Source organism: Culex quinquefasciatus, chromosome 1 (genome assembly GCF_015732765.1).
Source record: "Culex quinquefasciatus strain JHB chromosome 1, VPISU_Cqui_1.0_pri_paternal, whole genome shotgun sequence".
NCBI lineage: Eukaryota > Metazoa > Arthropoda > Insecta > Diptera > Culicidae > Culex > Culex quinquefasciatus.
The window spans coordinates 98102953-98374280 of record NC_051861.1 but is presented as its reverse complement, the minus strand read 5'-3'; the positions used below and the strand labels follow the sequence as shown (position 1 = coordinate 98374280).

The 271328-nt window shown below is 36.9% G+C and overlaps 2 protein-coding genes and 1 long non-coding RNA gene across 3 annotated transcripts; 1 reads left to right on the top strand and 2 right to left on the bottom strand.

Moving 5' to 3' along the window:
* Nucleotides 1–40787: 40787 nt before the first annotated feature.
* LOC119770746 lies at nt 40788–43364 on the bottom strand. The gene is made up of 3 exons (XM_038266185.1): nt 43247–43364; nt 41193–41278; nt 40788–41126 (listed from the first exon to the last, which is right to left on the bottom strand). The coding sequence occupies exons 1-3, from the start codon at nt 43362–43364 to the stop codon at nt 40941–40943; spliced, it is 390 nt and encodes a 129-aa protein (XP_038122113.1). The 3' UTR covers nt 40788–40940.
* Nucleotides 43365–55479: 12115 nt separating this feature from the next.
* LOC119765332 lies at nt 55480–56162 on the bottom strand. The gene is made up of 2 exons (XR_005276654.1): nt 55969–56162; nt 55480–55903 (listed from the first exon to the last, which is right to left on the bottom strand). It is a non-coding gene; the product is annotated as an uncharacterized LOC119765332 (long non-coding RNA).
* Nucleotides 56163–73137: 16975 nt separating this feature from the next.
* LOC6052342 lies at nt 73138–179759 on the top strand. The gene is made up of 7 exons (XM_038266757.1): nt 73138–73673; nt 136429–136643; nt 136707–136842; nt 136914–137506; nt 163836–163974; nt 176264–176640; nt 178863–179759. The coding sequence occupies exons 1-6, from the start codon at nt 73619–73621 to the stop codon at nt 176542–176544; spliced, it is 1419 nt and encodes a 472-aa protein (XP_038122685.1). The 5' UTR covers nt 73138–73618; the 3' UTR covers nt 176545–176640; nt 178863–179759.
* Nucleotides 179760–271328: the final 91569 nt, after the last annotated feature.

Below are 271328 nucleotides of genomic sequence, written 5' to 3'. Positions count from 1 at the left end.
TGGGTTCGAATCTCGTTCTCTCCCGCCTCGCCTCTGAGCTGATTTGTTTTTTCTCCTGCTGCGTTGTCGAGCAATCTTCCGGCCGGAAGGTGCTCGACTGAGTTTTCGAGCAATCTTCCGGCCTGACTTTTGAGGCTATTTTGGACCTGATTTGAGGTCGGTGAAATATTTGCATGCTGGATTCGATTAAAGGGAATTTTATTTCTAAGATGACATTCTGAACATTTTCTGAAACGAATGAAGAATAGTTGTGGGTTTTTTAGCCGGATGGGCGAACCAGCATGTGATAATGCATTGGTATCGTCAAAATAGCAGTTTAGCGCAGATATTAACGACTGCTTAATAATTCGTCGAGATATGTATCTCAGTGGATTGGGTTTTGAAAGAGCTTCCAAAATGTGCAACATGCCGACATTTCGGTTAATTTTGGCCTCGTTTTAGTCGATTTGAAGGTGGCTGAATGCAAACAGTTTTCTTAAAGTGGCTGTAACTTTGGCAAATTCCATTTTTGTCCTGTTTCAGCCTGGGAAGGAGGACATTCCAGACTACCTAGTTATGCAAAAATGAAGCAATTTTGAAAAATTTTCATCGTTTTTGTTTTTCAGTTTTAGGTTTGCAAATCGTTTTTCTTAAATATCTTTTGACAGGAAAGGGCTATGGGAAGATTTTCAATAGCGACTTATCGGAAGCTAAGGGATCGAATGCAACCGGAAGTGTCCCAACTGTTCAGCCAGTTCCGAGAAATCGCAGAAACAGCCAATTTTCAAGTGATTTTATATGGCATTCCTCGAGAGGAAGCCAAAACTCGGGTTCCCAAAATAAAATAGTCTGCCAAACCAATTGCGACCAGTTGGTCGCGTTCTTGTTGCACTCTTCAGCAAGTCGAGTTCGGTAGTGAGTAGGGCGCCCCCAGAGTTTTATTTTTGCCTGTGGGTTCGAATCTCGTTCTTCCCGCTCGCTCTGAGCTGATTTGTTTTTTTTCTCCTCAGGCGCTTGTCGATAAATCCGGCCGGAAGTGCTCGACTTGAGTTTTCGAGCAATCTTCCGGCCGCTCGACTTTTGAGGCTATTTTGGACCTGATTTGAGGAATATTGCATGCTGGACGCGATTCACAAAGGAATTTTATTTCCATGACATTCGAAGCACGATGAAAAATGCAATGAATGAAGTATAATAGTTGTGGGTTTTTAGCCGGATGGGCGAACCAGCATGTGATAATGCATTGGTATCGTCAAAATAGCAGTTTAGCGCAGATATTAACGACTGCTTAATAATTCGTCGAGATATGTATCTCAGTGGATTTGGTTTTGAAAGAGCTTTCCAAAAATGTGCAACATATTTCGGTTAATTTTGGCCTCGTTTTAGTCGATTTGAAGGTGGCTGAATGCAAACAGTTTTCTTAGCTGTAACTTTGGCAAATTCCAATGGATTTTGTCCTGTTTCAGCTCGAAGGAGGACATTCCAGACTACCTAGTTATGCAAAAATGAAGCAATTTTGAAAAATTTTCATCGTTTTTTGTTTTTCAGTTTTAGGTTTGCAAATCGTTTTTCTTAAATATCTTTACAGGAAAGGCTACAAAGATCATCGAAGCACTAATGGAAAGCCAAGAGACTGAAAATCGCAGTGACATTTTGGCCAATTTTGATTATATGGCATTCCTGAGAAGCCAAACTCGGCCCCCAAATAAAATAATAGTCTGCTGTAACCAATTGCGACCAGTTGGTCGCGTTCTTTGTTGCACTCTTCTCAGCAAGTCGAGTCGGCGTAGTGAGCTAGGCGCGCCCCTTATTTTTGCCTGTGGGTTCGAATCTGCTCTTCCGCTCGCTCTCTGAGCTGATTTGTTTTTTTTTTCCTGCGCGTTGTCGAGCAATCTTCCCGGGAAGGTGCTCGACTTGTTTTGCAATCTTCCGGCCGCTCGACTTTTGAGGCTATTTGGACCTGATTTGAGGTCGGGTGCATATTTGCAATGCTGGACGCGATTCACAATTTTTATTTCATTTTACATGAAAAATGCTTTTGAATGAAGTATAATAGTTGTGGGTTTTTAGCCGGATGGGCGAACCAGCATGTGATAATGCATTGGTATCGTCAAAAATAGCAGTTTAGCGCAGATATTAACGAAGACTGCTTAATAATCTGTCGAGATATGTATCTCAGTGGATTGGGTTTTGAAAGAGCTTTCCAAAATGTGCAACATGCCGACATTTCGGTTAATTTTGGCCTCGTTTTAGTCGATTTGAAGGTGGCTGAATGCAAACAGTTTTTAAAGTGGCTGTAACTTTGGCAAATTCCAATGGATTTTTGTCCTGTTTCAGCCCGGGAAGGAGGACATTCCAGACTACCTAGTTATGCAAAATGAAGCAATTTTGAAAAATTTTCATCGTTTTTTGTTTTTCAGTTTTAGGTTTGCAAATCGTTTTTCTTAAATATCTTTTGACAGGAAAGGGCTACGGGGAAGATTTTCAATAGCGACTTATCGGAAGCTAAGAGGGATCGAATGCAACCGGAAGTGTCCAAATCCGTTCAGCCAGTTCCGAGAAATCGCAGTATTTTTGGCCAATTTTCAAGTGATTTTATATGGCATTCCTCGGAGAGGAAGCCAAAACTCGGGTTCCCAAAATAAAATAGTCTGCCGTAAACCAATTGCGACCAGTTGGTCGCGTTCTTGTTGCACTCTTCTCAGCAAGTCGAGTCGGCGTAGTGAGCTAGGGCGCGCCCCAGAGTTTTATTTTTGCCTGTGGGTTCGAATCTCGTTCTCTCCCGCTCGCTCTCTGAGCTGATTTGTTTTTTTTCTCCCAGCGTTGTCGAGCAATCTTCCGGCCGGAAGGTGCTCGACTTGAGTTTTCGAGCAATCTTCCGGCCGCTCGACTTTTGAGGCTATTTTGGACCTGATTTGAGGTCGGGTGAAATATTTGCATGCTGGACGCGATTCACAAAGGGAATTTTATTTCCTAAGATGACATTCGAAGCACGATGAAAATGCTTTGAATGAAGTATAATAGTTGTGGGTTTTTTAGCCGGATGGGCGAACCAGCATGTGATAATGCATTGGTATCGTCAAAAATAGCAGTTTAGCGCAGATATTAACGACTGCTTAATAATTCGTCGAGATATGTATCTCAGTGGATTGGGTTTTGAAAGAGCTTTCCAAAAACATGCCGACATTTCGGTTAATTTTGGCCTCGTTTTAGTCGATTTGAAGGTGGCTGAATGCAAACAGTTTTCTTTAAAGTGGCTGTAACTTTGGCAAATTCCAATGGATTTTTGTCCTGTTTCAGCCCGGGAAGGAGGACATTCCAGACTACCTAGTTATGCAAAAATGAAGCAATTTTGAAAAATTTTCATCGTTTTTGTTTTTCAGTTTTAGGTTTGCAAATCGTTTTTCTTAAATATCTTTGACAGGAAAGGGCTACGGGGAAGATTTTCAATAGCGACTTATCGGAAGCTAAGAGGGATCGAATGCAACCGGAAGTGTCCAAATCCGTTCAGCCAGTTCCGAGAAATCGCAGTGACATTTTTGGCCAATTTTCGTGATTTTATATGGCATTCCTCGGAGAGGAAGCCAAAACCTGTTCCCAAAATAAAATAGTCTGCCGTAAACCAATTGCGACCAGTTGGTCGCGTTCTTGTTGCACTCTTCTCAGCAAGTCGAGTCGGCGTAGTGAGCTAGGGCGCGCCCCAGAGTTTTATTTTTGCCTGTGGGTTCGAATCTCGTTCTTCCCGCTCGCTCTCTGAGCTGATTTGTTTTTTTTCCTCCTGCGCGTTGTCGAGCAATCTTCCGGCCGGAAGGTGCTCGACTTGAGTTTTCGAGCAATCTTCCGGCCGCTCGACTTTTGAGGCTATTTTGGACCTGATTTGAGGTCGGGTGAAATATTTGCATGCTGGACGCGATTCACAAAGGAATTTTATTTTTTAAGATGACATTCGAAGCACGATGAAAATGCTGAATGAAGTATAATAGTTGTGGGTTTTTAGCCGGATGGGCGAACCAGCATGTGATAATGCATTGGTATCGTCAAAAATAGCAGTTTAGCGCAGATATTAACGACTAAGCTTAATAATTCGTCGAGATATGTATCTCAGTGGATTGGTTTTGAAAGAGCTTTCCAAAATGTGCAACATGCCGACATTTCGGTTAATTTTGGCCTCGTTTTAGTCGATTTGAAGGTGGCTGAATGCAAACAGTTTTAAAGTGGCTGTAACTTTGGCAAATTCCAATGGATTTTGTGTTTCAAAGGACATTCCAGACTACCTAGTTGAAGCCATGGTTTTCAGTTTTAGGTTTGCAAATCTTAAATATCTTTGACAGGAAAGGGCTACGAAGTCGAGAAGCTTTAAGGGTGCGTGCCCCAGAGTTTTATTTTGCCTGTGGGTCTGAAACTTCGTTCTCTTCCTGCCTTCTGCCTTCTGAGAGCAGATTTGTTTTTTTTTTCTTTCTCTCCGCTGCTTGAGCTGATTTTTTTCTCTTCCCGGCAATCTTCCGGCCGAAGGTGCTCGACTTGAGTTTTCGAGCAATCTTCGCTCGACTTTTGAGGCTATTTTGGACCTGATTTGAGGTCGGGTGAAATATTTGCATGCTGGACGCGATTCACAAAGGGAATTTTATTTCCTGACATTCGAAGCACGATGAAAATGCTTTTGAATGAAGTATAATAGTTGTGGGTTTTTTAGCCGGATGGGCGAACCAGCATGTGATAATGCATTGGTATCGTCAAAAATAGCAGTTTAGCGCAGATATTAACGACTTTAATAATTCGTCGAGATATGTATCTCAGTGGATTGGGTTTGAAAGAGCTTTCCAAAATGTGCAACATGCCGACATTTCGGTTAATTTTGGCCTCGTTTTAGTCGATTTGAAGGTGGCTGAATGCAAACAGTTTTCAAAGTGGCTGTAACTTTGGCAAATTCCAATGGATTTTTGTCCCGTTTCAGCCCGGGAAGGAGGACATTCCAGACTACCTAGTTATGCAAAAATGAAGCAATTTTGAAAAATTTTCATCGTTTTTTGTTTTTCAGTTTTAGGTTTGCAAATCGTTTTTCTTAAATATCTTTTGACAGGAAAGGGCTACGGGGAAGATTTTCAATAGCGACTTATCGGAAGCTAAGAGGGATCGAATGCAACCGGAAGTGTCCAAATCCGTTCAGCCAGTTCCGAGAAATCGCAGTGACATTTTTGGCCAATTTTCAAGTGATTTTATATGGCATTCCTCGAGAGGAAGCCAAAACTCGGGTTCCCCCAAAATAAAATAGTCTGCCGTAACCAATTGCGACCAGTTGGTCGCGTTCTTGTTGCACTCTTCTCAGCAAGTCGAGTCGGCGTAGTGAGCCAGGCGCGCCCAGAGTTTTATTTTTGCCTGTGGGTTCGAATCTCGTTCTTCCCGCCTCGCTCTGAGCTGATTTGTTTTTTTCTCCCTGCGCGTTGTCGAGCAATCTTCCGGCCGGAAGGTGCTACTTGAGTTTTCGAGCAATCTTCCGGCCGCTCGACTTTGAGGCTATTTTGGACCTGATTTGAGGTCGGGTGAAATATTTGCATGCTGGACGCGATTCACAAAGGGAATTTTATTTCTAGATGACATTCGAAGCACGATGAAAATGCTTTCGAATGAAGTATAATAGTTGGTTTTTTAGCCGGATGGGCGAACCAGCATGTGATAATGCATTGGTATCGTCAAAATAGCAGTTTAGCGCAGATATTTAAGCTTAATAATTCGTCGAGATATGTATCTCAGTGGATTGGGTTTTGAAAGAGCTTTCCAAAAATGTGCAACATGCCGACATTTCGGTTAATTTTGGCCTCGTTTTAGTCGATTTGAAGGTGGCTGAATGCAAACAGTTTTCTTAAAGTGGCTGTAACTTTGGCAAATTCCAATGGATTTTTGTCCTGTTTCAGCCGGGAAGGAGGACATTCCAGACTACCTAGTTATGCAAAATGAAGCAATTTTGAAAAATTTTCATCGTTTTTGTTTTTCAGTTTTAGGTTTGCAAATCGTTTTTCTTAAATATCTTTTGACAGGAAAGGGCTACGGGGAAGATTTTCAATAGCGACTTATCGGAAGCTAAGAGGGATCGAATGCAACCGGAAGTGTCCAAAGTTCAGCCAGTTCCGAGAAATCGCAGTGACATTTTTGGCCAATTTTCGCGATTTTATATGGCATTCCTCGGAGAGGAGCCAAAACTCGGGTTCCCCAAAATAAAATAGTCGTAAACCAATTGCGACCAGTTGGTCGCGTTCTTGCTGCACTCTTCTCAGCAAGTCGAGTCGGCGTAGTGAGCTAGGGCGCGCCCCAGAGTTTTATTTTTGCCTGTGGGTTCGAATCTCGTTCTTCCCGCTCGCTCTCTGAGCTGATTTTTTTTCTCCTCCTGCGCGTTGTCGAGCAATCTTCCGGCCGGAAGGTGCTCGACTTGAGTTTTCGAGCAATCTTCCGGCCTCGACTTTTGAGGCTATTTTGGACCTGATTTGAGGTCGGGTGAAATATTTGCATGCGACGCGATTCACAAAGGGAATTTTATTTTAAGATGACATTCGAAGCACGATGAAAATGCTTCGAATGAAGTATAATAGTTGTGGGTTTTAGCCGGATGGGCGAACCAGCATGTGATAATGCATTGGTATCGTCAAAAATAGCAGTTTAGCGCAGATATTAACGACTAAGCTTAATAATTCGTCGAGATATGTATCTCAGTGGATTTGGTTTTGAAAGAGCTTTCCAAAATGTGCAACATGCCGACATTTCGGTTAATTTTGGCCTCGTTTTAGTCGATTTGAAGGTGGCTGAATGCAAACAGTTTTAAAGTGGCTGTAACTTTGGCAAATTCCAATGGATTTTGTCCTGTTTCAGCCCGGGAAGGAGGACATTCCAGACTACCTAGTTATGCAAAAATGAAGCAATTTTGAAAAATTTTCATCGTTTTTTGTTTTTCAGTTTTAGGTTTGCAAATCGTTTTTCTTAAATATCTTTTGACAGGAAAGGGCTACGGGGAAGATTTTCAATAGCGACTTATCGGAAGCTAAGAGGGATCGAATGCAACCGGAAGTGTCCAAATCCGTTCAGCCAGTTCCGAGAAATCGCAGTGACATTTTTGGCCAATTTTCAAGTGATTTTATATGGCATTCCTCGGAGAGGAAGCCAAAACTCGGGTTCCCCAAAATAAAATAGTCTGCCGAACCAATTGCGACCAGTTGGTCGCGTTCTTGTTGCACTCTTCTCAGCAAGTCGAGTCGGCGTAGTGAGCTAGCGCCCAGAGTTTTATTTTTGCCTGTGGGTTCGAATCTCGTTCTTCTCCGCTCGCTCTCTGAGCTGATTTGTTTTTTTTTCTCCTGCGCGTTGTCGAGCAATCTTCCGGCCGGAAGGTGCTCGACTTGAGTTTTCGAGCAATCTTCCGGCCGCTCGACTTTTGAGGCTATTTTGGACCTGATTTGAGGTCGGGTGAAATATTTGCATGCTGGACGCGATTCACAAAGGGAATTTTTTTCTTGATATTCGAAGCACGATGAAAATGCTTTCGAATGAAGTATAATAGTTGTGGGTTTTAGCCGGATGGGCGAACCAGCATGTGATAATGCATTGGTATCGTCAAAATAGCAGTTTAGCGCAGATATTAACGACTAAGCTTAATAATTCGTCGAGATATGTATCTCAGTGGATTGGGTTTGAAAGAGCTTTCCAAAATGTGCAACATGCCGACATTTCGGTTAATTTTGGCCTCGTTTTAGTCGATTTGAAGGTGGCTGAATGCAAACAGTTTTCTTAAAGTGGCTGTAACTTTGGCAAATTCCAATGGATTTTTGTCCCGTTTCAGCCCGGGAAGGAGGACATTCCAGACTACCTAGTTATGCAAAAATGAAGCAATTTTGAAAAATTTTCATCGTTTTTTGTTTTTCAGTTTTAGGTTTGCAAATCGTTTTTCTTAAATATCTTTTGACAGGAAAGGGCTACGGGGAAGATTTTCAATAGCGACTTATCGGAAGCTAAGAGGGATCGAATGCAACCGGAAGTGTCCAAATCCGTTCAGCCAGTTCCGAGAAATCGCAGTGACATTTTTTGGCCAATTTTCAAGTGATTTTATATGGCATTCCTCGGAGAGGAAGCCAAAACTCGGGTTCCCCCAAAATAAAATAGTCTGCCGTAAACCAATTGCGACCAGTTGGTCGCGTTCTTGTTGCACTCTTCTCTCAGCAAGTCGAGTCGGCGTAGTGAGCTAGGGCGCGCCCCAGAGTTTTATTTTTGCCTGTGGGTTCGAATCTCGTTCTTCCCGCTCGCTCTCTGAGCTGATTTGTTTTTTTTTCTCCTGCGCGTTGTCGAGCAATCTTCCGGCCGGAAGGTGCTCGACTTGAGTTTTCGAGCAATCTTCCGGCCGCTCGACTTTTGAGGCTATTTTGGACCTGATTTGAGGTCGGGTGAAATATTTGCATGCTGGACGCGATTCACAAAGGGAATTTTATTTTAAGATGACATTCGAAGCACGATGAAAAATGCTTTGAATGAAGTATAATAGTTGTGGGTTTAGCCGGATGGGCGAACCAGCATGTGATAATGCATTGGTATCGTCAAAAATAGCAGTTTAGCGCAGATATTAACGACTAAGCTTAATAATTCGTCGAGATATGTATCTCAGTGGATTGGGTTTTGAAAGAGCTTTCCAAAATGTGCAACATGCCGACATTTCGGTTAATTTTGGCCTGTTTTAGTCGATTTGAAGGTGGCTGAATGCAAACAGTTTTCTTAAAGTGGCTGTAACTTTGGCTCAATGGATTTTTGTCCTGTTTCAGCCTGGGAAGGAGGACATTCCAGACTACCTAGTTATGCAAAAATGAAGCAATTTTGAAAAATTTTCATCGTTTTTTGTTTTTCAGTTTTAGGTTTGCAAATCGTTTTTCTTAAATATCTTTTGACAGGAAAGGGCTACATTTTCAATAGCGACTTATCGGAAGCTAAAGGGATCGATGCGAATGGAAGTGTCCAAATCCGTTCAGCCAGTTCCGAGAAATCGCAGTGACATTTTTGGCCAATTTTCAAGTGATTTTATATGGCATTCCTCGGAGAGGAAGCCAAAACTCGGGCCCCAAAATAAAATAGTCTGCCGTAAACCAATTGCGACCAGTTGGTCGCGTTCTTGTTGCACTCTTCTCAGCAAGTCGAGTCGGCGTAGTGAGCTAGGGCGCGCCCAGAGTTTTATTTTTGCCTGTGTTCGAATCTCGTTCTCTCCCGCTCGCCTCTGAGCTGATTTTTTTTTTCTCCTGCGCGTTGTCGAGCAATCTTCCGGCCGGAAGGTGCTCGACTTGAGTTTTCGAGCAATCTTCCGGCCGCTCGACTTTTGAGGCTATTTTGACCTGATTTGAGGTCGGGTGAAATATTTGCATGCTGGACGCGATTCACAAAGGGAATTTTATTTCTAAGATGACATTCGAAGCACGATGAAAAATGCTTTCGAATGAAGTATAATAGTTGTGGGTTTTAGCCGGATGGGCGAACCAGCATGTGATAATGCATTGGTATCGTCAAAAATAGCGCAGATATTAACGACTAAGCTTAATAATTCGTCGAGATATGTATCTCAGTGGATTGGGTTTTGAAAGAGCTTTCCAAAAATGTGCAACATGCCGACATTTCGGTTAATTTTGGCCTCGTTTTAGTCGATTTGAAGGTGGCTGAATGCAAACAGTTTTCTTAAAGTGGCTGTAACTTTGGCAAATTCCAATGGATTTTTGTCCCGTTTCAGCCCGGGAAGGAGGACATTCCAGACTACCTAGTTATGCAAAAATGAAGCAATTTTGAAAAATTTTCATCGTTTTTTGTTTTTCAGTTTTAGGTTTGCAAATCGTTTTTCTTAAATATCTTTTGACAGGAAAGGGCTACGGGGAAGATTTTCAATAGCGACTTATCGGAAGCTAAGAGGGATCGAATGCAACCGGAAGTGTCCAAATCCGTTCAGCCAGTTCCGAGAAATCGCAGTGACATTTTTGGCCAATTTTCAAGTGATTTTATATGGCATTCCTCGGAGAGGAAGCCAAAACTCGGGTTCCCCCAAAATAAAATAGTCTGCCGTAAACCAATTGCGACCAGTTGGTCGCGTTCTTGTTGCACTCTTCTCAGCAAGTCGAGTCGGCGTAGTGAGCTAGGGCGCGCCCCAGAGTTTTATTTTTGCCTGTGGGTTCGAATCTCGTTCTCTCCCGCTCGCTCTGAGCTGATTTGTTTTTTTTTCCCCGCGTTGTCGAGCAATCTTCCGGCCGGAAGGTGCTCGACTTGAGTTTTCGAGCAATCTTCCGGCCGCTCGACTTTTGAGGCTATTTTGGACCTGATTTGAGGTCGGGTGAAATATTTGCATGCTGGACGCGATTCACAAAGGGAATTTTATTTCTAAGATGACATTCGAAGCACGATGAAAATGCTTTCGAATGAAGTATAATAGTTGTGGGTTTTTAGCCGGATGGGCGAACCAGCATGTGATAATGCATTGGTATCGTCAAAAATAGCAGTTTAGCGCAGATATTAACGACTAAGCTTAATAATTCGTCGAGATATGTATCTCAGTGGATTGGGTTTTGAAAGAGCTTTCCAAAATGTGCAACATGCCGACATTTCGGTTAATTTTGGCCTCGTTTTAGTCGATTTGAAGGTGGCTGAATGCAAACAGTTTTCTTAAAGTGGCTGTAACTTTGGCAAATTCCAATGGATTTTTGTCCTGTTTCAGCCCGGGAAGGAGGACATTCCAGACTACCTAGTTATGCAAAAATGAAGCAATTTTGAAAAATTTTCATCGTTTTTTGTTTTTCAGTTTTAGGTTTGCAAATCGTTTTTCTTAAATATCTTTGACAGGAAAGGGCTACGGGGAAGATTTTCAATAGCGACTTATCGGAAGCTAAGAGGGATCGAATGCAACCGGAAGTGTCCAAATCCGTTCAGCCAGTTCCGAGAAATCGCAGTGACATTTTTTGGCCAATTTTCAAGTGATTTTATATGGCATTCCTCGGAGAGGAAGCCAAAACTCGGGTTCCCCCAAAATAAAATAGTCTGCCGTAACCAATTGCGACCAGTTGGTCGCGTTCTTGTTGCACTCTTCTCAGCAAGTCGAGTCGGCGTAGTGAGCTAGGGCGCGCCCCAGAGTTTTATTTTTGCCTGTGGGTTCGAATCTCGTTCTTCCCGCTCGCTCTCTGAGCTGATTTGTTTTTTTTTCTCCTGCGTTGTCGAGCAATCTTCCGGCCGGAAGGTGCTCGACTTGAGTTTTCGAGCAATCTTCCGGCCGCTCGACTTTTGAGGCTATTTTGGACCTGATTTGAGGTCGGGTGAAATATTTGCATGCTGGACGCGATTCACAAAGGGAATTTTATTTCTAAGATGACATTCGAAGCACGATGAAAATGCTTTCGAATGAAGTATAATAGTTGTGGGTTTTTAGCCGGATGGGCGAACCAGCATGTGATAATGCATTGGTATCGTCAAAAATAGCAGTTTAGCGCAGATATTAACGACTAAGCTTAATAATTCGTCGAGATATGTATCTCAGTGGATTGGGTTTTGAAAGAGCTTTCCAAAATGTGCAACATGCCGACATTTCGGTTAATTTTGGCCTCGTTTTAGTCGATTTGAAGGTGGCTGAATGCAAACAGTTTTCTTAAAGTGGCTGTAACTTTGGCAAATTCCAATGGATTTTTGTCCTGTTTCAGCCCGGGAAGGAGGACATTCCAGACTACCTAGTTATGCAAAAATGAAGCAATTTTGAAAAATTTTCATCGTTTTTTGTTTTTCAGTTTTAGGTTTGCAAATCGTTTTTCTTAAATATCTTTTGACAGGAAAGGGCTACGGGGAAGATTTTCAATAGCGACTTATCGGAAGCTAAGAGGGATCGAATGCAACCGGAAGTGTCCAAATCCGTTCAGCCAGTTCCGAGAAATCGCAGTGACATTTTTGGCCAATTTTCAAGTGATTTTATATGGCATTCCTCGGAGAGGAAGCCAAAACTCGTTCCCCAAAATAAAATAGTCTGCCGTAAACCAATTGCGACCAGTTGGTCGCGTTCTTGTTGCACTCTTCTCAGCAAGTCGAGTCGGCGTAGTGAGCTAGGGCGCGCCCCAGAGTTTTATTTTTGCCTGTGGGTTCGAATCTCGTTCTTCTCCCGCTCGCTCTCTGAGCTGATTTGTTTTTTTTTCTCCCTGCGTTGTCGAGCAATCTTCCGGCCGGAAGGTGCTCGACTTGAGTTTTCGAGCAATCTTCCGGCCGCTCGACTTTTGAGGCTATTTTGGACCTGATTTGAGGTCGGGTGAAATATTTGCATGCTGGACGCGATTCACAAAGGGAATTTTATTTCTAAGATGACATTCGAAGCACGATGAAAAATGCTTTCGAATGAAGTATAATAGTTGTGGGTTTTTTAGCCGGATGGGCGAACCAGCATGTGATAATGCATTGGTATCGTCAAAAATAGCAGTTTAGCGCAGATATTAACGACTAAGCTTAATAATTCGTCGAGATATGTATCTCAGTGGATTGGGTTTGAAAGAGCTTTCCAAAAATGCAACATGCCGACATTTCGGTTAATTTTGGCCTCGTTTTAGTCGATTTGAAGGTGGCTGAATGCAAACAGTTTTCTTAAAGTGGCTGTAACTTTGGCAAATTCCAATGGATTTTTGTCCTGTTTCAGCCCGGGAAGGAGGACATTCCAGACTACCTAGTTATGCAAAAATGAAGCAATTTTGAAAAATTTTCATCGTTTTTTGTTTTTCAGTTTTAGGTTTGCAAATCGTTTTTCTTAAATATCTTTTGACAGGAAAGGGCTACGGGGAAGATTTTCAATAGCGACTTATCGGAAGCTAAGAGGGATCGAATGCAACCGGAAGTGTCCAAATCCGTTCAGCCAGTTCCGAGAAATCGCAGTGACATTTTTTGGCCAATTTTCAAGTGATTTTATATGGCATTCCTCGGAGAGGAAGCCAAACTCGGGTTCCCCAAAATAAAATAGTCTGCCGTAACCAATTGCGACCAGTTGGTCGCGTTCTTGTTGCACTCTTCTCAGCAAGTCGAGTCGGCGTAGTGAGCTAGGGCGCGCCCCAGAGTTTTATTTTTGCCTGTGGGTTCGAATCTCGTTCTTCTCCGCTCGCTCTCTGAGCTGATTTGTTTTTTTCTCCTGCGCGTTGTCGAGCAATCTTCCGGCCGGAAGGTGCTCGACTTGAGTTTTCGAGCAATCTTCCGGCCGCTCGACTTTTGAGGCTATTTTGGACCTGATTTGAGGTCGGGTGAAATATTTGCATGCTGGACGCGATTCACAAAGGGAATTTTATTTCTAAGATGACATTCGAAGCACGATGAAAATGCTTTCGAATGAAGTATAATAGTTGTGGGTTTTTAGCCGGATGGGCGAACCAGCATGTGATAATGCATTGGTATCGTCAAAAATAGCAGTTTAGCGCAGATATTAACGACTAAGCTTAATAATTCGTCGAGATATGTATCTCAGTGGATTGGGTTTGAAAGAGCTTTCCAAAATGTGCAACATGCCGACATTTCGGTTAATTTTGGCCTCGTTTTAGTCGATTTGAAGGTGGCTGAATGCAAACAGTTTTCTTAAAGTGGCTGTAACTTTGGCAAATTCCAATGGATTTTTGTCCCGTTTCAGCCCGGGAAGGAGGACATTCCAGACTACCTAGTTATGCAAAAATGAAGCAATTTTGAAAAATTTTCATCGTTTTTTGTTTTTCAGTTTTAGGTTTGCAAATCGTTTTTCTTAAATATCTTTTGACAGGAAAGGGCTACGGGGAAGATTTTCAATAGCGACTTATCGGAAGCTAAGAGGGATCGAATGCAACCGGAAGTGTCCAAATCCGTTCAGCCAGTTCCGAGAAATCGCAGTGACATTTTTGGCCAATTTTCAAGTGATTTTATATGGCATTCCTCGGAGAGGAAGCCAAAACTCGGGTTCCCCAAAATAAAATAGTCTGCCGTAAACCAATTGCGACCAGTTGGTCGCGTTCTTGTTGCACTCTTCTCAGCAAGTCGAGTCGGCGTAGTGAGCTAGGGCGCGCCCCAGAGTTTTATTTTTGCCTGTGGGTTCGAATCTCGTTCTCTCCTCGCTCTCTGAGCTGATTTGTTTTTTTTTCTCTGCGCGTTGTCGAGCAATCTTCCGGCCGGAAGGTGCTCGACTTGAGTTTTCGAGCAATCTTCCGGCCGCTCGACTTTTGAGGCTATTTTGGACCTGATTTGAGGTCGGGTGAAATATTTGCATGCTGGACGCGATTCACAAAGGGAATTTTATTTCTAAGATGACATTCGAAGCACGATGAAAAATGCTTTCGAATGAAGTATAATAGTTGTGGGTTTTTAGCCGGATGGGCGAACCAGCATGTGATAATGCATTGGTATCGTCAAAAATAGCAGTTTAGCGCAGATATTAACGACTAAGCTTAATAATTCGTCGAGATATGTATCTCAGTGGATTGGGTTTTGAAAGAGCTTTCCAAAATGTGCAACATGCCGACATTTCGGTTAATTTTGGCCTCGTTTTAGTCGATTTGAAGGTGGCTGAATGCAAACAGTTTTCTTAAAGTGGCTGTAACTTTGGCAAATTCCAATGGATTTTTGTCCCGTTTCAGCCCGGGAAGGAGGACATTCCAGACTACCTAGTTATGCAAAAATGAAGCAATTTTGAAAAATTTTCATCGTTTTTTGTTTTTCAGTTTTAGGTTTGCAAATCGTTTTTCTTAAATATCTTTTGACAGGAAAGGGCTACGGGGAAGATTTTCAATAGCGACTTATCGGAAGCTAAGAGGGATCGAATGCAACCGGAAGTGTCCAAATCCGTTCAGCCAGTTCCGAGAAATCGCAGTGACATTTTTGGCCAATTTTCAAGTGATTTTATATGGCATTCCTCGGAGAGGAAGCCAAAACTCGGGTTCCCCAAAATAAAATAGTCTGCCGTAAACCAATTGCGACCAGTTGGTCGCGTTCTTGTTGCACTCTTCTCAGCAAGTCGAGTCGGCGTAGTGAGCTAGGGCGCGCCCCAGAGTTTTATTTTTGCCTGTGGGTTCGAATCTCGTTCTCTCCCGCTCGCTCTCTGAGCTGATTTGTTTTTTTTCTCCCTGCGCGTTGTCGAGCAATCTTCCGGCCGGAAGGTGCTCGACTTGAGTTTTCGAGCAATCTTCCGGCCGCTCGACTTTTGAGGCTATTTTGGACCTGATTTGAGGTCGGGTGAAATATTTGCATGCTGGACGCGATTCACAAAGGGAATTTTATTTCTAAGATGACATTCGAAGCACGATGAAAATGCTTTCGAATGAAGTATAATAGTTGTGGGTTTTTTAGCCGGATGGGCGAACCAGCATGTGATAATGCATTGGTATCGTCAAAAATAGCAGTTTAGCGCAGATATTAACGACTAAGCTTAATAATTCGTCGAGATATGTATCTCAGTGGATTGGGTTTTGAAAGAGCTTTCCAAAATGTGCAACATGCCGACATTTCGGTTAATTTTGGCCTCGTTTTAGTCGATTTGAAGGTGGCTGAATGCAAACAGTTTTCTTAAAGTGGCTGTAACTTTGGCAAATTCCAATGGATTTTTGTCCCGTTTCAGCCCGGGAAGGAGGACATTCCAGACTACCTAGTTATGCAAAAATGAAGCAATTTTGAAAAATTTTCATCGTTTTTTGTTTTTCAGTTTTAGGTTTGCAAATCGTTTTTCTTAAATATCTTTTGACAGGAAAGGGCTACGGGGAAGATTTTCAATAGCGACTTATCGGAAGCTAAGAGGGATCGAATGCAACCGGAAGTGTCCAAATCCGTTCAGCCAGTTCCGAGAAATCGCAGTGACATTTTTGGCCAATTTTCAAGTGATTTTATATGGCATTCCTCGGAGAGGAAGCCAAAACTCGGGTTCCCCCAAAATAAAATAGTCTGCCGTAAACCAATTGCGACCAGTTGGTCGCGTTCTTGTTGCACTCTTCTCAGCAAGTCGAGTCGGCGTAGTGAGCTAGGGCGCGCCCCAGAGTTTTATTTTTGCCTGTGGGTTCGAATCTCGTTCTCTCCCGCTCGCTCTCTGAGCTGATTTGTTTTTTTCTCCTGCGCGTTGTCGAGCAATCTTCCGGCCGGAAGGTGCTCGACTTGAGTTTTCGAGCAATCTTCCGGCCGCTCGACTTTTGAGGCTATTTTGGACCTGATTTGAGGTCGGGTGAAATATTTGCATGCTGGACGCGATTCACAAAGGGAATTTTATTTCTAAGATGACATTCGAAGCACGATGAAAATGCTTTCGAATGAAGTATAATAGTTGTGGGTTTTTTAGCCGGATGGGCGAACCAGCATGTGATAATGCATTGGTATCGTCAAAAATAGCAGTTTAGCGCAGATATTAACGACTAAGCTTAATAATTCGTCGAGATATGTATCTCAGTGGATTGGGTTTTGAAAGAGCTTTCCAAAATGTGCAACATGCCGACATTTCGGTTAATTTTGGCCTCGTTTTAGTCGATTTGAAGGTGGCTGAATGCAAACAGTTTTCTTAAAGTGGCTGTAACTTTGGCAAATTCCAATGGATTTTTGTCCCGTTTCAGCCCGGGAAGGAGGACATTCCAGACTACCTAGTTATGCAAAAATGAAGCAATTTTGAAAAATTTTCATCGTTTTTTGTTTTTCAGTTTTAGGTTTGCAAATCGTTTTTCTTAAATATCTTTTGACAGGAAAGGGCTACGGGGAAGATTTTCAATAGCGACTTATCGGAAGCTAAGAGGGATCGAATGCAACCGGAAGTGTCCAAATCCGTTCAGCCAGTTCCGAGAAATCGCAGTGACATTTTTGGCCAATTTTCAAGTGATTTTATATGGCATTCCTCGGAGAGGAAGCCAAAACTCGGGTTCCCCAAAATAAAATAGTCTGCCGTAAACCAATTGCGACCAGTTGGTCGCGTTCTTGTTGCACTCTTCTCAGCAAGTCGAGTCGGCGTAGTGAGCTAGGGCGCGCCCCAGAGTTTTATTTTTGCCTGTGGGTTCGAATCTCGTTCTTCCCGCTCGCTCTCTGAGCTGATTTGTTTTTTTTTCTCGCGTTGTCGAGCAATCTTCCGGCCGGAAGGTGCTCGACTTGAGTTTTCGAGCAATCTTCCGGCCGCTCGACTTTTGAGGCTATTTTGGACCTGATTTGAGGTCGGGTGAAATATTTGCATGCTGGACGCGATTCACAAAGGGAATTTTATTTCCTAAGATGACATTCGAAGCACGATGAAAATGCTTTCGAATGAAGTATAATAGTTGTGGGTTTTTAGCCGGATGGGCGAACCAGCATGTGATAATGCATTGGTATCGTCAAAAATAGCAGTTTAGCGCAGATATTAACGACTAAGCTTAATAATTCGTCGAGATATGTATCTCAGTGGATTGGGTTTTGAAAGAGCTTTCCAAAAATGTGCAACATGCCGACATTTCGGTTAATTTTGGCCTCGTTTTAGTCGATTTGAAGGTGGCTGAATGCAAACAGTTTTCTTAAAGTGGCTGTAACTTTGGCAAATTCCAATGGATTTTTGTCCTGTTTCAGCCCGGGAAGGAGGACATTCCAGACTACCTAGTTATGCAAAAATGAAGCAATTTTGAAAAATTTTCATCGTTTTTTGTTTTTCAGTTTTAGGTTTGCAAATCGTTTTTCTTAAATATCTTTTGACAGGAAAGGGCTACGGGGAAGATTTTCAATAGCGACTTATCGGAAGCTAAGAGGGATCGAATGCAACCGGAAGTGTCCAAATCCGTTCAGCCAGTTCCGAGAAATCGCAGTGACATTTTTGGCCAATTTTCAAGTGATTTTATATGGCATTCCTCGGAGAGGAAGCCAAAACTCGGGTTCCCAAAATAAAATAGTCTGCCGTAAACCAATTGCGACCAGTTGGTCGCGTTCTTGTTGCACTCTTCTCAGCAAGTCGAGTCGGCGTAGTGAGCTAGGGCGCGCCCCAGAGTTTTATTTTTGCCTGTGGGTTCGAATCTCGTTCTCTCCCGCTCGCTCTCTGAGCTGATTTGTTTTTTTCTCCTGCGCGTTGTCGAGCAATCTTCCGGCCGGAAGGTGCTCGACTTGAGTTTTCGAGCAATCTTCCGGCCGCTCGACTTTTGAGGCTATTTTGGACCTGATTTGAGGTCGGGTGAAATATTTGCATGCTGGACGCGATTCACAAAGGGAATTTTATTTCCTAAGATGACATTCGAAGCACGATGAAAAATGCTTTCGAATGAAGTATAATAGTTGTGGGTTTTTTAGCCGGATGGGCGAACCAGCATGTGATAATGCATTGGTATCGTCAAAAATAGCAGTTTAGCGCAGATATTAACGACTAAGCTTAATAATTCGTCGAGATATGTATCTCAGTGGATTGGGTTTTGAAAGAGCTTTCCAAAAATGTGCAACATGCCGACATTTCGGTTAATTTTGGCCTCGTTTTAGTCGATTTGAAGGTGGCTGAATGCAAACAGTTTTCTTAAAGTGGCTGTAACTTTGGCAAATTCCAATGGATTTTTGTCCCGTTTCAGCCCGGGAAGGAGGACATTCCAGACTACCTAGTTATGCAAAAATGAAGCAATTTTGAAAAATTTTCATCGTTTTTTGTTTTTCAGTTTTAGGTTTGCAAATCGTTTTTCTTAAATATCTTTTGACAGGAAAGGGCTACGGGGAAGATTTTCAATAGCGACTTATCGGAAGCTAAGAGGGATCGAATGCAACCGGAAGTGTCCAAATCCGTTCAGCCAGTTCCGAGAAATCGCAGTGACATTTTTTGGCCAATTTTCAAGTGATTTTATATGGCATTCCTCGGAGAGGAAGCCAAAATATTTTACAAATTATCGGAAACTACAGTCTGAATGGGTACAGGGTTTTAAAGCAATACATTTGGAAATCAGTGTACTAATTGTTTTGTTCTGTTTCAGTGCTTAATTGGAGCACAGAGTTTATGGGATTTGGATTACATGGGATACATTGGCTATAATCGTATTAAAAATCATGCAAATATATAAAATAAGGTGTTTTGGAATCGGGATGATGTCAGCTAATAATTATATGATTTTTTTTACAAAAAAAAAAACGTATTTTTTCTGTATTTTGAAAATGCTTTGTTTCGCAAGAAAATACTCAAACATTATTGTTGTTGCAATATGGATATCAAATGATCCGATTTTTGTTCATACATTTCGAATGTAATAACACCATTTTTGAGAATACACAATGTTTTCACTAAACTACGAATTTTCGAAAAAAAAACTCAAAATTTCAGTTTTTTACAAAATTATTAATGCAATATGGGTATCAAATGATCGCGTTTTTTCATTCATTCCGAATATAATGCCATTTTTTATTGAAAATACTCGAAATTTTCACAAAACTACGTAGTTACGAAAAAATACTCTAAATTTAAGTTTTTACAATATGGGTATCAAATGAACGAAATTTTTTCATTCATTTAGAATTTAAAGACATTTTTTTAAATACTGAAAAAATAACAAAACTACGTATTTTCGAATAAAAATATCAAAATTCCAGTTTTTCACGATATGGGTATCAAATGATCGGGATTTTTTCATACATTTCAAATGTTATAACAACATTTTTTTGAAAATATTCAAAATTTTCACAAAACTACGTATTTTTGAAGAAATACTCAAAATATCAGTTTTTCACAATGTGGGTATCAAATGATCAAGATTTTTTCATACATTTCGAATGTAATAACAACAATTTTTAAACATTTTTAAAATTTACAGTTATTGCTACCCATGTAGTGAAAAACTTCAATTTTGAGTTTTTTTTACGAAAATAAGTAGTAAATAACTTGAGCATTTCGAAATGTTTGAAAAAATTTCGTTCATTTGATACCCATATTGTAAAAACATTAATTTTGAGTATTTTTTCGAAACTACGTAGTTTTGTGAAAATTTCGAGTATTTTCAATAAAAAATGGCATTATATTCGGAATGAATGAAAAAAAGCGATCATTTCATACCCATATTGCATTTATAATTTTTTAGAGGTTTTTTTTTACAGAGAATAAAAGCATTTTCAAAATGCAGGAAAAATACGTATTCTTGTGAAAATTTTCATGTCATAAGTGCAATGGACAGCTACATCATCCTGATTCCAAAACACAAAAAGTTTTTTGATGTATGCATGATTTTTCATACGATTAAAGCCAATGTCTCCCAAATAGCCAAAAAAATCTGTGCTTCAGTTATGCACGCCTCGGTTTTGCATCTCCATATGGGATGCTAAACCGAGGCATGACTAAATAAACAGTCTTTTCAAAAATAACAACAAATATGTAAAGTGCTAGGTACCTACTTTGTGGATCTGTAAACCGAAATTAAAAAAAAATCCCTCATTTGGCTTGAATGAATAATGCTATAAATTTTTATCGATTTCTAAATTTTCATCAAAATTTGAATTTTGAGACAAAAATTTGATTTTTTCCAATTTCTGAAATTCCTGGGACTAAATCTTAAAAATCCCGGGTTTTAAAAATTCATTCCCCAGCGCTAAGAATCATTTCTAGCATCTAGCAGTTTGGATTTATTAAAAAATCTATAGAATTGTTAAAAAAATAGACGTACAGTACTGCATTTTTTTTGCTGATTTTTTTGTTTTCGTCACATCTTACATTTTTTGAAAACTAATGATTGCAAAACAACTGAACTAGTTTGAAATGCATTTTAAAACACTTTTTTCAGATTATGGCTTGTTATTTAAATTTTTATATTTTTGCCTTCCTCACCTTACTGAGGAAAGGCTATAAAATCACTCGAAAAACGAAATTCTCAATATGACTTCTTAGACCCACCTTCATGTATACATATCGACTCAGAATCAAATTCTGAGCAAATGTCTGTGTGTGTGGTGGGATGTTGATCAACAAAATTTGCACTGGATTATCTCGGCACTGGCTTTGGACCGTTTTGGTTTCATTCGATCCGTCTTGGAATCCCATAAGTCGCTATTGAAAATTATAAAGTTTAGTTAAGCACTTCAAAAGTTAAGCTAAAAAAACGATTTTAGCAAAAGTCCGGAAGATTGTAAAAAGGGTGGTTTTTGTAAGAAACCCCGTCATGTTATACAGTTTTAGAAAGGTATTCGAAAGACCTTTCCAACGAGAGATTGCAGATCTGACAACCCTATCAAAAGTTATGAGCACTTAAGTGTTATTTATGAACTTTTTAGAGGCCGGATCTCATATATTTCGATGAAAACGTTGTCCGGATCTATCACGCAACCTGTCGTTGGATAGGTAATCAAAAGACCTTTCTAACGATTTTATGAGATTGCAGATCTGACAACCCTATCAAAAGTTATAAGCACTTAAGTGTTATTTATGAACTTTTTAGAGGCTGGATCTCAGATATTTAGACAAAAACGTTGTCCGGATCTATCTAGGACTTGTTGTTGGACAGGTAATTAAAAGACCTTTTCAACGAGTTCAAAAGATCGAAGATCTGACAACCCTATCAAAAGTTATAAGCACATAAGAGATGGTATGAATAATGAATTATAGAACACTGAAAGGTCCGCCCTTTTGTATCTATTTTGGATAGCATTACGCTCTTAATGTGCGGAAGGCACCAACCACCTAAAGGTGGATTAAGTAACGTTTTTTTATTTATTTAACTCAAAACTAACACAAATACAGGTTCTGAAGAGTTAAAGTTGGTTCAAGAGCTGATACTAAAAGCAACCCCGGTCGCTCATAAAATTAGCTCCTCTCATCCCTCGACGGCCCTCATAAACAAATGAACAATCATCCTCCACAAGTCATATCCGAATGGAGCCCAGTTCCTTAGCCATTTCGACTACACAACCCATGGTCGTAAATTTTCCCGCCAGAGGAACATTCCGAACATTTCCTTACCACCCCTTCCCATTACCATTCCCCATCCCCAGTACTTCCTTCCTTATAGCTAATGAACCTTCATTCAAAAACTCATCAAACCAAAAGCAAACGGAACAAGCAAAACAGAAAACTGTACGAGAGAGTGAGTGAGAGAAAGAAGAAAAAACAAGTCACAATGTCAACAATTAATTCGCAACTAAATACCAGTCGGCGCTTTCTCGTCCCATGACTGAAACGTGCGTTCAGTCAGGTCTGAAACAGTCTCATAAAAACCCAGATTTAAGTCGCACGATTTACTTAGCGAAAAGAAAGAGAGAGAGAGAGGGAGACGAGTCCCCTTCCCGAACACATAAGTGACGGAGCGAGGAAGTGCCCTTAGACAACGAGGGACACGTACACACACTTACACACACGAGGCCTAACGGGGACTTTGTCGGAAAAGAAAAAAAAGGGAAAAATCGTACAAGGACAAGGAGTGTATTTGCTCTTAAACAAGAATGGATAGAGGTATGGTGGCACAAAAAGGCTGCCAGCCATTTTCTTTCGTTAGAATTACATTTGGAAAACGATTTGGGCTGGGGAAAAGTTTTGAATAGTTTCAAACATTGACGCAATGATTGTTTTAGCTATTCAACAAAATTAAATAAAAGGGCAGCACAGTGCTCATCTGTACTATCACCCCCCCTCTAGACGGGCTTCGATCTAAAAAATCGCCAAAATTCAAATTTTGAACCAATTGGAAAGAAGATCTCTTAAAATTTGAGAAAATTTCACAGCTGGATGTTTGACTTGTTTCTTGTGCCTTTGCTAATGTTTAAAAAATGTATTTTTTCAGGGGTCAACTTTGGCTGTGTATTTTACTAATTTCCTATATTTTCAGTAAAAAGGAGTATGAAATAATTATCGTAGTGTTCCAGTCTATGGCTCTACGCATTTTAGGACAACGCAACAATCAGAAAAATTAGAAAGGCAAAATGTAATGATTGGAGGTGGTAGAATGTACTACCAAAAACAAACATTAACTAAACAAGTTAAATCCTAATTAAAATACTACAAAAATTAAAAAGTATAAAAATTGAAATTACGAGCCATGGTTTTAACATTAAAAAAAAGTGTTTTAAAATGCATTATACACCTGTCCAGTTGTTTTGCCATCATTAGTTTCCAAAATATCGAAGTATTGACGAAAATTTTATTTTTTGCGAAAATAAAATTTTTGCGGTGCTGTACATTGGAATTTCATAAAAATTCAAAACATAAAAATTCAAAACAGTTTTAAACAAGCCCAACCATGCAAAATATGATAATCAACGCAGAAAAATGCATTTAAGATTGTTTTCGGTTGATTAGACTTCTATTTTCATGGACATTTTGATTTTTTTTGGATTTTTTTGCCCCCTGATTTTTCAGACCAATTTTGAAGAGGGGGGGGGGGGGGGCGACATAAACTTTGAAAAATATTTGCAACGGCCTATTGATCCTTGCAATGTAACTTGGATTCAGCCCGCACTTTTCTCTCGCACTTTTGACAACAAAATTTCCAAAAACTAGGCAACCAGCAGTTGTTTATTTACATTTCCAGTCGCAGTTTCCACCAAACTGGACATTCGCACTTTGAACTTGCGGTTGACAGGTGAGCAACATCGGCTCGCTTTGATCATTTTTTGAGAAAATTAAAATTTCTAATGCCAGTTTGACAAGTCGCAATAGTGCGATCGATAGCAATAATTTAGTGCGAGTTTATTAGAAGAACTCAATCGTTTAGACTAATTAGTTAGGGAATGAGAGCAACACAAAATTAGCAAGAAGCTTAAACAAAAACCACCTCACTCAGTTTGAAACATTGTAACATTTTAAAAGACATGAAGTCTTACGTTACTTAATTGAATAAATAAATAAATAAATAAATAAATAAATAAATAAGTCCAAGTTAGTGATAATTGCGCAATAACATGTATGAACAGTTTCATTGAAATCGGGAAGGGTCGGGTACAAAAGTATATGAAAAAATCCTGTTTTGGGCTGGAATAGCTTCTAAGCAAAATAGAGAGAGAGAGAGATATGTTTTTTTGAAAAAAAAATCATGGTTTTTTCAAAAACATGGGAAAAATCAAACTGGCAATCAAAAGGAGCTTATCAATTCGTTCGAAATATTAATTTCCACGCATAAATACAAACTTTTTGTGTAAAAACTTGTTTCTTTATGTGTGTTTGTGCAACGTCGAATGAGTGTTGGTCGACTACGGCCACGCAGAGGAGCTGCTCAGTGAGCTAGGGCACTCGCGACTGCGCCGGGTTTGTTTATGTCACGGTTTTGCGATTCGTGTCAGCGTCGCCGATTTTCGCGTCATGACCCCTGACATTTTCAGTACTGGTCTGTTCTATTTGAAATCAATCAAAATTGGGTACTAAAGCCCTATGCCAATTTTTATGTACAACGGTAAAAAACACGATTAAAAACCATTTCTGATCACTATTTTTCATTTTAATGCAATTTTTTTTTTTGACAAGACAACATTTTTTCGATGGATCACCTATGGTCCCCTTGGAACGAGCTGTCAAGTAGAAGCTTTTCTGTCAAGAAGGACCGCGAGGTCAATTTTTCAAAATTGATTTAAAAATCAATTTTTAACTCTTTGTGGTCGTACAAAGGGTCATTGTACTCAGAAAAATAAGCTTTATCGCTGTAAACAATAATATCAGCAATCTAAGCTTCATTTTAGGACCCAATTATCAACCTATTTTGCAGTTACAAAGCTAAAACAGTTGTTTCGCCCCAGATATCGGTATTTATTGCATCAAACTTTATATTAGTCATCCCGGCAAAAAAAAAAAGGTTTTATAGAGATATGTTATTTCGAAAAAAATCTTGGTTTTTTTCAAAATCATGGGAAAAATTCAAACTGGCAATCAAAAGAAACTTATCGATACGTTCGAAATATTTATCGTTTTTAGTTATAAATATTTAATGGTTAATTTTAAGTTAAAACAAGTAAATTTTTAGTTTTAAGTAACGGGTCATTCTCCATATTTTTTATCATTTATCGATATCAAGAATACAAATGAAATCCATTTCCAGTTTTCATACCAAATATCTTTTCTCAAAAATAGAATTTCGTTTATTTTTATGGCAATTTTGCAAAAATTAAAGGGTTTAAGGCGTAACGAATTAACATCACGGACGAACGGACATGACACGGGGTTTCAAAAAGTGAAGCAGGTTTTCTTTTACTTCTTCTTGGCGAAAACTTGCGCAAGCGAGATCGCTTATGTCAAAATCTTCGCGCAACGTGTTTTAAAACGTAAACAAAGCCAGCTGATGATACTAACTCATGGGCATTTTTTGAAATGGTCGTATGAATTTATATTAAAAATACCATTTATATAAAATGATAAATTACACAGAATCATAAAGACAAACTAAATGCCAAAAAACTGTTTCTAGCACCATACTAATGCTATATGTTTTAATTAATTATTGCGTAAGACATTTTGACAAATCATGCGTAATCGCGCGATGCTACTTCGACAACTCGAATGTAGATGGCGCAAGTGATAGTTTGCTTCTGAAATTTGAAGAAAATTTGTTCCTGGTGTCATGTCCGTTCGTCCGTGTTAACATTGAATGTGAAATTAAAAAAAATCTATTAGAAGTCAAACTTGTTCAGATTCTTTTAATATATTCTCTTCTTCCTTTGCTTTATATAAACTTTTGTAAATTTTATCAAATATGAATATTTTTGAAAACAAAAAAAAAGCAATGATATAAATTTTGCTGCGCTGCCATTAATGGGTTTGGCTAAACTAAAAAAAAAACAACATTATTTATGCCAGATTTATTAAAATTGCTACTGTTCCTGAACAAGACTTCTTCCAGCCCTTTAGGTGAACTTACTCCACTGTCTCTGTTGCTTTATTTGCACTCTGTGAGAATGTTTGTGTGCGCTCTCGGCGGCTGTTCTCTTCATTTTCATTCACTTTTATGGTGGAAAAACAAGGCGACTCGTCGCGAATTCGCGACATCCACACGGCGGCGACCGTCGACGATGGGACGGGGAAAATGGAACCATATCCATAATAAATGCAAGAAAGAAAAACACACCAACGGGGCTTTTTCCTCTTTATCCACCCCACACCTCTCTGCCCTCTTCTTTCAACGCTAGAGATGAGGGGGTACACGAGCAAACAGAATAAACGGAAGATTTATTACCCTTCTCGGAATTTCCCAAAGAGGTGCGCTGCTCGACCCCCCCCCCGCCCCTTCCGTCGCTGTGGGGCAACTTTCGAGATTTCGGTACAGCTTTCCCGGTCGCTCGGAAAAATTACACACAAAGTCTGAGCAGGCCGTGGCGCGTTTCACCGGAGAAAATTTATTTCCTCTTCGAATGAATAATTCTTCTCTAACGGGAGTTACCGCGGCTACATCGGCAAGGCAAGGTTCCGGCCGCGTTCCTCTCGCATGCCAAATGTCCGCCGATCCGAGATCTGTGAGCGTGTGTGTGTGTGTGAGTACTGCTAAGCCGAGCGTATGATTTGTATCCCTCTGTCAGGACGGGTTAGTTTGAGTTCGGAGCTCTCCGAGGCTGATGAGATGTTTTACGAGCTGGCAGCCGGCAGCGGCGGGAGAAAAACAAGGAGTGACAGGATGGCAGCCGGGGTTGCCAACAGAGATGGATTAACCCTTTCAGGCCTGAATTTTTCTGAGCTGTGTTAATCTACAATTTTGGTACCAGTAGTTCATTTTTTCCATGAGTAAACAGAAACAGGCAAAAAAAAGTTACATTTCATCATTGGACGTTCTGGGTCCTCCAAAGTGTCCTGGAATATAGATCTTGGAGTCTAACGCCGTAACAACACGATTCTACCAAGTTTCCGATTATGGTTCATATTCAGTGATGTCCCTGGGACCCTTTGGCAACACTATGAGCTATGTGGATCACTTTTGGGATGTTCTGGGTCCTCCAAAGTGTCCTGGAATACAGATCTTGGAGTCTACCGCCGTAACAACACGATTCTACCAAGTTTCCGATCATGGTTCATATTCAGTGATGTCCCTGGGACTCTTTGGCAACACTAGGAGCTATGTGGATCACTTTTGGGATGTTCTGGGTCCTCCAAAGTGTCCTAGAATACAGATCTTGGAGTCTACCGCCGTAACAACACGATTCTACCAAGTTTCCGATTATGGTTCATATTCAGTGATGTCCCTGGGACCCTTTGGCAACACTATGAGCTATGTGGATCACTTTTGGGATGGTCTGGGTCCTCCAAAGTGTCCTGGAATACAGATCTTGGAGTCTACCGCCGTAACAACACGATTGTACCAAGTTTCTGATCATGGTTCATATTCAGTGATGTCCTTGGGACCCTTTGGCAACACTATGAGCTATGTGGATCACTTTTGGGATGTTCTGGGTCCTCCAAAGTGTCCTGGAATACAGATCTTGGAGTCTACCGCCGTAACAACACGATTCTACCAAGTTTCCGATCATGGTTCATATTCAGTGATGTCCCTGGGACTCTTTGGCAACACTATGAGCTATGTGGATCACTTTTGGGATGTTCTGGGTCCTCCAAAGTGTCCTAGAATACAGATCTTGGAGTCTACCGCCGTAACAACACGATTATACCAAGTTTCCGATCATGGTTCATATTCAGTGATGTCCCTGGGACCCTTTGGCAACACTATGAGCTATGTGGGTCACTTTTGGGATGATCTGGGTCCTCCAAAGTGTCCTGCAATACAGATCTTGGAGTCTACCGCCGTAACAACACGATTCTACCAAGTTTCCGATCATGGATCATATTCAGTGATGTCCCTGGGACCCTTTGGCAACACTTTGCGCTATGTGGATCACTTTTGGGATGGTCTGGGTCCTCCAAAGTGTCCTGGAATACAGATCTTGGAGTCTACCGCCGTAACAACACGATTGTACCAAGTTTCTGATCATGGTTCATATTCAGTGATGTCCCTGGGACCCTTTGGCAACACTATGAGCTATGTGGATCACTTTTGGGATGTTCTGGGTCCTCGAAAGTGTCCTGGAATACAGATCTTGGAGTCTACCGCCGTAACAACACGATTCTACCAAGTTTCCGATCATGGTTCATATTCAGTGATATCCCTGAGACCCTTTGGCAACACTATGAGCTATGTGGATCACTTTTGGGATGTTCTGGGTCCTCCAAAGTGTCCTGGAATTCAGATCTTGGAGTATACCTCCGTAACAACACAATTGTACCAAGTTACCGATCATGGTTCATATTCAGTGATGTCCCTAGAACCCTTTGGAAACACTCTGAGCTATGTGGAACACTTTTGGGATGTTCTGGGTCCTCCAAAGTGTCCTAGAATACAGATCTTGGAGTCTACCGCCGTAACAACACGATTCTACCAAGTTTCCGATTATGGTTCATATTCAGTGATGTCCCTGGGCAACACCATGAGCTATGTGGATCACTTTTGGGATGATCTGGGTCCTCCAAAGTGTCCTAGAACACAGATCTTGGAGTCTACCGCCGTAACAACACGATTCTACCAAGTTTCCGATTATGGTTCATATTCAGTGATATCCCTGGGACCCTTTGGCAACACTATGAGCTATGTGGATCACTTTTGAGATGGTCTGGGTCCTCCAAAGTGTCCTGGAATTCAGATCTTGGAGTATACCTCCGTAACAACACGATTGTACCAAGTTTCCGATCATGGTTCATATTCAGTGATGTCCCTAGAACCCTTTGGAAACACTCTAAGCTATGTGGATCACTTTTGGGATGTTCTGGGTCCTCCAAAGTGTCCTGGAATACAGATCTTGGAGTCTACCGCCGTAACAACACGATTCTACCAAGTTTCCGATTATGGTTCATATTCAGTGATGTCCCTGGGACCCTTTGGCAACACTATGAGCTATGTGGATCACTTTTGGGATGTTCTGGGTCCTCCAAAGTGTCCTGGAATACAGATCTTGGAGTCTACCGCCGTAACAACACGATTCTACCAAGTTTTCAATTATGGTTCATATTCAGTGATGTCCCTGGGAGCCATTGGAAACACTATGAGCTATGTGGATCACTTTTGGGATGATCTGGGTCCTCCAAAGTGTCCTGGAATACAGTTCTTGGAGTCTAGTAATGCTAAAGGATGCCAGCTCCTGGCGGGTTTCGCTTTGTAAGCGAAAGGATGGCTTGAATCCAATCTGGCGAGGCAAAAGGGGTAGGTGGCGTTCGAGGGAGGATTTTGACTGCAGCGTTAGTTGAATTTGTTCAAGTCATAAACCTGCCAAACCCAACACATTCAATCTCTCGAACGATCTGTGGGCGGCTGAATCTGAGCGTTGAAAAACTCCGTAGCAATACACGGAGAAATGCCTCAACTGCAACATTCTACTCGCTAACATAGTCTCAGGCAAAATTCGAGCTGAAAATTGGGCTATATGATCGGTATCGAACTCTATATGGGTCAAAAATATACGAGGTTTCCCCTCAATCTCACTTATCTCCACGTCCGCGGATTGGTTTCTCGTGTTCGTCAAAGGATCCCAGGGACATCACTGAATATGAACCATGATCGGAAACTTAGTAGAATCATGTTGTTACGGTGGGAAAATCCAAGATCTGTATTCCAGGACACTTTGGAGGACCCAGAACATCCCAAAAGTGACCCACATAGCTCATAGTGTTTCCAACGGTTCCAGGGACATCACTGAATATGAACCATAATCGGAAACTTGGTAGAATCGTGTTGTTACGGCGGTAGACTCCAAGATCTGTATTCCTGGACACTTTGGATGACCCAGAACATCCCAAAAGTGATCCACATAGCTCAGAGTGTTTCCAAAAGGTTCTAGGGACATCACTGAATATGAACCATGATCGGAAACTTGGTACAATCGTGTTGTTACGGAGGTATACTCCAAGATCTGTATTCCAGGACACTTTGAAGGACCCAGAACATCCCAAAAGTGATCCACATAGCTCATAGTGTTTCCAACGGGTCCCAGGGACATCACTGAATATGAACCATAATCGGAAACTTGGTAGAATCTTGTTGTTACGGCGGTAGACTCCAAGATCTGTATTCCAGGACACTTTGGAGGACCCAGATCATCCCAAAAGTGATCCACATAGCTTCGAGTGTTGCCAAAGGATCCCAAAGACATCACTGAATACGAACCATAATCGGAAACTTGGTAGAATCGTGTTGTTATGGCGGTAGACTCCAAGATCTGTATTCCAGAACACTTTGGAGGACCCAGAACATCCCAAAAGTGATCCACATAGCTCATAGTGTTGCCAAAGGGTCCCAGGGACATCACTGAATATGAACCATGATCGGAAACTTGGTAGAATCGTGTTGTTACGGCGGTAGACTCCAAGATCTGTATTCCAGGACATTTTGGAGGACCCAGAACATCCCAAAAGTGATCCACATAGCTCATAGTGTTGCCAAAGGATCCCAAAGACATCACTGAATACGAACCATAATCGGAAACTTGGTAGAATCGTGTTGTTACGGCGGTAGACTCCAAGATCTGTATTCCAGGACACTTTGGAGGACCCAGAACATCCCAAAAGTGATCCACATAGCTCATAGTGTTGCCAAAGGGTCCCAGGGACATCACTGAATATGAACCTTAATCGGAAACTTGGTAGAATCGTGTTGTTACGGCGGTAGACTCCAAGATCTGTATTCTAGGACACTTTGGAGGAACCAGATCACCCCAAAAGTGACCCACATAGCTCAGAGGGTTGCCAAAGGGTCCCAGGGACATCACTGAATATGAACCATGATCAGAAACTTGGTAGAATCGTGTTGTTACGGCGGTAGACTCCAAGATCTGTATTCCAGGACACTTTGGAGGACCTAGATCATCCCAAAAGAGATCCAAAGGGATCGAAGTGGCCCCAAATGGTCGTGAGGATGTGACTGGTAATAACTAAACTTCATTTGCCTTGAAAATCGTTGTAAACCTGAATTATCTTCAACATTTTCTGAAGTTTCCAAATTTCAGGTTTTCAGGATGTTCTAGGTTGTCAAAAAGGCCATTAACAACCACTCAAACATTTTTTCCTAGGTAGAGAAACTCATAAATTACAACTTTGCTGAACAATGTTATATGTTTTGAGCACTGTGTGATTTTATACAACCGAATTTCGGTATGGGTCATATATGACCCATCAGGCCTGAAAGGGTTAATTAATCATTGTTCGGGTGGGATTCACGGGAAAGTCGTACTGTTTTTAATCCTGAAACGTATAACACGGACGAAACCGGAAATGGCTGCTCCGAGCCCTCTTTGATTTCCGAGAACCTTTACTCTAAGAGGTATATTTGGTCCCTGATCACTACGGTGCCCAGAAAAAAATGATCCCCTGCTCCACAAGCGGAAAACAGTTTTTGGGGTTATTTTAAGCATCTGTGCAAATTTGTGACCGAAATTTGTTGAGAATCACCCATTGATACCAGAGCCTAAAGTTGATGAAAAAAATGTTGTTCATACAAAAATGACTTTTTTAAATCACTAATAACTTTTCAGGATCAAGTTTTACAGCTTTGGTATGTTCTACAAAGTTGTAGAGCATTGAATTTTTACTAAGAATCTCACTTTTTGGAATATTTTGATGGAAAAAGCGCTTCGAGCAGACCAAACCGTAAGAAAATTGGGTTTTCCATACGTGTTTTTTCGATTTTTTCCCATACGAACTTCATCTTCGAGTATCGAAGGATAAATGTTGACCAATTTTGCTCATATTTGGCCCGAAGACCTAAAGTAGCTCAAGGAACAACATTCAGCTTGTGGAGCGAGGTTTTGAGAAAAAGATCCGTATTATTGGCACTCTACACATCACAAAGTTTTATTTCTGGAGTTTTTTTTTTAAGTTCTTAAAGTTTTTAAAGCTTTTTGGGTGTTTTTCAATACTCCTGACTTAAGGCGGTTTCAAAAACATCCAAAAAACAAAAATTGGAAATTTGGTTTGTTGGACTTTTTCAAAAAAAACTTTAAATTTTTCGATATCCCGTGACGGTGGGGCGGTACAATCCTTTTATTTTTTTTAGATCTTTACCAAGACAGCTTTTTCAGTGATTCGTAGCTCGAAACCGTGAAGACATTGAAATGTGGTGTCAAGGAAACTTTTGAGTAAATTGGGCGCCCGATTTGCTGGCGTACTCTAAAATTAACGAATCCTCTCATACTAGCAATGCACGAAACGTTGAAAGGATGATTCTTAAGCAAAATTTGCTCGAAAAAAATACTTTAAAAAATACACGACTAAGTTTAGGGGATAAAACTGCGATAAACTTGGCAAAATGGACTTAATTATAACCTTTTTAAAAAATCTTTTTCGTATAATTCTGATAACTCGTAAAGAATACATGCAACCCACTAATGTTACTGTTTATAGAACATTTTTTTATTTTGTCTGTCTTAATAGTAGTTTATGCAACTAGTTGCAAAAAGAGCATTTTTTCAGCACGAGTCGTACATTTATCTAACGAGGTTCACCGAGTTATATAAATACGACGAGTGATGAAAAATCAACTTTTGCAACGAGTTCCATACAACGTTTTTGCAATTCGAAAAACACCCTTTGGACAGAATTATAGGACAAATGTCCATGCATTGAGTCAATGAATCGTTCATATCAAAAAAATGTTTAAAAGTATAACTTTTCCTAACAAGTGCTGAAAAGTTCAACTTTTCAGCATCCATTTCAGTGCTGAAAAGTAGAACTTTTCAGCATTTGTTTTGAAAAGGGTTACTATTCGGTTCTATTATTTTTGGTGCAGAAAAGTAGGCTGTTTCGTCGTTCAAGAATGACAGGAAAAGTAAGTAGTTTCACGACGCAATTGCAAAAAAACTTTTTAGAACATTTTTAGATTCTTGAAAGTTAGTTAAGTTTTTTTAAGTTCGGGAAACTTGCTTGAGTTGGCGAAGAATTATCCATAAAAACTTCCATTTTTTTATCCTTTTTATTTGCATTTTCTTAAGACTGTTCAAATGTCTGCCCATAAGCGTGGAATTATCGTTATGCTAATAAAGCTATTTTATTTAAAATAAAGACCTCCCTTTTTGCATAAATGTCCCATATAAATTTTCATCACTATTTAGCTCTTTCAGAAAAAATCCAGTACTTTGTTCTAGTAATCTGGAGGAAGACCAGTTTTTTTTTGCGAAAACTTAGGACGTAGCCTCATGTGTGGAAAATTGCCTTGCGTTTTCTCAGCTTGCTGTTTTTGCATTCTCTAAACTGTTCAGAATATGTGTGATGGCTGTAATACAGTTTTTTGCCAATATAGCTTTTTTATCGATTCGATCTTTTTTTTTATTTCTTTTTCTATTTTCTCCATGAGTTCTGGATTGCTGAACACTTGTTTTTCAGAATCTATAGAATAAAATGTCGATTTCGCTAACGGAACTTACGGAGCTTTCAAGATAAATAACATTATTTGTTATGAAATACTTAAAAAATGCAATTCGATTTGACATGTTATTTTGTTTTTGAGCGATAAACAGTTTGTTGCATTTCCAAATACTTATTTTGAAATTCGACATATACAAATCTAACAAAAACCTATTTTGCAAATATTTTCGCGATTTTTTAGTTATCATTTTTTGATTTGGATGAAACTTTTTCCATGCATTCGAAAAATTAGATGGAAAAAAATATTTAAACGAAATCGAAAATTACTGAACTTTTTTGTTTTGATAAAATGGTCGTTTTGGAAAATTACTTATTTGTAAACCTTTCGAGAGTAAAAGCTTGATTTTAAAATTTTCTTATGTATTTTATCGAAAAGATCAAAAATAGTAAAATAAATGATTTTTTTAACATTGAAAATCGGATCAAAATTATTTTCATCGATTCAAATTCTTTGTGAAGAAATTTTCTCCGCTTTTCAAATATATTGTTTGGGGTACTTTTCTCTCAAGAATTATTTTTAAAATGCAGAAAAAATATCAAAAACAAGCTTTTCCCGGCAAAGTTTGTCCTGCCCTTTTTGCTTTCTTGACATTTTTAGCTTGTTTGCTTATTCAGCCTCCTGTGATTAAAATTTGATTTTACGCAACTTATAGCCCGCCAGCCTATCGAACTCCCCTATGGTTAAGTGAGATGGCTTAAGCGCCACTCCCGAAGGAGACCATCCACCTGTTTGTCGGTTTGCCCAGCCGTAGAGACCTCTCGAGGGGGGGTTCAGTAATCCCGTTTCGGGACAGGGAGTTCTGTGGGGTGTAAAACGCGTCGGAGGTACTCCGACTAGCGTACCAAGCCACTACCCAGGAAGGGTAGCTGAAAAAGAAACCGGAAACGGACTGGAGACCTCAGGGCGTGATTCATCACCTGCGGCCTTCAACAGTCTACCTGAACCAGATCTGCAAGAAAAATAGCCAATGGTCCAAGGGATTCGGAGCCCTGTCTCCAGTAGAAAAATAAAGTAAAATAGAATATTGAAAGAAAATCTACATTTATTTAAACGGTCGCGACCAAAACATGAGTCGACTCTTTCGGTCACCCTAGCATAAGTGTTTTATAGCTACTGTGTGTTTAGGTTAAGTGCAGCAGGAAAACATTTGTAGTGTTTTGTGTTCGTTTATTTTACAGTGAGTCATACATGTTTACGTACGTACGTTTGTGTTTGCCGGCGATCCTCCCCTCTTCCTTTCCCTGAGATCCTGTTACTTCATCCAAAAATCTCCCGTGTGTTTGTCTTCCTTCTTCTCTTCTTCTTCCGGTTTAGGTGTGTGCTATGTGCGTTTTATGTGTTCATTTTAGGCGAGTCGGAACAGTCTCGACAGACGCGGCGCCGCGCTACTAGTTGGTAAGGTTGGTAGCGGGCGAAAAGTGTGCCATGGACTTATCACTTAAGCATGCTTTTACTCACGGTTTGCGGTGCGGGCGCTTTCGACGATCACGTGGTCGTCTGGATACCTGTTCTGCTGCTGCGGGTCGGTTTCGAAGAAACTCGGTGGTGGTCGGTGTTTTGCTGCGGACGGCGTCTACGACGTCATCACTCGCTGCTGCTGCTGTTGCTGCTCTCGGTTAGCACCGGACGGGACTCGAGCACGTGGTTGGTCGCACCTGCGAGGGAACCGCGACGACCTACGCTTGAAGATCTGCTGCTGCTGCTCGGCTGGAACGCTGGTTAGCTGGTTGTTGTTTGCTGCCGGTTCGCGTGTCCGCCTTCGAGGCCGGACTTCTCTCCCAAGGGTTAACCTTCACTCACTCACGTGGTTTCTAACCTTCCAGGTTAGGTTGATGGCGGTTGGCGATCGCGATGGCGGATGCTGTGCGCGATGGCGGTTAATTCAAGGACGCTGCGGTGACGGTTGCTGCTGTCCTGTTACGGCGTGGCCGTACAGTTCCGCTGCCGAGCGCGGTTTGGCGAGCGCTGGCCTTCGGCGGCGTGGGCGTTGCGGCCGGATCGAAGCGGTAGCTGGTCCCCGGTAGATCGGGCCGTCTTTGACGAGCGTGGCGGTGGATGCAGAGCTGGTCATGGGGCAGATGTTAACTTGGCACTGCACAGGTGACCACGAGGTGGTCAGCGCACTTACCAGGATTTCTGGAACGCACATGCACACGGTCTTCACACACGCACACGACACGGCACTAGATCGATCTACTAATCTCGCTAAACTAGCTAATCAGGGAAAGGACAGAGAAACACATTACACTTGGGATAACCTAAAAGACAAACTCATGGAAAACTAGAAACCTACAATTTAATCACGAGACGCGCACAATCGAGGGCCACTGGTGCCTCTTCCGCGGAACTGTTAAAAGTGAACCGTTGGGCGCGTCATCAGAACGCCGAGACTTATGAGAGGCTTCAGTTCCGAATTCCGTTCCTCTCACGGTTACCAACCCTGGACAATAGCTTGTCATTCCTTGACCGCTTTACTACCTCCGCGATCTCATCACCCCGAACCGCGAAAACGCGAAACTCTTCGCGAGATTCGTGCGGCTGGCTCTCCCCGATCTCCTGTGCTGGCTCACCTCAAGAGCAGAGTTTAAACCACTCGGCCATCTGGTTGAACGGAAAGCTTTTGGGATAACTGGCGCAAAAGGTACTCGGCATTTGAGTGACCAAAGGAATGAGCAAAGGTCACTCAGCAAGAAAGCTCTACTCTGCGGCGTGTACGTTTAATACAGTTTAGGTATTTCTACTTCCCAATCATACCGACTGTACTTTTACTCCATATGTACTCGTTACATCATTCCCCACTAAAGTACGAAAATTTGTTTGGCGTTAACACGGCGGTGAAAACGACCAAACAAATTTTCGTAGGCCAAACAGAAGTGCTACTGATGATTGGGTTTCTCTTCGGGTCATATACGTTCATCACTGAACTGTCAACTCACTAACAAGTTAGGTCCTTGCTAACAGTCAGCTCCGTCTCACTTTCCAGATCAGACAACATCACAGTGTCAGCGACGATGTTGTAAGTCTGCTACTAACCATCAATGACCAAAGTCTCCGGTCTCCAGCGAATTACTACTCAAATCATCAATAACAACAGTAAAGCCTCGAGAAAATGCAAAAAAAAACGAGTAATTCAAAAAAAATATTCAATTTACAAATGTTCCTAACTCTAATCAACCGGCTCAATTACGGCAAAGGCTTTTGAAAAAAAATAATCATGAAAAAAAAAATTGACCTTAATAAAGAAATTCATGCTGAATGTTTAAATATGTACAACTAATTCTAATTAAAATATTGAGAAAAGAAAAAAATAAGGAAAAGAAGCAGTGAAGAAATTTGTAACCCAGAAAAATACTGATCAGTTCATTGATGACGACGACTCATTCATACTCAAAATTACAAAATAAAAACATTAAAACAAACTACTAAAAAAAAATAGCATCGACATAGAGTTTGCGCATAACCCTACGCGAGCTAACACAGTAAACGAAGCGTGTCTTCTACACCAGGACAAAGCCGATAGGCGAAAACAACGTTCACGAAAAGAACTAGTCAGTTCAGTTTGCAATCCCGGCCCAATACTAAGACGAGTCTGTGGGAACAAACTTCACTGACAGAAAGGTCTGTTTCTCCTCATATTCGCCGCCACGGAAATAAATTTCCGCGATTTAACACTCATTATGATTCGAAACGCAAAATATTCCTCCTTACAAGAACTTCAAACACCAGGATTAAATCCGATAACGAAATTCTTGAAGAATTAACCATAATTACAAACTAAAGAAAGAAAACCATTCGCTCACCTCGCATTCAAAAAAATTCACCCATGCAGAATCCATCTCCAAGATCTGGATCTGTCACTCAATCACCCTGCGCATTTTACCGGTGCTACGCACACAAACAAAACAAACGTCATCGGACTGTCAACGGAGGAAAAAAATGTGAAAGTGAAAGTGGAAAAATGCCAGGCGCAGGTACAGAATCGCGAGTGAAAGTTTTTAGAGGAAAATTTTGTGGAAAAAAAGGTGAAATGGCCAGAAAAGACGACTGGGATGGTCGGAAGAACCGTTCCCAACGGAAACGAGGAAAGTCGAGCTGACATATCGTTCCAGCTATCGGTTTTAAGTTGGTTTTTGTTTGTTTATTTTCAGCGCAGCGGCATGGCCTACTGCGGCGTGGAACTACAACCTGTCGTTAGCGATTGATAAGCGCTCGGGGAAAAAACTAAGAAAATCTGGCTAATCGATCGCGCTGAAACTACTTGGGAAATTATCAAAAATTGGAAACTGGGTGGGAAAATCTGTGCAAAAATTGGTGTGGTAAATCTACTTTGGGAAAAAAAACTATGGTGCAAAAGCTACTCTGTTTGGAAACCGATTGTAAACAAACCAGCGAAACGCCAGCTGTGTTTCGATTGTTTACTAACTATAACTTAAACTACTATTTACAAGGGGGGGAAAACTATAACTACTATTTACATTAGGAAAGGATCGTTAATCATCGGAAAATGAGGAAAAAACTGGAAAATACGACTCCTTCGTAGAAAAATTATCAACAATTCAGGTAAGTATAAGAAGAAAACTAATAATGAAAGTGATCATATTACAATGCCGTCCTCCCACGCAAACAGGTGACGACGATCTTGCTCGGCCAGCTGACGATGTTCGGCCACCCTCACCCCACTTCGCCGGAAGGATGACTCGCCCCGACTGACGGAAGTTTGGACTCCACCCACACTCGACGGAAGGAAGGATGATCCACCTCCAACTGGACTAGCGGATTGTGAGTTTTTATAGATCTAAGATTAACCTAGTTTAGTACTAACTTAGTTTAAGGGTTAGGCGTTAGGCCCTACTAACCACTAACTTCTTCGCGTCGCGTTCGGTTTTGCGTATCTTCTTCCTCTTCTTCGTTTTACGCGTGCTAGCTGTGACTCGGTCAGGCTAGTCTTGGTTTGTGGTGTCTACTCGGCCCAAAATTTGGTATTTTCGCGTGGTAGAACCGGTTCTACCCTTGGTCACTTCTTCGGTTGAAGTCTATTCATAGCTCGTTGGGTTTTAGAAAATGTGGATCGTCTGATTCGATTTCGAGATGATTTGTGGGCGTTGTCCAAAGATGCACTACTAGCTTTCGACAATCATCGATCGCTGTTGAAGTCATCGCAGGCTCGCTTTCTTCGTTCACACCTTCGGTGGCTACTAACACAGGTCATCACTTGCTCATTCATAGCTTCGTGCAATCTTAGTACAAGTGACTACTGGCTCTCGACAGTCATCGGGCGTTTTGGAAGTCATCGCAACTAAGCTGCTCCTTCTTTGCTTCATCTTCTCATACTTAAGGTTGGAACAACACATGACAAATCACCCCAAATCGAACCGCTTCTCCCAGGTCGCGATCGCGCGTGGTACAACTCGGTACCCTCAGTGCTGGTTTGTTTATTCTGGTTTTCCTAACACGAGTCCGTCGAGTGCCCTAATGAGGTAATTACCCCGAGGGTGTTTTGTTCCCTTAACGGAAATGGTTGCTCCTGGTGGGATTAGGAGGACATAGCTAAAAAAACAAGATCTAGTGCAGCTAATCGAGCGATTCCATTACGACGCCTTCTCTGGTCCAGGTTCTGCTACCAGTTGGACATTACCAAAACTACTTCCCAAGAGAACTTTCAAGCCCATCGTGTTGGCATCTGATCCTAACCCCGACAGTCGGTTCTTTCGGAGTAATTTCCACTGCAGACTTCGTTCTTTCCCTGTTCCAGCTTCGCCGACTTCTCCTTTGACGTCGTTCAGATGCGTTTTGTTTGTTTGGTGTGTCCTGTCATCGTCGTATGGATCAGAATCCCCGAAAGCTACTTCTTTTGGCATCAAAAGTTGTTGTTTACATTTTGTAAACTTCTGTACTCTTCTCTCATGTACTAATCCCTCGTTTAAGCAATTAGACTATTGTTGTTATCAACCAACAGATCAGTAGTTGTTCTTTTCGTTGAGTTTCTGCAAGAAGGCAGTATTAATTTGAAGAATTAGTGAAAGTTAGTCCAATTACCAACGGAAGGCAAGATTTTTTTTTATAGTTAGCTAAATTATTTTGCTATAATTCAGATAATGCAGAGTAGGCTTATTAAATAATACAAATCGTAGTACCAATATTACAAAAATTGAAGTAATGAAAAAAATTATGAAAATATAAATAATGTATGATGAAAAAACAAAAAAAAAGTGAATATAATAAATGTATGCAAATAAACAACAACCCAAAATTGTGTTTTCAATTTCTCCGAGAAACTCAACTCTTCCTTCAGAACAAAAGTATCTAATAACTACAAAAATGCAATGCAAATCAGAAAGAAATGCAAATCTAAACAAAATCAGGCAAATTGTTCCAAACCAATGTTACCAAAAATCAAAAAATCAGAAAATCATACCAAAAAAAAATAGAGTAGATGCCTTGTATTGTTGGGCGCCAGTTATAGCCCGCCAGCCTATCGAACTCCCCTATGGTTAAGTGAGATGGCTTAAGCGCCACTCCCGAAGGAGACCATCCACCTGTTTGTCGGTTTGCCCAGCCGTAGAGACCTCTCGAGGGGGGTTCAGTAATCCCGTTTCGGGACAGGGAGTTCTGTGGGGTGTAAAACGCGTCGGAGGTACTCCGACTAGCGTACCAAGCCACTACCCAGGAAGGGTAGCTGAAAAAGAAACCGGAAACGGACTGGAGACCTCAGGGCGTGATTCATCACCTGCGGCCTTCAACAGTCTACCTGAACCAGATCTGCAAGAAAAATAGCCAATGGTCCAAGGGATTCGGAGCCCTGTCTCCAGTAGAAAAATAAAGTAAAATAGAATATTGAAAGAAAATCTACATTTATTTAAACGGTCGCGACCAAAACATGAGTCGACTCTTTCGGTCACCCTAGCATAAGTGTTTTATAGCTACTGTGTGTTTAGGTTAAGTGCAGCAGGAAAACATTTGTAGTGTTTTGTGTTCGTTTATTTTACAGTGAGTCATACATGTTTACGTACGTACGTTTGTGTTTGCCGGCGATCCTCCTCTTCCTTTCCCTGAGATCCTGTTACTTCATCCAAAAATCTCCCGTGTGTTTGTCTTCCTTCTTCTCTCTTCTTCTTCCGGTTTAGGTGTGTGTGCTATGTGCGTTTTATGTGTTCATTTTAGGCGAGTCGGAACAGTCTCGACAGACGCGGCGCCGCGCTACTAGTTGGTAAGGTTGGTAGCGGGCGAAAAGTGTGCCATGGACTTATCACTTAAGCATGCTTTTACTCACGGTTTGCGGTGCGGGCGCTTTCGACGATCACGTGGTCGTCTGGATACCTGTTCTGCTGCTGCGGGTCGGTTTCGAAGAAACTCGGTGGTGGTCGGTGTTTTGCTGCGGACGGCGTCTACGACGTCATCACTCGCTGCTGCTGCTGTTGCTGCTCTCCGGTTAGCACCGGACGGGACTCGAGCACGTGGTTGGTCGCACCTGCGAGGAACCGCGACGACCTACGCTTGAAGATCTGCTGCTGCTGCTCGGCTGGAACGCTGGTTAGCTGGTTGTTGTTTGCTGCCGGTTCGCGTGTCCGCCTTCGAGGCCGGACTTCTCTCCCAAGGGTTAACCTTCACTCACTCACGTGGTTTCTAACCTTCCAGGTTAGGTTGATGGCGGTTGGCGATCGCGATGGCGGATGCTGTGCGCGATGGCGGTTAATTCAAGGACGCTGCGGTGACGGTTGCTGCTGTCCTGTTACGGCGTGGCCGTACAGTTCCGCTGCCGAGCGCGGTTTGGCGAGCGCTGGCCTTCGGCGGCGTGGGCGTTGCGGCCGGATCGAAGCGGTAGCTGGTCCCCGGTAGATCGGGCCGTCTTTGACGAGCGTGGCGGTGGATGCAGAGCTGGTCATGGGGCAGATGTTAACTTGGCACTCGCACAGGTGACCACGAGGTGGTCAGCGCACTTACCAGGATTTCTGGAACGCACATGCACACGGTCTTCACACACGCACACGACACGGCACTAGATCGATCTACTAATCTCGCTAAACTAGCTAATCAGGAAAGGACAGAGAAACACATTACACTTGGGATAACCTAAAAAGACAAACTCATGGAAAACTAGAAACCTACAATTTAATCACGAGACGCGCACAATCGAGGGCCACTGGTGCCTCTTCCGCGGAACTGTTAAAAGTGAACCGTTGGGCACGTCATCAGAACGCCGAGACTTATGAGAGGCTTCAGTTCCGAATTCCGTTCCCTCTCACGGTTACCAACCCTGGACAATAGCTTGTCATTCCCTTGGACCGCTTTACTACCTCCGCGATCTCATCACCCCGAACCGCGAAAACGCGAAACTCTTCGCGAGATTCGTGCGGCTGGCTCTCCCGATCTCCTGTGCTGGCTCACCTCAAGAGCAGAGTTTAAACCACTCGGCCATCTGGTTGAACGGAAAGCTTTTGGGATAACTGGCGCAAAGGTACTCGGCATTTGAGTGACCAAAGGAATGAGCAAAGGTCACTCAGCAAGAAAGCTCTACTCTGCGGCGTGTACGTTTAATACAGTTTAGGTATTTCTACTTCCCAATCATACCGACTGTACTTTTACTCCATATGTACTCGTTACAAACTTTGCCCATACAATCTGCAGATTTTCCGGAATCGGTTCAAGAGTGGCGACCGAAAATCACCTCGATCCGACGCTCCGTACTGAACTGATTCGCGTTCGAACAAAACCGTCGATTTTTTTTTTATATAGAAGATGTTTACCAAAAGGTAGCAAAACATGAAAACGGTACAATTTTATGAGTATTTTTTGATTGCAAATTCAATTTTGTGTTTATACATGATTTATAATAATTGTTTTGTCCAGGTTTTCAAAACCTTAAAAAAACATGTCTTCTAAACCAGATTTTGCAGCATTACGCACTATGGATCAGAAGATGTATTTTTTATCACCCTACAACATGTAAAAAAATATATTTTTTTGGGAATTAAACTTTTAGTGATGAAAAGTTCAATAAAAAAATTGGAAATTTGTTTTTAACGTGAACCTATTTTCGAAATTCGTTTAAAAAAAGTTCAAATCACAACCTACAACTTTCCCGAAGACACAAAATCGATCAGAAATCCCCTTCTCAAGATGCAGAATCTCATACATTTTCATACTCATTTTGTATGACCAAGCCTAAATATTGTAAGGAGACTTGTATGGAAAAAATAATAATGAAAAATGACTTCTTTGACATGTGCAATGCAAGGACAAAGTTTTATCCAAATAAAAATAAATAAATAAATAAAAAATCGTAATAAATTTTCGAAATTGTAGGGAACTGCTTCAATGCAAATTTATGTAAAAAGTAATTAATTAAATTTACAAATGATTGAATAATTGGGTTAATTTTTTCAATTGAATATAATTCGTTTTGTCCACAATAAAACAATATACTTGCAGACTCGATCAACAGCAAACACCATTATTATGCAAATTTACTGAAACTGCTAACTCACGAACTGTAATTTGATATTTCCCACATTTTTTTTGTATCCTCGTCCAGCCCACTCCGGCAGTGGCAGTAATCTTAAAACCACGTCAAAACGTTGAATTATTTAATAACCACTCTCCACTGGCTGGCTGCTGCTAACGAAATTAACAATTATTAGTTTTGACGTTAATTGACGAGTCGTGCCGTTTTTTGCGCAGTCAAATGCCAACCAGCAAACCCAGCCGGTGAATAATACATGAAGCCCCCCGCTCCCTGATCCTGGACTTCGTTTCAACTCAATTAAAGTCAATTTAGTTTAAAGCTAGTTTCGTGAGTTTCTTCATTTCGAGAGCCACAACAAAAGGCGCACTTCTTAGTACGGACTGCTCTGTCGCAAAGTTTTGTGACTCGTTCGGAAAAGACAGAAAGTCAAGAGCATAACCTAGAATTAGAGTAATTGAATAATTAAGGAACGCTGGCCCTGCAAGCCACCACCATTTTAATCTGAATAATTGATCACGAACCGAGCAGCAACAGTTTGCGTTAAACGACGTGACCGGGAGCTGCCACGAGGCCAGTAAAGCATCCCCAATAACATCATCGTTAGTGCTCGCCCGCGCCGCCGGATTGAGGTTCTGTGTGAAGTCGGACATTTTGGACAGGGGGTGGTTATTCTGTTAGAACTTCGGATCAGATTTTTATCATAAGAAGACTTTCTCTAACTCTGAATCTGACTGTGACTCTGACTGTGACTCTGACTCTGACTCTGACTCTGACTCTGACTCTGACTCTGACTCTGACTCTGACTCTGACTCTGACTCTGACTCTGACTCTGACTCTGACTCTAACTCTGACTCTGACTCTGACTCTGACTCTGACTCTGACTCTGACTTCGATTCTGACTCTGACTCTGACTCTGACTCTGACTCTGACTCTGACTCTGACTCTGACTCTGACTCTAACTCTGACTCTGACTCTGACTCTGACTCTGACTCTGACTCTGACTCTGACTCTGAGTCTGACTCTGACTCTGACTCTGACTCTGACTCTGACTCTGACTCTGACTCTGACTCTGACTCTGACTCTGACTCTGACTCTGACTCTGACTCTGACTCTGACTCTGACTCTGACTCTGACTCTGACTCTGACTCTGACTCTGACTCCAGATTGAGTTTAGTTTTTGTTACAATTTGGCCCCGAATAATTCCCCAGAGAATCCGATCCAGGGCCATGTGGTTGTTATTCCGGGCGGAAGCCCACCAGTTTTTTTTCCTAAAGTTGGAATAATTGATGGCCTGCCGTTAAAAATGACAAAATTGCAACCGTTCCGACCATCCATCAGTGGCGTCATCAGTTTTAACTGCGCGCCGTCCCATGTGGACCTTCGAGGGCCACGTGGGCCCTACTACCGCTGCCCATAGAGACACATACACATATAAATTTCAAATGTCAAGTGCACACAAACAAAAGAGCGGTAAACATCCGATACATCGGTCGCGAAGGATGGTCCGCGGGAACATTAAAACGGGGTTCTAAAAGTTCAAAACCCATCGCAGCAGCAGCATCCTGCCAGTTTGGTTTGGTTGGGTGGTTTTGCTGGGTCCGTTCGTGACAGCAAGATAAATGTGACACGTGTTTGAACAAATATTACACACTGTGTGCAGGCCACCACGCTGAATGGAAGTTGGGGGGAGGATGGTCCACCACCACAACGCGCTGGCTGGGTAGGGGATGGAAACGTTTAGTGGGTGGTTCTGGTGAAAAATGGACTTATCATTATTTAACGATCTGTGGTAAAAACGCCACTGAAATGAAAATTAATGTTTGAAAAGGTAACCATTACTGTCATGAAACATTCACTTGCAATTTTTGTTTTGCCAGCATACCGATTGGACTCGTTGTATGAATGATTTTAAAATGATCAAATCAAACCAGAACAATGTTTTTTTTATGCATCTTAGACCCCTAAACAACTCCTCAAAATTTGCGCATTGAATTTCAATTTTGTATCAGAATTAGTATGGAAAACCCCTCTTTTTTAAGTTTTGGCTTTTATAATTTTTATTTTCCACCATTTTTTCAAAACAACACAATATTGTTAAAATTGAGAAAATTCTTGAAAACTTTCCCAAAGTAAGTAATCTTGCTTCTGTCAAAATGTCAAAACTGGTCTAAAACGTGTTTTTTGCTCGGAAATAACGTTTAAGACCAGTTTTGAGGACGCTGTATATTTCCACAATTTTAACGCGATTGTGTTGGCTTGAAAATTTATTGCAAAATAAAAATAATAAAAATCAAAATGTCAAAAAGAAGGTTTTTCCATACAAAATTGAAATGCAATGCGCAAAGTGTGAATGCAACCAAACGCTCCCAAATTTTGGTAAGTTGTTTAGGGGTCTAAAGGCAACCGAAAAACATATTCTGAAAAATCGAGCCATCCTAATACCTTTTTCAACAAATCCAAAGTTGGTATTTAAAAAAACCTAAATAATATCTGTTATTTGCCTTAGTAACTTTGTAGGGGCCTTACCCATGATCGAAGAAATAATTTTGCGTTATTGTTCGATCATAAGTAGTCGTAAAAATTTGACTAGATTCTGTAACTTGAGACTGGCCATTTTTGCGATTTAGTCAGATATATGGAGGCTTGTAGGCTAGACCCATTTGAAATTTTTTAAGGTCTACACTCCTTGAATATCTGACTAAATCGCTAAAAATGCAAAGTGCCTTTAAAGTACCCTAAACGTATATGAAAACGAAAAACGAAACTATTGGCACTACGCCCCCCGGGGCATGGCCTTCCTCTAACGTGGGATTTCTGCTCCAGCGCCTCTGACGAGACAGGAGAAACCGGGACCGACGTTTTACTTCACCATCCGATAGAAGCTCAGTGGATAAGGCGGGAATCGAACCCGCGTCTCATAGCATCATCGGGATCGGCAGCCGAAGTGGCGGTCATTTGTCCATATAAGCCACTCAATAGGATGAACTGTTCCAATGAACAAGTGAACACGCGAGAGACTATACTCTCGCAAAATAGCACTTTCCTCACGTTTCTTTTCGTGAGGACTTTCCCCTCGTTCTTTAACTTTGGGTGCACTCAACGTAAAGATAGAGCTTTGGCGTCTTGGACAAAGTATGTGGAATATTTCTGCCCTGCAATTTTGCGCACTACAGTCCAGATTCGATTATCCAAAGCCTCGATTATCCGAAGTTTCAATTATCCGATGTTCGATTATCTGAAGGTTTCTATGGGACTTCGGATAATCGAATCACGAACCAAAAAAAAACGTATTTTTTATTTTTTTTGTTTATTACATAAAATTTGAGTTGTTGATTGCCTATATTTAAAAATAAAATGCATTTTTTCAATATTGCTTTACCGCCATTTTGGCCGCCATCTTTGATCTAAAAATTCTAAATAATTTTATTTGTTTTATATTTTTTCTATCTCATCACCGTTTTAGGCTGCAAATTATTGAAAAACACCTCTTTTTTCACATGTTCAAAAATGAAGGAGTTCGTACCGCCCCTCCGTCACGAGATATCAACAAACAGACCTCGGATTCATGATCAGGGACAAAAGTTACCCCTTAGGACAAAGTTTCGCGCAAATCGAAGAGGGGTCGGGGCAACTGCTGTGTGAATTGGCGGAGAATTACCCTTATTAGATGTGAAATTTTTCCGAGGCCTTTGGATAATCGAGTCTGGACTGTGGCTCTATCGCTTAACTGTCAAAAGTTAGAAATTTCATAGTCTGCTGAGATGAGTTAAAAAAAATTCACCAAAAGTAAGTCATGACAATGATAAACAAAGTTGTAGAAAATTGCATAGCACGAAATTGTTTATTTTTAGATCTAATCAATTAAGTTTGTCAAAAAAAGCCTTTAGAACCACTGCACAGTGTTCGGAATGGCAAAATTAACTCTTTTATTTGATATCTTAGCGAAATGTTGTCTTCGGAAGAGTTGTTGGACTTGATAAGGGCTATCTTTTAAAGTTATTGACATACAGGGTGACGACCTTCCAGTGTGTCAACCAAAAATTAACTTTGTTGGATGACGTTTTAGGGCTTTGGTGTCTTTGGCAAAGTTGCAGAGGAAAAAATTTCTTGAAAGTTAGTTGAAGGTGCAAATTTGTAGCTGTTAATCTACTTAAGATGTACGCATTTCTTCCAAAAATTGCCCAAAAAAGCCTTTTTAATGATAATTCAAAATGTTAGTTTGTTTTAGCGGCCTACTATGTTCTGAACAGTTGTGTATGACATAAAATTACGCATCTTAGCCGAAGACAGCAAAATGTTTTGAGCCTTTATTGAGGAGTTATAACAGTTTTTAAGTGATTTTGAGCCTATTTTCAAGTTGCTATGCCCGTGTCAACGTTTGTGTGCTCTTTTTTGTCAAACTTTAAAACAATTTTTTCTCGGATAGTCAAAAGGCGACGTTAATTTTACACACACGAAGTTGGCACGAACGAATCCCGAGTTCAACACTCAAGCAGCCGGACGCACGTCCCTTTTTGACGTTCCGAGAAAAGCGCGTTTTTATGTTGTAAACAATAAACAACACGTTTTGTTTGGCTGACAGTTCTGAGCATTGTCCCGAAGTTTGGTTGAATTTGGTTGCCGGAGTACCGAGTTATAATTACGAATGTTTACGTTAGTCGGGCATGAACGTGTGTCAAATGCGTTCTGACCTGAATTTACTTTGGCCAGTTGTCGCATTTATAGCAACTTTCAGCGTGCGTCAAGATTGCACGTCATGATTGAGACTTCTCTCATATGAAGAGTGACAACAATGCACGGAGTTTCTGGGGGTTTTATTGAATATCTCAGAACTTAAATTGAATTCAAAAAGTGAGGCATCTTGAGCTGCAAAAATTGCTTTATTAACTTAATTTGGGCCAAAATGCACATACGACAAGATAGCACAATTTAACTAACGGGGGTTTTAAGTGTATTTTGTGACAACTGTCTTAATCTGTAGAAATATTATCTTGAATCGCTCATTTTTGTCGCTGGTATAGAAGCTGGTCTAATTTAAAAGAACATGTAAAAATAATACTGATTTAGTAAACAAAAATTGGCGTTGTCAAAGGGATAGCCACATGATTGAAAAATTCACTAGATGATTTTTTTTGTTGATGTTTTTAAATAAGTGCAGCTTCTGGTTCGACGGAAAAATAGCTGGATTAGAAAAAAATTAGCAAATATCTCGAAATTGCAGTTTCATTTCTTAAAAATGTGTTACCAAACAATTTGTAGCAAAGCTTATTGCGCAATTCCCACTAACTTGGACTTCGCACTAAATTATTGCTATCGATCGCACTATTGCGACTTGTCAAACTGCCTTGGAATATTTTAAATTTCCTGAAAAATGATCAAAGCGAGCTGATGTTTTCCAGCTGTCAATCGCAGTTTTAAAGTGCGAATGTCCAGTTTGGTGGAAATTGCGACTGGAAAAGTAAATAAACAACTACTGGTTGCCAAGTTTTTCCAATTCTTGTTGCCACAAGTGCGAGAGAAAAGTGCGGGCCAAATCCAAGTTACAGTGCAAGGATCAATATAGTTTTTTAACTTTTTTCCAGGGCTGCGGAGTCGGGTCATGTTTCAAACGACTCCGACTCCGACTCCAGCTTTCTGAGATAAGCCGACTCCGACTCTGACTCCGACTCCGGCTCCGGCTTTCAGCTCGAACCGACTCCGACTCCGACTCCAACTCCGGTCTACAAACTCTAGCCGACTCCTACTCCGACTCCGACTCCGACTCCAGCTTACAACAAATGGTTAGCTCCGACTCCGACTCCGACTCCACATATTTTAAAAAATTCAAAAGTTAGTTGACTATTATTTTGAAAACATTGTTGAATAGGATTACTTAAATACTCTCTAATTGTTATGTTTTTCTCAAGGAAAATAAGTTCGAATCACAAAAGTAAAAAAAAACTTTCCAGGTAACAAGTTTTAAACGTAATTGAAACAGAAATCAAAAAATATCTCCAGTTTTTAAGGGATTTTAGAAGATCAATTCAGAAGTATGGACCAAAATTTTGCCGACGATGTATGGTTTTTAAAAAATTGTGATTTTTGTAAAAAAATAAATCACGTATTTAAAATCTTTCGACCTCATTTTTCGAATACAATCGAATTTGTAATCGAAAAGTACTTTACAAATTTTTTTATTAAGTGTACCGTTTTAAAAATATAGTAAAATACTTTTCGATGGCAAATTCGATTTTACATCAACAATTAGGTCAGAAAATGTTAAGTACAAGTTTTCAATTTTTACATAAATCACTATTTAAAAAAAATCATGACTCGTCGGCAAAGTTTTGGTTCATACTTCAGGATGGCTTGATGCAGGGTTTTGTCCCCTGAAAAAAAAAAAACAAAAAAAAACTCTAAAATTTTAAAAATTAGATTTTCTGAAATTTATTATTTGTAAATAAAACGTAATTTAAAAATCACCAAATGTTTTGTCCGTGTACCTGTTTTTAATAGTTTTCTACAATATCTACAACTTTGCCGAAGACACCAAAACAAATAAAAAAAATCTTGAAAAGTTAAGTTACAGATTTTCGAATATTTACGTACCATTTTTATATGAACTTCTGCCAAAATTGTATTGAGATAACTATGAGTGAATCATTGACACAAAATGGCTTCTTGTGGGAAGACCCCCATAAAGTTTGAGTCAAATAGCAAAAAAAAAAACAAAAAAAAAGTTTGAAATCGGCCGATTTCATACAGAATTGCTCATCTGATAAATCTATTTAAAAAAATGAAAAAAATGGCAACGCAATGCATGCGACTTTAAAAAACAATTAAAAAATAATAAGTTTTATGAATTAACCTGCATTATAACAAATAATAAACAATAAAAAAAAGATAATTTTTGTTGAATTTTAGATAACTCCGACTCCGACTCCGACTCCGGGTTATCAGGAATTTTCGGCTCCGACTCCAGCTCGCAAAATTTAGCCGACTCCGACTCCGGCTCCGACTCCAGCTGTTCGAGTTTTGACGACTCCGACTCCGACTCCAGGTCCCCAAAAAGACCCGACTCCACCGACTCCGGCTCCGACTCCGACTCCGACTCCACAGCCCTGCTTTTTTCAAACGATCTGGTGACTTTCAACGAACTATTTTCACCTCTCGTTCGCGAAGCCTTCTATCAGCAACACGGTTATCCAACACCCGTTTGTGACACGGTCATCTATCGTCGCCGAACGGCACAGTAAACTTTTGCCGGTGAAGCGCAACGCAACTGATCTCGCGACAAGCAAATAAAACACTCACTCTAATCACTTGGGCAAACATATTTTATTCATTTGTCACGCTAACACGCACTTTACATGCAGTTGGAGGCGCACCGTTCGTTCGCGCCCAGCTGCCTAACTGCAGGCGCACAAACTCCACACGCGATGGGCGCGACATCTATCGGTGGAAGAAGGAAAAAATACACCTCTGAACAACGGCTTGCACCAATATACATTGCATTGTGGACCGATGGGAGTACGCGATGCGTTACTGCACTATTTGAACAAGTTCGGTTGACAAGCGAAATGCAATTCTGCACGGTTGGTTTAAAACCGAAATTTTCTACGTCAAAATTCAAAGTAAATTTTGTAATCTGATGAGTCAAAACTGTCGATCCTTTATAAACTACAAATATTTTATTCTACTTTTTCCCCCTGATAACTCACCGTTCACAACCACCCTAGTCCCGAGTATCATCCACCAAACAAAACTCTTCGGAATGATTGGTCCAAAAGCTGGCAGCTTTTCTGCCAGCCCAGAGTGACAATCCTCCCGCTCTGAAGCTCTCTCCAAATGGAACAATTCCAAGTATCGTTCCGTGCGGCTATTCCGGCAAATGGCCCACGTGCGACACGGTGCCAATTCAGAACTTTTGCCATATGCCGGCCGTGGACGTCATAGCCATCGTGTCGCTGTTAATGGGCCATATTTTTTGCGCCACGCGATGCCATGTGTGTCCGTGTCTGGCTACTGTAGTGTCTGCCGGCCACAACTACCAACCGAGCGCGGAACATCACAAGTATTTGTGTGTGTGTTATGGACGGACAGGACACTATTGAGTGCAATCGAGTAAACCGAGGGGGAATGTGCCGATTTTTCGCAGCAAAATTCTGATTTTTTTTGGTAAAACGTTCTTTCGGATTTTGCATTATTTTTTATTCCGGCTGAAACTTTTTTTGTGCCTTCGGTATGTCCAAAGAAGCTTCATATATTTTTGGGGGCAAATGCCAACTTTTCTGAAATTTCCAGAATTTGCAAAAAATCTTTGACCGAGTTATAAATTCTTGAATCAATACCGATAAAAAACGATACATTGGTCGCCAATATTTCTAAACTTCATTTTTTTGAAAAGTTGAGATAATACTTAATATTTTGCTTTTTTGAAATTTGTTGATACGACCCTTAGTTGCTGAGATATTGCCATGCAAGTGTTCAAAAACAGGAAAATTGATGTTTACCAAGTCTCACGCAAACAATCCACCATTTTCTTATGTCGATATTTCAGCAACTAATGGTCCGATTTTCAATGTTATAATATGAAATATTCGTAAAATTTTCCGACCTTTTCGAAAACAATAGTTGGGTCATTCCAGGTCAACTGGGTACACTTTTGGGCTCAACCTTCACCGATTTGGATCAAACTTGGAGCGAACGTTCATCTATCGATAGTTAACAGAAATCCAAAGTTTGGTGCGGATTGGACCATTCCTTAATTTTTGCCACCGCCCTCTTTTTGTCGATTTTCTGAAAAACTTTTTTTTTGTTAATCATAACTTTGCAACTATTCGAGCAAAAGACTTTCTACATGTTGCATTTTATAAAAAAATTGTCCAAAGAATTCGCTGAAAATAAAATTTTGACCCTTAAATGCCCCCTACTCAGACATGCATCGGCACAAAGAGCTCTTCTTAACAGCACTCAACTTGTTCTAGATGGCAAACGAGTTCTTCTAAAAGAGGAGTCAGAGCGGATGCACGTCTGCCTCTGAGCAATTCTCTACGAAATCGGTCTTTTTTCTTCAATTTTAATTTTTGTATTTTTTAATCCGGCTGAAACTTTTTTGGTGCCTTCGGTATGCCCAAAGAAGCCATTTTGCATCATTAGTTTGTCCATATAATTTTCCATACAAATTTGGCAGCTGTCCATACAAAAATGATTTATGAAAATTTAAAAATCTGTATCTTTTGAAAGATTTTTTTGATCGATTTGGTGTCTTGGGCAAAGTTGTAGGTATTAATAAGGACTACACTGAAAAAAAAATGATACACGGTAAAAAACATTGTGATTTTTAATTTAACTTTTTGTCAGTAAAACTTGATTTGCAAAAAACGCTATTTTTATTTTATTAACTTTGCCAACTTTTCAGAAATTTCTAGGTTGTGCAAAAAATCTTTGACCGAGTTATGAATTTTTTAATCAATAATGATTTTTTTTTCAAAAAGATGACGTGCGGGCGCGTTTGAGAAATGTCGTGTGTGTCGTGGCAGCTTTATTCAAATCGCGATTTCAGTGCGAATTTGAAGGATTGAGCCTTCTTATTTGGTGTCATTCGGTCGGCCGTGAAGAGTTTGTCGCGAAAATTGTGGAGTTTGCCCGTTTTCCTGCATTATCTGTGCGTTTTGAGCATTTTTTTGTCGGTGGTGACGTTTCTGGCCACTTTTGTATTTGTTTTTTTTTTTTGCGAGCGCCGTCGTGAGTGAAAGCATTGCACACGGTAGTGTGACCTGACCTGAACATTGAAGTGATCAACTTGCATGCAAGTATTGTGCGGTGTAATATCGTGTTGGTCAGCCGATGACTCCCCCTCTCCACCGTACCACAGTGTTGATGTGTAATGTACGAGGGTGTTTGTCGTGAGCTGTCTGGCGGGCGCAAGAAGCGGTATTTTTGAAACGCGATCGGCTCGGTGAAGGAGTGATAGAGACGCGGGGTGCAGAGTGCAACTGGCGAGAGGGGAGCCTACCAAACTTCCACTTGCTGCTGAAAGGAGGCTTGAAGAAGGAAGCTGTTTCCTTATTGCTTCCAGTTTGTATCCTTTTCAAAGAAATTTCTAATATTTATTTCTTAAATGTTTTACTTTTTTTCGAACGTTTCTAAATTCCGTTAAATCTCCTCTTGTTTATAGTTTTTTTTCAATTGAAACTATCGAAATTTCTTACAATCTCTACACTCCTTCTACTAAAACGCTGTACTATACGCTCTGCCTTATTTCTTTTAATAATTATTTTTTTCAGCTAATTATGAAGGTAATTTACTATATAAAATTTATTTATTATATTCATTTATTATATAACATTTAACTATATATTTAGTGTAATAAACCCAACTTTCACAAAAATAATGCAAAAAAAACAAACGGAGCGTTTGGTACGGTATGTCCACGCATCCTTCCTCCCCTGTAGATTCTGAGAAATGTGATCGGTTCTCAGAATCCTCTCTGCGGTAAACACAACGTAGTAGGGCTGGCCGCTTTAATTTTTGTAATACTTTTTCGGGTGTTCTCGGATGTACTACAATTATTAATAATGACAAGGAAAGTGCTTGGGGTGTAATTTAATCACAAGACTTTCCAGCATGCTTTCATCGGACTGGCTGCGTTTGTGTGAGATTAGATTAGATTAGATTAGATTAGACAATAATGATTTTTTTTTCAAAAAGTCAAATATCGGTCGCAAAAAAATTTCAACTTCATTTTTCGATGTAAAATCAAATTTTATAATCAAAAAGTACTTAAGTGAAATTTTCATTAAGTGCACCGTTTTCAAGTTATAGCCATTTTTAGGTATCTTTTTGAAAGCAGTCGCAGTTTTCCATTTTTTTAAATAATAATAATTTTGGGAGTTTGGTCCTTTTGAAATGTTAGTCTTGATTTAAACAAAATCAAAATATTGTTTTCGAAAAGATCGGAAAATTTCACGAATGTTTCATATTTTAACATTGTAATTTGGACCATTAGTTGCTGAGATATCGACGTTAGAAAATGGTGGGTTGTTTGGATGAGACTTAGAAAACATCAATTTTCCTGCTTTTTAAGCCTTTGCATGGCAATATCTCAGCAACTAAAGGTCATATCAACAAAGTTCAAAAAAGCAAAATATAGAGAATTTTCTCAGCTATTCAATTTTTTTTTCTAAAGTGGGCAAACATGTGCACTAATTAAAAAAATGGAAAACTGCGGCTATTTTCAATAAAGTTATCTAAAAATGGTTATAACTTGAAAACGGTGCACTTTATGAAAATTTCACTAAAGTACTTTTTGATTGCAAATTTGATTTCACATCAAAAATTAAGTTGAAATTTTTTTGCGACCAATATTTCGAGTTTTTGAAAAAAAAATCAGTATTGATTCAAAAATTCATAACTCGGTCAAAGATTTTTTGCACGACCTGGAAATTTCTGAAAAGTTGACATTTTGTGTCCCCTAAAAGATATCTATAAAAAAATAGCGTTTTTTGCAAATCAAGTTTTAGTGACAAAAAATTAAATTAAAAATCACCAAATTTTTTTTTACCGTGTATCATTTTTTCAGTGTAGTCCCTACCCATACCTTCAACTTTGCCGAAGACACCAAATCGATCAAAAAAAATTCTTCAAAAGATACAGATTTTAAATTTTCATAAATCATTTTTATATGGACAGCTGCCAAATTTGTATGGAAAATTATATGGACAAACTAATGATGCAAAATGGCTTCATTGGGCATACCGAAGGCACCAAAAAAGTTTCAGCCAGATTAAAAAATAAAAAAATAAATCGAATGACCGAACTCTCAGAGAATTGCTCACTGGCTTTATCACCCAGAACTGGACATCGGCATACGAGAGGATAAAGAGTACGATTCGGTAGTAAAATGGTACTGCGTACGGACTGAGAGAATAAATCCCGAAATTACCGAGAGTACTTTACTCATGGGTTCATTTTCAAAAAAAGTTCATCTAACAAAAAAAAAAAAACGAACCGGTACCGAGACTCAAGCCCAAGACCTTCGACATATTGAACCGTGCCTTAGCCGTATGGGCCACCATGGCTCGGTGACTAAATTGCGGTTATTTGTCCATATAATCCACTCAATAGGATGAACTGTTCCAATGAACGAATGAACACGCGAGAGGACTATACTCTCGCAAAATTGCACTTTCCTCACGTTTCTTTTCGTGAGGACTATCCCCTCGTTCTTTGGGTGTACAAAGCTTTTTAAAGGCTTTTTCTTTTGCATATTCCAAGTTTAAAACAAATTATACTTTTTCATAATTTCACACAAAATCGCTTTATCATAAATGTCAACACGTGTTTAACGATGAACTTGATCTTAAAGTTTGTATTTTTTCCTTCAATTTCATTTAGGATCATCAGTCGTAGATATCTACCGCTTCCTCTCCGGAGGTCGTAACTCTCGGAAAAAGGAAAAAACTTTTCAAATAACTCAAACACATCAAATTGTGGTGTGTGCTCTGCTGAAATGTGAACACAGACACACCAAATCAAACACGTTTAAGCACATCCAGCAATCATACACACTTCGAAAAAATCGTGTAATATTCTGTCTTATCGATGCACATAACTGGAGCGTCTGATGAGACAGAAAATTACATCAGATTTTAAAATTACATGACATGAACAACGAACGATGGCAATGTAATTTTACGCGTGCTGGAAATTTTGGTTGGTGTAATATTCAAAATAAAGGATAATTTGGGATGGAAACCTTTCATAAAAATAAATCGAAATTGTTCGTTTAAAATCATTTTATTAGCTGCACTTTCGTAAAGCGTTGAGCACACAAGATTAAACACAAAACACTAGCTTCACCGTAAAGTCGATCGCTGCTCGTTTCATCCAATCTTCCGAATTATTTGGAACCGTTGATGGGGCCTTGTAGTTGTGCCCGATCGGTTCAAAAAACAATGATCAGCTTGCTCGGAGCGGCGGCGAAGTGCTTGCGGGAACACCTCCGTGCTCCTTCTCCAAACAGCGAACTCAAATTCTCGCGGCAAAATTTTCGGAAGCTGTTCCAGGAAACAAATCGACGTCAGCCGCTCAAGTGTTCTTGCCCGCCTGAGCAGATGTGGCCGGATGTTCAGCGGTAAATCAGCCCTAAGGGAAGTGGCCAAGAAGTCGGTCCCTCTGCAAAAACCCTCGGTAAAGTTCTGCCATCTGAAAAACGTAGCAAGAAAAAATGCTGTGAATTTACTAAACTCCAACGCAAAATCTGTGCTTACCTCAATTATTGTTTTCACTTTTTCCTGCTGGCTGCTGGGGAACCGGTTGGTGGTGGAAGATTCTGCCCACTTTTGTCGGAATCTGGTTATTTTGGTGCCAGAATCTGGGCATTTCAAGACCGGAGCTGCTCCGCAATTTTTCTCTCCGCTTCAAACATGGCTGACGTTTAAAGTGTCTGTACACTGTCAAGGAAAATGCACTGAGAATGCATAGAATTGGGTTAAATTCAGAGTAAAATTAAATCATCGCACATAAAATTACATTTAATCAAACGCTCCAAACATGTGCATCAAACAAAACGTACTGTTCAGTCAAAATAAATTGATCTTTCAGTCTCGTATGATGTAAATCTCTGTTTCAGCTTATTCATATCAATTTTTAAAGTCTGCATCATAATAGCCACAATTTTATGTTCGATTTACAATTACATTATGTTATTTTATGTTGATTTTGCTATTACGTTAGGTGTAATTTTCATATTTTTTTAGTGTGTAGCTATCAACCCTCCTCAAATGTTCACCGAGCTGAACGCTGGGAAATGTGGCGTAGATCGATTAAAAGTTTATGTAACTCTCTCTCTCTCGGCTCAAATGGCAACTGTGCGGTTTCTTGGCGAGAACAGGATGGAAAGTTTTATTGGCCTCGAAAAAAGAAAAACAACTGGAACTGCCCATGTCTGGCCTTGTGGCTCCGATAACGACCCACAAAAGGGGCAATCGATGCTGCACCAGAAGAGATACACCCTGCTGCCAGCAGCAGGATGTTATTTTTGGTCCGTTCGGATTCGGTGGTTGGAAAAGGTTTACATATGGACTGGGGAGGTTGTTACCGGTGAATACCACAAGCAAACTTGTTACCCCAAAAAGGCAATTCCGACTTCGATGGGGGTTGATCCCCCGATGCCGAAAGGGGCTTAATTTTTAATTTTTCAATCCTGTGGTGTAACCTTTCGAAAATCGATCTTCGGACAGGCTACTACAAAGTTTCAATTCAGCAGAAGTTTGTTCGGGGAAAGGAAAACAAGCTTGTTTTGTAGGCCAACTGAATCAATTTTCCTTTCCAAATAAATGTTATAATAATTCTTAGGAAATCTAAGCCAGGGTTTTCCCCATCAGAAAGACACAGAAGCTACGAAAATTTGCTGTCTATTTCCCACTGCAATTTGCGCACTTTACGCTCCTTTTGTAATGCTGACAAGCGATTTTCTACGCAATTTAATCACTCAATTGAACTCGAACTTTTAGTTGATTTTGTTTAAATTAATGTTGTTTCTGGAAGTGCATTTTGAATCTATCGTCGTCTTGCAATCAACCTTACCCTTTTTCATCCAGCTCAACTCCGTAAGAACTTTTTCTCGTTATCAATTTGCCTAGGTAAACAACCCCCACCCCCCCACCCCTCCTCCCTCCTTCCGGAAAAGCTGCTTAAGTAAGCCAAACCACCCAGTCCAGAGCAATCAGCCCGTGGATGGAAGAGATACCTACTCTTTGCAGGAGGATAGAAGCTTGGTAAACGCACTGCCCAGATTTGTGCTCGTAAATTGCGTTTCATCTCGATAAGAGCGACAGGAACTATAATAAAAGCACGATTAAAGGCAATCTGGCCCCAGGGTGCCCTGGAGCGTACAAGTAGAGCTGGGGTGGCAGGGCTTGCCAGCTAGAACAGGAATTTGTCTCAGCGGCGGAATGATGCTCGATAACTGGGTTGGGGCAGGCTTGGATTGGGACAGGGAGTTTATATAGATCGGTGGAAGAGCCATTACAGTAAGATAAACGGAACAAGTTTCAAGTCAGAAGGTTGGCGCACGGAATAAAAGAAGTTGAGTTTGGATTGAGTTCATAAGTGGTGGATTATGCAATTAAGTTGTTACTTTATCTGCAGAGCGAGTTAATATCTTGTTCATTGTCATTTTTTTTTCATGTTTTCAAGTCTTTCAGTTTTTGTAAAAGGGAAATTCTGTTGATATATCGTGACGGAGGGGCGGTACGACCCCTTCAATTTTTAAACATGCGAAAAAGAGGTGTTTTTCAATAATTTGCAGCCTGAAACGGTGATGAGATAGAAATTTGGCTTCAAAGGGATTTTTTTTTGTAAATTTAGACGCCCGATTTGATGGCGTACTCAGAATTCCAAAAAAAGGCATTTTTCATCGAAAAAAACACAAAAAAAGTTTTAAAAATTCTCCCATTTTCCGTTACTCGACTGTAAAAAAATTTGGAACATGTCATATTATGGGAAATTTAATGTACTTTTCGAGTCTACATTGTCCCAGAGGGTCATTTTTTCATTTAGAACAACATTTTTTATTTTAAAATTTCGTGTTTTTTCTAACTTTGCAGGGTTATTTTTTAGAGTGTAACAATGTTCTACAAAGTTGTAGAGCAGACTATTACAAACAATTTAATGTACAGACATAAGGGCTGAACATCACGAGTTATCGCGATTTTACGAAATTTTTTTTTTGAAAAAGTCGCTTTTTGCGTTTCTCTTTGTTTCGTCGTCCGTGTCTGTCGCGGGTGACGTTGAACGGCCATGATCGATGACGACCAACTTTTTCAAAACTTTTTTTTCGTAAAATCGCGATAACTCGTGATGTTTATAAGCAAACCCCTTATGTCTATTCATTAATTTTTTTGTAATTGTCTGCTCTACAACACTCTAAAAAATAACCCTGCAAAGTTAGAAAAAACACGAAATTTTAAAATGAAAAATTTTATTCTAAACGAAAAAATTACCCTTCTAAGTCAATGTAGATTCAAATGGGAGAATTTTTAAAACATTTTTTGTGTTTTTTTTGATGAAAAATACGTTTTTCGGAATTCTGAGTATGCCATCAAATCGGGCGTCTAAATTTACATAAAAGTCCCTTTGACACAAAATTTCTATCTCATCACGGTTTCAGGCTGCAAATTATTGAGAACACGTCTTTTTTCGCATGCTCTAAAATGAAAGGGGTCGTACCGCCCCTCCGTCACGAGATATCAAAAAACGGACCTCGGATTCGTGATCAGGGACAAAAAATACCCCTTAGGACAAAGTTTCACGCAAATCGAAGAAGGGTCGGGGCAACTGCTGTGTGAGTTGGCGGAGAATTACCCATACCCATTATTACTCAGTAGAAATCCATTAGAAGAGATCCATTAGTGTTTCCAACATTTTGATTATTTAACGTGAAAAATTCTTATATTTAATTAATTTAGCTTCGCTTTCGGGTAACAACTAGAGGTGGGCAAAAAAGAGCGAGCCGCTCAATGAGCCGGATCATTCAAAATAGCGAACGAATCATGGCTCACAAAATAAGAACCGCGGTTCTTTTTAAAACTCTGGTTTTTTTAAAGAATCGTTCCAAGATCGAATAGTTTTAAACTTATAATAATTAAAATTGATGGAATTTCCAACAAATTGTAGTGTTAACTTTGCTTTTGAGATTTTAAAATACAGTAACAAATATTTCAATACTAATCCCTTGGTGTACTTTTTCGAGTAAAAAACGGCAGGTTAAAGAGGGGCTATTTCCCGACATTTTCATAGCTGAATTGTCATATTTTATTGGGGTGTCTATAGCAACTTTCTCATCAATATATATTGAAAGACTCTCAAAAGCATTGAAAACAATATTTTAAAACAACTCAATAGTTTTCAAGCTCATCAGTTCAAGCTTTCAGTTTCCTATTTTTTTTAATTCCAAAGCACTTCCGGCCAGCAGCAGCAGCAGCAGCAGTCCACAAGCACCACGACGACAACCACTTCCAACGTTCCCACCAGAAACGAATTCGAGATTCTGAGTGGAGAAGAAAACAACACCGACAGTGACAGCAGCAGTGTTGGCGACGACGATGACGATGATGAACTTGCGCGCAAGCAAGAAAAGAAGAAAAAATGTAACTCTCCGAAGCAACGACGTCCACCTCCAATTTTTATTTTGGATACGCTGGCAGACGATGTTGACGAATTGCTTGAGGGGCTCCAATATTGTCTAAAAATAGGTAAAACGTCAGTGCAAGTTATCACACATAACAAACTGAAATTCGACATGGTGGTGAAGAAGTTGAAGTTGCGAAACTTCAAGTTCTTTACATTTGACCCTGTAGAGAAGGTCCCAGTGAAGATCGTCCTTCAGGGATATCCGGACCGCCCGATCTCTGACCTGGAAGAAAACCTGGCGGGCGTCAAAGTTAAGCCTCGAGAGGTTAAGGTACTCTCAAAAACGACAACGGTGACAGGTACCTCCTGTACTTCGATCGTGGGTCCGTCAAAATTCAGGACCTTCGGCGGATCAAAGCACTGGAGGGATTCTTTGTGACGTAGCGATTCTACATGAAGAATCCCGCCGACGCAGCCCAATGCCACCGCTGTCAAAAGTTCGGACACGGTTCAAGAAACTGCAATCTTCCGCCCCGGTGCGTAAAGTGCGGTGAGACCCACTTCACCGAAAGGTGCAGTCTTCCGCGGAAAGATCAGCTAGGGGAAAACGCTCAGCAACACAAAGCGCGCGTCAAGTGCGCGAATTGTGGTGGAAACCACACGGCGAATTTCCGTGGCTGTGCCGCGCGAAAAAAGTACCTCGAGGAGCAGGACAAGAAGAAGAAAGCGCCAGCGTCCCGCAAACCTCCGAAGACTTCGAGCTCGAACGCTGCAGCAGCTGGCGGCGGAGCGGTTCCATCGACCAAACCATTGATTAAATATATACAATTTATTCAGGTAAACCTCCATCATGCTAAGGGGGCTTCCGCTGTACTTAGCAGAAGATTTACCAAAAACAAAATCGACGTGGGCCTATTACAAGAGCCCTGGGTAAATAATAATAAAATTAAAGGAATTTCAGCTCAAACCGGTAAGCTTCTGTATGATGACAGCTCACCCAATCCCAGAGCAGCTATTCTTTTAAAAAATGACTGTAATTTCATTCCTGTTACTGAATTTATTACTAAAGACATTGTTGCAATTAGAATGGAAGTGCCGACAACACGAGGAAAACTGAGGTTTATGTTGCTTCAGCTTATTTTCCCGGAGATGTTGAAGAGGTTCCTTCTTCTGATGTAATAAATTTTGTTTCTTATTGTAGAAAAACTAATAAACAATTTGTACTTGGATGTGATGCTAATGCCCATCACACTGTGTGGGGCAGCACAGATATCAATAAAAGAGGCGAAAACTTATTAAATTTTATAACAACAAACAGAATTAATGTATGTAATACAGGAAATACTCCAACATTCGTCACTGCTGCTAGGCAAGAGGTCTTAGACCTGACCTTATGCAGTGAAGTTATTTCTGAAAAAATCTTAAACTGGAAAGTATCTGATGAAGAATCGCTTTCAGATCATCGACAAATTGAGTTTGAATATAATGCAGGAGATATTATTAAAACAAATTATAGAAATCCTAAGAAAACAAACTGGATTTTATACAAAAAATGTATTGATGTTTATGAATTTAATTCTGGCGGTGAAATACGAACTGTTGATCAATTAGAAAACGCCTCTTCTCATCTGATAAACGGTATTTTAAACTCTTATGCCGCTAGCTGTCCATTCCAACACAATTCTTCAAACAGAGAGGTGTCGTGGTGGAACGACAATCTAGCTGCGTTAAGAAAAAGATCAAGAAAGTTATTTAACAAAGCAAAAGCTTCTGGATTATGGGATTCATACAGGAAATCTTTAACTGAATATAATATTGAAGTCAGAAAATCTAAACGTAAAGACTGGAACCGCTCTTGTGAGAAAATTGAGAGCACACCAGTTGTTGCAAGATTACAGAAAGCTCTCTCTAAGGACCATACGAATGGTTTAGGGAATCTTAAAAAGCGGATGGCAGTTTTACTCAAGACAGTTCTGAAACATTAGAAGTTATGATGAAAGCTCATTTCCCAGATTCAATTGTGGTATCGAGTGAAAGTGATCAGGCTTCGGAGGGTGAAGGACCGACAAAAGATTGGTCTGAAAACGCCCACTTGAAATCCTGTGAAATATTCACTCAATCCAAAGTTGAATGGGCAATAAGCACATTTAAACCGTTTAAATCTGCTGGTAGAGATGGAATTTTTCCAGCCCTACTGCAACACGCTAAAGATAAAATTAGTATACGATTAACTGAACTTTTTAGAGCCAGCATCTCTCTAGGCTACATTCCCAAAGCTTGGAGAGAAGTACGGGTCGTATTTATACCTAAGGCTGGAAAAAAAAAGATAAGACAAATGCTAAATCTTTCAGACCCATAAGTCTTTCTTCATTACTATTAAAAACCATGGAAAAAATATTAGATGACTTTATTAAAGGAACATACTTAAAAAAATTATCCTCTTAGCAAATCGCAATTTGCTTATCAAAGTGGTAAATCAACTATTACGGCATTACACAGCTTAGTAACGAAAATAGAAAAATCATTATTAAACAAAGAATTAGCTTTATGCGCATTTCTTGATGTTGAAGGAGCATTCGACAATGCTTCCCATTGTTCAATGCGTTCAGCAATGGAGTCAAGGAGTTTTGATTTATGTGTCATAAATTGGATTGAGACTATGCTTAGAAACAGGGAGATTTCAGCTGATTTTGGTGGTGAGAGGCTAGTTATAAGACCACAGAAGGGGTGTCCACAAGGTGGAGTATTATCACCTCTATTGTGGTCGCTAGTAGTTGATAAACTACTGAAAAAGTTAGCTGAACTTGGATTTGAAGTAGTTGGATTTGCAGATGATATTTGTATAATAGTTCGCGGAAAGTTAAATAATTTTATAACAAATCGTATGCAATCAGCGTTAAATTTTACTTCAAAATGGTGCAGGAGTGAAGGTCTTGGGATTAACCCTGCCAAAACCGTGATTGTACCTTTTACAAAACGAACAAATACTTCTTTACAAAAACTTTCTCTCTGTGGGGTAACGATTGAGTTTCAAGCTGAAGTTAAGTACCTTGGTGTCACTTTAGATAAGAAACTTACATGGAACCCTCACTTAGAGAATGTTATAAATAAAGGAATTAACGCCTTCTGGGTGTGTAAAAATACTTTTGGAAAAAATGGGGACTTCGTCCCAAAATGATACATTGGATTTACACATGTATAGTTCGACCAAGGATTATTTACGCCGCCGTAGTCTGGTGGCAAAAGACTAAACAAACAGCTGTTCAGAAAAAATTAAGCAAACTTCAAAGATTGGCATGTATTTCAATCACCGGAGCTATGAATAGCACTCCTACGGAGGCGCTGAATGCTCTGTTGAATTTACTTCCTCTTAATCAGTTCATTGAATTACAAGCTGTTAAAAGTGCATTATTGATGAACCGGTCCGTAAAGATTCAGGAAAAGATATGACGGGTCATTTAGAGCTCCTCAAAACCTTTAATCTGAATCCTACGTTGAACTCAATAGTAGACTGGATGCCGACTAGGGCCAACTACGATGTTCCCTTTAATGTGGTCGCAACAAGTCGCTACATATGGGAACAAGGAGGCCCAACTCTTCGTTCAGGCTCTATTGTCTTTTACACGGATGGCTCAAAAATGCATAATATGACAGGAGCTGGAGTTTTTGGCCCTGGGATTAAGAAATTTATATCGATGGGTCTATATCCAACAGTCTTCCAAGCTGAAATTTTCGCAATTATTGAATGTATTCATATTTGTTTAAATCGTAACTATAGATATTCTAATATTTGTATCTTCTCAGACAGTCTGGCTGCTCTAAATGCACTCAAAGGGTATACCTGTCAGTCAAAACTAGTTTGGGAAGCAATTATGCTTTTGAAACAATTATCTTTAAAAAACACTGTTAATCTATATTGGGTTCCTGGACATTGCGGAATAGATGGTAATGAAGCGGCAGACTGTCTAGCCAGGGAAGGATCTGGAACAAACCTGATTGGACCGGAACCCTTCTTTGGAATACCAGACTGTTCCTTGAAAATGGAATTAAAACGTTGGGAAACATCTATGGTAATGTCTAATTGGAATGCGGCTATAGCTTGTAGACAATCAAAAGGTTTATTTATCCTTGTGAAGAATCATCTCGAGTTTTACTAAAACTGGATAAAAGAAATCTCAGGATCATAATTGGTTTATTAACTGGTCATTGCCCTTGTAGGTATCATTTAGTTAAAATGAACAAATTACAGGATTCAAGATGTCGTTTTGCAACATTGAAAATGAAACATCAGAGCACCTGCTGTGTGAATGCAGTGCTCTTATTCAAAGAAGAATTTTATTTTTAGGAAAAGGATTTTGCTACCCAAAGATATTTGGGAAGCGAGTCCTAGTAGGGTAATCGACTTTATCAAACGAGTCGATCCTAACTGGGACGAATGCAGCTTTTAAGTAACGCTCTTCACGCTAAATGGTGCTGGGTGAACTTATCTGCTATAAAAAAAGGGTCACACCACAATATTCCTATAATTGGTCGCAGTGGTATTATGGCTCGACAAAAAAAAAAAAAAAATCGACCAAACCAGCGTTCCCTCCCGGTTGGGGAGGTTCGTACGCTAAAGTAGCCGCTTCTGGGGCCGGCACTTCCCCGGGACAAGCTGATGTTACCGGTGATGATCTCTTCACGCTTCCCGAGTTTTTCGCCCTTGCTGGAGAGATGCTCACGCTTTTTCGTGCCTGCCGGAACAAGGCAGATCAATGGAGCACTTCCATTCGAGCAGTTTTTGCTTTTTTTTACAATGTATTTCTTATGGAGCGAACTGTCAAAAACTGCTCGACTGCGGGTACTCCATTCCAAGCTCTTAGTGAGCTGATGATGAAGTACATCTACAACGGATAAGCTGCCTTGTGCAGCGAAGTTTTTCGACGTCAACAGACAAAACAAACTGTGATTTAGTTTTAAGCTTTTCTATTTCTATCCTTTTCCTTAGCAAATCTCGAAGGTTTTATTTTTATTTTTCCTTCTCTTGCCAAATCCATTGTTAGAATATCCAATTACATCTAAATGAATTATAGTGTAAACAATAGTTGAAAGGAACTACAAAACTCTATTATTCTATAAGAAACACGAAATTGTAAATTGATTATTTACTAATAAACACTAATTGAATTGAATTGAATAATATTTTTCCGACTGAATAAAAAATTTGCGATTTGTTCAAACAATTATTTCTGATGTCGGAAAATTGATTAAAAACCAAAATTTTAATCCATACTTTTTTTTAATAAATTAAACTTTTTCACTACAATTGGGAACTCCTAGATCTATCTACGACCGTTTCCAATAAGGGACCATCCATAAACCACGTGGACACTTTAGGGGGTATAGCGATTGTCCACGATCCATACAAAAAAAAATTTTTTTTGTATGGACAATTGTCCACGAAGGGGGGGGGGGGCTAACAGATTCCCAAAAAAGTGTCCACGTGGTTTATGGATGGTCCTTAACCGTGAAAAGATGCCAGAAAAACGAGCTACCAGCTAAATCCACAATAAATAATTATCTAAACAAAATCCAGAAACTTTTCATTGTACTGATCGCTCATTAAAGTAATACTCGAGTACAAATTTGATCATTTAAAATTGCTTACCTTGTTAAGTTATTAGCAAAAATCTACTAAATAGCTTTATAGACTTGATCTATTAAATTAGCATGTAAAATAGAGTTTACAGAATATTTTCTCTAAATAAATATCAGCATTAGTTCAATTTTGGTAGGGATAAACGCAATTTCAAAATTATTAGCAATTTCTCCAAAATCATAGAATTAAGTTTGTATGCCATTCTATTATTCGAATGTTTAGGCTCAAATAGAAATGTTGACAAGAGTCCGCTGGTTTTCAAGGGCATTTTCTTGTTTTTAGTTATTTTTCCAAATAAGTTATATAACTCCAATGTGAAATAGCTTTAAAAACACATCATTCTTACAAAATATCATTTTCATCCATATTCTGAAAAAGAGTGAAATAGCCGTTCAAAAGGGGCGGCTCTTTTAAAAAAGCGAACGAAAATGAGCAGCTCCTAAAAAATAGTGGTTTGCCCACCTCTAGTAACAACTATTTTTTTCTATTTCTATTCTATTCTATTTTCTGTCTATTACACTCAAACCCCGATGGTTTGACACCAATTGTCACTTTTTAGATTGACACCCCTTTTACACGGAGTTCACATACACTACCAAACGTTTTTTTATTGTGTACGTGAGCGCAGTGTAAAAAGTGACAGTTCGTCACTTTTTAGTTTGGCTTTGACCAAAAACTAAAAAAGTGTCAAACGAAAGAGTGACCAACCACCGGGGGTTGAGTGTGTATCACCCATAATATACTGTTGTTCGAAAAAGATAACGTTTTCGATAACTGCGATAACTTTATGGTATATTTTTTATTGAAAAATTAGAGCTGGGTAATGATTTTTAATTCCTCGAAAATATTTATGTTGTTATTTTTAAATTATTTAGTTTCTCACTAGTGTAACAATTTTACAAGAAGTTTTAAAATAAGCTTTTTTTTTGTTTTGACTCCCCTGCAACTCCCGTTCCTTTCATCGTGTATAATCGATAAATCGATTCGCAATTTCACCCAGTAACCACGACATCCGTTCGCAGCCCAACCCAAAATAGCAATCTGGTCTCGTAAGTTTCAATCTTTTTTCGGTGCGCTGCACGCACAAAAAAACTCATTTCCTCGCAAATTGTCCTCTTTCGCTGATGCGTTTCCGTGGAGCACCTACACTGAAAATATTGTTTTATAAATGTGAAGATTGGCAAACTTTATTTGGAAATTGCACATGTTAAAGAGATAAACAGAATTAAACTGTGAAGAGACGATCCACATTTCCACAAACCATCCGGGAAAAACGCTTCTCCTCCTCCACCTAACCTAAATCAGAGATGATACGAGATTATCACACGGCATCGGTTTAGCAGATTTTTGATGGGGCAGTCAGAAAAGGAACGTCAGAAAAAAAAATCAGTGAAAGCATTTTTCGTGCCGAACTTTTTTTTTTCGTTGGTGACAGCAACTTGGCGTGGCGTGACAGAGCCGTGGCGATTAAGTTGTAATGATGGCGCTTTTCTCCGGTACTTAAGGGCATGTTACACCATGATTGAGAATGAAGAAAGATGGGCTTTTTGAAGCTGAGATAATGGATACTTTAATTCGATGCCGATGCTAACTTGTCTTACGTCGCTTTTTGAGGTTCCGAGAAAAACAGTGTTTTAATGTTTGACCTTGAATAAACAAACACGAGAGCACGCAATGTAAACAATAACAAACATGTTTTGTTTGACCATTCTGTGCACTGTCCTGAAGTTAGGTTGAATTTGGTCGCTGGAGTCCCGAGTTATAATTACAAATGTTTACGGTAGTCGAGCTCGTACCTGTTTTAATCGCGTTCTGACCTGAAATTCCTTTGGCAAATCAATTTTCAGGGAGTGACAAGATAGCACGACAGGATTGAAACTTCTTTCATAAGAAAAGTGACAAAAATGCACGGAACTTTTTTGGTTTTTATTAAAAATCTCATGATTTAAATTGTTTTTTTGGATCTGTAAAGGTCAAAAGGTGAGCCATTGTGAGCTGCAAAAAATGGCGTTCTTAACTCAATTTGGCCCAAAATCGACATACGACAAGTGAGCACGAGAGCGACGGATTGTGTATTGGAAGCGTCGCCAAATTGATCTATCGTAATTTAATAAAAAAAGTTAAAGCATTTGTTTAGGTGAAAAAAATTGCTGCAATTTGTTCTTTATAAAACAAAGAGAAAAAGATGTTTCAATCGTGGATTTTGCATGGGCACTATATTTTAGAGGCTAAAATGTTAGTTTTTCTTCAAAAACAAAAAAAAAAACTTTAGCTCGACTGTAACTCAGAAAAAGTGCACTTTATCAAAAAATCGCAAAAATTCTTTTTAATTGTAAATACGAATTTACATTAAGAGGCAGTATTTGTAGATTCTGCTCGGTTTGTTCTAGAGGTCGTATCGAGTTGCTCCGATTTGGACTTTCAGCGTTTGTTTGTCTATGCATGAGATGAACTCATGCCAAATATGAGCCCTCTACGACAAAGGGAAGTGGGGTAAAACGGGCATTGAAGTTTGAGGTCCAAAACACATGAAAATTCTTAAAATTGCTCGCATTTCCGTAAAATTTCATCAATTCCTACTCTCTTAGATGCATTCGAAAGGTCTTTGAAGCCCTTCAAAATGTGCTATAGACATCCAGGATTGGTTTGACTTTTTCTCATAGCTTTTGCAAATTACTGTTAAAAATTGATTTTTTTAGAACCTTAATAACTTTTGGCAACAGCCTCCAACACCCATACTCCCATAGGTCAAAAGTTAGGGAATTTCATGGACTATAAGCCTACGGTATTAACTTTTTGGCCAATCGCAGTTTTCTCATAGTTTTTCGATTTTTCTAGAACAAACATTTTACAACGTTAGTTTTGCTCTGTAGGCCTCCATAGCGGCACTTTTTGGTCTCAATTTTGACATATTCGGAATCCTCAGAAAATTTTACATTAGATTGAGGTGTTGGAATTTTGAATTTGTTTGGAAAAAATGCCATTTAGAATTAATTAAAATATTATTTAGAATTTTGTCGGATTAGGGGTAAACAAGTTTTCGCCTACTTGATACAGCATTTGACGTATTGATTATAGGGTAAATAAGATCTATTTCTTTTTTTCAAAAATGTTTTATTTAATTATTTTTTAAATCAAAATTTCAACTCCAATACTTCTAACTTACGTGAAATTGACCGAGGATTCCGAATATGACAAAATTGAGACCAAAAAGTGCCGTCTTCTTGGCCTACAGGGCAAAAACTAACGTTGTAAAATGTTTGTTCTAGAAAAATCGAAAAACTATGAGAAAAACTGCGATTGGCCAAAAAGTTAATACCGAAGGCTTATAGTCCATGAAATTCCCTAACTTTTGACCTATGAGAGTATGGGTGTTGGAGGCTGTTGCCAAAAGTTATTAAGGTTCTAAAAAAATCAATTTTTAACAGTAAATTGCAAAAGCTATGAGAAAAAGTCAAACCAATCCTGGATGTCTATAGCACATTTTGAAGGGCTTCAAAAGACCTTTCGAATGCATCTAAGAGAGTAGGAATTGATGAAGTTTTACGGAAATGCGAGCAATTTTAAGATTTTTCATGTGTTTTGGACCTCAAACTTCAATGCCCGTTTTACCCCACTTCCCTTTGTCGTAGAGGGCTCATATTTGGCATGAGTTCATCTCATGCATAGACAAACAAACGCTGAAAGTTTCATCCAAATCGGAGCACCTCGATACGACCTGTTTCACATCGGTGAAAAACTCGCTCTTAAAAAAGCAAGGGTCCTGATTGTTCCAAAAAGACTCAGTCACTCGCGAGTACAAATCCAGCACGACGAAAAAAAAAAATGCTCTGATGTATTCCTACCGTTTGTCACTTCCACACCAATCGCTACTGAACACTCTCTCTTTACTCTCCCGCTCACTCCAATCGGGTAGCACAGCGAATGGTCCAGAGAGACCGATTTTGTCAAGTCGGCAAAGTTTCGTTCGGTGATGAGCAGTGTTGCGTTCCTCACGCGCTCACGCGCTCATGAGCGCTCACTTTTCGCTCATTCGTGAGGAGGAGCGCTGCACGAGCTAGCTCACGTTTGCCCGCGCTCACGTTTGCTCCGATTTTTTTCAGTTCGCGTTTGCTCCACGCTCGCGCTCGCGCTCATATTTCGCTCACGGAGCGCTCATTTTGGACGTGTCGCTAATCATTTAACGTTTTTGAGAAAGTTTTTTTTTTAATTCTAGATGGAACCTACTGCACCTACTGCGTAAGGTGCAGTAGGGCTGTGGAAATATGAGTTTGTGAACAAATTTTATGATATATTAATTGGAATAGCTTATTTTCATCAATCATGTTTTTAAATAAAAGGTTGGATTCGCAAGGGTCAAATATTTTTTTAGACATACAGTCGAATGTATAAATATTTTAGAATTTAAAGGCCTTATTGTAGCAGAGAGGGGCGGAGGGGTATAGACGCCTAAATAAAAGGGCCTGTTAACCTTAGAGTAGGAGTAGGAATCTCGTAATCGAGAACGCCAAGGCAATGTAGAGCGAATAATTTGATTTTTTTTGAAACCTTAGAAAAACTTACAAAACAATGAATGGATTCAAGAGGATTTATGCTTTGGTAAGTTCGATTCAAGGTTAAATGCTTGGTTGATTAAAATATAACATTAAACTGTTTTTATGTACCTAATCAGTGTTTTGACTACATTTCCAGATTGCGGGTCAGAATGAGCTACCATTAAAAAAAGTTATTCCGTTTATTAAATCTTTCAGTGATTCAGTGATTAGAAACGGCTAATCATTTCTATAAGGTTAGTCTTTATTTGGCAAACATTTTAGAAAAAAAGGGTAACATTTTTGAAACAGTTCTATTTTTAAATATATGCCTCAAAATTCCTAAGGGTTGAAATAACCCTTTTGACCAGGGGTGCCCAAAGTATGGCCCGCGGGCCAAACGTGGCCCGCGAGGTGATATTTTGTGGCCCGCAGACCCATTTTGAATGATCATGTAAAATGGCCCGTTGACCACTTGTAAAGTGATTTTATACTTTTTCAAAATTAAGGTTTTTTTTAAGCTTTTTTATGCTAATCTTTTTTATTTTTTTGTAAATAAAAAATATCTTATGATTTATCAATATTTTGATCCTCACTTTAGAAGTATAATTATATTATTTAGGGAAACGAAACTATTGGCACTACGCCCCCCGGGGCATGGCCTTCCTCTAACGTGGGATTTCTGCTCCAGCGCCTCTGACGAGACAGGAGAAACCGGGACCGACGTTTTACTTCACCATCCGATAGAAGCTCAGTGGATAAGGCGGGAATCGAACCCGCGTCTCATAGCATCATCGGGATCGGCAGCCGAAGCCGCTACCCCTGCGCCACGAGACCCACCCATTTAGGGAATAATTTGTAATTAAAACAATTTCACACGTTTCAATGTGAGTGAAACTAGTAAATATCGTCAAAACTTTTTTCAAACATTTTTAGAAATATCAAAAAAACGTTCAAGTTTGTCTTAGGTAGAATTCTGTAATAGTTGCAAAAATAAAAATTTTCTTTATTAATTTGCAAGTCATAATGACCCTTTTATAAACTGACTATCAACTGACTCAGGCAGACAAAATGTGAAAATCTGAAAATCAAATCTAAAGCAAATATTTTACAAAGCTTTCGTCGATCAACCCATCCCTCCACCATTATTAAAAAATTGGCTTGAAAGCCAGGAGGAAAAATATATTTTCAAAAAACTTTAAAAAATGACATTTAAGTGCATTTAGCTGACATCAATTAAACATGCATTCCTTTGCATTTAAAATCATTTGAGCATGTTTGGGTTAATTAAAAATAATTTGAATTTTAGTAAATTTTCGATGTAATAGATAAATGTTGTTTCGCTTTTGTTTTTTTTTTGAAAATTATGATTGCAGGTTAACTATACGGAAGCTTAAATCATTTTCTAAAAGTTTTTTTTTTTCATTGAAATGTTGAAATTCTGGATCTCAACGATTTTTCATTAGCCACACTTAACTTATAGATGAATTGTTCAACATGTAATGTCACCACCATTTTCGAAATATAAAAACAAAACTTAATTTTTTTTTGAAAACATAAGTACAATCAGCTAAAAACGTTTTTTTTTCAAATACCAGAAACAACAAAATCAACAATACCGATAGAAACCAGTTATTTTGTGGAATTTTGAATACACTTTTTTTTAAATAACAGAAATGTAATCTTTTACATTAAAATAACGTAATTTATTTTTTTAACAACCTTTTTTGTAAATTTGGCCCGCAAGCTCATTTGAGCTTTAAATTTGGCCCGGCCTCCAAAAACTTTGAGCACCCCTGCTTTTGACTCAAATCAAATACATTGTCAATATTTTTCACCACGAAAAGGTTGGCTCTTCTACCAACAAGTGGATTTTATTCAACACTTTCGCAACCAAACCTCTGAAAATATTTAATTACAAGTTATATATGATTTTTTGAACATGGATGATTGTAACTGTTTTAAAGATTATTTAAAAATAAATAAAATATACATAAATTGTCAATATTTTTGTACATTACAACAATACAATATGGTCCAATATGGATTTGATTTGTGAACAAACAGTGCATCTCTTCACGTAAATGAATGTTTACATTATGAATTTAGTTTTTTGTTCCTTGTTCGAAAAATGTTTAGATTTCAAATAGAACGTAAATTTCGGATCACTGATCAAATCCGTTTCATTGCCTACTTTTGTTTGTTCGACCACTTTCTTGTTTGTTATTGCTGCCTGTGCTGAGATAGTTCTAGAAACTTTGTTTCAAACAGGCAGATGCTTCAACAGGAAAAAACAACTACCTACTTTGGCTCACCGGCTCACGTGAGCGCAAAACGCTCCAGTGAGCGTGAGCGAGCACGAGCTACCTGATAAAAACTCACGCTCCAGCTGGAGCGAGCAAGCTTTCCGTGAGCGCTCGCTCATTCGCAACCCTGGTGATGAGTGAGTGATTTCTGATTTTTCAACTGAAAATCAGGACCCTTGTTAAAAAAAACAAATCAATGAAAAAATTATACCACTGTGTCGATTTTTTCAAAAACTCTTTTTTAACGCGGTCAAATCATTTTTGTCCTGGACATACATTGTGTTACGTTTATTATTGCATTTATAACTAAAGAGGTACTTTCAGGCTTTTGCAAATTTTGTTTTTTTCGAGACCAGATCATGCAACTAAAGGAAATATATATCTTCTGGAGGCTTTTCAAAATCGACTCAACACACCAGGGGACCATTTTTTTTCAAATTATTTGTACAAGCCTAAATTGGCCAAAAATAATTCCTCGTGGTGACTTAAAATGTTTCGAAATACATACATAAAAAATTTTGTGAAGAAAATCAAATTATAAGCACTGTTTCATTCGTTTTATCTCTTTTCATTAAAGTCATTTCAAAAATCCATTATCTCATTATTCTTTTCACCTAGAAGATTTAAATTCGTTCAACATTCTTTCGAAAGGCATCGTTTCAATTTCCCACCAGCAGCAGCTGCTTCGGCTTTTGGTGGGAACCAAAACACATTTCAAATTGATATTCCGCTCACATTCAACAGTTTCCCGCCCCCGGCCGTTGATTCGAGCCTCATTCAATTGCTTCATTCTCATCCCTGTTCCCTTCTCTCTCTCTCTCTTTTTTTTGTATTTATTTACAGGAGCGGATTTGCCTGAGCTACTTTTGCACCCACCACAATCCCCCCTTACCCTCCCCCCTCGAGGGGGGTGTGTCGACGCCGGTCCGCGCAAATCCAGCAAAAGAACAAAAACCGGACGCCAGTTGCCAGTTGAGGCGGAAAAAAGGGCATCCTCGGCGCGCCGGGAACCTACCCCAAAAATAACCACGCCATTAGGTCGAACGAACAGGGTTTCGACCCACCTCATCAAGCCCTCCCCCCCCCTTCTCCTTCCAGACAGACGGAAATGAAAATTAAACCAGTGAACAGGATGTTTTCGGCGGTTGATACAACGGAACTTGACGTCCGAAGGGTTGCGCTAGAGGCCCTGGGAAGGGTTTGAGTGAAAAGTTGGGATTTGCAGCGGTTGCCGTTGGACAATTCATCCTCGGGGAGGTCGCTTGAAGGAGTCTCCCCGCGCTAGGCGGGGTCCCTCCCCGGCTCGAAAATGCTAATCAAGGCGAACATTTGGGTGTACGTGTTTCAACTTGTGGTGATGAAAGGTAAGTTCTGGGAAAGTGGTTTCCCCTTCGGAAGCATTTTATTATAAAAACATTGAAGCAATATGTTAGAATTTGTTTTGTCTGTGATCGGAAAACCAAAATCAAAACAGTTTTGAAGTTTTGAAAAAAAAATCCACCTTATTTAATTAGTTCATTGACGTCTCGTAAATATCGATATAATGGACCAAAGTATCAAATTGTACCACAGGAGCTTCAGAAACCCTCAAAAGCAAAGTTGCGTGCTCGTTATTTTTCCTCACCACAAAACCCAACTCCGGGTAGCACTTTTTTCCCACAAAACTACAAACCGAAAAACCTGTAGTTTTCCCAGCAGGCAACCCATCAGCGGGACGCCAATTTTACATATATTAACTAGCAAATTTAAAGTGTGTGCTCGCCTTTCGTCGTAAAGTGTATTGCCAACTACAAAACGCTGACGTCGGAGCCAGCAAGCCAGCCAGTGGGAGGCCTCTCGTAATTACAGCTGTACGACACATGGCCTGCGGAGGCCTAGTCCATGGCGGTTTTCAAATTTATGGGAAAGCCCGGGAAAGTTGTCGTTTTCACGCCACACACATTCACACACTCTTTCGTCGGTGGAGGAAATATGCCTCTGAGAGGTCTCTCTCTCTGTAATTGAGTTTATAGTTTTGGGACCGTAATTCATATTGTGTTGTCTGAAAGTTTGTCGGAAAATTTTACGAATGTTTCACATTTAAACATTGAAAATCGGACCATTAGTTGAGGAGATATCGACATTAGAAAATGGTGGGGTTTTGGGGTGAGACTTAGAAAACTTTAATTTTCATGTTTCTTTTTCTTTAAGCCGCTGTATCTCAGCAACCAGAGGTCCAATCTTTAATGTCTCTTAGACAATTTCATAGAAAATTTTCTTATCTTTTTCAAAAAAATATTATTAGAAACGATCACTCATGGTTGCTATTAAAAAAAAAACGAAATACTGCAAATATTTCGCTAAAATCAAACTTTCGGTGGCTATATCTTGAAAACGGAGCCCTTTATCAGAAATCTGTAAAGTATTTTTCGATTGCAAATTCAATTTTACATTAAAAAACTAACTTAATCCACCTAAGTGGTTGGTGCCTTCCTCACTCTTTACCAACTATTGATTATTCGATGGGTTTGGACACAAATTTAATTTAGTTTTTCTTAAAATCCGCCTAAAAAAAGTACACAGATATCACTCAAGTGGTAATTACTCGAGACAGGGTTGCCAGATCTTCAAAGTTTTGGACTCGTTGGAAAGGTCTTTCGATTACCTAACCAACGGTTCGGCCTCGAAAAAGTACATAAATATCACTTAAGTGGCCATAACTCGAGACAGGGTTGCCAGATCTTCACTCGTTGAAAAGGTCTCTCAATTACCTAACCAAAAATGGGTCGGGTGATGGATCCGGACATCGTTTGCATACATTTAATTGAGATTTGGCATCAAACAAGTACAAAAATATCGCTTAAGTGGTCATAACTCGCGACAGGGTTGCCAGATCTTCAATGTTGTGGACTCATTGGAAAGGTCTCTCGATTACCTAATCAACGATGGGTCGGATGATGGATCCGGACATCGTTTACATGCATATAAATGAGATCCGGATATATGTTAAAACACATTTTATACATAACTTTTGAAACTTGAAACTTCAAGCAATTCAATAGCGATGTATGGGACCCTATACCAAGTCGATTGCAACTGGTTTGGTCAAAATCGGTTCAGCCAGTGCTGAGAAAACTCAGTGAGAATTTGGTCACATACATACATACACACACACATACACTCACACACAGGCATTTGTTCAGTTTTCAATTCTGAGTCGATATGTATACATGAAGGTGGGTCTTCGATTATGGTGGGTCTTCGGATTATAGCCTTACCTCAGTGAGGAAGGCAAAAATACGTCAAATCTGTTTTTGCATGAAATTTCGATTTTTCCAAAAAAAGACTATTTTCACAAAAAATCATAACTCGGCGGCAGATTTTTTGACCATGTTTCTCTTTGGCTCAAATGTTTTTGTCCCCTTAAACATATAAAAAAATCTCTAAAATATAAACATACGTATTTTGGGAAATTGAGTTTTTGTGAAAAAATGTTGATAAAAAAATCCGCATTTTTTTTTCTCCGCGTGCCTATTTTTTTCTTAAAAGTCTTCAACAATACCTACAACTTTGCCGAAGATACCAAATTGATCAGAAAATTCACTCAGAAGTTACAGCTGTTTGAATATTTACGTACCATTTTTGTATAGACAGCAGCCAAAATTGTATGGAGACTTGTATGGGTGAACCAATGACACAAAATAGCTTGTTTGGTCATAGGCAAGGTCATCACAAAGTTTGAGCCAAATAAAAAATACAAGTAAAATCCATTTCCGGTTTTGGTAGAGAATTGCTCAATTAAGACTTAAAAGTGGCAAAACACTTAAAAAGTGGTGAATTTGAATATCTGATATGAAAGTGTTTCTCAACCGGTGAGGAATTCCCCCCTGGGGGGGAATTTGGCCGTTCTTGGGGGGGAAATTACGATGTAATAGAAATTCAATGCGTATTTGTAAAAATATAAATCTTTGGTTGTATTTAAATAACCTGTGAAATTCACAATATATTTTAAATATATGGGAATTTCTGTGAAAAATACAACAGCAATTTTTATTTTATTTTATCTTTGCAGGTGTTTCAAAAATATAGCTAACAAAACCTAAAATTCAAAAAAGTTTACTTCTTGAAATTGTTCTGAATAATACCATCATTTTCTTAATATTTGCATTCTCTTAAACATGAGCAATTTTTGGAGAATGGAATTTCATAAATAATTTTATAAATAATAACATTATTTTAAACATGAGCATATTTTGATATAAATTTCAAAAATTAGCTTTACTAATATTTTTTTTAAATAAATTCAAGCTAAATTTAAGTTCCTTTCAAAATGAGAATGTTTTGAAAATATTTTTATTTTATGTCAATTTTGCTTTGGTTTTATTAAGTTTAGTTTTTTTCAACTGGGAAGCTTTCTATAAAATATATTTGTGAAGTTTTGCGTTGATTCGTTTTTTTCGAACATTATTCAAATTAATTCCTGGGAGTTTTTGCATCGTTTTGGGCAAAATTCCATTACTTTAAAAAATAATCGAGCATCAAATATTAGTTTTTGTAAAAATTATATGAAGTCTATTTTGCCTTTTTCTTTAAATAAAATATCAGTCATGATTTCTGTCTGTGATTGATAAAAACTAAAACTGTTAGTGTTTATAATATTGCAACATACAGGAACATTTATAAAAAGGTTATAATAAAAAGATTTTTCGGGAGCTTTTGCATTCCATTAAATATGAACAGATAATGAAAATGCATTTTAAAAATGCTGCAAGTATGTGTAAATTGTTGCGAGTGAAGAAAAATGAAATGTTGTGATAAATTTAAAGTTTCTGCAAACATTAATACCAAAATTATGACATTTGTGCAATGATACCCATTAGCTGGGGGAATTCAGCCAAGGGGGGAATGGATCAATAAAGGTTGAGAACCACTGTGATATGATATGATATCGACGTCGTCGTGCTATCTTGTCGCACCCGCCATTTTGACGTTCCGAGAAAAACGCGTTTTAATGTTTGACCTTGAATATTCAAAAACGAGAGCACGCAATGTAAACAATAACAAACACGTTTTGTTTGGCTGACCATTCTGTGCATTGTCCCAAAGTTTGGTTGAAGTTGGTTGCTGGAGTCCCGAGTTATAATTACAAATGTTTACGGTAGTCTAGCTTGTACGTGCGACAAACGCATCCTGACTTTCCTGGCCTGAAATCCCTTTGGCCTTTTGTCGCACTTACATCAATTTTCATGGAGTGACAAGATAGCACGACAAGATTTAAACTACTTTCATATGTAAAGTGACAAAAATGCACCGAGTTTTTTCAGTTTTTGTTGAATATCTCAGGATTGAAATCGAATTTTGGGGATCTGTGAAGGTCAAAAGGTGAGGCATTGTGAGCTGCACAAAATGGCGTTCTTAACTCAATTTGGCCCAAAATGCACGTACGACAAGTTAGCACGATGGCGACGATATCTGACTGGAACACTTTTTTATTTGAGTTTGAAAACTGTGCTATTTTTTCACTAAAATGCCTCGCTCTTAAATAACAGGGAATATCCAATTGTCACCCTTTTGTCATGGCCAGTCTAATATTTCTAGTTTCCAAACATTTAATATTTGAAAAATCAAATTAGATTTATCATTTCAGAAATTGCTCAATTATGAAGAGAATAACCTCTATTCGAGATTTTCTTTTTCTGATGTTTCCTCTGAAAATCTTAATTTTTCAATAAAATATTAGCACTCGCAAAACAGTGATTATTAAAGCGGCAATGTTGGGAGTTGTTGAGTAATAATTCATAATTCAAGAAGAAGAAGAAGAAAATAATGTTTCAATATTAATTAGCAAAATTAGCACAGATTTTTAATTTTTTAAACTAACGATTGCGCTTGATAATTAAAAAATTCACATCAGAACTTAAAATTTCATGGCCTTCGTAAAAACATGAAATCATTCTAGCTCAAATCTTCACGGTTCAAGTGGCTCCCCTGCAGGTTGTTTTTTCGTGAACTGTCCAATTAGCAAGCACTGCTTCACCGGGCTCGTCTCTGATAAATTGGCCTGTCAATGCCAAATCCAATACGCTTCCGCGCCGTCACAAAAGCGGCAAATAGCGGCAGATTAACGAGCAGAAATGGAAAATTGTTGGTAGGAAGAGAGTCCTTTCAATATCCCGCTGAGACACAGGAGGGCATTCGACGAAAGTCGCACCGACCAACAGACACGACAATGGCTTTTTAGTGAGTCTTATTAGCATAAAGTTCGGCGAATTAGCCGTTGGATGGGGAGGGGGTCTCTGTCAGTGAGCAGATAATTCAATTGAATTTAGGCACGAAATTGGTTTAGTTCGTTTACGTATTTCTTTAGTGACGAGGAGGAGGGAGGTCACGTGGTACCCTCCCTTCATTGTCACCGCGGTGCCATGTGAAGGGGAAATGCTGCTGCCTGAAACTTTGACAGAATGAGCACCGGATTAATTGACACTTGGAGTTGGTCGAAGCCCGGTAAACAAGTCATCGGCTCCGGTTGTCAATTAATGTCGTTCAACGGTAAAATGAGGAAGCCATAAAAGTATGGCAGCTTTCGTGGAAATAAAATAGTTAAAACAAATAATGAGCTTTCCAATGTTTGGAAATTGTTTCAAAAACGGTTCTGATCTTATGCAAGACAATTTACTTAAAGACCAATACCAATTCAATTTGGATCATTGTGACTTCGGAGTGTCTCCCAAAAGATAAGCTCAAGCTCTGGATCCCTTCCGATTTTCATCCTGGTTCAGCAAACCCAAATTTATCCAGTCATTTGCACCAACAACCCCACTAATCCCCCACACCCGAAATCCACTGTTATTACGCAACCCTCAAACCACTATTACGACTGCTTGTGCGCCGTTCTGCAAATTAGTTTCCATAAAAAAAGGTGAGCTTAGATTACAGCTAACACGCCCCAATCAAAGGAAATGGATCTGCCGCGCCGGCACACTCACCCCTAAACCTCATCCCGCCGCGACCATTACGCTAGTAGAACTCCGGCACGGGTCATGTTCAAGGGTCGTCGGCAAAAGGGCGATAAAAAGGCAATAAAATTCGCAACATGGACGTGCGAGGTCCTCTGGCCAACGAGCCATAACCAAGCGGGAAGGTCGCTGTCCAGGGAGAAACAAATTTGCTCGGACCAAGAAGAAAGCGCTCCTTTCTCCAGGGTTCTACATTTCCGCTCGATTTATTGCTTTATTATATCAATTTCGGGTTGTGGAACAGTTTTTCGGGGAGGCAACACTGACTTGGTGATCTCCGGGTCTGTTTTACATGACACCGGCGCTGATTGGATTTCCGAAGAAAACTTTCGGATCTTCCCCAAACGGGAGAAGGTAAAACTTGTTCAAAACGGCCATTTGCTCAATCACAAAATGTGCACAATTTGTCAGAGTACCTCAACTCGACGCAAACTTTCAACGTCCCGCCACTTCATGCACGGTTGGATTCAACTCCAACAAGGCAAGGAACAACTTTTGCCCCGGAAAGGACTGTACCCCCTTCTGCCTCTCAACCCAGACACTCAGACGTCACTCACTCAAGACTACGTTTACCAGTGCGACAAGGAACTAAGCTTAAAAGAGAAGAGTGATGTGCCTTGCCAGGATGAGCTAATGTAATTTCGGCATATGTGCGCCCAAAGTTGGAAAGCTGTTTCAAGTTGATAACACGCAAAATGTAAGTGAAGGGAAATTTGCAATTCTAGTTGAAAAGGAACCGAACCGAGGGCCACAAGTGCAACCGTCATGCCAGTTGTTCAATGTTTGTTTGCAGCGAAGGAGTTCTCCACTAAACAATTTGATTTTAATTTATAAAAAAAATGCATATTTCGAGTATTTTTGTTTGTTTAAAATTGACAGGTAAAATTAAATAAAAATATTCTATTTTGCCTTCCTCACTGAGGTAAGAGGCAATCTTGCATTAAAACTGAACTTTTCAAAGAAAGCTCGTAGACCCACCCTCTTCATGTATACTTATCGACTCATAATCGAAAACTGAACAAATGTCTGTGTGTGTGTATGTATGTGTCCAAACTATTACTCGTTTTTTTTAGTACTGACCGAACTGATTTTGACCAAACTAGCCAAATTCGACTTGGTTTAGGGTCCAACACGTCGCTATTGAATTGTTCGTACAAAAACGTACAAAAATAAGGTTTCGCATGAATTTGGATATCAGATAAATTGCAGGAGATCGTACCAAATTATGCAATGTTATATATCGTTTGATAGATAGTCAAAATACCTTCCAAAAATATTGAAGATCTGGCAACCCTATTGTTTTGACTAACACAGATCTCCAAAATTCGATTTTAATCCTATTCAATATTCAATAAAAACCAAAAAAGAAAAACTCCGAGCATTGCTGTCGCTCTTCATAACGCGTTTGACACAAGTACGAGCTCGACTACCGTAAACATTTGAAATTATAACCCGGAACTCCAGAAACAAAATTAAACCAAACTTTATGACAATATAGGGGAGAGTGGGGAGACTTGATCCCCTTTTTTTGTATCGCACATAACTCTGACAATTTCTCACAAAACTATGATCTTTTTGCATGAATTGAAAGCTTAAACATTCAACTATGTTTGGCTGATAAGGGCTTTTCATCAGATAAACTATTAGAAAAATGCCAAGCGCTTTAAAAAAATATTTTAACCGGCATTTTCAAAATGTTGGGGGTAATTTGATCCCCCTTTCAACATTTTGAAGAAATCTTAAGCAAAATGTTTCTTATTAATCCAAACTTTTAATTTTCTATAAGATACAGCAATTTCACATTAAACCTGTACGTTTGTGTTCAAAAGTTTAGCATGTAAAATATTAAAAAAACTCAAAATTTTCTTTTTTAGACCAAAATTGAGCATGTTTACAAAAGCTGGTCATTTTTGTTTACAAAACTTTTGAAAAATGGTTCAAACTGCAGTTAGTTATGTACAACTATACTGAAGGAAACTATGTACGAAAACCCAGCCAAATTATTTAATCTTGATGCTGATTCCAGTGACTGTAAAAATGCAGGGATCAAGTCTCCCTAAACGCACTTTTTTAAACAATTGATTGTAAAAATAGTATGACGATAAATTTAACGTCAAATGTGTAAGGGTTTTGGAGTTGATATGTTTATCAAACAATTCATGTATGAAAAATATTTTTTTGAATAATTTTTGAGTGTTTTCTATACTTATAAAAACAAAAAAAAAAAGATCTCTTGGAAGTTTTTTGCAGCACTTCTTCGAAAAATGTGTGTAACTCAATTTAAACATTTTTTATTTCTTTTCTTTGTTTTCTACAATGAGTTTAAGTTAATTTCGCACAACTTTCTGGAACAAAGCTAATTGTTTTACCCACATGCTGACGAGATACAGGCTTGGGATCAAGTCTCCCCACTCTCCCCTATAGAATTATTAAGCACGTGTTTGTTATTGTTTTCATTGCGTGCTCTATTTTTCGTTTAGTCAAGGTCAAACAATAAAACGCATTTTTTTTAACGTCCAAAAGCGACAAACGACAAGATAGCACGACAGTGTCGACTTAATAGTAGTTTATGCAACAAGTTGCAAAAAGCAATTTTTTTCAGCACGAGCCGTACATTCATCTAACGGGAGTCGGATAAATACGACGAGTGCTGAAAAAACAAGTTTTGCAACATTTTTTGCGATTCCGAAAGACGGTATTCATTCCATTTTGTTATTTTTGGTATTAGGTAGGCCGTTTTAGCACTTGGTATTGGTATTGGCTCGACATAAAAAGTTAGTAGTTTTACGACGAAAGTGCAAAAATCATATTCTTGTATTATTTTTAAACCGGATCTCATTTATCTGTATGAAAAGTATGTCAGGATCCGACCTATATTTGAATAGGTTATCAGAAGACCTTCCAAACGAGTTCATAATATTGAAGATCGGGTAACCCTGTCTCGAGTTGTGACCATTTAAATGATAATTGAAACCGGAAACCGGGTTTTAAGTTGGTTCCGTACCAAAAACCATGTTTGAGGTGTAAATTTGTCATGATCTTTTGGGTGACCTATTTTAAGAAGTAAGGAAAGCATTAACCACATATATTAAGTTAGTTTTTTTTCATGTGATTGCAATATAAGTACGTCGTCGTCGTGCTATCTTGTCACACCCGCCATTACGACGTTCCGAGAAAAACGCGTTTTAATGTTTGACCTAAACAATAACAAACACGTTTTTTTTCTGGCTGACTATTATGTACATTGTCCCGAAGTTTGGTTGAAGCACGTGCGTCAAACGCGTTCTGACCTGAAGTCCCTTTGGCCAGTTGTCGCACTTACATCAATTTTCAGGGAGTGACAAGATAGCACGGCAAGATTGAAACTTCTTTCATATGTAAAGTGACAAAAATGCACGGAGTTTTTACGAATTTCGGTTGAATATCTCAGAATTGAAATCGAATTTGGGGGATCTGTAAAGGTCAAAAGGTGAGGCAAAGTGAGCTGCACAAAATGGCGTTCTTAACTCAATTTGGCATTTTGGCAATTTTAAAGCCCTTTCGAAATATTAAATCATAGATTTGATTTAGGCTAAAACGATTAGACTCGCTTTTTTATTGGATAATGGAGTGACCCTCACTATGAAAGGATGGTTCGAAAAGAGGAAACGTTCGCGGGTGAAGAAAGTTCGCAAAAAAAATTAAACTCATAACACAACTCGACATTTTTGAAGTTGATGTCAGTAAACGCCTCAGTTTTATCAAGGTATGATAGAGTTGGGCTCCCTAAACACGCTCCAATCGACAGTTTAGTTTATTTCCTGCCAATAAATAAAATGGTAAAATTGGGTACAAATGCTATGGAATTATCTTAAAGGGTTACATACATGTAGAAAATCTCAAAATTTCATATTACGGCAAAATTGTTAATTCCACTTAAAAGATGATTTTCAATCACTCCTGAAAGTTTCATGAAGATATTTATTGATTCAAGTGAGTAACAGACGATTTAAGTTTGAAATTTTGCCATGCGCAAAGCGAACTGTCAAACTTTGTGAGCGTTTTTCTCTAAACCCAGAGTATATTTACGGGTGCCACGATATCTCGAGGTGGGATGGACCGAATTAGCTGAAATTTGGGATGAAGACTTTCTAGACATATCCCGTGTGCATGACGAAGCCCGATTTTTAAATTTTGCTTTTTTAAAAAATACAAAAATCAAAGCTGTCGATTTCTAATATGAAAAACTTAAAAATATTTTTAACTTTTTTAAAAATAAACTTTTTGAAAATCGAGCTTCGTCATGCACACGGAACCGGTTTAGCGAGTCTTCACCAAAATTTTGAGCCGATTTGGTCGAAGCAGCGTTGAGATATCGTGGCACCCGTTTTTTGAAACTGCTTACTTCAAATAGCTATATCTCGGCAAAGATTCAACCAAATGTCTTCAAATTTGTTTTGTTAAAAGTTGAAAATGTATATTTTAATGCCCTGTAAACAGATTTACAAAATATGTAAGTGTGTGCTCATACCAACCTCTGGCATTTTTGCCGATTTATATGTATGTAACCCCTTTAGCAACCATGCGCACCCACGTTTGTCTATGGGGGTAACAAAAATAAGGGGGTGCGCATGGTTGCTTATATCAGGGAAAACGCATGGTCTTTTAACATGATTCCATAGAATTTATACCTAAATTTACAATGCTCATGCTATTCATAAATTTAATTTTAACAAAACATTTCAGCTGAATATTTAATCTTTAAAATGTTCATTTTTCTAAGGAATATTCTTTCTTAAGACTTTTTTCAAATTAGCACGAAAACTACTGATAAAATGCATCCAGAGATTTCACTTAGAAACTCGTAGCTGCCCCACTGCAAGTTGACTCAAACTCGAGAAGACATCCCCTTCTCCCCCTCCAGGCTAAGATGATGGAAGATTTTGCATTTGTTCGTTCCGCGAGTTAAGTTGTGTGTAGCTCCTGCAGTCCTCAGTCTCCAATTTTCCTTCAAAACTTGGAAGCACTGAGTGCTGGAGGAACAAGTTGGAACGTTGACATGATTTGCTCCGAGTTGTGTACGACGACGCTACCAACAGAAGATGGAGGAGGCGGAGGAGGAGCATTTCTCTTACTCTCAAGACTCAAGATACAGAGACGCACACACACAGTTTTCGATGATAGCTGTCAGTTTATCATGGAGATTTCGCTTAACCACAGCTATAATTTTGTCGACACATTACGGCGGTTCATGACGACGGAGAAGCTCGGGAAAAGATGCTGTGGCTTCTACTGACTGCTGCTGCTGCTCAGTGGTAACAGCATTATTAATGTGCTAAACAAATGTCACAAGAGAAATGGTTTTGGCGAGAAAATGTATATTAAATTAGAGGATTATATTTTAAGATTTGTGGGATTGTTTATCACATTTTTATTACAGGATTAATGTGTTTCATAACTTTTTTTTTGTTTAGGAATATCAACTCATTGCATACAAAATTTTAGCTTGCCACGATTCAAAGAAAGATGATTAATTGTTTTGCCTTCCTCACCTTACTGAGGAAAGGCTATAAAATCACTCGAAAAACGAAATTCTTAATTTGACCTCCTAGACCCACCTTCATGCATACTTATCGACTCAGAATCACATTCTGAGTAAATGTCCGTGTGTGTGGTGGGATGTTGATCGAAAAAAATTGCACTGGATTATCTCGGCACTGGCTGAACCGATTTGGACCGTATTGGTCTCATACGATCCGTCTAGGAGTCCCATAAGTCGCTATTGAAAATTATAAAGTTTAGTAAAGTACTTCAAAAGTTATGCTAAAAAACGATTCTACCAAAAGTTTGGAAGATTGTAAAAAGGGTGGTTTTTGTAAGAAACCCCGTCATGTTATACATTTTTAGAAAGATATTCGAAAGACTATTCCAACGAGTTCAAAAGTTTGAATATCTGACAACCCTATCAAAAGTTATGCGCACTTAAGTGTTATTTATGCACTTTTTAGAGGCCGTATCTCATATATTTCGATGAAAACGTTGTCCGGACCTATCATGCGACCTGTCGATGAAGAGGTGATCAAATTACCATTCCAACGAGTTAAAAAGATTGAAGATCTGACAACACTATCATAAGTTATAAGCACTTAAGTGTCCTGAACTATGAGGATCTGACTACCCAATCTGATGGAATGAATAATGAATCAAGTTGATAGAACACTGAAAGGTTCGCCCTTGTGTATCTATTTTGATAAGCATTACCCTCTAAATGTGAGGAAGGCGCCAACCACCTAAGGGTGGATTAAGTAACGTTTTTTTTAACTGAATACACTTACAGATCAACTGAAAATGTAGTTTTCTGATTTGAAATCTCGGGGCCGAAGAACTCACAGCTGAAAATATTTGTCAAGTTATTTTTCAAGATGAACTCTGAGTTATGACTTGTTAAAAAATTAACGGATTTCAGTTTATTAAAGTACCGTAAATTGGGGTCAATTGGGACAGCAGTTTTAACCACGTTTGAGCACAACATTGTGATTTTTCTGGTTGGTTTCGTTTAGAACAGACTCAGACCAACAAAATGTGTACATCCATTTCCAAATTTAAAAGCTTTAAGCTTTATGTTATCCCGATTCGCCCCAAATCACGATAAAATGCTTCTCCATCGAAATGAGTACCCAGTACATTTTGCTGGAGACGCATGATGCTTTATGTTCAATTAATGTACTGAAATACGATTTTCTGAGCCAAATCGGAGCACTTTTGATCTGGATGCTGCTAGTTTGACGTGGGATCGTTCCAAAGCTGTTTACTATTTTTTGCCTTCCTCTGGTGGAAACAAAATAATCCACCGTCTAACTAGGTCGACCATACTTGAGGCACACCAACCGTTGGTGACATTGAAATTCCCCAAATGTCGAACCCGTTTTTCATCGCCGCTCCAGACTTTGGCAAGCCCAAAGAATAGGCAAAACTTTTCGAGACCGTAACTAGAGTTAATTTAATGAAAATTCCTGGTGGAAAAACGGCAGTAATTACGCGGGAAAGCGCCACTTGCCGAGTTTGTCCCACCCACCGACTTGGCATTGTTTTACCAGATGTCTAATTTGTAATTTAAATTAGTCACAATTAAAGACATTTTCCGCCCGTCACTGCGCGCGCTGGGCTGTCGAATTCTTCCGGGGGGTTGCGGAAGGGAGGGGGTGTGAAACTTTTCCCTTTACTTTTCAGATGCTGAGCGAGCTTTTCACTCAACTAGGTTGGGAAAAAGGAGGTGGGGGACGGAGGGGGAAACTTCACTCGAGAGTAAATTACGACATTCTTGTGATTGTTCGACAAACGAGTGGGGAAAGGGTGTAGTGCGTGTGCTTCTAGACGTACACAGAGCGAGTCCTTTTAGCCACGACCATTGCTAAGTAGCTTTGAGAAGGAGGAAGCTTTTTGTTTCCTTTTGAAAACGAACTAGAACGCAGCAGTTATTAGCAAACAAATGGTTAGCTCACTGATAAATAAAAAATATCTATCAAGCATATGCAATAGTTTTGAGAAAATTTCAAACATAACAAAATTAAGTTGTGTCAAAATGTTGTATTAATTTGAACAAGAATTCAATCCAGAAAAAAAACAAACTTGGATTCCGTAAAAAAAGAATGGCATTCTTGTCCTTGAAAATATATAACAGAAATAGCTTAGAGATGCCAAGATTTTGAGGGTTCTCGAGCATGGCCAACTTGAAACTTCCAACAATCTCATAATTTTTCCAAACAAATGTGTTTCCTGGGCTTTCCAACAAACATTCCGGAGCATTCCTCGTGCCCGTAATCCTGCGGTCATAATTTCCGCCCAACTTTACCGAAATTCTTTACCCAATGGTCCATGTAAAACAACCCTTGCCGACCTCCCTCAAACTGCACACCGTCCAAATCCAATCCACCTGCCAGCGAACTCTGCAAAAACCGCACACATGCTGCCCATGAACACATCTTCGGAACAAGTTTGGAATTAGTTTACTGTACCCCGGCGGTGTCTGCCCTGCCCGCATCTCGGACCAGATCTCTGACCTTCCCAATGAAATGTAGAGTTCCCGGCGACTTCCCAAGCTGCCGCCGGTGTGGGGGGGTTGGAAAGTTCAAAATTTGTCTGTACCATGTGGTGACTCACTCTGCCTCGCTGCTGGAACTTTGGCCTCGAACTTGGAGTCCCCCTGGTGCGGGTAAGAAACGAGCAAAGTTTTGCCCCCCGGAACACGGATGGTCAGACTCTTGGCCAGCGTCGTTCCTGGCAATATCAGCAGCTGCAGCAGTCCTGTCCGACTTTCTCGACTTGTTCGCTTTATAAACATTTGCTGGAGGAAGCCCATTCAAAATTCCTTCCGGAGCGGAATTCGGAGCAAGTTTTATTAGTTGAAATCTTACAGTTGGGTCTAATTTTTGCCACCCGGAAGGCCATTCCGAGGAGTGCTGAAATTGCTGTTTTGAATATTTGCGACTGGAATTGTGGGGAACCTTCGTTTGTGCGCAAAAACAGGAAGTATTATATTGGATTGCTTTCCGGAAGGGTGAAAGAAACAGGCGAGAGCACGCCAGGAAATGCGATAAATCGAACGAAATTATTGGCTTTTGCGCAGGACCGCGGGAGATTTGCACTTACCTTGAAGGTGCTTTGTTTTGGAAAGCAATTCCACTGCAATTCGTAGAGTAGATTGTGGAATAATACACTGAAGTATTGTTTTGTAAGTTGAAATAGAAATGGATTGTAGCTCAAAAGATACATTTTTTTTAATTGTTAAAAAGTATTTAGAGCAGAAATTTCAAATTGAATTTGATATCTATGGAAAGGCTCCTGCATCTCCATCGACTCAGAATCAAAATTGAACAATTTTTCATTTAGGTAATGATCAAGTTATGATCAGCAATGACCAAAGAAGTCATTCTGTAACAACAATCTGTAAATCTGTATTTTGATAAAAGATTTTCTCATCGATGTGATGTCTTGAGCAACTTTGTAGCCAGTAGAGGACAATAAAAAAATGCAACCCTTAATAACTTACCCATTTTATTATTCACTTTTTCAAACAAAGAGTGAAATTCTTAAAAACCTCTTATTAGTTAGGATTATTTTTTGAGTTAACATCGAAGTGTGGACATTGAGGGTAACGTGTAGGCCTATTTAAAAATCAATTTACATATTTTAAATGAAAACTGCAATGTAAATGACAAAACCAGTACTTCTAATGAGCACGAAAAAATCTAAAAAGTTTGAATATTTCAACTAGTTTTGGCACAATTTGTAAATGTAAAAGTTTTCCAAGACCCGGCGGAACTTCGTTAAATACTACTTTTTGAGTGTTGAGAAATAAGGCTTTAAATAGACTCTATGGCAATAATGTTGCTTATTGTTGTTCAACGCTATTTTTTTTATTATGCCTGAGATATTTACGTATAATTTTCGGTAGAAAATGCCACTGGACATGACTTGGGTTAATTTGGGCATAACCTGGCAGACAAAAAAAAAATGAACATCTAATGATTGAATCCATTTTTAAAAGGTTTTGAAAAGTCAAAACACTTTGAAACACAAAACGGAACAATGAGAAACATAACATATTTTGTCGTTTTATTATATTTTTTATAATATTGAAATTGCTGAAAATCGGAATACATCACATTTATCGTTAAACTGAATTCGAAATTCCGTTGCCCTAAACAAATTTACCTGTAATATTCAGGGCAGATTTAGAATCAAATTTTAAATTTGAAGGGCTACTGAATTGAAAATGAATAACATCCTTTTTGGTGGATTGCATAATTTAAAATCCTGTCTTCAAATTTTAAATGAATTTGAAATTATAAAAATTATGCATGTAATGACAATCAAAATGAGATTATTCCATTCACAAATAAATTTAACTCATTTATACTTTTCATTTTTATTCATCTAGCATTAAACATTCCATATGTCCATATTACCCCGATTTTCTGGGGCAATTTGAACACCTTTGGATTTTTGCGATTAAAACAGTTTTTAATCAAATTTATCAAAATAAATTAAACATCTCTTCAAACAGTCTGTGGGCTCTGTGGCAGAGCAATTTCCTTAGGGTGTCCAAATTACCCCACACTTTTCTGCCTTCAAAATAAGCAATTTTTTTTTTAAAGAAATGCAAAAACCACTTTACCTTTTTTGATAAATGGATAACATAAAGAAATCTGTCAATTGACGTTTAATGTGAATATATGCGAATCAATATAAATTTGAAATTATGAATATTTTTTAGTTAAAGTGTTTACTTTAGAGAAAAATATTACAAATAATTGGAAAAGGTCACTTGAGCAACTCTCTACGAAATCGGCCGATTTAGACCATTTTTACTTTTTGTATTTTTTGATTTGACTAAAACTTTGTGGGGTCCTTCCCTATGACCAAATAAGCTATTTTGCGTCATTGGTTCACCCATACAAGTCTCCATACAATTTTGGATGCTGTCCATACAAAAATGGTATGTAAATATTCAAACAGCTGTAACTTTTTAATGAATTTTCTGATCAATTTGGTGCCTTCGACAAAGTTGTAGGTATTGTTGAGGACTTTTGTGAAAAAATAGGTACACGGAAAAAAATGCAGATTTTTTAATCAACTTTTTTTCACTAGAACTCAATTTCCCAAAATACGTATTTTTTGATTTTCGAGATTTTTTGATATGTTTTAGGGGACAAAAATCCGCAACTTTTGAGCTATAGAGAAACATGGTCAAAAAATCTGCCGCCGAGTTATGAAATTTTGAAAAAAATGTGATTTTTGGAAAAAAATCGAAGTTTTATTTTGCAATCGAAAAGTACTTTACAGTTTTTTTGATAAAGGGCTCCGTTTTCAAGATAAAGCCACCGAAAGTTTGATTTTAGCGAAATATTTGCTGTTTTCCGATTTTTAAAATTAGTGATCAGAAGTGACCATTTCTAAAAATATTTTTTTTTGAAAAGTTCAGAAAATTGACTATAAAATTGTCTAAGAGACATTGAAGATTGGACCTCGGGTTTCTGAGATAGAGCCGCTTTAAAAAAAAGAAACAATGTCAATGTTAATACACGAAACATTCGTGAAATTTTCCGATCTTTTCGAAAAAATACTTTGAAAATTTTTAAATCAAGACTAACATTTTAAAGGGCCAAACATTGAATATTACGCCCAATTAAAATGCTAGTCTTGATTTAAAAATTTTCAAAATATTTTTTCGAAAAGATCGGAAAATTTCACGAATTTTTCATGTATTGACATTGAAAATCGGACCATTAGCTGCTGAGATATCGTCATTAGAAAATGGTTGGTTATTTTGGTGAGACTTAAAAAACTTCAATTTTCGAAGGAGCGGCCGTGGCTGACTGGTCACGGTGTTCGCTTTGTAAGCGAATGGTCCTGGGTTCGATTCCCATCTGCTCCCAACGAGAAAGTATAGGAAATATAAATCTTGAAACTCTGAACATGAACGAAAAATCAAAGTCGCTCGAGTCGGGGTTCGATCCCCCGTCCTTTGGATTGGTTAGCAAAAATGCTAACCACTAGGCCATCACGGCTTGGTGAGCTATGAATGGAATTAGGAATACTGTTACTATCAACTATATACGCGCTGAGTCGTTGTCCATTTGACAAGGGTTCGGAAGTTCTAAATAACGTTTGAATCCGATTGATGCAAACGTTCTTCAGGGCGGGGCTTGTCGATAAAGCTGAAGTACCTCGCGCTCGGCTAGCCAGCGTAGAAATGGGTCACCGAAGCTCGGCAGAGCTAACACCTTCCAAATGCCTATGCGAGTTATTTGCATGTATAGAATGAAGATCTAAAAAAACACATGGAAACAACTCAATTTGTAAGAAGCGACCGCGTGGTCCCGTTTGGTTGGTTGCACACACACACACACACACTTAAAAAACTTCAATTTTCGTGTTTCTTTTTTTCAAAGCGGCTCTATCTCAGCAACCCGAGGTCCAATCTTTAATATTAGGCAATTTTGTAGCAAATTTTCTGAACTTTTCAAAAAAAAAATAAAAAAAATTAGAAATGGTCACTCATGGTCACTATTTTTAAAAATTGAAAAACTGCAAATATTTCGCTAAAATCAATCTTTTGGTGGCTATATTTTGAAAACGGAGCCATTTATCAAAAAATCTGTACAGTATTTTTCGATTGCAAATTCAATTTTGCATTAAAAAATAATGTCAAACTTGTTTTTGCATGAAACTTCGATTTTTTCCAAAAATCACTTTTTTTCATAAATTCATAACTTGGCGGCAGATTTTTTGACCATGTTTCTCTATGGCTCAAAAGTTGCGGATTTTTGTCTCCTAAAACATATAAAAAAATCTCGAAAATCAAAAAATACGTACTTTGGGAAATTGAGTTTTAGTGAAAAAAAAGTTGATAAAAAAATCTGCAATTTTTTTTTCCGTGTACCTATTTTTTTCTCAAAAGTCCTCAACAATACCTACAACTTTGCCGAAGACACCAAATTGATCAGAAAATTCACTCAAAACTTACAGCTGTTTGAATATTTACATACCATTTTTGTATGGACAGCATCCAAAATTGACGCAAAATAGCTTATTTGGTCATAAGGAAGGACCCCACAAAGTTTGAGCCAAATCAAAAAATACAAATAAAATCCATTTCCGGTTTTGGTAGAGAATTGCTCATTAGTTATATCGATTGCCCCAATGTTTATAATTTCTCTGCAAAACTCTTAAAGTGTTGATCATTACATAATATCGTAGAACAAGTCTAATTTAAAAAAATTAAATGCCTTAAATCGGGGTGATATAATTGATATAATTTAATTTATTTTTCAAATATTAGAATTTTCTCATGATTTGTATGTTTAAAGTGTGTACTGGGCTGGATCACACAATGTCCATGTACGTCTTCTCAAATAACTTCAAAAAAGCTTTAAAAAATAGTTACTTTGAAAATTGTTTATTTTAAAACCAGGGTATCTTTGATAGTTACTGCACACAATTGTTTATTTTAAAACCAGGGTATCTTTGATAGTTACTGCACACCAATTTCTCATTACTGAATTCAGTTAAATTTACTGAATCTGCACTACTGAAATTTTCAGTAAATGAAAACTTGCTGAAAAAAAAACAATTGAAACAATTGAGCTAGCTTATTAACTTAAAAAAATGAATGTAATTTTAAAGTACACGGATAGAAATCCGTTCCGCAAATCTGAAATCAAATTGTCTTGAAATCGAAAACATCGTCTGTTCTCGATTTCGTTTCGAATGTTATCAAAAACGACAACATTTTCATCACATTCGAAAACATTTGTGTTCGAAATCGCCCCCCCGCTTTTCACAAATTTTCTGAAGCGTAACAACTGTCAAACGCAACCAAAACCGCAACCCAATATTTTCTACCGCGCGAGTGCGACTGTTTGTTTATTTTTGTTTTTTTTTGAACGAATGCCAGAAGTGGAAGTGACATAAAATGGAAGGAACGTCGCCGTGTGGTTATCCTCCGGATCACGTTCGGTTCTGCTGCCGCGGAATGACGGGGACGAACCGTCCTAGTTTTTCGGGAATCCGCTAGCATTGCGGCGCGTGGTCCTGCGGCGAGGATGGTTGTTGGACAGTGGCCCTTAGTGCTTTTTCGGCGTTGGCCAGCGGAACGTGGTTTTGTTCGCCGGGTCCGCGTGTTGACCAGCAGCTCGTCCGACGTTGTTGCCCACACTTAGTTCGGCCAGGATTTCGAAAACGGCGCCGGCGCGGAATCACGAATGCCGATTCCTGGCAGCGGCGCAGAACTTATCCTCCTGCTCCACGACCGCCGAGGGAGAAGATATAGCGGTAGGAAATCATCAACGCGCCTCTTCCTCCTCCTCCTCCTCCTCCTCCTCCTCCTCCTCCTCCTCCTCCTCCTCCTCCTCCTCCTCCTCCTCCTCCTCCTCCTCCTCCCTCCTCCTCCTCCTCCTCCTCCTCCTCCTCCTCCTCCTCCTCCTCCTCCTCCTCCTCCCTCCTCCTCCTCCTCCTCCCTCCTCCTCCTCCCTCCTCCTCCTCCTCCTCCTCCTCCTCCTCCTCCTCCTCCTCCTCCCTCCTCCTCCTCCTCCTCCCTCCTCCTCCTCCCTCCTCCTCCTCCTCCTCCTCCTCCTCCTCCTCCTCCTCCTCCTCCTCCTCCCTCCTCCTCCTCTCCTCTCCTCCTCCTCCTCCTCCTCCTCCTCCTCCTCCTCCTCCTCCTCCTCCTCCTCCTCCTCCTCCTCCAATCCCAAAATTTTTAATCTATCGATCTAATCGATCTTTTCTACCTATTCCGCCACAGACTGCGACGCCGACCTATTCCACCGATCTTCAGCCACCTCGGATAAGGACAAAGACGACTAGGAAGCGACACGGCCAACATCATCCTTTCCAGTCGAACTTGATCTCCGTCGGCATCCTGGAGGCGATCTCTGGCCAGCTTCGGTCGCTCGTGCAGAAGGCGCTGAAAATCCACACACACTTTGTTACACTCTACCACCACAAAACTCTAATCTAAAATTATACCATTCTGCAATTCTCATTTCAAAAATTCTCTAATTTTAAAATTTCAACGCATTGACATTTTTGAAACCTAACAATCGAAAACTCTACAATTCTAAAGATTATTAATTTTGAAATTTTTTAAAATTCTGCAATACTAAAATTCTAAAATCCAAAAATTCAAAATTTCTACACCAAATCCCTTTACCAACACTATACACTCAAACCCCGATGGTTTGACAACAACTGTTCGTCTCTTTTAAGTTTGACCAATTATAAAATTCTTAAATTCTTAAACTCTTAAATTCTAAAATTCTTAAACTCTAAAATCTAAAATTCTAAAATCCTAAATCTAAAATTCTAAAATTCTTAAAATCTTAAATTCTGAAATTCTAAAATTCTAAAATTCTGAAATTCTGAAATTTTGAAATTTAAAATTCTACAATTTAAAATTTAAAATTTTAAAATTCTAAAATTCTAAAATTCGAAAAGTCTTAAACTCTAAAATTCTACAATTCTAAAATTCTAAAATTCTAAAATTCTAAAATTCTAAAATTCTAAAATTCTAAAATTCTAAAATTCTAAAATTTAAAATTTAAAATTCTAAAATTTAAAATTTAAAATTATAAATTCTAAAATTCTAAAATTCTAAAATTCTAAAATTCTAAAATTCTAAAATTCTAAAATTTAAAATTCTAAAATTCTAAAATTCTAAAATTCTAAAATTCTAAAATTTAAAATTCTAAAATTCTAAAATTCTAAAATTTAAAATTCTAAAATTCTAAAATTCTAAAATTCTAAAATTCTAAAATCTAAAATTAAAATTTAAAATTTAAAATTTAAAATTCTAAAATTCTAAAATTCTAAAATTTAAAATTCTAAAATTTAAAATTTAAAATTCTAAAATTCTAAAATTTAAAATTCTAAAATTCTAAAATTCTAAAATTCTAAAATTCTAAAATTCTAAAATTCTGAAATTCTAAAATTCTAAAATTCTAAAATTCTAAAATTAAAATTCTAAAATTCTAAAATTCTAAAATTTAAAATTTAAAATTCTAAATTTTAAAATTTAAAATTCTAAAATTCTAAAATTCTAAAATTCTAAAATTTAAAATTCTAAACTTCTAAAATTCTAAAATCCTAAAATTTAAAATTTAAAATTTTAAAATTTTAAAATTCTAAAATTCTAAAATTCTAAAATTCTAAAATTCTAAGATTCTAAAATCATAAAATTCTAAAATTTAAAATTTAAAATTCTAAAATTCTAAAATTCTAAAATTCTAAAATTCTAAAATTCTAAAATTTTAAAATTCTAAAATTCTAAAATTCTAAAATTTAAAATTTAAAATTCTAAAATTCTAAAATTCTAAAATTTAAAATTCTAAAATTCTAAAATTCTAAAATTCTAAAATTCTAAAATTTAAAATTTAAAATTAAAATTCTAAAATTCTAAAATTAAAATTCTAAAATTCTAAAATTTAAAATTCTAAAATTTAAAATTCTAAAATTTAAAATTCTAAAATTCTAAAATTTAAAATTCTAAAATTCTAAAATTCTAAAAAAATTCTAAAATTTAAAATTCTAAAATTCTAAAATTTAAAATTCTAAAATTCTAAAATTCTAAAATTCTAAAATTTAAAATTCTAAAATTATAAAATTTTAAAATCTAAAATTCTAAAATTCTAAAATTTAAAATTCTAAAATTCTAAAATTCTAAAATTCTAAAATTCTAAAATTCTAAAATTTAAAATTTAAAATTTTAAAATTCTAAAATTCTAAAATTCTAAAATTTAAAATTCTAAAATTCTAAAATTCTAAAATTCTAAAATTCTAAAATTCTAAAATTCTAAAATTCTAAAATTCTAAAATTCTAAAATTCTAAAATTCTAAAATTCTAAAATTCTAAAATTCTAAAATTCTAAAATTCTAAAATTCTAAAATTCTAAAATTCTAAAATTCTAAAATTTTAAAATTCTAAAATTCTAAAATTCTAAAATTCTAAAATTCTAAAATTCTAAAATCATAAAATTCTAAAATTCTAAAATTCTAAAATTCTAAAATTCTAAAATTCTAAAATTCTAAAATTCTAAAATTCTAAAATTCTAAAATTCAAAATTTTAAAATTCTAAAATTTAAAATTCTAAAATTCTAAAATTCTAAAATTTAAAATTCTAAAATTCTAAAATTTAAAATTTAAAATTCTAAAATTTAAAATTCTAAAATTTAAAATTTAAAATTTAAAATTCTAAAATTCTAAAATTCTAAAATTCTAAAATTTAAAATTTAAAATTCTAAAATTCTAAAATTTAAAATTCTAAAATTTAAAATTCTAAAATTATAAAATTATAAAATTTAAAAGTCTAAAATTCTAAAATTCTAAAATTATAAAATTATAAAATTTTAAAGTCTAAAATTCTAAAATTCTAAAATTCTAAAATTCTAAAATTCTAAAATTCTAAAATTCTAAAATTCTAAAATTCTAAAATTCTAAAATTCTAAAATTCTAAAATTTAAAATTTAAAATTCTAAAATTCTAAAATTCTAAAATTCTAAGATTCTAAAATTCTAAAATTCTAAAATTTAAAATTCTAAAATTTAAAATTCTAAAATTCTAAAATTCTAAAATTCTAAAATTCTAAAATTTAAAATTCTAATTCTTAAATTCTAAAATTCTAAAATTCTAAAATTCTAAAATTCTAAAATTCTAAAATTCTAAAATTTAAAATTTAAAATTCTAAAATTCTAAAATTTAAAATTCTAAAATTCAAAATTCTAAAATTCTAAAATTTAAAATTCTAAAATTCTAAAATTCTAAAATTCTAAAATTCTAAAATTCTAAAATTCTAAAATTCTAAAATTCTAAAATTCTAAAATTCTAAAATTCTAAATTCTAAATTCTAAAATTCTAAAATTCTAAATTCTAAAATTCTAAATTCTAAAATTCTAAAATTCTAAAATTCTAAAATTCTAAAATTCTAAAATTCTAAAATTCTAAAATTCTAAAATTCTAAAATTCTAAGTTTAAATTCTAAAATTCTAAAATTCTAAAAGATTCTAAAATTCTAAAATTTAAAATTTAAAATTCTAAAGATTCTAAGGATTCTAGGAGTTCTGGGATTCTGGAGTTCTAAGTTAAAGATTCTAAAAGGTCTAAAATTCTAAAATTCTAAAATTCTAGGTTCTAAGATTCTGGATTCTAAGATTCTAGGTTCTAAGGTTCTAAGATTAAAGGTTCACAAAGATTCTTGGAAGTTCTTGGAGTTCTTAAAGGTCTAAAGGTTAGGAGTTCTGGATTCTAAGGATTCTAAAGATTCTAAAGATTCTAAAGGCTCTAAAGTTCACAAGGTTCAAAATTCTAAGGTTCTAAAGTTCTGAGTTCTTGGAGTTCTTGGGATTCTTGAGTTCTTAAGTTCTTGGAGTTCTTGGGATTCAAAAGTTCTTGGAGTTCTAAAGGTTCTAAGTTCTTGGATTCTAAGGTTCAAAATTTTGGGATTTTAAAACAAATTCCCAAGGTTCTAGATTCTTAAATTCCTAAGATCCCAAGATGTATGTTCCCAGGTTTTCAGGTTCCCAGATTCTTAGGTTCAAATTTCCATGTTCCCAATTCCTAAGTTCCCAGTTCCGTGAGTCTCAAATTCCCAAAATCACTGGATTTCCAAATTCTTGGATTCCCCAGATTATCAGTTTCACTGTTCTCAGATCCCTGATTCCCAATTTCCAGTTTCTCAAGGTTCCCAGGTTTTTAAGTTCCCAGATTCTGGGTGCCAATTTCCAGTTCCTAGGATTCTCAGGTTCTAAAGTTCATGATTCCTGGATTCCCAAGGTTCCCAAGGTCCCAAGTTCACAGTTCCCAGGTTCTTGGAGTTACCATTCCTGGGTTCCTGGTTTCCCCAGGTTCCCCAGATTCTTAGATTTCCAGCTTCTCAGCTTCCCAGGTTCCCAAGGTTACAAGGTTCCCAGGTTCTAAAGGTTCCAAGATCCGAGAGTTCATGGTTTCTAGGATTCCTAAATTCTCAGGTTCTAGGATTCACAAGTTCTTAATTCCTGGTTCCTGGTTCCTGGTTCAGTTCCCCAAATTCCCAAGGTTTTCCAGGTTCCCCAGGTTCTGGTTCAAAGAATCCTGGAATTCTCAGGTTCCCAGGTTCTGAGTCTAAGGTTCTGGGTTCCAGGTTCCAAGTTTCTAGGTTTTCATGTTCCCAGATTCTCAGGTTCCCAGATTCTCAAGTTCCCAAATTCCCCAGGTTCCATGTTTCCAGGTTCCCCAGGTTCCCAGATTCCTGGATTCATAGGTTCCTTATTTCCCAGGTTCCCAGGTTCTCAGATTTCCCAGCTTCCCATCTTCCCAGGTCCCCAGGTTTCCAGATCACAAGTTCCCCAGGTTCATGATCTTAAATTCCCAGGTTCCAAAGATCCTGGGTTTATGGGTTCTCAGATTCCTGATTCCAAGGTTCCTTATTTCTAAATTCCCAAATTCCTCAATTCCTTATTCTCAAATTCCTAAATTCCCCAGATCCCCAGATTCACATTTCCCAAATTCATAAATCCCCAGTTCTTCAGTTCCCGGATTCCCAAATTCCTAAATTCTCAAATTCCTAAATTCTAAAATTCTAAAATTCTAGAATTCTAAAATTCTAAAATTCTAAAATTTTAAAATTCTAAAATTCTAAAATTCTTAAATTCTTAAATTCTTAAATTCTAAAATTCTAAAATTCTAAAATTCTAAAATTCTAAAATTCTAAAATTCTAAAATTATAAAATTTTAAAAGTCTAAAATTCTAAAATTCTAAAATTATAAAATTATAAAATTTTAATAGTCTAAAATTCTAAAATTCTAAAATTCTAAAATTCTATAATTCTTAAATTCTAAAATTTAAAATTCTAAGATTCTAAAATTATAAATTCTAAAATTCTAAAATTCTAAAATTCAAATTCTAAAATTCAAAATTCTAAAATTCACAAATTCTAAATTCAAATTCTAAATTCTAAAATTCTAAAGTTCTAAAATTCTGGGTTAAAAAGGAGTTCTAAAGTTCTAAGGTTCTAGATTCTAAAGGTTCTAAGGTTAAAGGTTCTAAAGGTTCTAAGGTTCTAGGTTCTAAGGTTCTAAGATTCTGAGTTAAAGGTTCTAAGGTTCTAAAGGTTCTAAGGTTCTAAGGTTCTAAGGTTCTAAAGTTTAAGGTTCTAAGGTTCTGAATTCTAAGATTCTAAATTCTAAAGTTCTAAGGTTAAAGGTTCTAAGGTTCTGGGTTCTAAGTTCAAAGGTTCTAAGATTCTAAGGTTCTAAGGATTGGAGTTCTAAGATTCTAAGTTCTGGAGTTAAAGGTTCAAAGTTCAAAGGTTCACAAGGTTCTAAGGTTCTAAAGTTAAAGATTCTGGAGTTCTAAAGTTCTAAAGTTCTAAGGTTCAAAGGTTCTAAGTTCTAAAGTTCTAAGATTCTAAAGGTTCTAAAATTCTGGAGTTCTAAAATTCTAAGGTTCTAAGATTCTAAGGTTAAGATTCTAAAATTCTAAAGTTCTAAAATTCTAAGATTCTGGATTCTAAGATTCTAAAATTCTAAGGTTCAAATTCTAAAATTCTAAGGTTCTTAATTCTTAAAGGTCTAAAATTCTAAAATTCTAAAATTCTAAAATTCTAAAATTCTAAAACTCTAAAGTTCAAATTCTAAGATTCTAAGAGTTCTTAAGGTTCTTAGGTTCTTAAGTTCTTAAATTCTTAGGATTCTTAAATTCTTGGATTCTTAAGTTCTTGGAGTTCTTGAGTTCTTGGGTTCTTGGAGTTCTTAAATTCTTGAATTCTTAAGGTTCTAAGGTTCTTAGGTGAGTTCTAAGGTTCTAAGGTTCTTGAGTTCTGGAGTTCTAGGTTTTGGGTTTAAAAACCAGTTCCCAGGTTCCAAATTCTTAGTTCCTAAAGATCCCAGGTGCATGTTCCCAGGTTTCCAGGTTCCCAGGTTCTTAAATTCCCAGGTTTTCCCCCCAGGTTCCTAAATTCCCAGTTCCGTGAGTCTCAGGTTCCCAAGATCACAAGTTTCCAGATTCTTGAGTTCCCAGATTATCAGTTTCACTGATTCTCAAATCCTAGTTCCCAGGTTTCCAGTTTCTCAGGTTCCCAGGTTTTTGAGTTCCCAGGTTCACAGGTGCCAGATTCCCAGGTTCCTAGGTTCTCAGGTTCCTAAAGTTCATGGTTCCTAAATTCCCCAGGTTCCCAAGGTCCCAGGTTCTGGAGTTCCCAGGTTCTTGGGTGCCAAATTCCTAGGTTCTAATTTCCCAGGTTCCCCAGGTTCTTAGGTTTCCAGCTTCTCAACTTCCCAAGGTTCCCCAGATTTACTAGTTCCCAAGGTTCTAAGATTCCAAATCCGGGATTTCTTAATTTCTAAATTCCTAAATTCTCAAGGTTCTAAATTCTGGAGTTCTTGGGATTCCTGGGTTCTCCAGTTCTCCAGGTTCTGAATTCATAATTCCTAAATTCCTGAAGTTCATAGTTCAGTTCCCAAGTTCCCAAGATCCCCAGTTCCCAAGTTCACAGATTTCCAGGTTCCCAAGGTTCCAAATTCAGAATCCTGAGTTCTCAAGGTTCCCCAGGTTCGAGGTCTAGGTTCCTAAGTTCCAAATTCCTAGGTTTCTAGGTTTTCATGTTCCCAGATTCTCAAATTCCCAAATTCTCAAATTCCCAAATTCCCATGTTCCAAGTTCCCAGGTTCCCAGGTTCCTAAGATTCATAAATTCCTTGTTTCCCAGGTTCCCAAATTCTCAGATTTCCAACTTCCCATCTTCCCCAGGTTCCCCAGGTTTCCCAAATCACAAATTCCCAGATTCCCATGATCTTGGGTTCCCCAGGTTCCCAAGATCCTGGGTTGTAGATCCTCAGGTTCCTAAAGTTCAGGTTCCTGATTCCTAGGTTCCCAGGTTCCTCAGTTCCCATTCTCAGGTTCCTGGAGTTCCCCAGATCCCCATTCACAGTTTCCCAGGTTCCCAAGATCCCCAGTTCTTCAGTTCCCGGATTCCCCAGGTTCTAATTCTCAGGTTCCTGGGTTCCTAGGTTCTATAGGTTCCCCAGGTTCCTGGGATTCCTAAGTTCCTGGGTTCCTGGTTCCTAAGATCAAATTCCTAAATTCATAAATTCTTAAATTCCTAAGTTTCTTGATTCCTGGGATTCCTTAATTCATTGTTACCTAAATTCTGAATTCCCAAGTTTCTAAATTCCCAAAATTCCTAAATTCCTTGAATTCCCAAACTTTTAAATTCCTCAATGCCTAAATTCTCAAATTCCTAAATTCCCATGTTTCTAAATTCCCAAAATCCAAATTTCCAAATTCCTAAATTCCCAAGCCCAATTTCCCAAATTCCCAAATTCTTAAATTTCTAAATTCTTAAATTCTGAAGTTCCCAAATTCCTAAGTTCTAAAATTCCCAATTCCCAAATTCTTAAATTCCCAAATTCCCAAATTCTCAAATTCACAAATTACCAAATTCCCATATTCACAAATTCCCAAATTCTTAAATGCCCAAATTCCCAAATTTCACAAATACACACACACACACACACACACACACACACACACACACACACACACACACACACACACACACACACACACACTCACACAAAGATTAGTTTGTTAATTAATGATGTATTTTTTGCCTCAATAAATAAAAAAAACGAATCAACTGTTTTACTGAACCAAAAAAAATATCCAACGGTCAATTCAAAAACCAAAACCAACGGTCAATTCAAAAACCGATTAAACCGCCACCCTTCGTTTGGGATGGCTGCGTGCTTTTTGTTTTGAGCCAAGCAATCGTCACGCTTCAGAATCGAGAACATTGTTGTCGATTTCAATGCAAATGTTACCGGACGACTGGTCGACAACATTCTGAAACGAATCTCAGAACGAATCGAGAACAATGTTGTCGATTTCCCGGACAGGATTTCTATCCGTGTAGTTAAATAAAATGTTCCAATTTTTCAAACAACAATATTTAAATTTACTCAGAAAATTGTTGTGCTGAAAATGCGTTTTTTAATATTTAAAATACTGATTAGGTGTCGGAGTCGGAGCCGGAGTCAACAAATTTTGGAAAGCTGGAGTCGGAGTCGAAGTCGGAGTCGGCTTAACTCAGAAAGCCGGAGTCGGAGTCGGAGTCGGAGTCGCTTGAAATATGTAATTTTTCCAGATTCAGATTCGGCGGGCAAAATTAATTACATGGAAAAACATATATTAAAACAATTTTAGAATATCGTTAGGGTGGTTCCATATGGATTTCCCTTGAAAATTTGACATCTCTAGTTTAAAAAAAACACCCCAGAGATGTTTTCAGCGTTTGTAGTGCTAGATCTTTTCTTTCAAATGCATCTAGTTGCATAAAATTTGCTCTGTGCCTTTTCGAGATATTTAAGTTTTAAATTTGCATCATTTTTACCTTTAAATGACTATAACTTTTGACCCTTAAGTCCAAATTGACATGTAAAAAAAATTGTTCGTTTTTTAGAACTCTAAAAGTGCTCCGAGTATCACTTTTCTCTAAAGCTTAACCCTGAAATGCCACGTTCAAAAAACTGATTTTTGAAGGTTTGCTCATGTGCTTTCTATAAATTTGGTGATAGAATGCGTAGATTACGAGATAAAATTTTGGTGTCTTCGACAAAGTTCCTTGGATTGGCAAGCCCAACAACTTTCTAGAAGGCAACAAAATTCCCAAAAATATTCCTGTTAGGTTAGATTTTCAAAATCACCCTAATATTCAACCAAACCAAAAGTTGCCTCTTTCCATTTGCAACAACTCTTCTGAAGACATCAGAGCTCCAAAACATCACCATTTTTCGGAAATCCAATAATTAACGGGAAAGCATATGTTAAAATTTTACGGGGTTGGCAAAAGGCTCCAAAAAAACTTTATTCTGATTTGATTTGATAATTTTTAAAATTTTCCATATAATGATGAGCCAGTTCATTTTTTAAGTGATTTTATATCGTTTTCTTAGTTAGGTGAGGAAGGCAAAAAAGCTTACAAAATAGAGTTATGATTTGTTTTATTTTATATTCAACTAGCTTACGAATCAATACATCAATCAGAGTGCTTTCTCCCATTATAACGTTTTACGAGATTAGTAACCTGCAGACAAAACACTGACGCCAGATCGAACCCGATTCAACCGTTCCCTTAACATACTGTTGCTCAACAAAGAACATGATACATTTCCATACCAGGCCTGAGGAGGAATGAGCCTTGTGCACATCAGGCTTCTCAGCTCAAAGGAAATGGAGTTATTTCGTCCATCAACAGCCCCATCACCCTCGGCCATCATCAGATATCATCACCAAACAAGATCCTTCAACTTCGAGCACAAGGCATTCAAAGGATGTGGCAATCCTGGTACACCTTTTAGCTGATTGGAAAAAAAACTTCTCTTTGATGAAAGGATTTGCCTCCTCCGCAAGATATCAGGAAACAGTCCGATTTGTCCAGATCCGGCAGTCTCCCTGCTTCATCATTGATTGGTTCGATGTCCTGTGAATGGAAGGAGGTGACAAGCTGGAATAACCCAGTGGGTGATTTGGACACGTTGAAGGAAATCTGATTTCACAGGAAGAATCAATTTGCTTCCAATAAAGGTGCTCCCGCTTCTGCGGGGGTTCCTGAACACATTTCTCATACAAATCGTGACCAACCGATCTAACTCACAATTAGCAGAACATGGAAAAATGTCGCCGGGGGTAATAAATCGTGGAAATTACTGTCACCATAAAGCTCACACCATTTCTTGGTAGATTCTTTTTTTGTTCACGTTTACAGGGAGCTTATCGCAATGCAAGGTTTAAGCACGGGAACCTTAACCAACGTTGACGGGAGTGACTTTGGACTTGAGTCAGCTCCAAAACTTTTCGGATTTCGGGGTTAACTCCTGTTGGTAGCATCGCTACTTGGAAGGCACGTCGCCGATAAGGAAATTAATCAAACATTTCAAAGAAATCCCTCCCGACGGTACTTTTGAAGCAATTCAGGCAAAATGCTTCTACAGCTATTTTTCCACCATTTGCCACTATCGGGTGACTTCAATCTGAAACTCACGGGTGGAAATTATTGGTCTCCACTCCAGGAAGCAAAGGCAAAGGGGGGTGTCGGGTCGGGATTAATGGGTGACATTTTTTCCCTCCACATTCGAACCTCCTGCTTCTCTGGTGCTGCTGAGGTGCTGGCACACAACCCAAACCATTGTGACCTCTTAATTACACAATTAAGTTGCTTTTTAACGCGATTGTTCCGCGGGGTAGATTTCGACCAGGCACGCGACGCCAGGCCATAAAAGCGCACCGGAATGTCATCCGATGGAAGGACTTCCTTGATGCATGTGGTGTGTTGTTGTGGTGTGCGTATTCAGGGCCGGAAATCGGAAGCATGTTGAACATGTGAGAAATGCGATTTTTGCATGTTGGTTGCTGCTAGAGTGTTATTTGGTGGTGTGTGATTTTTGACATTTGGATAATTTTAATAATGATTTTTTTTTCGGTAAAATTTGCAATTATTTTTTCTTCAGAAAGGAATAAATCTGGAAAGTCAAAACTGAAAACTATTGATTGAAATCAATTAACAAAAACATAACCTCAATATCCTTATATTTTGTTTAAAGCAAATTAAAAAAGGGTATTATGTTGTCTAATGTAGTCATTCAGCATCATCAGTTCGTCCATTTTTAAAAAATTATATGTTTGAAAGGACATCACAAAAAAAAACATTTTCGAAAAATAACAAATTAATTATCATAAAAATTCCATCTTTTGAGCAGCGGCCCAGATTTCAAAATTACGTGAAAAAAAGTCGAATAAAAATATTATGACTTCATTAATTTTTTTCAATATTTTTAACATTTTTTATTTTTTTGTTTTAAATTGGCAACATTGTCTAATGAATTTTGGCCAACTCAAGCCAAAGCTCAAAAGATGGAATTTTTGTCTTATAAAACATATCCAAGTATTTATTTTTTTTACAAAAATGTTGTTTTACACTTTTTTGTGAAAAGAATTTACATTTTTCACAAAAATGTTGTTTTACGCATTTTTTTTGTGAAAAGATTTTTTTCAAAGAAGTCCTAAGCAATACCTATAACTTTGCCCAAGGCACCAAATCGATCAGAAAATCCGTTCTAAAGAAACATATTTCTGAATCTTTGGATAGGGTCATTCTCCGCCAACTCACACAGTAGTTTCCCCGACCCCTCTTCGATTTGCGTAAAATTTTGCTCTAAGGGGTTATTTTAGTTCCTGATCACGAATCCGAGGTCCATTTTTCGATATTTCGTGACGGTGGGGCGGTACGAAAAAAATACTTTCAAAAACACACGATTGAGTTGTTGGGGTTAAAAATTCGAAAAACTGGTCAAAAATGATCAAAATCATAACTTTTTCAAAAAACTTTTATGTAAAATTCTGATAACTCCTGAAGAATACATGCAAACTCCTTATGTTTATATAAAAAAAAATTTGTTTTTGTCTGTTCTTTGTTTGTAGAACATTGTTACACTCTAAAATGTAACCCTGAAAAGTTAGAAAAAACACGTAATTTTAAAATGAAAAATTTTGTTCTAAATGAAAAATGACCCTTCTGGGTTATTTCAGATTCGAAAAGTACATTAAATTTCCCATAAAATGACATGTCTCACGATTTTTGACAGTTGAGTAACGGGAAATGGCAGCGATTTTAAAACTATTTTTTAACTTTTTTGTAATGAAAAATACGTTTTTTTCGGAATTTTGAGTACGCCATCCAATCGGGCGTCTAATTTTACACAAAAGTCCCTTTGACACCAAATTTCTATCTCTTCACGGTTGCGAGCTACAAATCACTAAAAACGTGTCTTTGTAAAAAAAACCAGAAAAATGAAAGGGGTCGTACCGCCCCACCGTCACGAAATATCGAAAAATGGACCTCGGATTCGTGTTCAGGAACTAAAATAACCCTTTAGAGCAAAGTTTCACGAAAATCCAAGAGGGGTCGGGGCAACTTTTTCCGATTTCGTGTGAGTTGGTGAAGAATCACCCAATAGGGGAAGTTGGGGCAAGACGACCATATGGGGCAAGAGAAACAATCGCTCGTACAGCCGTAATTTTTACAATTTTGATTATTTCCAGTATGAGGAATTGTTGCTAGCAATGCAATTAACTGATTCTACTACCACATAACCGCCAAAACGACGTAAACGCCACGGGGCATAAGATTTAATGAAGTTTTTTTTTTTCAAAACCTTTGTTTTCTTATAATATTTGGATAGTACAAAATAAGGCTTAGGGTTCTATTTAAGGCTCATTTTATCAAAATGCAATTTTTCCTGGATCAGTAGTGTCCCTACCAATGACTTGCACCTATTATAAAGTATGATATAACTTTTGGTTATTTTTGCTGAGAGCTTTTAAAAAATCTTGTTCAGGTGAGGCAAGTGTGAAGAGATTGAATTGCTGCAACAACCTATTTTATTGGGAAATAAATACATAAAAGTACTTAAAAAATGATAAACAATTGTTAAAAAAAATTGTCCATGCGAAATATAGTGATATTATGCAAATTTCCTTTTTGCCTTCCTCACCTCACTGAGGCAAGGCTATAAAATCACTCAAAAATTGAACTTTTTAAATAAGCCTCCCAGATATACCTTTACGTATACATATCGACTCAGAATCAAATTCTGAGCAAATGTCTGTGCGTGTGGATGGACGTAGAATTTTTTTTCTCACTCACTTTTCTCGGAACTGGCTCGACCGATTTTGTCCGGATCTATGTTTTTGGATTTGCCTTCAGGTTCTTTAAGTCTTTTTAAATTTCATCCGGCTTGGTGCAGTACTTTAAAAGATATGTTCGAAAAACTGTTTTGGTTGATACTAAAAGGGTCATTATTTACATAATTTGAAAGCTCCGGCGGATAGCTGTCGGAACTTTACGCTCAGTGCACGCACACAAACACTGCAGTGCTTTCAAATGGTTCATTAAATTTATCATACCTAGATGGCAGCACTCAGATGTATAGTGTCTTTACTAAGTAAGCGTTAGCCAAAGCTTTCGTAGTGTGTGGTTGCAAGGCTTTTAGGAGGAAGGCAGCAACCACCTTCCGGTGGATTAAGTAACGTTTTTTCATCTAAGTTATTTTTTTTGTAAAAGCGATCAAATTTTTAGTAAAATATTATTATTTAATCTAAAAATTAAAGAAACGTTTAAAATACATTCTAATCTGATGTATCTGAGTGATAACCGTTCAATTGTTAGCAAATTAACATGTTGTTTCATGCATTGTTCCTCTTGCCCCAACGGGTAGTTCGTCTTGCCCCACTTGTTGAGAATGACGTACGGAAAATAAAAAATGAGCAATTCTCGCTGAAACCGTCCCACTAGATGCACATGTTCTCAAATCGTTACGGCAATGTTCTCATTCGATTCAGCGCACCAAAAAACCATTAAAACAACCTTCGAACCATCGAAAATGTCAGCCGTTAGCCACCTGTAAATAAAAACTTGTATTGAACTATGGATTTTTTCGAAAAAATGCCCTAATTTGGAGAAATGATATCTCCCAAAATACATTACCAAACATCAAAAAGTTATATATCGTTGGAAAGGTAATCGCAAGGGCTTTTTATCGCACTTTGAAAAACATATCAAAAAATTTTTTTTCAAGGGTAATTTTAAGGGTTTTTGAGAAACTTACTATTATTTTTGAATTTTGACCGTGTTCGCAACCACTTATCATTACGCAACCATTTTCATTCGAAAGATTGGAAGATTTTACATAAAATCAACTTGAGAAAAGTAGTGTAATGAAATAGTTTTCGTATAGTTATTAACGGATGAAAGAAATTGGTAAAATTTCAGTTAAAAATAACCAAAGCTCAGACTTCAGAAATGAGCCCATTTTACAGTCAAAACAAAGCAGGATTGTATTTGAGCCGAATGTACAGTCATCTGAGGCAAATCTGGACATATAGGATGAATAGGGACAGCTATTTCAACTATGCTTTCACTCATCAGATCATATCTTTAAATTGTTTATGTAAAAACATACATAACCAAACAAGTTTCTAAATTTTATGCTTCTTACTTCCTTACTTAGACTGTAGTCTCGATTCACCACATTTGACTGAAGTAATATTTTATGTACAGAATTAGTTTTGGGAAGGTCTGCTTTATAACCTCAATCGTGCACAATAAAGTGCAAAGGTGAAATCAATATTTTTTGATAAAGTTAAAATTTTGTGAGCTGCTGATACCATGAAAACAAGCAAAAAACACGATTTTCGTCCAAATCGGAATACGCCTTTTCATAAAACACAAGTCAATTTATAACTAATTTATCTTAATTTGAGATTAAAAACTACCTCCAATTGAAAACTGAATAAAAAATGAACTAAAATTAAAACAAAAAAAAGTGAAAAATCCCTTTACCCCACACACGCGGCAATTAATTTTTTAGGGTAATTGCCTGGTTCTCGACATAAAAGCGATTGGGTAAATCCTAGTACTTTGTTTTGAAGGCAAGTGATAAGGGTACCATTTGGTATATATGTACAACGAATCAAAAATATTTTATGGCCATCGGTGACAGAATGATTTGTCACTAGGTGCGTACCTTTGCCCCGCTCTTCACTATTCTATGTAAAAAAATGGGATTCATATAACTTTAATTTTTAATTACTCTCAATATGCAAACCAAGTTTAAAATCTTCATGTGTGCAACATAAATACATTGAAAAAAGTTTTAATTGAAAAACATACACCTATTAATTCTACGTCTAATTATCTTTATAGTGAGTTTTGACTCGACATTGTACTGCTTGCGGTTTCAGAGATATCGCAGTTTGTCAATGAAGGTTTTTAACATGTTTTGCAAAAAAGTGAAACTTTGGGGTGGTGTCAAATAAAAGGGCGTCGTCCTATTTGGACGAAAATCGTGTTTTTTGCTTGTTTTCATGGTATCAATAGCCCCACAAAATTTTAACTTTATCAAAAAATATTGATTTCAACTTTGCACTTTATTGTGCACGATTGAGGTTATAAAGCAGACCTTCCCAAAACTAATTCTGTACATAAAATATTACTTCAGTCAAATGTGGCGAATCGAGACTACAGTCTAGGTAAGGAAGTAAGAAGCATAAAATTTAGAAACTTGTTTGGTTATGTATGTTTTTACATAAACAATTTAAAAATATGATCTGATTAGTGAAAGCATAGTTGAAATAGCTGTCCTTATTCATCCTATATGTCCAGATTTGCCTCAGATGACTGTACATTCGGCTCAAATACAATCCTGCTTTGTTTTGACTGTAAAATGGGCTCATTTCTGAAGTCTGAGCTTTGGTTATTTTTAACTGAAATTTTACCAATTTCTTTCATCCGTTAAAAACTATACGAAAACTATTTCATTACACTACTTTTCTCAAGTTGATTTTATGTAAAATCTTCCAATCTTTCGAATGAAAATGGTTGCGTAATGATAAGTGGTTGCGAACACGGTCAAAATTCAAAAATAATAGTAAGTTTCTCAAAAACCCTTAAAATTACCCTTGAAAAAAAAAATTTTGAAATGTTTTTCAAAGTGCGATAGAAAGCCCTTGCGATTACCTTTCCAACGATATATAACTTTTTGATGTTTGGTAATGTATTTGGGGAGATATCATTTCTCCAAATTAGGGCATTTTTTCGAAAAAATCCATAGTTCAATACAAGTTTTTATTTACAGGTGGCTAACGGCTGACATTTTCAATGGTTCGAAGGTTGTTTTAATGGTTTTTTGGTGCGCTGAATCGAATGAGAACATTGCCGTAACGATTTGAGAACATGTGCATCTAGTGGGACGGTTTCAGCGAGAATTGCTCAAATTTTAAAATCAATTTTTTACATTAAAAAACAGAATTTTTAAAAAACTTGTTCTATCATAGTCTTAGTCAAGACCTGAAATAAGATGATTATGAAAAATCCGACAGATTTTTTAACGTTTTTAGTGGGTTTTAACGAGCATTTCCATAGCTTGTTACATTTGCCCCACTTTCCCCTAGTCTTTTTGTATGGACAGCGGAGCAATTCGCTACGAAATCTGCCGATTCCGTGCGTTTTTATTATTTGGCTCAAACTTTTGGGGAAGACCAAAGAAGCTATTTTGTGTCGTAGGTTCACCCATACAAGGCTCCGTACAATTTTGGTAGGTGTCCATACAAAAATGATTCGTAAATATTCGAAAATCTGTTTCTTTTGAAGGTCTTTGGTAAAGTTGTAGGTGTTGATGAGGACTATTGAGGAAAAAATGGTTCAAGGAAGCTGTTTTTTTTACAAAAAATCAATTTTCCAAACTTAATTAATTTATAATTTTTGATTTTTTCTAATATATTATTATTTGACTTCAGATTTTAATGTAAATATTTGTAACATGGAAAATTGAACCTTTTTAAAATGTTTGTTCCAAAATTTTAGAAATGTATTTTTTTGAAATCAGAAAATGTTACTCATGTTTCATTTTTAAAGATTGAAAAGACCATTAGGTTCTGAGATATTGCTGCTAGAAAATAAAAAAAAATGGTTTGGGTGAGACCTAAAAAAAAAGTTAATTCAACTTTTTTTCAAAAATTTCTCATAATTCGTTTTTTTTTAATTTTTTATATATGTAAAAAATATTTTTTTTAAGGTTTTAATGGTTGTGATCAATTCCTTATTTTTTTAATTTTTTTTTATCGCCTACGGGTTCACCGGACAATTTTACATCATAATCAATGTAAACCTCAAACTAAAATGATCCATTGGCGCGATACAGCGATTTGACTGAAAAAAGTTTGATTTTGCGCAGCACTTGGAAGTACATGGTGTGCTTATCAAAAAAAAGGGATGAATCTCGCATAGTTCGGTTTTTATATGTGAGAAACTTATTTCGGATTTGAATTCATAGGGCATTTTTATACTTAAAACGTTAAAATTTTATATTTTATTTTATGTTTTAGGGTCATCTCATTCAAAACATTTTTTTGACTAAAAATTTGTTTCCATGAGTGACAATGCTTGAGCATTTTTGAAGGCATGTTTTTTCGAAATGTCAATAAAATTTCTTTAATTCTAAGAAACATTGAAGATTGGAGTCTGGTTGCTGAGATACAGCGGATAAAAGAAACAAGAAAATTGAAGTTTTGAAAGTCTCACCCAAACAGCTTCTCATTTTCTAAAGCCAATCTCAGCAACAAATGGTTCAAATTTCAATGTTAAAAAATGAAACATTTGTGATTTAATGATTCTTTCGAAAACAAAAATATTTAAAAAAAATTGAAATTTGTCCCTTTTGAAATGTTAGAATGTTAGTATTGATTCCAATGTTTTCAAAATAACCTGGGTTATGTTTTGATATTTGATAATTTTTTAAATGTATGTTCTAATCAATTTTCATACACGTTACCAATGCTAGTCCAAAAAGAAGAAGAAGAAGAGAACTCTACAAGAAACTTAACGCTTAACCGGTTTCTAGCAGCAAAACCTCTTCCTCGTTTTATGACCCTCTTCTCGAAGACCTTTATCACTGGCAATAACTGGCCCGGGCGCACGTTAACAGTCGAGCAATTAAGATTACACGCAACGCACAGCCATGTTCACGGGCTCAACTTGCCCCCACACGCCGTAAGATAAATCATTAATTAAGCCAGTGTGTGTGTGTGGGCGCTGTGAGCCACATGCAAGGCCCCCTAACCCCACGTGGCCTGGTGTCGTTTGACTTACAACAAATGGTCACGAATGCGCGTCCTTGTCTTCTGCCCTAGGTCTGCGTTCCGTGTCATTGGTGGCCATTCCCATTCGGAACCCGTTCTAGATCGCTCACCGGGGAGGTGCGGTGGGGGTGTTGTGTGTGGACTGTGTTATGATTTACCTCCCCCAACAAAAGCTACTAACTGCTGCGTCCCCTCCCTCTCCCCTCACAATGAATTGTGTGCGAGTGTGATTAATACCAAATCCCACTCCTCAGTTTTAGTGCACACACACACACACTTCCACACGTGAGCTGGGTGCGAAATCAGCCACGTGGAGTTCCATTTCGAGCGTGTACGTGTCAAATCCGGTCATTATGCTAAGGTTGATTCCCGTCCCACCTGGGAACAATAGTGACCTTCCCAGGGGCGTGTTATGAGGGGAGAAGGGGAAGGAGGACCCCGAAGAAAATGCTTGCTCTCGCACCTATGGGGAAATTTATCACTTGCAAAACCCTGAGGGATGACCACCCCCAGGTGACCAAGCACCCCGCGGCTACCAGGAACCAGTCGAAGGACGAGTAGAGCGTTCAAATTTAAATATTGTTAATCATTGTAATTAAATTTTAGCCCTTTTAAAAAGTATGTCTTGATTTATTTTTTTCACAAATTTTTGCTTGTTGGACAATTTGTTACTTAGATACTTCAGAATCCTGAGGTCCAATCTTTAATGTTTCTTAGACAAATTAATATAAATTTTCAGAACTAAAAAAAAATATTTTCAGAAAGGGTTACTATGTTCAAAAATTTAATACTGCAATCAATCTTTTTGTGGTCATATTTCAAAAACCGTGCACTTTATCAAAAATTCTTTCAAATGCATTTCGGTTGCAAATTTGATTTTCTATCAATAAATGTAAATTGCCTATGAAAAATTTGTATTTTTTTAAAGAAATTTTTAAAAGAAACATCATAATTCCGCTAGAAAATGTTTCCTAGTTTTTCGCCATGGCTCAAAGTTGCGGGTTAGGGGAAGTCTAAATAATCATTGTTTTGTTTTGAGAAATTCGTCGTTTGTCGATTTGAGAGTTTTTTTTTTAAATTTCTGCAAACTTCATTGGTTTCTGAGTTTGAGTTTTATGCTATCGCAGCTACTAACATTGAGTAACAAATAATTTCTCTAGTGGATCTGTTGTACTGTGGGATACAGTGAATTATTTACATGATTTGGACTATAACGGTAATGTTGGTTGCGCGAAGGAAGAGCTCTACATACAGTATGTAAAAAAAAGTATTTACACCCCTTGGGCACTATGGACATATTGTGATGAGACATCTAAACAATATAATGTTGACAGAAACCTAGTACTACGTTTTGTTCAGAAACTCATGCCAGACATTTTGCTACAAAAAGCTCATGAAAAGATGATTTCTATAAAAAGTTATTTAACAAATACTATTACGAAAATAAAAAAGGTACAAAAAAAGTTTGTACACCTTTCGCAAAATTAACATAAATAATGTTATTTGTTGACAAATCACCATAAATCCAGTCTTCCAACTCCAAATAGGCATCCTTGACTGATTAAAAAAATTAATTTGGATTGAATATAAAGTTTACTAACTACTTAGTATAAAAGTTTATATAACTCTGGAAATTCTATATAAAACTTATCTAAACTTAATTTTGCAAACTTTTAATTCAACTAAATGTCAATATATTACCATTGAATTGCTAAATAAACATGTTGGAGTGGGTATAATACCGTTTTGGGGGTATTTGTATCGCCCTTTCTGATGTCATATGGGTAATTCTCCGCCAACTCACACAGCAGTTGCCCCGACCCCTCTTCGATTTGCGTGAAACTTAGTCCTAAGGGGTAACTTTTGTCCCTGATTACGAATCCGAGGTCCGTTTTTTGATATCTCGTGACGGAGGGGCGGTACGACCCCTTCCATTTTTGAACATGTGAAAAAATAGGTGTTTTTCAATAATTTGCAGCCTGAAACGGTGATGAGATAGAAATTTGGTGTCAAAGGGACTTTTATGTAAAATTAGACGCCCGATTTGATGGCGTACTCAGAATTCCGAATAAACGTATTTTTCATAGAAAAAAACACTAAAAAAGTTTTAAAAATTCTCCCATTTTCCGTTACTCGACTGTAAAAAATTTTGGAACATGTCATTTTATGGGAAATTTAATGTACTTTTCGAATCAACATTGACCCAGAAGGGTCATTTTTTCATTTAGAACAAAATTTTTCATTTTAAAATTTCGTGTTTTTTCTAACTTTGCAGGGTTATTTTTTAGAGTGTAACAATGTTTTACAAAGTTGTAGAGCAGACAATTACAAAAATTTTGATATATAGACATAAGGGGTTTGCTTATAAACATCACGAGTTATCGCGATTTTACGAAAAAAAGTTTTGAAAAAGTTGGTCGTCATCGATCATGGCCATTCATGGTCACTCGCGACAGACACGGACGACGAAACAAAGAGAAACGCAAAAAGTAACTTTTTCAAAACTTTTTTTTCGTAAAATTGCGATAACTCGTGATGTTTATAAGCAAACCCCTTATGTCTATATTTCAAAATTTGTAATTGTCTGCTCTACAACTTTGTAGAACATAACCCTAAAAATAACCAAAATTTTAAAATGAAAATTTTGTTCTAAAAAATGACCCTTCTGGGTCAATGTTTATTCGAAAAGTACATTAAATTTCCCATAAATGAGATGTTCCAAAATTTTACAGTCGAGTAACGAAAATGGGAGAATTTAAAACTTTTTAGTGTTTTTTCGATGAAAATACGTTTATTCGGAATTCTGAGTACGCCATAAAGTCGACACCAAATTTCTATCTCATCACCGTTTCAGGCTGCAAATTGAAAAACACCTCTTTCGCATGTTCAAAAATGGAAGTCGTACCGCCCCTCCGTCACGAGATATCAAAAAACGGACCTCGGTTTCGTGATCAGGGACAAAAGTTACCCCTTAGGACAAAGTTTCACGCAAATCGAAGAGGGGTCGGGGCAACTTTTCCCGATTTCGTGTGAGTTGGTAGAGAATTACCCATATAGGTTGACTTGTGAATTGTGGACCGGTTCGGATGCCGGCGGATTTTCCGACGACGTAATTTCGGGTTGGTACGAAATTCCAACGAAAAATCTATTCTATCGATACAAATACCCCCAAAACGGTATTATAACCACTCCAAAATGTTTATTTAGCAATTCTATGGTAATATATTGACATTTAGTTGAATTAAAAGTTTGCAAAATTAAGTTTAGATAAGTTTTATATAGAATTTCCAGAGCTATATAAACTTTTATACTAAGTAGTTAGTAAACTTTATATTCAATCCAAATTATTTTTTTAATCAGTCAAGGATGCCTATTTGGAGTTGGGAGACTGGATGTATGGTGATTTGTCAACAAATAACATTATTTATGTTAATTTTTCGAAAGGTGTACAAACTTTTTTTGCACCTTTTTTATATTCGTAATAGTATTTGTTATATAAATTTTCATAGAAATCATCTTTTCATGAGCTTTTTGTAGCAAAATGTCTGGCATGAGTTTCTGAACAAAACGCAGTACTAGGTTCCTGTCAAACTTTAAATTTTTTACATGTTTCATCACAAAATGTGCATAGTGCCTAAGGGGTGTAAATACTTTTTTACATACTGTTAGCTGCTTTTCGAAGAATTCATTCAATATTTCTTACATTTTATTTATTGTTTGTATCTAGCGAAAACCTCTTAAAAGGAGACCCCCTTCCCTCCCCTCTCTCAGTTTTTCTCATCAAGTATTTTGAACGTCTTCGCGATCTTATACTTTAAAACAATCTTTTTGCAATCCCGTCGTGAAACTACTAACTTTTCCTCTCATTCTTGAACGACGGAACAGCCTACTTTGCTGTACTAAAAATAACAGAATCGAATAGAGGAAAAAATCGAGACGTCAGAAATGAACTCAAATCACTCAAAGTTCATTTTGTGAGTGACTTAAACATTTTGGCCTAGTTTGACAGCTACCTCGTTCCCAGGTTTTCTGTCGGAGAGAAAAGGAGGCGAATACTTTATGAAAATCATAACTGTCAAAATTCCTAGCCTCCAAATTTTGTCGCGAGTTGCTTTTCTCCTCTATAGTAGCCCTAATGCTGAAAAATTCTACTGCAGGATGGTATGTCTCTCCTAAAAAAATACAAAAATCATTTACTAAAACTAGTTTTTTTGAAAAGTGGTCTAAACGTCAAAATTTTTAAAACCGGTAGTGGGAATCGATTCCCCAGATAATTTTACATAAAAGTCTCCATATTGACCATTGTCCTATGTCCAATCCTTGGGAAGATACAGTGGTTTTAAAAATAAAAATGTTGAAAAAACGGGATTTTTTGTGGTTTTTGACAATTTCTATATGACAGACTTGGTTTTTCAGTCTCGTAAATATTTTTACCGGAAAGCTCGTCCAATTTCCCATAAGTTTGCCTTTGACAGCATTTCAATTGGATGTAAGGGCTTACAGATATAAGCTTAATTACATTGCTTATAACAGAAAATGTAATATTTTTTTCAGTGTGGTAGAAACCAGTATAGTAAATTTGATTACGTAAATATAAAAACGATATAAATCAAAAAGCTGTCAACGGCAAACTTATGGGAAATTGGACGAGCTTTCCGGTAAAAATAACAAAAATGGACTCGTGCTGAAAAAATCTGCTTTTTGCAACTTGTTGCATAAACTACTATTATCACACTGGTACTGTACAATAACTCTCCTCTCTTAATTAATTTTGATATTTTTTTTAAATTTCAGCAAAGCATGAAGGTATATTATTAAATGACAAATGTTCTATTGTAAAAAAATGAAATGTTAAATGATACACTTCACACACCCTACACAACACCAATGCAACTATAAATCGGAGCGTTTGGTACGGTATGTCCACGCATTCTTCCTCCCCTGTAGATTCTGTGAAATGTGGTCTGTTCTCAGAATCCTTTCTGCGGTAAACACAACGCAGTAGGGCTGGCCACTTTAATTTTTGCAATACATTTTTGGGTATTCTCGGATGTACTGCAATTATTAATGCAGACTAGAAAAGTGTTTGGGGTGTAATCTAATCTGGCTGCGTTTGTGTTAGATTAGATTAGATTAAAGTAGATTATATGGCCCAAAGTTACGGGTTTGTGTTCCCTATTATATATCAAAAAATGTCAAAAAATTAAAATATACTGAGTTTGAGATTTATTTTTCTGTTAAACAACATTAATTTAAAAATCGGCAATGCTTTTTTCCTAAAATACCAGCCGATGACATCAAATTGTCAGGCTTTACACTCGAATGATTCAGATTTTCCAATTTTGTATGGACAGCTGTTAAAATTGTATGGAGATTTGCATTGGTGAACTAAGGACACAAAATGGCTTCTTTCTCCTTTTTTGCCAAAAATCAAAAAGGACGTGTAAAAAAAATAATGAAAAAAAAAACACAAAGCTGCATTTTAAATTTATTTTTATTTTTTTTTTGTAAAATTATGTTGAATAAAAATGAGCAAGTTTCATAGAACTAATTAAAAAAAATACTTTTGTTGGGTTTGAAGAAAGTTTTTTAGGCAATTTGTTGTTCTGCAATGTTTTATAATTTTCTGGTATCATCAATGCAAAATGTTACAAAAACTGTTTTAAATGGAATTGTGTAAAAACTTTGACAACAATAAAATAAAAAAAAATGTTTTTTTCCTAAAATTTCAGCAAAATGAAGGTGCTGAATTGAAAAATTAAGCTGATGATTTTTTGTCAAATAGCCTAATTAGCACTTTGGTCAAGAATTACCGCTTTTATAAAGTGTTTTTGACTGTTCCAAAGTAACAAATAGCTCAAATAAAAGTGAGCAAGCAACTTTCCATTGTTGATGTATGCAAAAATGTTGATTTAAAAGCGGAAAACTGCGGAAGTGTGATTAAAATGGGTATGTTTCCCCTACTTGAGAAAATATTTTATAATTAATCTGGTGTTTAGCGAAAAGTTGAAGGTAATAATTTTCTAAAAATAATGGGTACAAAGGAAAAAAATCACCGAAATTTTCAATTCACTTTTCAACACAAGACATTGATTTTGACTCATTCGATTTTCCATAACTTCATGGTCGAGATAAAAACATCCGACCTGCATTGCTGCTCAATAGTTGGCACTTGGATCATTAAAATAAAAATGGCTTATTGATGTTTGTGACATTTCATGAGGGTTTTGCATTCATTGAAAATCTTATTTGAGGCTAACCCTTTTTCTACTTTTATTTGTTCATAGAAGCTTAATTATTCTATTTGAAATAAAATTAGTATTGGCCTAATTCATTGAAATATATCTCAACAGTTCCTAGTTTTTGATTAAGAGCTTGAGTTTTAACATTTATTTGAAATTTTCTTGAAATTAAAAATGTGTATTTCATTTGTATTTTCTGTAATTTCCCGACTTCTTCCAATTTGGACGCCCTAAGGCCAAGTCAGCGCCGATTCACGCACCTCTCCCCGGGAGTGGAGGAACAACCTGGTCGATGGAAACGGACAGAGAAAGGTAGCTGAACTGGGCACGGGAAAAGTTGAATTATGTTGCGATTACGAGCCAAACGAAAGCCATTTATTTGCCAAATGAAGCTTTTGCTCTCCCCTCCCTCCCGATGGACCACATCCGGCGCGAAAGCTTCTGCTGCTGGTTCTACATCAATTTTGCGGTGCGGTTTCAGCCCAGCGATGCAGGTCATTAATATCGGTGACGCTCCGGTGGTGGGCGTCGTAACGGGAGGTCCGTGAGGGTATTGCCGGGTCGATTTTGACGAACCAAGGACATGATTGAGCGAATTTGTATTATTTTTTGTTCAGAAAAGTCAAATGAGTCAGTTTTTAAACTTTCATTTAGCAGGAATAAACGGTCAGACGTGTACTCTGCAGATTGTAGTTTGTTGCATGAGAGAAAGGGCAATGATGTTCGTTTACTTTGCCAAGTAGTTCACCTCAAGTACATACAATTAAAACAAACCTTCCGAGAAAGCCCTAATTGACTGGAAAGTGCACTTAACAAATGGCCATTACGGTTCCCACAAACCGAAAGTATCTTACACTGCCAAGTTCGAGTACCTGCACTAAAATCAACAACCGGAGAAGATTAATTAGCTTCACCAAATCAATAATTGCAAGCCGCACTTTGCTGAACTTGTTCGAATCGAAATCAGCAGACCAACAACCGCACTGTACAGGCAAGTCACGATCGTTCCCTCTACCGATCCTCCGGGACGCCTGGTATCTGTTCCTGGTACACCAGGATGATAAATGTTCGCCTAATATTGGCTCCGGCAGCATCCTGTTGTCTGGTCGTGTTTGCTCTAACGCCTTCCCTGTTGGGGATAAAACCCTTTTACCCTCCTTCCCCTGCCACCCGTCATCGGTTCCGTCCTGCGGTTCTGGTTTTCTCGGTCGGGTGAAAACGCTCGGTACCGATAAAATGGTTCGATTTCCTGTTGTATTATGAATGCAATTATGTTCGGAATTAAATTAAAGCTTGGCCAAAGAGCGCCATTATCCCGGACCCGGTCAGGGTGGTGGTTAGACACGGCCAGGATGTTTGGCTCCGGTCCCTCCGGGACCTGTGCGACCGGATTCAGGGATCGACGCCGCCATTGACCGACCGATGATGGTGGCGGCATAGACAAATGGACGTATTAAAGCATGATTTTGCCATGACTCTGACTCTGATCCTGACTCTGACTCTGACTCTTACTTTGACTTAGACTGTCTTTGATTCGGACTCTGAATCTGACTCTGAATTTAACTCTGAATCTGACTCTGATTCTGATTCTGATTCTGATTCTGATTCTGATTCTGATTCTGATTCTGATTCTGATTCTGATTCTGATTCTGATTCTGATTCTGATTCTGATTCTGATTCTGATTCTGATTCTGATTCTGATTCTGATTCTGATTCTGATTCTGATTCTGATTCTGATTCTGATTCTGATTCTGATTCTGATTCTGATTCTGATTCTGATTCTGATTCTGATTCTGATTCTGATTCTGATTCTGATTCTGATTCTGATTCTGATTCTGATTCTGATTCTGATTCTGATTCTGATTCTGATTCTGATTCTGATTCTGATTCTGATTCTGATTCTGATTCTGATTCTGATTCTGATTCTGATTCTGATTCTGATTCTGATTCTGATTCTGATTCTGATTCTGATTCTGATTCTGATTCTGATTCTGATTCTGATTCTGATTCTGATTCTGATTCTGATTCTGATTCTGATTCTGATTCTGATTCTGATTCTGATTCTGATTCTGATTCTGATTCTGATTCTGATTCTGATTCTGATTCTGATTCTGATTCTGATTCTGATTCTGATTCTGACTCTGACGCTGAAGCTGATTCTGATTCTGATTCTGACTCTGACTCTGACTTTGACGCTGACTGTGACTCTGACTCAGACACTGATTCTGACTCTGACTCTAAATCTGATTCTAATTATGTCAGACTGTGACGTTAACTGTGGCTCTGATGCTGTTGCTGTTGCTGTGGCTCTGTTGCTGTTGCTGTTGCTGTTGCTGTTGCTGTTGCTGTTGCTGTTGCTGTTGCTGTTGCTGTTGCTGTTGCTGCTGCTGTTGCTGTTGCTGTTGCTGTTGCTGTTGCTGTTGCTGTTGCTGTTGCTGTTGCTGTTGCTGTTGCTGTTGCTGTTGCTGTTGCTGTTGCTGTTGCTGTTGCTGTTGCTGTTGCTGTTGCTGTTGCTGTTGCTGTTGCTGTTGCTGTTGCTGTTGCTGTTGCTGTTGCTGTTGCTGTTGCTGTTGCTGTTGCTGTTGCTGATTCTGATTCTGATGCTGATGCTGATGCTGTCTTCAACTATAACTTTGAATCCCTGATTCTGACTCTGACTCTGACTCAAACGCTGACGCTAACGCTGACCCCAACAAATGTATAAAACAAGTCACTCTAAGTCTAATTCTCTAAGGTGCTCTAATGCCGATCCCCTGCTCCTCTCGATTTAATGCAGTTTAATCCCGCAATTGCTGCTGTGAACTAGTGCGTTAGTGTGGGTATAACTTTGGGCGTTCACTGAACCAGCAGTGTGGTGGCACCTCCTAGGGGAAAGATATGGAAAATTAATTTTCAGCCATTATTCCGACACCAGAGCCAAACAACGAGGGGTAGGGGAAGGTGGACATGAACTCTCGTCTGGGGGGCTTAATCCCCGGATTGGACCGGACTGGTCTGAGCTGGCATCTTTCGGGGGTGTGTTTTGCGAATGATAATTGGTCGTGTTTATGTTGTTCACGTTCGCTAGGAGAGGACTTGGCTTGGCTTGGCATTAATGTAATTGATGAAGGATTATTATAAGGTCAGCGCAAAGTGCAAGCACAAGATGCTGTGGATGGTAATTGAAATTCATAAACGATAAATAATGGTGCCTTTAGCTTGGATTGTGAGATTCTTGCCTTTTTAAAAGCTCATTTCTCTGGAAATTAATTAAATAATTTTGATTATGAGGTTTGCTTTAATCTTTTAATAAGTATTTCTATTTAAAGAAACAAAGAGTTTTTTCACATTACTCATAAAAATTCAACAATCCAAACAGTTTGGCCCAGTATCAACAGTGCCATCAACAAGTTGCAGTGCCGCGAAGATGGATCTTTAAATATGTATTATATCGATTTAATGTCCTCTTGTTCCACAACAGCATGCCCCAGCCAGCCAGACCACGGCCGGAATTCGATTAGAGCGCTCCTTGTCCTCAGCATCCTTCAAGGATTAGTACAGAGTGGCGCTTTTCGCCAGCCTGGCTGGCACTCGAGATGAATTTATGCAAGCGGCTGCTGCTTTTGCCACCCTCTCTCATTCAGCCGGTTCTGTTTTTGGCAAAGCAGTGATAAAGCATAATTTAATGCGTGCCAATTTTCTAACCCAATGAACTATGAACTTGTTGAGTTGGGGGTTTATTAAGAAGTGTCCTCTAAAACTCCTTTTTAAAGTGGCGCAAATTAGTTATTTATAGTCGGATCTGTTAGTTCGCAAAGTTTTGCGCGTCCCAAAAATAACTAATGACTACAAATTATCTCACCCTCGGAAAACCGTTGACCTCTTTCTTCCCGAAAGAGTCAACAACTCCACTCTGACAGCTTCAAAGTTCAATTAATTTTCCCCCTTCCCGAAAACTCCCCTCCCAATCCGATGACTTTATCACCGCCGAAAGAAAGGGAAACTCATCCCATTTGGCCCTGTTCTTCGTCTGCCCTTGGCGCTTTCAAAGTTACGTAGTGGCGAAGGGAAAAACTTAATTAATTAGTTAGCAAATTTGATTTGATCTGCAGTTAGGCTTCGTGTCTCACTTTTGCCGGGTTTTCCTTTTCCTAAACGTGTTACGTGATTGCCGGGTCCATCGTCCGAGCCCAGAATGAGGCGTCAGACCGACGGAATGTATGTATTTTTACACCGGCACAAGAAACGATATACCGAACTTCGTAACACGGTTCCCTCGTGGATGACAACCAGCTGAATACTTTAGAATTTATGGTCAATTTGGTTTACTTGATTTCATCTTAACTATTTCTCAATTTTAACCTAACTTTCACGGTAAAGACGGTTAGTATTGGCAGCCATTTTTAATTTACCTTTCCTGTAAAAAGAAAACATGGCTCAAATAAAATAAACTTTAAAGACCACATTTTTTAGTCGGGTTGTGCAGACAGTCAGTCTGGCAGGGGGGCAGAGAAAAGTTATAGGAAGCTTTTTGCTGTTGTTTCTTCCCCTATATTTTTAGATTGTGCCGGAGTCGCGTGCCCAGGATCAGTTCGGTCAGATATCGTGCTATCATCTGGGTACGAATTTGGAGTGTTTTTTTTTCTTTCTTGGTGGAGCGCTGAAATTGAGTAGTTTAGCCAACTTCAGTGAGCTTTGGAACGAAAGAAATTTGATACATGGCATAATCGTATTGCCAAATTGGATAAAATTGGTCTTTCAACTAAAAATAATATGACAATGTAATGATGTCAATAGCAAATTTAATGCACTTCAAAAATATGACGTGAGAAATTATGATTTTTACTATCTTGTGCTGCTATTTAAAAAAATGACTTCTGGATTTTAGCATAAAAAGATGTAATGTTTTCGCAGTACGATTTTTCACTGTTATTTTTTAAAGGGCAGTGGTTTTTTCTTGGTGTTTATTGAAATCAACAATATAACGAAACGGTCAGTATTGTATGAAAACTTCCGAAATTTCTAAATTTGTAATAAGCCTGAAATTGACCTATTTGATTAAATCATAGTTTACAACCAATTCTACAATTTTTTTCAGCATTCATAACTTGCTTGACTCTTTCTCAATGTGATGCCTATGAAATCACCCAAATAAGAAAAAAATAGTTATAACTACACATAATAATTTTCACTTAGCCAAACAAAACTGAAATTGTAGGAAATTTGGTCTTAAATCAAAAAAATATTTAGAATTATTGTTCACGCTCCAGTAAAATTATAATTTTGACACGTGTTTCTCTTTGTGCTGAATAGTGATTCGCAAAACGGCCACAATTTTGAACTGTCAAAGTTGAACCAATTTACTGTTCGCCAAAAGCAGAGAGTATTGTTATCGATCGTTTAAAAGTTTGTCACCCGTAAAAATAAAAAACCTCTTCTAACCGATCAAAACTTGAAACACACACAATTTTCCAGCAAAAAATGTCAAAAGCTAGACAGCTCATTTATCAGTAAAAAAAAGTCATGCTTTTGCTTGAACATCCTCTTGCTTTATAGATGTAAACAAAGTGGGATCATTCGAAAATCACGTTACGCATTCTCTTTACTCATCACTAGCGTGGTTCACGTTTCTATGAAAAAGACAAAAGTTGTTATTTTGTCTTGCATCAACCGGAATTTCGTTCTTTTATGTCCCCAGAAGCACTCCTGAAAATTTGAGCCCATTTGGTAAGGTCTAGGAGCTCCAGTTTTAATTTGAAATTTATATGGGATTTTGATTTATTTTCCATGGGAAACTATCTTTTTTTACATTGTATTAGGATTTTTTTTTTATATAAATCGATGAAATGACTTGATTCTTATAGTAGGAGATAGGTTTTGACCTGGGGAACAACTTTGTAGAACATACCAACATGCTAGGAAGTGACCCTTTAAAGATACAGATACTTTTAGATGGTGGCTTTTGAAGGGGCTTTACTTCAAAAGCCACCATCTAAAAGTATCTGTATCTTTAAAGGGTCACTTCCTAGCATGTTGGTATGTTCCCCAGTTCAAACCTATCTCCTACTATAAGAATCAAGTCATTTCATCGATTTATTAAAAAAAAATACAATGGATAGTTTCCCATGGAAAATAAATCAAAATCCCATATAAATTTCAAATTAAAACTGGAGCTCCTATACCTTACCAAATGGGCTAAAATTTTCAGGAGTGCTTCTGGGGACATAAAAGAACGAAATTCCGGTTGATGCAAGACAAAATAACAACTTTTGTCTTTTTCATAGAAACGTGAACCACGCTACTCATCACCCAGGTGTTTATTTATCAATTTTCAACGATATTTGATGAACATTGAACCAACATTCATTTTGATTCCATTATTAAAATCACAAAAGTTCTACAACCAACAAAACTTAAAATCTGGAAAATTTCCTATTTTTTCAAATTACCTAAATTTTTACGTTGAATTGGGTGATTCTAGGGTTCCCTACCTGAAGAGAAAATTGGTACCGTCATCAGGGGTGACATTGGGTCTAGGGGGTGACCCAATCTCACCCCCAGACCCATCATTCTTATTCAACATATTGTTAATACGTTAAGGGTTGAAAAAATATATTTTTGCAATTCCGTCGCGAAACTACTCACTTTTCCTGTCATTCTTGAACGATGAAATAGCCTACTTTTCTGTACCAAAAATAACAGAATCGAATAGCAACACTTTTCAAAATAAATGCTGAAAAGTTCTACTTTTCAGCACTCAAATGAGTGCTGAAAAGTTGAACTTTTCAGCACTTGTTTTGAAAAGTAACACTTTTCAACATTTTTTTGATTTAAACGATTTTTTGACAAAATACATTAAAATGTGACTTAAAATTTCACTCAGTGTGTGTTTTTTTGGAATTACAAAAAACGTTGTATGGAACTCGTTGCAAAACTTGATTTTTTCACCACTCTTCGTATTTATCCAACTCGGTGAACGTCGTTGGATAAATGTACGACTCGTGCTGAAAAAATCCTCTTTTTGCAACTTGTTGCATAAACTACCATTTTAAAAATGAATTGAACAATACAATTTTTGACTAACAATTTTTAGAGTGGTATTATTTTGAATTTTGATACATGATTTAAATTAAACTTATTTAAATTTTCAAAGGTAAAGTTAAGGTAAAAACAAAATGAATTTAAATTACAAGCCATGTTATCAAGCTGTTTCAAAATGCATTTTACGTCAGTTTAGTTGTTTTGCAACGATTATTTTACAATATCTCAGTAATGTACAACAGAATTTCACATTTAATCTAAATTTAAAGCGTGCGAAAATTTTGATTATAAACGTAGTTAAATGAATTTCTTGTTGTTTTTAGTTTACATGACTACTATTTTTATTGAAAATATTTTTTGAAGTTTTTGTCCCTCGACTAAAAAAGTAAAATAAAAATGAAATTCAAAGCCACTCTTTCAATATTAGAATTGAAAATAGTTTTTTACGCAAATTGTTAAGTTGTTTTCCAATCATTTGTAACCAAAAATATCTAAGCCTTGAGAATTTTTTTTCGAGAAAAAAATGGTTTTGCGTTTGGAATTTCCTAATGGTTCAACTATGCACTATGCAGACATGCATGCATGCATGCAGACATGAATAATATTCCAGCGGTTAAATTATGAAATCAAAAACAATATTATGATCTTCAACATCCATTTTCATTATTAAAAAATGTCAATCAATAGTTCATTCTTTAAAAAAACACGTCAAAATATTATTTTTTCTTTTTGGGTAATTCTCCGCCAACTCACACAGCAGTTGCCCCGACCCATCTTCGATTTGCGTGAAACTTTGTCCTAAGGGGTAACTTTTGTCCCTGATCACGAATCCGAGGTCCGTTTTTTGATATCTCGTGACGGAGGGGCGGTACGACCCCTTCCATTTTTGAACATGCGAAAAAAGAGGTGTTTTTCAATAATTTGCAGCCTGAAACGGTGATGAGATAGAAATTTGGTGTCAAAGGGACTTTTATGTAAAATTAGACGCCCGATTTGATGGCGTACTCAGAATTCCGAATAAACGTATTTTTCATCGAAAAAAGACTAAAAAAGTTTTAAAAATTCTCCCATTTCACAGTGGTCCAGATCGCAAAATTAAGTGGAAAATGGATTTTCCGAAAAATGGTGACGTTTTGGAGCTTTGGTGTCTTCAGAAGAGTTGTTGCAAATGGAAAGGGGCAACTTTTGGTTTGGTTCAAAATTAGGGTGGTTCACGATTAGGGTGATTTTGAAAATCTAACTTTTCAGGAATATTTTTGGGAATTTTTTGTCTTCTAGAAAGTTGATGGGCTTGCCAATCCAAGCAACTTTGTCGAAGACACCAAAATTTTATCTCGTAATCTACGCCTTCTATGACCAAATTTATAAAAAGCATCTGAGCAAACCTTCAAAAATCAGTTTTTTGAACGTGGCAATTCAGGGTTAACTTTTAGAGAAAAGTGATATTCGGAGCACTTTTAGAGCTCTACAAAACAAACATTTTCATTTTTTGACATGTCAATTTGGACTTAAGGGTCAAAAGTTACAGCCATTTTAAGGTAAAAAAGATGCAAATTTAAAACTTAAATATCTCAAAATGGCGCAAGCCAAATTTTAAGCACTAGGTTGCATTTGAAAGAAGAGATCTAGCACTACAAACGCTGAAAAAATCTCAGGGGTGTTTTTCTTTAAACTTGAGATATCTTCATTTGAAAAAGTCTAATTTTCAAGGGAAAACCTTATGGGACCACCCTAACGAAATTCGAAAATTGTCCAAATATATGTTTTTCCATGTAATTTTGCCCGCTGAATCTGAATCTGCCCTCAGAATTGAGCCAAAATGTCAACAAATCGATTTTTGGTCATATTTTGGGTTTAAATGATAATTTTACATGGAAACCCAAAATATGACCAAAAATCGATTTGTTGATTGCTCAATTCTGAGGCAGCAGACAAGCCAATGGAAAAACATGGACATTTTCGAATTTCGTTAGGGTGGTCCCATAAGGAATTCCTTGAAAAAGACTTTCAAATGAAGAGAAAAACACCCCAGGCTGCGTCTCTTTCAAATGCAACCTATGCAAAATTTGGCTTGCGCCATTTTGAATATTTAAGTTTTAAATTTGCATCTTTACCTTAAAATGGCTGTAACTTTAAGTCCAAATTGACATGTCAAAAAATGAAAATGAGCTCTAAAAGTGCTCGAATAACTCTCTGTTAACCTGAATTGCCACGTTCAAAAACTGATTTTGAATTTGCTCAGCTTAATAAATGCGGCACGAGATAAAATTTTGGTGTTTCGAGTTGCTGGATTGGCAAGCCATCAACTGAAGACAAAAAAATTCCCTGAAAAGTTAGATTTTCAAAATCACCTAATCGTGAACCACGAACCAAACAAAAGTTGCCCCATTGCAACTCTTCTGAAGACACCAAAGCTCAAAACGTCACCATTTTCGGAAAATCCATTTTCGATCTAATTCGACCCTTCATTACTCGACTGTAAAAAATTTTGGAACATGTCATTTTATGGGAAATTTAATGTTCTTTTCGAATCTACATTGTCCCAGAAGGGTCATTTTTTCATTTAGAACAAAAATTTTCATTTTAAAATTTCGTGTTTTTTCTAACATTGCAGGGTTATTTTTCAGAGTGTAACAATGTTGTACAAAGTTGTAGAGCAGACAATTACAAAAAATTTGATATATAGAAATAAGGGGTTTGCTTATAAACATCACGAGTTATCGCGATTTTACGAAAAAAAGTTTTGAAAAAGTTGGTCGTCATCGATCATGGCCATTCATGGTCACCCGCGACAGACACGGACGACGAAACAAAGAGAAACGCAAAAAGTAACTTTTTCAAAACTTTTTTTCGTAAAATCGCGATAACTCGTGATAAGCAAACCCTTATCTATATATAATTGTCTGCTCTACAACTTTGTGTTGTTACACTCTAAAAATACCCTGCAATGTTAGAAAAAACACGAAATTTTAAAATGAAAATTTTGTTCTAAATGAAAACATGACCCTTCTGGGACAATGTAGATTCGAAAAGATCCCATAAAATGACATGTTCAAAATTTTACGAGTAACGAAAATGGAGAATTTTAAAACTTTTTAGTGTTTTTCGATGAAAATACGTTTATTCGAATTCTGAGTACGCCATCAAATCGGGCGTCTAATTCTATCTCTCACCGTTTCAGGCTGCAAATTATTGAAAAACACCTGCATTTCAAAATGGAAGGGGTCGTACCGCACGAGATATCAAAAAACTCGGATTCGTGATCAGGGACAAAAGTTAGCCCTTGGGACAAAGTTTCACGCAAATCGAAGAGGGGTCGGGGCAACTTTTCCCGATTTCGTGTGAGTTGGTAGAGAATTACCCTTTTTCAATCAATTGATACACTTTTTTCAGAATTTATTTTTCTTATGTCCTTTTCGGTACAGGGACCTGGTTAGGACCGAGTCGGTTTTTGTAATTACATTGTTCTTAAAGCTAAGAGTAATTACAAATGATACACTTGCAAGATTTTTGTTTTGGACAACAGATAAGAATAACATTCTACTTTATCGGTTATTTGGAGAAATTTGTAATTATTTTACTTATATTTGACAGTATACCGCTATGGCATACTTAAATATTCATACAAATTTGTAATTAACTTATAGTTTTTTTTCCAAAATGATAAATTTTGAAGACCTGTTAAAACAATATTCACATTCATCCAATAACTTTTTTTCCAATTTTTGTGAAAAAATGTGTATGCGCAAATTCAAAAAAAGAAGTATTCTATCAAATTTGACATTTCTTTAGAAGGTGGTAATAGCAAGCATTTTTCTTAAACAAAATTATTTCAATGTTTTCCAGTAACAGGTACAACATTTTACTATTTTGCCTTTTTCTTAACTGTGCAATATAACGTTTGATTTTGTGACCATGTGAATTGAATAACGAAATTTGAATATGCCGTTTCCGTTTATTTTGTTAATTGAAATAATATCCCCCACAACAAGACTCCAGGAAATGTCTCCGAATCGGGGAAATCTGCCTGTCGTTATGATGGGAAAAACGATCCCCCGCCGGTAATGCTTCCAAAACATCTTGGAGGCATGTTTTTCGTCTTACGGAAAGCTGAGATATTTCGCAGATATTTTAATGATGTGTTTTTCGCACTATACACCTGAACTGCCGCGCCACTGGTACTGTTGCGGGAAGAAACATGATGCTGTTTTTGGAGGCGTGCTCGAGCATGACTGTGGATACACCCACTACTACTAGGGCTAGGGCATGGTAAACTCAGGCTTAGACTAGAGTGGGTCACCGTAGGAATTTCTATACGTGGCAGTAAACGAGATCCAAAAATTTAGAGTGTTGTTGTTTGCGAAACTTCTTGTGGTTCACAGTAGTTGAAGGTTTCATTAAATTTCACGAGGGGATTGGTGTAACAGGAGCTGTGTGTGGGCAAAGGCAATGACACTAGAGTTGAGCTTGCCATAAACTAATATGATTTTTTTTTAAACCTAACCATGGAAAATGGGTGCCTTATGTGACTTACAAATAATACAAAATATACTAAAAAGTTAAATTATTCATTGAATAAATGTCTCACGAAAATCATAAAAATCTGAGAAAACCAGCATTAAATCGACCTAGCTCGAGATAAACTCCTCCCAAAAGAAGGGTAAATTTCCCTGCCAAAGCTGCAAGGAATCCCCCGTTAACGAATTCTTACATTTTTACATTCATCCTTTTTTTTCTAAGCGCATCCCCCTTTTTTATATGAGGGGCCATAAAAGCACACGACCCACGCGCTTCAAAGAATCCTGAAGCAGTACAAAAAAAACAACGACGCGTTTTTTCTTCACCCGGTGGAAAGCCTTCTCCGGCAAAGCTGCTCAAACTTTTCACCGGAATGTCCCATTCATGCGTGCTTTCGTACCTCGCTCAGAACTCCTTGAGGGGAGGGAGAATAAGAACTTTGTTGTTGATTGTTGCATGCGAATTTTTCGCCAGACTTTCGAAAAGGTACAAACAAACTTTGGGCTTAGGACTTTTTACACTCAGTCGCATTGAAAAATTTTACTTATTTTTGCAAGGATACCTGAAATAAAGTACGGTGAACCGGAGTAAAATTTATAAGATTACAATTTATTTTACATAATATGTAAAATAAATTGTAACTTATCAATTTTACTCCGGGGTAATTCTCTACCAACTCACACGAAATCGGGAAAAGTTGCCCCGACCCCTCTTCGATTTGCGTGAAACTTTGTCCTAAGGGGTAACTTTTGTCCCTGATCACGAATCCGAGGTCCGTTTTTTGATATCTCGTGACGGAGGGGCGGTACGACCCCTTCCATTTTGAACATGCGAAAAGAGGTGTTTTCAATAATTTGCAGCCTGAAACGGTGATGAGATAGAAATTTGGTGTCAAAGGGACTTTTATGTAAAATTAGACGCCCGATTTGATAGCGTACTCAGAATTCCGAAAAACGTATTTTCATCGAAAAAACACTAAAAAGTTTTAAAATTCTCCCATTTTCCGTTACTCGACTGTAAAAATTTTGAAACATGTCATTTTATGGGAAATTTAATGTACTTTTCGAATCTACATTGTCCCAGAAGGGTCATTTTTTCATTTAGAACAAAATTTTTCATTTTAAAATTTCGTGTTTTTTCTAACTTTGCAGGGTTATTTTTTAGAGTGTAACAATGTTCTATAAAGTTGTAGAGCAGACAATTACAAAAAATTTGATATATAGACATTAGGGGTTTGCTTATAAACATCACAAGTTATCGCGATTTTACGAAAAAAAGTTTTGAAAAAGTTACTTTTTGCGTTTCTCTTTGTTTCGTCGTCCGTGTCTGTCGCGGGTGACGTTGAACGGCCATGATCGATGACGACCAACTTTTTTAAAACTTTTTTTCGTAAAATCGTGATAACTTGTGATGTTTATAAGCAAAACCCTTATGTATATATATTAAAATTTTTGTAATTGTCTGCTCTACAACTTTGTAGAACATTGTTACACTCTAAAAAATAACCCTGCAAAGTTAGAAAAAACACGAAATTGTAAAATGAAAAATTTTGTTCTAAATGACCCTTCTGGGTCAATGTAGATTCGAAAAGTACATTAAATTTCCCATAAAATGACATGTTCCAAAATTTTACAGTCGAGTAACGAAAATGGGAGAATTTTTAAAACTTTGTGTTTTTTCGATGTTTTTTCTGAGTATCAAATCGGGCGTCTAATTACATAAAAGTCCCTTTGACACCAAATTTCTATCTCACCGTTTCAGGCTGCATTGAAAAACACCTCTTTCGCATGTTCAAAAATGGAAGGGGTCGTACCGCCCCTCCGTCACGAGATATCAAAAAACGGACCTCGGATTCGTGATCAGGGACAAAAGTTACCCCTTAGCACAAAGTTTCACGCAAATCGAAGAGGGGTCGGGGCAACTGCTGTGTGAGTTGGCGGAGAATTACCCTCCGGTTTACCGTTCTTTATTTCAGATGAAATTGTGAAAAATAAGTATTATATTATTTAACCAGTAAAACTATTCTCATAAGCAATTCGCTGCAAAATCTTATGCATTTTGATTTTCCTTATTTTTCTATTTATCTCAAACTTACAATTTTGGATGCTAAAAAAAATACTTGGCAAAGCTGTAGGCATTGATGAGGACTATTTAGAAAAAAACGTACAAGCAAAAAAAAAATGCCAATTTTTTATTAACTTTTTTTCTTTCCTCACTGAGGTAAGGCTTATAATCCTGCTCTAAAAATAAACTTTTCCGATAAAGCTCGTAGACCCACCTTTACGTATACCTATCGACTCAGAATCTAAAACTGAACAAATGTCTGTCCGTCTGTGCGTATGTGTGTATGTGTGTTACCAATAATGTTATCCAGTTCATTCAGCACTGGCTGAACCGATGTAGGCCAAATCGGTCGCATCTGATTTGATTTATAGGGTCTCTAGGGTCTAGTTGCGATAAGTAGTTCAAAAGTTATGTTTACGAATGTGTTTTCGCAGATATTAGGAAGTTAGATAAATGATAAAGTCATATCAATGAGTCTAAATTATCGAAGATCTGGCACCCTGCCTCCGGATACATCTTACGACCTATCGTTGGATAGATAAACAAAAAAACCTTGCAATTGAGTCCAATAGATCGAAGATTCTGGCAACCCTGTCTCAAGTTGTAACCACTTAAGTGATATTTATGTAATTTTTTTAAGCAGGATCTCACTCATCTGTACAAAAACTGTGTCCGAATTTATCTGCTGGCCTATCGTTGGGTAGGTAATCAAAAGACTTATCAATCGAGTTTAAAAGATTGAAGATTTTGCAACTCCTTTTTCGGTTTCTGCTTACTTTGCTTAAAAAAATATAATTCAGATAAAAACTATTTGCGGATTTTGTTTATAGTGCGTCTATCCCGCGGATTCCCGGGATTTTTCCAAAACTGGAAACTCTCAAAATAAAAAAAATCAAATTTTGGTTTGGAAAATCAGATTAATATTTTTTTTTTAAATTTCATATTACAGAAAATTTATTGAATCCTCTAAAAAGATGATTTTCAATCACTCCTAAAAGTTTCATGAAGATGTTACATGAAAATTTTGCCGTCCGCAACTTTCAAACTTTCAAAGCGTTTTTCTCGAAACACCGAGTTGATTTACGGGTGCCACGATATATCAAGATGGGATGGACCAAATTGGCTAAAATTTGCGGTGAAGACCCTCAAGACATATCCCTTGTGCATGACGAAGCCCAATTTTGAAATTTTGCTTTTTAAACAAATACCAAAATCAAAAACTAACGATTTTTTAAATGAAAAATTCAAAAATATTTTATTTTTTCATAAAATAAGATTTTTGAAAATCGGCTTTCGTCGTGCACAAAGGACCGGTTTAATGAGTCTTCACCAAACTTTTTGAGCTGATTTGGTCATGGCAATGTTAAGATATCGTGTCACCCGATTTTTGAAACTGCTAACTTCAAATAGCTTTATCTCGACAATGATACAACCAAATGTCTTCTAATTTGTTTTGATGATTCATGAAAATGTATATTTTAATGCTCTGAAAACAAATTTGAAATAAAAATTAGTGTGTGCTCAAACCATCCTCTGACTTTTTTTGTCGATATACATGTAGAACATAAAACATCGGCATCTGATGAAAATCAGGACAAATGTATCGAATTAGGACAGGTGTTTAAGAGCGAGTTTTTCACCAATGTGAAACAGGTCGTATCGAGGTGCTCCGATTTGGATGAAACTTTCAGGGTTTGTTTGTCTATACATGAGATGAACTCATGCCAAATATGAGCCCTCTACGACAATGGAAAGTGGGGTAAAACGGGCATTGAAGTTTGAGGTCCAAAAAACATGAAAAATATTAAAATTGCTCGCATTTCCGTAAAACTTCATCAACTCCAACTCTCTTAGATGCATTCGAATGGTCTTTTGAAGTCCTTTAAAATGTGCTATAGACATCCAGGATTGGTTTGACTTTTTCTCATAGCTTTTGCAAATTACCGTTAAAAATGGATTTTTTTAAAACCTTAATAACTTTTTGCAACAGCCTCCAACATCCATACTCCCATAGGTCAAAAGTTAGGGAATTTCATGAACTATAAGCCTACGGTATTAACTTTTTGGCCAATCGCAGTTTTTCTCATAGTTTTATGATTTTTCTATAACAAACATTTTACAACGTTGCTTTTTGCCCCGTAGGCTTCCATAGCGGCACTTTTTGGTCTCAATTTTGTCATTTTCGGAATCCTCAGAAAATTTTACATTAGATTGAGGTGCAATTTTTCTGCAAAATGTTATTTTTATTGATTACTGTTTAAACAGGAACAGAGCAAGAAAAATTAAATCGATCTTTTGTACCTATTAAGACTGTAGTCCCGATTTTTTCCAGTTGGCAGTAGTGATTTAAAGATAATTTGTAAAATATGTTTTATTTAAAAAAATGTCGAGATGAATCTAAAATTTCACATGGATATGTTTCCTTTTTTTAGACATTTTTAAAAAAGTTATTGAGGCTTATATAAATGAATAAAAAATAAATATTTTTCTCAAGATTATTATTTTTAAAACATGTACTGGGGTAGGCCACACAAAGTCCATGCACTATTTTGGAAAACAAAGTATTTGCAATAGTGTTTAGAAAAATAGTTACTTTAAAAATTCTTAGTTTAAATTCCGGGGTGACTTTGATAGTCGTAGTTTTTCTTGTCAAAATCAAATTTAAAATGTGCAAACTTTATTTGTACGTTAAATGTACCATCACTAAACTAGCTGATATAGTTTTTAAGAAAAAATCAATGTTTATATTTAGTTAACTTAGTTTATGAGCTTTTTAACAAAAAAACATATAAATTTTAGGTAAAATTGTTAAAAAGTCAGAACATTACCTGAAATTTGTTAAAACTATTTTTTTGTTTTAAAATTATCGATTTATATTGCATTTTATACTGAATTCGAAGCACGAAACACCAGTTTTGACATTTTACATGAAATTTGTTCAACTGAGATTGCGATTTGGATTGAGATTTGGAGATTTTTTTTTAATTGTGTTTTAAAAACACACATTATTTATTATTTACAAGCTTATTTAACCTTCTCCTAGTGGAAAATTGTCCAAAGAATCCGAATATGCATTCCGTTTTCCGATTCAAAATAATGTTCATTGAGAAAATCATGACACTTTGAGAAGTTTAAAATAATGACTTTCATCTACATTTTCTTAACTATAGTTAACTAACATTTTAAACTTTTCAAAATTTTATGAAATGTTCTTTTCGTGGTACTTTGAACACTTCTCTACCACGGTCAGTATGATTCTTAACCATTCCTTACGTATTTTAATTGTACTCTTCATTTTGCGGAAAAATCACCCCGTTTTACGGTATTTAATTAAATTAATTATGATAAAAAAGAAAATGTCATACAAGTTTAATTTTCAACATTGAAAATCAAACCAATAGAGGAAATTCTTGTATGTTTGGCAGGTTAAGCACTCGCTTCTAACTCCATCCAATTTGCTGATTTTAACTATTTAAACAATTTCTTTTGTAAAACTGTTGATAGCAGCTTGCTTGCTCACTTCTTATTTAGCTATTTATCATTCGATTTCAGTTGAAAACGCTTTTTATGAGCCGTAATTGAACGTCAAAGTGCTAATATGGCAACATAAGTGGCTTGATGGAGTAGGATGCTGGTCCCCTTCTTTTGAAATTATTGAGACTTGAAAATTTAGGGCTAAATAGATGACTCTGAAAAAAACTATTTTTTTCAAAAAAATTAATACTCCTGAGGCTGTATTTTAGCAACCAACTATCTATTGGACTATCAACAAAGTCAAAACAGTTTAGGTGTTTTTTTTTCTCTTTATTTTACTCTATATATGGGTCTATAAAACGTTACTTAATCCACCTTTAGGTGGTTGGTGCCTTTCTCTCATATGGGTCATTCCACCTGTAGTGTGCAAGAAAAAATGCAAATTTGAAAATTACCATCTCCGATTCTGCTCAAATTTGGCAGAGCTGTTGAGACGACCAAAACATGCAAAAATACCGAATTTCATCCAAATCGGACCACCCCTTCCATTTTTGCACCCTCCCAAAAAATCGACTTTTCGGCGATTTTTGAGCGAAACCTTTATCTTCAAACGACGATAACTCAGGAACCACACGTCTTAGAGGGTCGGTCTTAGACTCAATTTTGAAGGAAATCGGACGTAGAATCCATTTCCGTGATCAAAATTTAGATTAACATATTTTTTCCACCTATATTGCGCAATTGAAAACTTTAAATGGCCGTATCTCAAAACAACCCTATTTATTTTTTAAATTTGACCTCATTTTTTGGGAGGGTACAAAAATGGAGGGGGTGGTCCGATTTGGATGAAATTCGGGATTTTTGCATGTTTTGATAGTCTCAACAGCTCTGCCAAATTTGAGCAGAATCGGAGATGGTAATTTTCAAATTTGCATTTTTACTTGCACACTTCAGGTGGAATGACCCATATGAGAGAAAGGCACCAACCACCTAAAGGTGGATTAAGTAACGTTTTTCTGACAAATCACAAGTAGATGTATACTTAAGATTGACGTAATCTTCTGAAACTCACGTAAAATAATGCTTTACGTATGCTTTGTCGCATATTTACATAAATTTGCATTTCAATTTATATGTTTCATGACGGGCATAAATTAACAATGTAACTTTCAGATTTTTTTTCTGTGTACCCAATAACTTTTTCGAGGACACCAAATCGATCAGAAATTCATTTCTCATGATACAGATTTTTATATATTCAAAATGCCATTTTCTAAAAACAGCCTGCAAATTCTAATCAACAATGACGAACAAACAAAACAACAACATTTCTTTTGACTTTTTTACACAACTGAGTTTACTTCGATACACGGCCCTCATCATCTGGAAAACCGGTTCTCTGTTCTTTTCCCCTGAATAAAGTCTTAAAACAAGATTCCAAACTCGTACCGACCCAAGCCAAAACATTTTCCCTTGCTTGGTTGGATGGCTCATTAAATCCGAGCTGGAATCTGTTGTTGTCTACATTGTCACTTCAAAGAGAGGCGCGCTGTCCTTCCACGAAACTAACAGATTTGTTTTCTTTTTTCGCTTTCGCTTCCAGTAACCTACGCCGTGTACGGTCTCGACAGCGTCCACATCCGCGTTCCGCAGGCCGTGGCGCTTGGCAGCTCGGCGGTGCTGATCTGCGAGTGCGACCTGCCCGACGAGGACCTGTACTCGGTCAAGTGGTACAAAGGCAAGCACGAGTTCTTCCGCTACACCTCGAAGGAGATCCCGTCGATCAAGATCTTCCCGAAGGCGGGCATCAACGTCAATGTGAGTAAACGGGGTTTGACGTGGTGTTGCACGGTTGATTTCATTGCAACTTTTTTTTTAAAGGTCGATCACTCCAACGCAAGCCACGTGATCCTGGGTAACGTGGAACCACACACCAGCGGGAAGTACAGCTGCGAGGTGACCGAGGCGGCACCCTCCTTCCACACTAAGATAGTAACTAGAGATTTAAATGTAGTAGGTGGGTCTCAACCAACAACATGGCTTGAAGGGTTTTGCCAACTCAACAACATCCCGCTTCTTCCCCCGCAGATTTACCCAAAAGCGATCCGGTGATAGTGGACATGAAGCCGTACTACGGCGCGGACGAGTTTCTCGAGGTCGAATGCATATCAAACGAATCACTGCCCGCGGCCCGGCTCGAATGGCTCATCAACGATCAGCCGCTGGGCGTGATACAGCCCCCGTCCAGGTTGGAGTTTCTAACCCTACCGGCGGTGGCCAATGCAACCTCCGGAAGCGGTAGCAGTAGCAACAGCAGCAGCGGCACCGACGGCAGTACCTCCACAGTGACCGCCACTAGCAGTAAGAAATCCACCAAGTCTTCCCTGCGCCACAAGTCGGACGAGGAGTCCGGCGATTTGACAAACTCGCTTGAAGGTGGTGGCGGCGAGTTGGCGGTACCGCTGGCCATGATCGCTTCGGCGGCGGCTGCCCTCTCGCTGACGACGAGCTCGACCTCAACGGGGTCGGTGCTGCCCTCGCCAGCGGCCATCCACGCTGGGAGTTCCAGTGGGAAGTCCGGCGGTGGCAAGAAGGCGCTGGTGAACAGCCGGTACGAACGGTCCGTGGCGCGGCTCAAGTTGCTGCTCGGGCATGAACACTTTGAGGAGGGGAAGATCAAGGTGAGTCATATTGTTCCCAAATTATACCAATCAGATTTAAATCAAATCAGAAAATTATAGGATGAAAATTGTGCACCTTTTCAGCATAATTACTCGCTAGTGTATATGAAAATCGTTTCCAAGTCATTAATTTTCTCGTTCATCTGCTTTTGACTGACCAAAAACGTGATTAAATTTGTGAAGGTTGCTTGCTTTTCTGTCATTAATTTCCGCTCATTACACATTCTCAGTATTCTGCAAATAATTTCCCTTCCCCGTACTCAATTCCCCCTTCCTGACCAGCTTCCCACCACCCTCCACGTTAAATCAATTTGATGAAAAGCGCTCAATTTTCACCTTTAAATGTGCGAGGATCCTCCCTCCGGCAGACAGACCCACCTCAATTCCATTTTCCACCAAAACCGCCCTTTTAATGAAAATCGATGACTTAAAAACCCGTCAATCAGTGTCATTGGTCACCTCCAAGCCACCCCCCACACAATTCAACAGAACTGGAACGAAACCAACTTTTTTTTCCCGAATCCATAAATTTGCTGCAACGTTCATTATCGTTTTCCATTTTGGCAGATTTGGGTTCTTTCAATACATTTTTTTGCCTCTTTTTATTTTGCCATTCACAACGTCTAAGAATGTCAGGCCAGCAGGTGCTCCGTCTCAGCTGATGGGATGGATTTTTCCATTCAGTCTCTCTGTCTGCAGTTTTCCGAACCTGTCAACGGAGCGCAAGCCAGGCCGGAAATGCGACAAGTTGAGTCAGGCTGGGAGAAGGGGAGAGTAAATCCTGGATGAATGCAACTAAAAGTGCAGTAAGGATTTTGAAGTTAATATTTTTATTAACCAAAATCAAAGTTTTGTTTTTCAGATCATAGTCCAGGCCATGAATGGACTTTTGCAACAAATATATAATTGAATCTTTATACCAGCTTTGAGAATTAGGAGAATTTTTGTTTTGCATTGTTTTAAATTTTAAAGTTTACGTTAAAATTAGTTAAAAAAGTAATTCAATCATATGGTTAAAAGAATCATTTTCCCATCATTAAAATTAGTTTTTTTTTTAGATTTAGGTCTGAAAGGGTTAAAGAGAACAATGTATAAAACATTTTACTCCCTGAAAAATATTGCTTTTTAATTTTTTTGTTTTCACACATATTAATTCAATCATATCAAATTAATTTTGTCAACCTGATTTGACCACGATTTTAAAAATGTTTACAAGAGAAAAAAAAACGCAAATATTAAAAAAAAAATCAATAATTCTTAAGACATCGACATACGAGTGGTTCTATCCCATTCCTCGGAATTTCATTTCCAAAATAATCATTCCTCAGAATATACCATCCTCGAGATGCTTTTCACCAGAAATTCTTTCGCCAGAATTATTTCAGTTTTACCAAAAGAAAGATACATTTTATTGAGGAATAAGAAAGATTTACTAGTTTTTAATATCTTCACAGAAAAAAAAACAATTCAGTTCACGAATATGAGAACCACGAAGGAATTTATTCATGAGTATGGTGCATTTGCACTATAAACGTGAATATATTCTTTCGTGGTTCTCGCATTCGTCACGTCACGATTTTTAGAATTGTTTTTTTTGTGTTCACTCTTAAAATTCTGCATTTTTCTAATCTTTAAATTAATCAAATCGTCAAATCTTCAAATCTTCAAATCTTCAAATCTTCAAATCTTCAAATCTTCAAATCTTCAAATCTTCAAATCTTCAAATCTTCAAATCTTCAAATCTTTAAATCTTCAAATCTTCAAATCTTCAAATCTTCAAATCTTCAAATCTTCAAATCTTCAAATCTTCAAATCTTCAAATCTTCAAATCTTCAAATCTTCAAATCTTCAAATCTTCAAATCTTCAAATCTTCAAATCTTCAAATCTTCAAATCTTCAAATCTTCAAATCTTCAAATCTTCAAATCTTCAAATCTTCAAATCTTCAAATCTTCAAATCTTCAAATCTTCAAATCTTCAAATCTTCAAATCTTCAAATCTTCAAATCTTCAAATCTTCAAATCTTCATATCTTCAAATCTTCAAATCTTCAAATCTTCAAATCTTCAAATCTTCAAATCTTCAAATCTTCAAATCTTCAAATCTTCAAATCTTCAAATCTTCAAATCTTCAAATCTTCAAATCATCAATCTGTTAAATTTTCAAATAAGTAATTCTCCGCCAACTCACACAGCAGTTGCCCCGACCCCTCTTCGATTTGCGTGAAACTTTGTCCTAAGGGGTAACTTTTGTCCCTGATCACGAATCCGAGGTCCGTTTTTTGATATCTCATGACGGAGGGGCGGTACGACCCCTTCATTTTTTGAACATGCGAAAAAAGAGTTGTTTTTCAATAATTTGCAGCCTGACACGGTGATGAGATAGAAATTTGGAGTCAAAGGGATTTATATGTAAAATTAGACGCCCGATTTGATGGCGTACTATTTCGTAAAATTGCGATAACTCGTGAAGTTTACAAGCAAACCCCTTATGTTTCTGTATAAAAATTTCTGTAATTATCTGCTCTACAACCCTTAGGACAAAGTTTCAAGCAAATCGAAGAGGGGTCGGGGCAACTTTTTCCGATTTCGTGTGAGTTGGTAGAGAATTACTCAATCAGAATATCCTTTTTAAAATAGGGCGAATCTCCATGCATTTCGTAGTTCTCGCAAAAATTGACTCTATTTTTTTACCAAAACAACAGCAATAATTATTTCTGGGAAGTGGTTGATTCTGGTGAATCCTTAACACTGGAACGCCCAACGCATGTCCAACTTACACGGACGCCCAAGCCTCCCAAAAAAGGTGGAACGGTAACTTCAACTCGCTGGTTCTCGGGCCTAACTCAACCAATCAAGATGATTCTTCTTTCCAGTGATTTGTTAGGATGTCTAGATCATTCTAGAACTTTGCAGAACTTAATTTGAACAAATCTGTAATTTCTGCGACCGAAAACATCGTTCCAACTTTTTTTTCGCGTGTAAAAAAACTCACTGGAAAGAAGAATCATCTTGATTGGTTGAGTTAGGCCCGAGAACCAGCGAGTTGAAGTTACCGTTCCAACTTTTTTGGAGCCTTGGGCGTTGGAATGTTAATCTGGGTTATTGGTACTTCTGGGGAATGGGTTAGAACCGATCTTAATATTTGACGCTATCTTATTGACAATCAGATAACTTTAGTTTTCCTGCTCATTTTTCTCATGTTATTTATTACATGCTTGAAAAGAAATCTGTCACTGAGTGTGGCTGCTCGACACTTGAAAGAGCTTTCTGTCAGCGATCATTTCCGAAATCGAAATTTGATCGCTCACACACAGCGCCTTTTATGATCGTTATTGCTTGGCGACGGTCGGTAAACGTAAACACAAAGTCAAAACGAACGAAAAATGAGAACCTCTCAAGCAGCCGCCCGAACGAAACAACGTGCTCTTTCTCTCGTTTTTCGTCTCTCTCTTTGTTGTGTTTGCTGTGTGGTGACAGAAGTCACTTGATTGCGACCATGGGAGAGATGATCGGAATCTCGGTAGAATGTCAAACGACCGTTCTCTGAGCGAATGTATTTCTAGAGGGAGGACTTTGCATAGAACTCATTAGCTCGTGCGTGAAATGAACGAAAGTAGAAGCTTCCGTGGCCGTGAAGTTACGGGTTTCGCCTTGGGGAAGGTGATGGGTTCGATTCCTGTCTGGCTCGGCAAAGTCAGATCCCTTAAAGGAGCAAATATGCTCACTGGGAGTACTGACCGGTAGGGGATGGGTTTTGACTAGCGGCGTGCTGGGTTTCCAATCCAGAGATCGTGAGTTCGATTCTCGTACCGGGATGATGAAGAATGTCAAAATCAGGTTGTTGTGCAAGGTTTGTGGATTAAATAAGGTAAGGCGGGATTTTCCAGTTTTCAAAATAGTTGACACGAAACCTTGATTTTCTATGAAGATTTTCAGATAAATGAAAATTTGACCACTATCCATGCCAATTTTACCACTTTTTCTGTAGAGTTGTTAAGCAAGCCAAACTGGTGGTGCACAGCTAAAAATTTAGTAATCCAGTTGCGTGTAAAAGGCATGGGTGTAAAATAAATATTGCATTATTTTATGAAATTCTGTGTAATATTACACCCTGAAATATGTAGCCCATCAGTATGGGAAACCTACTTGACCGAAATGTCAAGCTCATATATGCGTTTATCCTTACAGCTTTTCATCGGTCTGATGGCCGAGTGGGCTAAGGCGCCAGTCCTTACTGTTGGTGCCGGGTTTGAATCCCGTCGGTTGCAACTTTTTTTTTTGTGTTTGCAAAAAAAGTACATGCAGTGTGTAATATTAAGTGTTTATTTTGACGAAGGTGATGTGCATGCTTTTGCATGCGATTTTACCATCGGATTTTTTGCTGTGTGGTGGTGGTGGTGAAGACGATTGGACTGTTATGTCACCTATCACTAATAAAGTTGATATTTCGTAAGCACTGCATGAGAGTATCAACATAATTTTGTCTAATATGGCAAGTTGTTCACAATACCAACCCTTGGTCTCCAAGCAATAGTATGTTAAATACCAATAATCATAACAGCATTGACAAAATTTAAGTACTAAATAGGAGAGGAATACCAGGATAATTTTATAATTTTGTCTAAAAAATAAAATAAGGAAATTTATTTATTTAAGCACTTTTTCAATCGTTGAGCTTGGTTAAAAAATACATCTTTATTGAAAAGGTCAGAAATTTCAATAACAGAAATTTAACATTGATAATCTTACTATTAGTTTTCCAGATATCGTCATTTGAAAAAGTCAGGCTAATAAGGTGACAATTAGGAGATTCATTTTCATCATTTTGAATCCTTTGTAAGGCTGTATCTCAGAAAGAGAAAATGTTGGAAATTTTATAAACTACCAAAAAAAAAAAAAAAAAATCAGAGCTGGACAGCTTTTCTTTAAACTCTGGAAACATTTACATTACATTTCAACTGTTTTCCGTATACGTTGTTTCGTGCTTTTGACGGCTTCAGTCTTTTCAATTAGCGAATTCAGATTAGCTTATTCGAAGGCAGATCTATTCGAATTAGAGGGTGACGATTCTCGAGATTTTCAATTTCCCGGGAATCGAGAGTTGAATTTTGCCATTTCCCGGGAATTCTCGGGACCCGAGAGTTATTTTTTTGACCATGCTAATATTGGCAATAATTTAAAAGAAAAGTAAAAAATAAGTTTTTTTATGAATTTACTTACACCCAAAACTGGCAGCGCTAGTCCGAGAGAATGATGGTCTCGATTCGAGAGAATAGTGGTACCATTCACGGACGCAGAGAACACAGCTCGAGATGGGCGATAGAACTATTCTCTCGAGGTTCATTTGCAAAAAAAGTTCATCCGTCAAACAAAAAACCATAAGTGTCGACAACGGGAATCGAACCAGAGACCTTTGACAAATCAATCCAATGACTTAGCTGCCTCGGCCACCACAGCTTGGTGACCATGGAGAAGTCAGAAGTCGATGTATGACACTTGTTGGAGATTTATTGATTCAACTAACGAATGAACTCATTTGTTATGATGGTGTGAGTTGGTACCATTATTCCATCGATTTTGGCACTGAGCCCTCAATAAATTTTGAGAGAACGATTATCTCGACTCTGAATTTTGGGTGTACAATTGATTCTTACTAATTTTAGTTTAAATAATATATAATTTCTCAGTATCGGGATTTTTGCAATACGATAAATAACGACTCAAACAACAATTTAAACTTGTTTTTTTCCTTTTCAATGTCAACTGTAAATATTCATTGAAGAAATATTTACAGTTATAAGGAAAACCCGAATGTTCACAATTGCCGGACAATTACTTTACAAAGTTTGCCAGAGTTTTTTTCCCCAAATATAATTTAATATTGAGGTTGACGTGAAACACAAAATGACAAGAGAGGATGTGGAAATTGAATTTATTTTGAAAAAGCTTTACCCGCTTAGAAATAATAAATAAAAATCATATTTAAAAAACTTCAAATTTCATTTCAGTGGTGTAACTGTATACTTTAACGTAATTTTGGGTTCCACATTTTTTTGGCTTCTCTCAACTATAATTATTGGAATTTAAAATTTACACTTTCTGAATAAGAAGATTAGAGAAGAATTGGTTTATTTGAAATTGAACATCTAATGTTCAAAACTATTTAGAATTCCCAAATAATTTTCTGATTAGTTTATATAATTTTGCTTCGATATTTTTGAGTGTAAAATTTCCCGGGAGTCTCGAACAAATTTCCCGGGAATAGAGAGGTCCAAAAATGGTCGATTTCCCGGGAATTCCCGCTCGTCACCCTCTAATTCGAATCATCGAATCCGCTCTGTACCTAAAAGAAGCTATAACTTGAAAACGGTCATTTAAAAAAACATTGTAAAATACTTTTCGATTGCGAAATCGATTTTGCTTTGAAAAATATTTTTAATTGTTTTTTTTCTATCCAGGTTTATGATATTGAAAAAAAAAAACATTTTTTAAAAATTAATTTCTTCTAAACCAGATTTTGCACAATCACGCACTATGGCTTAATTGTACACTAAATCGTATCAAAAAATTTCGAAAATTGTTAAATAAATAATTTTGGCATTCAACGTTAAGCCATAAAAAGTTAAATACATAAAGGAAAAAAATGTTTTCCGTTTACATTTTTTTTTACTGAAGAGTCGTAATCCTACAACCTTGCCGAAAACACCAAATCTATCAGAAAATCCCTTCTTAAGATAGAGAATAAAAAAAAAAAAAAACATTAAGAATCACGAAAAATGTTACATTAAATGCTCGGAATTCAGGTAAGAAAATAATTCTCCAATCTTATTGTTTTCCCTCCGCAAGAAAGGTGAAAATCTGGGTCGCGAAAGATTTTCAGATAATGGCATGTCGCTGACAGCTTTTCCATTCACGAGGCTTCCCTCCCCCAAACAAGTCACCGGGAGTGAACTGCTGGGGACTGGGGATGTCGGCGGCACCATTTTCCCCTGTCTTTATGTATATTTCTGGTACAGCTCCCGTATGGTGGAGGGTGTGTGCATGTTTGCAAAATTCAGCGCAAAACCGTCGTCAAAAAAGAGAGAGGAAAAAGCGAGTACAGTCAAACCTCTTTTTACGCGACCTCCTTTTGCGCGAATTTTTTTTTACGCGGTTTTTTTTACGCGAAGAATTCAAAATAACGCGAACTCAATTTACGCGAAAAATTCAAAATAACGCGGTCCGATTTTAAACTGTCGGAAGTCTTAACCATTATGGTCATATCTTCCTGTTCAACGGGGACCACAATTAGGGTTTTTACAATCAGTAGCTTCGGTATACTCTCTGCGATCTGTTAGAATGTACGAGGTCATCCAGGAACTCCCGGATGTCATGACCTGGATATCTACCGGATCAACGGGGGTCTGTATGGCTATATTAACCATCGGTATAGCTTCAGGTAGCTTCAGTGGACCACGATGGACACTCTGCGGCATGTTGGATTGTTTTGGGTCATCCAGGAACTCCCGGAAGTCATGGCCTTGATATCTACCTGATCAACGGGGGTCTGTATGGTTATATCAACCATCGGTGTAGCTTCAGATAGCTTCAGTGGACCACGATGGACACTCTGCGGCATGTTGGATTGTTTTAGGTCATCCAGGAACTCCCGGAAGTCATGGCCAGGATATCTACCTGATCAACGGGGGTATGTATGGCTATATTAACCATCGGTATAGCTTCAGGTAGCTTCAGTGAGCCACGATGGACTCACTGCGATCTGTTAGAATGTACGAGGTCATACAGGAACTCCCGGATGTCATGGCCTGGATATCTACCGGATCAACGGGGGTCTGTATGGCTATATTAACCAACGGTATAGCTTTAGGTAGCTTCAGTGGACCACGATGGGCACTCTGCGGCATGTTGGATTGTGTTGAGACATCCAGGAACTCGTCCTCAAATGCGAATGCTAATTCTAATGGGACATTTATGCGTTGATCAGGAAAATATCCAGCCATGCCTTCTGGGAGATCCTGGATGACCTCGTACATTCTAACAGATCGCAGAGAGTCCATCGTGGCTCACTGAAGCTACCTGAAGCTATACCGATGGTTAATTCACCCATATAGACTCCCGTTGATCAGGTAGATATCCAGGCCATGACTTCCGGGAGTTCCTGGATGACCTCGTACATTCTAACAGATCGCAGAGAGTCCATCGTGGCTCACTGAAGCTACCTGAAGCTATACCGATGGTTAATATAGCCATACATACCCCCGTTGATCAGGTAGATATCCAGGCCATGACTTCCGGGAGTTCCTGGATGACCCAAAACAATCCAACATGCCACAGGATGTCCATCGTGGTCCACTGAATCTACATGAAGCTATACCGATGGTTAATTCACCCATATAGACCCCCGTTGATCCGGTAGATATCCTGGCCATGACTTCCGGGAGTTCTTGGATGACCCAAAGCAATCCAATATGCCACAGAATGTCCATCGTGGTCCACTGAAGCTACCTGAAGCTATACCGATGGTTAATATAGCCATACATACCCCCGTTGATCAGGTAGATATCCAAGCCATGACTTCCGGGAGTTCCTGGATGACCCAAAACAATCCAACATGCCACAGGATGTCCATCGTGGTCCACTGAATCTACATGAAGCTATACCGATGGTTAATTCACCCATATAGACCCCCGTTGATCCGGTAGATATCCTGGCCATGACTTCCGAGAGTTCCTGGATGACCCAAAACAATCCAATATGCCACAGAATGTCCATCGTGGTCCACTGAAGCTACCTGAAGCTATACCGATGGATAATATAGTTATATTGACCCCCGTTGATCAGGTAGATATCCAGGCCATGACTTCCGGGAGTTCCTGGATGACCCAAAACAATCCAACATGCCACAGGATGTCCATCGTGGTCCACTGAATCTACATGAAGCTATACCGATGGTTAATTCACCCATAGAGACCCCCGTTGATCCGGTAGATATCCTGGCCATGACTTCCGAGAGTTCCTGGATGACCCAAAACAATCCAATATGCCACAGAATGTCCATCGTGGTCCACTGAAGCTACCTGAAGCTATACCGATGGATAATATAGTTATATAGACCCCCGTTGATCCGGTAGATATCCTGGCCATGACTTCCGAGAGTTCCTGGATGACCCAAAACAATCCAATATGCCACAGAATGTCCATCGTGGTCCACTGAAGCTACCTGAAGCTATACCGATGGATAATATAGTTATATTGACCCCCGTTGATCAGGTAGATATCCAGGCCATAACTTCCGGGAGTTCTTGGATGACCTAGTACATTCTAACAAATCACAAGGTAACCATCGTAGATCACGGAAGCTACCTGCAATTATTACGATGGTGGATACACTGGTACAGACCCTTGTTGAACAGATAGATGTTCAATTCATTAGTTCCGGAAGTTCTTGCATAACCCAGCACATCCCAACCTGCTGTAGAATATACAGCGCAGGTCACTGAAGCTATTTTGAATAACCTGGAATTACATTATTATTATTAAAAAAATATAATACTTTATAAAACTAAAAAATACTGAAAACTCTTTTTACGCGAAAAATTCAAAATAGCGCGAACTTTTTTTACGCGAGAACCAAAATTCGCGTAAAAAGAGGTTTGACTGTAGTAGTACACAGTGAATCTAAATTTCAATTTCCCGCGAGGAGGCGCCACCACAAAACAGCCCCATTTTTCCGCGCACAGCGCCCCCTAAAAGCGGTTTTATGGGTGCCGAAAATGCTCGCGCGGAAAATGTCGCCTGTCATTGCGGGATGGAAAATTTGGCCAAAGCCGAACTGTTGCTCCGTTTTTTTTTCCTGGTGACGCGTCCTGAAGGATTTGGGCTGGAGGATGGAACGTCGTAATCAGTTGGGGGTTGTTTAAAGATTTGAGATAAAATTATCGCTACACATGGAGTGACACATTATTTAAGCTGAGACAAATGTGGAAAAGGAGCGGATGATTAAGAGAGGAAAATTACCATTGGTAGATTTAAAATCACGCATCCCAACCCCCCCAAAAACATTTTTGATTAAACTAAACTGCATCAACACCATCGCATCGCCGATGGTGTGGCAGTGATAGTGACGACAACGCGCCAGCTGGAAACGGTTTTCCGGAAGGGCAGGAAAAAAAGGGACAGACCCATTGTTCCCCTTGTCATCGTGACAGGGCCCGTCCCGCTCAGACTCAGAGTGACGGCACGGGAAATGATGACGCGGCTATCGCGCATTAGAATCTAAATTCCATTATACCGGTGGTGCAGCAGAAGCCGCAGCCGCAGGAAGAGGTTTCCAATTGAAACCACCGCCAGATTTAATCTGATGAAACCGGAAATGGCCTCCGATGGCGGGGCGCATCAATGCTTGCGGACACGTTGAAACAGTAGCGGTTGATTGAACGCTCTTTTCAGCGAACTGGACTGATGAATCGATATTTTTTTGATGATTTTCTGTTTCGAATCATATTTTGATTTGAAGATACGATCTAAGTTGAGTCATCTGTTTAAATTTACAAATCCTCTGACATGTTTTGTTGTTTTTTAAGACTTATTTCAAATGGTAAATTAAAGTTTGATGCAACATATTGCATTTTCTCATAAAAATATCTGCCTTTTTCACTGAAAAAGGCAATAATCCTACTTTTTTCATAATGTTTTCACAGAAAGCTCGTAGTCACCTTCATTTTAACCAATTGACTCACTATAAAAAAATAACAAATGGCTGAACTGATCCATGCCAAACCGGAATCGGTCCCCCAATTTTTGGATCCGATTTTGGGAACTGATTTTTCTCTGTTTATTGAAATATTAAAAAAACATGATTGGGTCGGATTTTTGATCGATTTGATGTATTGGGCAAAGCTGTTAATATTGATTAGGATTATTCTGAAAAAACATAGGTTAACTCTTTAAAAATACTTAATTTTTAATTCGAATTTTTACCAAATTTTGATTTTCAAATACTGCCGAAAATCTGGTTGCTTAAGCAAACAGGAAATTGGAGGCCTTCTTTACATCACCCAAATAGCGTCAAATTGTTGAGAGACGATAACTTTGCAAATAGGCGTATGATTTTCAATTTAAAAAAAAGAAACTATCGTAAAATGTTCCAATCTTAGGAATAATTGTACATTCAAAATTTACAAATCAACTCTCTCAAGTCTCAAAAACACTTACTTTCATCATGTTGAGTAATTATCTGCGTTTTCTCTAATCGACTTTATTGTATTTTTTTATTTGAAAGAAGCTTTATACATGCATGTCAGAGAAGCCATTTTGCATCATTTTTTTTCATACAAGTCTCCACGGAGAACAAGGAGTTCCAAAAAGAAATGCCATGGTTCTCATTTTCATGAACGCTTGTTCACGATTTTGGGAGCTCTGTTTTCTCCGTGTCCGTACAATTTCTGGCCTGGTCATACAAAATGGTCATGTGAAAATTTGGTTCGGAAAAATTATGCATAAAGACTTTTCTGGTGCACGTTTTTTCCAATTTTACTTTTTATCACTCAAATATAAATTGCTTCAATACGTATTTTTAAAATTTATAAATTTGTGTGACATGTCCGATACCGGAGGTTTTTTAAATAATTATTTTCGGATTTTTTTTTTATATTGTCAAACAAATTTTTCATTATTATTTTTAAGATGCATAACCAAATTTGAAATCGAAAATGACTATACTTTACTAATAACTTGCAAACGGTGCACATTGAAAAATTAATAAATATCATTTGAATTGCAAATTTGTTTTTGAAAATTTTTTTTGAATGTCTTCGATTTTTTTAAATTTTATCCTCAAATCAAAATGTTATCAAAAAATTGCATCTTCGGTGCCAGAATTAGCACCATCCTAATCTCTAGCTCAAAAGATGTCCGAATACAGCTAATCGATCAGAATATTCTCCAGATATTGTTTTCGAAAATTAACATGCCCATTTCGGAAGAACAGATCTAACAAATTGTTTGGAAAAATTAATAATGCAAAATGGGTTCTTTTGACATAGGGAATGTATTCATGAACAAAATTGCATTAAAAAAACGAAATAAAAAAAAGTCGAATACTTCGTGAAATTCTAGAGAATTTCTTTCAGAAACTGTATAATAAGATCTGGGTGCTGAAAAGAGAGAATGCGTTACGTGATTTCCGAATGATCCCCAATACTGCAGTTGTAAACAATAACAAAGCAAGTAGCTATGTGCAAGCTTTAGCGTGACATAGTTTTTATTGCTGTCGAAATTTGATGAATAAAAGCAGCATTAATATTTCCAGGATGTGCATTGTACATTTTCAACACAAATATATTTTCTGAAATCATAAGAAATATGTCTTTTACAAGAATAAGGCTGCAGTGCCGACTATCCAGACGGAATCAAACAATGCTTCTGGATGGAGAAGACCCCAATGATTTCAAAAACAATTAAATTCAAAGTTATCAAAAAAAAAAAAATGATGATCTTGGCTTCGATCTTCTTGAGATTTGTTCATATCTAATCCAGGTCCTCAAATGCCACTGGCTTTCCATTCAAGCAAAAAAAAAAAAAAAACGATTTTGGATGATCGTTAACAATATAGTCATCCTACATATTCGGAACTAAGTTTAGCGAGCTGTCAGTTATGGTTCCTCGAGTTGTAATGCTTTCCGCAAAGTTGATCGTTATTTGACACAATTACAGCTCTAGATTTTTTTATTAGGTCATATAAACGTATGAAACACAATAGCTTATAGGACCTTTTTTTTAAAAAAAAAATCAGGAATTGATTTTAACTTGAAAAACAAAAATCACATTTCACGCAGATTAGGGTCGTCAGAAAACTTAAACAACTCTATATTTTGTCCATGTTTCGGCAAAAACTTAGATTTGTTACAAACACTCACAAAACAACGTTTTTTGAAACAATTCCATTGCTCGAGTTATAATCATTAATAAGAACAGCGCAAAGGTGCTTCAGGTTGTAAACAAAAATTATAAACACAAAACTTTATTTACATACCTAAAATTAATAACTCACACCTAAAAATCATAAAAACTTAAACAAACTTAGAATATAAAAAAAAACTTTACGAAAAAATAAAAAATATTTTCAGTTCGAAAATCTGGTATACCATTAGTTTTGAGAGCCTTGAAACGCTGGTGCAATTATGACAGTTTGAGCTGGTGTGAACACAGTGACAGAACACAAAGTTTACACGAGAGAATGCCGAGCAAAACACTCTTTCTTGTTCTCTCTTTTCCTATCTCTTTCTTGCTTGTGTGGGTAAGTTTGGCGACAGTCATTTGAATGCAGTTATGGGCCAAGTGATTGGAATTTCGGTCGAACTGTTCAAAGAGGTGGTGAGAGTCAAATGACTGTGAGAGTTGTCGTGACTTTCCCCCGATTTATTCCGCGAATTCTGAATATTTCGAATCAAATAATAAGACACGTCTTTTCATGCCAAAGCAAAACACACGACTGGTTTATTTCTCGTTTGCTCACGCACACATTCTCAACTTCTCTCTCGGCTTGCCTGCTCTCTCATTACACTACATACACTCTCTCTATTCTCACTCTCTCTTCTCTGCCACACTCATTCACTACAAGAGTGACTTTGGGTTGCGCTCATTCTTTTGAATGTGTGTGGGCGAGAACAGGGTATAAATGTCAGAAGGACGTAGCAAAAACGAAAGACAAGCTCAGTCTACTGACTCAGTATGTTTTTAGTTTTCCCTATGCAATGATGAGGATACTCAAGACTGTTTAAAAAAATAATGTTTGGAACAAAAGTTGACCACTGCCAAATGAATTTACATTGTTACTTGGTAAAGGTCAAAGTAATGTTGTATTTGAAGTTTTTGAATATTTGCCAGGCATTTTTTGCAGCTGTCGAAATAAATGGAGGAACAAATGATGTAATATGACATCACTGGTCATGTTGAAAATGATTAAAATTTAAGTCAGTTAATAAATTACAAAAATAAATAACCTAGAATTCACGTTCTATAATATAAGAGGTATAAAACATCTTTGTTCTAGCTCAACCCAAGTGTCAAAACAAAATTACATTACATTCCAAGCTTCGAGCAGCCAGTTATTGACGACATGAAATCGATTCATCCCCAAAGCCCCCCCCAGCGATAAACGTCTACTCGTTAAAATCAATTTATTGCAATCGAATCACATTCAAAATTCCAACCCGGCTGCTGGCACTTGTATCGATTGCACCCACTTCAACTTTATTGAGTGTGGTGGCTCCCCCCGTCTTTTCGACAATGACTTCCGTCAAAGTGCGCTTGCGAAACAATTTTTCAATCATAGAAGTGAAGCCACCAGCCTCTACATATCATTTGCACCCCCTCTTTCGAAAATCATAAATTTTATTTCTCCAATTCACCAAACCCCTTCGGGGGCCACTGCTCGCTTTCGATCGTCGTTGTCGATTTGGGGAAGACCCGTTTTTCGGAGGTATAGAATTTCCCGGAATTTCCCATTTTCACGTTCCGGTTGAATTTCTCACTGTCATTTGCTGACAGTAAAAGCATTGCCATGTTTATTCATTCCTTTAGTATTATTATTATCGTTTTTTCGTGCTTCGACATTCCACGCTCCCACGGCCGGTTGTTATGCTTTGCAAGTGTGTATGTTTGTATGTTAAAATAAATCGAACTGTTCTATTCTGGTGGCCCAGAAATGTTAGGGGTGTCCCAATTTCCCCCCGCACATGACACTCCACCACCCACCCTTGGGAAATCCCCACAAGGCATGTCGGGGTCAATTTTTTTTTTCATCAAAGTGTAAATTTCAATTATCACCACCACGTGGTCAAAAACAATGCCAAACACATGTGTACGTGTGTACGTGTGTGTGAGTGAGAGAGGAGTACCTGATGGTGGTGTTAACATCCCCACAAATTTTCCGCCCGTCAAGTTTAGCACACAATTCGGAATTCATGAAACACTCTTTTTTTGTTGTTGTTGGTTTGGCTCGTTCCGTTGACTCCCTGATGACACTTGTGCACTCAGTTACGGAAAAACGTAGAATACTTAAATTTGTAAACAAAATCAACGTTTTATTTAAATGTACGATATTGTCAGTTCAAAACACACAAGATTGCTGAAAGTTTGATAAGAGAAAATGTATTTAAATAGCCTTTAAAAATATTCCAACTGACACTCATTTTTGAAAAAAAAGTCATAAAATTTAGTTTATGTTTCATTTTTTTTAAATCGTCTATTTAATAATGAAGGCTACCACTTACAAAAAAAATGTTTTAAGTCACATTAATGTCTGCTTTTTAATTTTAAAAGAGTATCCCAGAATTTTTTTCAAACTTGTGAAAATATAAACTGATAAAAAAAAATTAGCGCAAATTCTGTAATTTTTCGTTACCTACCTACAAAAAACAGGAAATTTACTAAAAAAATCAGTTTTTTACCATATGGATATCAATTGATCGGGATTTTTTCATAAATTTCGAAAGTGATAACACATATTTGTGAAAATATTCAAAGTTTTTAACGTATTTTCAGAAAAATACTCAAAACTTCAGTTTTTTCTATATGGGTATTAAATGATCGGGATTTTTTTCATACATTTCGAAAGTTATAACTAGGGTTAGTGAAATTTCACGATTTCGCGGACAACGTGAAATCCACGAAATTTGGCCGTAAAATTTCATGTTTGTGTGAAAATGTATCGATTTTTCTCAAAATAATTTATCAAAGTAAAAAAGGAATAAAAATAATCTTATGTACTACTGTAGAATTAATCGATTGAATATCCTGGTTTAATGATTAATATAGGGTGAGTGATTTTGGACGATTACGTGGACGGCGTAAACTTCGTGAAATTTCAATTTTCTCATTTTTTTTTTAATTACAACTTAATAAATATTCCATCCAAAAAGATTATTTCATTAAATTTTATTAGTTTTCAATTAAACAGCTTGAATATATATATATGTCAAGTTGATATAAACCATTTGAAGATGTGTTCAGATTTTTTAGTTTTTTTTTTTAGAAACTTACTAAATTTAGTAATATTTTCATTCGCTGTATTAAAAACATTACTGCTATTTTATTTGCAAGGTATACTTTTGAAAGAAAAAAAATATCAAGCTTTGTTTTATTCATGATAAAATGAAATATTTTTTTTTGTCTTTGGAATCACATTTTAAAAATATGTCAATTTTTTATGAGCCTGTTTAGTTTTAACGATATTTGTTTATTTGAGTGGATGATTCCCGTGAAAGTTAAAAAATACTATTTTTTTGTTTCCTTTTTTCATTTAGAATAATAGTTTTGATTTTATTAAAAATAATATTATTTTTGTAAATTGATTTCAAATTAAGTTTTTGAAAAGTGAGCTAAAACCCCTAAAAAAAATGTTAAATGTTTTAAATGTCGCAGAAAATTCAATTAATTTTTCTCATTTTGACTGGACAAGATTGTTAAATCTTGCTTTGATATTAAATTCAATAAGTGAAATGATATAACAGAAGTAAATTAACGAAAACATTTTATCTTTATTAGTCGAATAATGAAAGAGCAGTTCAGTAAATGAGAATACGCGTGCCCTACATTTTGCTTTAAAATTTTTATAGAGAACCAGAAGGATTATTTTGTTTTAATATTAGGAGATTTTTTTTGTGTCGCATTCAAATTTAGTGTTTTTTTTTAGTCTTTTGAAGAATAATATATAATGAAGCATGAAAAGCAGTTTCTGTGATTTAAACATAGGATTTCGAGCGTAGAAAATCACTAAGCCTAGTTATAACACACATCTTTTGAAAGTAATCAACGAAAAACGAAGTAATCAAAATTTTCTCAAAACCACGTATTTTTGAAAAAATACCAAAAATTCAATTTTTTCATACAATTAGTATTAAATGATCGTTTTTTCATAGATTTCTTGAGTAATAACACACATTTTTGAAAACACTCAAAATTTCACAAAGGTACGTACTTTCAAAAAAAAAAGTACAAAAAAAATTCAGTGTTTTACTAACAAATTCCAATTATATGATACCCATATTATGAAAACTGAAACCTTGAGATTTTTTTTCAAAAGCACATAGTTTTGTGCAAATCTTGAGTATTTAAAAAAACATCTTTCGAAATGTATGAAAAATTTCCAATCATTTTATACCCATTTTGTGACATTAGTATTTTTTCAAAAAGACGTAGTTTTGTAAAAATTTTGAGCATTTCACATAAAAATTTTGAGCATTTCACATGCTTACTATCGATATTTATGAAAAATCCCGATCATTTGATACTCATATTGCAAAAAACTTAAATTTTGATTATTTTTTTCAAAAATACGTAGGTTTATGAAAATTTTGAGCATTTTCACAAATACATGGCATCACTTTCGAAATGTCTGAAAAACTCCCGACCATGTGAAATGTGTAGTATTTTTCTGAAAATACGTCGTTTTTTGAATTTTATTTTCAAAAATGTCTGCTATAGGGTAGGGTAGTCATCAATGAGACACTTTTGGTTTTCAACTTTCAAAGATTTTGCTCATTTTTTCATCAGCATATTTTAATGAGCTTTTTGTTGCATTTTCTTTCTTTTAATGTGTTCTAACATTGACCAAAATATGAGATCGATCCGACATCTACAGCCAGAGTTATTCAACTGTCTCATTGTAGACGCACTTGGCAGGAACAATGAGATAGCTGGGGAACAATGAGACACACTACGAAAATCAAGATTTTTCTATTAAAACATCATGTTTTGTATTGTTCCATTGCAGGTGACTTGCCTTGAACATTTTAGAACAATTTTGCCAACATGAAACTTTAATTAACAAAAGTTTTACTAAAAAGTATTTAAATTTTGTAAAATTCGTATATTTATACCAAATAACTTTGTATTTTTGGTTAAATGAAGTTAAAACTCTATAAATAGGCCAAAAATCACTTTTCATTCATGTTTTGAAAGATTTCCATAGATTTTGAAAAGTTTAATGAAGAAAAATCAAAGTGTCTCATTGTTACCCATGAGCTGCAATGAGTGGGGAACAATGAGACAGTCCTGTATACTGGGTATATTCTAAATTTTGGCCAAACCTAATGAAAGGACATTGTAGCCCAACTTAATCCCTATGGAACGTCGAAAGAAATTTGAAGAAATATTAGTTTTGGTGTAAATGGCAGCCTACGAGCGAAAAAGTAATTTTTGTCCATAATTTACTTTTACACCCCAGAATCAAACATTTATGAATAACTTAACTCAAGGGAGCGTCCATAACCAAAGCCACTATAATGGCAGACGTGTATCCAGTAGACACACCTTTCCCCCAAATATGAGCCTGATTGGTTGAAACTACGACTTGTGAGAGCCATTTTATCATTGTTCCCCGTGTCTCATTGATTACTCAGTTGAACATCACTGAACCCAAACATTCGAATAATGTAGTAGAAATCAATGAAAATTCCCGGTTAGAAGAAGAACAATCTGATTTGATGATTTAGGGTTTTTTGTTAGTTTTTTCTACACTAAATATGAACAGAAAGGTTTAAAAAAGTTTCAATGAGACATCATTTTCACATTGCAGAAAGTTTAATGCAATGTGTTTTAAAATGAATTTTTGTTTGACTTGAGTGCACTTTGCAATTTCAACTCCCCTCCCCGAATCGGTTGGCAGTTTTATTATTCGCACAATATTTGTGGCAACATGAAAAATGCCACCCCCTCCCTCGAGCCGCACCCCAATTTGACAGGGAAAAAGCAATTCAAAACTCTTGCCATCCAATCAAACGAAATTTGTTGCCAACGCTCTTTTCGGGGCTTGCATTCCCAACACATATCTCGTTTGTTTTTCGCGTGTATTTTATTGTTGTTGTTGTTTTTCGTTTTTTTTGTTCATACCAACTACTCACACACACACTGCAAATCCCACTTCCTGAACTACACGAAACACTCGCGAAGCAAACATCACACGGTGGATCGGGAAAATAAAATAAAAGCTCACTTTGAAACAGATTGAACTTTTATTTCTTCACACGTGTATTTCGCTGTTATTATTTTATTTGCGAAAGCCCGAGCGTTCTCGTCACACACGTGTCCTTTCACGTGCTGCGGCTTCACGTGCATTTTTTATGACCTTTATTGTTTGAGTTGCGGGGTGAAAAAGTGAGAAAAATCCATCATTTTGCCATATATTTCTCATCGAATCGACTGTAATGGATGGGGTGAAATGGACCAAGGTTGAACGAAAAATTGGAGATTGAAATATTATCTGTCTGACAGTTTAAAGTATTCAAATCAATGAAGAGTACGCGCACAGAAAACTCCTCTTCAATCTAAATCACGAGTGAGCCACGATTGCATTGCACTCGCTGTTTCAAGAGAGCACGAGAGAAGAGAGTTTACAATCGAGCACTTCCATTCGAGCAGTTTTTGCTTTTTTTCTACAATGTATTTCTTATAGGGACGTGGCGTTACATCGTGCTGCCATCTGGTTTTTTAAGTGCAAGAGTGGAAAAGTGCTGAGTCATCGTCTAAAAATAGACGACGTCCTATTTCGCCCAGCAAAATGAAGTCGATAAAGTAGTCGGTTTCGATGAGAAAAAGTGGAAAACGTGGTCTAAAAATAGCGACGCCATCCCCCTATGGAGCGAACTGTCGAAAACTGCTCGACTGCGGGTGCTCCATTAAGATCAACCGAAGTTGATAACAAAAATAATAATACTAATGGAGCACCCGATTCGAGTGGTAAAAATGACAGTTCTCCCATAAGGAATACATTGAAGAAAAAAGCAAAAACTGCTCGAATGGAAATGCTCCATTGTGGCTAGATAAATGACAGGTCAAGTTTGTAAACAAGTTATATGAAATTCGGTTCAGCGAGTTCACGCATTCACTGTTGATCGAATCATAGGAATCGTTGACAAGAAATCAGATCAGCCAGCGATTGGTTGCTCACTACTCATCAAATCCTTCATATTGACGTGATCGTGCTATCTTGTCACACTTCCTTTTTTGACATTCCGAGAAAAAACGGGTTTTGATGTTTGATCTTGAGTAAACAAAAAATAGAGTACGCAGTGTAAACAATAACAAACACGTTTTGTTTGGCTGACCGTTATGTGCATTGGGCCTAATTTTGGTTGAAGTCCCGACTTATAATTACAAATGTTACGATAGTCGGGCATGTACCTACGTGTGTGATTTTATACCCTGAATATGTAGCCCATCAGTATGGGAAACCTACTTGACCGAAATGTCAAGGTCATAAATGCGTTTATCCTTACAGCGTTTCATCGGTCTGATGGCCGAGTGGGCTAAGGCGCCAGTCCTCACTGTTAGTGCTGGGTTTGAATCTCGTCGGTTGCAACTTTTTTTTTGTTTTTGCAAAAAAATGTACATGCAGTGTGTAATATTAAGTGTTTATTTTGACGAAGGTGATGTGCATGCTTTTGCATGCGATTTTACCATCGGATTTTTTGCTGTGCAACGAATAAAACGTTTTCTCTGATTCGCTTCTAGGTTTTGAATTTCCCGTTTCCTCTAGAACTATCAAATCAAGCCATCATCAAATTTCGTGAAAATTTTATGGGACTCAGCAATAATCTTTAATTTTTAGAATTTTATAAACCGTTATTATTATTAGCACATCCTCCAAATGGGGCAAGACGAACAAACCGTTGGGGCAAAAGGAACAGTGCATGAAAAAAAAGTTTATTTGCTAACAATTGTTATAAAATATATGAAACATTTTAAACATTTCTTTTGTTTTAGAAGAGATAATAATATCTTACTATTAATTTGAACGCTTTTTCGAAATACTAACATTATTTAGAAGATATATGATACATTTTCATAATATCGTTATATTTTGTGTAGGAAATTTTTGAAAACATTTTTTTATAAGTTTTGATGCAATTTTATGAATTTGTTACCTACCACGCTGTGTTGTTGCAGCAAATCGCTTTTTTTCATACAAAAAATGCCCACCAAAACAAGGGTTTTTAAAATCTCCTAACATAAATTACCAAATGATAAACCAAACATTAAAATGGGTGCAAGTCTTTGACTCTACTTATCTATGCAAAAAATCACATAGATATAAATAACACAAAAACAAAATTTCAGCCTTATTGCGTGCTTTCCAAATGTTATTAGAAAACAAAAGTTTCGAAAAAAAACTTCATTCAACCTTATGTCCCGTGGCGTTTATGTCGTTTTGGCGGTTATGGTGGTAATAGATTCAACTAATTACATTGCTAGCAACAATTCTTCATACTGTAAATATCAAAAATGTAAAAAATAGGGCTGTACGAGCGATTGTTCCTCTTGCCCCATATGGTCGCCTTGTCCCACCTTCCATTATTTTACGAGCTAAACATTTACTGATATATGCCCATATAAAACCAAATGCTTTCACTAAGTTTTATACTTATCCACTATTTTTACAACCACATCTGAATTTCCACCAAAATATGATTTTTTTTCAGTTTCAGGATAAAAAGAACAAAATATAAAAATTTCTGGGATTTCAAAATTCCAGCTTTTGGGGAACACTTATGTTTAATTTGACTTTTACTAGAAGTTATTCCTATTTCTTTAACAAACTTCTCACAAAAAATATTTTCTTAGTCTATTCTCGTCTAACGAGAATGCCCTGTTACTCACGCAATTTCTATTATTGGTCGAGTCTTTTTTTTCAGCGCACTTGTGTGACTGCCAAATGCTGTCAGTTCTTATCATTTGTACACAACTTTAAGGTAAAAAGTAATATTTCCATAGAAAGTCTCATGGAATCACTGGCTCACTCTTACACGCACTGCTGGTGGTGTTGGTTATAGGCTTTTGTTCTTTATTTGCGCGCTTCTCTCACGTTTCTCGTCAGCCTTTGACGAGAATAGGTAAAAAGTCAAGTGATTAACACTCAAACGCTCGGGTAGTCATTTGATCCCTATTTTTTTTCTTAGAAATCCCATAACATTTGATAGAATTGACCAATTTGGATGCTTTCGGTTGCAAAAGATCCAGATTTGTCTATATTTTAAACTGCCAGATGGGGGACAAATGTGGTCCATTTTTACCGGAGATATTCCGGATTCTGTTGGGTACCTTGGCCCTCCTATATGGTATTTGGCCAATATAATAAAAACTTTTCAACAGAAAAATTTCGGAAATGATGCAAAACTACAAGGCATCATCCTAATACATCATCCTGCAAAAATAATTGACATGGTTAAGTCCTACAGGGCAGCAGAGCCGGTTCCAGTTGGGCAACAATTGACATCAGCTCAGTGAACCGTTTCCGGATAGAACCTGTTCCGGTGCCCGAAGGTCTTCAGCATGTCATGTATCTATGCAGGATGATGTTTTAGTGATTCCTTGTTTTGCATCATTTCAATTTTGTGTTGAAAGTTTTATTATATTGGCCAAATATAGGAGGGCCGGGTACAACAGAATCCGGAATATCTCCGGTAAAAATGGACCACATTTGTCCTCCGTCTGACAGTAGAAAATATAGACAAATCTGGATCTTTTGCACCCGGAAGCATCCAAATTGGTCAATTCTATCAAAAGTTATGAGATTTTTAAGAAAAAAAATAGGGGTCAAATAACTACCCGAGCGTTTGAGTGTTAAGGGCGTTTGTTTTTTTGATCGCGCTTGCTAACTAATTCCATGTTTCGGGATTATTCTTCACGAGAAAAGCGAAAACATGTGCATGAGAATGTAGTGCTTGTAGTTGGAAGCATTTTTTTTTTATCTAAAGCGCTGTTAAAACGTTGGCGCAAGTGAAAAGATGATTATGGCGACGTTATTCAAGCGGTTGAGCCGTCATCTTGTGTGTGCAAAATAGATTTTTTTTTATCAAAAGTGCATTAATTATTTATATGGAGCGGCCGTGGCTGACTGGTTACGGTGTTCGCTTAGTAAGCGAATGGTCCTGGGTTCGATTCCCATCTGCTCCCAACGAGAAAGTATAGGAAATATAAATCTTGAAACTCTGAACATGTACGAAAAATCAAAGCCGCTCGAGTCGGGGTTCGATCCCCCGTCCTTTGGATTGGTCAGCAAAAATGCTAACCACTAGGCCATCGCGACTTGGTGAGCTATGACTGGAATTAGGAATACTGTTACCACCATCAACTATATACGCGCTGGGTCCTTGTCCATTTGACAAGGGTTCGGAAGTTCTAAATAACGTTTGAACCCGATTGGTGCAAACGTTCTTCGGGGCGGGGCTTGTCGACAAAGCTGAAGTACCTCGCGCTCGGCTAGCCAGCGTAGAAATGGGTCACCGAAGCTCGGCAGAGCTAACACCTTCCAAATGCCTATGCGAGTTATTTGCATGTATAGAATGAGAGCTAAAAATACATGGAAACAACTCAATTTGTAAGAAGCGACCGCGTGGTCCCGTTTGGTTGGTTGCACACACACACAAAGTGCATTAATTATTTATATTTTCCCTAATGTCATGAGTATTCAAGAGAAAATTCTAGCTAGCATTCTGCATGAAAACCATGCATTTTACCCAACATTCCATAAACATATAAAAAATCAGCAGTGCTAAGACTGAACAATAGCGGTTCGCTGGCGCCATTTCTCACATTTTGGCCCTCCACCACTACCAGCGCATGGTGCTATTATGGCAGTGCGCCCAGCCAGCAGCAATTTGTGCGAATGTGAGCTTTGAAGTCGGTTCGGGACCTGGACCGAGCACGTCCACGGGAAGGAGGTTTAGGTTGGTGGTGGGATTGAATTTCAAATAAATTTCGAATAAAACTTTTTTTTGCTCGTTGTTTCGTTGTTTTTCTCTCATCTGCTATTTTTTCGCGCAAGCGAATCGCTGTACGGTGATAAAAACAACAATTCGCAACAATGCACTTCAATGAGAATGTGTATGTGTGTGTGTGGATCGTGCATTTTTTTTGCGCCCGAATGTTTTTCGATAATAAAAGTGCATTGCGAATGTGTGTGTGTGCGAGGGGCACGAAGAAAACATGAATCTGCAGTTTAACCAACAATATAATCTGGTTTGTGTTATCGTCGCTATAAAATGCAAGTGTCGGTGTGTGACTCTGTCGGTGTGTGCACGTGACATTTGTTTCGGTCAACAACAACTGATGCGTAATCTGCTGCTGTGTGTTTCATTTCAGCTGGCACACTGGCGATTAGAAGTTTTCGAAATTGGCAGGGCCAGCCAGCACTGGCCCTTTCGCTTGACTAATTTTATTTGACTTTATTTGAATTTGCCGGGAATTGAAAATCAACTACTGGATCACTGAGCTGTGGATTGAATTTATTTGCGCGTGGGTACACCAGAGATTGGAAGTTTTTCCGGATGGAAATAAAAGTTTGCGTTCAATGCTTTCGTGGACAAGGAAATTTCTAGCGATTAGGATAAAAAACTGGAGTTTTTTTTAATTGTCCAATAAACCAAATTTTTAGTTTTTGATTTTTGGGAGTTTTGTGGGCTCACGAAAGATACCCCTGACTCAAGGCGGTTTCAAAAACACCCAAAAAGCAAAAACTGAAAATTTGGTTTATTGGACTGGACCTTTAACAATAAAACTCCAGAAATAATCTTTTATGTCAAAATTGTTACTGAGCAATTCCAGCTCAAATTATTTCAAATACCTTTTCAGTCGACCTTCTTCGATATCCATGAAACTTTGTAAACATGTAATTCTAGACTCATATAATCCATTTTAGAGTATTTGGAGCTAGTACGAAAAACGAAGTTGACTTTAGGCATTTGGAGCTAGTAACACTCGAGAATACCAGTAGAGAAGGATGTAAGTGGAAAAAGTTCGTTTAATTTAAATATTGCTGTATCTCCAAGCCGTTACATTGTACCCATCAAAAAGAAGTCAAAGCAAAACTTGTTTAATATTTGACGAGCTTTGTGAAAAAAAATAGGTCAAAAGTTAAGAAACTTTATGAACTATAAGCTTACTGAACAATTCTCTACGAAATCGGCCGAGTTCGAACATTTTTATTTTTTGATTTGGCTCGAACTGTGTGGAGGCCTTCCATATGACCCTCTTGAAAGAAGCCATTTTGTATCATTGGTTCACTCGTACAAGTCTCCATACAATTTTGGCAGCTGTTTATGCAAAAATGGAACGTAATTATTCGAAAATCTGTAACTTTTGAAGGAATTTTTTGACCGATTTGGTGTCTTCAGCAAAGTTGTAGATATTGATGAGAACTTTTCAGAGAAAAAAAGGCACACGGAAAAAATATTTTCCGATTTGCGTATGTTTTAATTTTTGAGTTTTTAATATGTTTGACAAATATGTTGCCGACAAAAGAGGAAGAGCGTGACGTACTTTATGGATGAAGCCAAACGCGTTTTAATTTTTGACATTGGAGCACGCAATGTAAACAATAACACCCACTTTTTATTTGTCTGACCATTCTGTGCTTTATTTCAAAGTTTGTTTTAATTTGGTTGACGGAGTCCCAAACTATAATTAAAAATGTATACAATAGTCGGGCGTGTACGTGTGGCAATTGCGTTCCGACTAAAATTCCATTGGCAAGTTGCCGCACTAGCAGCAATTTTCAGACTGTGTCAGCACGATCAGAGCAAAACTTGTCTCATTTAAAGAATGACAACAATGCAAGGAGTTTTTCATGTGTTTATTCATTGACTTTTGAAATGAAGACCTGCAGGGAAATGTTTCAATATATTATTCACCTTAAAAAAAGTAGACGTCATTGTTCAATTTTTCATGCATTTCCGGTTTCCTGCACTATTTCAACAATCCCGAGCTCTGTTTAATAAGGGGTTCTCCTTATAATGAGGGAGAGGCAAATAGCCGACGAAATTGTATAGAAATCAGCTTCCAACTGGGCATTGAGGGCTCCTATAGCATCGGTCTGGCTGACCAGCCGGTTGAATCACAGCATAATGAGGCAAGTTCATTAGGGGGGGGGGAAATCAATACTTTCGTAATAAGGCTAATGGCGGCAACCCGGACCTCCGATGGACCAACTCAACTCTATGAAATTGCAATGTTTGAGTGCTAGCTGGGTGTGTTTGCTTATTGGAATGCAAATATTGGTTGGGAGGAATCGATTTTTCCCCCAAAGGTCACTCGCCGACTGGAATGGAAAAACGATGTTTATTCTGTCTTATCGATGGGTATCGCAAATGGCGGAGGAAATTACTCGCGCAGTGCAAACAGACGATGAAACTGTAATGAGTGATGGAGAAGCGTTTTTTTTTTTTTTTGTTCAAGAAAAGGGCTGCAGTTTGTGGTGGGAATGGGTTCTAATTAGAAACAGAACAGTAATAGCACTAATGCTTTAATTTTTCTCTTCTTTTTTTTCCAGGTGAAGTGCATCGCCCGGATATTCGACGTGTACGAACGGACGGCATTGCAGGTCGCCGACGAGAACTACCCCCAGGTGCGGGTACTGTCCAAGAGCGACAACGGCGTCCACTACTCCTTCATGAGCGACAAGGACGAAGGTAAGCGATGCTTTGCGCTATTGGTTTCGAATCTTTCTTACTTGTTATACTACTCTCTAATGAACGAAAAGGTTTTTTTTTTAATTTCTTAAAATGATGTCGATAGGATCAAAGTGAGGTATTAGAGGATACATGATTGATGCGCGTCATGTTCATCAGAAATGACTTTTTTCTAAACAAATAATTTGTTTTCATAAAATAACATACTTTTTTTTAATTCAAAATTTGAAATCCAAATCTTCTTTGCTGAATGTTGTTTAAAGAATCCGTTCCCGAGGTTAATCCAAGGAAATCATGCTTTCAATTTTTAGTTTCTCCGATAGTGCTCTTACCTAAACCTTAAAATATTGTTGTCAATCAGATCAGAAAATTTCCCATGAATTTGTCTAAACAGCATGAAGATTGGAAATGTACTTACTGAAATTCAACAAAAATTAAATGAAACCGGGATAAATTGAGCATTTTTTCGCAAAAGAATCTGATTTTTAACTTGGTTGAACCGTTGCCCATCGATTCATTAGGTATTTTACATCATTGGTTTCTCCATGCAAGTCTCATACAAATATGGGGCTGTCCATAGCGAAGTGTTATACGAATATTTGAAAATCTGTATCTTGAAAAGAAATTTTCTGAACGGTGTCTTTGGCAAGGTTAAAGGCTATGATTCGGATTATTCGGAAAAAAATATATTTTGTTTAAGTGAACAAAAAGCGCCACATTTGAGCTATAGGATATGACGGAAGTTTTGTTTTTCTCCATGTTTTGTATTTTTGAAAAATATTGATTTTTTGCATGAAAATCCAGAAAAAAACATTTTGATTGAATATTGAAATGATTGATTGATTGAAATATGAATCAAAAATTAATTTTGTGATTTTTGGCAAAATGGACCGTTTTCAAGTGAGATAAAGTTTCAGAAGATTTGTATTTTTGCCTTCCTCACTGAGGTAAGGCTTTAATCCTGCTCGAAAAATGAACTTTTGAAAAACAGCTCGTAGACCTATATTCATGTATACCTATCGACTCAGAATCGAAAACTGAACAAATGTCTGTGTGTGTGTGTATGTGTGTGCGTATTCCCCTTGGTGCTCAAAATTCTTGCCAAGTTTTCTCGGCACTGGCTGATTCGATTTGAGTCAAATAAGTTGCATTCGATCCGGTTTGGTGCCCCATACTGCACTATTGAATTGTTTGAAAATCCGATAAGTAGTTCAAAAGTTAAGTATAAAAAATTGTCAGAGTTGCGAATCGGATCCTACATAAATGCATGTAAACTATGTCCAGACCCATCACCCGACGCATTGTTGGTTAGGTTATCAAAAGACCTTTCCTACGAGTCCAAAACATGGAAGTTCCTGCAACCCTGTCTCAAGTTATGACCACTTAAGTGATATTTATGTACTTTCTTGATGCCGGAACTCACCTAAATGTATGTAAACTATGTCCGGATCCATTATCCAACCCATCGTTGGATAGGTCATCAAAAGACCTTTTCAATGAGTCCAATACATTGAAGATCTGGCAACCCTGTCTCGAGTTATAACCACTTAAGTGATATTTATGTACATTTTTGAAGCCGGATCTCACTTAAATGTTGGATAGGTTATCAAAAGACCTTTCCAATGAGTCCAAAACATTGAAGATCTGGCAACCCTGTCGCAAGTTACTACCACTTAAGTGATATTTATGTACTTTTTTGATGCCGGATCTCACTTAAATGTATGTAAACTATGTCCGGATCCATTATCCAACCCATCGTTGGATAGGTCATCAAAAGACCTTTTCAATGAGTCCAATACATTGAAGATCTGGCAACCCTGTCTCAAGTTATTACCACTTAAGTGATATTTATGTACTTTTTTGATGCGGGATCTCACTTAAATGTATGTAAACTATGTCCGGATCCATCATTCAACCCATCGTTAGATAGGTCATCAAAAGACCTTTCCAATGAGTCCATTACATTGAAGATCTGGCAACGCTGAGTCTCAAGTTATGACCGCTTAAGTGACATTTGTGTATTTCTTTATTGAGAAACAAGCCTTAACTGACAAACTTCGTTCTGCCTTTTTCGATTGTTGACGTTTTGACTTTTTGCTTATTCAGCCTCCTGTGATCAAAACTTGATTTTAACCTTTCCCATACAATCTGCAAATTTTCCGGAATCGGTTCCAGAGTGGCCAAAGTTGTAACTTTTTGGCGTAAGAACCTTCCTTGGACTCATGAACTTACCATACGAACCCAACGCAACAAAGAGCACCTCGATCGGACGTTCCGTGTTGAATTGATTCGCGTTCGAAGATAGATAGAATTTGTGTCCAAATGTTGGTAAAAAGTGAGGAAGGCAACAACTACATAGGTGGATTAAGTTATTTTTTTTAAAATGGTAACAAACAATTGCAATTTTGGTTTTAAAGTGGCCCAATAATTCGATTTAATCATCTTATGCCCTTTTGAATTGTTAGTTTTGATTTAAAATTTCTTGCTGATTTTTTTTGACTGGAGAGATAAGAAAATTTCACTAAATCCCGGGCAGGTGGGAAAAACAGGGAGAATACCATTTCAATAACAAATCGGCAAGTATCCAAAATCCTGTTATTGAATTTTCTTATGGAATTGATCCCTGCATAATAGTTTGATAACAAGTTATGTTATCATAACAAAGTTTGTTACTAAATCTTTTTATCCCGTCGATTTAGTAATAACAAATTGTGTTATCAAAACAAAGCTTCCCGGATGAACGAGGATGATTTAGTGAACATAAAGAAACATCAAATTACTTTATGGGAAATAATAACGATTTGTCAAATTGTTGGTTTGAAAATATGGCGGTGATGTTTTCACAAATAGTTAGTATTTGCAAAATTGTTAATTTAAATTTGAAATGGTGCTAGAATTTGATCATATTCTTGAACATAAATTTATTATTTGTCAGATTCTCTTAATTTTTTTTCGAAAAGAATAAGTTGATGTGTTTTTAAGGGAATTTGAAAAAAAAAACTAGGAATTACATATGTTTAAGAACTTTTATTATCATTTATATATATTTTTGCCTGCGTCCACTTGTTTGATGATGTATTTCCGAAACTGGAAGTCTGGAGCAACAGAATGTGTCAAATGCGCAGTTATCCAAAACATATAGATCTGCACGACCTCCTCACCAGAGGTGCTATGTGTCTGCCGAATCTAACTGCAAACCGCCCAGTTTAATGCAGTTACACATTCTGATAACCTTTGCATAAGCGTTAGCTGCTATCAGGGGGTTATGCTTACAGTTGCGCTAATGCTGCTAGTGCTGCTCGTGATACATACGACTTGGCAGAACTCCTGCCCATTCCATCGTCATCGTTCCGTTGGGCGAGCTTGCCACGGCACTACCGGAAGAGCTGTTGGTCCCAGTACTGCTTATTGATCACTGATCTGATTCTGGCTGGACAGGATTTGCTGAAAGTGTCCATCGAGTACCTACGTCTCGGCTTTCGGATTTGGTGGTTCCGCCTGGCCTGCTTCCACAGCAGCTGGTAAATCTCGTACGTCCAGATGTACTTGATGTTCTCGCTCGATTGTTATTATGCTGTTCATGTAAATTAAAGTGGGATGAAAGTTGGTTAAAGCTATGGTCTACCATCAGGAGATCAAATAGCTTTACCTCTCGATCCGCAAATCGTTCAGCCTTGCTGCACAGAGCCAACTTCTCGAAGATGATCGCCTGCCGCAGTGGTTTCTTGCCGGCCTTTCCCTCTCAGACGATGCATTTGTTCTGTTGTAGCAGTCGACCATGCTTCTCTTGTGGACATCGCAGTCCCACAGGTAATCTATTGCGAGCAGGTCGTTACCGTGCCGCAACTTTAACGAGCCCATATATTCCGCCTTTTGCAGCTACCACAATTCTTCCCGGATTACCACAGGCAAAGGCCTAAGCTGCAGCAGCACCAGAAATGCACTACCGACCTTGATCAGGTGGACCTTGCCGCAGGGAAATCTATAACGAGATGTTAGTGAACGCCATTTCCTACTTAATTTTTCTTTCTCACCACCAGTTTGACCAGGAATGCTGCTAGGGGAACTTGCACATTCACTCGTTCCGCTGGCCGCACAAGTCCTGAATGATATTTTCATGTAGCAGCTCCTGGGTATAGGTCTTGGCCACGTACCGAAGCGATCGCTCGTAATCGAAAACAGCCAAATCTTCTGTCTCGCTCCTTTGTAATGAACACCGCCCTCCGAAGCAACCAACGCCTGACATTCCGGATCAAACTCCGGCTTGAACACTTTGCTCTACATTTTATCGTCCTGCTCGCGTTCTCTTGACATTTCTGCACACGGTCCTGCGAACTCCCCTCGACGACGAAAGAATCCGGTGCCAACCGCAGTTCTATCGGTTGTCCAAGTTCCGATCACCGTAGTTACGATCTCGCTGCTGCTAGTGGTCAAGCGGGAATGCTCGGTCTCTGTCCAGGAACAAGGGTCCGCCGCGGGTCTGCGAGTGGCGCCTTCGGACGTCGAACATGGTCGTTCATGCTAAAATAAAAGCGTCTTGCAGTTGATACCCCTTTTTTCCCCTTTTCACTTTTTATTTACTTATTTTCGCCAAACCATTGGAGCCGGGAAAGCGATATAGAGGAGAAAAGCAACTCGCGACAAAATTTTGAGGCTAGGAATTTTGACAGGTATGAGTTTCATAAAGTATTCGCCTCTTTTTCTCTTCCACAAAAAAAAATGGGGACAATGTAGCTGTCAAACTAGGCCAAAATGTTGAAGTCACTCACAAAATGAACTTTGAGTGATTTGAGTTCATTTCTGACGTCACGATTTTCTCCTCTATCTCCGTGCGCAAAACAACTTTAATGGGCAAATGTCAATATAGAAGGCCGACCCTGCTCACGAGAAGGATAGACTCTTTGTTTACGATTCGGCATTGGCCCATTTACATTGTTTTGCTAGATTTGGATTAGTTCAAAACTTAATCACACAAAGATTTAATTTTTTAACCGTGCACAATTTCACCTAATTCTCTTAACCGTGTACCATTTGGTTTGATTTATTTTTGTTTTGACGTTTTTACGCTGTATCCTTTCATCGCGTCCGTGAATATTTTTTGGTGCTTCGCTAGTGCACTGCAGTGAAAATTATAAAAAAATGATGCAATTTCTGGACGCGCAGTAAGATCTCGATTGCATCGGTAACATTTGCGTTCTGCTGCGGTTTCAGCGGATTCAACACGAAGACGGGGACCTTGTTAGCCTCTTCTAGAAAATCCTCCCGGACTAGAGGGAAGTGAATGCGGCGGCGGTGTGTGTACGTCATCACGATGTACGTCATCACGATGGACCAGGACGGAGGGAAGGGCCATTCTGACGCCTGCAGCAGCAGGATGGTGATTGCAGTAATATGGTATGTTTTATATGCGAAATTATGTCATTCTCGAATTGCTTTTGTTTGATTGCTCTCCTCCTTTTTCTCAGGTCTTCCCGAGCCAGCGCCCAACGCTGGCCCAAGGTGAAGGTCGAGCTGAGGCATCAGCAAACTCCTGATAGTTTGCCAACTCAGATCACCCAGACGAAAGTGAGAATTCGAACCAGTAAACGCCGAGGCAGTGCCGCTAAAGTTGGAGGGCAAGCATGACGCGAACAGATAGCAGATTTGACAGCTCCAGGACACCAAGTGTAAACAGATTCCAGTAGGGAGCATGGACATCGAACACACCCAGTAGCTGCTACAGGAGGTGGGCGTGCAAGCCGGAGGTAGAACGATCCAGATGATCTGTGGTGAGGATCAGTCAGCTCGAAATGTGCTGCAGGTTGCTCACCGACAAGAACAGCTGACAAACGTCTCCTAATAACGGGGTGGGTTAAGTTGGTGAAGGCGGCGAGTACCCTCTGAGAAATGTAACGCTCCGATCAGTCTGATGGTTGAATAAAATCAGGCTTACAAGTTCCGATCGGGGCGTTAAATTTCTCAGCGGATAGTAGCATCGAACCCAAAGTTACGAACAGCATTTGTTTATCGAAGGCGCCAACCGCAAGTGACTTTGCATCAGCTGATGACAGCATTGAAAGCATAAACAAGTAAACCTAAATTCCTTGTTTCAAGGATAGATACTTAGTGTTTTTGTTTTTCTTTTCAGATTCTACTAGAAATGATCTAACGTAGCCAGAGATTTGCCATAGAAAATTAAAAATGTATATATTGCAAAATAATAAAAAAGCTTTTATGAAAATGAAGTTATTTGGTCATGCAATATTAAAATTCGAAATTCCCTTGAAATCCCAATAAGAATTATTTGACTTGAATGCATTTCAAATTGTATCAACTTTTTCAGAAATCGTAATTTACCATGAAAAACTGCTAAAATAACTATTTAAAACCATTAAAATACCATTTGAGAAATGGTGAAATCCCTAAAATATATACGCAAAAATGAACTTTCAAAAAGCATTTGATGAAGCTTCGCTAGAGGAAAAAAGTCAAAGTAGTTATGTCACAGACATAACCGGAATGGCGTAGACTTACGTAAAATTTAGATATGTGGACATGTGGGTTTTCCATATATTAATTTGAAAAATTAGCTATATTCTTTAAATAGATTTACGGAATATGATCATGAATGGGAGATGGAATTCAGCTAAGGGCGTTATTTCGGGGTGGTAGTGTTTGGTGGGAATGATGAACAAGAAGAACTCTTTCGTGAGAAAATTGGTGGCCCTAAAAAGGACCGATTAGAGTTGGATGGTGGCGTTGGTCGCAAGGCTGCAGCCGGGAGATGTTCTGTCCAGATGGGTGATAGGCCGCGGTGGATGCTGCATTTTCTGAAACTTTTGTGGCACAAATATCCCCAAACGAATCAGCCTCGAGTAAAATTGGATCATGTTCCTCACTTAACTGCTCAAGATCGTGAGGCATGGCCGTCGAAGAAGACGAACGAACGGCAAAGAGAGGAAAGAAAGAGACGAAGGAATTTTAGCGAGCCGAATGGGGGAGGGGAGAGGGGCATAGGGGTTGGGGGCGAGCAGCCTCAGAAAGCTGTTCAATCCGTCGCCCCCGAAGACCAAAATTTGTTCCTGAAATTTAAATTCAAATTAGCTCGTCCCGGTGGGACGAGGGCAACTCTTTCAACACTAGAATTTGATGAGACGTAAATCTTTCAGAAGCGCTCGCCGCGAATGCGACGAGCTAGTTGGATGTCCCGATTGTTTAACAACCAAGGCTTGACCCACGAGAGGCTTTTCGGCGGAAGGCAGCAGGCGCGCGCCTCCCGGGTGGGACGAGGGATGGGGATTGAAGCACCTCCGAACCACAGCAACCACGAAAGATCCTAACGGTCCGGCCATCGAGAGGCAACTGGCTGACGGTGACGACGAGAAGGCGATGCGCACTTCTTTTCCAGTTCTGGTCCCTCTCTCCTGCTGCTGCTGCTCTGGTCTCTCTCCTGCTGCTGCTGCTCTGGGCTGAGCTTTCCTGCTGCTGCTGCTGCTGCTGCCGGTCCGACGTCTGAGACGTGAATGATGGAATGGGCTCTGGCGCGCGTTCTTATGTATGATTTCGACCCGCTACTTCCCCTCCTTTTTCGTGACCGACACTCGGTCGCGTTGCTCGGATGATTTTCTCCTCAAAATAGGTACTTGACATTCCCGTCCGTGAGTGGGAAGCGCTCATTTTGCTTGCAAAATCTCTGCATTTTGAAAACATTTTAAAACATTCAATTGTTTCAATAGTTAAACTATTTTGCCAACAATGAAAGTTTTATAGCAAATTGCTGAATAATTTTCGAATCGAATGGCACATAAATCGTGTCGATTCGATTAGAGGGAAGGAAGATATAAGCGTTTGACGGATGACGCAGTAATCCAGGGCCTTCGGCCCGGGTTTTTTGGAATGACACCCCAGTACCTTCGACAAAGACGTAAGTCTACGTCAAAATCAAATAGTGAATATTGCTAACAACATATATGGGGAATAGTTCACTATTTGAGAGACGGTGAGGAATTAAAAAAACGATTTACCAAATAGTGGCTACACTATTTGGTAAAATGTTGATTGAATTTTTAACAAATGATTTTCAAACGGTTTTTTTCTATGCGGGTTGTTATTGATTGAAATCTTTGAATGAAATTTAATACATTAAATGTATTTCGATCATGCTTTGTTATCCGTTTGTTTTGATTTTTTTTTGTTATTGACTTGATTTTGCTAGAAAAAATAATAACAATGCCAAGTATATTCAGTACGATTTCTCTGTTATTATCTGAGTTACTATTACAGCTAATCTGGGTATTTCAAAAACATGTTGAGATTTTGATTTAACAGGTTTTGAACTTCTCGTGTTATTATGAGTTACACTCAACCCCCGGTGGTTGGTCACTTTTTCGTTTGACACTTTTTTAGTTTGTACCCCGTTGGTTGGTCAAAGTCAAACTAAAAAGTGACGAACTGTCACTTTTTACACGGCGCTCACGCACACTATCAAAACAAACGTTTAGTAGTGTGTGTGAACTCCGTGTAAGAAGGGTGTCAAACTAAAAAGTGGGGGTCACTTTCGTTGGTTCGTTGGACAACAGTTGGTGTCAAACCAACGGGGTTTGAGTGTAGTAAATCGTATCGAAACTGGTTATTCTTGAGTTATTTCCACCTTCTTGGGATGTTACATTTTTTGGCATAACTAGAATACCTCATATTTCTTCTTTTTTTTCAGCAATCAGAGGTCCAATCAGGGTTACCAGGTCAAAATTTTAAAAATCTGGCAAGGTATCGATAAAAAATCTGGAAAATCTGGTAGATGAAATTCTAACAATTCCTGATAGTGAATTCCTAATTAATTCAAATTCTGGTAAAATTTAGATATTTAACTAATTTTAAGGCTTCGAAATGTTGAGTTTACATTTTTTTAAGAAAAGCACATTCGATTTTTTTTCAATTATATTTGTTCATTTCATTTAATAAGTTTATCAAAATGAGCAGATAGTAAAAAAATCTGGCAAAATCTGTCAATATTTATTATGGCAGACACAGACATTTGAAGAATCTGGCAACCTGGCGTCTCTGGGTCCAATCTTGAAAATTACTTAGACAAATTTATAGGAAATTTTCAAAAAAATATGAGTGGCCAAAACCGAAATACTGCAAAATTTTCCAAAAAATCAAACTTTGTGAGGATTTATCTTGAAAACGGTGCACCATTTTGAGCATGAGCATGAGCATGGTTGACTGCCAATGAGCTGCTACTCCGTTATTGACAGATCAGCTGAAGTTAAACAATGAATCAAAAATGATCAGTGGGAGCCAACCATCCGTTCACTGTTTAACCCCTGAAGACCCCGACTTTATTAGTCAATACCGGCGCCCTCCCAAGAAGCCTGCAGTTCAACAAAGGGGAGGAATGTTAGTCCGATAGTTGAAGTTGCAGACTCATCAAGCACATAGTTTTTCGCTATATACTTGTTGATACCGCTTGAGACCGTTGAATCCACAGCATCTCCTTCAAGCATCACGTGATTATTTATTTTTTTGGGTTAGTAGGATAAGGTATTGGCTTTTCGATGCCTCCCGAGCTACGATGCTATGGGGAGGACTTTCATAACAAACCCGTCGGCGAGCCTTCCGAGCAACGATGCTATGGGAAGGTCTTTCTAATTAGCACACCAAAACACTCGCGCACAGGTATTTAAATACTGAATAAATGTAATTTTTCATCACGATTACCCAGACGACATTGATGATAAAGGAAGGACTTTTCTACAGTCATTTACAGTAATACTTAAACTTATTTTAATGCAACAATTCACACGACGTCGTGCCTCCCGATCAACGATGATGTAGGAAGGACTTGAGCAAGCCAATCAGGATGAAACACGAAATAAAATTCTTTTCTTTTCACACACAATGCCACATAATTGACCGCGCGTCACCACCCAACAAATTGAACTGATTTTCTTCTGCTTGTGGGCAAGCCAACTAGGATGAAACACGAAATAAAATTCTTTTCTTTTCACACACAATACCACATAATTGACCGCGCGTCACCACCCAACTAATTGAACTGATTTTCTTCTGCTTGTGGGCAAGCCAACTAGGATGAAACACGAAATAAAATTCTTTTCTTTTCACACACAATGCCACATAATTGACCGCGCGTCACCACCCAACTAATTGAACTCATGAAAACGGTGCACCATTTTTATTTGAAAATCAGTTTTTTGGGTACAGTTTTTACAATGATGTTTTACAATAATTGTTCAAATGCTACGTCCAGAGATTTTCGCGACATCAGACCCCCCTTGCTTCCTCCTGTCACCTATACCTTTAACATGGGCTGACACAACCTCCCCATCGTCCTCTTTCCGACCTCGTAATTTATGAACGAACTCTTGTTCGCACGAATCAGTGGCATAAAATGGCTTTTTTGGTCATAGGGAACGATTGAATTGAAAAAAAAATTAAACTATGAGAATAACGCTCTAGGCCAGCTTGCTGTATTATTAGGCCTTTAAGGCAAATCTTCAAATGGATTTATATTTAATTCATTTAGTCTGTTAAATGTATCGACGTCGTCGTGCTATCTTGTCGCACCCGCCATTTTGACTTTCCGAGAAATACGCAATTTAATGTTTGACCTTGAATAAACAAAAACGAAAGCACACAATGTAAACAATAACAAACACGTTTGGTTTTGCTGACCATTATGTGCATTGTCCCGAAGTTTGGTTGAAGTTGGTTGGGGACCATCCATAAACCACGTGGACACTTTAGGGGGTATGGCGATTGTCCAGATTTTTTTGTATAGACAATTGTCCACGAGGGGGTTCGAGATTACCAAAAAAGTGTCCACGTGGTTTATGAATGGTCCCTTGCTGGAGTCCCGAGTCATAATTACAATTGTTTACGCGTAGACTACCGCGGTAGTCTAACTTGTCGCACTTACATCAATTTTCAAGTAGTGACAAGATAGCACGACAAGATTGAAACTACTTTCATGTGTAAAGTGACAAAAATGCACGGAGTTTTTTCGGATATCGTTGAATATCTCAGGATTGAAATCGAATTTTGGGGATCTGTGAAGGTCAAAAGGTGAGGCATTGTGAGCTGCACAAAATGGCGTTCTTACTCAATTTGGCCCAAAATACACGCACGACAAGTTAGCATGTCGGCGACGATATGACGATGTTCAATGGTCGACAGTGACCAATAATGACGATCCAGCTATTTCCGCTATTGACAGCTCATCAAAGATGGAAGTGCCGTCGCGCACGCACCCCTGCCGGACTCATTCACCCCCGCGAGACGAATCGCTTTCAATCTGTCCGTTTTGAATTAATTTCCAAATCGCAAGCCAATATCGTCATCTGCGCTGAATGCACACATCTGAATAGATGCTCCGACACACAGCACACGCACACTGACCACCTGCTTCCGGCAATCAATTAGTGTCAATCCAGCGCTCGGTGCGCCCGTTGCAGAGAGCCCGAGTCAAAGCCACTCCATTTAATACCGGGACTTGGGCCGATAACAATTAATTATGGGAAACAGGTGGGCAGCGCCGTTTGAACGCATCATCATCATCAAGAGAAATCTCGACCTCCTTGTGTTGTGTTATGTTCTTGGATGGAGTCTCAAGTTCAGCACTAAGCAGCGGTATCCTATTTCAATTAATATCACATCTTGTCATAATCGAATTGCGAGAGCTATTAGCAGGAAGTGAAACTAAGCTAATAATGCGCAGTTGTGAGATCCCCCTACTTTGACGGGATTAGAAAGGACCTGTTCAAACTGGAACACAATCAATCAAGAGGACAGTCATTTGTAAATCGTATCTTAATTGAAATCAATGTTTACATGGGAACACCGTAAACTTTCTACGAGATCATCAGAAAGAGTCTTTATTTGTTTTGCATCAACAGTTCCTAGTATTTGTAACGTAGATTCCGTGATCACATTTCTTTCGAGTAAACAGTCTAGACATCGAAAGTGTGCGTGGTAAGCTAACAATATAATACGAAGAAATAGAATTAATTACGAACTTCGTCTGCTGACCGAAACTTCCCAGAACAACACTCTGCAAACGTAATGTTGTTTATTTTTCTACAAATTCTCACACCCACACACCCACACAACTGGTTGTCTCAGATCCTCCACAGTGAAGCCAAACATGCATAAAAATTCAATTTTCTTGCCATTTTCTCGCCTGGCCCCACCCCAAAACTCAATCCGAACCAGAGAAAAAAACCGCTCTGTCACCGCCGAGTTCCGTCCAGGAGTTTCATTTTTCTTCTTCTTCTCCCGCTTCTTCTTCCAGCGTCCTCCAAGGCGTCTTCGTCGTCCAGTTCGCAGCTGTCCCGGCCGCACCACCGGTGGTCATCGATGGTGTTACGACCTGTGCTGAGCTGGCTTGCTGGCAACACTGGCACCACCACCACCAAAATCACCGGTCAAAGTCAGCTGCAAGATACGGGCCAAAGTTGGACGTCCCAACTGTTGGGTGGGACAACGCTTGCGGCGTTTCTTCTCAGTTGGAATGCTGGAGCTTCCGAGCTGCTGATAGCACTGCCGATGGCGACGATGTTGCTGCTTTTCTAACCCGGTCGAAAACAACAACAACAACAACAGATTCCGAGATTGGCCCCGACAGATAGGGCAGTTGATGGTCGTAAGGAACGGAAGAGTGCTGACACGGTAATTGAAACTATTTTTAAGTTCGACTGTTGATACAGGATTCGTTAAAGTTTGAAAATGCCAAATAACCTTTGAGTTGAATTCAGTTTAAAAAAATATTTCTTTGGTTGTTCTAATATGATTTATACGATTTAGTTGTTAAAAACAAGTGTTATAGGTTAGATTATTTTAAATACTTACAAAAATGTCACGATGTAGATGTCATTTTGAAAACATGGAACTTTGTCCCAAGGAATAGATTTATTTTCTAAAAAACAAAAATTGTTATTCTTAAAACATATTTTCAAACTTTTATGAAGATTGGAAAGAATTTAAAGAATTAAAATAATTTAAAGAATTTAAGGGGCTGCATACATCTAAAAAATCAACAAACGTCATATTTACGAATATTTATTCTTCTTCATGAAACTTTCAGGAGTTAATGGAAATCATTTATTGAAAGGATTTATCAAAAGATGATTTCCATTCACTCCTGAATATTTTATAAGGATATTGCATGGTTGTAAGCGTTTTTCTCGAAACACCGAGTTGTTTACGGGTGTCACGATATTTCGATATTGGATGGACCAAATTGGCTGAAATCTGCAGTGAGAAGTCACAAGACGTATCCCGTGGGCATGACGATGCACGATTTTGAAATCTCGTTTCTTAAAAAATTATAAAAATCAAAAGCTGACGATTTTTTATATGTAAAACAGCAACATATTTTTATTTTTTTTAATTTTTTTTTTTCGTTATGCACACAGGGCGGGTTTAATGATAATGTCTTCATTTTGGTGCGCCTATTTGGCCTAAGTGTTGAGATATCGTAGCGTTTTTTGAAACTGCTAACTTCAAATAACTATATCTTGGCAATAATGCAACCAAATGTCTTCAAATTTATGTTGGTAATAGTTGAAAATTTTTATTTTAATGTTTTGAAATAAATTAAAAAACAAGTTTGAGTGAGGGCTCATACCAACTTTTGAATTTGTTGCCAATTTTCATATATTTGAAGAATTTAAAGAATTTAAAGAATTTAAAGAATTTAAAGAATTTAAAGAATTTAAAGACTTTAAAGAATTTAAAGAATTTAAAGAATTTAATGAATTTAAAGAATTTAAAGAATTTAAAGAATTTAAAGATTTTAAAGAATTTAAAGAATTTAAAAAATTCAAAGAATTTAAAGAATTCAAAGAATTTAAAGAATTTAAAGAATTTAAAGAATTTAAAGAATTTAAAGAATTTAAAGAATTTAAAGAATTTTAAGAATTTAATGAATTTAAAGAATTTAAAGAATTTAAAGAATTTAAAGAATTTAAAGAATTTAAAGAATTTAAAGAATTTAAAGAATTTAAAGAATTTAAAGAATTTAAAGAATTTAAAGAATTTAAAGAATTTAAAGAATTTAAAGAATTTAAAGAATTTAAAGAATTTAAAGAATTTAAAGAATTTAAAGAATTTAAAGAATTTAAAGAATTTAAAGAATTTAAAGAATTTAAAGAATTTAAAGAATTTAAAGAATTTAAAGAATTTAAAGAATTTAAAGAATTTAAAGAATTGAAAGAATTGAAAGAATTGAAAGAATTGAAAGAATTTAAAGAATTTAAAGAATTCAAAGAATTTAAAGAATTTAAAGAATTTAAAGAATTTAAAGAATTTAAAGAATTTAAAGAATTTAAAGAATTTAAAGAATTAAAAGAATTTAAAGAATTTAAAGAATTTAAAGAATTTAAAGAATTTAAAGAATTTAAAGAATTTAAATAATTTATAGAATTTAAAGAATTTAAAGAGTTAAAGAATTTAAAGAATTTAAAGAATTTAAAGAATTTAAAAATTTAAAGAATTTAAAGATTTTTTTTTAAAGATTTTCTACTTTGCTCTGTTTTTTAGTTGATTTTCTTGCTAAGAACAATTTTATTTAACAAAATCGCCAAATCTTCTGCGATTTGACAGACTTGGTTATGTTTTTTTTGTATTTAACATTTTTGTTTCTCATAACACAATTTGTTGAAAATTCAAACAGCTTCAAAATTTAATGGACGAGTGATTGACGAAAAATTGCGTTATTGAGCTAACTTTTTCAAAATGAACTGATGTAAAATTACATAAAACATAAACTTTAATGTTATTATAAGTAATTTTTTGCTGTTGTTAACAGTAAGTTCACAATCACCTTTTCGGACAAATTTTCATGGAAACTAAAGAGACGTGACTCATACTTTAAATTTCGCATCTTTCAGTTCTTGCTTCCCATCCCCCAAATACTGCCTGCCTTGGTCGAGTAATTTGATAAGGCACACCAAAGAAGCAAAAGACGCAGCAAAAAAAATCAACTTCGGAATGGAAAAATAACGAGCACCGCTCGTGTTACCAATACAAGTCGAAGTCCTCCCCTCCCAACAACGTCTGAATCGAGAAAAACACATTTGCTGTGCGGTTTGTTGTCATTTGAATCGACGAGTGAAACAGTAGAGTTTTGTATTATAATGTGAATGTAAAGTGTGTAGACAGCAAAAAAAAGGAGAAAAAAAAAGCGAGACGTCGAATCAAGCGTCAAACGAAAGAGGAGCTATTTTTTATGTAATGATGACGAAAATGCGACAGAGTCTAACGAGAGCGAGAGAGAGAGAGAGAGAAGGTAGATATTTAAATTTTAATATGAGATAAGAGATAACACTAGCTGATAGCGAATAAAACTAGAACAATACCATTAGGATAACGAAGAGAAGCTGCGCTGCATGCAACCCCTAGAAAAGCGAAAGAAAACAATTCGAACTGAACACGACGGTTGTACAGGATAACAGAGATGCTAAGCTATGATGTAAAGTGACACTAAGTATTATGACATATTGAAAAACATAAACTGCAAATAAAAAGACAAGCAAACTCTTGCAAATTTACTCCAAAGTTCTGCGAAATGGGTCAAACGAAAAAAAATAATAAAAATAACATAAAGAAACAGTAAGTAAATTTAGTCGCAAACTCTTTGTGCTCTGCAGAAATGAAGAAGAAAAAGAAAAAAAAAACAGTGTAAAAATTATCTGTGCAGAATGCGATTGTAAATTGCGCCTCCCTTTAAAACCGTTGTATATTGAGAGAAAATCTATTGATGAATAAAATCTGACAAAACAAAATGATGGTGAAGAGTTTTTTTTCGTTTATCCGAAAATCACATTAGAATTCACAAGATAAACCGCAGGTTCCCCTGTGGCCTGGAGCGTCATAAGAGAAGGAACATAAACGGTAACCCCATTATCATCAGGGAACTTTTTTTTATTTCGTTTTAACATTCTATCAGCAGGTGGCTCTGGCTATGTAACAGACACAACCACTATGGTAAAGAACAATATTAGATAAAAAAAATAAGTTCTTTTAATAAATTTGAAAAAATGGGAATTGTTGTATCGAAAACCACCAGCTCTTAGGTCAAAGTCCTTTGTCAAAATGGCAAGGTAAGTGTTAGTAAAACAAAATCAATTAAGATGAAAAACATCACACATTTTTTGATACTGCATTGTAAATAGAAATTTCCCGAAGAATGTGCTGTTTCTTTGTTTGCTATTTCTAAATACTTCAGGAAGGAAAAGCACCACTGCAAAAAATATATTCGAAAAACTCAGAAGATTTCCAACATTTTTTTTATTTACTTTGTTGATCTGATCGCTAGTTGCTGAGGCAGAGCCTCTGAAAGGTAAAAAAATGTATTAAAAAAACCTATATTTTGTCAATGCCATCTGATTGCCCATATTTTTCCACTCACGATACCTCAACAACTTTTGATTCGATTTTAATGTAAAAAATAATACTTTTTTGCAATTCTGCTGTGAAACTGTCAACTTTTCCTGTCCTTCTGGAGAAACGAAACGGCCTTCTTTTCCCTACCAAAAATAACAGAATGGAAAATTTATACTATTCAATACCTGTGCAGAAAAGTTTTACTTTTCAGCACTGAAATGGGTGCTGAAAAGTTGAACTTTTCAATACATTAATCGAAAAGTAACATTTTTCACTATTTTTTTTGTTTTGAACGGTTCAACATTTTATACAAAATTCGTTTTTCGAAATTGCAAAAAAAAATGTTGTTGCAAAACATGATTTTTTCAGCACTGTTCGTATTTATCCAACTCGGTGAACCTCGTTGTATAAATTTACGACTCGTGCTGAAAAAATCTTGTTGCATAAACTACTATTGTGAAACTTTTTGCTCTTCATCATAAAAAATAAATAAAAAATAAATAAATCAATAGTAACGTTTTGAAAGGGCAAAAAAAACCTTACCCTTTTTGAAAGGGTTAAAAAAATTACGAGCCATGGTTTCAACATTTTAATGAAAAAAGTGTTTTAAAATGAATTATACACCTGTCCAGTTGTTTTGCCATCATTAGTTTCCAAAATATCTAAGTATTGACGAAAATTTTAGTTTTTGCGAAAAATATTTTTTTTTGCGGTGGAATTTAATAAAAATGCAAAACATAGCCCAAACATGCTAAAAATGATTATCAATGCAGAAAAATGCATTTTAGATTGTTTTCAGTTGATTAGACTTCTATTTTCATGGAAATTTTGAAGTTTTTGGAATTATTTATAGCCCCCTGATTTTTCAGACCAATTTTGAAGGGGGTGACATTGACTTTGAAAAATATTTGCAACGGCCTTACTAAGAAAAGCTCACTTGTCTCCAAATTTAGGATATTGGTTAGTCCACAGCAATCAGCAGTTCTTTCAACATCGTCAAAAGAGAAACTTGTAAACTTTTCTCATCTCTTCAAATTAGTTTCTTGAGGTGGTGCTTTATCTTCGAGTATTTTTCTTAAATTGCAAAAAACTGTTTTTTTTATGAAACTCTAGTTTAAAAGATGCTTTTTTAGAATCCTTGAATATATTGAACAAATAAGCAAAAAAAAGTATTTTAAGAATTCAACTTTTTGTGATATCAAGTCATTCAAAAATGCGGGTTTTTTTTCTGTGCACCCATTTTTTCTGAACATTCCTAATCATAACCTGCAACTTTGCCGAAGACACCAAATTGTTCATAAAATCCCTTCTCAGGCTTCTTTGGGCATAGGAAATGCATGGACATAGTTTAGGCTGGTACAAATATTTTAAAAGTTTTTGTTCAAAATAGACCCGAAAAATCAGGGGGCAAAACCATTTTTTTTTTCAAAATACTTTAACATTCCAACGCCCAAGGCTCCAAAAAAGTTGGAACGGTAACTTCAACTCGCTGGTTCTTATCCTTGGATGGCCCACCTCTTACCCATACACAGTTTTTGTAGCATGGAAGGATTACGAGCAGATATCTTTCGATAATTCTATCGTCTATTATTGAGAGTGTCCTTTGATCTAACTCTACTTCCGTGTATGCCCATCCGTTCCTCTCTTACTTCATCTCAAGGCGCTCTTACGCTCTTGGTTCTCAGGCCTAACTCAACCAATCAAGATGATTCTTCTTTCTAGTGATTTGTTAGGATGTCTAGATGATTCTAGAACTTTGCATAACTTAATTTGATCAAATCTGTAATTTTTGCGATCAAAAACATCGTTCCAACTTTTTTTTTCGCGTGTAAAAAAAATTCGCCAAAAATTCCACGGAGGCAGTATTTTAAAAAAAAGTGGAACGATGTTTTCGGTCGCAGAAATTACAGATTTGTTCAAATTGAGTTCTGCAAAGTTCTAGAATCATCTAGACATCCTAACAAATCACTGGAAAGAAGAATCATCTTGATTGGTTGAGTAAGGCCCGAGAACCAGCGAGTTGAAGTTACCGTTCCACCTTTTTTGGGAGGCTTGGGCGTCCGTGTAAGTTGGACATGCGTTGGGCGTTCCAGTGTTCAAAAATCTCTCTAAAAAAAGTAAAAAAAAAAAACAGTAACAAAACTCAAAAAATCGAGAGCGACAAATCTTTTTTTGAGAAATTTGAATTTGCAATAACCCAGCGAGGTCGTTTTTCATTTTGAATCATTTGTTTTCATTTTTGTGATTTTTTATAACCGTAAGATTACTTTTTGAAGTGTATGAATCTTCTATAAAGTTGTTGAGCAAACTAAAACATAAAAAATATGTAAAAAATCTGTTATCTGAATTTAAAGAAATAGTATTTTTGAAAATGACATGGACACTATTTTTATTTTTTTATTTTTTGATATGTTTTTTAGAGGACATCAAATGCAAACTTTTCAGAAATTTCCAGAATGGGCAAAAAATCTTTGACCGAGTTATAATTTTTTGAATCAATACAGATTTAAAAAAAATCGAAATATTGATCGCAAAAATTTTTCAACTTCATTTTTCGATGTAAAATTGAATTTTCAATCAAAAAGTACTTCAGTGAATTTTTGATAAAGTGCACCGTTTTCAAGTTATAGCCATTTTTAGTTAACTTTTTTGAAAATAGTCGCAGTTTTTCATTTTTTGAAATAAGTGCCCATGTTTGCCCAGCTCTGAAAAAAATATTTTTGAAAAGCTGAGAAAATTCTATATATTTTGCTTTTTTGAACTTTGTTGATACGACCTTTACGGTGTCGAGAGAAAACCGGAGCTGGGTCTCGGTAGCTTCAAGGTGGCAGCCCCACCCCGAGACTAGGTATCGCAGCCCCAATCCGGCTGCATACCGAAACCAAAAACATTACGAACAATCAAGAAGGAATAAGGATCCGGAACAAACGGCATAGACCTAGGCACGAAAAGGACACCGATTGGAAACTCGGAACATGGAACTGCAGATCGCTACGTTTCGATGGGTATGAGTACGCTCTGTTGAACGAGCTCAAACCCCGCAACTTCGATGTTGTAGCACTGCAGGAGATGTGCTGGAAGGGAGCGAAGATGTGGGAGCATGATGCTTTGGAGCTCACCATGTACCAGAGCGGCGGAGCCGAAAACAAGCTGGGAACCGGCTTCATAGTGTTGGGCAAGATGCGGAGTCGTGTGATAGATTGGGAGCCGATCGACGACCGGATGTGTAGGTTGAGGATTAAAGGCCGTTTCTTCAACTATCACATCTTCAACGTACATTGCCCACACGAGGAATCATCCGATGCCGAGAAGGAAGCGTTCTACGCGAAGCTGGAGCAGAAGTTCGACAGCTGCCCGCAGAGGGACGTCAAGATCGTCATCGGAGATATGAACGCCCGCATAGGAAGGGAGGAGATGTACAAGCCGGTGATCGGGCCGAACAGCCTGCACACCGTCACCAACGACAACGGCCAGCGGTGCATCAACTTTGCAGCCTCCCGCGGTATGGTGGTACGGAGCACATTCTTCCCCCGGAAAGACATCCACAAAGTCACCTGGACATCGCCTAACCAACGAACAAAAACACAAATCGACCACGTCCTCATCGACGGCCGATTCTTCTCGGACATACGGAACATCCGCACGTACCGCGGTGCGGACATCCACTCGGACCACTACCTGGTGGGTGCAAGCATGCACTCAAAACTGTCGACGACGTACCACCGACGACGGAGCCGGCTCCCACCGCCGTTCAACACCGAGCGGCTGCAGGACACGGCTGCGGCTCAGCACTACGTGCAGCAGCTGGAAGCGAGCCTGCCAACGGAGGAGGAACTCGGCGCTGCCTCGCTCAACGATGGATGGAGCAGAATTTGCTCGGCCATCGGCAGTGCCGCTGAAGCCGCGCTAGGTAGTACGGTCCGAGTTGGAAAGCAGCGCTGGTTCGACGAGGAGTGCCAGCGGCTACTTGACGAGAAGAAAGCAGCTTACGCGGTGAAGCTGAGAGCCGCAACTGATGAGAACGTGGCCAGATACAAACAAGCGCTGAAACAGCAGAGAACGGTCTTCAAGCTCAAGAAGCGCCAGCTGGAAGATCGCGATCGCGCCGAAATGGAGCAGCTGTTCCGGCAGAACGAGACGCGAAAGTTCTACGAGAAGGTTAACCGGTCCCGCAAAGGCTATGCGCCGCAAGCCAACACTTGTCGGGACGCCGAGGGAAACCTTCTTATGGACAAAGGCGAGGTGTTGAACAGGTGGCAGCAGTTCTTCAACGAGCACCTCAATGGCGATGTAGCGCATGGAGACGGCTTTGAAACCCAACTTGGACCGCCCGCTGCTGACCAACAGTTCCCGGCACCTGATCTGGAGACGGTGAAGAAGGAGATCAGGCAGCTGAAGAACAACAGGGCCGCCGGTAAAGATCGGTTACCCGGTGAGCTCTTCAAATATGGAGGAGAGCAGTTGGCGAGGGCGATCCACTTGGTGATTTCTAAGATCTGGAGGGAGGAGAAACTACCAGAAGAATGGATGGATGGTGTCGTGTGTCCCATCTACAAAAAGGGCGATAAGCTGGACTGCGGCAACTACCGCGCCATCACGCTTATCAACGCGGCCTATAAAATCCTCTCCCAGATCCTCTGCCGTCTGCTGACACCGTACGCACGGAGGTTCGTGGGCCCCTATCAAGCGGGGTTTACTGGCGCTCGGGCCACCACGGACCAAATTTTCTCGCTCCGGCAGATCCTCGAGAAATGTCGTGAGTACAACGTGCCCACACATCACATCTTCATCGATTTCAAGGCAGCGTACGATACAGTCGACCGCGAACAGCTATGGCAGATCATGCACGAGAACGGATTTCCGGACAAACTGACTCGGCTGATCAAGGCTACCTTGGATCGTGTGATGTGTCACGTGCGAGTGGCAGGGGAGCTAGCGGACCTTCCAATCGCACCAAGGGTTACGACAAGGTGACGGCTTATCCAATGCGCTGTTTAACATCGGACTTGAGGGAGTTGTGCGAAGAGCGGGTATAGACACGAGAGGCACGATTTGCAACAGGACAGTCCAACTTCTTGCTTATGCGGACGACATTGACATTATAGCAAGAGACCTAGAGACGGTGAAAAGGGTTTACACCGCCTTAAAGACGCAAGCAAGACGGATTGGATTGGCCATGAATACGACGAAAACAAAGTACATGAAAGGGAGGGGCTCAAAGGATGTTGACCCCCCAAGACTCACCCCTTTAGCTGTGGATGGCGATGTGCTGGAGGAGGTGAGCGAATTCGTGTACTTGGGATCGCTGGTAACGGCCGACAACGACACCAGCTTAGAGATCCGGACTCGTATCCACTCCGCGAATCGCGCCTACTTTGGATTACGGAAAACCTTGACATCTGACCGAGTGCAACGCGCCACGAAGCTGACCCTGTACAAGACACTGATTAGACCGGTTGCCCTCTATGGCCATGAGACCTGGACGCTGCGGCAAGAGGACGAACGAGCCCTTGGAGTTTTCGAACGGAAGGTGCTGCGAACGATCTACGGTGGAGTACGTACAGCTCAGAACGAGTGGCGAAGGCGCATGAACCACGAACTGCACGCGCTGCTGGGAGAACCGACAATCGTTACCCTGGCGAGAATCGGGAGGCTCAGGTGGGCCGGCCATGTCGCGAGGATGGACGAAGACCATCCTGTCAGGATGCTCTTTGACCGCGCGCGACCCGATGGCGGCACAGGCCGAAGAGCAGGAGCACAGCGTGCACGATGGAGAAATCAGATCGAGGCGGACCTAAGAAAGATCTGCAACCTAGGAGACTGGCGAGCTGCAGCCCAGAACCGAGCAACATGGAACAACCTTCTTGATACAGCACGGGCACCGCGTATGGTGTTCTAAGCTGATTGGTATGGTATGTATGATACGACCTTTAGTTCATCATCCCGGTACGAGAATCGAACTCACGACCTCTGGATTGGAAATCCAGCACGACGTTAGTCAAAACCAATCCCTTACCGGTCAGTATTCTCAGTGAGCAGATTTATTTTTTGAAGGGATCTGACTTTGCCGAGCCAGACAGGAATCGAACCCATCACCTTCCGCTTACAAGGCGAAACCCGTAACCTCACAGCCACGGAAGCTCGGAAAATATTTTTTCCGAAAAGATCGAAAAAATTCACGAAAGTTTCATGTTTTAACATTGTCAATCGGACCATTAGTTGCTGAGATATCGACATTAGAAAATGGTGGGTTGTTTGGGTGAGACTTAGAAAACATAAATTTTCTTGTTTTTAACCCTTTGCATGGCAATATCTCAGCAACTAAGGGACGTATCAACAAAGTCCGAATAAGCAAAATATAAAGAATTTTCTCAGCTTTTCAATGGTTTTTTTCAAAAGTGGGCAAACAGGGTAGTGCCCAATGCCTCAATAACTGCGACTATTTTGAAAAAAATACATAAAAATGGCTAAACTTGCACGGCGTGTTTTCTAGAACAACATTATCAAGAATAAATAGTCATCGCTACTTTCAAATGTGTCTTATAGGAAATTTTCTCAGCTTTCCAATGCTTCTAAGAGCGAAATGTTTGATCGGGATTTTTTTGAGATATCTCTTTTTTAAGTTTTTTGGTTTTAAATTTCTTTATTATTTATTGGAAATTTTATACTAACTGTTCAGAAAACTTATGAAATGATGTGTATCATGTGTCATTTACTCATCAAAATGTGTAAAATAAGACAAGAAACAACTTTGTAGATGGTTACAAATCGCTAAACATTTTGAAAATGAAGTTTTAACCAATTTTTTTTAATATATGGAATTTATTCAGAAATTTAAATCATAAAACAATGTACATTATTACATATATTTTTGTATGCAAATATCACGAGTCTGCTCTGATTCAGCTGGTTCAACCAAAACTTTGGCAGGTTTGTGATTGTAGGGGAAATATACCCATTTTAATCACACTAAGCCGTTCGACCAATTCTCATCACTTTTGCAGTTTTTCGCTATCAAATCAACATTTTCAGATGTATCAACAATGGAGAGTCGCTTGCTCACTTTTATTTGAGCTATTTATTACTTTGTAACAGTCAAAAACACTTTATTTAAGCTGTAATTCATGATCAAAGTGCTGATAGGCCGATAATAGAAATAGGCTGAGAAAGGGTATAGTTCCCCTAAATAGTATTATTGAATTTTAATGAATAAATTTGATATTTTCTTAAGCAAACATTAACCAGGAACATAAATACAAATATGGTTTAAAATCGAAATGTACTACATATTACTGTTGCAACCTTCAAAAGTCATATTTTCATGAGACTAAAATAAATATAAAATTTTATAAAATGTTTACTGTTGAAAATGCACTTAAAAGTAGCAATAAAACTCGAGTCTTCCAATTCAGAATGGTGAAAACACCGCCACAAACTTTTTTTGTTTGAACAATATTATTTATTATTTTAACAAAAAAAAACAAAAGTCTTTCCAAACTATTTGAACAAGAATCAAGAAATAAAACATTTTAAAAGATGAGATTAAAGATGAAAGTCTTATAAACTTCTAAAATATTGCTTTTTCCTTGATCATTTAGTATAAAAACTAAAACAATCATTTCATACTAATTGAAGGTATTTCTCTAACAACAGTTTTGCAGTTCAACTGTATTAAACATGTTTTGTATTCATCCAACTGGTTAATGTTTGATTAAGGAAATATGTTATTTATTTATAAAAATCTTGTAATACCCTATCAATCTCAAACCTGTAAAAATTTCGGTTGTATCAGCTAATTCCAAGCTGAATCAGAGTAGACCGGTGATATTTGTACACAACAATTATGTAATAATCTATTTATTCTTGTAAAAATAATACATATTTTAATGCGGGTTTATGGATTTAATTTCTGAATAAATCCCACATATTCAAAAATTCGGTTAAAACAAAATTTACAAAATGTTTAACGGTTTGCAACCTTCAACAAAGTTGTTTCTTGTATAATTTTGCACTTTTTGATGAGTAAATGACACATGAAACACATCATTTGACAAGTTTCCTGGACTGTTATTTAAAAGTTTCCAATAAATGATTAAGGATTTTAAAACAAAAAACATAAAATATAGATATCTCAGAAATTTTCCGATGAAACATTTCGCTCTTAGAAGCATTGGAAAGCTGAGAAAATTTCCTATAAGATACTTTTGAAAGTAGCGATGACTATTTTTTTCCCTTAAGGTTGCCCAGAAAACACGCCGTGCTTGAAAACGATGAACTTTATCAAAATTTCACTGAAGTACTTTTTGATTGCAAATTCAATTTTACATCGAAAAATGTAGTTGAAAAATTTTTTCCACCATTATTTAGATTTCTTGAAAAAAACTGTAATGATTCGAAAAATCATTACTCGGTCAAAGATTTTTTGCACAACCTGGAAATTTCTGAAAAGTTGGAATTCGATGTCCTCTAAAAAATATCAAAACATAAAAAAAATGAAAATAGTGCTTTTTTTGGATATATCAAGTTTTTGTAACAAAAAGTGAAATTAAAAATCACCAAAAAAAATTTACCGTGTATCATTTTTTTTCAGTGTAGTCCATAACTACAACTTTGCCTAAGACACCAAATCGATCAAAAAATTCCTTCAAAAGATACAGATTTTTGAAATTTAATGTATCATTTTTGTATGGACAGCCCCGAGCAGGGGTAAATAACACGAGAATACCAAATTTTGGTATTACTTGGGCAAATAACAGCGACCAAAATGTGCCCTTGGTTGCCCAGTAATAGATGGTAAAATACCATGAAATCATACCAAAATCTTGTTTGTGTAAGGGCCCAACAATACCAAACCATGTTATTCCAAGGGTAAAATAATACCTCAAAATAAAACCATTTCAATACCAAGTTGAGGTCTTCTGGATTTTTGAACATTGCTTGAATACCAAAACTTGGTATTGCCATGGTTTTATTTTTAGGTATTCCCGCGCCCTTTTAAAATCAGATTTTGGTATTCCTGTGGTCTTCCACAAACATGATTTTGGTATGATTTCATGGTATTTTACCATCTATTGCTGGGCAACCAAGAGCACATTTTGGTCGCTGGTATTTGCACAAGTAATACCAAAATTTGGTATTTTCATACCATTTTTAGTGCAGCAGTTGCAGTTAGTGAAAAAACGGAAATTATTCATATGCAACAGCCAAATCTAATCACCTGATGATTCCATGTTGTTCTTAGTGATATTCTTCACCACACCGAATGCATTTGTCATTGATGAACGGCCTCTGCTTGAAGTTCTTGAAGCTTCTGAAAAATAACAAGATTGAAAAATAAGTATTATTAAAATGAAACTGAATTGAAATTCACCAAAATTCATTAATCTGTCGATTGACTCGTTTTTCAAAGTATTTGGTTATCCTGATTTAGAGATATTTCAACGTTTTTGAAAAAATATTAGTGGGTATATCACACTAATTTTTAAAATCATCTTTAACATTTTTGGGTTTCAAGTCATTTTAGCGCAAAATTAATTAACTCGTAAATTTTTTTAACAAATATCCCATAGTTTCAGAGAAATTGATGAAACCTTTCAATATTCAAATAATACCAAAATGTGCCATCCTGACTTAGAAAATTTTCCACAATTTCAAGTCATTTCTGTAGGGGGTATATCAAAAATGTTTAAAATAAAGTTTGAAATTTCCGGTTTTGAATGAAAGCATTCGCATTGAGACATCATATTTGCGCAAAATTAATTATTTTGTCAAAATTGGTCAAAATTTTCCCATAGTTTGAGAAGAATTTGATAAAACACTTTAATACCAAAATAATACCAAAATGTGCCATCCTGACTTAGAAAATTTTCCACAATTTCAAGTCATTTCTATAGGGGGTATATCAAAAATGTTTAAAATCAAGTTTGAAATTTCCGGTTTTCAATTAAAGCATTTGCTTTGAGACATAATTTTAGCGCAAAATTAATTATTTTGTCAAAATTGGTCAAAATTTTCCCATAGTTTCAGAGGAATTTGATAAAATACTGTAATACCAAAAGAATACCAAAATGTGGTGTTCGATCATTGACAAATTCTGCAATTTTGCAATATCAAAACAATACCTTAAATTGGTATGATACCACATTTTGCTCTTGCATAATCCTTAAGACAAATTTTAAAGGGTCCAGGAACACCAAAATTTGGTATTGATACCAGAGAAAGGTATTATTACGCATTTCCCATGCTCGGGGCTGCAAAATTTTTATGGAAAATTATTTGAACAAACTAATGATGCACAATGGCTTTTTTGGGCATACCGAAGGCACCAAAAAAGTTTCAGCCGGATTAAAAAATACAAAAATAAAAATTAAAGAAAAAAGACTGAAAAAAACTGCTTACGTGGCTTGATCTTTAAATTATTCATAAATTTTGGATTCATAATTAATTCACAGAATTCATTCAAAACAAAACAAGTGTAAGTATGAGTCCGAAATGTTTTATTTGATATGCATATATTTTTGTAATAATGTTTGATAATGGCTCGATCTCACAAAATTTCACCACCAAATTAATGCAAAATGGAATCTCAAATGATACAAAGGTAAACACAAAAAATCAACCAAGCGGCTTCGAAGCTTACACAGAACTCTGAAAAAGAAGATCAAAAACATAATCCAATATTTAGTTCCATCCAAATTCGCGATTTCTATTCATTTAGTCCATCAATTGTGCTTTGTCTTTTAATTCGGCACATTGAAATAATCTCACCTCAAACAAAGCTTCAATCAGTGCCCACATCATAATTCTATTTTGTTCTGCCACAAGTTACACACACACACGCACACTTTGCCCACAGAACCCATCAAAATACCTCAATTTCAAACCAAAGCTGCCAAGCTTTTCGCCCAGCTCACACGCACTGACTTTCCCGCAATGTTTGTGTTTGTGTGCCGCGAAAGCATTCACCCAATTAGCAACAAATACTACTGTTTTAGTTCGCGCACACACACACACAACCACACCCACCCACAACCGTTCACGCTCCACGCTTAATACCGGTCGTTGTTAAATTCAATTGTGTGCTTGTGTGGTTGGCGCCAAGCAAACTGGAAAATTGTTCATAATCATAGCTTCATAAACGCACACACACACACACACACACACACCCACAAACACCCAGCTGATTAATTTCGAGCCGGGCTAATTAAAAACTTTGGCGTGAGCAATAGTTGGAACATTTTCTATGGAAAGTTCTGGCGCTTCCGGCGGTTCACCATCATCAGTCTGAGGTTTTCCGTCGGGATGAGTCCACGAGACAATGTGGCGGTAATTGTTCCTGCGGCAGCAGACACCATCACCACTATAGCGAGGGTGGGGAAACTTTTTTAATTTCTTGGGAATTGTTTCGGGGGGAGACAGTTTGGAGGACAAATTAATAGACTAGAACGCAATTTATTTTTGAAAAAAAGCTATGGTCAATTTTTGTATTGTTGTCAGAAACCCTTTCAAAAGATCTAAGACTACAACTACAAAACTGATTTTTTTTTGTATGGACAGTTCGGGAAGTGAGATTTCTACAAAAGTGTCTACGTTGTTTATGGATGGTCCCTTACTTTGCCTGTGATAAACTTCCTAATATGTATTATAAATTTAACGGTAAAAGGACCAAAAACGAAATAATATAACAGATTTTTTTTACTCTTGTCTTTTCAATAGTTATAAGTAATAATGCCTTCGATTGAACTACGATGTAACACACAGCTGGAAGGAACTCCAAATCTCTGTTATGTACCTAAATGAACTCATTGCAACATGTAACTTGATTATTCACAAAAAACCCGAATTGAACTGAATTGAATAACAGAATTCTAAAATTGCAACTTTTTATACACTAAAATTGTTTTAACTTTTCTGAGACTCGATGTAATAGTAATCTCTGTTCTGAAAATTTATTCTAGATGAGATCTGCTACAAATCTATGCGATTAGTTTAGATAAACAGAAATAAAATGGTTTTTCCAGAAGTTTAAAAAAAAAACATTAAGGGAAACTTCTGTTCTTGTGCTGACGACCAAAATAAACATTTATCCACTCGGAACTGATTTTTTTGATGAAATAACAACAAAAAATATCTTGATTTCAGCGAATTATTTGATAATTTTTCGAGAATTAGCCTAAATATCATTTTTTACCGATAGATGATTTTATAAAACAGTTTCTCTGACTCGGGACAGTCCCCTCAACAAGCTCTAGGGTAAATTAGCGAGGTTCATTCAATTTTTATATATAAAAAACCTTTAGACAAGCCATGCGAGTTGATGGCAGTTGAGAGTTTCCTCTTATCTCTGAATTGTATAGGTCAACCATGCTTATGCTCTCCTCATATTTCTGAATTCTAGATTAAATTTTCAAAAGGTCCTATCTGCATAGGAAACCCAAGACTCATAGACTGTTTTGAAAATTTACTCTAGAATTGTATAAGTAACAGTTTTGAATTTAAAAAACACACAAAACACAGAAAACAATTATTACATTGAAATGTTTTAAAAATTTACAAATTTTTATTTTTAACTTCTCGCGATATTTTAATAATAATTTACTAAATCTGCATTGCTTTCTTTTTCTTGAGAGTTTAAATTTACGTTCATTATTTTTTTCAAAACCGTTGAAAACAGTTTATGTCCCTCGACTCTGACCAAAATCGAGGGAAGAGGCAAAATTATATAAAAAGTTAAGTAATTTAATTAATTACACAGAAAAAAATCAATTCTCGTACCACGAAGGAATTTATTCATGAGTATGGAGCATTTGCACTATAAACGTGAATAAATTCGTTCGTGGTTCTCGCATTCGTGAATTTAATTCACGATTTTGAGAATTGATTTTTTCCGTGTAGTCATGGTTTTAACATTTGAATGAAAAAAGTGTTTTAAAATGCAATACACACATGTCCGGTTATTGTGCAATCAATAGTTTCCAAAATATCTTTTTATTGAAACAAATATTTTATTTTGCGAAAAAATCGGATTTAAAAAAAAATCATTGCATTTTTAAACCAGCCCAAAGATGCTAAATATGATAAATGCAAGAAAATGCCTTTTGGATTGTTTTTATTTGACTTCTGTTTTCATTAAAATTTTGATGTTTTTTGATAAAAAAATGTTTGTCCCCTGATTTTTACCAATTTTGGTGACCTAAACTTAAAAAACAAACAAAATTTAAAATACTCATGCTTTAAAACAGTCCTGCCCAACGTCCGGCCCGTGATGCCATTTCAACTGGCCCGCGACGGCTTTTCAATGATAGTTCTATGACTGGTTCAAAAGGCCCTTTAATTTAAAATTTAGGAACATCAAGTTTAATTTTTGCTTCAGTAACAAAATGTTACTTTTAAATCTAACCTATTATTTCGATTTTAATTTTGTATTTTTTTAAATGTTTTTTTATTAAGCTCAAACATTTTTAATATTTAAATTTAATTCTCATCATTTCCATATTGATATTTTCAAAATCAATTAGTAAACTGAGAAATGGAACAAGAAAACAAATGAAAAAAAACTTGGATTGTTGTCTAAAATAGTACAGAAAGACACTAAATTTAAATTTCAATTAGTTTTTACTGCGTTCACTAAAAAAGATTGATAAAAATTGATTTGAGCAAACAATTATATATTTTCTTTATAACAACTTTTCAATGATATAGTTACGTTTGAAAAAGGTAAAAAAACAAATCGATCATACTTAAATCAAGACTTCTACAAGGGTAATTCTCTACCAACTCACACGAAATCGGGAAAAATTGCCCCGACCCCTCTTCGATTTGCATGAAACTTTGTCCTTAGGGTTAAGGGGTTTTTTGATATCTCGTGTCGGAGGGGCGGATAAACCCCTTTCATTTTTGAACATGCGAAAAAAGAGGTATTTTTCAACAATTTGCAGCCCGAAACGGTGATGAGATAGAAATTTGGTGTCAACGGAACTATTATGTAAAATTAGACGCCCGATTTGATGGCGTACTCAGAATTCCGAAAAAAAACGTATTTTTCAACGAAAAAAACACTAAAAAAGTTTTAAAAATTCTCCCATTTTCCGTTACTCAACTGTAAAAAGTTTTGGAACATGTCATTTTGTGGGAAATTTAATGTACTTTTCGAATCTACATTGACCCAGAAGGGTCATTTTTTAATTTAGAACAAAATTTATCAATTTAAAATTTCGTGTTTTTTCTAACTTTGCAGGGTTATTTTTTAGAGTGTAACAATGTTCTACAAAGTTGTAATGCAGACAACGAGTTATTGCGAGTTTACGAAAAAAAAAATTGAAAATGTTGAATTTTAATTTGCAATTTATTGAAAACGACATTCTGTTAGTGTAAAACTTTGTATCAGGTTTAAAACCATGTGCACATGAAAACCTGTTACAAACTGTAATTTCCACTCTTTAAAATGGAGTTCTACTAATTTGCATTCCGCCAACGAACTTGTGCGCTCCCATAATTGGAAAACTTGTAACAAATGGATATTAAGTCACTGCTAGAGCGGACTATGTTGTGCAGTAGCAACAATTTGGAACGCATTTTTTTTTGCTCAACCCCCAACCAGAATTTACAAACTGCAAATGGATTCTGCCCCGTAGTGACGAGTGGCAGCTATTGGCGCGCGCAAGAGAAAGAAGTGAAATTACCAACTCGAGCGGAGGCGATTAATTTTAAGCAACAGTGTTCCCAGCTCGGCAGCCAAGGTTTGTCCTTTTTCTGAGGCTGACGGCGTGGTTGGTTTTGAGAGTAACCGAAGGGGGGGGGGGCTGTCTGTGGCATGCCAAAGTACATTATTCTTTCGCCACGTGTTTCAATAACAAGAGGCCACACGTTCGGCAGCAGCAGCACATACAAGGAGAAGGTAACAGTGTCAGGAAGAGTTTGGAGGGCGATCTTTGGGAAATTGGCAATAAATATGGCCGTTGCAAATATTTTTTGAAGTTTATGACAAAAGTCGGAGAGCTCGGATTCGTTCGTTCAGAATGACGTTCTTGCCAAAGGCTTTGTGTCAGCATTCAAATATAGTTGTTGATTATGAATACTTACAGAAAACACTTTCAAACATCAAGAAATTTAAGTCACTGATCGTAACCCGTCGAAGGCCTGTATAAAGAGGAAAGATGTTGAAAAAAATCAAGGTTTTGTTTTAACTTTTGAACATTAAAAAATATTCTGCGTTTCTTGAGATTTCCTTGGAACAGCCACCACTAGTGAGTAGATCCTGCAGGAGCAGCAAACCAAGCTGCACCCACAATCACCAGAAGAAAGTGTGTGTGCGGTCTCCGGGAAAAAGCTGCAAAAGCAGGAGTGGTGGTGTAGAGGGAAAGCTCATTTTTCTTTCCCTTCTGGACAGGCCTGGTGCGACACATTCTCTTCCTCGCTGGAAGGCAGCCAGCCAGCACTGGGAAAAGAGGTTTTATTCCATTGGATCGAATCCTACTGTTGCTGCTGGCTGGTTGAGCGCTGCAGCTGATGTTGAGTGTGGAGGCGGTGTGCCAAGATTGAATTTTCCCCACCAGGATTGCCAAAGGCAGTTTTCCCACTTGTTGATTTGGCAATGAATTTGTGTTGCGTAAATCATTATAGCCTTGAATATTGTTCATGTCGACACTATCAATCTACAGTTTATTTATAAATAAACAGTGGTTGCCCGAAAATCCCAAACAATCACCCATTGACGAACCGTCCCGCCCAACTCAAGAGTGCTCCTTCACAGGAAAAACACGTCGTTTGGTCGTTTGTTACAGCACTCCGCTGGCGTGTCTTTCGACTCGGACCGTTCGACCTACCGACGACAAGCTCGGCGAATTCCGCGGGACCCAGAAACAATTGAGTGGAAAATAACCGTAATTGTAATTGAATTCTTTCGTGCAGTTGCAAGCGGAATTGCACCGTCTTGTGCAGTGTATAGAAACAATAAAGAATCACTTTTTTAAAGTCGTGCAATTGGCCGGGAAATATCTTCTAAAAAAATAAAATTTAAATTACAACTCAAATTTTAAAGTACAGCCAACCAAAATTGAAGCCGAGCTCCCGTGGTCTAGTGGTACGGGTTTCGCTTTGTAAGCGGAAGATCGATGGCTTGAAACCCATCTGGCGAGGCAAAAGGGGAAGGTGGCGGTCGAGGGGGGTTATCGGCTGCTGCTAGAATTGACTTTGTCAAGTCCCAAGCCTCCCCAAAACCCATCACTCGAACGATCTGTTGGCGACTGAGTCTGAGCGTTGAAGAACTCTGCAACAATACACAGAGAAGAGCTTCAAATGCTACTTTCGACTCGGTCACATGCTCTCAGGCAAAATTCGAGCTGAAGATTGCGCTATATGATCGGTAACGATCTCTAGATGGGTCAAAAATAAACGAGATTACCCCTCAATCTCGCTCATCTCCACGTCCTCATGGCATTGGGGGATTGGTTTGGGGAATGAGAGGGGGCAACTGCTCGAATAATTCGTCAAAAACTGTCTCGTTCAAACAATAGCGCTACGGAAGACGATCGTTCGGCAGGCTGTGTATATCAGCAAAAACAGAAAACCTGAGAACAGATCATAGGGGAGTTTGGGGTAATATGGACAGTGGGGGTAATCTGGACACCCCTTTAAAAATCACCTTTTCTTCGGATATAAAGTGAAAATGGCAATTTAGGTGATAAGGCTAGGACTAGTAATGGCCTAGGAGTATGGACAAACCAAAAAAGTTGGAATAGGTTAAGCAGTTTTGGTATAATATGTAAAAGTTTCCAAAGGCCGGTTGGCACTGCCTTACGTTATAATTTTTGAGGGTTGGTAAATAAGGTTTTGCAGGGATTATATAGCAAAAAAGCGGACATTTTTTGTTTAAGGGTGTTGCTTGGACGATGCCTGAGATATGTACGTATAAATATTGTGCATTCTATCCATTTTTATCATCGAAAATTGCAATTTTTGATAGAAGATGCTATGGGGGTAACTTGGACATGGCTTGTGGGGTAATTTGGACATACCTGAAAGTCTACCTGTCGGGCAAAAAAAAGTATCCTTCGTGGTTGGTTGAGTTTTTAAAGGGATTCAGATAAATTTAGAGGGATTTAAAATGAAAAAAAAAAAACACTCAAAAAGGAATGTGAGCAAGGAGAACTTTCACAAAACCCCTATTTTTTTTATTTAGATAAATTTATTTCAATATTCGAATTGATAAAAAACTGATTACTGCACATTTGGCGTTTAACTAGACTCTAATGTTGGTTGTTTTTGATTAATTTTTTTAACATTTCTAATTTGTATATGCTGGTTTACAATAATATTCAAATTTAAAGGGCTACGGAATTTAAAATTTAAAAAATTGTAGTTTCAGGGTAATTAGTTCTATATAAAGATTGGTTTGGATAAATCTAAACGATACCTTAATAACTAAAAACTATACTTGGGACTAATCCACAATCAATGTTTAAATCTTTTAAGAATGAATGATTAAATTATGTATACTACACTGAACTATTTGTTATCTTCTTATTGAATTGTAATTCTATCACAAAATCATTATTTAAACCTTTGAAGAAATATTGTGAGCAAAATATCACTTAAAAATATAAAGCAATTTCAAAACCAGGTTGAAGGATATGAAACATGCTTAAAAAATCAAAAGTAAAACTTAATCTTCAACATGTGTCCAAATTACCCCACAAAAGGTGTCCATATTACCTCACAAAATCAAAACAAATTATTCGCTCTACAGCATTGCCTTGGCGTTCTCGATTGCGAGATTCCTACTCGAAACTAGGTGTTCGAAGGCTTGATTGTTGAGGCAATTGCAAACCTCTTTTTTTACACCTTAGCTTCCATCCACCCCGGGATTCGAACTGCCTACCAGCGACTCCACCGAGGCAGGACCCAGGGAGACGACTCCTACACCTGGACTGAGCTAACGACCTAACCTTTTTTAGGTTAGTCCGGGACCAACATTTAGGGGAACTATACCCTTTCTCAGCCTATTTCAGCACTTTGATCATGAATTACAGCTTTCATAAAGTGTTTTTGACTGTTCCAAAGTAATGAATAACTCAAATAAAAGTGAGCAAGCAACTCTCCATTGTTGAAACATCTGAAAATGTTGATTTAATCAGACAAATCTCGTCTCGAAAAATGCCACCGGGACCGTCTGGGATCGAACCCAGGCCGACTGGGTGAGAGGCAATCACGCTTACCCCTACACCACGGTCCCGGCGATTACCTCACAAGGTATGTCCATATTACCCCACAAGGAATGTCCAAATTACCCCACAAGGCATGTCCAAATTACCCCATAGGGGTGTTCATATTACCCCCACACCAAAATGTGGGGGTAATTTGGACACCTTTTAATTTTTGCGATAAAAATGTGTTTTTCATCAAAATTTATCGAAATAAATGACATTTTTCCATAAAATATGGTCTCTGTTATCCTCTGGTGTCATGCCAACGAAGTTGACTTTATAGCTGTCGGCCACCATTGCTAGTACCAACCATTAATGTCTTCCTTTTATCTACAAGGACTTCGCCGCCCTTGGCTCCTTAGTGTATGAAAGTATGGCACGAAGCGACGGCGCCGAATACCCATATTTACACAAAGAATTTTAGAGCGCCCGCCGCGGGATTCGAACCGGCGACCTCTGGATTGTGAGTCCAGTGCGCGGTCCGATTGATCCACACGGGCGGGACATGCACATTCCTTTAAAATATCCATACAGCCCGCGGCAGAGCAATTTCCTTAGGGTGTCCAAATTACCCCACACTCCCCTACTACAATAGATACACCCAACTTGACATTTTTGCCCGTTACCGACAATTATCGACATTACCGACGACTTTTTGGTTGTATTTCACAAAAAAAAAACACTTAGCAGAACGAGGATTGAACCACCAACTTCTTGGTTATTGATCCGACACGCTACCACCGCGCCATGGACGCTTGATGAAAAGTGAGTGAAAGAGCACCAACATATGCTTCTCTTTGGAGTGTTGCTCGGGGACGGGCCAGCTTTATATGTGTTGGTGAGAACTGCAGATCGCTGAAATGTTTACACGCGGGCAAAAATGATCTACGGGCTTGCTGCAAAAAATGTTATAAAATATGACATTTTCTGCAGCAAATCCAATGTTGCAGATTCAAGTGTCGCAGTGGTCCGTGTCTGTTCACAGCAAAAACAAAAAAAAAAAACAAAATTGAATGTTGAAAGTTCAAAAATGAAAGGGGTCGTTCGGCCCCTTCGTCACTAGACATCGAAAAATGGACCCATGATTAATGATCAGGGACCAAAATTACCCCTTATGTCATAGTTTTTCGTTGATCGAAGAGCCACAGCAAAAAAGAAGTCATTCAGCTGTGTCCCGAAGTTTGGTTGAAGTTGGTTGCTGGAGTCCCGAGTTATAATTACAATTGTTTTCGGTAGTCTAACTTGTACGTGCGTCAAACGCGTTCTGACCTGAAATCCCTTAGGCCAGTTGTCGCAATTACATCAATTTTCAGGGAGTGACAATATAGCACGACAAGATTGAAACTACTTTCATATGTAAAGTGACAAAAATGCACGGAGTTTTTTCGGATTTCGTTGAATAGCTCAGGATTGAAATCGAATTTTGGGGATCTGTGAAGGTCAAAAGGTGAGGCATTGTGAGCTGAACAAAATGGCGTTTTTAACACAATTTGGCCCAAAATGCACGTACGACAAGTTAGCACGATGGCGATGATATTTGCGTTTATCCATTCCAATCTTTATCGGTCTGATGGCCGAGCGGGCTTAGGCGCCAGGCCTTACTGTGGTACTGGGTTTGAATCTCGTCGGTTGCAACTTTTTTTTTGTGTCGTGGCAACTTCCTCTGATTACGTGTGGTATCCCAGTGAATTACCCGTAAAATATTTGAATTTTATGCTGAACCAAGTTAAATCTGAATTCCCAAAACTCACATCAACTACCACAAACTATTTTCTATTCCACGAACGATAACAATAGTCCAACCTGTAGCTACACAGCAGTGCGCCGTGATTTTTCTGCAACCATCATCATTCGCCACAAAGCTTCCCTCTTTCCTCTAGTGCCACTCGTGAGTAGATTCGCGGCTTCGCGGCACTCCTCATGAATAAAAATATCTCGCTTCTTTGCGTGGCCAACATCCGCCCGTGATGGCTCCATTCATCGCTGCCCGGGCCACACTACACATCATGCAGCCGGACGTTCAAACTAGAACCAGCCGGAAGTGAGCGGATTTCGAAGAAAACCGCGCGGCCACTTCTTCTCTTTAATTCGCCTCTGTCGTGCACAATGGTTGGCCGGAGTTCGTCGGTTTTCCTTTCACACGTTCCGGCTACTCGGTCCGGCGGGAAGAGACCCGGACCACTGCGCGCTTGGTCGAACTTCGCCCGGAGCACCTAATTGGGGGTTTTGAGTAGTGGGAGAGAGATCAGTTAACGGGTCATTGGCGTAAAGGAATTTAGATTTGTATTTTTGTATTTTTTGTATTTTTGTGTTTTTGTATTTTTGTATTTTTGTATTTTTGTATTTTTGTATTTTTGTATTTTTGTATTTTTGTATTTTTGTATTTTTGTATTTTTGTATTTTTGTATTTTTGTATTTTTGTATTTTTGTATTTTTGTATTTTTGTATTTTTGTATTTTTGTATTTTTGTATTTTTGTATTTTTGTATTTTGTATTTTTGTATTTTTGTATTTTGTATTTTTGTATTTTTGTATTTTTGTATTTTTGTATTTTTGTATTTTTGTATTTTTGTATTTTTGTATTTTTGTATTTTTGTATTTTTGTATTTTTATATTTTTGTATTTTTGTATTTTTGTATTTTTGTATTTTTGTATTTTTGTTTTTTTTTTGTATTTTTGTATTTTTGTTTTTTTTTGTATTTTTGTATTTTTGTATTTCCTCTTTTTCGTACAACCACTGTCCTTGGAATGTTTTCTCTCGTGGCCAAAGTATGTTATATTCCATCTCCTAGCACCACTTCAGTGGCTGTCAGGTAACGAGGTTGGTCTCCTCCCTCACCCGGAAGACAGGTTCAGCATCTGACGATGACTTGCGTGTGTGTGGATGTGTGCTGACCAAATGTGGAGGAAGGGGTCTCAACACAAATATACACACGGACGAGAAAACACACAGCCCGCCCAGTAGCACGGAGGATGAAAAAGAATTAAATTATAAAGATATTAAATTATGCAAGAAATGTCCGGGATTATACAATGCTTGAACGAGGAGAAAAGGAAAGCTTTCCCATTTTTTTGTGTGGGTGTGTGTGTGCAAACAGTTGCATCTCCTTCAGCAAAGCACTGCTGAGTTTTGCGGGGGATGAAAGTGGGAGGGACGAAGTTTTCCCTTGATTTGCCTCCGGGAGTAGGGTAATTGAAACGGTACTCCAAAATTAATATAAAGAGACGACATTTTTGGGGATTTCCTGCCCGGCAAGGTGAGCTAAGCTTAAGAATTGTCAGGCTTTCCGGAGGAAGTTTAAATGAAGAGCGGAGCATTCATTCGTCATGTTGATTAACTTTGACCCCAGCATAATATTTCTGCTTAAGTTTTGAGTTCTTTGTTGTTGCATACAACTCAAAAATTAAATGTTATTTGTATAAAGAGCGAACTAATTTATCTCTCCGATAAGTATTAAAATGTGTTGTCGAAAATTGTCAACATCTCCTGCATGCAAAACTACAATGGAAATGCTCCATAATAACCACTAATTACGCGAATAACGATTCACAACATTCAACCCAGCTTCTGCAAGCAATCTCGATTATCATCGATAGGCCCAACCCAGAAACTTCCAGTTCAGCGTTCCCCAAATAAAACATTGATTACATTGCCTCGGCTGTTGCTATTGGCGTTCGTGCGAGAACCATTCAACAGCCACTTGGCCCCTGAGCTGGGCCGCGCCATAATGACGGTGTGAACGCCTTCTGGTTTCGGGTTTTGGGGTTTGGATCTGAACTCCACCTCCCTCCCGAACCACACTCGTGCCGTTACGCTGTATTACTTATGAAAACACAACATTCTTTTCAATATTCCTCTCAGATCGCAACCACGGAAATAGCCCCCCGGGGAGGGAGACGATCCCATAATGGGAGCAAACCAAGCCGCCACCCGCCCCAGTCACGCGGATGTTGTCAGACATCTCAGCACCAGGCCCGACAGCAACCAACCACCGTCACCACAAACCGGAACAACAAAGAAACCGAAGCGGTGAACGGCTTGGCTGACGGGGAAAAAATCGAGGCTCGGGATGAAAGGCTGAGCCCAGCCTCAATCCGGGGTAACGCGGTGGTTCAAAATTCGTTTTTGCATTAAAAAAAAACCAAAGCATTTCACTTTGACGATCCCTGGGTCTTTTGTGGTATCTGTTTTGTAAGTTTCTGCTCATTTCTAGGCGTCCGAAGGCTTTGTGTGGTGAGTCACCCAAAACCTCTTTTACGCAAATGGGCCGACGTTTTACTTCCCCGTCCGATAGAAGGCGGATCAGGCAAATCTCTCTCGAAAAATGCCACTGAGTCCGTCAGGGGTTGAACCCAGGTCTTACTGGGGTGAGAGGCTACCACGCTAACCACTACACCACCGGACCCGACTTAAAAAAATGATTATTGAACTTTGATGTTAGATCACAGCTACTAGTGTTGCGAATGAGTTATTGGAAAAAAACTATCAATTGATAATTCATGCATCAAAATATCAGAGACCAAATTCTTGAATACTCATGCCCCAAATATCACCGCTTTTCTTTCCGTCACGATACTCTCAGCAGATCGAGAGGCTCAGCGGTGAGAGCGCGTAGTCGGGGAAAAGAGTTTTGATGCAGGAATCATCAAATGATAATTTTTCTTGTCACTCATTTGCAACACTTTCAAAGTATAGCGACAGACACTGTAGCTTGTAAAATCTCTTCCTTTGTCTCTTGATTCCCAGCAATGACATTTCTTTTCTATCACACCTCCTCTTTCCCTCGAACACCACCACCACGGTCTCGTTGCTGAGTATTTCGCTCTCTCAGAAAACCGCTGCTAAATGATGGTTTTATAATTGTACGACGCTGCTAAAACTTTTGCCTTCCTCACTGAGGTAAGGCTATAATCCTGCTCTAAAAATGAACTTTGTATAAAAACGTCGTAGACCCACCTTCATGTATACATATCGACTCAGAATCAAAAACTGAACAAATGTCTGTGTGTATGTGTGTGTGTATGGATGTGTGTGACCAACAAACTAGCTCATGTTTCTCGGCACTGGCTGAACCGATTTGACCCGAACCTGTTGCATTCGACTTGGTTTAGGGTCCCATAGATCGAGTTTTATACAGACTGAAGTTTCGATAAGTAGTTCAAAAGTTATGTATAAAAATGTGTTTCACATGTATCCGGATCTCACTTAAATGTTTGTAAACTATGTCCGGGTCCATCATCCGACCCATCGTTGGTTAGGTTATCAAAAGACCTTTCCAACGAGTCCAAAACATTGAAGATCTGGCAACCCTGTCTCGAGATATTTACACTTAAGTGACATTTATGTACTTTTTTGAAGCCGGATCTCATTTAAATGTATGTAAACTATGTCCGGGTCTATCACCCGACCCATCGTTGGTTAGGTTATCAGAAGATCTTTCCAACGAGCCTAAAACATTGAAGATCTGGCAACCCTGTCTCGAGATATGGCCACTTAAGTGATATTGATGTACTTTTTGGAAGCCGGATCTCACTTAAATGTATGTAAACTATGTCCGAAACCACCATCCAACCCATCGTTGGTTAGGTTATCACAAGAACTTTCCAACGAGCCCAAAACATTGAAGATCTGGCAATCCTGTCTCGAGATTTGTACACTTAAGTGATATTGATGTACTTTTTGGAAGCCAGATCTCACTTAAATGTATGTAAACTATGTCCGGATCCACCATCCAACTCATCGTTGGTTAGGTTATCAAAAGACCTTTCCAACTAGTCCAAAACATTGAAGATCTGGCAACCCTGTCTCGAGATATTTACACTTAAGTGACATTTATGTACTTTTTTGAAGCCGGATCTCATTTAAATGTATGTAAACTATGTCCGGGTCTATCACCCGACCCATCGTTGGTTAGGTTATCAGAAGATCTTTCCAACGAGCCTAAAACATTGAAGATCTGGCAACCCTGTCTCGAGATATGGCCACTTAAGTGATATTGATGTACTTTTTGGAAGCCGGATCTCACTTAAATGTATGTAAACTATGTCCTGGTCCATCATCCGACCCATCGATGGTTATATTATCAAAAGACCTTTCCAACGAGTCCAAAACATTGAAGATCTGGCAACCCTGTCTCGAGATATGTTCACTTAAGTGATTTTTATGTATTTTTTGGATGCCGGATCCACCATCCGGCCCATCGTTGGTTACACAGAAAAAAAAGTTGAATTTTGGAATGTTGAAAATTTGGTAGGTTGAATATTACCTCTTTATTACATAAAAAATGTGTAAAAATGTGAACCTGATGAATATTCATCAAAAACTGATGAAAATTCATCATTTTCTGGGGTAAAATTTATCATTTATTTTTCCACAAAATCTGTCACTATTTCCTGATGAATATTACCATCATTTTTTTTTCTGTGTAGGTTATCAAAAGACAGTACAATTCCATCATATTAGCCATTGTTGGTAATAAGTGAGGAAGGCTCCAACCACATAGGTGGATTAAGTTAGTTTTTATTGTAAAATCGCGATAACTCGTGATGTGTATAATCAAAATTGTTTGCATATCAAAATTTTTGTAGTTGTCTGCTCTACAACTTTGTAAAACATTGTTACACTCTAAAAAATAACTTCGCAAAATTAGAAAAAAACACGAAATTTTAAAATGAAAATTTTTGTTCTAAATGAAAAAGGACCCTTTTCAGTCAATGTAGATTCGAAAAGTACATTAAATTTACCTTAAAATAAATTGTTCCAAAAATTTTTACAGTCGAGTAACGGAAAATGGGAGAATTTTTAAAACTTTTTTAGTTTTCAGTTGGAGTTATTTTTCCATAACAAAAAACTTTATTCCAAAGTTGTTTTGCTTTTAACCAACATCAGACCAATAACAAATTTTGTTATGATAACATAAACTGTTATTTAACTCGTATAGCGGTGTATGCACTTCGTAAGGAATCGGTCAAGAAAAAATTCAAATGCGCAGCAGCGGCAGCGAAAGCAAGACAGAGAGGGTGAAGAAAAGCCCCAAGAAAACGCTCCTTCTCCTTTTTTCTGCTGTTCGTAAAGCTGTTTCTTGACCCCTTTCCTTCCGATCTCCATACTAGCCTTATGCAAAAATGGATTCTGCAAGAATATTCCATAACACTTTTTGTTATTTTAACAGTATTTGTTATTGAAATGGCATTTTGTTATTACCGTCTGCCCGGGTCAGGCTTATTTTTCCTTCATATTTTAACTTTTTACTGTACTGTTTTACTTCAATATATGAGAAAATATTAAATAAATTATTTTTAAATTGTTTTCAGTTTATTGCAAGTCAAATGCCATTAAAATATCGAAGTTGTTAAAAAAGGCCCCTGATTTTTCGAGCCAAACATAAATTTTGAAAAATATTTGCAGCGGCTCTTCATGAAATACTTTAAAATTAATCAATATACCGTTACGTTTGAAAATATTTTTCGAACATTGGGTAGACATTATTTTGCTTGTTTTTTTTTAAATCTCAAGCATATTAATAAAATCCGTAACCAAAAATATGGATAAAATGAAATATGATATTTACATTGGATTTAATTTCTGCATCTGAATATTAGTCGATTCAAATTTCAGTGATTTTAATTTTTAACATTGAAACACTTGTCGCAGAAATATTTGGAAATATTGCAGGAAAATATCTCAGCTCTTAGAAATATTTGAAATATTTTAAATATTTGATCCACACGAGCTTCAAAAAAAATTGTCTGTCTGTAAAAGGAAAAGCATAAAAAATTTAAATTTATCAATTATTATGTAATTCTTGAAATTTTTTTCAAATGTCTGCAATTATTTGATAAAAAGGAAAAGATTTTGGATTCTCAAAATATTTTTCACTGGGTAAAATTCCATATCCTTTTGTCGTTAAGCAGCTTCACTAAACAACATGTTAAAATAAATTTTAGGAAGGTAATAGAAGAGACCTATGGTGAATCAGTTTTTTTGATCTCTTTTTTTTAATCTATGTGTGACACAGTTATTTAAAATGAACAAAACACTGTTATGATATATTATATATAAAAACAAATAAGGGCGTTGGAGAATTTGAACGGTGTGCGTCGCGGTCATCACGCAGGATTTTCGGTGCCGTTTCCGTCTTTGTTGTCTCCCCGATTGTGTGTGTATTTCGATCCGGGCGGTTTCGCGTTTTCGCATTTTAGTTGGTTTTATCTTTCCACAGCCGGCTGTCTAAGATTAAATCATTTATGCTAAACTCAACACCAAATAACCGGGAATAGTCTCATCCGCATACTCCGACTGTTTGCCTTGAGAATGCATAATACATCACACCATTAAACAAAATTTATTGATTATTGGGTCGCATCATCATCCTCTATGTTGAATCCTGGTCATTACCCTTACCCACTAACAAAATCCCAAGTAGAAGTAGTTTTCCGGCACACGCGGGGGTGTGGATATCGTGTAGAACCCACCCTTGGTAGCAGCCTGTGCTAACTAACATTCCCGTCCCATTCCCTCGAGATCTACAAACTGACATGGCGGGCGCCGTTGGTGGCCAACGACTGTTTCCTATTCGCACCGGCTCTAGTTTTGATGATCGTGATGTTTTATCTTTTCAGCGCATTCATGCATGCTGTTGATAAGGGAAACATCATTTGATCGTTGAAGCGTGTGACCGGTTGTGCTGATGGGATATTATGGTCCTGTTCAGCAACGGAGAAGGACAACCATGGGTGGTCTCTCATGCTCATGCTCATGCTCATTATATATATAAACAAATAAGTTTCTTTGAAGAAATACAATTAAAAAAATTACTTTAATTAATTAAAAATTACTTAAATGGCCAATTAATTACATGAAATTACTCTAATTACCAAGTAATTGATGACTTAGCTAATTACTAGCTTGAAATCAAAGTAATTATTAATTACTTGCCAGTCTAAGGCCTTGCTGGAAACCCTTGACAAAAGTTACCCCTTAGGACAAAGTTTCACGCAAATCGAAGAGGGGTCGGGGCAACTTTTCCTGATTTCGTGTAAGTTGGTAGAAAATTACCCTAATGAAAAATCAACAAAAAATGTTTACCATGCATAATTTTTTCAGTGTATTCGTAATCCATACCTAAAACTTTGCCGAAGAAACCAAATCGATCCAAAAATTCCGAAATCTCAGAGAATTGCTCTTTTATGTTTGGATTACATGACGAATTCCCTTAGTTAAAGAAGGTACCTTACTTTAAGTTATATGTTTTAACATTTTACAACCTAACTTTGCCTTGAAGTGGGCTTCAATCTTAAAATTTGCCGAAAATAATTTTCAATCTATTCATGATTTACAAAAAGCATCGGAAAGAAAAACTTCTGAAATTTAAGAAGGTAAGGTTTGAAAATTGGCTTGTTTTATGTGACTTTGCCAATGTTTTAAAATGATTATTTTTCAGGGGTCAACATTGACTGTGTTTTGACTATCATTTCCAATATTTTAAGCAAAACGAAGTATGTTTTAATTTGTGTAATGACCCAGACCATGCCTCTAAGCATTGGTCAACAATTTAAATGATGAAACGCAGAAAATGTGACAAATAATCAAAAATGTTTAATAAAGTGCCTCTTAAAATACTTAAGAGGCAAAAGGTAATTAAATATAATGATGATACAATAAGCCAAATACTGTCAGAAACATATATAAACTTAACAACATAAATGCAAACTAAGAAATCAAAAATGAATAATAAAAACACAAAACTAGAACAGTACATTAATTTTTGGAGAACAAAAGTTGCTCAAAATAATCTCGTGATCAACGGAAAAATAAAAATTATCGAAACATAAATGTGTGCTCTAGAGGGCTAAGATAGCTTTGAAATTTGGTTGAGAAAGATCTCACGAAAAGTGAGTATACGAATTGTAAACAAGTTGTACACACTGCTCGCATCAGTTGACATTAGAAGCGAGCAGGATGCACAGTTACAAACAATGTTTCGATTTTTTTTTTCTAGGGGAACCTATTACGACCCGCCGTTGCGACCATCATCCCAAAAAGAGAGGGTGAGAGGCGGAAAAAAAGGAAAATAGTCAGCTGTCGAAGGAAAACAAAAACAATTGAGCGGAAAATAACTGTGCTGGAAAATTGAAAATGTGGAAAAATGCTAGGTTTTCGCGGCGCTCGGAAAACCAGGACCAAGGACCTCTGCCGCCACCTCCTCCCGGAAAGGATTCTCAAAGTTGGGGTTGGTGGTGGTGAGCCTGTCAAGTAGCAAACTCTCCTCCCAAAGTGTTTGTGTTTGTGTGCCGTCACACTTTCAACACTGGAGCATTTTCCAAACCCCCTTCGAAAGGAGGGGACGTTGATTACAGTGTCAGAGAAACGGGGGGCGGGAGGCTTCGGTACACAAAGTGACTCGACAGTCTCTTACAGTTTTCAGTTTTCTTTTCCGTCGGCGAATAATTGAAACTCCCGGAAGCGTAATATTGTCGACTTAAAAAATGGGACAGGTCACGAAAAATCCTTTGCAATTTATATTCCGAGCGGCGTGGCGGTGGCAAGTCACTGAATAGATGGGACAGGCAAACCAGGATGAGACACTTCCATGGTCGTCGTCGTCGCCACATCTGTAGTGATACAAATTACCTCCTATTCTGAAAGATGGAAGTGGCTCCTCTGAAGTCTTGCTGGCTTTGAAGCGTGTAGTGATGGGGATTAGCATAGGTCTCTAGATGGTGATGGTGCCGCAGTAACAATCATCATCCATCAATGTTGAGAGAAGCTGGAGAGAAAGCGTTCCCAGAGGATGTTTGCATATTGGAAAAGAATACATAATATTTTGAAAAGTAATATAAATAATATAAACCATCCAGACTGGATTATCCAAAGTTTCGATTATCAGAATGTTTGCATGTATTTTTTGTGTTTCTTTGTTTTCTTAATTTCTTAATTTCTTCCAATCTTGGATTAAACTTTTCAAGGCCTTCGAATATTTGAAACTAGACTGTACCACTTGTTTGATAGATCATTTTCTCACATATTTAGGCAGGTACAAATTTTATTAAAACTTTTCTCAGCTTCGTAAATGTTACAATTCATTATGAATTTTCTTCAGAAAAATCGCTAAAAAAACACACTGCATTGATTTTTCACGCCCTATCGATTCATAAAGACAAAACTCGTCTATCTTCAGCCCTCGAATTTTGAGAAAAAAAAAATTCCGTGGAGTTCGAGTGATGTGGTAAAATGTTACAAAATTTTGTGTCGCGTCATTCTCAGCTCCCCTATTTTCTATTTCGACTCTTCTGTTTGCACATGAAAGCTTAGGTGCTGAACCTGGACGAGTGTAATCAGATTTTTCAACAGATTAAAAAGTTTCCAAATAAAAATAAGGTCGAAATTTGACATTTTCAAATCTTTTATTTATCTCCCATATTTTCATTAGGATTCATAATTTGGTTCTGTAGTTCGAGCTGTTTGATTAACCTATCATAAACAAATCCCAAAAAAGGTAAAAGCCCACCTGATGAGCTTCGCCCTTATTTTTCGTTTCCAACATGTTCCGAAATGTGTTGTTACATTCATAGTCCAGACCATGAATGAGCATCTGAAACAAATTTGACATCTATCAACAATACTCATCAGTTTTTAGAACGATCTACTTTTACCCTTTCTTACAAAAGAAAGGTATCGGCTTTCCCAAGTAACATTTTCGGCTTTGTCAAAGCTGCCACAAACGCTATAAAACCTATCAGCCAAAGCCAACATTAAAATCACTTAGTCGAAACAAAATCCCCAGAACCCCATTAAACCCCACTTAAAACCCAAAAAGACCTCCGCAGAAGGTTGTTACGGCCTATTTACAAAACCCACATAGGAGTTCAAGGCCTTACAACTGAATCCTACCAACCTTCTCAAAGCTTTGTTAAAACCAAGTCAAGAGTTGTGAAAAAATGACGTTTCATACGTCTTCAAGCGTTTTATGCCAAAATAGGTTGTATCCAGGCAAAAAATAAGTCTTCGTCTTGCCAAATGATTTAATGGTTTGCAAAAATGGCGATGATAAATACAAGATATTGAACTCAACTGAAATAATTTGAAAGTCTATTTCTTGAAATTGGGTACTCATATTCAGCTGCGATTGAAATTTTATTGATAAATTGGGGGCGCCAAAAAAATCGAAAAAAAAATCTTTTGTAATTATAGTTTTTGAATGTCAAAAATAATTTTGAAAAAATGTTCAAATATTTTCAAATTCTATGACTTTGCTAATTAAGTCCAAATTCCAAATTTCAGCAAAAATGTGTGTTTTTATCAAATTTATGTCAAATTTATGGTTTTGCCTTGCTCACTGAGGTAAGGCTATAATCCTGAACAAATGTCTGTGTGTATGTGTGTGTGTATGTGACCAATAATGTCACTCAGTTTTCTCAGCACTGGCTGAACCGATTTTGACCAAACCAGTCACATTCGACTTGGTTTAGAGTCCCATACGGTGCTATTGAATTGTTTGAAGGTTCGATAAGTAGTTCAAAAGTTATGTATAAAAATGTGTTTCGCATATTTTCGAAAGTTGATTAAATGGCAGTAAACTGAACTAAACATCATCATGTTATGTATCGCTAGTTAAGTAATTGAAAGACCTTTCCAACAAGTCCAAAACATTGATAATCTGGCAACCCTGTCTCGAGATATGCCCACTTAAGTGATATTGATGGTAATAAGTGAGGAAGGCACACATTGGTGGATTAAGTATGCTTTTTATATTTTTTCTGCCAAGATGGCGGTCAATCTTATTCAATCAGACCACGCGTTTAGCGCCATATTTATACCTTGCTATTTGGCTGCGGTAAATGCTCTTTTAGTAGCTTATGGTTTTAAGTGAGCTTTTTGCATGCCTAATGGCACTTCATAGCTTGGTTTTGAAAAAACATGCGATAAAACCGTTTGGCATGGCATTGCCATGTAGTTTTCAAGACTTTCATAAAACCTTTTTGAATGCCAGTTGGCTTTTATTTTCACCAGGTTCTATGTCCGAGGCATAAAACCTTGTTAGATCCTAGGAATTAACTTTTGCTGATTGGTTGCGGTGAATGCCACAATAAAGCTATCAAGCAAGGGACCATCCATAAACCACGTGGACACTTTTTTGGGAATCTGTTACCCCCCCCCCCCCCTCGTGGACAATTGTCCATACAAAAAAAAAATTTTTTGTATGGATCGTGGACAATCGCCATACCACCCCCCCCCCCTAAAGTGTCCACGTGGTTTATGGATGGTCCTCAATCAAGATGCTATCATAAAACCTTAATGAAAGTAGGTGGTGGCTAGTTGGTTTAAAAATGTTACTTGGGTTATTTTACTGCTGGACAACACTTCTATCACCATTTTATGTCACAGTCAAAGTTGACCTCATAAAAATAACATAATAAAAAAACATTGGCAAAGTCACAAAAAGAAGTCAAATTTTTAAACGTAATATTTTCCTTAATTTAAAGAGTTATTCAATCATTAATTTTCCATAAAATAAAATGTCCGTAAAATTAATACAGTTTTTGAGTACCGTAAACCGGGATGACTTTGATAGGATTTCAATTTGTTTTTGGAATATTTTCGAACTGGTAAGGTTCTTCTCAAGATTATTATTTTTAAAACATGTACTGGGGTAGGCCACACAAAGTCCATGCACTATTTCGGAAAAAAAGTTTTTTCAATAATGTTTAGAAAAATAGTTACGTTTAAAAATTTTAGTTTTAATTCCGGGGTGACTTTGATAGTCATAGTTTTTCTTGTTAAAATCATATTTAAGATGTTCAAACTTTATTTGTACGCTAAATGTACAATCACTAAAGTAGCTGATAAAGTTTTACGAAAAAAAAATCAATGTTTATATTTAGTTAACTAAGTGTATAAGCTTTTTAGCAAAATACATATAAATTTTAGGTAACATTGTTGGAATTTTGCCTGAAATTTGTTAAAACTTGTTTTGTTTATAAAATTATTGATTTATATTGCATTTTATACTGAATTTCAAGCACGAATCACAGATTTTCATATTTTACATGAAATTTGTTCAACTGAAATTGCCTATAAAGTTGGTGATTTATTTAAATTGTGTTTCAAAAACAAAATATTATATATTATTTACAATTTTTTTAACCTTCTCCTAGTGGAAAATTGTCCAAAGAATCCAAAAATGCATTCCGTTTTCCGATTAAAAATCATGTTCATTGAGAAAATCATGACACTTTGAGAAGTTTAAAATAATGACTTTCATCAACATTTTTTTAACTATACTTAACTAACTTTTTAAACTTGTCAAAATTTTATGAAAAGTTCTTGTTGAGGTACTTCGAACACTTCTCTACCACGGTCAGTATGTTTCTAAACCATTCCTTACGTATTTTAACTGTACTCTTCATTTTGCGTGAAAATCGCAAACCTATCAAAGTCACCCCGGCTATCAAAGTCACCCCGTTTTACGATAACGAATAAGGCAGTTGCAATTTTTTTTTTGAAGTTTATGTCCCTCCACTCTGACAAAAAAAAAAAAATTAAAAGTATAATAATTGAAATTACGAGCCATGGTTTCAATATTTTAATGAAAAAAAAGTTTTAGAATGCATTATACACCTGTCCAGTTGTTTTGCCATCATTTGTTTCCAAAATATCTAAGCATTGACAAAAATTTTATTTTTTGCGAAAAACATTGTACATGGAATTTCGTAAAAATTCAAAACATTTTCAAACAAGCCCAAACATGCTAAATATGATTATCAATGCAGAAAAATGAATTTTAGATTGTTTTCCATTGATTAGTCATTTTTCTATTTTCATGAAAATTTTGAAGTTTTTTAGAATTTTTATGTCCCTGATTTTTCAGACCAACTTTCAGGGGGGGGGGGCTCTGGACATAGAAGAAACTTTTACATTTTATTTAAAAAAATATTGAATCGGTGGTCCCCCCGGTATTTTTTGGTTAGTTGGCCAACAAGCAGCATTCGGTGACTGGGCTACGTTCTCAGCACAATTACCGAACAAGCATTTTATGTATTTTATTCGTTTATTCGATAATTTCGTTTATTTTTGAAAGTTTAAGAATGTATAAATCGGGCGTGAAATTTTGCTAGAAGTTGGATAGATTTCAAATTTCTGAAAAAATACGTCATTTTTCTAAAGTTCAAAATTGAAGGTGGTCGTACCACCCCTCCGTCACAGAATATGGAAAACTGGACGTCAGATTCGTTTCACGCAAACTAATTAAGGGATAGGACAACTGCTTTGTGAGTTTGAGGAGAATTACAGGGATGTTCTGCTCAACATTTTAATGACTTATAAAAGCGACTTTTGTCATACAATTTCGTATAGGAAACGTGTAACACAACTAAAAGGAGTTCCAAAACTCTGGTGTGTTCTTCAATAGAACTTAATGTTTCTAGATTATTTGCTATAAGAACCGAATTGAAAATTGAAATAAAATTCTACTTGACATTGATTGTGGAGTTTTAGTTCTTTTTATTTATAATCTACAGAGAAAAAAAATCATGGTAATATTACATCTGGGAAGGGGTACATCTTTTATGTCAGAAAAAAGGTGTAATTTTACCTCTGGAAATGTGTAATTTTACCACTTTTCTGTTGTAATGTCACTTTTTCAGTCTAAATTGAGGTATAATTACATCATAAAAGAGGTAATATTCAACCTTCCAAAATTACAGCTTCCAAATTTCCATTATTTTTTTCTGTGTATTCGGCGATTTCAATTTTATTTCTTTCAAAATCGTTATCCAAAATGTGATCTTTATGTTCCTGAATTTAACCAAAAATTTGTATCTGCATTATAACAAAATCGCTTTACGTCATCTTTATCCTTGTACCAAAAATAACCCCAAAAGATTTGTACAAACACACAAACTCACATTCACAGGAACACAGTGCCGGTAGTCACTGCAGCGAAGCGTGACCGAAACAAATACCGCACATCGATGCGAAGCAGATCCGATCATATGTGAATCCGTGTGTGTGTGTGTGTGTGCTTCTTTCTGCTGCACTGCAGAGAGCTACTTCCTGTGGACTGGGTAGAGCACAACCAAAGAACACACATCTTATCTTTAGAAGCAATACCAATTTTTCCTTCAGTCTTTATGAAAGTATGTTTTCTACTATTAGGTTCGATCGTCGGGTAGTGCTATCTTTTAGCCTTTTGATGTTTGTTTATGACAATTCAAAATGAGTTGATTTTGAGAGTTTTTGGTCCGAATTTTAATTTATTCATTTTTAGGTTCAAAACTATCTTACCACAAGATACCACAACCACGACAAGGTATAGATTTCCTCATGAGTTCCAATTCTCCGGGGACCGTTGCACTTCGGTTTTCTTCACCATGCTTTCCCCGAGGCTAGACCAACCTGAAAGAAGCCGGCTGTCGACATTGTTCCCAAGGAGATGTGACAGGTCTCTTCCAGGAGGAGCTGCCTCGCAGCCGGATTGTGTGTGTGTGTGTTCGAGGTAAATGAAAATACGACAAGACAAGTAACATCGCATCGACATTGCTTGGGAGCTGAAACTGGAGAAAGCTGGTGAAAACAAAAAAAAAGAACGACGAACACACTATCATCTCTCCGAGAGTTGGCCAGGACGGTCCAATCCTTCGGGGAGATGGTATCGTGACTTGCAGGCAGCAGCAGCAGCACTTGGAAACGGATTTCAACGTCCACGAGCAGCCGGAGAAGCCAAGAATAGAGCCAAGCTGATTTCAAGAAAAGCAGGGATGGTTTATGTTTTATGCTTCGTCTCTCCCTCTCTTCAGACATCAACCCGTGTCGAGCAGATTTGGACCTCACAACCCCCAGGAGTGGGCCCTCGGGGAGAATTAAAAGAATTTAGTGTGAAGACGAAAAGGGTTTCCGAGGACGTGAAGTGGTCGGGTGTTGGGTTCGTCGAGGCAATAACATTACAATATTTTAAAATTAATCCTGACAGTCATTGCCGGGGATTACTAGCGGAAACTAGGGAGGGTAGCAGCAAATGGAAAACAATTTGATATAATTGCAAATGGAAGGCTACTCCCATGTGGATCAGGCAATTCAATTTGTCTTGGCAAAACAAGCAACGGACACCATGTGGCATAGTGTTTGCCGTTCATTATAAGCGACAATAAAGGATTTCAGGACAAGGACATTTAGGAGCAGAAGGTTTTCGCACTTTAGCGAGGTGCTGTTGCGACTGGCTAATGTGATTGGAAACAATCAAATTAAATCATGCAACGAAAATTGTACATTGAACATTAAACATTAAACATTAAACATTAAACATTAAACATTAAACATTAAACATTAAACATTAAACATTAAACATTAAACATTAAACATTAAACATTAAACATTAAACATTAAACATTAAACATTAAACATTAAACATTAAACATTAAACATTAAACATTAAACATTAAACATTAAACATTAAACATTAAACATTAAACATTAAACATTAAACATTAAACATTAAACATTAAACATTAAACATTAAACATTAAACATTAAACATTAAACATTAAACATTAAACATTAAACATTAAACATTAAACATTAAACATTAAACATTAAACATTAAACATTAAACATTAAACATTAAACATTAAACATTAAACATTAAACATTAAACAATAAACCTTAAATATTAGAGAAAGATAAATTGATAAATTGATAAATTGATAAATTGATAAATTGATAAATTGATAAATTGATAAATTGATAAATTAATAAATTGATAAATTGATAAATTGATAAATTGATAAATTGATAAATTGATAAATTGATAAATTGATAAATTAATAAATTGATAAATTGATAAATTGATAAATTGATTAATTGATTAAATAAATAAAGAAAAATCTCTTTGAATGCAATAAAATAAACTCGATATGCAACACCCCACTAAACCCCTTTCCCAGAGCATCTTACGTGGTTTTATTTTCCAATTTTCCTTGGCTTTCCCTCGTGTGGCCCCATTTCCCTGGTGGAATTTATTATACAATGCTGGTACAAGACAGCCAGAAACCAGCTTCGATAACCAGTTCCAGGGTCAGGAAGCGGGCCATCCCAAATCAATAAACAAGAACCCCGAAAAAGCATCGACCAATCGATACTAAACACAGTGCTGCTTCCGGGGCTGTTCGGAACTGGAAACTTTTGCTCCCGTTGCACCATGTAACACCGAATTTTACGAGAGAGAGAGAGAGAGAGAGAGAGAGAGAGAGAGAGAGAAAAAAAAACTTTTTTTAACGGGTTCTGTGCTGATGTTGAATTTTGTACGTCCGGTTTTCAGCAGAAACTTTCCTTCCGGCTGGCAGCGATATTTGGGTAAGTATCCCTTGGCTTGCTGAGTAGTGATTTATTGGTATTAGAAATGAATGAAGAATTGTTTAAAAAAAATATTATGTATAAATTTGAATTATAAAAAGTTTATAAAATATAATGTCAAAATTCAAATCAAAATTATAACCTGTTTCCAAATTCGATTCAGTTGTCCCACGTTGAAAGTATACCCCGAAAATTGTGTCGAAACATCTTGTGCCTTCCTCGGACCTGTTTTCGCCTTTCACTTCCTTTTGCCAATCCAGCCAAACGAACCATACGACACTGACGCTGGTTGTGGTGATAGTAATTTTGTGAATATGTATGCGAATGTATTTCCGTGAATGAAATTTATTGGAATGCATAAATAACAGCTTTTGTTAGTTGAATACGAAGTTCAGAAGTTGATTCATAATCAGTGGAGTGGAGATTAGAAACAATTAGAACTCTTTTGAAATTTTAGAGTGATTTTGTTTTCTGAAGATTTTATTTTTAATCTGACACTATTTTTGTATGTTTTGTTGACATGCCTAACGATTTATTTCAGTATTTTTGGTTTTCTGTATCTGTCCTTCAAAAACTAAACTTAATGTCTACAAAAATAGGATGGAGATCACTTTGACAGAAGTTAAATAGTCCATGCTTGAAAAACCATCAATTCTACCAAAGCAACACAGAAAAAATGATGGTTATATTCAACAGAGAATGGTGACAGAATTTGTATCAAAAATGTTCAATATTTCAGCTGAATGAATTTTCATCATTTTCTGGTGTAATTTCATCAGGTTCACACTTTTACACATTTTTAGGTAATAATACTCAAAAAAGAGGTGATATTTAACCAACCAAATTTTCAACTTATTAAAATGTACTTTTTTTTTTGCTGTGAATGAAATCACAATATTGGAACATCCTAATTTTAGTGGTGATCACCTGCTACAGACACGAACGACAAAACAAAGAAAAACGAAATCGCGATAACTCGTAATGGTTACGAGCAAGCCCCCTATGTTTATATTTAATTTTTTTGTTATTGTCTGCTCTACAAATTTATAAACATTGCTCAACTATTACAAAATAACCTTGCAAAGTTAGAAAAAACACAAAATATTTAAATGATTTTTTTTTTGTTTTAAATAAGAAAATTGCCCATTTTGGTTTATAGCAGATAACAGTCTAGAAAAAAATGGTAAATTTTTTTGAAATATTTAAGTAATTTTTTTTCATTAAAAATACGTTTTTTCGGAACGCTGATTACGCCATCAAATTGGGCGTTCAATTTTACATAAAAGGTCCCTTTTACTCAAAAATTGTATAAAATATCCATTTCAAGCTGCAATATATTGCAATATAAAAATGGAACGAGTCGTACCAACCTCCATCACGAGATTTAAAAAATGGAGCTTGGGTTCGTGAACAGGGACAAAAGTTGCCCTTTAGGACAAAGTTTCATGCAAATCAAAGAGGGGTTGGGCCAACTTTTAACGATTTCGTTTGAGCTGGCGGAGAATTACCCATATATCAAAATTTAAAAAAAATAGAGGTTTTTAGTTATTAACTTTTAAGTGACTAAATAGTAATTTATGCAACAATTTGCAAAAAGAAGATTTTCTCAGCACGAATCGTACATTTACGAGTTTTACCGAGTTGGATTAATACGACGAGTACTGAAAAAAAAACAACTTTTGCAACGAGTTGCTTACCATATTTTTTGAAATACCGAAAAACGTTTTTTTGATGAAGTTTTATGTCAAACATCCATGTGTTAAATGAATTCACCGCTCAAAAAAATCCTGAAACATTTTTCTTTTCGAAACTAGTGCTGAAAAGTTCAACATTCCAACACCCATTTCAGTGCTGAAAAGTTCTACTTTTTATTGAAAGGTATTAAATTCCATTGTGTTATTTTTGGTAGAGAAAAGTAGCACGTTTTGACACTCGAGAATGACAGGAAAAGTAAGTAGTTTCTCGACGGAAAAAAGATATTTTAATGGATCAGCAAACGTTTTTTCGTGTATCTATTTTTTGCAAAGTGCGTTGACAAAAAATGTCTTCTGTGTGACAAAAAGGTACTCAAGCTGATAAAAAATGCAAAAAATAGCCTAAGGCTAGAATAACAGAGAATTCCTAGAACAGTTAACCCTCTACAACCTAACCCCGCCTTTAGACGGGCTTCGATCTATAAAATCGCCAAAAATCAATTTTCCAACCGATTTTTGATCTTAAAAAACCATTGGAAAGAAGAACTCTTAAAATTTTAGAAAATTTCAGGGTTGGAATTTTGATTTGTTTTATGTGTCATTGCCAAAGTTTCTAAAAATGTCATTTTTTAGGGGTAAACTTTGGCTGTGTTTTTTACTAACATTTTTTTTATTTTTTTTATTTTTTTTTTAATTTTTTTTTTAATTTTTTAATTTTTTTTTTTTAGTTGAACTTTTCAGCACTTGTTTCGAAAAGTAACACTTTTCAACATTTTTTTGATTTAAACGATCTATTGACAAAATTCATGAAAATTTGATATAAAATTTTACTCACAGTGTGTTTTTTGGAAATGCAAAAAATGTTGTATGGAACTCGTTGCAAAACTTGATTTTTTCAGCACTCTTCGTATTTATCCAACTCGGTGAACCTCGTTGGATAAATGTACGACTCGTGCTGAAAAAATCCTCTTTTTGCAACTTGTTGCATAAACTACAATTTCAGCATCCATTTGAGTGCTGAAAAGTAGAACTTTTCAGCATTTATTTTGAAAAGTGTTGCTATTCGATTCTTTGGTACAGAAAAGTAGGCTATTTCGTCGTTCAAGAATGACAGGAAAAGTTAGTAGTTTCACGACGGAATTGCAAAAAGATATTTAATAGATCAGCAAACGTTTTTTCGTGTATCTATTTTTACAAAGTGCGTTGACAAAAATGTCTTCTGTGTGACCAAAAAAGGTACTCAAGCTGATAAAAAATGCAAAAAATAGCCTAAGGCTGGAATAACAGAGAATTCCTAGAACAGTTAACCCTCTACAACCTAACCCCGCCTTTAGACGGGCTTCGATCTATAAAATCGCCAAAAATCAATTTTCCAACCGATTTTGATCTTAAAAACCATTGGAAGAACTCTTAAAATTTTAGAAAATTTCAGGGTTGGAATTTTGATTTGTTTTATGTCATTGCCAAAGTTTCTAAAATGTCATTTTTAGGGGTAAACTTTGGCTGTGTTTTTTACTAACATTTTTTTTATTTTTTTTATTTTTTTTTTAATTTTTTTTTTAATTTTTTAATTTTTTTTTTTTAGTTGAACTTTTCAGCACTTGTTTCGAAAAGTAACACTTTTCAACATTTTTTTGATTTAAACGATCTATTGACAAAATTCATGAAAATTTGATATAAAATTTTACTCACAGTGTGTTTTTTGGAAATGCAAAAAATGTTGTATGGAACTCGTTGCAAAACTTGATTTTTTCAGCACTCTTCGTATTTATCCAACTCGGTGAACCTCGTTGGATAAATGTACGACTCGTGCTGAAAAAATCCTCTTTTTGCAACTTGTTGCATAAACTACAATTTCAGCATCCATTTGAGTGCTGAAAAGTAGAACTTTTCAGCATTTATTTTGAAAAGTGTTGCTATTCGATTCTTTGGTACAGAAAAGTAGGCTATTTCGTCGTTCAAGAATGACAGGAAAAGTTAGTAGTTTCACGACGGAATTGCAAAAAAAGATATTTAATAGATCAGCAAACGTTTTTTTCGTGTATCTATTTTTTACAAAGTGCGTTGACAAAAAATGTCTTCTGTGTGACCAAAAAAGGTACTCAAGCTGATAAAAAATGCAAAAAATAGCCTAAGGCTGGAATAACAGAGAATTCCTAGAACAGTTAACCCTCTACAACCTAACCCCGCCTTTAGACGGGCTTCGATCTATAAAATCGCCAAAAATCAATTTTCCAACCGATTTTTGATCTTAAAAAACCATTGGAAAGAAGAACTCTTAAAATTTTAGAAAATTTCAGGGTTGGAATTTTGATTTGTTTTATGTGTCATTGCCAAAGTTTCTAAAAATGTCATTTTTTAGGGGTAAACTTTGGCTGTGTTTTTTACTAACATTTTTTTTATTTTTTTTATTTTTTTTTTAATTTTTTTTTTAATTTTTTTTTTTTAGTTGAACTTTTCAGCACTTGTTTCGAAAAGTAACACTTTTCAACATTTTTTTGATTTAAACGATCTATTGACAAAATTCATGAAAATTTGATATAAAATTTTACTCACAGTGTGTTTTTTGGAAATGCAAAAAATGTTGTATGGAACTCGTTGCAAAACTTGATTTTTTCAGCACTCTTCGTATTTATCCAACTCGGTGAACCTCGTTGGATAAATGTACGACTCGTGCTGAAAAAATCCTCTTTACAACTTGTTGCATAAACTACAATTTCAGCATCCATTTGAGTGCTGAAAAGTAGAACTTTTCAGCATTTATTTTGAAAAGTGTTGCTATTCGATTCTTTGGTACAGAAAAGTAGGCTATTTCGTCGTTCAAGAATGACAGGAAAAGTTAGTAGTTTCACGACGGAATTGCAAAAAAAGATATTTAATAGATCAGCAAACGTTTTTTTCGTGTATCTATTTTTTACAAAGTGCGTTGACAAAAAATGTCTTCTGTGTGACCAAAAAAGGTACTCAAGCTGATAAAAAATGCAAAAAATAGCCTAAGACTGGAATAACAGAGAATTACTAGAACAGTTAACCCTCTACAACCTAACCCCGCCTTTAGACGGGTTTCGATCTATAAAATCGCCAAAAATCAATTTTCCAACCGATTTTTGATCTTTAAAAACCATTGGAAAGAAGAACTCTTAAAATTTTAGAAAATTTCAGGGTTGGAATTTTGATTTGTTTTATGTGTCATTGCCAAAGTTTCTAAAAATGTCATTTTTTAGGGGTAAACTTTGGCTGTGTTTTTTACTAACATTTCCTATATTTTCTGTAAAAAGAAATATGCAGTAATTTTTGTAGTGCCCCAGACTATGCCTCTACAGTAGAAAATGTAAAAAACATAATTTTGACTGATTTTATCGTGACACGTACATTATGGATGAAGCCTTATGCAATTCCATTCTGAACACTTAACTTATCTTGTCATTTGTGAACGACGAAATGGCCTACTTTTCTGTACCAAAAATAACAGAATCGAATAGCAACACTTTTCAAAAAAAAAATGCTGAAAAGTTCTACGTTTCAGCACTGAAATGGCTGAAAAGATGAACTTTTCAGCACATGTTTCTAAAAGTAATACTTTTCAACATTTATTTTATTTGAAAGATTTATTGGAAATAAACTTGAACTTTTGACTTATAATTTCACTCAAAGAGTGTTTTTTCGGGATTTCAAAAATGTTGTATGGAACCCGTTGCATAACTTGATTTTTCAGTATTTATCCAACACGCTGAACCTCGTTGGATAAATGTACGACTCGTGCTGCAAAAAACTTCTTTTTGCAACTTGTTGCATGAACTACTATTTGAGCACTGAAACGGAGATTGAAAAGTTGAACTTTTCAGCACTAGTATCGAAATGAGCAACTCTCTATGAAATCGGCCGATATCGACCATTTTTATTTTTTGTATTTTTTTATTTGACTCAAACTTTGTGGGGAACTTCCCTATGACCAAAGAAGCTATTTTGCGTCATTGGTTCACCCATACAAGTCTCCATACAATTTTGGCTGCTGTTCATACAAAAATGGGATGTAAATATTCAAACAGCTGTAACTTTTGAGTGAATTTTCTGATCAATCTGGTGTCTTCGGCAAAGTTGTAGGTATTGTTGAGGACTATTGATAAAAATATAAGTACACGGAAAAAAAATTTGCCGATTTTTTAATTATCATTTTCATTTCTCAAAATACGTATTTTTTGATTTTCTAGATTTTTCGATATGTTTTAGGGGACAAAAATCCGCAACTTTTGAGAAATAGAGAAACATGGTCAAAAAATCTGCCACCGAGTTATGATTTTTTGAAAAAAATGTGATTTTTGGAAAAAAAAATCTAAATTTCATGCAAATACAAATCTGACCTAATTTTTTTTTTAATGTAAAATTGAATTTCCAAACGTTAAGTACTTTACAGATTTTTCGATAAAAGGTTCTGTTTTCAAGATATAGCTACTGACAGTTTGATTTTAACGAAATATTTTCAGTTTTTCGACTTTAAAAAATAGTGACCAAGAGTGACCATTTCCAAACATATTTTTTTTAATAGTTCAGAAAATTTGCTTTAAAATTGTCTAAGAGACATTGAAGATTGGACCTCTGGTTGCTGAGATACAGCAGCTGAAACAAAAAGAAACACGAAAATTGAAGTTTTCTAAGTCTCACCCAAACAGCCAACCATTTTCTAATGTCGATATCTCAGCAACTAATGGTCCGATTTTCAATGTTGAAACATGAAACATTCGTGAAATTTTCCGATCTATTCGAAAAAATTATTTTGAATTTTTTTAAAATCAAGACAAACATTTTAATAGGGCCAAACATTGAATATAACGCCCATTTATATTGTTAGTCTTGATTTAATTTTTTTAAACATATTTTTTCGGTAAGATCGGAAAATTTCACGAATGTTTCATGTTTTAACATTGAAAATCGCACCATTAGTTGCTGAGATATTGACATTAGAAAATGGTGGGGTTTTTGGGTGAGACTTAGAAAACTCCAATTTTCGTGTTTCTTTTTGTTTAAGCCGCTTTATCTCAGCAACGAGAGCTCTAATCTTCAATGTCTCTTAGACAATTTTATAGCAAATTTTCTAAACTATAAAAAAAAATATGTTTAGAAATGGTCACTCATGGTCACTATTTTTAAAAATCGAAAAACCGCAAATATTTTGTTAAAATTAAACTTTCGGTGGCTATATCTTGAAAACAGAACCTTTTTTCAAAAAATCTGTAAAGTACTTTTCGATTTGATATTCAATTTGACATAAAAAAATTACGCCAGATTGTTTTTTGCATGAAATTTCGATTTTTTCCATAAATCACTATTTTTCAAAAATTCATAACTGGGCGGCAGATTCTTTGACTATGTTTCTCTATGGCTCAAAAGTTGCGGATTTTTGTCCCCTTAAACATATCAAAAAATCTCGAAAATCAAAAAATACATATTTTGGGAAATTGAGTTTTTGTGAAAAAAAAATTAATTTAAAAAATCGGCCAGTTTTTTTATCCGTGTACTTATTTTTTCTTAATCGTCCTCAACAAGATTGGTGCGCTGGAAGTGGGGACGCGAAGTCGTGATTATTCAGGTTAATTTTTTGTGTGCTTTTGTGTCGCTGTTCGTATGGGGTGAGTGCGTAATTTGTAAAGGTGGTGTAAAAAATATTCGGAGTGAAAAGTGATTTTTATTTGAGTGTTTTTGGTCACAAATTGTGTGTGTCTTAATTTATTGTTTTGTGATTTTCAAAGCCTTTCCTATATCATCGTAGATCGGAAGGCACGGCGTCGGGTGGATGGTGTTTAAATTTGTCGAGGTTTTATTTATTTAAGGTGAATAAGCCATTTCTATATAATGATCGAAAGACGCACTGACATTTTGGATCGCCGAGTTAATAGTGGAGCAAAATAATTGTGTGTGAGTGATTGTGTGTGCTAACCAGAAAGACCTTCCCATAGCACCGTTGCTCGGAAGGCTCGCCGACGGGTCTGTTATGAAAGTCCTCCCCATAGCGCCGTAGCTCGGGAGGCATCGAAAAGCCAATACCTTATCCTACTAACCCAAAAAATATTAATCACGTAATGCTTGAAGGATGCTGTAGATTCAACGGTCTCAAGCGGTATCAACAAGTATGTAGCGAAAAACTATGTGCTTGATGAGTCTGCAACTTCAACTATCGGACTAACATTCCTCCCTTTCGTTGAACTGCAGGCTTCTTGGGAGGGCGCCGGTATTGACTAATAATGTAAGGATCTTCAGAGGTTAAACAGCGAACGGATGGTTGGCTCCCACTGATCATTATTGATTCATTGTTTAACTTCAGCTGATCTGTCAATAACGGAGTAGCAGCTCATTGGCAGTCAACCATGCTCATGCTCATGCTCATGCTCAAAAAAATTAATTTAAAAAATCGGCCAGTTTTTTTATCCGTGAACCTATTTTTTCTTAATAGTCCTCAACAATACCTACAACTTTGCCGAAGATACCAAATTGATCAGAAAATTCATTCAAAAGTTACAGATATTCGAATATTTACGTACCATTTTTGTATGGACAGCTGACAAAATTGTATGGAGACTTGTCTGGGTGAACCAATGACACAAAAAAGCTTCTTTGGTCATAGGGAAGGCTCCCAAAAAGTTTGAGACAAATCAAAAAATACAAATGAAATCCATTTCCGGTTTTGGTAGAGAATTGCTCAAATGTAACATTTTTGAATATTTTTTCATTTGAACTGTGAGTTTACTTAACACATAAATGTTTAACATAAAATTCCATTCAAATTGCGTTTTTTCGGTAATCCTCGTTGGATAAATGTACGACTGGTGCTGAAACATGTTGCATAAACTACTTTTAGTACCACAATTTTGAAAGTAATTTGGAGTTTTTTTTAAACATACTGCAAAAAAAGTTTTGGTGGCAACACAAAGTTGTATTCATGGAAAACTAGAAAAATGATTTTTTAATCTAACTTGGAACTTTTTATTTTCTTAATCTCAAATTCAATTGAAATTTTATAAAATGTTAATAAACTTAGCTGTATATGTACCTAAAAGTCTTGTAACATTGAAACCTGGGATGCTTCAAGGTTTTCTGAAATGCATTGACAGGAAAAAATAATAAATTGAATAATATTGGATCATGGGAAACCAACCGAAAATGCATTTGTAAGCTCTTGAAGACTGAGTTCCACGTAATTTTTGACAAATTAATAATTTAATTGAATTTTTAAAATGTCTGTGCATCTCATAAAGAGTATATAGTTCAAGTCCAAATACCCAAGATACACAAATCTGTGTATTGGACCTGTGTTCCTTTTCAATATGCAAAAACATGAAGAATCTTTGCTTAAGGGTAAATCTATAATTTTGTAAAAAAAAATACAAAATCCATTTGGTATGACAAGGCAAATCGTAAAAATAACTAAGAAGGCACCAAACATGTATTTGTTCGAAGCTTTTCCATTCTCGCCAGTATTTAACACATATGTTCCACTTCCATTTGTACAAATTGACAAACACAAATTAGAGAGCAAAATGTAAACAACGTTTTCCTGGCTGTTCTTCCTCTCAGCGTACAGTGTAGTGAACAGCATCGGAGGAAGTTCAAATATTTGCCAAAGAGCAGTCGTTTATGTGTTTTTTTCTTTTGCTTTTTTTCCATCATCAGGACGTCCATGTTCGATTGCTGGGTTAATATGATGGATAAATTTGTTGACGCAGCAGATCTATATTGGAAGCAGTCGATGATGATTATTGGTAGTAACAGCGATTAATGTGAATTAGCATAATTGGATGGAACGTAAGTGGGTTGAGGGTGTGCTTTTTCAACTTTAATTTTAAAGTTCGGTTTTAAACCTTTAAAACTCTGATACCTTTGAGGCTTGATATCAGGCAATTTCAAACATAACCCCCCCAAAAAAAGCAAACAAATCGATTCAGGCGCAGCCATTGCAGTGACTGCGGTTTTTGTCAGATGATTTGATTCCGAGGTTTTTTTTTCGGTGTGTGGGCCTTCCGGTTCGATGCATCGTTGCAGCAGTTGAGAGCCATCAGCAGTGCAGGGGCAGATAATTGGAATAGAATTTCGGCGTACAAACTAGGTTGTGGCCAGTCTTTCGCCTTTTTTGTGTTGGTTTCTGCCCCCCGATTGCTTGTCGGTGATTGGAACAGCTGAAAACCAACCTCCACACACTCACAAGTTCGACTTTCGGTTTGGATTAGCTGGTAATTGAGTGTCAGGGATTTGAACGTTTTTATTTTTCGGAATGAAGTTGATTTTGGGACTCTGGAGATGGCGGTAAATCAATACTGGTGATTGGTTTCAATCGACTGTGAGGGATTTATTGAGTTTTAACATTTTGAAATTATAAAAATTATCCTTATGTGGTTTTGAAACTATTTTTCTAAATATTGAAAAAAATATTAAACTATTTTTTCCTTCTTTGTAAGATTTTCAAAGCTTTCTTTTGGCTTGGCGACTTGAAAGCCCCGACGAAAATACATTAAGATTGGGTGCAGCTACCCAGAAAATGGACAAATTTACGCTCGAAAGGTAGCTCAACTTGAAAGCTTTCCCCGTCTCTCTTCTCGCAAAAAAGGACAACCGTCCACCGTATTTGTCGAGAACGGGTTTAGCTAAGATCCCCTCGCACCGTTCCAGGTGATGATGAAACTGAACGTGAATCCGTCGTGAAGGGAAAATTTACTCAACTCAACGAGCTCCTTAAAGACCGCTTCATCCAATTAACTTTTTTAACCCGGCATCGAATCTCTGCCAGAAGGAATCTGTTCTGGGAATTCAACATTCCAATCCTGCGGGGTCTCATCTTCATCAAACAATCTGCCCCGGCAAAAAAGGGCAATTCAGAGGTTTGCCCGTTCGCTTGTCCACCCAGCCAATGATTCACCGCATCACTTGATCGGGTTTCCGTTTCGCCGGCCACTTGGTAGGTTTTTTTGCTGGCAGAAGGATGCGTCCTCAGCTTGGAATATTGGATGGAATGTATAAAATATCAGGGGCTTCTGACAACAGGCAGCCGGATCAAATCCTTTCTCGTTTCTTCGCTGTGATTTATACAAAAACATCCCGTTACTGGAGTGATTGCAATGAAAAAAATCAATATTTGGTCATGCTATCAAGCGCTGGGATGAATCAATTCTGTACACTAGATTTAAGCGTCCGGTTCTCTATGACTGCAAGAAGAAACATAACTTATTCTTTAGGAGGTCAGCATTCATTTTCCACGCTGATTTAAGATAATTTTGTGGTATTTTTGTAATGAAAAATTAGTACTAAAAGTCAATCGAAGAAAAAAATAGTTAATCTCAGATATTTTGAAAATTTGCCTCTTTGCCTCGTCGAATCAATTTCCAAACATAAATTATGAATTACAGATAAAGCAATATATTTAAAGCCATTAATTATAAATGTTAGTTTGTAATCAAACGGTGTATCTCTTACATGTATTTTTTTCATTTCTTGATTTCCTGATACTGAACTGTAAAAAAAACATCCTAAAAATGTAAACGGTTGTGTAAAAATGCTCATCATCGGAGGTTGATATTAGAGCAATTCTCTACGAAATTGGTCTTTTTTCTTCAATTTTAATTTTTGTATTTTTTAATCCGGCTGAAACTTTTTTGGTGCCTTCGGTATGCCCAAAGAAGCCATTTTGCATCATTAGTTTGTCCATATAATTTTCCATACAAATTCGGCAGCTGTCCATACAAAAATGATGTATGAAAATTCAAAATCTGTATCTTTTGAAGGAATTTTTGATCGATTTGGTGTCTTCGGCAAAGTTGTAGGTATGGATACGGACTACACTGGAAAAAATAATACACGGTAAAAAAATTTGGATTTTTTTATTTAACTTTTTATCACTAAAACTTGATTTACAAAAAAACACTATTTTTAATTTTTTTTATTTTTTGATATGTTTTAGAAGACATAAAATGCCAACTTTTCAGAAATTTCCAGGTTGTGCAAAAAATCACTGACCGAGTTATGAATTTTAATCAATACTGATTTTTCAAAAATCGAAATTTTGGTCGTAAAATTTTCAACTTCATTTTTCGATGTAAAATCAAATTTGCAATCAAAAGTACTTTACTAAAATTTGATAAAGTGCACCGTTTTCAAGTTATAGCCATATTTAAGTGACTTTTTGAAAATAGTCGCAGTTTTCATTTTTAAATTAGTGCATGTTTGCCCAGTTTGAAAAAATATTTTGAAAAGCTGAGAAAATTCTCTATATTTTGCTTATTCGGACTATGTTGATACGACCTTTAGTTGCTGAGATATTGCAATGCAAAGATTTAAAAACAGGAAAATTGATGTTTTCTAAGTTTCACCCAAACAACCCACCATTTTCTATCGTCAATATCTCAGCAACTAATGGTCCGATTTTCAATGTTAATATATGAAACAATTGTGAAATTTTCCGATCTTTTCGAAAAATATATTTTGGAATTTTCAAATCAAGACAAACATTTTAAAAGGGCGTAATATTGAATGTTTGGCCTTTGTGAAATGTTAGTCTTGATTTGAAAATTCCAAAATATTTTTCGAAGAGATCGGAAAATTTCACAAATGTTTCATATATTATTATTGAAAATCGGACCATTAGTTGCTGAGATATTGACGATAGAAAATGGTGGGTTGTTTGGGTGAAACTTAGAAAACATCAATTTTCCTGTTTTTAAACCTTTGCATTGCAATATCTCAGCAACTAAAGGTCGTATCAACAAAGTCCAAATAAGCAAAATATAGAGAATTTTCTCAGCTTTTCAAAAATATTTTTTTCAAAACTGGGCAAACATGTGCACTAATTTAAAAAAATGAAATCTGCGACTATTTTCAAAAAAGTCACTTAAATATGGCCATAACTTGAAAACGGTGCACTTTATCAAAATTTCAGTAAAGTACTTTTTGATTGCAAATTTGATTTTACATCGAAAAATGAAGTTGAAAAATTTTTACGACCAGAATTTCGATTTTTTGAAAAAATCAGTATTGATTAAAAAATTCATAACTCGGTCAGTGATTTTTGCACAACCTGGAAATTTCTGAAAAGTTGGCATTTTATGCCTTCTAAAACATATCAAAAAATAAAAAAAATTAAAAATAGTGTTTTTTTGTAAATCAAGTTTTAGTGATAAAAAGTTAAATAAAAAAATCACCAAATTTTTTTACCGTGTATTATTTTTTTCCAGTGTAGTCCGTATCCATACCTACAACTTTGCCGAAGACACCAAATCGATCAAAAAATTCCTTCAAAAGATACAGATTTTTGAATTTTCATACATCATTTTTGTATGGACAGCTGCCGAATTTGTATGGAAAATTATATGGACAAACTAATGATGCAAAATGGCTTCTTTGGGCATACCGAAGGCACCAAAAAAGTTTCAGTCGGATTAAAAAATACAAAAAAAATCGAATGACCGAAATCCTAGAGAACTGCTCATTAAGGCTTAGTGATGTTTCACGCTCAAACAAAAGCAAATTTCACGGGACCTTAATTTCAAAATACCAAATTTCACGGAAATTTCGCGTAACGTGATAGATTTCTAAAAATAAATCAATTCAACTGAAAAAAATCATGCAATCTTTAAAAAAACAAAAAAAATATTTTAAAAATATAAAATAAACTTGTTGGTATGATAATAATTGCAACAAAATGATTAGTTATATCATCCTTGTGATAACTTAATGATTCCGACTTTTTTCTTTGGTTATTTTTTTTAAACTTTTAAATGTTGTAACAATTTTATGTTAGTCTTTGTTTTGCTAACAATTCTTCACATGGTTAATATCACTAAATAAATTTACATTCATTCCGTAAAGTCAAATAGTTTAAATGTTGTTATTTAAAAACGTTACTTAATCCACCTTTAGGTGATTGGTGCCTTCCTCTCATTTATAGAGTGATTCCAACCCCCCTAAAGTGTCCACATGGTTTATGGATCACCCTTAACGTGATCGCAGCACCTAAGAGGTCCTAATAAAAATAAGGCCAATGCAAATATTTAAAAAAAAATTTGTCCTTCGGCCCTGGCTGAGGTCAAGGGGGACAAAAATAAAAATATAAAAATTTAAATAACAAGCCATAGTCTTCACATTTAAATGAAAAAGTGTTTTATAATGCATTTTACACTAGTTCAGTTGTTTTGCAATCATTAGTTTTCAAAAAATCTAAGATCTGACAAAAACAAAAATTGTATCGAAAAAAAAAGATTTTGCATCGAAAATTTTCAAAAAATCTTAAGATTTTTTAGTAACCCAATCACGCTAAAATGATTTTAAACGCAGGAGAATGTATTTTTATTTGATTTCAGTTGGTTGCACTTGAATTTTCATTGAAATTTTGAAGTTTATTGTAAAAATATTTTTTTGCCCCCTGATTTTTCGGGCCAATTTTGAAGGGGTGGGGTGACAAAAACTTTTAAAAATATTTGTACCAACCATAGTAATGAGTAAAAAAACAGACTATCTACATACTTTTTGTCAAGATTATACAGACACCTCATTTGAGGAGAATGGCATCCCTCTACTGTGGGGAAATAGATTGAGGTTATGTAAATTCTTAACATTTTTTAAACTGCTTGTAATTTTAGATAGGACATAAAATGCCAGCTTTACATGCAAAACCACCCTTTAAAACCACCCTTTTTCGCAAAATTGTGAAATTTATTTGCAGCTGAAGCAAGTTTGATGTGCTTTACTAAAACTACACTTGGCTCTGACAGCTCGGACCGAGAAAGGCATCGTCGAGTTGTTTGACGGAGGAGGTGGAAGGAAAAGTGGAGCAGGATGTGCTCAATAACAACAAGTTCAGCCCGCTAGCGGAAAACGAAAACAACTACAATGCCAGCCCAGCAGGAGGAGGAGACGACCCGGCGGTTTCGACCCGGCCAGTTGGCAAGTAAACAAAAGCAACCACCTTTGGTGGTGAAGAGCACCACGGATTTTTACAAGCTCGTGACAATAGTGGAAAGTTGTAAATTTGGTTTCAACCCGATTTACAAACTAACCCGATTTGGAACCAAGGTGACCTGCTTCTCTGTCAAAGATTTTGACAAGTTGCAAGAGCTCTTCAAGAAGAAGAAAGTGGAATTCTACACCCACGAACGGCGGAGCGAACGAAATCATCGGGTAGTTCTTCGTGGTTTACCTGATGAACTAAAACCGGACGAGGTCAAGTACCTGCTGAAGAGGGATCTCAAGCTGGACGCGCTGGAGGTGCATGTCATCAAGCGGAAGGAAAAGTCCACCGTGGACGAAACTCCGTACATTGTGGTCTTCCCCAAGAGATACACCAATCTGAAAAAGCTCTCTGCAGTGAATGTTGTGGCAAGCACTATCATCCGGTGGGAGGCCTACCGGAACAAGCGGCCGAACGTGACCCAGTGCAGGAACTGTTTGCAGCTGGGCCATGGAACCAGAAACTGCCACCTCAAGGGGAGGTGCAACAACTGTGGGGGTCCCCACAAGACGGACGAGTGCAAAGTCCAAGAAGCCGAGCCGAAGCGGTGTGCCAACTGCTCTGGAGCCCACGAAGCCACGGACCGCAGCTGCCCCAAGCGTGCGGACTTCATCCGGAGGCGCCAGCAGGCGACGAAACCGAAACCGCCGGCAGGGAAGGCGGAGAAGCAGAGTCCAGCAGTTCCGGCGTTTATGCCGGCGGAGTTCCCTCCGCTGCCGGGCGCAGTTTCGGACGGAAAATCCAAGGATCGCCCTCGTCCCGCAGGAAGCAGCCAAGGTGGCCCCGAGACGGTGGAGCCACGGAGAAGGAAGCCGGGGAGGTACTCTACAGTTCGGCTGAGCTGTGGGGGATTTTCTCCGAGTACATCGGCAGGTTCAAGACCTGTAAGACCCGCTTGGACCAAGTAACCAAGGTCAGTTACATGATCGCCAAGTATGGAGTTTAATGAGTTGTTTTTTTTTTGTTATATATTAGATATTTATCGATCCTCGGTCCCAACCTGGTCACAGCACCTAAAAGGACCTAATAAAAATAAATTATGAATAAAAAATACTAAAACTCTTAAATTTCAATAAGGACATATGGGACCCTAAGACGAATCGAATGATGCCAATACGGTCAAAATCGGTTCAACCAGTGACGAGATATTCCAGTGACATTTATTCGGTACCAGTGTTGCAAATGAGTGATAGAAAAGCTATCAATTGATTATCTCTGCACCAAAAAAATCCGAGAGTATAGCGGCCGTCACTATAGCTTGTGAGATCTCTTCTTGTGTCTCGTGATTCCCAGCGATGTCATTCTCTCTCTATCACTCCTCCCCTTTTCCTCGACTACGCTCTCTCACCGCTAAGTCTCTCAATCTCTCCGAAAACTGCAACGAGAGAACGCGAGATGGCGATTTGGAGCCGACCACGCATGACGTCCCGTTAAACTGCGTTTGCGAAATTGGTTTTGTGGCGGCTTTTATGGTTAAACGCTGTTGCGGTAGGATGATCGTGGAAGCGGGAATGAGAGAGAAAAGGAAAATGTCAATCGCGAGTGTGTAAACACGAAAACGTGTTCGGCTATTTTCGGCGCTGAGAGTTTCATTAAGGAGAGAAGAGCAGTTGTATTTGAGGCATGAATATTCAGGCGGGATAATTGTAGTTGCCAAGAGCTGATATTTTGATATTTTAACAACCCTGTTCGGTACACATGTCTACAGCCAAACACACAGACATTTGTTCAGCTGGTGATTCTGAGTCGATATGTACAAATTACGGTAGGTCTAGGAGGTCTGATTAAAAAGTTCATTTTCGAGTGATTTATAGGCAGTAAGGCGATGAAGGCAAAACATGATTTGAGAATTTTGAAAAATTTCACGGGATTTCACGGAAATCTTCAAATTTTACGAATTTTGCGCTGTCCGCAAAATCGTGAAAATTCACTAACCCTACTGATATTGTACGGCCGGATGAGGGATTACAAATGTCAAAACCTCTCCCCCTCACTTCGTCTTACGATTCAGCGGAGCTTTGTTAACAAACAATCGGAGCACGTGGTCGCATTAGGGATGATCTTAAAATATAAATCGAAACTATTATCATAAAAAATAATATTTTACCAATTTGATAAAAAACCAACCACAGACTGTCTGTGTATAAACTATTGTTTTTCATATTTTTATATGATCTATTCCAAAAAACAAAAATCGAAATAAAGTAACTGTTCCTGCTAAATAGAACGCAAACAGTCGTGGTTGAACATTAGTTGTGGAAAATCAGTTTTTTTTTTATTTTGCATAACAAAAGACATACATAAAAATTTAAATAAGAAGCACCAGTTTGAAAATTTGAGTACAAAAAAAGGGTTTTACAGCAGTCCAGTTATTTTGCATTAATCAATTTTCAAAATATGTAAGAATCGACGAGAAAAAAAAAATCTTCGAAAAAAACTTTTTGTGGTTACTTTCACAAATATTCCAAAAACTGTAAAATGCATATAAAAAAGTTTTCAGTTAGTTATTTTTTTTCAAATATCTGTCCTTCATATATTTTTTTAGAAAAAATATGTTTTAAAACCTATATTTAATAAAAAATTGTTGCTTAGAAAACTTTATGAAATCAATTGAATTTCATTATATATAGCTGATAGTTTAAATTAATGTGTCAGATATGGATTTTTTACCACATAACCCGTGGCAATTAATTTCTGTTCAAATCACCCCCAAAGCGTAGTTCTTACCGGTGGAAAAGCACTGAATCAAAACAAAGTTTCATTTAAACTTTAGACAGATTAGGTCAACGTTTTCCGATTTCATGTGTTTTGACAGAGTTTGGCGCACAAACAATTTCTCAGAGATTTTTTTTCTGAAGCAGACATTCACTTCCCAGATATTTTTCTTTCTAGTTCCTGGAAACCCCGTCCAAAATGGCAACTACCGGGAAGGAGTCTTGAACAGGGACAAAGCACGTGTGCTGTCCACAATTGACAAAGCCAACCGAGCCCGAAGCTGACCACAGCTGCGTGGCTCACCAAAAGCATCAAAATTGGAGGAAATTTCCTAACAATCGACCACACGTGGGGGCTCTCCATTGTAAGCGTCATCAGGCTGTGCAATTCGGGACGCGTCCTTTGTGAGATTTTTTTTGTATTGTGAGCAGGGGGAAAGTCACTATTCTTTAGCAATCAAGTCTGTTTTTTGAGACATTTTAAATTTGCGGTGGAAATAGGTGATTTTCCCCTAAGCAAAAGTAGATTGCGATGATGATCGGTTTTTTATTGTACCAGCTTTCTGTAGAATCGAAAGGAATTCTAAAAATGAGTCGTCATTGATTGAGCTTTTTCAAAGCGCGCTTCCACGAATCTAATGAATCATCCCCTTTAACCAATTAAGCACCGGATGGCTTGCGTTCAAAGGATAATTTCCGTCGGGGATTCAGCCAATCGGAAAGTTTTATTTGGATAACGAGCAGGCAAAACATTGACAGTGGAATCAAAGACGACGTCTGCTGGCGGCGTCGAGAAAAAACAATCTTTAGGGTTGAGAATAATGTGGCTAAATATTGATCTAGAAACTCAACAAGGTGATGGTAAAAAATAAAGGATCTTATAGAAAAAACACAAAACAACAAAACAACAAAACAACAAAACAACAAAACAACAAAACAACAAAACAACAAAACAACAAAACAACAAAACAACAAAACAACAAAACAACAAAACAACAAAACAACAAAACAACAAAACAACAAAACAACAAAACAACAAAACAACAAAACAACAAAACAACAAAACAACAAAACAACAAAACAACAAAACAACAAAACAACAAAACAACAAAACAACAAAACAACAAAACAACAAAACAACAAAACAACAAAACAACAAAACAACAAAACAACAAAACAACAAAACAACAAAACAACAAAACAACAAACAACAAAACAACAAAACAACAAAACAACAAAACAACAAAACAACAAAACAACAAAACAACAAAACAACAAAACAACAAAACAACAAAACAACAAAACAACAAAACAACAAAACAACAAAACAACAAAACAACAAAACAACAAAACAACAAAACAACAAAACAACAAAACAACAAAACAACAAAACAACAACAAAACAAAACAACAAAACAACAAACAACAAAACAACAAAACAACAAAACAACAAAACAACAAAACAACAAAACAACAAAACAACAAAACAACAAAACAACAAAACAACAAAACAACAAAACAACAAAACAACAAAACAACAAAACAACAAAACAACAAAACAACAAAACAACAAAACAACAAAACAACAAAACAACAAAACAACAAAACAACAAAACAACAAAACAACAAAAAACAACAAAACAACAAAAACAAAACAACAAAACAACAAAACAACAAAACAACAAAACAACAAAACAACAAAACAAAACAACAAAACAACAAAACAACAAAACAACAAAACAACAAAACAACAAAACAACAAAACAACAAAACAACAAAACAACAAAACAACAAAACAAAACAACAAAACAACAAAACAACAAAACAACAAAACAACAAAACAACAAAACAACAACAATGACAAAAATGACAAAAATGACAAAAATGACAAAAATGACAAAAATGACAAAAATGACAAAAACAACAAAAATTACAAAAATTACAAAAATGACAAAAATGACAAAAATGACAAAAATGACAAAAATGACAAAAATGACAAAAATGACAAAAATGACAAAATGACAAAAATGACAAAATGACAAAATGACAAAAATGACAAAAATGACAAAATGACAAAAATGACAAAAATGACAAAAATGACAAAAATGACAAAAATGACAAAAATGACAAAAATGACAAAAATGACAAAAATGACAAAAATGACAAAAATGACAAAAATGACAAAAATGACAAAAATGACAAAAATGACAAAAATGACAAAATGACAAAAATGACAAAAATGACAAAAATGACAAAAATGACAAAAATGACAAAAATGACAAAAATGACAAAAATGACAAAAATGACAAAAATGACAAAAATGACAAAAATAATAAAAATAATAAAAATGATAAAAACAAAAAAACAAAAACGAAAAATCAATAAATAAACAACACATTACCAATGGCTTTAAAAGCTGCACAATCTTTACTGGTTTTCTCTGGTTCTGAAAGCTGAGTTAATGTTTCCAGTTCGTATAAATCCCTATCATTTCCCAAAGGAATTCGTCAATTAGGACTTAATTTGCGAATGGACATCATAATTGAATAAGCCGATTCTGCCCAAAATGTATCCGTTATCCCTACCGAATAGAAGAACATTCTCCTTCACCCTCTAACCTCTAACGACCGTGAAATGGCGTTCGTTTTCCCGAAATTTGATCAAGAAACATAACCGCCCTAAACGGACTCATCGATTCGGAAAAGCTCGCGTTCATTTGCAGCCTCCCGGAGAGCAGAATCCAGAAGCCTTCACCGTGCCTTTGCTCCGGCTCACCGGGAATTGCTTTGATCTGGAACACCTTGCTTTGGCGCTGAAGACGGGCTGCCAATTCCCAGAACGGGGAATTCAAGCCGTTGGCGGAGTTGCTTTGAAGAAGCGAGGCTAAGATTTAAGGTTGAGTTTACGCTCATTGCTCAATGAATACGTGAAATGTTTGGATTTTGTTGAATAAAAAGCATTTTTTTTTTGTAAAGCGAAACATTTAAGATAGAGTCTGGATTTAACAGGATTAACCTTAACTTTTAGCTCGCTATGCAAATCCCACGGTATAAATTGGCTATAAATTTTCCACCACCATCGTTTTATTTCTCGGGTAAGGGGCGAGTAAAAATCAGTTCCTCGAAATTCGCCGGCACCCAACTTCAAGAAAGATTTATCATGCAAAGAAGCAAACGTGGCACGTTTATAAATTAAACATGGCGACCGACGCACACACACTTAAACAGAATTCCAAGGAAACACGGAGCAATGCTGTGAAAATAATGGCGCAACCTGTGCGTTGGAGACGTTGAACTGCGAAAGTCATGACTTGGGTTTCGAATTAGCCTTCGTCGTCGTCGTCGGTTCAACAGCTCTCGTTTGGATATGCTGAAAGTGCTTTTCAATTCGTGGTGAAGAAATTAGCTTTGTTTACATGCCATGAGCTTTGACTATAACTTATGACATCACTGGGGAAATGTCCAAGGTGGGTAAGAAGGGGATTATTATGCAACTTGCATGCACCTCGGAAATTCCTTCTGGGGTTTGTTGGGGGGACTATTCTGAGTCAGAAAAACCGATTCCCAAAATATTCTGTTGGTGAAAACTGATTTTATCTCGATTTGAAGATAAAACCTAATATATCACCTAAAACCTCAAAAATACGTCTAAAATCTCGGTCTAACTCTGGACAAAGAAGTTAATTTTCATCAAGATATCAATTCTTAGTTCCCAAAATATAATCCTGACATAGTACACCTTAAATCGGTCCATTACTTGAGTGCCAGCGTCATCAGGAGGTGTAAAATAGTGTTATTAAAAAAAAATATTTTCAATTTGCTCTGGTAAATCAACTGTCATGTCTGAATTCGAAAACTTATGTTGTAGCATTGTTGCAAACAAAATGAAGAACAATTTTGCAGAAAAAATTTGAGCGCAGTACGCCCACCTTAACCAGCCCCTGAATGTACGCCAAAAAGTAGTTTTTGTTACATCTTACTGAGTATGATCGTAGTAGCTGTTTATAACAGGAATGAGTTAAATATCGAAGAATTTTGAAAATTGGCAGCAATTTTCCCACTAAAATAGACATAACTTGACTGAAAATGGATAAAATGTCATACTTTTTTCTGCAAAATTGTTCTTCATTTTGTTTGCAACAATGCTACAACATTAGTTTTTGAATTCAGACATGACAGTTGATTTACCGGAGCAAATTTAAAATATTTTTTTTCAAATAACACTATTTTACACCTCCTGATGACGCTGGGACTCATGTAATGGACCGATTTAAGGTGTACTATGTCAGGATTATATTTTGGGAACTAAGAATTGATATCTTGATGAAAATTAACTTCTTTGTCCAGAGTTAGACTAAGATTTTAGACGTATTTTCGAGGTTTTAGGCAATATATTAGGTTTTTTATCTTCAAATCGAGATAAAATCAGTTTTCACCGACAGAATATTTTGGGAATCGGTTTTTCTGACTTAGAATAGTCCCCCCAACAACCTCCAGAAGAAATTTCCGAGGTGCATGCAAGTTGCATAATAATCCCCTTCTTACCAACCGTGTATGTTTTATCGTTATTTTGGACTTTTTTTTTAAGAAAGAATCAATCCGATAAAGTGATTTGAAATGCGATACGAATAAAACCTATAAAATCTACCATCGATTTTTAAAACTAATTCATTAAAAAACGGTAAAATATTATTTTAGTTTAGTTAGTATCGGGAAAAGTTTGTAATAGACTTTATTAACTTGGCTATGGATTTCCTTCCATTGAGTTTTCCATGATATTATTAGCTTGTTTTTTAAAAGTTTCAGAATATTTTTTAAAAAAGATGCCAGTTTTCCAATCAAGAGCTAGATTGAAATCACATCAAAATAACACAAACCTTTGATTTATGTTTTTTTTGGAAACAATAGACACGATAAATTACAATTTTAAATTAACTTTTAATTTTGAAAACACTTCTCATTTTCCACTGATTTGAAAAAAAGTTCTCCAATCGAGCTCAAATTTTATGTGAGGGTTTCATGGCCGAAATAATTAGACCCTTTTTTTTGTTTGGCCTACACCGAGAAATTGCTGTTTTCATCGATTTTTCGAAAAATTATAACTCCGCGTCATTTCAACTGATTTTAGCTGGCAAATGAAAGATGATTAGATTCGAAAAAAAGTCTAATGTTTCGAAAATCAAGCCTTATGTCTAAAAAGGTCGTATGAAAACTTGAGTTGAGGTTTTGAAGGTTTCGGGACCAAAGAGCCTATGTCTGAAAATATTGTTATCGGATTCCTCGGACAATTTTACATAACATAAAAAATGGGACGAGTTTATTTAAAGAATTCCGAGGTACGATTTTTGCGTCATTCAATTAGGAAAATTTGTGTTACACAATCATGTTGAACAATGGTTTTATGATCAAAATGTGAACAAGTGAAAAAATGTAATGACACTTTTTCAATAATTCACGTATGAAAACGCTTGTGCAGCAATTGTTCAACAAATGAAGTTTATTCTGACTTAAATGAAACATGCTTGTAGAACTGATAAAGCAAAAAGACATTTGCAGGGTTATGGGGTCATCCATAAATGACGTATCCCTGTCAAAACTAATAAATCACAACAACTAGTAGGTAAAGTATCGGAAAGTGACATTAGTCACAAATAAAGTATTGAATAATAAAAAAAAATAATTTAAAACGTATTTTATGAAAAGCCTCTTTAACATTCTTATCTGCCACGATATGTATGCTCTTGAATGGTTCTCAAAACGTTTGCCTAACTCACTTCTGAATCTTAAATACAGGTTGTTGTTAAACGGTTCTAACAACGTTCACCGAACCCGGTTACCTCAAGAAGAACTTATCATAAAATTTTGAAAAGTTTAAAAAGTTAGTTAACTATAGTTAAGAAAATGTTGATGAAAGTCATTTTTTTAAACTTCTCAAGGTGTAATGATTTTCTCAATAAACATGAAAACGGAAAGCAATAATAAATAATATGTGTTTTTGAAACTAAATTTAAAAAAAAATCTCCAAAGGTGATTTCAGTTTAACAAATTTCATTTAAAATGTAAAAACTTGTGATTTGTGCTTCAAATTCAGTATAAAAAGCAATATCAATCGATAATTTTATGAACAAAACTAGTTTTAGCAGATTTCAGGCTAATTTCCGACTTATCAACAATTTTACCATAAATTTATATGTATTTTGTTAAAAAGCTTATAAGCTTAGTTATTTAATATGAACATTGATTTTTTTTTCCTTTGAAACTATGTCAGCTACTTAAGTGATGGTACATTTAACGTACAAATAAAGTTTGAACAACTTGAATATGATTTTAACAAGAAAACCAATGTCTATCAAAGTCACCCCGGAATTTAAACAAAGAATTTTTAACGTAACTATTTTTTCTAAACACCATCGAGAAAACTTTTGTTCCAAAATAGTGCATGGACTTTGTGTGGCCTACCCAAGTACTTTTAAAAGATTGTAATCCTGATAAAAAATATTCCAAAAACAAATTGAAATCCTTTCAAAGTCACCCCGGTTTACGGTACCTGTACCAAAATGTTGTCAAAAAACAACAATAAAAATATTTTTGTTTGATATAAACAATAACTTATTATTGGTATCGGGAGAAAACTGGGAAAATAGAAATCTAGTGGCCACCCTGTTCCTTGATATAATTACAGTTTCATGATATAATTACTGTTTAATTTGACTGAAACTTCCTGAGAAGCTATTGAATTTTTCAAAAGTGTGTTTAAGCAGAACTACGGAAGGAATTTTCAATACAAATACAATTTCCAATACAAAATAAGCAAAATCTTGGAAAGGGATTTTTTTTATCAGTATACCTACATACGTAATTTTACCTTTGAAAGTGTATTTTTTTCACTTTTCTGATGAAATGTCACTTTTTCAGTCTAAATTGAAGATAAATTATATCATAAAAGTAATAATATTTACACAATTTTTAACTGTGTTGGAACTTTTGGAACCCCAAACCAGACCTAACGCAAATCAAACTGTAATAAAAATGTAACTTGAGCAAATTGCTATCTCGGAGATAATTGCACCAGATTAGTCCATCAAGCGGTGCATTTTCATTAATTATCGCTCACCATTTTTTTTCTTCTTCATCAAACCGATAACCTCCACGGAAACAGCTCTACATTGTAATCGTGCGCCAGATCACTTTACATTGCACTTCACTCTACTTTGCAGTAATAATTTTCCAGAGCGCGTGGGTTCGACCCGGCTCCAACCACGGTATTATGCACTAATTCAGAGTGCATTCTCCATTTACCATTATGTGTGTGTAGGTCTGGATCCACTTTCACCGCCACCATGGCGCCACCACACCGTGGCATGTTAAACAAAGTCACTACTTGCGGTAGTAAAAGAGTTACTGTTCCAAGCTGATGGTAGAGTATGATTTAGAAAATGGCAAGATTTTCTTACGAAATCTTTTGAATTATTTGCAAAGCATTCACTTTAATTTTATTTTAGAACATTTGAAATGATTCAATCAGCTTTTTTAGCAAAGAAACCAACCAATTGATGCGTTTTACATTGCGAAGACTCAAACCGAGCAAGATTTATCTTATATTTTTCTATGTAATAAACCTAGCTTTCAAAAGCTTCATAACTTCTCAGTTTTAACGCGAAACGCTGGCTGGTGCAAGAGGCCGCAAGGATAATCGTATCCGCGCGATTCCGTTGTAATCCAGATCCTTTCCCCCCCCACTCCTATTTAGCTCGTCCATTATTTTCCTCGCAAGAGACTGTTGCGCCCCGGCTGCTGCCCCTTAAAAAGGAGAACAAAAAAGACTCTTAGGAAGCATCATCGTGCTGCCACCAAGCGCGCGAACGCCTCATTCGATTGGATGCTGCTCGCGAAGCAACGTCTCACAGCTCGAATAAAATATTAAAATTAATGGTAATGGAATTTACGACCGCTTTATCGCTTCGGTTTGCGATATCTTTTTTTTGTTGCGCTCGCGGCTTGACTAGCATTACCCCACTGGGCCAAGGGTAAATGATACCGATGGGGAGATTGGGGTCAGAGCAGTACTTTTATAGAAACTCATTTAAAAAAAAAAGATTTCATTTCAGTCACTAGCTAGAATAATTGTTTTTTTTTTCATTTGAACCATTTCCATTTCCATTTCCATTTCCATTTCCATTTCCATTTCCATTTCCATTTCCATTTCCATTTCCATTTCCATTTCCATTTCCATTTCCATTTCCATTTCCATTTCCATTTCCATTTCCATTTCCATTTCCATTTCCATTTCCATTTCCATTTCCATTTCCATTTCCATTTCCATTTCCATTTGATTTTGATTTTGATTTTGATTTTCCATTTCCATTTCCATTTATTTCCATTTCCATTTATTTCATTTATTTCCATTTCCATTTCCATTTCCATTTCCATTTCCATTTATTTCCATTTATTTACCATTTTTTCCATTTATTTATTTCCATTCCATTTATTTCCATTTCCATTTATTTCCATTTATTTATTTCCATTTATTTCCATTTATTTATTTTCCATTTCCATTTCCATTTATTTCCATTTATTTATTTCCATTTATTTCCATTTATTTCCATTTATTTATTTCCATTTATTTCCATTTATTTATTTCCATTCCATTTATTTATTTATTTATTTATTTCCATTTATTTCCATTTCCATTTATTTCCATTTATTTATTTCCATTTCCATTTATTTATTTATTTCCATTTATTTCCATTTCCATTTATTTATTTCCATTTATTTCCATTTATTTATTTCCATTTCCATTTATTTATTTATTTATTTATTTATTTATTTATTTATTTATTTATTTATTTCCATTTCCATTTATTTATTTCCATTTATTTTTTATTTATTTCCATTTATTTATTTATTTATTTATTTATTTCCATTTATTTATTTATTTCCATTTATTTATTTCCATTTCCATTTATTTCCATTTCCATTTATTTATTTATTTATTTATTTATTTATTTATTTCCATTTATTTATTTATTTATTTATTTATTTCCATTTATTTATTTATTTCATTTATTTCCATTTATTTCCATTTCCATTTCCATTTATTTATTTATTATTTATTTATTTATTTATTTCCATTTATTTATTTATTTCCATTTATTTATTTATTTATTTATTTATTTATTTATTTATTTATTTATTTCCATTTATTTCCATTTCCATTTCCATTTATTTCCATTTCCATTTCCATTTATTTATTTATTTCCATTTATTTATTTATTTATTTCCATTTCCATTTCCATTTCCATTTCCATTTCCATTTCCATTTATTTCATTTCCATTTATTTCCATTTCCATTTCCATTTATTTCCATTTATTTCCATTTATTTCCATTTATTTATTTCCATTTATTTCCATTTCCATTTCCATTTCATTTCCATTTCCATTTCCATTTCCATTTATTTATTTATTTATTTCCATTTATTTATTTCCATTTCCATTTATTTATTTCCATTTATTTCCATTTATTTATTCCATTTCCATTTATTCATTCCATTTCCATTTATTTCCATTTCCATTTATTTATTTATTTCCATTTATTTCCATTTATTTATTTATTTATTTCCATTTATTTATTTATTTCCATTTATTTATTTATTTCATTTATTCCATTTCCATTTCCATTTATTTATTTATTTCCATTTCCATTTCCATTCCATTTCATTTCATTTCCATTTATTTCCATTTATTTATTTATTTCCATTTATTTATTTATTTATTTCCATTTATTTATTTATTTATTTCCATTTATTTCCATTTATTTATTTCCATTATTTATTTATTTATTTCCATTTCCATTTCCATTTCCATTTCCATTTATTTATTTCCATTTCCATTTATTTCCATTTCCATTTCCATTTCCATTTCCATTTCCATTTCCATTTATTTATTTCCATTTATTTCCATTTATTTCCATTCCATTTCCATTTCCATTTCCATTTCCATTTCCATTTCCATTTCCATTTCCATTTCCATTTCCATTTCCATTTCCATTTCCATTTCCATTTCCATTTCCATTTCCATTTCCATTTCCATTTCCATTTCCATTTGATTTTGATTTTGATTTTGATTTTGATTTTGATTTTGATTTTGATTTTGATTTTGATTTTGATTTTGATTTTGATTTTGATTTTGATTTTGATTTTGATTTTGATTTTGATTTTGATTTTGATTTTGATTTTAAAATTTCGGCTCATTATTTATATTATTACTTCAAATTATCGATCATATCAAAGTCAAGTGATTTCGACAATATTTGAAAGAGAAAATGGGCATAAGATTTTGAAAAACTGGTTGAATTTTTTGATCAAATAATCTTAATTTTTTAAACTATTGACAAATAAAATATATTTAATAAAAACCAGTTTTCAGAAATAAATTCGCCCCGAACCACCTCCCAGCAGCATTTCACAGAGAGCACCAGTTAGGGAAGTGTCGGGGAGGGGGTGAAATTCGCGAATTACTTTGGGATTTAGATCGGTCGTTACCATACCATGGCGGTGGTGGAGGGCCAGAAAAGTGAATCCCTCGCGTCGGAAATAAAATCGGAAATTATCACCACATCCGAGAGTTGCATTTCAAGCGTGACCTTTAATTAAATTTCAAGCTGTTTCTGAGCTTCGGGAGCTGAGTCATTGTCGCAGGAAATGGGTTTGTGTTATTAATACATATAATCGTACAATTGTCGCTTTTACTACATTATTTAAAAACATGGTTTCCAGGGAAATTGCCTTCATAAAGTTTACAGTCAAGCAATTAATTAGTGATTCATTCCGAAATGTTTGCAACTGCCACAAAAATGACAATCACTCGAATTTTCAATTGAACAATAAAACTTCAACCTTTCAACGAACTCCACTTTTGATGACTCGGCTCGTAACAATTTGTTTTACACAAAACCACAAAGCAATCATTGTGGTGGCATAAAAATTACTTTTGTTAGACCACACAATCAGCATGGGGGTGGAGCGCGGGCACACATTCAATCGAACACAAACAATCGAGGGGGCCCTTATCGTTAAATAATATCCGTAACCACTTTGGCAAGCCAGCAGTTTTCGGTTGGCAGCCCATTAAATTAACATTCGGATTTAAAGCGAGGATACTCAATTCGTTCAATCAATTAGCAGTATGGCTGTCCATTTTATGCCAGCACATTTTACAAAAGTGTGTCTGACAAATTGGGCGAGAAACACAATAATAACAATCAATTCAATTTTGTTTTTCGATGATTGATTGCCTTTTATCAATTAATTTTTTTTCAATCTATAAATTTTGAGTACAGTTCAAGTTTAAAAAAAAAAAACAAAAAAATATGAACTCTTAATACTCATTTTTAAAATTTCATACAATTTGTATGCTATAATATTTTTTTAATTCTCGGTTTTGGATATCGATCAAAATTCATTTGACATTTTGGACATTTTTTCATTTTTCCGAAAAAAAATTGCATAAATTTTAAGTATTTTTTTCTTTGAAAATGGCTTTTTATTATCATCTTGAAAATATCCAAAAAAGAATATTTAAAAATAGTAATTCTGGACAATTTATTTTTTGTGTCAAAAATCGAATTAAAATAAAAGGTCTTTTTGTGCGTATATTTCCAGAAAATATTATATTTTTGCCAAAAGACACTTAATTGATAACAATATCCATTCTATAGACCATCCAATTTTATTGATATAATGAATTATGGGAAACAGGAAAAACATGATCGAACCATTTTTCGTCTTGTTTTTAAAGATATGAAATTGAATTTAAAAAGCGAAAACAAAACGAATTTTCAAAAATAATGTTCTAGATCTCTAGCATATGGTTTTGTTCATCTTGATATATTTGCAAAAATTACAGGTCATACAGTGAGGCAATGAATGCTGCACAAAATGGCGTCCATAGATTTAGAAAAACTCAAAATTTCATAGTTGAGAAAATTTTATAAATCTTATTTTAGTATGCTTAAAGATGGTTTACAATCAATCCTCAGCAATTTTCTAGGAAAACGACCATTTTAATTTTATTGTATTTTTTTATCTGCCAGAAACTATTTAAACACATGTAGCTCGCAAGAATTTTTTTGATTTCTTTGCCAAAGACACCAAGGCAAAGCTGTAAGTATTGATAAGGACTTTGTTAAAAAATTGATACAAGAACTTTTTTTAGCTGTTATTATTATAACTTTTTGGCACTAAAAAAAGAATTACTCAAAAAAAAACTATTTTTGATATCTTTATAAAATGTAAAATCAAAGCAGTTCAAAGTTTGAAAAAATACTTCTATAACAAAGTTAGTCCAACCCTATTTTCACTGAAAGTGTTAATTTTTTATCAAAAATTCATAACTCGGTCAAATATTTTTGACATTGTTTAGCCAAACCTTGACAAATACTAATGTTTGTCCCTTAAAACATATCCAAAAAACAACACCCCGGGCACCCCTGTCCTAAGTTAATAACTGGAGATAAGAGTCCGTAATTTCAAGTTTATGTTCTTTTCGAAGTTCTAGAATAGTTTTCTTTCTCGTATTCCACCTTCCCTAATTTTCTCGGGTGAGAGAAGTTCAGCAGTGAAAATTAAAATTTTAAGATGATTTCTTCGCCTCTTAGAAACAATTTAAAAAATCGAAATTACAGAAACAAATCTTAAGAGCTTGAAGCACCATGCGTTTCCTTTTTAATGTCGTCTGATGCATCCAAATTTTTAAATCTAAATCTCATTAATTACTTTAATAAATGATTAAATTAGGACAGAATTCTGCAACTCACAAACATTTTACTTTTTATCTCGTTGACAGTAAAAGGTGGCAAAAATGTATAACTTCTAATGAAAACATTTACTCTGGCTATCGCAATTTGTTCACCACATAGTTTCCCTAACAAGATTCACGTACTGACGTACAAAAAAAAATCTATTATTGCATCAAATTTCAAACAACTACTCCTCTTGCGAGGGGTTAAAAAACAAACAAACAAGCCCAATTTGGACCACAATTTCATAGCTGGTGACAATGATGACACTCTCTTCTCCCACCAACCACCCTTTCCGGATGAGTTATTATCCATTGCTAAATATGGCGGAAATATCCGGGTGCAAAGTGCATTCGCGCAATATTGCATTGTTTGGAAATATGCCGCCAGCTTAAAAGGCTTGCACTATAGGGTTGGGAATGTTTGCTAGCATTTTTGTTTTGGGTGGGTGTAAATTATGAATCAACCGAAATAATTTAATTTTCCTGCTGCAGAATGTGTTGAATTGATGCCGAAATAAATTGTCGTGTTTGTGTGATAACAAACGCAAATACTGGTGTGGAAAGTTTGCGACACGTTAAAATAACAACACTTTTATAATTCAATTTCCCTGTACAGTAGAACTCTCCTGATTTGACACGCATTTTACTAACGGTTCTACTTTTAGTAGTATTCAAACTGCCTGTTCTAACTGTCAAATTCATGAAGTTTCGCCGTACAAAAACTCATACACGCACACCTCCAAACTCAACCCCAAAACACTAATCCAGCATCAGGGTTGCATCACCGCGTGATGTGACTTTAACGTGCAAAGTGTCATGTAGAATGTCACACAAATAACTTATGACAGCAGGCGGCGTCGGCGTTGCGGTGACGTGCCCCCAGAGTGACGTATTCACCCCAGAGAAACGCCTCCAAGATGGTGACAAGTTTGGTGGAATGCACCATAAGCGCAAGAATGTCATGTTTTGGCCTCCAGACGTCGTCGCCACCACCATCAAAGTAGGCTCAGGCGCGCTGCTGCTGGTGACGTATGGTGCATGTTGTCTAACGTTAGGCGCCGTCGTACACTGAAAGGGATCTTTGAGAAGGTGGAACCGCGTGGCCCGGAAATGTGCCGTCGGAGCGGCATTTTGGCGTCCTTTATGCACACCACGGCGCGTGACACACGCGCTTGACGGGCCCGCGCTGTTGACGTTAATTAAATGAGTAACGTAATGATGTAATAACAGATGATAATTTACACATTTTATGAGCACCATTGTGTCGTGTTAGTGTGTGTGTGTGTAACGGGGGCTTTTACCTTCTTCCAGGGATGTGCCATCTTAGTGGCGCCGGGAATGACGCAAAAACAATGACGCGATTGTGAGCTGTGGACGGATTTTTAGAATAGTTTGTCTCTCACAACTTTTGAAATTAGAGAGCAATTGGTTCAGCCAAATGATAAAAAATTGTATCGAAATTACTTTGAATAACATTTTATTTTTGACATTTTTTAGTCTTTTAACTATAGAAAAGAAAATCGTGACGTCAGAAATGAACCCAAATGACTCAAAGTTCATTTTGTGAGTGACTTTAACAGTTTGGCCTAGTTTGACAGCTACATTATCCCCCAATTATCCCCAGTTTTCTGTGGGAGAGAAAAGGAGGCGAATACTTTATGAAAATCATACCTGTCAAAATTCCTAGCCTAAAAATGTTCTCATGAGTTGCTTTTCTCCTCTATCCTGGCTTAAAATCATTTTTAAGAAAAAATTTCAAGCATTAGTTTGTTCCACCATAATTTAAAAAAAAATAATTTTGTAATGCACACGGTAGCTCTGGTAGTGGCAGTCACACACCTTTTTATTTCACATGTTATGACTACATTTTTGAGATATGCCATTCTAATTTACAATGCCTTATTTGCAATATCCCTGTAGGGTAAATTTTTGTGTTTTTTGTTTTTTCAATTCATATTTCGTGTTTTTGTAACTTTGCAGGGTTATTTTTTAGAGTTTAATAATGTTCTACAAAATGTTTTCGTAAAATCGCGATAACTTGTGATGGATACAAGCAAACCCCCTATGTTTATAATTATTTTTTTGAAATTGTCTGCTCTACAACTTTGTACAACATTGTGTTACGCTAAAAAAAACGCTGCTATGCTAGGTGCTGAAACGAAAGAATGCGTAACGTAATTTTCGAAAGCTCCCCACTAACACAACTGCACTACAGCTGTAAACATAAACAAAGTAGAAGGCAATGTTCAAGCTCAAGCGTGACATATTTTTTGCTGCTAAAGTGACTTGTTTCCAAAAAATGTGGTTTTGTTAATGTTTGGTGTTTCGTTGAAAAATTAAGTGCTTCGCGCGATTTTTGTTCTTAGCCTAGACATTGGGCGGCCAAAAAAGGCCTTTTTTTGTTTTCTACGTGACGAAAAATGGCATCAGAAGTGGATGGAATTTTGTGAATCATAAAAGCAACCAAATGGAAGTTCCAAGATTATGAATCATTGAAGCGCAGTGATAATATTCAATATTATGTCTCAGGTGCCATTATTAGTTATTGATAATTCATCATAAACATTGGCTTTGCGTGAGATATAGCGCTTATCGAAATGTTAGTGACGAATTATGCCAATCTCAATTTCTTCTTAAGATTTGTAGACTTCGAATATCTCAAAAGCTCGAAACTATGTTCAGTTTGTCAAAATCGAGTTACAAAAAATAAGAAAAAGTTGCTCTCACCCCTCGCAAATTTTCTCTTAAGGAAATTTTGAAAGAGTCATCCCACATATTTGGAACAGTTTACAGATTGGCAATGTTCAAAAAATCATAGCAAATCGATAATTGAACATAATGATTTGATTTTACCTTCATGTGAAAACTTTTCTTTAGATCTTTCGACTGATGTATTGACCGACTGTATTTTTTACGTTTTATATCAAGTTTTCAAAGAAAACCATTGACCCTTGAAATCCACAAATTCGGAACACTTTTTTCTTACGGATATAAACAAACTTTGGTTCTCTCCATGAGTACATAATTTTTACAAAATAAGGACTTCGCGCACTGAAACCAACGAAATTCAAGCTAAGTTATGTACAATTGTGGGAGGCACAACAACAACCCACAATTCCCAAGTAGCAATTGAAATGCCTTATATTCTTATATATTTTTATAATAGTTTTAAAAAATGCTACAAAGTTTTACTATAACTTTTGTTAGAACCTACTGGTTTCATTGACACAACACTTAATAATAGGTTTAAGATTTCTTCAAGATAATGTTAAGAATTCATTGTAGAGTTTTAAATCGGTTTTATTCGCAACACTTTAAGTTATCTTGGAGAGATTATTGTGCTGCTTATTAATTTTAACGAAGCCCGATTTAAATCAGTTTCGTCTTCAAATAGCATTTATACATTCCTGTTGGATTTAAACTGTCACTTCGATTTATCGATGTGAGTAACGCAAAACTCACTATATTTTTTTGCCGTGGCGGACGTGGACAAGTTTGAGGAGAAGCTGAGGCAGGGTTTGGCGCATTTGGGAATTAAGGATGGGGTTTCGGTGCAGGTGAAACGGAGCGGGTACATTAGTGGGAAGATTCCGTTTACGCTGGTGGCCACGGGAGTGATAATAGCGCTGTTGAGTTGAATGAGGGGTATCCGGAAACGATCAATGTAATAAGCTTCAAGCAGATGAACGACACAAGCTTACGCGGTGGATCCAGTTAATGGAGGTCAGGGAGTTTTCTTCATAAACTTCACTGGTCTTCAGGAGGCGAAGCAGGATATGATGTAATTTGTCGATTATTTGGAGGCACCGGATCGGCTAGGGGCAAAGGTTCCCAAATGTGCTCTACTGCTGGGTTCCCCTGGGAGTGGGAAGACACTGTTGGCGAAGGCGGTGGCCACCGAGGTGCAGGTTCCATTCCTTAGCTTGAACGGATTGGAGTAAACCCTGAATGAACGTCGGAATAAACCCTGAACCAGTTGTTAGTCGAAATTGACGGAATGGCGTCTAATGAGGGCGTCCTTATGCTTGGTTGACATTTCTTAGTGAAAAACTTTTGAGTTTTAACAAATACTGTTATAAATGTTCATGGTATACGAAAAGCAATCAGTAAAACTTTAACACCTTAAATTTATCTGGAATAAAACCCATCAGATTTATTGTATGTATTCCTACGCATAATCATTGACAGTTCCGCTCGAAGATTGATTGGTGCCCTTTGGAAGTGTTCCCTATTTTTTCTGAAATTAAGTGTTTAAATCTATTACCATTACTATTTTTTATATTCTGTCTATTGTGCTGGTGAGATAAAGATACAAGTACACATAATTTGGTAAAAGTTTGCGGTGATTACATTGTGAAAGTGATTTTGGACAGCGTTCATCAACCTACATGAAAAAAGTTGTGATTTGTTTTTTATCAAGTGACCAGATGTGTGTTTAATTGTGGATGAGTTATTCAAATAAATAAATACCATTGAAATGCATGCCTGTGTTTTATTATGCAGTTATTTTGAAATTCAAGTTGTCCACCACCGATGGCGATCTTTTTGCAGCTGAGAAAACACGCATGCGCTACGTCCTCGCCTTGTGCGATTTGATCTTGATGAAAGCCATGATAAATTTTGTTGGATCTGATTTAAGCCATTGTAAAACTTTTATAAATCTTGTAAGTCTTGGCAAGTTTTGAGCCACTCCTGTTCAAGAAGGAATGGATTTAATGTAGATTTAAACAAGAACATTTATATTTCATGAACTTCGCCATGTTGCTGGAAGGTGCCAGCAGCCGAAAAGCGTAGCCATATTGAATTTGGGAGCAACAATATGCAAAAACATTGTTTTTTTGAAAAAAGTCTTGACTTTTTATAGTGAATCGAAAGTGCGCATATTAGTTTTTCGAGCTATCTTTGAAAATTGTTCGATGAAATTATGTTGGCAGAACTATCACGGTTAATTTTATGTTGAAACTCAACTCATTTGTGTTACTAATACAAATAATATTAATTTGAAGTCAAATAACTTTTATCTGCTTTCAGCCTTTTGTATTTGCATGTAGGAATAATTGCTTTCAACCAAGTAAATTAGAAAACTACTCAGTCTATCACGAAGGCTTTTTGGTTTGCTACAAATACCAAAACATAAATGCTTTATGTTTTGTTGAAGGATTCAAGAATGCGCACAGACTACAAAAAAACCTTAATCCAAACCAAACAGTTTTGCTCTTGTTTTGAAGAGATCAATAAAGTTTTAATAAAACACACAATAAAATTTGTACGTCTCACGATGCTCCTCAATAATACTCTGGACAACCTCCTAAAATAGTCCATTTTGGTTTTAATGTTGATTTAACTCGTTTTTAACTCAGCATGTAGGACTAAATGGCATTTCGATGAAATTTACTTGGGAGCTCTACAGAATCTCTTTGAAACTATTACAAAACTAAAATTGTTACTTGGGTTATGGGACATGCAATTTGAAGGCAGTTTTTTGCTGCTCTGAATTAAACAGTCTTGAGATGCAGTTGTTTGTTCTAAAAGTACTACTTTTACTAGTGAAATAGCAAGAGAATGACCAAATAAAGGTCCAAAAAGCAGAAGAATCGACAGTAAAGGTGCATTTGGCATGCTATATATATATTGACAAATTATTACAAAAGTGTTCCGAATTGGTGGGTGTTCCGAATATGTGGGATGACTGTATAGCAAGTTTTTAAAAACACTAGCAAATTTTTCAAAAAAAAATTGAATGAATGTAGAAATTGATTTGAAAATCAAATCACCTTCATTGAAACTTTGATGAAGTGCAACGGTTTCGAGCTCCATCCATTTTAAAGTTTAATTTAAAAAAAATCTTCAAATATTGCATCCATTCTGGTCATCCTTTGAAGGAGTAGGTAGTTTCGAAATGCTGAGAAAATTTTCATCAGATTTTTTTTTTAAATTGTTGATCTTCTCACTTTTTCAATAATCAAGACTATCTTTTGAAAGGACCTTAAAATTAAAATGTTGTCATTATTTTCAAGTCCTTTAACTATAATTTTTCAAATATATTCAATAACTTATTGTATTGTGTAATACTCTGAAATACTTTTTTTTTTAGTTTTTCCTCCTTTCAAGAATTAATCCAAGCAAAAAAGTCAGATCAACAATGCTTAAAAAGACACATTTTGAAATAAAAAAAATGGTTTGCGAATTTGATTTAACATCTAAAATGTTTTTTTTTTTTGGAAATGAAAAAAGTCCTTAAATTCAATTCGGAAATTGCAATAAAAGAATAAAATAAAAATATAAGACATTTGAAATAACGAACCATAGTTTGCACATTTGAATGAAAAAAGTGTTTTTAAATGCATTTCACACTAGTTGAGTTGTTTTGCAATCATAAAGTTAAAGAATATATTAAGGTATAACAATAATAATATTTTAAGCAAAACAACATTTAAATTTCGGTGATATACATCGAATACTTACAAAAAAATGTGAATGCATTTCAAATAGATTTAAGCTTATTGCTTAAATTTCCGTTGAAAATTTGAAGCTTTTGAAAAAAAATGCTCCTGATTTTCGAGCCGAATATGAAGGGGGTAACATTTTTTTTGTATTTGCAATATTTGCCTGATTAAAAAAGGGATGTGCGACAAAAGATCGAAAGACATAAGGTCAAAATACATAAGGTCGAATAAACAAAAAGTCGAAAGTGGACAAAAGGTCGAAAGTGGACAAAAGGTCGAATGGACAAAACGTCGAAAGGACAAAAGGTCGAATGTGAAAAAAATGAAACAAATAATTGTAATTATAAACTAATACAAAATCGTGAAAAAAAATTCTTGCAAACAAGTCTGATTTTTTTCTGTGAGTTAATCCTTGGTTTTTGCATCCTTTTAGTAATGATATATTTTTTAAGCAGAATAATTTCCAAATCAGTTTTTGAGAAGATTTCCATGGCTTCTGAAAAAATTTGGAAGTTTATTTTTATTTTTTTAAATAACCTATTCTTGATTGTCGTAATATTTTTGTGAGATTTTTCCTTCTTTAAAACATGAGCAGTTTCTTAAAACAAAAGTTCGATTTATAAAATATTTTGGAAGTTTATTTTTATTTTTTTTTAAAAACAACATTTTCTTAATTGTCCAAATATTTCTGTGAGTTTTTCCATTCTTTCAAACATGAGCAGTTCTTTAAAACAGAAGTTCGACTAATAAAATATTTTGGAAGTTTATTTTTATTGTTAAAAACAACAAATTCTTGATTGTAATAATATTTTTATGAGTTTTTCCAGTCTTTCAAACATGAGCAGTTCCTTGAAAAAAAGTTTTACTTCTGAAATTTGTTGGAAGTTTATTTTTATTTTCAAAAACAACCAATTCTTGACCGTCAACATATTTTTGTGAGTTTTTTCATTCTATCAAACATGAGCAGTTCTTCCAAAAAAGACTTCTGAATTTTTTTTTAAGTTTTTATTTGATTTTTAAACAACCTGTTCTTGTTTGTCGTAATATTTATGTGAGATTTTCCATTCTTTCAAACATGAGCAGTTCCTTGAAACAAAAGTTCGACTTATAAAATATTTTGGAAGTTTATTTTTATTGTTAAAAACAACAAATTCTTGATTGTCAAAATATTTTTGTTAGTTTTTCCCTTCTTTCAAAGATGAGCAGTTCCTTAAAACAAAAGCTCGTCTTTTAAAATATTTTGAAAGTTTGTTTGTATTTTTAAAAACTAACTTAATCCACCTATGTGGTTGGAGCCTTTCTCACAACAATGGCTGTACACAAGTTTCATCTATTTTTTATATCCGGCTTCCAAAAAGTACATCGATATCACTTAAGTGGCCATGTCTCGAGACAGGGTTGCCAGATCTTCAATGTTTTAGACTCGTTGGAAAGGTTTTTTGATAACCTAACCAACAATAGGTCGGATGGTGGATCCGGACATAGTTTACATACATTTAAGTGAGATCCGGCTTCAAAAAAGTACATCAATATCACTTAAGAGGCCATATCTCGAGACAGGGTCGCCAGATCTTCAATGTTTTAGACTCGTTGGAAAGGTCTTTTGATAACCTAACCAACGTGTGGTCGTATAGTGGAGCCGGACATAGTTTACATACATTTAAGTGAGATCCGGCTTCAAAAAAGTACATCAATATCACTTAAGGGGCCATATCTCGAGACAGGGTTGCCAGATCTTCAATGTTTTAGACTCGTTGGAAAGGTATTTCGATAACCTAACCAACAATAGGTCGGATGGTGGATCCGGACATAGTTTACATACATTTAAGTGAGATCCGGCTTTAAAAAAGTACATCAATATCACTTAAGAGGCCATATCTCGAGACAGGGTTGCCAGATCTTCAATGTTTTAGACTCGTTGGAAAGGTATTTCGATAACCTAACCAACAATAGGTCGGATGGTGGATCCGGACATAGTTTACATACATTTAAGTGAGATCCGGCTTCCAAAAAGTACATCGATATCACTTAAGTGGCCATGTCTCGAGACAGGGTTGCCAGATCTTCAATGTTTTAGACTCGTTGGAAAGGTTTTTTGATAACCTAACCAACAATAGGTCGGATGGTGGATCCGGACATAGTTTACATACATTTAAGTGAGATCCGGCTTCAAAAAAGTACATCAATATCACTTAAGAGGCCATATCTCGAGACAGGGTTGCCAGATCTTCAATGTTTTAGACTCGTTGGAAAGTTCTTTTGATAACCTAACCAACGATGGGTCGGATGACGGACCCGGACATAGTTTACATACATTTAAGTGACATCCGGCTTCTAAAAAGTACATCAATATCACTTAAGGGGCCATATCTCGAGACAGGGTTGCCAGATCTTCAATGTTTTAGACTCGTTGGAAAGGTATTTCGATAACCTAACCAACAATAGGTCGGATGGTGGATCCGGACATAGTTTACATACATTTAAGTGAGATCCGGCTTCAAAAAAGTACATCAATATCACTTAAGAGGCCATATCTCGAGACAGGGTTGCCAGATCTTCAATGTTTTAGACTCGTTGGAAAGGTCTTTTGATAACCTAACCAACGTGTGGTCGTATAGTGGAGCCGGACATAGTTTACATACATTTAAGTGAGATCCGGCTTCAAAAAAGTACATCAATATCACTTAAGTGGCCATATCTCGAGACAGGGCTGCCAGATCTTCAATGTTTTGGACTCGTTGGAAAGGTCTTTTGATAATCTAACCAACGTTGGGTTGGATGGTGGATCCGGATATAGTTTACATACATTTAAGTGAGATCCGGCTTCAAAAAAGTACATCAATATCACTTAAATGGCCATATCTCGAGACAGGGTTGCCAGATCTTCAATGTTTTAGACTCGTTGGAAAGGTCTTTTGATAATCTATCCAACGATGGGTCGGATGATGGACCCGGACATAGTTTACATACATTTAAGTGAGATCCGGCTTTAAAAAATTACATCAATATCACTTAAGTGGCCATATCTCGAGACAGGGTTGCCAGATCTTCAATGTTTTGGACTCGTTGGAAAGTTCTTTTGATAACCTAACCAACGATGGGTCGGATGACGGACCCGGACATAGTTTACATACATTTAAGTGACATCCGGCTTCTAAAAAGTACATCAATATCACTTAAGGGGCCATATCTCGAGACAGGGTTGCCAGATCTTCAATGTTTTAGACTCGTTGGAAAGGTCTTTTGATATTCTAACCAACAATAGGTCGGATAGTGGACCCGGACATAGTTTACATACATTTAAGTGAGATCCGGCTTTAAAAAAGTACATCAATATCACTTAAGAGGCCATATCTCGAGACAGGGTTGCCAGATCTTCAATGTTTTAGACTCGTTGGAAAGGTATTTCAATAACCTAACCAACGTTGGGTTGGATGGTGGATCCGGACATAGTTTACATACATTTAAGTGAGATCCGGCTTCAAAATAGTACATCAATATCACTTAAGAGGCCATATCTCGAGACAGGGCTGCCAGATCTTCAATGTTTTAGACTCGTTGGAAAGGTCTTTTGATAATCTATCCAACGATGGGTCGGATGATGGACCCGGACATAGTTTACATGCATTTAAGTGAGATCCGGCTTAAAAAAAGTACATCAATATCACTTAAGTGGGCATATCTAGAGACAGGGTTGCCAGATCTTCAATGTTTTGGACTCGTTGGAAAGGTCTTTTGATAATCTTTCCAACGATGGGTCGGATGATGGACCCGGACATAGTTTACATACATTTAAGTGAGATCCGGCTTTAAAAAATTACATCAATATCACTTAAGTGGCCATATCTCGAGACAGGGTTGCCAGATCTTCAATGTTTTGGACTCGTTGGAAAGTTCTTTTGATAACCTAACCAACGATGGGTCGGATGACGGACCCGGACATAGTTTACATACATTTAAGTGACATCCGGCTTCTAAAAAGTACATCAATATCACTTAAGGGGCCATATCTCGAGACAGGGTTGCCAGATCTTCAATGTTTTAGACTCGTTGGAAAGGTCTTTTGATATTCTAACCAACAATAGGTCGGATAGTGGATCCGGACATAGTTTACATACATTTAAGTGAGATCCGGCTTTAAAAAAGTACATCAATATCACTTAAGAGGCCATATCTCGAGACAGGGTTGCCAGATCTTCAATGTTTTAGACTCGTTGGAAAGGTATTTCAATAACCTAACCAACGTTGGGTTGGATGGTGGATCCGGACATAGTTTACATAGATTTAAGTGAGATCCGGCTTCAAAATAGTACATCAATATCACTTAAGAGGCCATATCTCGAGACAGGGCTGCCAGATCTTCAATGTTTTGGACTCGTTAAAAGGTCTTTTGATAACATAACCAACGATGCGTCGGATGATGGACCCGGACATAGTTTACATACAGTTAAGTGAGATCCAAATATATGTGAAAACACATTTTTATACATAACTTTTGAACTACTTATCGAAACTTCAATCTGTATAAAACTCGATCTATGGGACCCTAAACCAAGTCGAATGCAACAAGTTCGGGTCAAATCGGTTCAGCCAGTGCCGAGAAACATGAGCTAGTTTGTTGGTCACATACATACATACACACACACATACACACACACATACACACACACATACACACAGACATTTGTTCAGTTTTCGATTCTGAGTCGATATGTATACATGAAGGTGGGTCTACGACGTTTTTATACGAAGTTCATTTTTAGAGCAGGATTATAGCCTTACCTCAGTGCGGAAGGCAAAACAATCAAATCTTGATTGTCAAAATATTTTTGTAAGTGTCCATTCTTTTAAACATGAACTATTCTTCCAAAAAAAGGTTGACTTCCAAAATATGTTTTAAGCTTTTATTTTATTTTTAAAAACAACTTACTCTTGACTGCCGCAATGTTTTTGTGAGTTTTTCCATTCTTTTAAATATGAGCAGTTCTTCAAAAAAAGTACTACTTCAAAAATAATTCTTAAGCTTTAATTTTATTTTTAAAACCCTAATTTTGACGGTCGTAATGATTTTGTGAATTATTCCATTCTTTCAAATATATTCGGTTCTTTTTAAAAATTCAACTTCAAAAAAAAAAAAATTATTTCAGGGTCACAATAGATCCTTAGAAAAATCTGACTTCAAAAACATAGCTGTATAAATAAAAAAATCAATCGTATCCCTTTTTCAAAACGCCTCCAACAATCTGGGGGCAAGTATTTATTCAGAAGACCTCTATATATTTAAAAATGTAGAAGTGAAATTAAAAAATAAATTTAAATCACCTGATCATTTTTTATGTTTTAGGCTCAAATCAAAAGTTTTGTTTGGTAAAATGTTTTTTTTTTAGTTCGACCTTTTGTCCTTTCGACGTTTTGTCCATTCGATCTTTTGTCCACTTTCGAACTTTTGTCCATTCGACCTTTTGTCATACATTCGTGGTTATTTGAAAGTAGGTTAAAAATTTGTGATGCTTATCGATTAGAAATTTAAACAATTTGGCTTTCTCTATATTTTTTCTTTGACCGTGACCAGAGCCAAGGGACAAAAACTTTAAATATAATTTGTATTAGCCTTACTGCGATAAAAAAATTGCTCATTTTTATGTTCAAAAAATAAACGAATACTTATAGAGGTAATAGAGGAGGATGGATGGGGTTCCAGTAGCGTGGTTCACGTTTCTATGAAAAAGACAAAAGTTGTTATTTTGTCTTGCATCAACCGGAATTTCGTTCTTTTATGTCCCCAGAAGCACTCCTGAAAATTTGAGCCCATTTGGTAAGGTCTAGGAGCTCCAGTTTTAATTTGAAATTTATATGGGATTTTGATTTATTTTCCATGGAAAACTATCTTTTTTTACATTGTATAAGGATTTTTTTTTATAAATCGATGAAATGACTTGATTCTTATAGTAGGAGATAGGTTTTGAGCTGGGGAACAACTTTGTAGAACATACCAACAAGCTAGGAAGTGACCCTTTAAAGATACAGATACTTTTAGATGGTGGCTGGCCCCTTCAAAAGCCACCATCTAAAAGTATCTGTATCTTTAAAGGGTCACTTCCTTGTTGGTATGTTCTACAAAGTTGTTTCCCAGTTCAAAACCTATCTCCTACTATAAGAATCAAGTCATTTCATCGATTTATAAAAAAAAATTCCTAATACAATGTAAAAAAAGATAGTTTCCCATGGAAAATAAATCAAAATCCCATATAAATTTCAAATTAAAACTGGAGCTCCTAGACCATTTTTTTTTTTTTTTTTTTTTTTTTTTTTTTTACCAAATGGGCTCAAATTTTCAGGAGTGCTTCTGGGGACATAAAAGAACGAAATTCCGGTTGATGCAAGACAAAATAACAACTTTTGTCTTTTTCATAGAAACGTGAACCACGCTAGGTTCCAGGCTGCAGAATTCCCGAGAAAAAAATTGTCTTGAGCATTTTGGGTAAAAATGGGGCTTCAATGTTTTTTTTTAGATTGCTTTATGGAAACATATTTAACACTTTCCAAACTTAGTCAAGCTGGTACAAATTTTACTTAAAATTTTAGAATCATTTTTAGCATGTTTGGAAAAATTCAAAAATCTTTTGATTATAGTGAATTTTTGATGTACAAAACCTCAAAAAAGGGATCATCTGCATTTTCAAATCAAGTGTCATTTCAAATTTCAAGTCTGTAAAATCCAACTATTCACAATAACCAGGGATGGTATTTTCTCGTTTCCTCGCCGATGGCTTTTAGATATCGTCCCTCGCTCAAAACCATCAAATTTTCGGCGTTCTCCCAAAACTGCATCAAGAGAGCTCTCACACAGCCAGTCTCCTCGCTCAAAAAGCAAGAGAAAGAGCAATCGTAAAATTCTCTCGCCCGTAAGCCCCGTAGAAATGCGTTCATTTGTGTGCGTGAGCTCTAGTGTATGTATACAGCAATTTCGTGTGCGTGTCTCTCCGGTTGGAACGATAGTTCCATCGGAGCCAGCGATAGTGTATTTCTCGTCGATGTGATGGGATTTCGGTATTCGCGATAGCAAGCCGACCATCACTCGGCTGTGAAAGAGAAGAGAAATTATAAGAGACGAGGAACGCTCCGAAATATGCATCAATGATAGTGCGATGGTGATGGTTTACCTACCCTGAAACCATTGTGGCTCATCTCCTCCCCCACTATCGTCCGAACATCATTACCACTGGAACCCAAGTTAGCTCAATTAGTTCAATTGCATACTAGCGAGCAGTGTTTCCCACAGTTAGTTTAACTTTCTGGTTTTGGGCAAATTTTTCGGGTAATGTTTTGTGTTGACCAAGCTGGCGGCACCCTGCTGGTGTGGGGGAGGTTTTTCCACTCTCCTCCCGGTTTGCAGAGTTGGGGAAATTTTCTGGGCAGCCTTTTTTCACACTCTCCACTGCTCTGTCCCGCCCGAGAAAAACTGTGCTGCTGAACAGTCATTTGTGGTCTAATTAGAAAAGTCGACCGGTTGTGGTAACACACCGCCACACCAGCTAGAGAGCAGTGTCACTGTTTTACTTTTTTTCGGGGAAGGAAAGTTGCAAATTTGCTTCACCACAGGCAACACTGGCACCGTTGGAGAGTAATTCGAATTTATGCGAGAATTCATCAAGGGAATGGAAGTTTGCTGTTTTTGGTGTGAAATAATTATTTGCACTGAGTGAATTCACTATAAATGAGCTTTTTAATTGATTTTGTTGTTGTTGCGAAGTAACGTTATACTATAATACTAAGTTCTTGAAAGTAAATGAAAATGTGTATATTTTTCTACTGAAATCAAGCTGAAACTGAAATCAAGCTTAGTATTACCATTTTGGTTGAGAATTAAGTGAATTAAGCTTCCCGGGCAGACGGTAATAACAAAATTCATGCCATTTCAATAACAAACTCTGTTAAAATAACAAAAAGTGTTATGGAATTTTCTTGCAAAATCCATTTTTGCATAAGAGTTTAATAACAGTTTATGTTATCATAACAAAATTTGTTATTGGTCTGCTATTGGTCGAGAGCCAAAACAACATGGGAATAACATTTTTTGTTGTGGAAGAATACCTCCAACCGTTATTGGGATGCTCGGATTAGTTGTTAAAATAACAAAAAATAATAACAAAGGTTTGTTCGAAAAATAACTCAAAATGTTATTAGTCTGTTATTACAATAACAATCCAATAACAAAAAAATCATAACGGCGAATAACAAATCTTGTTATGAATAACAGAAGATGTTATTGGCCTAGTATTTTGAAATATCAAAAAATGTTATTCCCAAGTTATTTCCGTCTGCTCGGGTTGCCACTGTAAATAATTTTTCAATTTTGTATTGAAATTTTGTTTGTATTGACCTAAATTGAAATTTTAATTCAGAAAAAAACGATTTCCATTCATTCAAAACTAAATCAATACTGCAAAGTTAACAGTGCTAACTAGTTCCCACGTGGCTCGTCACCTCACTCACCTGACCGTCACTTTCAATCGCGATCTGCGGCCAACGTCGACCAACGCGGGCGCAGTCAAATTGCGCCAAATTGAAAAATAATCAAACCATTTGATTGGTTCAATCCCACAGCCACCGCGGATAGCTGCACTCTCCCCCCAAAAATTCATTTCGGTAGTAATAAAAAGACCAAACGGGAAATCGGGTCCACCACCAGGGAATGCGCGCCGCCCACGAAATCGATTCATCAATCAGCCGTCGACGGTTTGTGGTTTTTAGAGGAGTACCATTTGCGAGTGCACGTGTCTACCGAGGATGTCAACTCGTTGGTGAAGTTGAAAACAGATCGTGATGTTGGGCAGGATGTGAGTCTCGGAAAAGCCTGAAGGAGAGTGTCTAAGCTAAATGGTTGCATACAACAGCACTAAAAGCATAAGCATAAGCATAAGCATAGGTGCCCACCCGCAGTTGCTACTCCGTTATTGACCAGGACCTCCAGAAGTTACATCCACGAGCCGTGGAAGATAAGTGGGTGCTATCTTTCCTCGCTTCGCAACTTCTCAAAGGCCCCTATCATGCTGATCAATACCGGCGCCGGCCACGACCAGTGGTAGGGTCACGGGGAAGTGGATGGGAATGTTAGTCCGATACTTGAGTGATAGAGACCGCCCAATCGACTGCATCTCCGACAAAGTATCACATGAGTTTTGAGGGGGTTAGTAGATGGGTATGAGGTCAGGATTCACGAGTGGCAGTGATGTGACCATGAGCATTTTGTTTATCGGTAGATTTTTTAAATCTTAGGCAGCCGGCTGCGGAAAGATAGATAATTGATTATTTAAAATGATTTATTTTTATCGTACGCGTGCCAACCGAGCGGCAGTGCTATGGGCTGGACTTATCAGTATATTTTACTGTTGGTACAATTAAGATAACGCGAGCAAATGTCAAAAATAGTAGATGAGTTAATACTAAAGCTGCCAGTTGGAATAAATTATTACGATCAACGAATATAAACGAAAAGAAAACAGGACACCACGTAACCGATTGTAATGAAATTAAAACAATAACTTAAACGAACTTAACCGGCGGTGTGCCTTCCTATCAACAATGATAAAAGAAGGACTTATAAATTTAAAATATAAAAAGACTCCAAAAAATACGTTGCATAGTAACCGCGAAGTCCCGCTACTCACAATCGAATCCGAAAGATAGCTACACAGAAAAAAATATTCGTGTAGATTTACATTATTTATCATGTACCAAAAGGTATCATGATAAATGATGTATATTTACATTAGATTCATCGGAAATTTACATGTTTTTCATTGGAATCGTTTCAAATCAAAATATTGTGAAATCGTGTAATTTTCCAATGAATCTAATGTAAATTTACCAAAGCAAAAAAAAATTTTTGCTCCGCTGGATTTAGAATCCCTTTTAATATGGGATTCTAAATCCAACGGAGCGATACCAATTTCAACAAGGTTTGTTTATTTACCGTTACCTTTGTTACCTTAGCACAACAATTCGAAAGAACATGTTGATCTCAGGGAATTCATTGCACGGCATCTCTTGGCTAATCGGGGTGTTCCCTTCAAGATGCAGCCGCAAATTTTGCCCTGAACATTTCTGGAGCAACATTTTAAAGGGGCGGTACGACATTGCTCTTACGGCCTTTCATTACACGCGTTTAAATGGGACGTAAGGCCGTAAGAACAATGTCGTACCGCCCCTTTCAAATGTTGCTCCAGATTTGTTGCAGGCCTTTAACACGGAGACAATCCAGATACGTGCACACGCCGACCACAATCAGCCACTCCAGGTTCTTGTCGCGTTCGATATCGGTCAGCGGTTCCGTAGCGACTTGGTCTCGGAGATTGGCAGTTTGATTTTGATTTTGGTCATGTTTAACACGTTAACATATGCACCTAGAAACAGACAAGGGAATTAATTTTAGTTCAGGTTTGTGAAAAAGGACACACGGAACTAACCTCCGAAAATCTGGTGAATGGGTCAGGCTAAGTTGTTAGGTTTGCCTATTTAACCTGCTCTAAGCGGTGGTCTGTGCAGAACTTCCTTCACGAGTTCCTTTTTGTCTGATTTTGCCGATTACAGTGCAGTAATTCTGTGATTTTTTAATACACCCGTCCGGTTTCAGCTGAAAATTCATGCTGTCCCATGTCGCATGATCGAGGAAGCCCTTGCCACGAAGAGAGGTAAGTGGACCAGTACACGAACCACCTACGGCATAATTCCTCGGACAGCCCAGGTCAACTCGCAGTTACCCCAGGTACCCCCAGTGCAGGACACATTGGGTATAGAAAGCGAATATAATAAGCATAAAATCAGAGCAGGGCGCGAGCCTTACTTTTGAAAGTTATTTGAATCTGCAATGAAAAAACCGTTAGTAAAAGAATCAACAAATTAAAAGGTGATACTGGTTCTCCCTGCGACTCAAGAGGTCTCTCGGCTAGCCATGGACACCAAGCTTGGTAACAATCCTCCACAGTCGGTGTGATATTGATCACACTCCTGGCGCTTATTTGTCGCTCCGTTAACTGTTGCATCCTGCGGCTTTGTAGCAAGGCGAAAGAGGAACCCTTGTTCATCTTGAAGTTGGTCCGGCACCATTTCCGCCGGACTGGCTCAAACACGCACCTATCACGAACCAAACACACTGCTCACAACCATGACCACGGCGTACCCGACGTACCCGTGTATTACAAAGGGCGGTGGCCACTGACACGACAGCTCACAGTTCACGCAGAAGCAGGCCGGCGGGTTCAGCGGAACGAGCTTCTGCTTCTCCCTAGTACCTGGACACCGTTGCATTTCCAGAGCAACATTTGAAAGGGGCGGTACGACATTGCTCTTACGGCCTTTCGTCCCATTTAAACGCGTGTAATGAAAGGCCGTAAGAGCAATGTCGTACCGCCCCTTTCAAATGTTGCTCCAGATTTGCGGCCACCGTAAGTCATGCACATGTAATGCTACCGACACCAGAATTGCTCCGGTGATGCAGGCTGCGCAAGATCTACTCCTTGTATTTGGTCGTCCTGATCGGCTTGTAGAATTTTCTGAGAAACGGAGGAACACTGTCCTGCCCGACGTTCTTAACGGTGATTCCTAGGTCGTCAAAAGTGCACCCAGTAACAACAGCAGCACGAATAAACGGCTAAAACGAAATAAAATAAACATTTTCTTTATTAACTTATAGATACTGTCACGATCAAGCTTACCTTTTAACTTCCTCTAATCCAAAAAAAACATTTGAAAAATGACTCCGCGCAAGATGTTTTGATTGGTGTGTTTTGACTGCGGCTTTGTTTTGACAATTCTCGCGGCGGCGCCGTCTTGACCCGTTCAGCGGCCGTCCAGCCTGCTGTCTGGCCTCGATTTTTCTCCTACCTGCACTCGCCTTTCCCACCGCAGTTGCAGTTGCTGGTCACATCGATTTGCCAGATCCAAATATCGAGTCGGAACCAGTCCGAGAACCTGTTCAAGGGTCGAACTAGTTTCCTTTTGCAGAAAACTCTGAGCGGTAACCGATGCTTTTTTATGCAAAGTTGAAACTATTTTTAAACTTTCACCACTTTCAAACTTTTCTTCAGCAGCTGCAGTGCTCCAAAGTCCCAGAGATTTTCACAAAACATTTCAAAACAAAAACACCCCGTTTACTGCGTCACGACAGCGAAAAATCAGCTGTTTGTGTTGACAGAGTTGTGCTGGCGAGGGAATACCCGGTTGCTTCAGATTCTATGAGAACTGAGTAAATATCGGTGCATAAATGAAGGCGCATTCAAGATTATCATTTAAAACGACCACTTCCAAACAGAATTACTTCAGAACTGTTTTTTTTTTTCTTTTTTGCTGTCATTTGTGAAAACAATATTAATTTACATGTGTTCTGTATTTACATTAAGCGATTTTTACATGTTTTTCAACGTTTACACGTTTCTGATTATTGAAATTTCGACCAAATCTTTTCCATTTACATGACTTTTATGAATTACATTGAATTAGAATTTACATGATTGTATAATACATCATATTTAGCACTTTACATTGGATTTAAAATTTACATGCAGTGGAATTACATTGAAAACATTCTTTACATGACGTGGAAATTTACATATTTTTTTCTGTGTATCTAGAATTTTGAATATAGTATTAATTCGACCGCGATCCTCCAGAAAATCTTCGTCGGCGTGCCTTCCGATCAACGGTGATGTAAGAAGGGCTTTATTCATTAAAATGATTTTATATCATAAGCCTTAAAACATATTCGTCGGCGTGCCTTCCGATCATCGATGATATAGAAAGGACTTAATCCAGCAATACGACTTGCTTGTCTCGAAAAAAAAAGAATCCAGATCGTTTCTATCGAAAACTATGTAAAGAGAACAAAAATAAACTCATTGGCCAACGAACGCGCGAACTAAAAATAAAGAAAGAAGAAGAAGAAGAAGAAGAAGACCAATCACCCCATGCACAAAAATAACGACACAAAAGAGATGAAAACAACACGAATCAGAAGAAATCCAATCACCCCATGTACACAAATAGCGACATAAAAGAGACGGAAAATAACACGAAAAAACAGGACTGAGCGTCCACACAGGCACCGCACTACTGATGCCATTATTTAATTATAATGACCAATCACCCCATGCACTCGAACAGCGACACAAAAAAGACGAAAAATAACACGAAAAAACAGGACTGAGCGTCCACACAGGCACCGCACTACTGATCAGGTTGCATACAACAGCACTAAAAGGACACAAACCAAGAGAAGATGACAATTTCCTCAAGTCTACTTGGAAAAAGCCTCACCTATCTTCAGCTTTTATGACTGAATTCCAGCACGCGTTTTGGCATTTTGGGGTTTGGGAGACCGTCGCGCGCGGATGATGACGGAACCATGGATGGTCGGTGACGCTGGGCGAGATAAAAATTTAATCAATCTCTCTTATTTTTATGATTTTATGGCACATCGTTTGACGGTGGCGACGCGAGCACGCGTCCATCCGGTGGGCGACGTCAGCTGGGAGGTAACTTTTTTTTTTGTGGTTATTGGACAACAAGGACGTGGACGGAAATTCGCGTTGGGTAATAAGTAATAAACGGTTTATGGCAGTTAGCTTTGGTGGGGCCGAAGGGAGGTTTTAGGGCAATTCACGTGGAGACGCTTGGTCGAAGAGCTTGAAGCTGGTGACCTCGAGATGGAGAATTTAGCCGAATTACGGCATACTAGGCCAAGGAATTGTGTCACAATCATGAAAACTAATTTTATCAACCTATGTCAGGGCGACAAAGTATGGCCCGCGGGCCAAACGTGGCCCGCGAGGTGATATTTTGTGGCCCGCGGACTCATTTTGAAAGACCTTGTAACATGGCCCTTTGACCCGTCTGTAAAGTGATTTTTTTATTTGGTTTGGTTTAAGTTTTTAACCTTTTCATTTTCTGTTAATATAAAAGTAATGATTTATACGACACAAATATCTACATTCTATATTATTGAAAGTTTCATGTGATTGAAAATTGTGAATTCCTCAAAAAAATTATTAAACATTTTTGGAAATGAGTTATAAAACGTTTAAATTTGACTAAAGAACTAATAAATAAGCTTAAAATAGGTATTTCATACTAGTTTAAAAGCAATAGCGCCCCATTATCTTATATGCTAGGCCTAACACTTATTTTGCACTTAAAAACCTTTCAGCTCGGAATTCGTACTCAGTTGGACATTTGGAATCTGAATTATTAGACCAAAAATTTGTTAGTTTTTTTATTGGAGGATTGATAGTTAAAAATCTTTGGCAACGATTTTTCAGTAAAGTTGCCTTTGTTTATTAATAAAATTATACAGATTTTCATAGTTTACGTCACACGATATTTTTTAAGTACAATCGGTCCTAAAAATTAGGGAGCAAACAAATATTTTTTTTTCAAAAAACTTCCAAATTTTAATGGAAATTGAAGTCTTATCAACTGAAAACAAATCAAAAGCATTTTTTTAGAGATAATTTCAAGGGCCTTAAAAGTTTGATGAAAATACAAGAACATTTAATTCAGCACCTTATCTCCATTTCAATTATATGAATGAAATTATGACTTTCTTTAACCAAATATATTGTCAGTGGCCTAACTTGATTTTAATGTTTGGGAAGGCAATGATAAGCTTTGGATGATATTTTTCAGATTTTATTTAGTTTTGTTGGTTCTTCTAAATTTGAACCAATTGATTAGAATTTTTCTTAACAAAACGGTTGAAAAATTGCAATTTGTTAATCTCTAATATTTAAATGCCAAAAATGTTTTTAAAAAATCAAGAAATTAAAAAAAAAAATAGGTAATAAATTTATTTTTCAGTTTTATAGATCAAGATAACGTTTAGTTTCATTTAAATAATCTATTTTTCACATTTGGCCCGCAAACTCATGTGAGCTTCAAATTTGGCCCGTTATTGAATAACTTTGGGCACCCCTGATGTAGACTATCCACTTTCTTTTACAAAATGCAATGTCCCATATCTTTAATATTTTTAAGGGGACAACAACCCGCAAATTTTCAGCAATTACACTACACGACAAAACAAAACTACGATACAAGTTACAAGGGCAGTACGATATCTCTTCGGTTCCTCAGAGAAAAGGCTTCACCGAATCCGATGAAATCGACAGAATTTGCTTCATGTTCACGCGGACTAACCAGAAATTGGTATTTTTTTAACATAAAAAAATCGAACAATTAAAAAAAACCATGCGTCTCCTCCAAATTCTATGAGCCATCTACAAGAACATGAAAGCACCTGGTTCAAAGCCAATTCCTTTAAGCTCAACGGAAACAACCAATACAAATGTATAAAAATGTTGTCAAGTTCGCGGGGTTTACAGCTAGCATTTTTTGTATGATTAAATATATATTAAAAGTTTAAAATTAAAATATTTGTAAAAAAAAAGATTTTTTGATTTTATTTATTCACTTAAATTTTATGTATCTCATAGGATCTACGAGACGATTTCTTGCTTTTAACGGTGATGACTCGTAGATCTAAACTCTAGGGAGTACTTAGATGACCATGGACATCCCAACACATTCATGTAGTAGTCTACCATATGCACTGATGCTATACGCACATGATCCGGGGTTAAAATCCAACAACCTCTTGCTTGTTATGGCGGTAGACTTTTAGATCTTAACTCAAGGGAGTCCTCGGATGACAACGGACATCCCACAGTTTACATAGACCTTTGAGATACATAAAATTTAAGTGAATAAATATATTTAAAAAAAATTTATATTTTGATTTTAAACATTTAATATTTGTTTTAAGTATCGTACAAAAAATTGGTTTAACAATTTTTTTTTGCTGGAATATGATAGTCAAAAAAAACTTGACATTTTTTAAAGTACAGTTTTTAATGAGAAATCGAATTTGCGATCAAAAATTGACCGTTACTGAACATTTTAAATGTTTGGTCCTTTTTAAATGTTTGTCTTGTTTCCAAACTAAAAAAAAATCAAAAAATTAACAAAATTTCATAATATTTTTTTATCCTTTGGAACGTTCCAACCACGTGGATACTTTTTTGGAAGTCTCATTGTGTACAATTTCATTACAAATGAAATATTTTTTGTATGAATCGAGGGCAACTGTCTACAAGTAATTTCATAAAAGTTGAAAAATATTTTTAAACAAGCCCAAATAAGCTAAATATGGTTATCAATGCAGAAAAAGACGTTTGAGATTGTTTTGAGTTGACTAGACTTCTATTTCTATTAAAATTTACCAGTTTTATGAGAACATAATTTTTGCCCCCTGATTTTGAAGGGGACATAAACATTCAAAAATATTTGCAACGGCCTTAAAGTTGAATTCCCAAAAAAAACCTATTTTATTAATCGTATTTTTCTGTTTGTTTGCGAGTATAAAAAGACATCTTTTCAAAATGGTTCAAAATCGTGTACCGTAGATATGAAATATTGATAAAAATGTGATTTTCGGAAAAAATATCAATCAAAAATTAAAGAGAATTATGTTTTAATGCATGTTAAAAATTGAAATTGTTTTTTTTTATAAGCCCAGAAAAAATGATGGTAATATTCATCAGCAGCGATGGAATAATCATCATCAAAAGAAAATCTTTGGACGTTCATCCAAAGGGAATATCTTTTTCACTACTACACTTGCAAAGGTAACGTTACACGTCGGAAATTGACGTGTCACATTTTGTAGATGGGCGATGTGTGTAAACAATGTGAAAAAAACTATTTTATGTGCACAGAAAAAAATGGTAATATTCATCAGGAAATGACAAATTTTGTGGCAAAAAATGATTAATTTTACCCCAGAAAATGATGAATTTTCATCAGTTTTTGATGAATATTCACCAGGTTCACATTTTTAAAAAGAATTCAAAAAAGAGGTTATAATCAACCAACCAAATTTTCAACATTTTAAAATTCAACTTTTTTTCTGAGTTTCATGGTATTTTTATTGTTTTGCAGATCACTTCTGAAGGAAAAGCTATAAATAGTGTCTAAAAGCAGATAACACTTCCCATTTTTCTTTATTTGTTTTTAAGACTGCTTGCACAAATGAGTTTATCTCAAAATGATCCAATAAGTCCTCATTTTTAAACGATCTCGATATTTCTAGGAAACAATTGGTTGGGTTTTCGATGTTTAAAAATAAAACTTTTTTGAAATGTTGTGCTCTTATCAGTAAAATAAAAATCAAGATTTTAGAATAATGAGTATGCTTTTAAGTAAGCACGTATTTTGCAAAATTAAATTTAAAATGATGGGCCTGATTTTCAATTTTAAAAATTATTTTCAACTAATTTTAATTAGATTTTTTATCTAAACATTGATTTTGTTTCGACAATATTATCGATTTTTGTTCGTTCCATCTTTTTTTTAAATTTTTGTCTGTGGTATCAGATTTTGCACCATCATAAAACCTAGCGTTAGATATGTGTCTTCTGAAACAACTAAAAAGCATACATAAGTTACGGAAATTGCTTTCCGTAGAATTGATCGACGCCACCAACATCATCAGCACAGCCGACAACAGTTATCCAAACAGCGAACAAAGCACAACTTTGTTTACCTCGCCGCGATTAAAGCAAGTTGCTCGATTAATGCTCAGTAAGCAAAACCTCAGTACCTCATGTGAGGCTCTGGGGAACTTTTCGATTACATTTTGGACAGTCTAACACAACGCGTCGGCGTATTTATTTTCGTGAAATCCCTCCTTTGATCATGGACGTTCCATAACTCATATAATGGAAATTCAGC

Bases quoted from the DNA above. Each gene is read 5' to 3' on its own strand.
- LOC119770746 (XM_038266185.1), bottom strand. From the start codon at position 43,364: ATGTCCGACTTCACACAGAACCTCAATCCGGCGGCGCGGGCGAGCACT. The intron at 41,279-43,246 runs GTTGCTGCTCGG...TTTCCTGATTAG, and splicing joins CACGTCGTTTAACGCAAACT to CTAGTTTAGCGAGATTAGTA. The intron at 41,127-41,192 runs GTAAGTGCGCTG...CCCCATGACCAG, and splicing joins TGTGCGTTCCAGAAATCCTG to CTCTGCATCCACCGCCACGC.
- LOC6052342 (XM_038266757.1), top strand. From the start codon at position 73,619: ATGCTAATCAAGGCGAACATTTGGGTGTACGTGTTTCAACTTGTGGTG. The intron at 136,644-136,706 runs GTGAGTAAACGG...TTTTTTTTAAAG, and splicing joins AGGCGGGCATCAACGTCAAT to GTCGATCACTCCAACGCAAG. The intron at 163,975-176,263 runs GTAAGCGATGCT...TTCTTCTTCCAG, and splicing joins CATGAGCGACAAGGACGAAG to CGTCCTCCAAGGCGTCTTCG.